Raw genomic sequence first — 288358 nt, forward strand, 5'->3', positions numbered from 1 at the left:
TACAAATGAGTATATATACTTACTGAGAGTGTGTGTATATATATATATATACGTATTCTTTTTTTAATATTGTCTTGAGATACTGTCTATAAACATCCCCTGATTTTCTATGTATTTCCAAGTGACTGCCAACCAAGCAGCATAGAAAATATTTCTTCCAAGTCACTGTTACAAAAGCTCTCTAATTCTTTATTTATTGGTACCATTTATGAGAAAACTTTCAGTGTCACAGGTAGAATAACATAGAAGATCCTGTTAAATGTGTGTTGTGTATATGTAATTATATTTATATTATATAAATTACATATATAATTACATATATTACATATGTATATATAATTAATCTGAGAGCTTCTACTATAGTGACTTGGAATAAATTTTTTCCAAACTGCTTGTTTGGCAGACTTTTGAAAACACTTAGAAAGTCAGGAGATGTTTATAAACAGTGTCTTAAGACAATATTGGAAAAAGAATGAAATTGCTTCATGAATGACAGTAATCCTTCTGAAAATTATTTTTAGAATTATGTGGAACAAAAAGCAAAGAAAATCATAAATAATTTGTTTTCTATTATAATTTCCTCATCTGCTAAGACTGGAGCTTCATTTTTGTTCCTACCCTACTGGGTAGTTATTTCTCCTCAAAATGGAGTGCAAGAGATGATCCAAACATTTCTAATGAATGATCTTTGAGCTGATGAACAGATACTGTAGGTTTTCAATCTACTTCAGTTCAACAAGCTTTGCTTAAGAAGTTGCAAAGTACAAAGTCCTGAGTTGTGTAACCCGAGGCACAAAGTTTCCTTAGAAGTCTCTGCTACCGAGAAGCTCAGAATCTACTTAGAGATGCAGATGTTCACAAATAAACATAATTGGAAGCATAGTTTAAAGTGCCAGAAAGAAAACATTCATGAATTGTTATTGAACTTAATTTTTTTTTTCCAAACTGGGGGAGCTGGAGCAGCCATTTCACTGAGCTGGTGACATTGAGTTGTACCTTATTCCAACAGAGAAAATAAGGTGGGTAATTATGATAACAGGGAAGCATCTGAGGAAAAAAAAATTATAGGAAAGCACATGATAACATTTTTCAGTTACAGCAAAATAGCTATATTCGTCCTAAGGAGAAACTGCATAACAGGATGAGTATAGTCACATGGTCCCAGTGAGATAGCAATCTCTTAAAGATGGAATAGGTAATTCGAACTGAAATATTTATATTTTTATCCTTTCTGAAGCTGAGTGTGTACCTACTTGTAGATCCCAACATTGTATAAGCTCTAGCTCTCTTCATGATCTTCAAACACCCTGCCCTAACCCAGACACTATCTATGCCTTACATCTCTGAGACACCTAAAGATCAAAGTGAGAGAAGGGTCCACCACGTAAAGCAGAAAGGGCTGGACAGGGCTAGGAGGAGAATAAAGTGCAGGAAAGAAATGGGAAAGGGATGGAATATTCTACGCAGAGCTTTTTTTTTTTTTTTTTTAAATAGACATCTTGTTTATTAATTTATTTATTTACTTTATGTATGTATTTTGGTGGCATGGGGTCTTAGTTGCAGCATGTGGGAATCTTTGTTGAAGCATGTGGAATCTTTAGTTGTGGCATGTGGAATTCTTAGTTGCGGCATGCAGACTCTTAGTTGAATCAAACCCGGGTCCCCTGCATTGGGAGTGCAGAGTCCTACCCACTGGACCACCAGGGAAGTCCCCTACTCAGAGCTTTAAAAGGCAAAAGTAAGGGTGTAACTCTGGTTAAGTCCCAATAATGGACATGAAATGTCACTAAAGTTCTGCTCAGAGAATCACTGCTTATTTTGTTGCCATGGCCATCTATCTGATCAACAAATGCTTAGGTAAGTCATTGGGATGCTATAGTTTTTATAAGAAATTGTTGAAATACACAAATGTCACAAAAATGCTTTCATAAAAAAGTTTCCAGGGCTTCCCTGGTGGCGCAGTGGTTGAGAATCCGCCTGCCGTTGCAGGGGATACGGGTTCGTGCCCCGGTCCGGGAAGATCCCACATGCCGCGGAGCGGCTGGGCCCGTGAGCCATGGCCGCTGAGCCTGCGCGTCCGGAGCCTGTGCTCCGCAACGGGAGAGGCCGCAACAGCGAGAGGCCCGCATACCACAAAAAAAAAAAAAAAAAAAGTTTCCAAGGAACTCACCAATGAATCCCTCTTTCATCTAGGTATGAAAGAATTTGACTAGAATTGGAACTAGCATATCACTCCAAAGGAGTTTTTTGACAAGAAGGAATGAATCTTATTAGGCATGTGTTTGATAAAATTTACCTTCTCAGGAAAGTCTCAGTATTAGGCATTTCAATTCTTAAACTACTTGAGGAAGCTGAATAATACTAGAAACTTGAATTTAGTCCTAATGAAGTGTTAAAAACTTTAATAATGTTGATGAAGGTGATATAAACTCTGATTCACAAACTCTTAAAGACGTTAGATGTCCCCTAGAGGTGATCTAATCCAATCCTTCCACTTTTACTAAGGATGGAATTGAGACCCAAGAGAGATGCATTTACTTGCTCAGGATCACAAAACTGATTAGTGAAAGAGGAAAAAAGAAGAAACTCCAACTTTCAGAGCAAGAATCTTTTCATATAATGGATCTTGTTCTGAGGACTAGCTCAAAAATACTAAGCACATTCTTGAAATTTGTCATTTTCACCTAAATATGTATGTAAATACAGTGTGGATCATTAATTGATTAACTGGTCAATCACTTCATACATAGTCACCCATTACTACTCTTAAAAGCTCTCAAAGCTCCACTGAGGAACAGAGATGTGAATTACTTTATATATAGAGATCCAAGCTCATCAGGGTGGTAAGAAACATACACATGAAAGATATATAACATCTCACAGCAATGTATGATAAAATGCCAAATCAGTGAGAGAGAAAAAGTTCTCTTGATTGAGAAAAAAAACGTATTTACTGTTTTAACCTCTAGCTGAAATTTACCATTCTTTGTAAATATAAACAACAAACCACAGTGGTATGAGCAATTCCAGTGACTCTGTTACCAATAAAAATTACAGATATTTTCATACCTCATCACAGTCATTGCAGTTGTTACTGATACATTGAAAAATCATTTACACTCACCACTATTTTGAATTTATGGACATTAGTAGACCTGTTCTAGATCTTGTTATTAAATACATATTATTATAGGACAAGTTTGGCTTTTTAATATATTTTTATTATACATAATTATTTTACCCATAATCCTAATTATGTAGAATAATGGTCCCCAGAGATCCCCAAGCCCTAATCCCCAGAACCTGTGAATATGTTACCTTACAGGGCAAAAAGGCCTTTGCAGATGTGATTAAACTTAAGGACCTTGAGGTGGGGAGGGCATCCTGGGTTATTTAGGTGGTCTCCATCTACTCACATGCATTCTTTAAAAAAAGAGAATCTTTCCCAGTGGTAGTGAGAAAGGGGGACCTGAAAAGAACTTGATTTGCCTTTGCAGGCAAATGCAAAGACGAGGAAAGGGAAGATGAGGAAAGGGAGCCATGAGCCAGGGAATGTGGATGGCCTCTAGGAACTAGAAGAGGCAACGAAACAGATTCTCCTGTAGATACTCCAAAGAGGAACACAGCCCTGTCAGCACCTTAATTTTAGCCCAGTGACACTTCTATCAGATTTCTGATCTTCAGAACTGTTGGATAATAAATTTGTGCTGTTTAAGCCACTATGTTTGTGGTAAGTAGTTATGGCAGCAATAGAAATCTAGTATATTATTTATATTATTCATTTAAAATATTATTCTGAGAACTTCACCAAAGATGTTCATGCACAAGTACAGGTTAAAAACCTTGCCTAGTAGTAGTGTCTGTTGCTACAGTTAAAAGGAAAACCTTAGGTAATCTGACATTGACATCAGTCAATGTCTACTGGGACCCCAAAGGTAAATATATATATATATATATATATATATATATATATATATTTTTTTTTTTTTTTGACAGTTGTCCAAATGTTCCAGTAAATATTTTTGTAGCAAAATCACAGGTACAGTTCTCCTTCAGACTTGGCTTTTTCTCAGTACTTTTCTTTCTCAGTGGTTCTTATTTTTTCTGGCTTCCACCATTTCCGTGTCTGGATTACATTCACATATGAAACTCATTCATGCAGGAATGAGAGCCAAGGGAAGAGTGATTGTAATCCTTTTAATTGACATTGTTACTTTATAAGCTTCCAAATGAACCCAGCAGCTACTAAAATATCATGCTAGGGAATTGTTGTAAAAAAATGAAAATCCAATAAAGAGGACATGTGCCAAAGGAGATGTGTTTCCCATTCCCAGTAGTGATAGGGTCTCTGATGATTCCTTTGCTGGAATTCTGGGGGTCCATTTCTAATCCTGGTATAAAATGTTGATGCCAAAATGACTTTTAAAAGTGTTTCCATTTTCCTACTTGTTAAGTGTAAATAAGCACCTTTTGAATTATCTTGTTAATTAAAATTGATAATGATATTTGTGTTCTGTAAAGTTCTAGGGAAATGCCTGATACAATTTTACTAGTGCATTCTTATCTGTTGCTCTGGAATCTATCAGAAAAAAAAGAAATTCTTATTCCAAAAGACCCGTTTCTTCCCTTACATAAAACCACACCATGAAAAAAGCAACAAGTATACCTATGTTAACAGCAGCATGGTTTGTCTGCTGCTGGTTAAAACTTACAAAACACTTACCAGCATAACCTCCACGTGCTCTTGTAACAAGCAGTCTTGTTAAATGTGTACGTGTGGGTATTTAAAATTTTTTTAAAATTAAAACCGTCAATGCAAACATTATAAAATTGTAAATCACTGATCAATTTGCTTTTGAAAATATACATATAGTAATCTAATCATTATTTCCCAGTACTCACTTCTTTGGGTAATGAAAGACAGACATGCTAGTTTTGCTGAAGTCAAGAACATACAGTGTATAATAAAGTATAATACCTGGACCTTGGACAAAATGGAATGCCAAAACTGTAATTTTGCCAGCTTTCCACTGTGCAAGGTCTAAGTTAAGTGATACATCTGCTTTCTGTACTTTATGAACCTTGATGCATTTTCAGGAATTCAAAACTAATATTTCTCATTAATAGAGATGCACATTCTGCCTCAGGTACAGAAAGTTGTGTTAAATGACATCTATTATCACATGGGAGATTTTCAGAATGTCTTTCAGGGAGTTTTCTAAAATGTAGAAAAAGTAAAATGTTGCTAAAATGCATCTGAAAAATCAATAAACATTTAAGTTGTGCTTCCTAAAGTTTGGACTTACTTTTTCACTAAAGCAATTGTATACTCTCACACCTGAAAAATATCTCACATCTTTAATAGCAACCCTCAACTGAGACCAGCATTTTATTGGTACTGTCGTATAACTAAAAGCTTCCTAAATGCTGGGCATTGTATGGTAAATGGTGACAAAAGAGAGGAAATACCTATTGGAGATGCAAACAGCGATTGACCGCTCTGATTTTTTAAATTAATTTTAATATAATAGAAAATAGCATACTACAAAAAGCAGACAAGGAGCCTCAAGGAAACAAAAATACAGGCCAATATCACTGATAAACATGGATGCAAAAATTCTCAACAAAATATCAACAAACTGAATTCAATTAAAAATATCATACACCTTGATCAAGTGGGATTTATTCCAGGGATGCAAGAATGGTTCAATATTCACAAATCAGTCAATGTGATACATAACGTTAATAAAATGAAGGACAAAAATCATATGATCATCTCTATAGGTGCAGAAAAAGCATTTGACAAAATTCAATATCCATTTATGAAAAGATCTCTCAACAAAGAAGGTATAGAGACAAAGTACCTCCACATAATAAAGGCCATATATAACAAACCCAGAGCCAACATCACAATCAACAGTAAAAAAGTTGAAACCTGTTCTTGTAAGATCAGGATCAAGACAAGGATGCCCACTCCAGCCACTTTTTTTCAACATAGTATTGCAAGTGGTGAGTGATGGGCCCAGGCTGCTTCTGTCTTGTGGCTCTCTCATCCCCCAGAGGCTTTTTATCATCAATATCCAGCTGGGGGAATGGGGAAAAGAACTTGGAGGTGATACACCCTCTTCTTAAAAGTTTTTCCCCAGAAGTTGTACACATCATTTCCACTCAAATTCTATTGAAAGAATTTGTCACATGACCACACCTAACTGCAGAGGAGGATGAGAAATGCAGTATAGCTGTGTGCCCAGGAGGAAGAGGAATCAGACTTTGTGAACAAGCTCCAGTATTCAAATCATCGTAGGTTGATTTTCATGGATATGAGATGTATAGCTTCTTATTTTGGAAAAATAACTCATTCTCAGTGGGAAAAAGAATCCAGCATTGTAGGAAAGAACAAAGTACTAAGTGAAAAACCACCTCAAGCCCCAGAGATAATCACTGTAAACATTTTGATAAATATGCTCCCTTTCTACACGATTATATATTTGTAAGATCTTTATATCATGTAATACCACTCATGTAATTCTATATCCTGATTCTTTTTATTTAGCAATATCCATTATATTTTTTCAAATCACCACAATAAAAGTATATGTCATCAACTGTAGTGCAACATAGTACTCAATTTTATGTGTTTGTCATAATTTAATTAATATCTTCCCTTTCTGCTGTTACAATTGACAGTTATTCAACAAACATAAATGTGGGTATATCTTTTGACATTTAGGTGTTTATTTTGGGGGTAGATATTTATGTGAGTGGGATTGCTGGATCAAAGAGTTTGCATATTTTACATTCTTAAATATATTTTCTATCTGCTCCCAGAAAGGTTATGTCAAGTCACAGCCCCATCAAGGATATGTAATAGAGCCCTTTTCCCAATGTCCTCTACATTGCAGCATTTGGTATTATTCATATTTTTACCTTTGCAAAGTATATTTCTTTTCTTTTCTTTTTCTGTTTTTGGCTGCACCCCACATCTTGTGGGATGTTAGCTCCCTGACCAGGGATCAAACCCGGGACCCCAGGAATGGAAGCCCAGAGTCCCAACCACTGGACCGCCAGGGAACTCCCCATTTCATTTTTAATTGGCACTTCTTTTATTATTAGTGAAGCTGACTATTTTCAGTTCTTGGGGAGCCTGTTGTCTTTCATGTTCACTGCCAATCTTTCTATGGAGGTTTAGTTTTATTACATTAATTTGCACATGTTCTTTGCATAGGGATATTAATTCTTCATTTTTCATGTATATTGCAAGTATGTTTCCAGTTTGTATTTCACCCTTATCTGTGCTTTCATATGTATGTAGTAAGAAAAAATTTAAATTTTAGATGAGTCAAATTTGATTTCTCTTTCTCTTTCATTGCTTTTAGGTTTTGTGAAATGCTTAGAAAGCCTTCTATAACTGAGGCTTATAAAAATATTCACAACAGATTTTTTATTTCTGATATTTAAACTTAGTTGAATCCCAACAACAAAACAAAGTAAAAAACCCCAGTGCTCACTCTTCACACTGCTTTAGCAACAAACATCTGTGAAAAGAGAGACTAAGGCTAATAAACTAGTTTATTAAATTAGTCCCAGGGAAACATTGTCAAGGCTGGGAAATGTTCACTCAATTTGCTGTTTGTTAACATAAAGTCAAACATCCAGTTTAACTGATTATTTTCTTTGAATTGATCAAGAATTTAGTTAAGAAAAAGAATAGAACGTTTGTATTACTGTAATGCCACCTTTATTTAATAAAGATGATGGTAAAAAAGAACCTAGAAGGACCTTCAAGATGGCAGAGGAGTAAGACATGATCAGCTTCCTCCCCACAAATACATCAAAAAGACATCTACATATGAAGCAACTCCTACAGAACACCTACTGAACGCCGGCAGAAGACCTCAGACTTCCCAAAAGGCAAGAACCTCCCCATGTACCTGGGTAGAGCAAAAGAAAAAAGGAAAAACAGAGACAAAAGAATAGGAACGGGACCTGCACCTCTGAGAGGGAGCTGTGAAGGAGGATAAATTTCTACACACTAGGAAGCCCCTTCACTGGTGGAGATGGGGGGTGGGCAGGGAGAGCTTCGGAGCCACCAAGGACAGTGCAGCAACAGGGTTGTGGAGGGCAAAGCAGAGAGATTCCTGCACAGAGAATCAGTGCCAACCAGCACTCACCAGCCCGAGAGGCTTGTCTGCTCACCCGCCAGGGTGGGCAGGGGATGGGAGCTGAGGCTTCCGCTTCGGAGGTCAGATACCAGGGAGAGGACTGGGGTTGGCTGCTTGAACTAAGCCTGAAGGGAGGGCTTCCCTGGTGGTGCAGTGGTTGAGAGTCCGCCTGCCGATGCAGGGGACACGGGTTCATGCCCTGGTCCGGGAAGATCCCACATGCCGAAGTGCAGCTAGGCCCGTGAGCCATGGCCACTGAGCCTCTGTGTCCGGAGCCTGCGCTCCGCAACGAGAGAGGTCACAGCAGCGAGAGGCCTGCGTATTGCAAAAAAAAAAAAAAAAAAAAAGCCTGAAGGGAGCTAGTGTGCCACAGCTAGCTGGTAGGGAGCCCAGGAAAAAGTCTGGAACTACCTAAGAGGCAAGAGACCATTGTATCTGGGTGTGCGAGGAGAGGGGATTCAGAGCACTGCCTAAACGAGCTCCAAAGATGGGCGTGAGCTGAAGCTATCAGTGCCAGTGCGGACACCAGAGACAGGCATGAAACACTAGGCTGCTGCTGCCGCCACCAAGAAGCCTGTGTACAAGCACAGGTCACCATCCACACCTCCCTTCCCAGGAGTCTGTGCAGTTTGCCACTGCCAGGGTCCCGTGATCCAGGGACAATTTCCCCGGGAGAACACAGCACGCCTGAAGCTGGTGCAACGTCACACTGGCCTCTGCCGCCGCAGGCTCGCCCCATAACCTGTACTCCTCCCACTCCCTGGCCTCAGTGAGCCAGAGCCCATGGATCAGCCACTCCTTTAAAACCCTCCTGTCTGGGTGAAGAACAGACACCAGAGGGCAACCTACATGCAGAGCCAGGGCCAAACCCAAAGCTGAACCCCAAGAGCTGTGCAAACAAAGAAGAGAAAGGGAAATTTCTCCCAGCAGCCTCAGGAACAGCAGATTATTTCTCCACAATCAACTTGACGTACCCTACATCTGTAGAATACCTGAATAGACAACAAATCATCCCAAAACTGAGGTGGTGGACTTTGGGAGCAACTGTAGACTTGGGGTTTGCTTTCTGCATCTAATTTGTTTCTAGTTTTATGTTTATCTTAGTGTGTAGAGCTTATTATCATTGGTAGATTTGTTTATTGATTTGGTTTCTCTCTTCCTTTTATATATATATATATATATATATATATATAATATATATATATATATATATATATATATATATATAGTTTTCTTTTTCTCCTTTTGTGAGTGTGTATGTGTATGCTCCTTTTGGTGATTTTGTCTGTATAGGTTTGCTTTTACCACTTATCCTGGGTTCTGTCTGTCCATTTATTTTAGTATAGATTTTATCACTTGTTATCATTGGTGGATTTGTTTATTCATTTGCTTGCTCTCTTGTTTCTTTTATTTTTTAATTATTTTTTATGTTAACAATATTTTTAATAACTTTATTTTATTTTGTTTTTCTTTCTTTCTTTTTCTCTTTTCTCCCTTTTCTTCTGAGCTGTGTGGCTGACAGGGTCTTGGTACTCCAGGCAGATGTCAGGCCTGAGCCTCTAGGTGGGAGAGCCGAGTTCAGGACATTGGTGCACCAGAGACCTCCCAGCCCCATGTAATATCAACCAGTGAAAACTATGCCAGAGATCTCAGTCTCAATGCTAAGACCCAACTCCACTCTACAACCAGCAAGTTCCACTGCTGGAAACCCCATGCCAAACAACTAGCAAGACAGGAAAACAACCCCACCCGTTAGCAAAGAGGCTGCCTAAAATCATAATAAGTTCACAGACACCCCAAAACACACCACCAGATGCGGTCCTTCCCACCAGAAAGACAAGATCCAGACTCATCCACCAGAACACAGGCACCAGTTCCCTCCACCAGGAAGCCTACACAAACCACTGAACCAACCTTAACCACTAGGGGCAAACACCAAAAACAACGGCAACTGTAAACCTGCAGCCTGCAAAAAGGAGACCCCAAACACAATAAGTTAAGCAAAATGAGAAGACAGGAAAATACACAGAAGATGAAGGAGCAAGGCAAAAACTCACCAGACCAAACAAATGAAGAGGAAATACACAGTCTATCTGAAAAAGAATTCAGAGTAATGATTGTAAAGATGATCCAAAATCTTGGAAATAGAATAGAGAAAATATAAGAAACATTTCACAAGGACCTAGAAGAAATAAAGAGCAAAAAAACAATGAAGAGAACACAATAAATGAAATTTAAAATTCTCTAGAAGGATTCAATAGCAAAATAACTGAAGCAGAATAACAGATAACTGAACTGGAAGATAAAATAGTGGAAATAACTACTGTAGAGCAGAATAAAGAAAAAAGAATGAAAAGAATTGAGGACAGTTTCTGAGACCTCTGGGACAACATTAAACACACCAACATTTGAATTATAGGGGTCGCAGAAGAAGAGAAAAAGAAAGGGACTGAGAAAATATTTGAAGAGATTATAGTTGAAAACTTCCATAATATGGGAAAGGAAATAATCAACTCCAGGAAGTGCAGAGAGTTCCCTATGGGTTAAATCTGAAGAGAAAAATGCCAAGACACATATTAATCAAACTATCAAAAATTAAATACAAATAAAAAATATTAAAAGCAGCAAGGGAAAAGTAACAAATGACATACAAGGGATACCCCATAAGGTTAACAGCCTATCTTTCAGCAGAAACTGCAAGCCAGAAGGGAGTGGCAGGACATATTTAAAGTGATGAAAGGGAAGAACCTACAACCAAGATCACTCTACCTAGCAAGGATCTCACTGAGATTCTACGGAGAAGTTAAAACCTTTACAGACAAACAAAAGTTAAGAGAATTAAGCAGCACCATACCAGCTTTACAACAAAAGCTAAAGGAACTTCTCTAGGTAGGAGACACAAGAGAAGGAAAAGACCTACAATAACAAACCCCAAACAATTAAGAAAATGGTAATAGGAACATACATATTGATAATTACCTTAAATTTAAATGGATTAAATGTTCCAACCAAAAGGCATAAACTGGCTCAGTGGATACAAAAACAAGAACCGTATATATGCTGTCTACAAGAGATGCACTTCAGACCTAGGGACACATACAGACTGAAAGTGAGGGGATGGAAAAACATTTTCCATGCAAATAGAAATCAAAAGAAAGCTGGAGTAGCAATTCTCATATCACACAAAATAGACTTTAAAATAAAGACTATTACAAGAGACATAGCAGAATATGACATAATGATCAAGGGATCAATCCAAGAAGAAGTTATAACAATTGTAAATATTTATGCACCCAACATAGGAGCACATCAGTACATAAGGCAAATGCTAACAGCCATAAAAGGGGAAATCAAAAGGAACACAATAACAGGTAGGGGACTTTAATACCCCATTGGTGGGAATGTAAACTGATACAGCACTATGGAGAACAGTGTGGAAGTTCTTTAAAAAACTAAAAATAGAACTACCATATGACTCAGCAATCCCACTACTGGACATATACCCTAAGAAAACCATAATTCAAAAAGAGTCATGTACCACAATGTTCACTGCAGCTCTATTTACAATATCCAGGACATGGAAGCAACCTAAATGTCCATCGACAGATGAATAGATAAAGAAGATGTAGCACATATATACAATGGAATATTAGCCATAAAAATAAACAAAATTGCGTTATTTGTAGTGAGGTGGATAGGCCTAGAGTCTGTCATACAGAGTGAAGTAGGTCAGAAAGAGAAAAAGAAATACCATATGCTAACACATATATATGGAATCTAAAAAAAAAAAAAAGTTCTGAAGAACCTAGGGACAGGACAGGAATAAACATGCAGACATAGAGAATGGGCTTGAGGACATGGGGAGGGGGATGGGTAAAGTGGGATGAAGTGAGAGAGGGGCTTTGACATATATACACTACCAAATGCAAAATAGCTAGCTAGTGAGAAGCAGCCGCATAGCACAGGGAGATCATCTAGGTTCTTTGTGACCACCTAAAGGGGTGAGATAGGGAGGGTGAGAGGGAGACACAAGTGGGAGGGGATATGGGGTTATATGTATACGTATAGCTGACTCACTTTGTTATACAGCAGAAACTAACACACCATTGTAAAGCAATTATAATCCAATGAAGATGTTAACATAAATAAATAAAATAATAATAAATGCTGTGTAAATAGTTGCTAACACAGCAAATTCAAGTTTTGTGTTTTAGAGCATTCTGGAATTTTTTTTCAAGTATTTTCAAGCTGTGGTTGTTTGAACCTGCAGATGAGGAGCCCAAAGATATAGAGGGCCGACGGTGTCCATGAGTTTGGTTGGTTTTGGTGTTTTGGTTTTATTTTTCAGATTCCATATATAAGTGAGGTACATATTTGTCTTTCTTTGTCTGGCTCATTTTACTTAGCATAATGCCCTCCAGGTCCATCCATGTTGTCACAAGTTTTTTTAGTTTGAAAAGCAGTTGCATATTTTTATTATTATTGTAAAAAATTATTAAACAGAAACTTCAATTAGAGTTGGGAGACCAGAAGGGGGAGCTCTCAGGCCCTGAGAAGACAGTAGAGCCCAACAGGAAGAAGTATGACCTCTCTTCTTTCCTGGCAGTAATTCAGCCAATGAAAAGCCATGGACTCTTTTTCTACAGTAGTCCTCCCAACTTCCTTTTCCCCTCTATAAAAGAGTTCTTCTTCCCTTGTCCTGCAGGACTTGCATGTGGCTTGCCAGGGTTGCATACACTGAATTGCAACACTATGCTGATCCAGAATAAACCCTTTTTTTTTTTTTTTCTGGAGAAATAAATGGCAGCCTGCTTGTTTTACGTCAACATTATTCAGTTTGAAAATCTGCAAGGATTTTTTCAAAAGGATGAAAGTGTTTTTGATTGTTTAAGACAAGGAAAATCCATACTTAAAAAAAATTCTAATCTGCTCAAGTCTTAAAAGAGTCCCAGTTCAGTTTGCTTTCTCCCACACAGCTGAGGTGCTTCAAACCTGCAATCGGAATAAGATTGAAATGAACTGAGAATAATGTTGATGGTAAAGGAGAACTTTCCAGTTTTACTTTTATTCGAATTCCTGATGGATGAGGCTGCAGCACAGTTGAAAGAGGGAGGGGGTGAGGTTGGCCACTGTGTAGGCTGAAAGACTCCTGCAGTGGAACAGAGGAAAAAATCAGAAACTAAGCCAAATCTATGTGTCTTCTATATACTATTCCCCCAGGAGGCTTACAAATATAAAACATGTGAAAAAAGTAATTGAGTAGCTATAAATTCCATCATAAAATTTTCCCAGTGGGACTAGGCAATAAGTCCATTGAAAATAAACCACAACAGGAATTCTTGATGGTGGAAAACATTATAAATAACTAGCAAGCTGGCAAGAAATTACAACCAATAAGCGTGTTCTAAGAATAGTATTCTGGAGGAGGGAAACTACCTACAATAAATGATTTCCAAAGGAAATTCCAATTATTAGAAAAAGGCCAACAAAAGAGGTGGAGATGGCCTGAGTTTTAGCATGCAGACCTCTGTCTCTTTCCATTGGCTTCAGTTAAAAGGAAGATTTAAAAAAAAAAATTTTTTATTATGAGTGGTTCCCGTGCTTTAATATAATCAGAAGATTTATTTGTTTTCCCCACAATGTAGAAGGGTGCCTCATTCTTTAGGAAAATAATGAGAACTGCAAACAATTCTCACCCTGACTCTGTCTAGAGAGGTTTATATTTCTGTGTCTTGAAGAATCATCTACAGAGTTTACAAATGAAGCTGGATGGTGGCCATAAATTCTAGTCCTTTAAGAAATTTACACATATAAAGAGCACATATGTCATTGCCACACGGGAGATTTGGAGTCAAATAAGACCTCGGCCTTTCCTTCAGTGATTTTGTTTGACCCAGAGCTTGACATTAGCAAAAATAACACAAACTCCTAATAAACCACTAAGCGAAATCAATCACAAACTGGTTAATGAGTGTTGGCGATTTAGTGAGCATTTAAAATAAGTCACTAGACAAGAAAACTTTAAATGTCAGAAATCCCACAGCTTGTATGTGAAAAAGGAAACCTAATAAAGTTTCCCCAGATTTGATAAGAACCCTACAAATTTATGACATTATCATTTCAGCTTTGAAGCTGAAAGTTTTCTAAAATGTCAATAACTATAATTATTGAGTAACAACCTTAGTCTTTCATAATAGTGGAAACACTGAATTTTCTTTTCATTCTCACAAGAGTAATATTATAACAGTTGTTATATATACCAGCATTATATATATCATATATATATAATGTGTTATACACACATTATAATGTGTGTCAGCAGTTACTTAATAAAATTCTCTCCTGTTTTTTCTGGTTTGTGGTGTCAGTTTTTGGAAATTGTAGTTATGATTTTAAAATAATTTAATAACTAATAACATAAATAATAATTTAATAAATATTTGTTTTAATATCTAATGCATTCTTGTTAAAGAGAGTCCCACACATTGTATAAGATTAGGGACCCACAAAACTTGGATTTGTCCCCATTTCCAGCCTATTATTTTTTAAAGCCATTCTCTTTTGGATGAAGGCATTGCCTTTGTTATATGGCTTTCAAGTTGTCTGATGCTGCTTTATATGAATGTTTATGAAGAGACAGCAACGTATATGGATGGAGCTCTGGCTGGAAGTGAGCAGAGCTGTGTGGTGGCCTGCTTCTGCCCGGCTGCACAAAGACTAATATCAGACTAAAATCAGAGTTGAATTCATTTAGTAAAAGAACTTAGTTAAATATAGATCTCCCTAAAAGAAAAATATTTTAAGCTGTCATTAGTTACTTACACTTTAGTGCAGTCCGGTCCAATAAATGGAACTTTCTGTGATGATGGAAATGTTCTCTATATAGTGTGCTGTCTGACTCGTAGCCCAGTAGCCACATGTGGCTGCTGAACGCTTAAAATGGGGGTAGAAAAACTGAGCAACTGAGTTTTTATGAATTTATTTTATTTTATTTATTTATTTTTGGCTGTGTTGGTTCTTCGTTGCTGCACGCGGGCTTTCTCTAGTTGTGGTGAGGGCGGTTACTCTTCGTTGCGGTGCACAGGCTTCTCATTGTGGTGGCTTCTCTTGTTGTGGAACACAGGCTCTAGGGCGCACAGGCTCAGTAGTTGTGGCTTGCAGTTTCTAGAGCACAGACTCAGTAGTTGTGGCGCACGGGCTTAGTTGCTCCACGGCATGTGGGATCTTCCCAGACCAGGGATCAAACTTGTGTATCCTATATTGGCAGGCGGATTCTTAACCACTGTGCCACGAGGGAAGTCCCAGCAACTGAGTTTTAAATTTTAACTAATTTAAATGTAAATAACTACATGTGCCCAATGGCTCCTCTATTATAGGTCAGTGCAGTTCTAGTGTAAATGACTGATGAGTGAAAGGTTAGAGGATAAAGGTAAGGAATACCAAGCAAAGGAGGGTGGAAAGACAGAACAGAATGTGTTTAGGGCTCACGGTAAAAACTCATTCCCTGGGAAGTGTAGGAGGCGAGGCCATGCCAAAACGTAGCTTTGGAATGCCTGTCATTCTCTATGTCACTGTCAGATAATGTTGAAGAGGAATTTCTCAGGAGGTGACTCTGGCTGTCATCTGTCCTACTTCTCTTCTACAGTCCAGGGTCCACACAAATAGATAAAGCTCATAAAATTCTTGTATCTCTTATTAGGAAGGCAGCAAAGTGTAGTGGAAAGAGTACAGCACCTGGAATCAGGAGATCTGACTTTGCATCTTGGCTCTGCACTCAAAGCTAAAAAAATGTTGCCTTGTATCTCTGAGTCACTGTTTTTTGTTTATTTGTTTGTTTCATTTATAAAGCACAAGTAGTAATACACGAGGAAATACAATCTACTTGACGTCATTCAACATATCTGGTAGAGTAAGATCAAGTAAACCACTGTTAATGGAAGCCCCTTGGACCCTAAGAGAACCATTTAAATGTTATTGATCATTCCTATGGATATACAGGGAGTTATGATATACAGGGACCTGGGGGCACCACACACCACCCTCCATGCTGTAGGGAGAAATACAAGAAGGCCATCTCTCCCCATGGGTAATCCCGTGGGAGCTGGTGGGGGACTGCCTTTGGAGGAGAGTTGGAGGGAAGCACCTCCCTCTCTATTAACTCTTGAGAACTGTTCTTTGCCTCCAGTCCTTACCTTGTTCCAGAATGGGGGGAGGGGGAGGTGACCACATCAGTTTCTGAACAGTAGTATTTTTTTAAGTTGACAATATGCATTGAAAATGGGTTCATCTAGTTAAATAATTCCTAGTTAAATAACTAGTTAAGGATATTTCAGTCTCGTATCAATCCTCAAATCAGTTTTATATTTTTTATTGTACTATGGGTCAACCATTTTAAAAACAGGCAAGTAAATATCTTTCTGTTTTATTTTGATAATGGTCCCAGAGAGTCTTGGTATACATTTTGATAGAAGAGTGAAAGAGCTTCAGAAAAAAAAAGAAAGAAAAATAAAAGGGAGGGAAAGGTGAAAGTAACAAGACTTGAATAGAAGTGACAGTGTGACCATTTGTAACAGCAAATCTGACTGCCCTTCTCAACACACCACAGAGTCGTTAACAAAACGTCTTGCACTGCAGCTTGACCTCTGGTAGTATATTTCAAATACTGACGAGAGTAAATTTAATATAATTGAAAACAACATATTTAGGATCAACAAAACCAAAAATTGTCTACGAAAATCAACAAATCTCTGATAAGAGTGATCAAGAATAAACAACATAAAAGTGTGTGTGGGTGGACTATATGTAATAGAGTTTTTTTAATCAAAGAAAATTACATGAATAACTTGATATTTGGTAAATTTGAACACAGATAAAATGAACAATTTCTTGGAAAAATACAACATTAATATTAATTGAGAAATTTGAATTTGTATTTAAAGGTAAAAAAGAAAAAAGAGTTCCTGAAAAACATCAAGTCACAATGTTTTACTTGGCAAATTATGTGCACTCTTCAAGCTACATATTGTATCTATCTGAAAAAAAAAAACAAAATTGTTCCAGAGGATAAAAGTACGGCAAAATTCCCCTAAGGAATTAGGAGTGGAATGGGAAATGAGTGGGAGACGTGAAATATTCCAGAGTTCTCATGGAGGTAGGAAGGAACATTAAATGGAAGGGGATAGTGAAAGTTTTCTAATATTCTCTGATACTAAGATGGCAGAGAAGCAGGGAGAAAATAGAATATCTTGAAGGGGAAACTGAAATTCACTGGACATATGTTTGTGCTGTTTGTGACTCATTACATGAACAGAGAAAGGAAATCTGATCATTGATAAAATGTAAAAACACAGTAGAAATTCCACAACAAGGCAGTGAAAAATAAAATGAATAAAAGTTTGATCAGACTTTAAAAATAACATGCAAGAATGAGATTAAGAACCTAAAGTTAAGTAATACATTTAATGGAAGGAATAAATAGAAATAAATGGACTTATAAAAGAGAGAATAGCAGGTTATATTTTACAAGGTTTCCAAAAAGTTGAGAACCATAGGATAAACTTCTTGTTAAGCAGTATGTTCGTTATAATTTGAAAATTATCTTCAATATTCTTTAAAACAAAAATCGTTCAGACAGGTTTTCAAGTGAGGTACCTCTAGATTTAAAGCAATGACTTCAATTTTGAATACTGCATGGACTGTCCAAGAAGTCCATGGAAACACAAGAAAAACTGTGTGCTTATTGTACTTTTTCCAGATTTAACAATTGAGACATAGAGGCAAAATGTGAAATGAGTATAGCTTTGTAGGACAATCCAGAGGAGTCCATGTAAAACATAGGGGTAGAGAAAATCTTAATATTGAAAATTCCAAATTGTTTAACAATCTCAAAATTAAAAGTTTTTAGATGGCAAAAATGTTACAAATCAAATCAGGAGGTAACAGCCATATAATGGGAAAATATTTGTAATGTAGATGCTAAAGCATTAATATATATGGTATACAAAGATACAAAAATTTACAAGAAAATGACAGACAACCAAACAAAGTATCCAATAGCACAGCCTAAGAGTAAAAAAAAAATCACAGAGGAGTTAATCTAAATGGGCAAGAAACACTTGAAAGAAGTGGTTATTTGGAAAAAAAAAAAAAAAGTTCAAAAAACCCAGAAAGATATCACTTTGTACCCACCAGACTAGTAAAATTTAACAAGATCTCTAAGACCTATTGTTGGCATAATGAGGGGAAATATTACTTTCATATATTTTCTGTGGAAATATGATGTGTTACAGCCACTTGGAAGGCAATCTGGCAAGATACACTAAAATTAAAAATAAACACATCCTTTGATGGGTCATTCCTCTTCTGGGGCTCTAACCCAATGAAATATAAGTACAATCATATAGGGACATATGTAAAAAGCTATTTGTTGCAGCCATGTTTTAGCTGCAAGAAAACAAGCAAAATGTTAACATCCATTAATAGAGGAGTAGATGAAGAAATTATAGGACACTTTTTCAGCATTTTATGAACATTTATTCATATTCATGAGCCCTTGTATTATTCAACCAATAAAAAATTACTGCTCTACTAATTTACTTGGAGATATTCCCAGAAGTAATATTGAACAGAAAAAACAAGATACATAAAATATATTTAATATAATCTCATTTTTATAAAACAGTGATTTAAAAAAAAATCCTTCTGCATGTGTATTTATATTATGTACATAGAGGGAAAGAAAGGTCAATTTCTCAGCTCACTCTTCTGGTCCTATATTCTAGTATAAATGGGAACTTGATGAATTACAGCTCAGAAGGGCATTAGAGTAGGCATTAAAGATCAGTAGGGAAACAATGGATATTTAATAAATGGTTCTGGGACAATTACTATGGGAGAAAAAGGTGAAATTAGATCTGTAGTGCACATCAAATACTAATAAAATGCCTAGAAAGTTTTGAGAAAAAAATTTTTTTTAAGTTTTAGGTAAAATTTTGCATGAACATAGGAAAAATGTTACCATATCTGAGGAAAGATTTCTTAAAAAAAAAAAAAAAAGCACAATCCATAGAGAAAAAAATTTAACAAAGATGGCTATTTTAAATTTGACACTTCTATACACCAAGAGATAATTAGGAGTGGAGGAAAAACAGGCCACAGATTGGGAGGAGGTATTTGCAACTTTATATATTCATCAAATATAAGAAAACTACTAAATATTAATACAAAAAGACAACCCAACAAATAAAGGATTTGCATTACTTAAGGCAATGCTGCTAGCATCTTTAAAATTAAACCTCCAAGTTTCATTGGATTAACACAAAAGTTCATTCTCCATTCATATAACAGTTTGAAGTATTCCTGGTTAATGGCCAGCTTTCCTCCACATGGTCCTCAGGGATTCAGATTCCTTCCATCTTGGAAAGCTCTCCATCTCCCAGGGCTTCAGAGGCCTCTGCAAACAGATAAAAGAGAAAAAAAGAGTACGGAAGGCACACTCACTTCTTATCCACCTCGATCCAGGTGTAACACATCATTTCTGCTTCTATTCCACTGGTAAGAGCAAGTCATCTGGTCCACCTGAGATGACAGGGGTACCTAGAAATATTTCTGGATGATATCATTTATCAGCAACAGGTCCACAAAACCATAGGGGAGCATGAATCTTTGGCAGTGCTCTCTGCCACAGGTTATGAACTGGCTAGTGACAGAAGAAACTGGAAAAGTCTAGAAACAAATAAAAGAAACTTAACTTCAGCATTCATCAAGAAATGATCAATTAAACAATGAGACATATCAACGTTTACTCTAAATATGGCTTTTAAAAAAAATTAAAAGACCTGAGAATATAAAGTTAGCAAGATTGTAGGGAACCATTTTTAAGCCATGGGTTGACAGCTTAAATTGATCAAAGCAATTTGGAAAGTAATTTAACCATCAAGTAAAAATGAAGATTCCATTCCCTATGGCACAGTAACTCCTCATTTAAATGGACTCTCACATTTGCAAAAGACGAAGTTGTAGGATGTTCATTTGAAGCACAGTTTGTAATGTCCAAAATGTGGGAAAATGCAGTAGGAAAATGGCTACATATAAATGGTGTTTCTTCATTTAATATAATTTATACTGCATTAAATTAAATAAACAACGTCTGTATAGATCAACATAGAGAAACTAAAAAATATAAAGCTGAGAAACAGATCAAGTTGCAAAAGAGTACGTTTGGCAAGCCACCGTTTATCCAATGTTTTGAAATATAAAAAACAATAGTACATACTGCTTGTGAAGACTTACAAAAGCACTACATGTATAAAATCAAACAGACATAAAACTCCCAACTTTAAGATAATGCTTACCTCAGGCAAGTATACTGGGAAAAGGAATGGGGCTGAGGGAAATTTTAGTTTACAGATCTGAAACAAAAATGGCAAAATACTAATGTTTAATGCCAGTGTTGGGTAAATGTATATTATATTATTTTCTGTGCTCTTCTTTGTGTTTCAAATTAAAATTATAAAATTTTCAAAATTGAAAATTTATTTATTGTTAATGAAATAAAAGCTTTGTCATCAGTCTGGGGCAGACTTTTGGAAATAGTTGATAGGTAAAATTGTTGCTATCCAAAATCAGATTATAAGGTACCAGATATCTTTAGACACTTTTACAGGTAATTGAAAAAATTCAACATTATTTTGTAATGGAAAGTAATCCATATTTATTTCTTTTTAATTTTTTTTTATTATTATTTTTTGTGGTACGCGGGCCTCTCACTGTTGTGTCCTCTCCCGCTGCGGAACACAGGCTCCGGACGCGCAGGCCCAGCGGCCATGGCTCACGGGCCCAGCCGCTCCGCAGCACATGGGATCTTCCCGGACCGGGGCACGAACCCGTGTCCCCTGCATTGGCAGGCGGACTCTCAACCACTGCACCACCAGGGAAGCCCATATTTATTGTTTTTAAACAGAATACTCTTCTACTCTGTAGTATACTATATTGTAGTACAAATTACATTAGTCTACCAAAATATACCCATACTTAAAAGTTTATGTACAATTATCTCTGATAATTGCCATAGTAAAAATTGAGGACAAAAATTTGTTCTTTTAAAATATAGGACAGTGAATAAGAATAAAATAACTATTGCCATATATTAACAAAATAGTTCATATCTGTACTTACATTTTCACCTCTAAGTATATTTGACAAAATCTCTATAGTTTTAGCAAAAATATGAGGTAGGAATTTTTATTCTTACAACTAAATATTCACATAACTAATGGGAGGACTTAAGTGGCAACTAATAAATAGTGAAATTGATAACTGAATCCAGGTTTATCTTGTTTCTAATTCTTACTAATAAACACTCTCTTACTTTCCTTATTCCTAATGTAGAAAGGGATCAAATGAGAAAAATCATTGAAAAGATACATCACAGTTTTTGAAAGTAGGTGATTGTCTTTGTTCTCCTTTGTCAATTTATAGTGATTGTTCTTGCCCATAGTCTTGATAAAGTGTAGAGGCATGGGCTCACTTCGATCTAATTTTGTACTATAAACAGGAAAGATGAGTACATTCAAAGATACCATTTTGTTGTTAAAATTTTGTACTCAAGTTTATTTTGTGTGAGTGTGAAGTTCCCAGGTCAACCTCCCTTCTTGACTACTAAAAAGTATAATGGAAATTTTTAAAAAGAAATACTCTAAAATGCTAGATAAAAACATTTCCTTATATGACTCTAAATGATAGAGCTATATTCTCTTCTGTTCAACTGACTGAAAAGACCAGCCCCATCTTGACATTCTTCATGTATCAGAGTATATGAGAATAATGTGTAAGAATGTTCAATCTTGCAAATAGTGTTCTGTTCTCCCATGAAGTACATCTGTCAAGGAGAATAGCTAACAAAGAAAAATTTCAATTTAGAACAAAATTTTGATCAATGAAATGTGACAGAGCATTCAGAGGATTGCCATGAAAAAGCTGAAGATATCGATGTAAGGGCGACTTCGTACCAGAAAATGGCCATATCTAAAAAAAGATCACCTTCATCGCTGCTTACTAAACTCATAGTTCTAGCTATATAGTAATAGTGGTAAACTTTGCAAAATTACAGATTAAACAAATTTATTTAATTAATTTATTTGTTTATTTTTATTATTATTTAATTATTTATTTTGGGCTGCTTTGGGTCTTTGTTGCTGCGTGCGGGCTTTCTCTAGTTGTGGCGAGTGGGGGCGATGCGTGGGCTTCTCTTGTTGTGGAGCACAGGCTCTAGGTGTATGGGCTTCAGTAGTTGTGGCACATAGGCTCAGTAGTTGTGGTGCATGGGCTTAGTTGCTCAGTGGCATGTGGGATCTTCCCGGACCAGGGATCAAACTCATGTCCCCTGCATTGGCAGGTGGATTCTTAACCACTGCGCCACCAGGGAAGCCCCAGATTAAACAAGTTTAAATGTTTCTTTATTACAGGACTTCTCAGAGCCTTTATTTTGTTAATCTGATTAATTATTCTTCAAGAGAGGGGTTTACTATACATGACCGTGTGATCCTCCATTTTATTCAGGCTCTCTAACTCAATCAGTGGTTCCAGGAAAACACATTGAGGACTTCTGCCCCTGAAACCTATGTCTTTCAATGTCCTATCTTGCCTTTTACTCAGTACACATTTGTTTATTGCATTCCTGTTCTGGACCTTGTACTATGATGGAGGCTAGAGACCTCATGAAGTTCAAAGGCTAGTTGAAAAAGCAGATATGCAAACAAATTGTTATAAGTAGACTCAGTTCAAGGTTGGCTCTGGGTTAGAAAGATACTGTAAGATAAGGAAGAACAAGCTTTTGCACTAACAGTGCAGTGGAGAATAAGGATCCCAACTTCTCAAAGTCAGAGAAGTAAAATTTAGGACTCTCGCACACCAGACTGAAAGGTAGCCAGGTCATCTGTAGTATACACCATGACACTGAACCTCCACGGGGAAGCTAGACACTTTTTTTTTTTTTTTTTTTTGCGGTACGCGGGCCTCTCACTGTTGTGGCCTCTTCCCGTTGCGGACCACAGGCTCCAGACGCACAGGCTCAGCGGCCATGGCTCACGGGCCTAGCTGCTCCGCGGCATGTGGGATCTTCCCGGACCGGGGCACGAACCCGTGTCCCCTGCATCGGCAGGCGGACTCTCAACCACTGCGCCACCAGGCAAGCCCAGACACTTATTTATTGAATTAATTATTGACTGAATGTATGTCCCCAACCTTAAGCCCACATCCCTGCCAGGAACTCACCTAGAATACTCTTCTCTGGAGCTTGTGACTCTAATTCTTTATTTTTAAACTCACTCCTTAATTTCCCAGCAGGATATCTGCTGAAGCTCTGTTCTCGCTATCCATAGTTGAAGATTTCTTTACTGAACCAATTGAAAAATGACTTCCTTTAGTTTCTCCAGAAATTTACTTGTTTTCCTATCTTATTTCTCAAAGCCCGATTTTTCTATCTTCCAAGGAAACAGTTACTGTATCTGATGCACTCATTCTTACCCATGTGCTAATGGGAGTATGTTAATTTTAGACCTCCAAGAAGTAGATGAGATTAGGAGGGTAAGAGAATTCTGGGGGGAAATGCTCATGAAATTTAAAAAGAAGGGAATAGGAGAGGACGAGGAATCTTTCCGTCTGCAACGCAGTTCTGACATCTGTGAAGGACAGGGTAAAGGAAGCAGGACTGGGGAGGAGTTCTCAGACTACAGCACAGTTCTGAGAAGATTTCAACCAGGCCAATGCAGAGTCCTTGAGACAAAGTTACACATTACAGGAGACTCAAGTTAGGTGGCAATGGCTGTGGCGTTCAGCCACTGACGGCCTGGAAGGGGAAGATTGGCCTTGAGGGGAACAGCGGGTGCATCTGTCAGTCAATTACGTTCTTTGCAGAGGTTCTGAGTGGTGTGTTTTTATGACCATGACCGCCACAGGGAAAGAATTTAGAAGTGCCCCTTTAGTATTTCTCTCCCTGCCCTGGTAACAATTGGGCATTTCCTAGTGCTCTCCAAAAACAAGGCTCTGCTCTTATTTACTCTTGTGCTTCCCCTTCTCTGTGGGCACACACAGAAAATGCTAATATACCGACAACAGGTTGCAGTACATAAACAGAGGCTCAGGGGCTCCAGCAGTGCAGAGGACTGATGCAATCTGTATCCTAAACTTTCTTAACCCATTTGAAGCACAGTGTAGGGAAATTGTGATCTAACCCATTAGTTATTTTTGAGAAGGAGGTTTTCTGCATTGTGATTCTCAACTCTGGCTCTCTATCTACAAAGTGCAACTCCCCTTACCTATGATGTGGTTGCACAGTGACAGAAGTTCTATAGGAAAATCAGGAAGCGTATTTGATTCTTTTCCTTTATTTACCCGTTCTCAAAATAATCAGTCAGTTACACAGTATTCCCTACCTTTTCTTCTTCAGCCAGGCCACCAAAACATAAAAGCTCTTAGCTCTATGTGTTGATTAAATATGTGTCAGACATCTCTAAAAAGTATATTTTTCTAAAAAACATGGCTCCCTCCTAAATGCCAAGGCCTGGGAATAACTTGATTTTTAATCAGGAAAATGTGTTAGGTGACATTTTTAACCAGCCACATCTTTGTTTTCTAAGTATTCTGGCAAGCCTGAGTGGATTTGCAGGCAATTTCACCCAATTAAGAGATTTTCATGTATAACTTGCAACGTTCAAGACCCAAAGATGTCTCTCTTGGGTGGGAACTGAGACCCGGACACCAATATTTCCATGTGATATACAGAGATTTGGGGAAGTGAGAAGGTGGTGCCAGCTGTGAAGAGAGTCAGCTGATGTGGGAGGAAAATAGATCAAAGGTCTGCCCTCAACTCTTTTGCTCTGAAAGGCCAGAGGAATCCCCTTTAAAAAGTTTCTGAGTCATGTATGTTAAATTTAATGGGCATGTCCTTCCTCAACCCTTTAGTTTGGCAGGATGAAGCCTGTAATACACACACTGAACAGATCTTTTATTGGTTGCCCTTGTGTTCCCAGCAGGTTACTAGGGGTCACAAAAAAAGAGAACAGGAAGGCATGGATCCTGCTTTAGGGGTTTACATTGCAGTTGAGTACAACTGAAATGACTCTTCCCCATGGGCAGGCTTGCAACGCTCCTTGCTCGAGAACAGAGAACTGATAGCACTTAATATAAAGTCCAATGCATGCAGACCCTTAGATGATGAAGTGTGGCCATGAGACAGAAGGAGGACACTTGGGTATAAATTTGAGAGACCCAGACTTTTGGTCTCAGTTTGTCTCTAACTTTCTAGGTCACCTAAGTCAATCATTGTGTTTATTCTAGCTTTCGATTTTTTTGTTAATAAATCCTGGATTAAATACTCTTTACCTCTCTCAGGTAAAATACTAAAATACTAAATACCAAAATACTCTAAAATACTAAATGGTGGTTATATAATCTAAGGAAAAAATATTATAGGCAGGAACCTCTGTGAACTGTCTCCATTGGTATGAAAGACTGAGGGAAAAACAAGTCATAGACCCTGCAGGCAAGGGCCACTTTCTACTGGGAGAACTACCCAGTTCTGTTATGCATCCAGTGTGGAGCTGTGACTATACAATAAAGCAGGCAGCGTGCTCTAGCAGAGATCCAAGAAAGGTAAGATAGGAGTGTCTAGACATATTCATTGATTTTACATATTTTACTTTCAAAGTCAGCAGTCTCCAAACTTTTTGGCACCAGGGACTGGTTTCACGGAAGATACATTTTCCATTGACCCTGGGGGTGGGGGTTGGTGGTGGGGATGGTCTCAGGATGATTCAAGCGCATTACATCTATTGTGTAGTTTGTTTCTAGTATTTTTACATTGTAATATATAATGAAATAATTATACAACTCACCATAATGCTGACAGGAGGCAGAGCTCAGGCGGTAATGTGAGAGATGGGGAGCGGCTGTAAATCCAAATGAAGCTTTCCTCACCCACCGGTGCCTCACCTCCTGCTGTGTGGCCTGGTTCCTAACAGGCCACGGTCCAGGGCTTGGGGACCCTTGTTCTAAGGCATTGAAAAAATGTCAAAAGACCTCTCATACAAGATGGATTATTTCTTCTCCCTGTTTTGTTTGTTTGTTTGTTTAGGCTGTGCCACGTGGTTTGTGGAATCTCAGTTACCCAACCAGGGATCGAACTCAGGCCAGGCAATGAGAGTACTGAGTACTAACCACTGGACCACTGGGGAAATCCCTTCTCCCTGTTTTAAAATGTTCCATAAAATTTGGGTATTATTGTTTCCTATTCTCCTTAGAATTTGCCATGCTAGATAGGTAGATCTCATGATTCTTACTTATTTCTGCTGCAGTAGCTTCTGAATCGTGGTACCTCTGCCTATAAATATATGTGTCCTTCTCCTTTTTTCACATCTACCCCATTCCTACCTTCCTTCGATGCCCAGTTTATCTTTCTTTTTCTCTGTGATGCTTTCCTCAGAACTCTTGAGTCATCTTGTGTCTGCCTCACTCACTTTGTTACCTACTTATCCTTTACTTTGTAATGTTATTGTGACTGTATCTTCAGGAGTCTGGGGCTTGTTTTCCTGATGAGGCAGTAAAATTTAATCAATATCAGGGAGTGCCTACTTCGCACGAGACACAGTGTTAGAGACTTCAGACTTCAGGGCAGAGTAAGATAGCCCCAACCTTCAGGAAATGTATAGTGGAATTGGAAGATGGACGTCAGCACAGTTTAAAGAAGAGAAGACTTTAGGAAGAAGTTAGCACCTGATGATACCCTCCCTCATCAGGAAATAATGGGGGAAGTTGGGCCAGACAACAGGAAGGGCTTTTAGGTCAGAAGGAAGATCAAAAGAAAAAACACAGATGTGAATCTCATCTTTCACTTCTTTTTAACTTTCCACAGAAGCTGGTCAAAGTGCTAACTACATTCGTGGGAACTCAAGCACTAAGAATTGAATTTCACAGAAGGAAAGAAAGTGGGGAAGTAGCTCTATCTGAGGAGTCAGACAACTCAATATTCTGGGCTGTCTCTTTTTTAAATCAAATCAAGCTTGAATATGTATCCAACTATTTAAGTTCAGAATGTTCACGGAACAGAGATCGCAGTGGTCATGGAGTTGCTCATTACTTGTCATTTATGTCCTGCTCAGAAACCTGGGGACCTCCATGAGCTCTTTGTAAAATTTCCCAATACACCATCGGCATCTCTGATGAGAAGCAGTATCTTCAGTATATACTTTCATTTCTTTTACTTAAGAGCTTACGAGGTAGAGGAAGTCAGAATTCTAACCCTTTAACTCAGCAGTGAACCCAAGTAATGGGGGTCATGGGTTTCATGTCTTTGTGTCCAGGTAGTACTGTACTTGAATGACGATCTATACCAAGATCATCATTCTTATTTTTAAAAGCAAGTACATTATTCTACTTTAATCAATAATTTATTCATTTCACTGATTTACAAATTTAACCCAATTACATTTTATGCTTTCTCCTACCACCTTTGGTTGTTTACATTTTAAGCTAAACCACTAAAAACTCTGCTCCGAGGTGACATTAAATTAACTTTATTTTTGCTGTAGAAGTTCACTGCTTAACAGGGTCTTTATATGTTTTTAACTTTTAAACAGGCACATAGTGTTTTCCACAAGGAGCTTTTCAGTTTGCTCTGGGTTCCATTGTGACCACCTCATTGTACTGACCACCCACCAGTTCCTTGTTTTTCATGCATAATAAATTTCAAAACCAAGTTTCAGCCAACACTTCTGGTAGAAACTCCTACCTCAAGGGAGGGAAAGTAGGTATTCTTTTGATTTATTAATTGACCATTAAGCATAGGCATTTAAATGCCTGCAAAGAAACAAGTGCTGAAATGAAGGCTAGGTGGCCAAAGAATAAAGTTTCCTGTAAACAAAATAAAATGAAACTCAAAGATACCCTGGAGAAACCATATTTAGGGAAGTTTCAGAGGGCATATTTTTATTAGCCTCAAGTACAGAGAGAGTATACAAATTTCTAGTGGAATTCTGGGCAATTATCAAAATATTCCCCTTGCTCAACCAATGGGACATTTTAAGGAGGAATTTAATAATGACTTGGAAATGACAACTGCTGCCCAGAAGCCAATTTAATATTCAGGTTTCTCAACAGTTCAAATATCAAGTGTCCATGATTTGCATTTCTATACATCTGGGAGGTACATAAAGGATTTTTTTTTTTTTTTTTGGACCAAGTGTTTTCTCGAGGTACAATACAAAAAAAGACATTTCTGGTTGTTGTTGTTGTTTTTTTAACATCTTTTTACAAATTAGTTGGGTTTTGGTGTGTTGTACAATAATAAGGTGCTGCTTTCCTTTGATCTTTTTGAAGATACTCCCCCACACACAAAGTCACATTCCAGTTGCCATTCTGATATCTTTCTGATTCGTGTGATTGGAATGTAGCTGCAGATCACAGGCCACTTAAGATCGATGGACAGAGCTGATTTTCCCGCTGTTGGCAAAGGTCTTCTCCTGAATATTACCTTTGCTAATATTGGAAATTCCCTAAATTCTACCATTTGATATTTATTAATTTTTTCCCCTACATGTTAAACTACAAATACCCCGGGACAAAGGTAGCATAATTCTCCTAGTTCTGATTCTTATTTACAGCCTTCCCAACTGTTCAGTTGGCAACAGATTTTGATGGAGGGATAGAGTGAGAAGAGAAAGACCGTGAGGAAGCCTGACCCTGAGGTGCTGGGGAAGATGCTATAAAAGACAGAAGAGACTAGCAGGGGAGCATTATTGGGAGATTAGGCATGAAGATTCACATTTTTAAGAGCCAATTTAATGTCACTTTCTCCCTGAAGCCCTCCCCATGTGTGTGATCAGAAGCAAGATGAAAAGATACCTGATACGATTTCAAATTTCTTAAATTTACCAAGGCTTGATTTGTGACCCAAGATATGGTCTATCCTTGAGAAAGTTCCATGAGCACTTGAGAAGAAAGTGTATTCTGTTGTTTTTGGATGGAATGTCCTATAATATCAATGTCTATCTTGTTTAATGTATTATTTAAGGCTCATGTTTCCATATTTATTTTCATTCTGGATGATCTGTCCATTGGGGATAGCAGGGTGTTAAAGTCCTCTACTATGATTGTGTTCCTATCAATTTCTCCTTTTATGGGTGTTAGCATTTGCCTTATGTATTGAGGTGCTCCTATGTTGGGTGTGTAAATATTTACAATTGTTATACCTTCTTCTTGGGTTGATCCCTTGATCATTATGTAGTGTTCTTCTTCCTCTCTTGCAATAGTCTTTATTTTAAAATCCATTTTGTCTGATATGAGAATTGCTACGCCAGCTTTCTTTTGATTTCCATTTGCATGGAATATCTTTTTCCATCCCCTCACTTTCAGTCTGTATGTGTCCCTGGGTCTGAAGTGGATCTCTTGTTGACAGCATATTTATGGGTCTTGTATTTGTATCCATTCAGCCAGTCTTTGTCTTTTGGTTGGAGCATTTAATTTATTTCCATTTAAGGTAATTATCTATATGTATGTTCCTATTACAGTTTCTTAATTGTTTTGAGTTTGTTATTGTAGTTCTTTTCCTTCTCTTATGTTTCCTGCCTGGAGAAGTTCCTTTAGCATTGGTTGTAAAGCTTGTTTGGAGGTGCTGAAATATCTTTAACTTTTGCTTTTCTGTAAAGGTTTTAATTTCTCTGTTGTAATCTTGGTTGTAGGTTTTTCCCCTTCATCACTTTAAATATGTCCTTCCACTCACTTCTGGCTTGCAGAGTTTCTGGTGAAATATCAGCTGTTAACCTTATGGGGATGCCCTTGTATGTTATTTGTTGTTTTTCCCTTGTTGCTTTTCATACTTTTTCCTTGTATTTATTTTTGATAGTTTGATTAATACGTGTCTTGGCTTGTTTCTCCTTGGATTTATCCTGTACGGAACACTCTTAGCTTCCTGGAATTGATTGACTATTTCCTTTCCCATATTATGGAAGTTTTCAAGTGTAATCTCTTCAAATATTTTCTCAGTCCCTTTCTTTTTCTCTTCTTCTTCTGGGAGCCCTATAATTCGAATGTTGGTGTGTTTAATGTTATCCCAGAGGTTGCAGAGACTGTCCTCAATTCTTTTCATTCTTTTTTCTTTATTCTGCTCTGCAGTAGTTATTTCCACTATTTTATCTTCTAGGTCACTTATCCATTCTTCTGCTTCACTTATTCTGGTATTGATTCCTTCTAGAGAATTTTTATTTCATTTACTGTGTTGTTCACCATTGTTTTTTTGTTCTTTAGTTCTTCTAGGTCCCTGTTAAATGTTTCTTGTATTTTCTTCATTGTATTTCCAAGATTTTGGATCATCTTTACTATCATTACTCTGAATTCTTTTTTAGGTAGACTGCATATTTCCTCTTCATTTGTTTGGTCTGATGGGTTTTTACCTTGCTCCTTCATCTGCTGTGTGTTTCTCTGTCTTCTCATTTTGCTTCACTTACTGTGTTTGGGGGTCTCCTTTTTTGCAGGCTGCAGGTTCGTAGTTCCTGTTGTTTTTGGTGTCTGCCCCCAGTTGCTAAGTTTGGTTCAGTGGGTTGTGTAGGCATCCTGGTGGAGGGGACTGTAGCCTGTGTTTTGGTTGATGCGGCTGCATCTTGTCTTTCTGGTGGACATGACCACGTCTGGTGATGTGTTGTACGGTGTCTGTGACCTTATGATTTTAGGCAGCCTCTCTGATGATGGGTGGTGTTGTGTTCCTCTTTGCTAGTTGTTTGGCATAGGGTGTCCAGCACTGTAGCTTGCTGGTCGTTGAGTGGAGCTGGGTTTTAGCGTCGAGATGGAGATTTCTGGGAGACCTTTCGCAGTTTGATATTACATGGAGCTGGGAGGTCTCTGATGGACCAATGTCCTGAACTGAGCTCTCCGACCTTAGAGGCACAGGCCTGACACCCGGCCAGAGCACCAAGAGCCTGTCAGCCACACATCTCAGAAAAGGGAGAAAAAAAAGAAAGAAAGAAAAATAAAATTATTAAAGTAAAAAATAAAAATATTATGAAAAATTTAGAAAAATTAAAATGTAATTAAGAAAAAGAAAAAAAAAAGTCAGACAGAACCCTAGGGCAAATGGTAAAAGCAAAGCTACACAGACAAAAATCACACAAAGAAGCATTCACATACACACTCACAAATAGAGAAAAAGGAAAATAATATAAATATATCTATATTTAAGAAAAGGAAGAGAGCAACCAAATCAATAAACAAATCTACGAATGATAATAAACTAAGATAAACATAAAACCAGAAACAAATTAGATGTAGAAAGCAAACCCCAAGTCTACAATTGCTCCCAAAGTCCACTGCCTCAGTTTTGGGATGATTCATTTTCTATTCAGGTATCCCACAGATGCAGGGTGCATCAAGTTGATTGTGGATATTTAATCCGCTGCTCCTGAGGCTGCTGGGAGAGATTTCCCTTTCTCTTCTGTGTTCGCACAGCTCCTTGGGTTCAGCTTTGGATTTGGCTCTGCCTCTGCGTGTAGGTCACCTGAGGGCCTCTGTTCTTTGCTCAGACAGGACGGGGTTAAAGGAGCAGCTGATTCGGAGGCTCTGGCTCACTCAGGCCGGGGGGAGGGAGGGGTACAGATGCAGGGCGAGCCTGCAGCGGCAGAGGCCAGCGTGACGTTGCACCAACCTGAGGGGCACCGTGCGTTCTCCTGGGGAAGTTGTCCCTGGATCCCGGGACCCTGGCAGTGGCGGGCTGCACAGACTCCTGGGAGGGGAGGTGTGGAGAGTGACCTGTGATCGCACACAGGCTTCTTGGTGGTGGCAGCAGCAGCCTTAGTGTCTCATGCCCGTCTCTGGGGTCCGCGCTGATAGCTGTGGCTCACGCCCGTCTCCGGAGCTCCTTTAAGCAGCGTGCTTAATCCCCTCTCCTTGTGCACCAGGAAGCAAAGAGGCAAGAAAAAGTCTCTTGCCTCTTCGGCAGCTCCAGACCTTTTCCTGGACTCTCTCCCGGCTAGTCGTGGCACACTAGACCCCTTCAGGCTGTGTTCATGCACCAACTCCAATCCTCTCCCTGGGATCCGACTGAAGCCTGAGCCTCAGCTCCCAGCCCCCGCCCTCCCTGGCGGGTGAGCAGAGAAGCCTCTCGGGCTGGTGAGTGCTGGTCGGCACCAATCCTCTGTGTGGGAATCTTTCCGCTTTGCCCTCCGCACCCCTGTGGCTGCGCTTTCCTCCATGGCTCCACCCTCCGCCACCTGCGGTCTCCACCCATGAAGGGGCTTCTAGTGTGTGGAAACCTTTCTTCCTTCACAGCTCCCTCCCAGAGGTCCAGGTCCTGTACTTATTCTTTTGTCTCTGTTTTTTTCTTTTTTCTTTTGCCCTACCCAGGTACATGGGGAGTTTCTTGCCTCTTGGGAGGTCTGAGGTCTACTGCCAGCGCTCAGGACGTGTTCTGTAGGAGTTTTTCTACATTAGTTTTTCTACATGTAGGTGTATTTCTGATGTATTTGTGGGGAGGAAGGTGATCTCCATGTCTTACTCCTCCGCCATCTTGAAGGTCTCCCCTATTGTCCTTGTAATTCATAACAGGTTTGCATAAACCGGAGGCAAGTCACTTTATACAGTATTTAATTTTTCAGTGACAGCATGAGGAAGGGGAACAAAGACTCTCTTCTTTTACGGAATGAGTGATGCTCCCCTGAACTATAACGTCAGATCACAGTGCAGACACATAGAGGCTGCCTTTGGCTGTAAGAAAAGCATGCTCTAAACTAGAACACAACCTCCCTTAAACAAATACTCTATGTGATTAGATTACATACTATTTGAATAATAACAGTAGTATTCATGTTTGCATAGGTCTTTATCCTCACTGAAATAGAGCAGTCTGTGATCATGTCAGGCATTTGTTAATTTCTCTCTGTGTCTCTCTTGTGTCTGTTTTTCTCTCTCTGTGTGTCTCTGTCTCTGTCTCTATTTCTGTTTCAAGTAGAGATAAGTCATCTGAAGCTAAGAGAAGTTAAATGTCTTGCCTAAAGACCAGAAAGTTCCAGTGGGTGCAGAGCATACTAGATGCAGAAAGGGAGATTTGCATCCTTTTAATCCCATAAGTGGCTTACCGATCTTTTTCTGGAAAAGAATGCCTACACTTTTTTCTATAATTCTGGAATTACCATACTTCTGTTTATCCAGGCACAAGCCTCAGAACCATTTCATCTCCACTTTTGACATCAAAATCCAAGATCCCTTGATTCTATCTTGGCAGTGTTCAAAACATTTATTTTCACTGAAAAAGCCTTACTGCCAATTTCCCTGCCTAGACTATTGCAATAAACACATAAATATATTAAACATTCAACCCATTTTCTATACTGCCAGAGTAGTCTTCTTAAAATTTTGAATATTTCGCTACCTGATTCAACTATCCATTGATGAGTGTAGGATGAAAACCATATCCTATTTAACATGATTTTCAAAATATGAACTCTTTGTTTCCTATCTGAATACTTGATTCCCTTACTTCCCATCTAGTTATCCAAGAAAAGAAGACTCTTAGTCTTCCCCAAGCATGGCTGTGCTCTTCTGATTCTGTGCTGCTTCTCACTCTTTTCTCAGCATCATATCTACAGCTAAAATTCATTGAACTTATGCCATGCTCTGGGTTCTGCTTAAGCAATGTGTATACATTATCTCACCTACCCCTCACAACAACCCCATGAGATGAGTTTTCTTCTTCCTATTTTATAGTTGGTAAGCAGAGATTAAGTAAAATTCCATAGTTATAAAGCAAATGGAAGCAGAATGTGAATCCACTTTTATCTGACACTCTTCTCCTTTCCTTCTCTGATTTGGAAAATTTCCCAACTTACATGTTCTATCTCAGACACAAATATTGTGTTCCCTTTTTTATGTTCTTTGTGTCATGTTGTATTTAATTTGTTAATACCATTAAGGATTTTTGCAACTAAGCTGGTGAGGAATATTTGTCTGTAGTTTTCTTGTCCTGAATTTTTTTTTCCTTTCTGATTTTTGCATCAGAGGAATAATGGACTCATAACATAAGTTGGGGAATGTTCCCTTTTCTTCTATTTTCTGACAGAATTTGTGTAGAATTGATATTACTTTTTTCTTTAATGTCTGATGGGATTTACCAATCAAGCCATCTAGGCTCAGACTTTTCTTTATAGAAAGCATTTAAAAAAAAAAAAATTATTTATTTAGTTTTGGCTGCATTGGGTCTTCACTGTTGTGTGCAGGCTTTCTCTAGTTGTGGAGAGCAGGGGTTGCTCAGCAGCTGTGGCACAGGGGCTTAGCTGCTCCACAGTGTGTGGGATATTCCCGGGCTGGGGCGTGAACCTGTGTTCCCCACATTGGCAGGCAGATTCCTAACGACTGCACCACCAGGGAAGTCCCTATAGAAAGCATTCTAATTATTAATTCAATATTTGAATTGATATAGGGCTATTCGGATTTTCTGTTTCTTCTTGAGTCAAATTTTGACAGTTTTCTTTTTTTCAAGGAACTTGTTCATTTAACCAAAGTATTATACTTATTTGTATAAGGTTTTCCATAATATTATCTTTGGATATCTGTAGAATCCTCTTGAAACTGAGCAGGACCATTTCGGGTCCTCCTGGGTATGAAAGTCTTTCCATGTCCCCCATTTCTTGTCTGTAGGATAAAGGCTTCAGCCTCCTAGACCTTCCCAGAGTTCCAAAGGGCAGATTCAAACAGTTACTAATCAGGGAAGGGAAGGAATGTAAAAACAAAGAATGAGCAGTCAAGGAACAATAGTGTCGCATGGGACAGGGTCCTGGTTCCTCCTCAAGGGATAAACAGAACAATCTGGTACATATCTCTGAGTTCTTCTACAAGAACTAAAGCCCGCACCCAGGTGGAGGATGGTAACTTCAGGCTGAGGATAAGATTCCTGGAACACCACCCTGTTATCTCACCACCAACCAACCAGAAGAAAGTCACACCCTGCAGTCCTCACCCCCAGTTTTGCTTATAAAAACTCTTCCCTGAGAACTATTGGGGAGTTTAGGGTTTTTTGAGCATGAGCCACCCATTCTCCTTGTTTGGCCCTTGTCTTTCTCTGCTCTAGACTCCAGTGATTCTGTTTGTTTGGCCTCACTGTGTGTCAAGCACAGGAACTTGCATTCAGCAATGCTCTCATCTCTTTCATTCCTGACATTGATAATTTGTGTGTTTCTTCTTTTTTTTATTGACCAGACTAGCTAGAGTTTCATCAATTTTATCAAAAATTTAAAAAATTTCCTCTTTCTTCTTATTTCACTTATTTTCCTTATTCCTTTATTCTATTTCATTGATTTCTGCTCTTTCTTTGTTTCACTCATTCTACTTAGAAAAGATTTAATTTTAGCTTCTGAGATTGAAAGCTTATATCATTGATTTTAGATCTTCCATTTCTAATGTAAGTATTGAATGCTATAAATTTCCCTTTAAGCACTGCTTTGATTTCATTCCACAAATTTTGCAATATTGTACATTCATTATCATTCATCTCAAAATATTTTCTAATTCCCCTTTTGATTTCTTCTTTGCCCAATGGGTTAATTTAATTTCCAAGTATTTGTTTAATTGCCAAATTGTTTAATCTCTAAATATTCAAGGGAATTTCCAGCTATGTTCCTGTTTGAATTCAATTTTTTTTGTTACATAATGGGGTTTAAGGCCGACCACCCCAAGATATGCCACTCTGGCAAGTGGATTATTTCAAGCTGAAATCAACCAAGGCCCAAAAGATTCAGGAAGAAGCTTTGGGATTCCCCTTTACTGCCTAACAGAATTTAAAATAGAAGGCCTGTTCCAGGAAGAAGATATCACCATAGATAACTATAGTAAACTATGAACTTGTATGGTAGGCAGGGAGGAACCTAGCAAGGCCCTTTTGATCAAAATCCTATCTGTGTCTCATTGTCTCTAGATGGCTCAGCCAACATTTATTTAATGAACATTAACTCTTTTCACCTACCTGTGAATTACCTTACTTCCCTGTGAAGTCCCAGACCCCTACTTCCTTCTCCTTAGTCCAGAATGACATATATACCTCATCTTGACTTATTGTCTTTGGGATTCTTCAGGCTTATGTGAATTTCCCATATGTACTTGATAAACTTGATTTTTCTCCTGTTAATCTGCCTTATGTCATTTTAATTATTTGACTGGACAAAAGAACTAGGAGGGGAAGTTGGGGAGGAATATTTCTCTCACCAACATAGAGAACACACTTGCTTTCAACCCTTTAAGTTTATCAAAACTTTTTCATGGTAAATATTACAAGTATGCTTGAAAAAATTATGTATCATGTTTTTGCTGTATGGTGTCTTCTATGCATGCCAATTAGTTAGTTGATAATTGTTGAAGTCCTCCATATTCCTCCCAATTTTCTGTCTTCTTTTTCTATTAGATACTGAGAGGAGTACTGAAGTTGTTGGGGGTGGAAGAAGTTTTCCTCTACCTCTCTGTTCCGACTTGTTTAAGAATTAAATTGACATGAGACTGATTAACAGTAGAAAATCAAACAGAAGTTTAATAACATGTATACATGGGAGAGACCAAGGAAAACTGAGTAACTCGCTAAAACAGCTGAAGTTCTCACCTTAAATACCATCTTCAACTAAAGCTAAAAGAGGATGTTGAGGGTGGGGAGAGTCAGTTATGGGGGATTGCCAGGAAAAGCACAGTAAACAAGGGTAAGGTTGTGCAGATTTAAGTCATTGTCTTCTCCATTGATAAGGGCTTCTAGAATATTGATCATCCTTTTCTTCCTGGTAATTGAGGGAAACACCCTTACAAATGGAAGTTTCTCTTGTAAATGTAAATGAGTTTTTACAAAAAGGCAACTCTTACTTGGTTTTGAGTTTCTCCCATTACGGCTGTTTCTTAGAAAATATCCAGCTTAAAATAATTAATATGCCAAAGAGACATACTTTGGGGTGGCAAATTCTGCTCCCCTACAAAATCATTTACTAAAGTTTTAAATGTATCTATTTCTCATTTCATTTACGCCAGTTTGGGGAACTCTGTTATTAGGTGCATGTTCATTTAAAATTGTTGCATCTCCTATTGGATAGAATCTTTTACTTCATGAAATACTCCACTTTTATGTAGTAATATTCTGGGGCTAGAATCTTATTTTGTCTGATATTCAGATAGCAACTCCAGTTTTCTTATGCTTATTGTTTGCATGTACATTGTTTTCTAACCTTTTCTTTCAACTTATTTGTGTGTCTGTATTTAAAGTGTGTCTCTCTTCAGCAGCATAGAGTAGAATCCTGCTTTTTAAATCCAGTTTTACATTTTCTGCCTTTTATTTTGTGTGTTTGGTATATCCACATTTAATAAAATGATTTATATTGTGGATTTTAAGTCTGCCATTTTGCTGTTATTTTTATTTGTTTCATTTCGTTTTGTTCCTCTACCCCCCTTGCTTGTTTTCTTTCGTGTTAAGCAAACATTTTCAGTATATTAATATAAATCTTATGGTGACATTTTTATGTCTTCTTTATTAGTAATTACTCCAGGGATCATAAATGCAACTTTTATCAAAATCTACCTAATTAATATTGAAATGACTTCCAATTGAATATAGGAAACATTTGACATTATAGTTCTATTTATCCCTCCCATCTTTGCATTGTTTTCAACTCTATACATTATAATTCCAACAATATAGTAGTATAAATTTGGCTTTAAATATGCAAATATATATTTTTAAAGCCATAAAAAAAGAAAAAAATAGATATATTTGTGTTATCTCATATCTCATATATCATATATTTATCTTTTCCAGTGCTCTTTATTCCTTATGGCATATCTGAATTACCGTCTGGTGCAATTTTCCTTCAGTTTGAAGGACTTTCGATTGCATTTTAGATAGTGTGGCTAGAATTAACTTCACTCAATTATTTTAATCTAAAAATATCTTTAATTTAGCTTTAGTTTCAAAAGATAATTTCTCTGAGTACAGATATCTTGAATAATAATTTTTCTTTCAGAAAATTGAATACATCACCCCAATATTTTCTAGCTTCCATTGTTACTGATGAAAGGTCAAACGTTAATTATACTATTATCTCTATCTAGGTAATATTTCATTTTCTCTTTCTGTTTTCAGACTTTCTTTTTTTTTTTTTCAGACTTTCTATTTACCTTTGGCTTTCATTAGTTTGAATCTGAAGTGCCTGAGTATGATTTTCTCTTTTCATTCTACTTAGGTTTCACAGAGCCTCTAGGATTTATAAGTTTATGTTTTCCAACAAATTTAGAAAAATTTAAGCCATTATTTCTTTAAATGTTTTTCTCTGCCTATTTCTTCAGTCTTTTCCTTCTGGAACTCTAATTACACATGTGCTGCAACACTTGATATTGTCACAAAAATGTTTTCATTTTCTTCAATCTTTCCTTTTTTTCTATTTGTCAGACAGGTTAATTTTTTTTAAATAAATTAATTTTTTAAAATTTATTTACTTTTGGCTGCATTGGGTCTTTGTTGCTGTGTGGGGGCTTTCTCTAATTGTGGTGAGCGGGGCTACTCTTCATTGCGGTGTGCAGGCTTCTTATTTCAGTGGCTTCTCTTGTTGTAGAGCACAGGCTCTAGGCGTGCAGGCTTCAGTAGTTGTGGCATGCAGGCTCAGTAGTTGTAGCTCACGGGCTCTAGAGCGCAGGCTCAGTAGTTGTGGCACACAGGCTTAGTTGCTCCGCAGCATGTGAGATCTTCCCAGACCAGGGCTCGAACCTGTGTCCCCTGCATTGGCAGGTGGATTCTTAACTACTGCGCCACCAGGGAAGTCCCAGACATGTTATTTTCTATTGACCTGTCTTCAAGTACACTAATTTTTTTCTTGTGTCATCTAAAATCTACAGTTGAGCTTATTGCCTGTTTTTTACTTTGGTTATTATACTTTTAATTAAAAAATAATTATTTACTTATTTATTTTGGCTGTGCTGGGTCATAGTTGAGACACATGGGATCTTTAGTTGTGGCATGCCTGTGGGATCTAATTCTCCACCTAGACATCTAACCCAGGCCCCTGCTTTGGGAGCAGAATCTTACTCACTGGACTACCAGGGAAGTCCCTATTGTACTTTTTAGACCTAGAATTTTTAGTTTTTAAAAATAATTTCCATTTTTCTATTGATATCCCCAAATGTTTATTCATTAATATATATATTTTAAAATTATTTGAACAAATTTCCTTTCATCATTTGAATATACTTTTAGTACTGTTTTGAAGTTTATCACCATTAAATTGAAACTCTGGGCCCACTTTAAATTACTGTCTATTGACAGGTCTGTTCCCTGGTTTTTGTTTTTGTTTTGTATAACTTTTTTCAAAACTAATAAATTTTAGTTGGAAATTAGGCACTCAAGAAACCATGGAATCTGTTTTGCTCTTCTGAGCGGTGTCAGTGTTTTTGTCTAGTAGTCTGGAACTTGCCTGGACTCAAATTATGAAAACTGTCTCCATGAGGTGTGTGGTAACATGTCTCTGCTTAGTTTTTTTGGCTTTCAGTTGCTGTGGGTTTTGTTTGTTTGATTTTGTTTTTTAGCTGGCATCTGGAAGATTCCATAGCTCAAGAGAAAAAATTCATATGACAAAAAGTGTGTGTGTGTGCATGTAACTTGTCTTAAATTTGCTTGATGAATACTGACAGTTGTAGGACTGTTACGCACTGGGAGTTTCTCCACCACACTGCCATACCAACGGACTGTTTCTTGCTAAGGTGCTATGTTTTTACATTTTCTCATTCAGTCTTGCCTCTTCTTCCAGAACATGATGCCAGTGGGGTTCAGGGGTGCTTGAGAGACCATCCAGTCTCCCCGATCTAGTTGTCCCAAACAAATAATAGGACATTGGTTTAGACTTTGGAGGTTTCTACTTGCTTTGAAGAACTCCGACTGACCTCTGTCAACTCTGCCTGAGGTCTTTGTGTTCTCTCTTACAGTGGCCAGGATTTTACCCACTTAGGTTCCTTTTTATTTATTATGGTTCAATATCATAAGTGCATCTTAACATCATCAAACATGGAGTTAGGGCTTTCCTGGTGGCACAGTGGTTGAGAGTCCGCCTGCCAATGCAGGGGACTCGGGTTCATGCCCCGGTCCGGGAAGATCCCACATGCTGCGGAGCGGCTGGGCCCATGGGCCATGGCCGCTGAGCCTGCACGTCCGGAGCCTGTGCTCCACAACGGGAGGAGCCACAGCAGTTAGAGGCCCGCGTACCGCAAACAACAACAAAACCAGAAAACATGGAGTTATTTGGATTTGTCTCCTGATATCCCAAAACCAGAATTCTGAAAACAATTAAAATCACATGGAAAAGATTCAAATAATAACAAACATTTGCCTAGATTTTGCAATTTTTCAGGCATTGCCCCACCGATTATCTAACACGATCTGCACTATGTGTGGAATAGGTGTCGCTATAATTCCAAGTTTACCAAAATTAAATGTTCAAACTTTTTAGATAGCAGTTGGGACACATAGCAGTTATGATGCATATTTATGGGATGCATGAGACAATCCTGCTCTAACGTCTCCACGGACCATGCCACACACCATTCAGCTGAGCTTCTCTGGAATTTTGGTAAGGGTTCACATTCATTTTCACTCCAAAAACAATGTTTCTTTCATTTATACTATGCGTCCATAGCTATAATATTGTAGGACTAATAGAGATTATATAAAAAATGTGAATTTTATAATTCTAATCAATAACCATACAAAAACCAAGAAATGAAAAAATATTCTTGTATTTCAAACTTAGATTAAATTCAAACCATATATACTTACATATAATTACAGAGCTCATAACTCATATTTATGTAATATATAGCTCATCAATTTAAGCCAAAATACTAATTTTAGCATATCATTATTTGACACATAAACATTAAGGAAAATACATAATGTAAGTAGTTATAAGTTTCACAATATAGACAAGGTGAAATGTGACCAAACAGGAAAAAAATATAGCATGAATATATTAGTAAATTACCTATAATGTGAGGCAGAAATTTAAGGTTAAGTTTGATTTGAAAAAAAAGAAGCTTACCTTTTTAGGAAGAACTTTAGATGCACAAAAGAAAATGAATAAGTAATTCATGAAAACATGGTATCCAATTCTTTATTTTAATGACAGGAATGGGAAACTTTTGATGACAAAAGAATACTACAAAAGTAGAATGTAATACTTTTGTTAACAAGAATAATTACTGCAATTTATTGAATACCTACTCTGTGCCAGGCTGCATAATTAGTAAATGTTTTATGTTTATCATCCCTTTCAGTGAGATCGAAAAAGGAAACTTTATTACATTGTTCAAAATCAGATTAACACATCTGCAAATTGGCTGTAAATAATGGCACACACACAAAAAATGGTCTTTTACAGTTGGCAGTGGAAGTCTTACCAAGAGGAAGAAATCTTTCCCCAAAGAGTAACCAGTTAGTGACCCTGAAGAGTCAGGAAACAAGAGAGTCCTTATGAAAAAGAGGAAATTCTCTTCCAAGGAGGAGCCACTCAGCAGTGGACCTGATGAGGATGCTGCCAGCAAGAGCAGCAGCTCCAAGAAAAAGAAAAAGCTCCGAAAGCTACCCCAGGGAAATTAGAATGGACATTTCCATAGTAAGGCATAACTTGCAGAGATATTTCCCAACCCATCCCCTATAGCCCAATAAAAATAAAAACAAACAAACAAAAAACAAACAAAAAAATGGTCTTTTAGTCTGGAATTATCACTCCACTTTCTATGAAATATCAAATATTCTCATTGTGTTCTATATACCTTAAACTCAGCAAATGTTGATTTGCTAATAATTAAATGTAAGAAATTCCAGATTTCTTTATTAATCTAGCTCTGAGAGTTAAAAACAAAGGATTATGGAAAATAATTGTATATTATCTTGCCTGCTTTTATAATGATTCACTGAAAGGGTAATGTCTCCTTTATAATGCAGTGGCCATTTCAACTGTTTGAATAGTCAATCTAGCCATTTTAGTATATGACTGTACAGTTCTCCGTGAGAGTGTGATGAAAAAGGCTGAAGACCAAACAGTGTCCAAGAGGAATAGATTAATAGTTCTCTTCAGTTCCACTGGAGACTGTTCCTACCCAAAGCAATGACCTCTGCCTTGATTATAAAAGTTTGTTGAGTCTAGCTGTGCTGAGAAAGCAAGATCTGAGATTCAGGTTCATTTGGGGAAACCATAAAAATGATCGTGGGCTCACAGACATGATTCTTATTAATTTTGGCAAAGATTTCCACTAAATCAGTGGCCACATATAAAAAGACAAATATATAAGTTAACAGTGCAACTTTATAGATTATCAGTGGCATTTTGCATTTAAACAGTAGCTATATTAAATTTAACATACTCACTTGGGGGTGTTGATAAACTAAAACTAAACAAACAAAAACAACTTGTGGTATAAATGATGATTTCTTTGATATCAGCCATAATTTTTTAAAAGGGAGAAGAGAAGCTGATTATAAATGTATAAATACAGTTCAGAAATAATTAAGAAAAAAATCATTACGGGTAATACTGTCGAATATACTGATTAAAAATATTTTTAATGAAATTCATTTAAAAAAATATTTTATTGGTTCAATTAGTTTGGATTCTAGACATAGTTGCCCATGCCTAAATGCATTAACATTTTCCATGTCAAAATATTTTTTTTCCTGAAACTACCTAACTACTAGCAGCTGTCTATGTGAGAAGAGAGGGAGGATTGTTTTCGCTTCACTCAAAGATTAATGATATTTTACAGCTTCAAACGCAGTTTTCAATTCTGGCTTTCATGGCAGGCACCTCCTTCTTGTCTCCTTTAATTTTATTGCCACTTTTTAAACATAATTATTCATTCTGTGGCATATTAAAATAGTCTACAAAGCAAAAGATTTTATTGGAAGTAAGATTTTTCTGGCTGTTAACCCTGCAGAAGTACACTTCTCTCATTTACCAGGTAGCATTCCAATCATTTTTTTTGTTTTTGTTTTTGTTCAAATATTTAATGCTGGATAAGAGATATGGAAAAGGGGTGAGAGGTGCGTTGAATTTGTTCTATTTCCCTCCAGGTTGAATTTCTTTTTGGTTCTCCAAGAGAGATGTTGCAAAATTTCAATGATAGAAATTAAGTTCTGCAATAGGGATATTATTGTCTACATTCATAATTCTCTGACCTGCTGTCAGAGATGAAACGAGGGTAGCACGGGGTCATCAATCTTTGTGGGAAATGAGGATGGTCTCTGCCAAACTTGTCCAATTTCTGACCACCCACTTTCACTCCACTTCAAAAGCCTTGGATTTACTGGCCACTTTTTAAACTTGTGTGCGATTCCAGCAGGAATAAAGCAGCCACAGAGGAAAAAATATATGAGGTACCTACCTAGCATAGTCAAATTCACAGATACAGAAGTAGAATAGAGTTTACCAGAGGCTAGAGAGTGGGAAGACTGGGGAGTTACTGTTAATGGATATACAGTTTCAGTTGGGGAAGATGGAAAATTCTGGAGATGGAGAGTGGTGATGGTTGACAGGCAATGTAAATGAACTTAACGCCAGTGAACTGTACACTCAAAAATAATTAAAATGGTGAATTTATGTAATGTTTATATTACAATAAAGATTTTGATATAGCTCAATACACCATTTTAACTAATTTGAAAAGGCATTTGGGAATGTTTCAATAAAATAAGTAAGAAATTACAAAAAATAGTATGTAATACAGACAGCAAGTATACAAATGGAACTTGAGAGAAATTATGAGAACAAGAATTTGTTGTAATTTTCTTGTTAATCAGAAACAGGGCTGGTTTATAGAGAACTCATAAAAAGTTGTTTCTGATGATGGTATTGCTCACAAAATTGTTGTGTCTCAAGGGTTTCAGTTCAGAATGGGCTGAACACCCAGTTTACCTGGCTTGTACATTTGCAGTGTAAACATGAAAAAACACTAAACAACCTTCAGTGATCACATCACACTTCCACAGTCCAAGATGTGTGTACTTTACTCCATAGCAGTTCGGCCAGACAATGACATTTGAGATAGCAAAATTTATTACACCACAGTTCAAGGACTGCTGGCTACAAACGATAACAAGGGTGGGAACGGTCAGATACTAAAAAGAGTCACAGAATACACACTGGTATGAATTAACTAATTTTTCTGGTAGTAAATCTTGCCTTCTTCACCAAGGGGATCTTTTTTTTTTTTTTTTCCATTGAAAAATGTGATTCTACTTTGAAATTATTATTAATAACAATAGCTCCTATTATCTTTAAGCTCCAGTTCTGCCAGACATTTTACAAGTACTACCTCTAAGCATAATTACAGTTAATGAAGATAGGTATCATTTATTTCCCCTTATGGACATGGAGTTGGGCTCAGAGAGGCCAGTCCTTGCCAAGTCCACCGAATGAGTAAACAGTAGAGACTGGGTTTATGGATTGGGTTTCTATTCCTGCTTCTGTGGTTCCCAAGTGTGTGTTTTTCCCACTGTGCTCTGCTTCCTACTGGACCCCAGGTTTATCGCTTATTCTTCTGGATGCAGGTCCTCTAACCTCTTGATTTTTTACTCTCTGAGACCTCTATTCCAAAGTTAAATACCACGTGCCTCATTTTAAACAAATTTGATTCCTCAATCCCTTTTATCATCTATGTTCTAACAGCATGCCTTATTTTCAGTTATATTTCTTGGCCTGGGATTGTGCTTTTTCTTTGTTTCCAATTGTTCTGACTCTGCCAGACAATTCTAACTAACAATAAAAGTAGCTTCTCCAAGACCAGTAGAGAGAAGGTGTGATTAAAAGCCCTGTTAAAGAAAATAAGAAGTCCAAACTCTGGTGATATTTCATACCAGTTGGCACAGCAAATATCAAATGAATAATCAGTGATCCAGTTAAGTATGCATAAACTTGTATATGCACGCAGGATTCGTCCCTAGTTCCCTCTTTTTTTTTTTTTTCTTTCTTTTTGCGGTACGCGGGTCTCTCACTGTTATGACCTCTCCCCGTTGCGGAGCACAGGCTCCGGACGCGCAGGCTCAGCGGCCATGGCTCACGGGCCCAGCCGCTCCGCGGCATGATGGGATCTTCCCGGACTGGGGCACAAACCCGCGTCCCCTGCATCGGCAGGTGGACTCTCAACCACTGCGCCACCAGGGAAGCCCCCTAGTTCCCTCTTGCTTCTCAAGGACATCACCCCTGAAGTTACCCTCCACTCCTATTGTCATCAGTTTCTTCTTTCCTGAATCATTTATATCAACCTACAAACATACTGTTGCATCTCCACTTGGACAGAAACATCTGTGCCACACTCCTTTTCAAGAATACCATGCTCCATTGTTCTGCTCTGCTTCAAAGCTATGTATCTTGAAAAATTTGAAGATTGCTAATTGTTCCTCAGGCTCTTTCATTATGGTTTCTGGTCTCACCACTCCACTGACACTGTGAGTCACCGGGGAGTTCTATGTTGCCAAATCCAACATAGATGGATGTGGCAATATAGAGTTTTATCAGTGATGTTAGCATAGCTGAGCTCTTCTTCCATCTTGAAACACGTTCTTTCGGTTTCTATGAAAACGCCTTTTCCTGTTTTTGTTCTACCTCACTTGTCACTCCTTCTCTGTGTTCTTTGCTGGCCCTTCTTCCTCTTTATGAATTGGCTTGTCCCAGGGCATGGTCTCAGCTCCCTTCTCTTCTCTATATGTCTCCCTGGATAACACTCTGCCTCATTCTAAGAGCATTAAATGTCACTTGTAGGCTGATGATTCCCACATCTACTCCTTAAAACTCCAGATACATAAACCAATTGTCTATTTAGTATCTCTACTTAGACTCTGTAGTCATCTCACACTCAACATGTCCCCTTTCCTCCAAAACTACCCCTTCCACAGTGTCAGCCTTTACCCACCACCACCGGTTCAGCTGTTCAAGACTAAACCCCAGTTGTCCTCCTTGATTCCTCAGCATGCTGCATCCAAACCATTATAATTCATGTCACCTCAACCTCCAAAATTTGTCCTGAATCTGTCTACTTCGCTTTCCATCTTTACAACCAACACCCTAATCCAAGCCACCATTACTGCCTACCCCAGACCTCTGTAATACTCACCTAAGTGGTCACCATGCCTCCATTATTCTTTTTAATCCATTCTCAACCCCACTTCCAACTGTTAGATCCCCATTTAAACTCCTTAATAGCATACCATAGTACTTAAAAGAAAATTCCAACTCTGTAACCTGACTTATAAGACTATAAAATCTGACCCCTGCTTATATCTCTGCACTCATTTTCTATTTTTCCCCTTTACCCACTATGCTCCAGCCACAACCTTTATTTATTTATTTTTTAATATTTATTTATTTGGCTGTGCAGAGTCTTAGTTGTGGCACGTGGGATCTTCGTTGCAGCATGTGGGATCTAGTTCGCTGACCGGGGATCAAACCCGGGCCCCCTGCATTGGGAGTGCAGAGTCTTAGCCACTGGACCACCAAGGAAGTCCCCAGCCACAACTTTTAAACATTTAAATGTGTTCCTGCCTTAGATTTTTGTAGTAGCTACACCCCTCTGCTGTGAATGCCCTTCTCCCAAATTTTGGTATAGCTGGCTCCATTTTGTCAATCAGGTCTCACCTGAAGGTGCTTTCTATAGTTAACCAATCCAAATTAAAACACCTTGTTCCAGGAATGGTCTTCACATTTTTTTAAAGCAGTCACTGCTTAGTTATAGCTAGTTAATACTTCTATGGGTTCCCATTGCATTTTATTTTTAAGAAAATCATTGAAATGTGTTCTGTCAACGAAAAACCAGAGCTGGTTTTTAAAGTGGTAAAAACAGATTTTAATTAGTAATTATTGCAACAGGGGAAAGAGACCTCAGTATAGAACTGGATTCATTTCCTAAAACAGCAAGGAAAAGTGAGGATTTATAGTAAGTTGCAGGGTAGATGGAAAATTCCTGAGAGGGAACAACAGAGGTAAAGGGAAATTTCTGCCTAAACCAACATGACAGAATTCTTGCCAAAGAGAAGCCAGGATGATCAGATACTACCTGGCAGTGTGTGAGGATAAAGAATCTGATCAGATACTGAGGGTTGGGATTCTGGCTAAACTAACTTACTGGGATTCTCACTAAAACTAGACTTCTGAGGAATGCCCAAGGATGGGGCCTAGTCAGGTTCAAAGGAATCTGTCTAGAGTTTGGTCAAGGAGAGTCTCTGCCAGTTCCAACACATCTAAAATGTAAAACTGGTTGGTTGTTCTGCTCTATAAATTCATCGGCTGCATAGTTCTGAATGAAATAGCATGCTGTTCTTTGTGTTGAGGAGTGTGTTTATCCTTTTTAACTAATCGGCTTTTAAAATTAATCAACCTTTTCTCCAATTGTAGAAAAGTATCTTGGATATTAATTTCTGCACCAATAAAGGATATTAGTTTTGGTTTCACAAAGTGTTTACTTCTACTCCAGGTCTGTCATCCTTCCATAGGGAATTTGATTTTCTCCTCTCTCACGTGCGCGCACACACACAGACACACAGATACACACACGTGCGCACACACGCACACACACACACACACTTTCCATTTTCTGCAAAATCCTTGGAAAACTACTTTGATTTTTAAAATACAGATCACAGAAAACGTATACAGAATCAACACAGTTGAGCAAATGCATAATAAAAACTTTTACTTCCTGTTCATGCTTATCTCTTTTTGGCCAGACTTACGAATATCATCAAACTTCAAGTGATATATCTGTTGTTTCATACATTTGAAATGGAAAGGTAAGACTCCCCACATAAAATAGGTCCCTTTCCATTATTTAAATATCTTTGACATTTGACCATATATTGTTTTATCGATTCGTTAGACAGTAGTTATTGTATCAGTCAGCATCAGCTAGATTTTACCTTAGTAGCAAATAACCCCAAATCTTAGTGGCTTATAGGAACAGAAGCTTATTTGTCACTTACACTATATTTCCCCTGTGGCTGGCTGAACCCGTTCCACATCAGCCTCATTCTGGAATCCAGGCTGATGCCAGTTGCTGTGTCAAAGGAAGAGACAGTGACAAATTGCACTCTATATTTTAAAAACTTCTGTCCCAAAATGATACACGTCACGTATACTAACATCCTATTTTCCAAAGCAAGTCACAGTATCATGCCTAACATTCAAGGGAAAGGATGGAGCGCTCCTACCGTGTGCAGAGAAGGTGAAGCACCACCCTGATAGACAGCCTTAATGACTCCCAGAGCTGTATCGTGTACAAATAGTGAAGGATCATGTGTAATTGTATAATTAACAAGAATGCAGCCAACCATACTTTGTCTGCATGATGTCAAGCATCAAGAGGTTAGATAACTCTTATGTGGGTTTGGACTAGATAAGAATCAAGTCTTCATTACTTCATAAGGCTCTTGAACCCATTACTTCCTTTCTATTTCCATTGTTTGCACAGTATTCATTTTCTCATCTGGTGTTACTGCAGTCTTCTCCTTGCATAAATCTTGTCTGCTGCAGTCCATCCTGATTAGCTCTCCACAAATGCTGTCTTCATCATGTGACTCCCTTGCCAACAAGATACATAAAAACAGAAGACAGTTAAAAATGAGACAAACTCTTTAGCCTGACCCTTCAAGCCTTCCACAGTCTACCAGCAATTAGCTTTTATTTTCCTAGAATTGACAAATGCATCCAGACTGTTTGCCCACTTACCCTCAGATATTTATCACCTACATTGTTGTTGTTGTTGTTTTGGCTGCACTAGGTGGCTTGCAAGATCTTAGTTCCCTGAGCAGGGATTGAACCTGGGCCCCCAGGAGTGAAAGCACCAAGTTCTAACCACTGGACCACCAGGGATTCCCTACATTGTTAAAAATAGTTCTGCTTCAAATTCTCACTCTTTGCCTCTTTTGCTGTCACTCTAACCCATTCTTCAAGACTTAACTAAACTTCCAACTCCCCTATGAAATTTTATTCTACAAACAATTGTTAAAGAAGCTTGGCATTGATCTCAGGTAAAACCTTAGAATGCAATGCTTGCTTGCCTAATTAATTAATTAACTTTCATTGAGCACCTAATATATTCCAGGCAGTGTGGTAGTTGCATGTGTTAGAAGGTCTAATAGACATCTCAGACTAACCATGGCCAAAATGGAACTCTTGATTTTTCCCTCCCAAATGTGCTTTTCCCTCATTCTTCTCCAATCCTGTTATTAGCAACTCCATTCACTCAGCTGTATATGTGAAAAACCCAGAGTATACCTTGTCTCTGCTTTATCTCATACTCCATATCCAGTATATCAGCAAAACTCCTTCAAACTATCCCAAGTCCAGGTACTTCTCACCACTTCCATTTCCACCTCCACAGTTCAAACCATCATTATCTCTTTTTTTTTGATTGTGCAGCCTGCTAAATAGTCTTCTGCTTATGCTTATGAACTCCCTAGAGTCTATTTTATGCACATGTCAGACTGTGTTCTTTTCTTTCTTTTTTCTTAATTTATTTTTAAAAATTTATTTATTTTTGGCTGTGCTGGGTCTTCATTGCTGCACGTGGGCTTTCTTTTGTTGCGGTGCACGGGCTTCTCATTGCGGTGACTTTCTTTTGTTGTGGAGCATGGGCTCTAGGCACAGGGGCTCAGTAGTTGTGGCGCGTGGGCTCAGTAGTTGTGGTGCACGGGCTTGGTTGCTCTGCGGCTCATGGGATCTTCCCGGACCAGGGCTCAAACCCGTGTCCCCTGCATTGGCGGGTGGATTCTTAACCACTGTGCCACCAGGGAAGCCCCAGACTGTGCTCTTTTCTATTCAAAATTACTACAATGAGTACTTATCTTACAATAAAATCCAAAGCTTGTTTTCTTGCCCACTAGGCATAAAATTTGGCCTTTTGCTGACTCTCAGACCACATTCCATTTTTTTCCCCCAAGTTCAGCCTCTTGGTTCTCCTTGCTCTGGTACGCAGGACAAGTCCATACTGCCACTGAGCATTTGCACTTGCTTGTTCTTTTTTGGGAAACTCTTCCTTTCTACAACTGCCTGACTCTATTCTCTACTTCAGTCAAGTCTCTTCTACAATGACATTTTACCAGAGAGGCTTTCCATGACTACTCTGTAGAAAATAACACCTGACATCCCTATCTTCTTTAATCTCTTCCTGCTTTATATTTTCATGGAACTTATCACCATCTATATTCTTTATCTCTTTCTCTCTATTTTTTTTATTACTTTACTATCTACTTCCCCTCTCACTACAAGTGGAATATGAGCTTGACAAACGCAGAAACTTTATTTTTGTTCAGGGCTATCACGACAGTGCCTAGAACAATACTTGCCATATAGTAGGTGATCAATATTTTTACCAAGTGAGTGAATGAATGAATGAAAAGGGCAATTAATAATTACCTGGATGAAAATAGCCCTCATTATTGCATTTCTTCCCATATTTGATTTTCTTATATAATTCAGGAGTGTTTCCCAGTTTTTGAAACTGTAAAGTTCACAAAAGCAATGTATTCTATATATACAACTGGATTCTCAGAAACATTAATGAATACCCACCCACCTAGTGAAAGCCAGCTTTGGAGTGCTTTTGAGAACTGAGTAATGCAATAGCAGAAACACCTATATGCTTGCATTTCCCTATATGTCTTTTTCCATGCATTTCTTCTGACCAGACTGTATACTAGAACCTCTATGTAAATCTTCCAAATATAGGAAACATAATTATTAACTTTTTTTTTTTTTTTTTTTTTTTTTTTTGCGGTATGCGGGCCTCTCACTGTTGTGGCCTCTCCCGTTGCGGAGCAGAGGCTCCGGACGCGCAGGCCTAGCAGCCATGGCTCACGGGCTTAGTTGCTCCGCGGCATGTGGGATCTTCCCGGACCAGGGCACGAACCCGTGTCTCCTGCATCGGCAGGCGGATTCTCAACCACTGCGCCACCAGGGAAGCCCATAATTATTAACTTTGCATGTAGCAAAAACTTGGAAAAGATTGTTAACAAGATTAATGAAGGAATCAATTTCTTCAAACTGATACACTGGATTGAATTCAACAGGATAAGGTGTGCTCAGCAACGTGACCATGGATTCAGATCAGTGCATCAGGCAGGATGGGCTTTCTGACTTGGTGACGGCTCCTGTGAAAACACTGGGGCCAACACTGAGGAGAGGCCATGAGGGCAAAGCAGTCACTCAGATCTTGGTATGGGCTCAGCCTCCCCTTGCTTGTTGCATGATCTTGGGTAACTTGCATAACCATTTTGAAGTTTAATTTGATCTTTAATTCCTATTGAAAGACATTTTGTCTTTCAATAGGAATAATAATCATTTGTGAAGAAATTGAAATGGGGGAGGCATGATATTTTTGTGAGATTAACTTTTGGTTTTCCTTTCTTCCTCTGCTTATTTCCCCTTCTCCTGCTCCTTATTCAATCTTCTAGCAGGTGTATGCTCCTAGCTTCTGGAAATGGTGGGGCAGAGGAGAAAATAGAAGGCATTCAGGATGTCTGCATTTGTTTTCATAACTTTGTGAATGCAGGTTCAATCCAGTTCCCTGATCAGGGATTGAACCTGCGCCCTTGGCAGTGAAAGTGCAGAGTCCTAACCACTGGACCTCCCGGGAATTCCCATGTGTTTCATAACCTTAAGCACCAAGAGAACAGAGGGAAGCTGAGGTACAGATAAAATGTTGAGACACAGCAGAGAAAGAGAAGCTATCTCTCCCTTCTCAAGTTTGAGGGAAGGAAGAGAGATGGTGGGGGGGCAGTCCTGAGAGCAGGGAGTTAAGTGGTTTCCTGCACCCTGCCTCCCAGTTAGAGACCCAGAGAGGCGTCCAGGTTCCAGAGAGAGAAAGGCTCCTTGATGGACAATTATGGCCCATCAGGGAGTCAAGAAAGAGCCATGAACCTGGAGGACCTTCACCGATAACCTGTGTGAACCGATAAGCAGACAGCTTGGTACCTGCTGACACAGATAAGTCAAGGACTGCTTTTCTTCTGCACCTCACCCCCTGCCCCACCTCCCCAGCCGAAGAAACTAACAAGCCTCGTGAAAGGGGAGGGATACGATTGATTGAGGCAAAAGGAGAGATTAAAACAAAAATTGGGTTGAATTATTTACAGATTAAGGTAATGCCTTGAACAACTTTGATTTGTTAGAATAAAATTTATACACTCCTTGACACACAGTAGAAGATCAATATAATAAAAGATACTCCTATCCCAACTATAAATATCTTATATGGCTGTTCAAAAGGTCAATATTAACTTTTATTTACACAAGAGTAATCTTTAGTTCAGGAAAGGTAAGGATCCCACTCTTATCATGGGGGAGGTGTGGAATCCACTTTGAGTACATTGTCAAGAGGGCTGATAGTGACTCATGTGTCAGTAAGGAAGGGTGAATCACACAGGTAGTGAGAAGTCAGGCAGTGAATGGTTAAAATAACTAGGGCTGTGAAAAGTGAATAAGGGAAGGCTGAGGGGAGAGATGATAGCTGTCTTCAGAGATTTGAAAGGCTTTTTGTGGGAGATAGCATGTCCTTGTTCTGAATGGAAGTTGATGGCATGAATGTTGGATTCAATCAACAGAAAGAGGAAGTTTCTCTTAGTTGAGTGTTCTTCCGTGCTAAGGATTCAAACAGATGTTCAGTATTCATTATGTCTGGAATCCTGTCAGAGGATTCCTGTATGCAGAGGAATGTGGCCTGGTGCTTTCCATCTTAGGATGATATGTGGGGCAGGCGGAGGCCACCAATATTATGAAATTCCAGGAAATATGCTGGTGCTCTGTACCATTAGTTCACTGAGTCTGCCTGATGGTCTCATGAATTAAACACTGTAAGTGTTATTACAGATTAGCCTTACGTAGTTTACATAGTAAACTGTCAGAGTTTATAGTGCCGGTAAACTACAGGACCAAGTTTTAAACCCAGGTTGTTGCATTAAAAGACCGTGTACTCGCCTCTACACACTCCATTTCCCTTTTGAAGAAAATGAACAAATCCTTAGTTTAAGGACAGAAGTATCAAAATACACAGATTTTACTAATGTACTGACCAGTCACAAGCACTGGCTTCTTGAAATACTTTAGCTATGATTCATGTAATTGTATAGCAATATTAGTACATAAGTTTATGAATATTTAACATATAATAGCACATTAAGTATACTACTCCTATCTTTCAGATATATGTACATTTGTTTCTGCTACTACGATGGCTAATTTTATCTGTCCACTTGGCTGGGCCTTAGTGTTCAGATATTTGCTCAAACATTATTCCGGATGTCTCCGTGAAGGTGTTTTTTAGATGAGATTAACACTGAAATCACTGGACTTTGAGTAAAGCATATTACTCTCCATAATGTGGGTGGGCCTCATCCCATCAGTTGAAGGCCTGAATAGAACAAAGACTGACCTCCTCCAAGAAGGAATTCTGCCAGCAGACTGCCTTTGGACGTGACTGCAAGTCTTTCCTGAGTCTCTAGACTGCTGGCCTACCCTGTAGGTTTTGGACTGGTACCTCATAGTCATGTGAGCCAATTTCTTAAACCTCTCTATATACATATACACATCCTGTTGTTTATGTTTTTCTGGAGAACTCTGATAAATTCAGTTATTTATATTTCTTTCTTTGCCCTTGTGTTTCCTGGTTTCTTTTAGCTTTAAAATTCTATGAGTGGAGCAACTACATGTATGAGCTGGGAAGCAGATCCTTCCCCAGTTGAGCCTTCAGGTAAGACCGCAGCCTTAGCCAACACCTTCATTGCAGTCTCATGAGAGACACCGTACTCAGCTGTGCTCAGATTCCTGAACCTGAGAACTGTGGAATAATAAATGTTTTTTGCTTTAATAATATTCTCTGAGTGGAACTTAATTTCCCTAGAGACGGTCTGGTGTAATAGAGACTGATTTGAATTGCAAGACCTGGGTCCTAGCCTCTGGTCACTTGAATCTGTAGACCTGGGTCCTAGTTCCCAGTCACTTCCAGCTAGTTTGTACAGCTCTCACATCTCTGAGTCTCACTTCCCTGTCTGTAGTATGAGAGGACTAGACACTAGAACTTTATTTTCCCTTAAGTGCTACAGTTCAATGTCTCTATTAATCATATGGTTTAGTCATCAGAATAAATATTGATAAAAGTCACAAGAAGAACACATCCTGGATTTTCAGGCCTCTGGATTTGGTGGCAGTGTTCCAGCATCCTTTGTGCAGGTAGCTGTCTGTGTTCAAGTCCTGCTCTACTTCTTTTTTTCCATCCCAACTGTTCTCTATCAATAGCCAATCAATGCTATGTACATTTTTTGGCACTTCTGTGTGTGGATGCGTGTGTGTTCATGTTCACGGTTCAAGCCGGGCTGCTCTGGCTCTGGATGTGTATACAGCACTGGCATTCGGTTTTGCCTCCAGCATTTTCATGGATTAACTGGCGATTCCGAAGGGGAAGGGAACGTCTTTGAGAGTTTGAATCCTTGTTTTTCTCTTTTCATTTCCAAGGAGGTGTGTCCAGATCCCTTTGCCAGGCAGCTACTCTACCGAGCACTGGAGGCCAGGCAGTGGACTTTCCCTACTGAGTAAACTGGATTTGCATTTGCAAATCAATCCTGCTGAATGTTATGTGAATATCTACTCAGCCTCTTGTTAATATCCCTTCATTTTTTTTTTTTTTTTAAAGTGGTGCAGATTTTAAAAGGATGCATGACTAATCTAGTCCTATCCTGGAGTCCCAGTGAAGCAGCAGGAGAAGGTTGAAGGAGGAGGGTCCCAGGCCAAATTGTGGAGCAAGCAGTTTGTCACTAGTTCTGCCAAGTTTTGGCTTTCACTGAATCCCTGTGCACACACTTTCAGATTTCTCAGTCTGTTTCCACCTCATATCACAGCACAAATGCTTCTTTCCAGAAGCGATTTGAACAATCCAAACCAAGGGCAATGGCAACGCTCGAAAGTGTTTCCACTCCTTGGGGTATTTAGATGTGTTTCAACAGAAGACAGAATTCTAAGGCAAAAGGATGGAACTACACGTGTCAAAAAATCAGTGGGAGAAGATAGTGGGTGTATTTCTGTGGAAGGCGCGGTGGTAAGCATAGGTATATGGCGACTGCCGCCTGCTCAGCCCCCTCTTAAGGCTGGTCTTCATCCTTGGTTGGAGAAGGGGGGCTGAGGAACTCTCACCCCCTCTACCCCAGCAGAGACCAAGAGATGTGGTGATGGTATGGGGGGGGCCGAGTGTGCTGTGAAGACAGACGGTTCTCACGTCACTCTAATTATTAGAAAGAAAAAGAACAAAAGAAGGGAGAGCGGGGAGAGAGATGTTAAGAAAAGGAAGGAGAAGAAAAAAAAAAAAAAAGCGACTGAAAAGTAAAAGAAAAGCAAGGCAGTGGCCTGGGAACCTGGCGGAGGGGTCCCGCGCGGACCCAGGTGGGCTGGCAGCGCAGCACCCCGGCGAGCAAAGAGGAGGTGCCCACATACCCGCGGGCGTTCCGAGCTGCTCATTTCTCGCGAGGAGGGTCTCCCGGATTCAGAGCGCCCGGCTTTCGGGTGACCTCCGGGTCTGCCCCGCCCCCTCCCCCGGCTGGCAGCCACGCCGGGCCCGGAGCCAGTCTCCCACTCCCTCCGGCCCCCGCAGCTTGCCCCTCGCAGCCCGTCGGCGGAGCGCCTCTCCCAACTCGCAGCGAGACTTCTTCCTCCTGCCTGGGGGCGGGATCCTGGGTGGGGCGGCTGCGCCCCCGAGACGGTCCCCGCCGCGGAGCACCGAGGCTGGGGCCGCCCCAGGGCCGCGCGGGGCCCGGCCAGACGCCGCGCGCCGCCAGGGCAGCAGCACCTGAGCCCGCTGCCCGGGCAGAGCCTCGGGGCCGGAAGCGCGGGCCGGGTGGACGGGCCCCGGGAACAGCCCGAGCCCGCGGTGGGGGGAGGGGGGTAAACGAGAGCCACAAAGGGGGTGACCACGTGCCACCGCGCGCCAGCGGGGCCGAGGACCTACGGAAACGGACCCCTTCACCCACCCGCCCACCCCCCTGGGAGCACCCGGGGTACCCCGAGCACCCAGCACCAGCTCGAAGGCAGACCCAGCAGCTAAGCTTCAACGTTCTCGCCCTAACTTTCCTCCAACTTCTCTGTAAGGAGGAACCTGCCGCCCCGCCCGCCCCCTGGCCGCCGCGACCCGCACTTGAACTCCGCGGAGCCTGCCGTCCACCTTGCGCCACCCCGAGCGCGGGCTAGGAGCGGCTGTCGGGGAGCCCCGATGACCTCTCCAGAAAGAGCGTGAAGAAGGCTTCGGCCGCCGCGCTGGGCCCAGGCGCCAGGGCGGCTCCATCGGGGAACTCGGAGCAGCAGAGCCGGGGAAGGTGGTGGAGCATGACCGCGCGGCCCCTGGGGACCTCAGCGCAGTGATGCCGACATGTAAGTCCCCCCTTTCAGCTCAGAATTCCTTCACACCTTTACCTGTGCCTCCCCCTGCCCCACCCCAAGGGCTTTGTAAGGACTTCAACCGCGCTGACGGAATAAACCGGTTTGTCTTCACTTGGCCCCTCGAGGCACTGAGGGGTGAGCTGCTGCTGCCGCACGGAGCTGTGACATGTGTGTGCCGCTGGCTTTTTTCCAGCGAGAGGTAAACCTCACGTTTGGGCGGCGTAAGGCATAATAAAAAGGGCAGGGCTTCAAGAATGGGGAAAAGGTTTTGGATTCAAATTAAACAAGGAGTCTCCGGCGCGGCCGCTCCATCCAGGGGCCTCGCCCTGCCAAGAAGCCGCTCTCCTGGATCAGCACCTGGGGGCTTGGAAGGTACTAGTATGCCGAGAAAATGTTGACTTTACACATTGCCACCCTTGACTGTAGAAGTTATTCTTGGATCTTTGGGTTATCGGAATGGTTTTTTTTTAAAAAGCGCGCAGAAAAGGTTCACGGTGTACTTTGTAGATTAAAAAGTAATTATAGAAGATGCCATTGAACGTGATAGGATCTGTGAAGGGTCTTGTATAGAAGTTGAAGTGGGGAGTATAGGGCGATGAAACGCTTAGAGAGACCGAATGGGTTTTGCCTCTGGAATTGTCATCCAAGTGGTGAGGTGCCTCAGAGCGACCCTGCGGAAGGGCCACCGAGCACCCCCTAGCCTTCCAGAATGGAAAAAGGAAGGTTGTTCTCTGAAGGACCAAGCTTATTATTGTGGCCAACTCAGAAGTTACCTTTTCTTGTAATATGTAATTTCCCCTCTTGTGTTTTGTTTAATCTTGGGCAGACACCCCGACAGACATTTTACTCCCTTCCACTAATATACAAGAGCTTCTAGAAATTGATATTCGCCCTCCCTCCCCCAACCTCTGGAGCCTTATTTATTTCCACTTAAATTTCCTCTTTCAATGTAATACCCGGGAAGAGACAAGACCCTCAGGCCTTTGTCCATTCCTTGCACCGTCGTCAGCCTCCCTCCCTCCAGCACACATTTTCCAAATAGGAAAAAGGGTTAGTGCCCAGAAGCCTAGCACTTGGCAGCTCTGTTCGTGGTAGTGAGCAGTATAATTAGAAAGGAGCCACTTATTTTTATTAAACTGCATGTGAAGTAATTCCACACCTGTGAGTTTTAAAGTTTCATTTACCCAGTGGAATTAGCAAGGTATAACCTGAAAGAATTTATTTTGGGATACAGCCAACAGTCTCATATAAGACTTGTTCTCATATACAAGCAACACATTTTGAATGAAATGTGTTTTAAACTTCAGTTTTTTCTGAAAATATAGTAAGGTTTTTAACAGCAGATATATGTCTAGCTTCCTTTCAGCTTTCCTAGGTGATTTAAATCTTATGGGGAAAAAACTACGTTACACATGAAGAAAATATGAATACCAGGTTTGAAAATAAAAGATGTGAAACTGATCAACAAGTGACGTAAAAATTTTCTGACTATGAAATTAAGTTATATAGTCCATTTGAATTCTATATGATTAAAAAAATCTTATGTCATTATATAGTAAAAGCATGAATATTTAATCACATAAAATTATGGAGTTTAATACCCTGATTTGAGTTTCTTTATTGAGCTATTTTGACAGAAAGTTTTTCCATTTCTTGCCAGATTATAACTATAATTATTTCTTTTTTCTCTTTTGCTGTTTATAATTCATATGGAATGGTTTAAGATTATCTGATTCTTTTTAGATATTAGTATGTTAGAGTATATGGAAGTAATACCAACCTTTCCAAGAAAAATATTACTACTATCTTGTTGAAAATGTTAAAAAGGGAAACATAAACTATATTATCTATCTTTTAAATTTTAATTTTGATAGATTCAAATACACAAATTATTTAAGTATATTTTCTGCCTACTCCTGTGGATAGAGTATATATTGTTACACTCAAGCTCTGGAATTACAGACTTTATAAATATACTTTGGAGTTGTAGTGACTGCATATTTTTCATACCCTAAGAAATTTAATAGATTTAGCAAGACTTGCATTAACTGGTCTCAAGCTGCATGAAGCTACTGTTCCGTTTATGGCTTATATAAATTACATGACATTGTGCTTTTCCATTGTGAATGGTGAATGAGGCTATTGTCTCTTGGCTTATGGGAAATATTAGAAGCTCGTAGCTTTACTGCCCAACTAGACACATCACTCTGATTTCTGGAAATAATGATTTGAAAGAGAATCAGTTTATATATTAAAAATAAACTGACAACCACTTCCTTAAACTTGACCATTTTTCTGACGGCCCATGTCTTACAAGAGTTTACATCTCTGATGGGATGATCAAAAATTTCTTGAAACTATTTAGACTTTAGACTAAATAATAAAAGACTTTGTTCAGTGTGTGTGGCATGCTTGGGCAAAAACTACATCTTTCCACTTCATTTCTAATGAGATGACATTATTGCATTACCTACATTGGATGACATTAAGAAGCACACTGAGTGACTGGGGCGATAACATTTAAAGGACGTTTCAATCCTAACTAAAAATGCCAATAAAACTTGAGTGTGCTACTTGAGTGTCATCTTACTTTCCTTTATGAGCATTACTCAGGATGAAATTATTTGGAATGCCTTAAGGAAAACTTTAATATTGCTGTATTGAAAACATTTATAGCAGATATGACCAAGGCTTAACATATTTAGTATTGAATTGGTTAAAAATCACTACAAAGAAAAGTGTTTATAATGGAAAACTATACAAATGACTTGAATATGCCAATCTGAACGAAGGAAATCCAAATGAGACATTATTTCTTCTATCAAACTGGCAATGATTAAAGCAATAATAGTAGTGATGAAAGTGTCATCAGATGAACACTGATACCCTTCAGTGTAAATGTGTATGTGTGTATTTAACTTTATTTAGAAATAGTTTTAAACCTACAGAGAAGTTGCAAAAATAACACAAAGAACAGCTGTATACTCTTTACACAGAAACACTTATTGTAAATATTTACCCCATTCGTTTTATCATTTTTCTTCTCTTCTCCCCTCCACTGTCTGTACGTACGTACACACACACACACACACACACACACACACACACACACAATTTTTTACTGAACCATCTGAAAGTTACATTCATCAGGGCTTCAGGGTTTACTTTTTTAATTGAAATTTTAATTGAGGTATTTGTTGATTCACATGCAGTTTTAAGAAATAATACAGAGACAGCCCACGTACCCTTTACCTAGTTTCTCCCAATGGTGACATTTTGCAAAACTAAAGTACAATATCACAACCAGGATATTGATACAATACACCTCTCTTTTTCAGATTTTCTCAGTTTTACATGTATTTGTGTGTGTGTGTGTGTGTGTGCGTGTGTGTGTCTGTGTGTGTATTTCTCACGATTACCTTTTAATTTCATTTATGGTAAAGCCAGTTATGTACATTATAGCTCAAATAAGGGTCAAGATTTGTGCAGATTTGAAGAATAAATCTTTCTGCCTTTTTGAAGTGTGTGGGGTGAACCCAACTTAATAAAAGAAGTTACAATGAGTAATAGAATAAATAGCTCTTCTCTTTTTATTCATTGTTTAGGCTCAGGAACATGATCTTTAACCAGAAAGTGAAACAAAATTGTAAGCAGGCTTGAATAAACCAAATTACCATTCTTTTTACTCTAGAAGAATTAAGGTATTCTCTGTGCTACTCCTCATGTCCCTTTCCAAAAAGATTTGCCATAGAAATACAGTTGGTATATGGAGAATGAAGTTATTTCTGACTATTGCTGATATTAAGAGAATTAGTACCATGTTAATTTCTCCACCAATTTCAAAATTTCTTCACTAATTTCTCTTTGTGACTTTTAGGGGAGTCAGTAGGAGTAAAGAGATGGAAGACAGTAGGTTTTTTAGATTTTAATACATTTGGATTAAATGACATCTACAAGGAGTCATATCAACATTTAAAACAATTCCTATAAAAGGATTGAATTCTAAAGCTTTCTGACACAGGATTTAAGTATATTGTGTCTTGTAGACTATATACATTGAAAAGGAGAGTGAGTTTGCAATAGAGCTAGCTTGGTTCTCAAAAGGGACAGTTGAGTTGGAAGGCAGGTGACACAGGGGGTCTTTTTGGCTCTGACACCACTGATTATGTGATCTTGGGCAAGTAGTTTAACATCAATAGTTTTTTCATCTGTGAAATGATAGGTTTTATTGCATATCTTTTAGATTCTTTTCAGGTTATAGAAGTCTATGACTCTCTTGTACTTAAAAAATATTCTTGTTCTTTTCAATAGAACTTTGAGGCCACAACTTGAGTGACACAAAATTGTACTGTGTTTTTTATAGTTCCTGTTTAGAACCTTAGTAACCCTGTTCAGGATTTTCCATTCTTGTGAGAAAGTTGTTTAAATCCCAGGGATGTGTCTTTGCTAATTGGTCCCCTGAGAAGACATGCAGTGCTTTCCTTCCTGTGTTTTATTCTTAATTTATTTTTTTCTGTTCTTCAGTAAACAGTAAAGTGGATGAAAGGTGGCGTGTCATATGGTTTATGTTGGTTACAAGTTCTTGCCCTGTTCTGGGTTCCTTTTCTCTACAAAGGGATGGAGTCCTGAGAACTAGAATGCATTAAGCCCTTGGTTGTCCTTTGCAGCTCTTGTCTGATAGGATTGCAGGCAGCTTTTATAAACTAGCTTCAGGAGTGAATATGGAATTCCTAAGTGTTGGAACCTTTTATAGCAAAAAAAAGTTGCATGAGCGCATGAAATAGTATTGAGTGTCGTCAAACTAAAGAACATCATTCCCTGAGTATTGTTTAGAGAGCACGGGAACATAAGAGGAGGCCACTATTCACATATTGATAATGGAGGATTGTCATGCACCACAAAGCTGAAGAAGCTAGGAGTTCTCCTGGGCTGATACTTCCTTCTACTAGTATCTATAAGGCTGGCAGCCAGGCTTCACTGGTTTGCCCCTTTATTCCTCTGGGCCTCAGTTTCCTCCTCGGTGAAATGAGGAGGTTAGACTTCATCTTTGTTCCTTCCACATGCTAACTTCTTTGAATATGTAATTGTTCTTTTGTTTCAGAAGCACGCTCATTCATCCTCAGCATGAATGGGAAGCACCTCATTCATCCAGCGTAAAGGGGAAATGGACCCATTCTTCCAAAAAAGTGAACTTTCCACGTGACAAAAGTTTACAGGCTACCGTTTTTAAAGCGCTCACTAAGTTCCATGCAATGTTACATCTAGTTCTTTTTGGTGGATAATATTCTATTTACAGAAGAGAAAATAGGCTCAGAGTTTAAGTACTTGACCCTGCCCCCAAAGCACATGGTAAATAGAAGCACCAGGATGTAACTACGTGCTATTCCAGAGTTCACATCCATCATTATTACGTTATTATTAATGACTCACTATAACATCTTGCTTCTTGTAAACAGTAACACTGATTTTAATTTCAAATATTTTGGATGGATGTATTTGAAAATATACCTTCCATACAAAAATCCTCTATTATTATTGTTTTAGAAAAATTTTATTGGAGTATAGTTGATTTATAATGTTGTGCACAAATGCTCTTTAGAACGTAGCCTTTTGCTCATGTAGAATTTCCCCTAGGAGGTGCATGATGCTGGAGCTTGTAGTTTGGTGAATATAAAAACATGTTCTGAATATCAGATACTATTTTAAATTTCTGTAATAATGGCATACATGAATAATCCATTTCTTCTCTGTTCTAAGTGTATCCCAGAAGTAGCCACAAAGTCAATAGATTGGTTTTGGCTTATAACATTGATCCTATTGTCTGTTCCTGGTTAAGTCCTTTCTTTTGGTTTTGCTGTTGACAGAATAAGCACACTTACATTAGAATGCTCGAGGTGGTAGTAAAAATAAAAATAGCTAATATTTATTGAGTACTTGCTGAATGTTAGGCACATTTCTTTTCTTTCTTTTTTTTTTTTTTTTTTTTTTTTCTGTACGCGGGCCTCTCACTGCTGTGGCCTCTCCCGTTGCGGAGCACAGGCTCCGGACGCGCAGGCTCAGCGGCCATGGCTCACGGGCCCAGCCGCTCCGCGGCATGTGGGATCTTCCCAAACCAGGGCACGAACCCGCGTCCCCTGCATCGGCAGGCGGAGTCTCAACCACTGCGCCACCAGGGAAGCCCAAGCACGTTTCTTAAATGACATGATTTGATTTAATCATCCAGCTGCTCCATAGACTAGATTCTATTGTTCCTATTTTACAGGTGAAAACTAGGAGGCACAAGGTGGTGAAGTCAATTTTCTAAGGGTTGCATAGTTCATAAGTAGCAAACCCAGGTCTGCCTGACTCTAGATCTTGTTCTCTTTGTTACTTAAGTAGTCTCTAACAGTAAAAGACAGATTGAAAATGCAGGCTTAAGGCAAGTGCAAGAATCAGTTTGATGTCTATTTTTGCTATTCAAGTATTTCTCTTACCACTTTCTGGTTTTCTATTTAGTATTATACATTTTATTCCATATAAGCAACCTTCAGGAAAAAAGGTAGTACTGTGGCCCTGAAGTATCTTATTAGTTGCTCCTCTTTTTAGATAAAATGACTCTCGATTACCACTTTTAATCAAAGTAATTCTCTTTGGGGATTTTAAGATCTGGAGGTTTCTTACTGCTCCTCACCTGTTCTTCCTGCCTCATGACTCTTCTGTTCACCAGTTCATTTATGGTCCCTTTCTGTGACTGACTTTTACAGCTGCTGCCCCCTTCAGTGGTTTGCCTTTTTTGATAGGGCTGAGTCAATGAAAAGTATCACACCACTGTCTGAAGCCAAGATAATATGTATGTCCCCATCTAAATCATTAAGTATAATTTTGAGTTTAAAGATGACACTGTTGGACTTCCCTGGTGGTGCAGTGGTTTAGAATCCATCTGCCGATGCAGGGGCCACGGGTTCGATCCCTGGTCCGGGAAGATCCCACATGCCTCTGAGCAACTAAGCCCGTGCACCACAACTACTGAGCCTGTGAGGCACAACTACTGAGCCCACGTGCCACAACTACTGAAGCCCGTGCGCCTAGAGCTGGTGCTCTGCAACAACAGAAGCCATAGCAATGGGAAGTCCACGCACTGCAACGAAGAGTAGCCCCCCTCACTGCAACTAGAAAAAGCCCACGTGCAGCAAGACCCAACACAGTCAAAAATAAATAAAATTTAAAACATGTCTTAAAAAAATGAGACTCTTGTACAGAGAATTATTTGAGAGTTTTCAAAGCAGCACCCCTCCATCTAATGTCATTTATTAGTTTCTATAATACTTGGTGTTTACTAGCCATTTAAAAACTTCGATAGCTATTATTATATATAAATAAATTAATCTTTTTAGAATGTTAGTGCTTCTGTACTTAATTTTAGGGGAAGGAAGAAAGTTTGGGCACTTTAATTTTAAATATTTCCATTTGTGAAGCAGCAGATGTGATAAAATGAAAACATTTCCCTAGAGCCTAAATTTCTGGGAGATTATAGAAGAGGTTGATAAAAACATCCTCTTGCTACTGAGATGGACATGTGACTGGTGATGCTGAAGGTTGATGCCGAAATTTTTTTTTTTATAAGTGATTTTTTTCTTGTATTATCTGAATACCTCCCCATCTTCATGAAGAAATCGTCTATTATATATTCGTTGATAAGGAAGGTGCCACCAAGTGGCAAATAAAATGCATGGTTTTTTTTCTTTTGCCTAATTAGCTTAAAGGGGATGCTTAGTTTATCATCTTCAAAGTTTCTTTTTTTTATTTGGAAGCAAGGCTGAATCTGAAGGTTCCTATTTTCCAGTACCTGCTGGAAACCTACAGATTTTATTGACCGAATGCTTTACTGAATCTAAGTGTCCTGACTGTTGCTTTTTTCCATGACAGGATGTTTCACTCAGGCCGAATGTGGAGCTGTCATTCGAAATGGAAGCCAAGTTCTCTTTTCTTCTTATTTGCTTTATATGTTGTCTATGTTCCTCCCTCAGGTAAGTAAGGCTCTTTTTCTTTCAAACTCAGAATTTAATAATGATTACATTGCCTTCAGTATAAGTGTGCCTCTTACTTGTTGACGTTTTCTGTCCTTACAGGCTTTTTCTGTCCATGGCCTCTCATTCCTCTTTAATTATGTGTGAATTCTATTACTTTGATCATTGTTTTATTTTCTTATGAGTGTATTTCTTTAATCTTAGCTACATTTCTTTTAGTTTTATTTATCTCGCCCATATTGAATGATGAGATAGCTACATAGCTGACATTAAAAATGTGCTAGCTGTTTCTTCTACGGTTGAATAAATATGCAGTACTTAATTCTCTCTCTTTTCAAGTTTTCATTCAGTTCTTTATGAAAAGTAAAGTATAGGCTTTGCTATTTTTATTTATTGCCAAGTATCAGACAGGAATCTGAAATTAAGTTTTTAGATCATGAAGGTTATTTAGTTGACTTAAAATGATGTGAAAAAGTTAATTTTAATTACAGTACTTTTGGAATGAAAATATTTAATTTTTAAAAAGAGTACAATTTTTTTCTCAACTTTGAAATAAGACCTCTTTAGCTGTTATTGAAAGCCATATTTTCTATAAACAACTAGTTATATGAATGATCCAATAAGAACTTGAGGAATGTGAATGATCTTTAAAAGTTATCGGGTTTTGTTATTTGAGCAAACTGCATTTTTCTTAAGCCCATTTTGTTTTACACTTTTTATTTTTTTTTACTGTTGTCTTTATTCAGTTTATTATATTTTCCTTTAGAATGAAGTCATTACTCATGAAGCCTTATGTATTGATTACTTGGAATTTACTCAAGATTTTATACATTCCATGTTTATAACATACCTGTATGTTATTATAAATAATACATTTAACAAATCTGGAAATAGATTATCTGCTAAAATTGCTAATTCATGGATCAAGATATTTAACTAGTGTTTAATATACAAATACTTTTTTCCAAGCCATCAGGTAGTTTCAGCTACTTACTTGGGAAATCCCTCGTACTTGTTTACTGGCTTCAAAACAAAATTGATCTTTGAGTGGTTTTTTTGGTGTATTTGTTTCAATTTCCTTATAAAGTCTATCTTTCTGTTACTTTCATTGCCAGAAAGAGGAAGCACACTTGTAAAGAGATCTGAAAATTATATATACATTAGATTTTTTTTTTTTTTTGTACTTGGGCCTCTCACTGTTGTGGCCTCTCCCTTTGCGGAGCACAGGCTCAGCGGCCATGGCTCATGGGCCCAGCCGCTCTGCGGCATGTGGGATCTTCCCGGACTGGGGCACGAACCAGTGTCCCCTGCATCGGCAGGCGGATTCTCAACCACTGTGCCACCAGGGAAGCCCTACATTAGATTTTTATCATGCACAGTGTTGAACTATTTCTTAACTTTCAAAAGTGACCCTCCAGGAGCCAATTACATGATGTAAGATAAATTATGAGATTAAAATTCATTTTTGTTAGGTCATAGTAGTTTTAAATTTTCAAGCCTTCTTCAAACCTTAAATTGGGACTTTTTATTTTAGATGTGAACATTTTATCTGGTATATGCGCCTTCATTATTTTAATCATTTGAATAAATGAAACACATGTTTTTAGACTAAGTAAATGGCGTCAACTGGGCTGAGACTAGGATGGGGCAAGGGAAGCACCTGGGATGTAAAATTTAAGGAGGCGCTCATTCTCAAGGGCATGGGAATCAAAGTACTTAAATGTGCTTTTAAGTTACTGTCTGACACAAGAAATCTTTTTTAAAAATTTCTTTTATTACCCCACATGGTGTGTGCATCATCTAAGGCTTTGTGTTTTCTCATGAAGCCAGAATTTTGTGTGTCTATATATCTTAAATATGACTCACTTAAAATGCCACCACCTCCCACATGAATATTTGAACTCACAGAAATACATTAGGGGCTATTATTGGCATTTTAATATCAAAATTGTGCCTTATAAGTAACTCAGTATAGAGTTTATTAAAATAATGCATATTGAAACTTTAGCTATATCTAATTTTCAGAGTCCTATATTTCAATCATGGTGTAATACCGCTATATTTTTTAAGAACATCTGGTGCTTAACTGGGATTTATGTCTCTGTATAGGCAATCTTTGACTTTTTTCACTTCTCTGGATGACCCCTAGGTGATCTCATCGAATCCAGTGGCTTTCAGTGGCATCTTGACGCCAGTGTCTCCTCAGTCTTTATCTTTGTACCCGGCCCCTTCATGGACCCGGAGTCATTTCTTGGGTTGCTTATTCTCATACGCTTGGATATCTAATAGCCCTCAAACTTCACATGTGTGAACAGGGTTCTTTTTAAAAAATATATATTAACTTTAAAAAAAAATTATTTATTTTGGGCTGTGTTGGGTCTTCGTTGCTGCATGCGAGATTTCTCTAGTTGCGGTGAGCGGGAGCTACTCTTCGTTGTGGTGCGCGGACTTCTCATTGCAGTGGCTTCTCTTTGTTGCGGAGCACGGGCTCTAGGCTCACAGGCTTCAGTAGTTGTGACTTGCAGGCTCCAGAGCGCAGCGTCAATAGTTGTGGCACACGGGCTTAGTTGCTCTGTGGCATGTGGGATCTTCCCGGACCAGGGCTTGAACCCATGTCCCCTGCGTTGGCAGGCAGATTCTTAACCACTGTGCCACCAGGAAAGCCCTGAACAAGATTCTTGATTCCTACCTCCGATCCTCAAATCTGCTTCACTGTCATGCATTACAGTGCATCCTACTATCCTGCTAGTCTCTCCTACAGTCACTATTTTTTAGACACATGTCCTTTCTATTCCTTAACCATGCCTTCTTAGTACTCTCTTCTCCCTAATCCACATGCGCCTGGTTCTTTTTAAATACTCAGGTCTTAATTATTACCATCTCAGATAAGTCTGCCTATCCCCCAATTCAAAGGAGTCCCCTTGTCACTCTCATTTCACCCTTTAGGGATAATCTATTGATTTTGGTTACTCTCTTGGTTGTTAATATTTTGTTAATTTGACTGCTGTAACTGCGTTAGAGGATTGGCAAAACCTCTTGATTGTTAAGCTTGACACGTAGTTCAGATGATTAAAAATTAGGATCCTGTAGTTTAATTCTGATAATATCCACAATTTAACTCATAAAATAGAACTGCAATGTTAAATCTTCTAGGTAAGTTAACATTTGTAGTTTTGTGGACATTTACAAAGCAAATAGTATACAAGGTTTATGCCCTTTAGGATTTTAAAAAGTAGTATAGAAACAGAATACCTTGTCTCTTGATAGGTGATGAATATAACTTTTAATAAGAACTACAGCAAAATAACATTTGAATATTTAACCCAGTCCCACAGAAGTACAAATTACAAAATATGATTGTTTTTTACCCACTAGCTTGACAGTATTTAGAAAGGTTGATAGCATCCAGTATTATTAAAGTTTAGGTAAAGAAGACACACTAACACTGTTGGCTCTGTCTTTTGGGAAAGTAATTGGTCAACATTTTTTTAAAGAGTAAGAATGTGTATTTTCTTTGACATATCACTCCCACATGTAGGTATCTATCCTATAGAAATAAAACCCATAAATATATAGAGAAATATGTACCCGTATGTTAACTGTAGCATTGTTATAGCAAACAATTGGTAGAACTCTGTTCATCAACAAGGGAATGGTTGTGTAAATTATTTTATATTCATACCATGCAGTAATGTGTAGCCATTCAAAACTATGTATATTGGCTTGGAAAGATAATAAAGTTAAGTTAAAAAGCAAGTTACAGAACAATATAAGATTATCCTAGATTTGTAATAAGTTGTACTACAAAACTGGGATTATTATGTATGTATACTTTTGTGTAAGACTGTAGAAACATATTAATAAAACATGGAATGATACACATAAGGTTTTAAAATGGGTTATCACAGGAGCGTAAAGTGGATTATCTCAGGGTGGGAGTGAGAAGGGGGAAAAACGATGGTATTTCATACAACTCCGAATGATTTGCCTTGTTACAGTGAACATGTATTACTGTAGTAATTTGGGAAAACAAAAAATCCTAATACGATCCTTTGGTATTAAAAAAAGAAGCCGCATTAAAAAAACTGTCAGAGAGACTGTTGACGTGTATGAATATTATACTTTTATAAGTATGGTTATAATGGTTAGTCATGTAACCATTACTCCAGCTCCTCCTTCACTTGATATGAATCTCTAAAAGGTGTTTCAAGTAAGAACCTCTTTTTTTTTTTTTTTTTTTTTTTTAAGAACCTCTTTTTATGTAGCGTGACACACTATGATCTGAAGATGAATGATGATATCTCAAGCAGACAGAAGGTTGTGGCTTCAAACAGAGTGGGAAACAGACAGCCAAGAGCCAACAAATTCCTTAGCAACCAGGAGCCTGTTTCCACACAGATAGCCTTAGTCATGAGCACTGAGGGAGGAGCCTCCCTTCTCTCCTGAAAATCGATGACATCAGCAGATTATTTCAAAGCTCAGTGTTCTTCTGATAGTTATGATATATCAACAGCTAAAAGGGGAAATGTTTCAGAAAGTACAATCTGGCCTGGATTGTGTGCTTTCTCGCCCAGAGGACAGCACGGTTCTGGAAGGCAGATGATTGGACTAATCTTGTGCTTTTTTTGGTTTGTGTGTTAATTTTACTCATGATCATCAATTACATTGCAATTTGTATTGGAATGTTAGACATCTTTTATACATATTTCTATATTCAATCAAATGGCTTTTGAATGCATAGAAAAATAATCCTTTTATAATCTGCCAGGGTTTTTTTTTTAGCCATTTTAACATTAATATGTCATTAATTACTAAATAAGTATATTTGAAAGGTCAAAAATAAGGCTCTACTTGTGCAAACTATTTTTATTAAGTGAAGAAAGAGCCAGAGTAATGCTTAAGTGACTAACAGAAAACTATAATATATGACAATAAAAATTTGTGGGTTTTTTTTTTCCAGTTAGGGTCAAAGTGCTCCAAATTACTGCCTGAAGCTTTCAGCTAAAAGGCTATTTTCCCATTCTACACTTCAGATTGGAAGAGCCAATGTGACTGAATAAGCAAACCGTAGAAAGTTGTATACGGAAGTTTCTTTGATACGTCTTCCCTGTAGATAATTGCCTGCCTTCATATACCTTTGAGATGATCTGATTTTGATGTAGGTAAATATGAAATCCTACATCGGGGTCATAAAGTCAATTACATAAATGTGGAATGAGGGTGACTCATCTTGTCACCACAGTGACTATCTCAAGTGACTAAGCAGTGTGATGGGGCCTCCAGTGAAACTGACACCATGTAGGGATTAAGCATTAGGAAGAGTGAGTGTTAGCAAAGAGGCTTCCCCTTTGCTGTTCAGATCACGCTGGTCTCCAGGCATGGCTGTCATCCTTTAGAGAGAGTTCATAAACAGAGTATCTAGACCAGGCAGATCAGCCTGGTGGTGAGTCTTGAGCAATCGGAGGAATGTTTCAGAGCATCTCTGTCTCCACTGTTATGTGAAGCCTTTGTGGGGCTGGGTTGCAGCTGTGGACTCCTGCCCTTTGAGTCAGCCACCACATTGTTGCTTTGGTGTAACAATTTGGTTTCTTTTGAAAGATAAAAATCTTGCTGAATTAAAAAAAATTGATTTAAATGGCACATTTACTTTGGAATAGTCATGTCAGTAAGAATGTGATAGTGGTCTTTAGATGTTTGAAGAGTGGTCATTTGGAAGTGAAAACAGACTTAGTCTAAGTATTTTTGGGTTGATGCTCCAAGTACCAAATGACTCAGCAACTGGTTGCCAAAAGATAAAGCCAGCTGACCTTCGAAATCGCCATCAATGGCGATGAAGAAGGTATGAAGGAGTCTTAATTTTGAAGAGGAATTTGTACTAAAAACCATGAAGCCCTCCTCAGCCTACAGTTTAATCACAGAGTGAGTGTGTGTGTGTGTTATAGAACTTTTGTGGGGTTTTTTTGATCCCTTACACCCTCCTTTGGTAACTGTGGGTTTTCCATGTCTGCAAGTCTGTCTCTGTTTTGTAAGTAAGTTCATTAGTACTGTTTTTCAGATCCCACATATAAGTGATATCATACGATATTTGTCTTTGTCTGATTTACTTCATTTAGTATGATAATCTCTAGGTCCATACGTGTTGCTGCTGAGAGAGCCTGTTTTTTTGCTGTACACATTCTTTTAATAGTTACCTCAAAAGTTTCTTCTGTGTGTATTTCCTTTCAATTTTAGCAGGTAAGCTCTATACTCAATTAGAGATTGGGAAGATAACTTTCTTAGACAAGATAAACCTGGGGAACTGTAGACTTTGCAAGGTACAAACTTTTCTGCCACTTTCAAATTAATAATTCTTTATGGAGTTTTCCTTTTCTTTTCAGCAAGGAGAATATGTGCTTTTTGGCACCATTCTTCCTAAGAGTTCAGTGTCATAGTATTTAGTAAATTAAAAATGTGTAAAAGAACAAAATGGAAAAGAACCAAAGAGAGAGGAAAAAGAAAACTTATTCCAGATTTAATGAGTAAATATGATTTATAAGGTGGGGCAGCAGGGTAGGAGAGTAAGGAGGTTAGATGACAAAATATATTAATCTGACAATGAGCACAAAGTCACAATATTATAAACGTCTTTTCCCCTTCACTGAACTAAGATGATTAAATACCTGAAAAAAAAACTGAGGTCATTTGCCAGCACATGGGTGGTGGCTATCACCAGTTCAGATGAACCTATTTAACCATTACCAAAACTAAAAAACCTCTCAGAGAGGAATAAAGTAATCCAGTGGGAACTGTGTTACTACTGTATTTCTATGGTTAAGACTAATTATCTTGATTTTTTTTTCAAAAATCATTAAAACTATTTATAGCCAATTAATCTTTTTAGATGAGAGCTCCTTTGTCAGGAAAATAGTTTGAATTATTTGATGTCAAAATATCTTGGTTTACAGTTATTCCTAAACCAGCCTCATCTTAAACTTGTGGTTTAAAAATGATACACTTTTTTTTTTTAATTACGGAATTTTCTCTAATAAACCAACTATTATGAGTAAAAAAGATGCCTCTGCTAATACATTCTGCTCCCAGCTTGGTGCTGCTAGCTTAGATAAAGGGAAGAGAGAAACTGTTGGCAGTAGAGCCAAGTGATGGATTGTGTCAACCCCCTTGAAAATCAAAATATTTTTCATTTCTTTAATTATAAAATTATACTAATCACTATTATTGGACTATGCAAAGCTATAAAAATGAGTTAATGCTTATGATTTTTACAAATACCTAAACAAAATGGTATTTTTAGAAGATTCTTTACCTGGTTGAAACTTTAAAGAGTACTGTTAAAGTAAAATCCAGATCTGAAAAAAAGAAAATACTCTTAATGGGAATACAGTATTAATCACTGCTTTTAAACACATCCACAGTTTCTTCCTTTTTTTTTTTTTTTGCCTTAAATATATGCACAGAAATATGGCATCATATACAGCTAATACTGGCCTCAATTGAGTATAAATAACAATTTTACTGGGTTACTGGCTTTAATGAAGAGAATCTTAAGACAGAAAATGAGGGTTTTCTAGTCATAGTGATTTCATTGTCTTTAGTACTAATGCTACAGGGGGTGAGGAAAGCTAGAAAGCTAGACTTATAGAGATATCTTGCCTCCATATTGGGTTTTTTAGAGAGAACGAACTCCCAAGTATATACACTAAGGCATCATGGGATATGGTCCCCACCTCTTCCTGAATTCTCATCAGAGGTGAAAATTAGGTTTTTACTTGGACTGCTAATCTCATCTCTCTTTAGAATGGTAATCTGAAAATCTGTTACTTGTAGTAAGTTCATGACCACAAAATTTCTGTAACAATACTGATGAAGTACAAATATATCAATAAACAATAAGGTCTGTGGTTCTCTCAGAGCCTTTGCTAACTTGACATAGGACTTTCCTTCCAGTTCAGTAAGCCCTGATACTTTCACTGGTGTTTGTTTAGGACTCTCATTACTTCTCATCATCTGACTTGCTTACCTGTCTCACACACACACACATATTAGAGAGGTCTGACTTTTTCAGTAACTGTTTCAATGTTCTCTCTGAATTTGCAACAATTACTTTTTAAAAAGAATTGAGATGTAACTGACATGTAACTTTATACTATGCGACTGTTTCTTATATTTAAGGTCCTCTCGGTTCACAGACATGATGCTGTGATTGTGCTGCCACAGGAGAGGTTTTCAGTAAATGTGTATTGAACGAATCAAATTGCTTTCCAAGCTGCCCTTTTGTGACTTTGGATTTTCCTTAGCAAAGTGAGTCTAGCAGATCTGTTAGGTATTCTTAATCAGAACCATTTCCCTCCCCCAATATTATTAAAGTAAATTAAACATTTGTGACAGCATTATAGTAATTAATGGAGTTACAGAGAACATAGTTAGCATGCTACTTTTAAGTGCATTTAAAAGCTGAGGGCTATGTCACAATAATACCATAATATTTTAGTGTTGCACATGTGTGTGTGTATCAGATATGTATCAGACTCTTTTCAAAGACCTGGCTATGCAGAGCTAAATCATGATCCTTAAACTCAAGAAGTTTTGGTGTTGATAAGGAGAATGACATGAGACAAATAGGAAGCACTGCGATATGCGGTCTAATAGACTTATGACTGTGATATCAAGGGATAACAGAAGAGATCTCAGACAAGTTTGCACAGAGGAGGTAATGTTAAAACTGCATCTTCTAGCAGGGGTGATGAAAAAATACTTACAAAATCACGAGGCTTTGTCATTGACCATTTGAAGAGCTTTCCCTGTAATCAGATTGGATGGCTGGCTGTAAAAACTGATTGCAAGCCAAAGCAATCTTAAGAAAGAAAAATGGAGCTGGAGGAATCCCTGACTTCAGACTACTATACTACAAAGCTACAGTAATCAAGACAGTATTGTATTGGCACAAAAACAGAAATATAGATAAATGGAACAGGATAGAAAGCCCAGAGATAAACCCATGCACGTATGGTCACCTTATTTTTGGTAAAGGGGGCAAGAATATACAATGGAGAAAGACACCTTCTTCAATAAGTGATGCTGGGAAAACTGGACAGTTACATGTAAAAGAATGAAATTAGAACACTCCCTAACACCACACACAAAAATGAACTCAAAGTGGATTAAAGACCTAAATGTAAGGCCAGACACTATAAAACTCTTAGAGGAAAACATAAGCAGAACACTCTATGACATAAATCACAGCAAGATCCTTTTTGACCCACCTCCTAGAGAAATGGAAATAAAATAATAAATAAACAAATGGGACCTAATGAAACTTGAAAGCTTTTGCACAGCAAAGGAAAACATAAACAAGATGAAAAGACAACCCACAGAATGGGAGAAAACATTTGCAAACAAAGCAACTGACAAAGGATTAATTTCTAAAATATACAAGCAGCTCATGCAGCTCAATATCAAAAAAACAAACAGCACAATCCAAAAATGGGCAGAAGACCTAAACAGACATTTCTCCAAAGAAGATATACAGATTGCCAACAAACACATGAAAGGATGCTCCACATCACTAATCATTAGAGAAATGCAAATCAAAACTACAATGAGGTATCACCTCACACCAGTCAGAATGGCCATCACCAAAAAATCTACAAACAATAAATGCTGGAGAGGGTATGGAGAAAAGGGAACCCTCTTGCACTGTTGGTAGGAATGTAAATTGGTACAGCCACTATGGAGAACAGTATGGATGTTCCTTAAAAAACTAAAAATAGGGCTTCCCTGGTGGCGCAGTGGTTGAGAGTCCGCCTGCCAATGCAGGGGACATGGGTTCGTGCCTCAGTCTGGGAAGATCCCACATGCCACAGAGCGGCTGGGCCCGTGAGCCATGGCTGCTGAGCCTGCGTGTCCAGAGCCTGTGCTCCGCAACGGGAGAGGCCACAACAGTGAGAGGCCTGCATACAGCAAAAAAACACAAAACAAACAAACAAAAAAAACCAAAAAAAAACTAAAAATAGAACTATCATATGACCCAGCAATCCCATTACTGGGCATATACCCTATGAAAACCATAATTCAAAAAGAGTCATGTACCACAATGTTCCTTGTGGCTCTATTTACAATACCCAGGACATGGAAGCAACCTAAGTGTCCATCGACAGATGAATGGATAAAGAAGATTTGGCACATATATACAATGGAATATTACTCAGCCATAAAAAGAAATGAAATTGTGTTATTTGTAGTGAGATGGATGGACCCAGAGTCTTCATACAGAGTGAAGTAAGTCAGAAAGAGAAGAGCAAATACCGTATGCTAACACATATATATGGAATCTAAAAAAAAAGAAAAAAATGGTTATGAAGAACCTAGGGGCAGGACAGGAATAAAGACTTAGACATAGAGAATGGACTTGAGGACACGGGGATGGGGAATGGTAAGCTGTGACAAAGTGAGAGAGTGGCATGGACGTATATACACTACCAAATGTAAAACAGATAGCTAGTGGGAAGCAGCTGCATAGCACAGGGAGATCAGCTCGGTGCTTTGCAACCGACCGCCTAGAGGGGTGGGATAGAGAGGGTGGGAGGGAGACGCAAGAGGGAGGGGATATGGGGATATATGTATATCTATAGTGGATTCACTTTGTTATACAGCAGCAACTAACACACCATTCTAAAGCAATTATACTCCAATAAAGATGTTAAAAAAACAAACAAACAAACTGACTGCAGTTGTGGGAGTGGTTCGTCCCCACTGAGTTTCATCTCTGATCTTGACCAAAAGCAAAAAGATGGAAAGTGAGCATGGAAATGGAGAAGGGTGAGGTAGGCAGAGAAAGGAAAAGGGCAAACCTAGGAATCCACTGAAACTGATTTTGTGGAAGGATCCATACTTCCTGTGCCTAGAATAAAGGGTCTCTGTGGAAGAGAATAAGGAATGAACGTAGACACTTAAGCAGGAGGCCCAACTGTGGAGGATGTCAATGGAGGGACTGTGCTGTCAGAGCTGAATGAGGAATTCTAGCTCAGTAGGGGAGATAGGCATGTCATTACCCACTATAGCTCAGTAAGACACGTGCAACCAAAAATGTACACTGAAGGGGACAGAGGGTAAGAACTCCCTAGGATCATAGCTAGGTAACTCAGTGTCAGACCTGTCTTTTCTTGACTGAGTCTGTGGTTTATGCTTTTTCTCTATCAGGCACCATTTTACTTCAGAAAGGGCAGTCTTACTTTCCTCCTTGGTGAACAGCATTCACGTATATATCGAAAAGCTGGAGATATTAATAGAGTCTTAGGCACACTTGCTGCCTTCTCTTTCTTGCTCAAATTCATATTTAGCTGTGACCAAGAGTTGCGGAGTCTAGGTGAGAAATGCCTTCTTTATCTTTATAACAACTGTCTCTGAGGCTCTCATCTCCACCAGGTGTGTCCAGTGTTTCTGTTAAACCACTGTTGGAATCATGCCACTGCTGTGTTTAAGTTCCCCTGAAGATTCTCATTGCCCACAGGATACAGTCCACAGTCCTTAATTTATGTAACGTCACAGCTCCCTAGCTTTGTAATGCCCTATCAAGCGCCTGCCGGACAGTAGGTTCTCAAATATTGAATGAGTACAGAAATTGACGAATTTATATATTTTTGCTAAGCAAAATGAGGATTTAGTCATAGGTATTCAGTTATTTAAGAGAAAAAATTTGTGCTTGGCCTAGGTCCTATGTTGAGGTTTAAAAATTAATGGTTCAACCCTTCCATCTTTGTGGAAGACCAGCTATTTGAGAGAGGAAGTTTCATAAAATAATTATTTGTGCCTCTAAATGGGTAAAAATAACTAGAGTATTTATTTTCACTTGCTCCAAGGGCTAAGCTTCTCATGGAAATACATTTTTTTAGTGCCAAACTGATCTCGTCACTATTAAAATGTACACTCTTTAAAAAAAATCCATTTTTGTTGAAAATAGTAAAAGTTATTATTTTCTTAAAATTCTTTCAGCTGTTCCCCCCTTCCCCTGTGGCCGTCTTTTCCATAGTTATCCCCATCATCACCTGCAACTTTAGCTTCTTACCTTGGGTTAAACTGTCCCTGCTTAGCCCACAAACATGTCCAAGTCTTTTCTTTATAAAGCAAACAAATTTTTCCCACATCGCCTCCACACTTTTGTTCTATTCAGTTTTCATTTGTCATTCCTTTCATTTCCTAAAGTCTTGAAAGACTAGTCTACGTTTGGATTTATTACTTCCTCACCCTTAAAAATAGATTATTCTGTTTTGAAGATGCCTTGACAGGTTATCAATTTGAGTGTGTATGTAAACAATTATGTTATGGTTCTCTAAAGATCTCCTAAGTTAGTCTGAACTTCCCCAAAGGTTTATTTATTTTAAAAAAATTCTTTTCAAGTAGGTGGACCATATTCGCTGCAGTAACATTTTGTTATTAAGAGGACAAGAAAACACTTTCTTCATAGAAAGTTTGTTTTAGGTTGAAATTGTGTCACAAAATGAGATGACTTATATTCAAGTTTTAGAATATACCTCTTTGCATGTTTTTCATATTCTTTAAATTGCTCCTGTATGTGCCTCTGACTTCCTAGAAGCTTATGTTACCTCTTTTTTTTTGCTCATTTAAATCAGATTTACATCCTGATTTGCCAGTTAGTTCTGTTTCCCATTCCTATTTCTATCTTTTTGAGTACTTTTCGATATTCCCATCATATCGGAAAATTTTCTATATGACAGTTGTTAGGCTATTTATTTCAAAATGGTTGGTTCCAGTGAAGCTGAAAGACTTGTTTTTCTTCGTCTGCTATGTGTGCCTGGCTTTGCTTTACAACAACATTTATCTTTGTTTTAGTTATATTTAAAAACACCTTGATTTGGGAATTTTTGGCTAATTTACATTTAAAACTCCCATTTGTTCGAAGCAGAAATACATAGATACAAAAATGTAGTGCTGTAAGTCACAACTTACCATTGTTTTGGTTAGAAAAACAGTTCATTAGGCTTTGTTAAATAGGTTAGAAGTCTTTTAGCTCTTAGGGAAGAGTCTAGAAACTAAACCGGTTCTGTTATTCATCTGGAAGCTAAAAAAATCAGAGTTGAAGTCTAATCATCAAATTGAACTTGTATAATTTTGTTTTTCCCTGTTATTAAAGGAGAACTTTTAATTTTTTTCAAAAATAAGATCATAGTACCTTCTGAGTATTTTAAATTTTAATAATCCTAGTCATAAATAAAATCTATTGTGGGCTATTTCAGGTTAAAAATACAAGTGAATCCTGTATTGCTTAAGAGAAAATGTGCCTTTGAAAAGCATATTTTAAAAAATATAAACCTATGTTGGATTTTATTTAAACTTGAAATGTACATACTATGGTGTCAATGTATTTTTTGATGCGTTTCAACTAATTACGAGAATGAAAAGGTTGGTTCGATATCAATAGCACTGCTAATTTGACTCTGAGTAACTTGATCCATCAGTAACATGAGCTAAATGCTGACTCTGAAATAAAATTTTGCCAAGATGTTCTTTTATAGTCAGAAATACCTTCTCAGTGTGTGTATTGGAGCTTTATTTCTCATGGACTGTAGGTAGGAGGAGACAAGTTATTACATGTAGTGAAACTTGTGTGCCTGATTTTTTAGATTCTGTTTCTGGCAAAATCAGGCAGAGGATGGTTGGAAGTGGTTACACTGGGTGACTGAGTTCCAAGGAGCAGCTTACTGGAAGGAGACACTGCAAGATACACTGGGTTGATGGAAATTTTCCAAATTTTGGTTGGGACGTAGTTACATAGGGGTATACGTCCATCAAAATGGATTGAACAGCACACTTAAAATCTATGCATTTTAATGTGTGTCAATTATACCTCCAAAAAATAAAATCTCAGCTAACTGGAAAAAATACTCATAAGAGGACACAATAAATAGAATTCTAATGCCTCCAGAACTATCACGATTTTACTAGCTATATCAAGAATTAAATAATAGCTTTCTACAGTACAACTTCTTTGTTGATTTGCTAGCTTTTGTTTGGCTAACAGGAAAGGCATATTTAGTTTATTATTTCTGAATTAGTTAGGCTTATTCACATATTTTCAGTACTTAAGAATACTTGTGTGTGTGTGTGTCTGTGTGTGTGTGTGAAGACATTTCTGTGAACAATGTAAACTTCACCTAGCTCAAGTGTAAGCTTCCATGTCACGCCTCTTTAGCCTCTACATACATTCAAAAGTTGAACTTATATACTGTACCTTTACCTGGCAGCTCTTTTCCTTGAGAGCTTCTTTCCTCCATTTAATAAAAGTGCATGCAATGATCAGAATATACTTTTTTTCTATTAGTTATATTTTTCATATATATATATTAGATTTTGCTTCTTCACTAAGACCTTAAGGGAGACTTATTGATATCGTTGGCTTGCTTCATAAAATGAAAGATAAAAAAGGTGCTTCAGGAACACTTACTCCATTAGTTGGCGTGTTATAAGCATGTTTTTCTTTCTGTTCATTTTATTTTATCTTTACAGAGCTGTTTATCATTTACTGTAAAGTGATTTGTACTCATTTCACAAACATGTGGCATTTTTGAAAAACTCCACAAATCTTTTTGTAAATTTGATTGCTCAGCAAATATAAAGCATGAATTAGAAAGTGAATTTCGGTCAAACACTTGAAAATTCCAACCTAGACTAGACTCAGCACCTGGTGAGTGGTTTCTGAGAGGTTATTTGTTCTGCCCTGGTTCCTAACTTGAGAGGTTTTCATGGGTAAACAGTGGGTTGAAAGCATCAGTCAAGACAGTCTCATTTCAAAAGATACACCTGCTATGACTGTGTCCCTGGGTAAAGGTCACTATTTGCCTAGGAACGGTGTAATGAGAATGTGGCCATCGATGGAAGCGAAATAATGAGACTAATAATCATCAACCGTTAATATTAAGATCCCAGATGATGCACAGATTATACAAAAACATCTTCTGAAAGAGAGAATGTATCCTTATTGGATGGATACTTTGAGGAAGTACTATGTATAATTCAGTAAATCCAAAGAGGAAAAGTGGCATCATTTTAAACTTCAGTAAGTATTACAAAAAGGTGAAGCTCACCTTTTACATCTTAAAATCTTATCTCATTTCTGAGTTTCAGACAAGTTTAAAATTAAGCTGATTTAGCTGATGTTTTACTCAGTGGGACCTGTGTTCGTAGTTACAATTCCATTAGCTCTAGCCATTGGCTAGGACCACATTTTATTTTCTTTAAAAAAATCTTCATATATTATTAAGATACTGGGGTACCTTGAAACCAAGCCTATATGATAATAGAGTAGGGGAAATGTTATGGCTCGTCTATCTTGTGAAGCTACCACTCTCTATTAGGGTTCCAGTTACCTGGGCAGTGGCTTGGAAAGTGCTGTCAGACAGAAATGTGGGGCTCACACTTCTTGTGTTTCTTTCTGTTAAGGATCAAAGGCTTGTTCTATCAGTTATCCAGTGTCTGAAAACAGTTTTTCTTGTGTGTGTGTATTTTGTCCACTTATATGTTTGCTTTTGCTGAGAGGAGGAGTCCAACATTTGTTACTTCATTATGGCTGGAGCCAGGAGTCCCTACTATTTTATTTGAACTGAATGTAAGCTTACATTTTTAGCCAATCATTGGATATACAGCAAAGTCCTTTTCTTTGAGGATAGATTTGGAGAGTGTTTTCTCTTTTGAATAAATTATGCCCATAAAGTGTCATCATTGATTTTTTTCTTCCAGTTTTATTGAGATATAATTTACATACAGCACAGTGATTTTTAATTTTGTTTCCTTTAGAGTGAAGAGAAATTGCTTTTGAAGTGATCTGAACACAGAATCCTCATTTTTAAGAGTTTTACCATTTAGTCATTAAAGATCATCTCACCCCTATCTAATTGAACAGCTCTTTTTATTTACCTCTATTCAAAACTTTCCTAATGATTCAACTAAGTTTTCATAGACCCATGTCCTTTTACTTTTGTATTTTTATTGGGTTATGTAAAATATAGTAAACTTCATAGCTAGGATATGAAGTGTAACTGGCAAAAAATAGTCGGGAACAAACATGATCTAATAAGCTGGGAGCAGCTGTTCAGAGGACCATTAGCTTTGAATATTCAGCTCACTGTGAGTGTCATTCAGTGTATTTTACAAAGAAAGTCATGAGAGTAGGTTAACCTGAGGCATCAGTTAAGTGCAGGTTGATTAGTAGAGTTTCTCTCGGACCTCTGGGCTTCAGCCTAAGATATTCTTCAAAGTTGCTTTTTCCTGGTTTCAGTGTGTCACTACCATAATTTTCCTTCCCTCCAGAATCAAGATGTCAAAGCTATCATTGACTCTCCCTTAGCAGCCCTTCTCTGAAACCTAATCTATTGCTAAATCTGGGAGAATCTGTTGTATCTCTTCGGTTTTTTGAATGATCTTCATTCTAATGCAGATCCTTATGGTTTCTTGCCTCAACTTTTGTAATGATAGAAAAACTGATGCCATTGTCTCCTGTTTTCATCTGCAAGCTAGTAATAAACCACTTTCATATAAACATTTCTTAGAGTGTAATTTGCTCAGGAATCTTGAAGAGCTTTTGGTTGCTGAATTAAGTACTGCCTTTGCAGATTGACATTTGAGATCCTTCACCATATATTCTTAACTAGTATTTTTAAAGCTGTTTCTAAGATTTCTTATTCATAATCTAAGAAACAAATTGAAAAACATATTTTTCTCTGACATTTCATATATTTCCCTGCCTCTAAGTCTTCTTTACACTAATTCCTCAACCTAAAAAGCCTTTCTCCTTCTTTGCTACATAATAAGGTGCCTCCCCATCTCAAGACGTGTATTAAATGCTTCCTCACGCTAGGAGCATTTAAAATGAGGCTGGTAAGACGAGTTGATTTTTTTCCCTTAATTTTCATGTATGTATATATCAATGTAACCACCTGTTAGATAACATTTTAAAGGTAGATATAGAGCAGGAAATATTTTCTATATCCCCACTTTTTTTTCATTTCTCCTTTGGAATTCTATAATAATTTGTACTTATTCTATTTTTTTTTTTTGCCAAATCGTGTTTTATGATTATTACTGTTTGTGTTTTCTTTTTTATTGATTATGAGTGCCTAAAATATAGGGGCTATGTCTTTTTTTTTCTTTCTTGTGTTCTGCACAAAACCAAGAGAGTGTGGATACTGCAATGTGAATGAATTAAAGCATATTATTTAAAGGGAGACATTTGAGATTAAGGTAACCCATCCACTCTACATGTTTGACGTGAAAGGCGTAGAAGCTATGTCGTGAAAAAGTAGACCAAGACACAAGACGTGCATTTTAGTTACCATACTGGAGCAGATCTACTTGAACTGTTCAGAGTGCTGCAGACCCTGGTGGCTTATTCTGCATTTCATTCATTTTGGCTCTGTTGGTGTATACCCCAAATTACATAGTACTTAAGAAAAACTTCCTAAGAAGTTGATAACACAAGAGCCCTTGCCTTAACAAAACAACGTGTCTAAAAGTCCAGTATCATGAAGTTTGTCTCTTCCTGTCTTTTCTTGACTGAGCTATCCCCATAGTAGGTTTCTGCTTCCAGCACATTCCCTACTGTAACCCACTTCCCTCCCCTTTCCATAGGAGGGGAGGAGAGGCACTGGAGCTTCCATGATCTTCATATTCTGTACATTCCCCAGGAGGCTCATTAGCTTAGCAGAATCTTGGGCTGAAGCTCCAGGGTATTAAGTGGATTTGGGATTCTGGGCTGCTATTAATTTTGTCTTAGCTATGTTATGAGTTGGCCTGGGATTTTAACTGAATTTTATAATGTTATTTCCATGGGAAAAACAGTTCTAAAATCCAAACAACCAACTTTATTTTTTGTAATATAGGAATTAGTACATTTTGGACTTGGTATTTTTGACTTTTTATGACCAAATATTTCAAAATTCATTGTGTCTGTGTCCAATTCTTTTAAATCAAATTAAAATATTCTCAGTATGCATTATTTAGAAACATGATATAATCAGTGCTTTAAACGTTTTTCAATGTATCTGATATGCTTCTCATTTAAATGAGTATTTACAGATTTTTTAAAAAGGATTTAGTATACTAAGATTAAATTTAGATGTTTGATTTTTAAAACTAGTCTGTGCGGGATTCATCCAGGAAGATGATGTTGTATCTTTGATTGATTACTGGGAGATTTAGCAAAGAGAATAATTTAATAGAAACAAAGGTTTCACACGTGAAGATGCTTGTTTAATGCTCTCTACAGTAGAAAAAAAACAAAGAACCACCTAAATTCCATTAACACTAAATAATTTTATGAAGTTGGCAAAATGACTACAATTACAACATAGAAATAGACACAGGGCTTAGCATAATAAGCAACAGCAATACTCAATGTTAGATATGCCATGTGTGCGAAGCATGTGTGAGTCTAGATGAGTGGGGTGGTAGTGCGCAAGTGTTAAAATAGGAGGAAGAAAGTTCAGACTAACGGCTTCAGGTTTTCAAAGTGAGTCTTCAAAAGAATTCTACTTGATTTTAAACATGTTGCTTCTGGACTAATGAGGCAGGCTAGTTTAAACCAGTGTGCCTCAAGACAGACTCAGAACTGTAATTTTTGTTTCTCTATACTCCCTCCTAACAAGTTACTATTAATTAGCACTTCCCAGGTGTTGTGGTTCCTTTTCCCTGCATTGCTTCAAGATTTGTGAATTTTCAGAACTCCCATACAAAAGGAAACCGGAGTTAAAAATGAGCAAGACTTCTGGAAAGATAATTGGCAGATCTCATTGGGCCTACATATTTATAATATGCAATATTATCATCATTTTTCAGGCTCTCAGCTTCTTCTTTTTTTTTGGTCTTGAATGTGGTTCAAGATGAGTGTCACGCTGAATGCTGACTCCTTGTCCGGAACAGAGTTGTTTTGTTCCTATGTACCCCTTGACGGTTTGCTGTTCTTTTAAATTAATGGTGCAGAGACAGACTCATTCTATGAGACTGAGATCATCTGTTATCAAAACTCAGTTATTAGGTGGAGACAGAGACTTCATGGCTGAAGTGATCACAGAAGCATCTGTGGAAAGGGCTATACTATCAGGTTGTGTGAGGGTTAAGGGAGAGTGTGTATGTGTGTGTTGGGGGGTTGGTGAGCCCTTTTTGTATACTTGTGGGATTTGTATTTGCATAGGTTTGTTTTTGATTTAAAAATCTTTTCACTTTAAGAATCTTTTTAGATTAATTGACATATATCATTGTTTCAGAAACTGATAGCATCCAGAAAAGTCTTAATACCTTATTTAGTGATTCAGTACCAAATCACGGGTATTGTGAAAGTTGCAATTTCTCATCTTGGTCTGATTATGAAAGACTAGTATCCCATCTTGCTCTAAAACTTTGGGTATTTAGACTTATTAGTTAAGTTGTTTTCAGATGTAATGCAATCGCCAGTGGGAGATTATTTTTCTAAAATTGTTTTAATTTTTAAAGCCTCATAAAATAAAGGATGAAGAAAATGAACCACAGCTTCAACTAAAATAATGACAGGAAGAGAAAAAGAGGAATTTAGTTTTCTTTTTTAATAAGTCTTTGAGGACCAGGAAGAACTGGAAGTATCATAACAACAACTCTCTGTATAAACTGGAAAAATCCCCTAATTCAAATTTAACAAGTGAGGTCCACCTTTTTTATTAGGAAATGTTGTTTCTGAACACAGTACGAAAATCAGTGCTAGTAAGAAACAGATTTTATTAGTGCAGTCATAGAATAAACTTCTGAGGCTGACCACTGTTACTCCACAGTTGAAAAATAAGCTGTTAGATATGTCTAGGAAATACATATTACCTTTTCTTGATAATTGTGTAACACCAGAACTCTTGTACCTGTGCTTGTGGTAACTTGTTACCCATCACCTTTTCTTCTGTTTCTGTTCTTTCTCCTCAAGAGGATTGTTAACCAATCTCTCTTCATTTTATTGTTTAGAAGTCAGTTACCTTTATAAGGGGTAAAACTCTATTCCAATTTTCCCACCTTCATTGTCTCTCTTTAGGACATTTTTGAATTAAGATGTGCTCTAATCATGACTCGTTATTTTGATCAACAATCATCAACTGGTATAAAAGGTAATCTTCTCTAAAGAAAACAAAAGTCCTACATGTTGAGATTAAATCAAATTTAATTAGAGTCTCAGTAATGCTGCTTTATTCTGTGTATTATTCTTTGGTGCATTAAAAAAAAAAAAACAAAAACAAGGGAATTATTATTCCTGTGTTCCAGGGGAGGAGACTGAATTGAAGAATATTTAAACCCAGTCGTGTAGCATAAGAACGAGAACAGAGCTTTTCTGGTTCCCAGTCCCGGTTCTTTCCATTAATGTTAGAGGTAGATCCCCAAAGGGCTCCCAGATACCAACCAAGCAAACGCTACAAAGAGTCACACACCCTCATGTGCCTATCCTTCTCTGACAAAATTGACTTCAACTCCATAACCAGGAGTCAGGGTATGTATTTTATGCCTGATTTTTAATTCAGTAATAGTACTCAAAAAATTCTTCCCTTATGTTTCAATTATAAATATCACCAGAGTGATGTTTTATACCAGCGATTCTTAAAGTGTGATCTGGTCCTGGGACCAGCACTATCAGTATCATCTGGGAACTTGGTAGAAATGCACATTCTTGGGCCCCATCCTTGCCTGCTGACTCAAAAACTCTGGGTATGGGGTCCAGTAGTCCATTTAAACAAACCCTGCAAGGTGATTCTCGTGCAAGCTAAAGTTTGAGGACCACTGTTTTAACTCATTCATTGCAGTTGAAGTTCTGGTTAATTAAGTTTAATGTTTTTCTTGAGATATCTAAGGAGCCTATCCAGCATTTATAATACTGTTCTTATTGATGTCTGCATCCACCACATTGGCTGCCTGAGATTGGAGAGTGGAATGGCTCAGTACGTGGGCTCTGAAGACAAACTATGAGTTGGAATACGGGTACCACTGTTTATGTACCAGTTATGTGGCCTCGGGAAAAGTTACTTCTCTGTGAAATGAAGTCATAGTTCCTACTTCTTAGGGTTGTTGTGGTAATTTAATAAAAGAATCCATGTAATATACTTAGCAGAGCCTGACCCCTTGGAAAGCAGATTTAGCTGTAATTGTTACACACAGTGAATATTCACCAAGTAAATATTATTTTGGAAAATAATATTTTGTTTCAACTAAGAATCTTAAAAATGAACTTTGGGGGAAACCACGAATTTAGAAGACTTTTCCGGGGTTAGCACAATAATGTGCATGTCTCATTAGCAGTTGTTTTTCCTTTCTAAATGTTGTTTGCTTTTTTTCTTAATAAACTGTTAATAGCTAAAAGTGGCATAAAGAGAATGTTTGTGCTAAAAAGTCATTTCAAGGTAATATTCCTTTTTTTCCTCTAATATTTTCACTTCTGAAAGGGCAGTAAAAGATTACATAAGCAACCAACTTTTGGGCACCAGCCGTCTGCTGCAACCTTTAGCATCTATTAATCCATGATTTCTCATGATTCTTACTAAAAGATAATTCTAACGGTGAATTTAACCTACAGTTTCTAGTGTTTCCTCTTTGCTTCAGGGAATAATTGTTGTTTGTAGAAAGCTCCCATCCCTGAGTCATTGCTGTTTTGATCCACACAGAGGGTAAATGGTAGGACCTGGAAGTGATGGAAAGGTGTTCTTACACTGAAGGCTTCTTTTTCATTTAAACGTTGGTGCTTTAATTCTTAGGTAGCTGAGGCATTCCCAGTTTACCCCTTACGCTTTCTTGCTCCTCCCATAAGTTTGCGATAGTCATGCATCTGCCACTTCTAACAAGAAGAGGGTAGAAAAGGAGATTCTAGGGGAAAGGCAGCTGTGTAAAGGTTAGGTATGTGAGTGCTGCTCTTGAACTTCACTTTTCACTGCAGCCCATCGTCAGCAACTGTTGGCTCCTTAATTTTAGTCTTTAACAGACCCTGGCAGGAAAAAAAAAAAAAAAAACCCATGTTCTCCTGAAAGAAATTTTTTTGTTTGCCACTGCAATTTTTTTATATATAAGCAACAAAAGAGGGTAAGGGAGACGTTAGGAATTAGGTGGTGAAAACATTTTTTTCTTGGTGGTGTTCTCAAGCCAGACGGGTCTTATGCAAGCCGGAAGGATGTGGGAGGATATATGGTAATATAATTAATTAATTGTGAAAAACGTATTAAGAAAAGGGCTTCCCCAACCCCCCAATACCAGGCCACCAGGTCCATTTTTGGACTCAGAGTTTTCTGTACTCTGTTCGGAATCAAGAAACAGATGATGTTTGATACCTTGCTTTTCCCCTCAGGAAAAGAAACAATACATGCTTGAGAAGACAGATTTGATTTACTATAACCTTGTAGTATTGAATGCATTCAGTGGGCTGAAAGTTGAAAGTAGCTTATATGCCTTTTTCCCTAATGGTCTTTAATTTGGGATTTTGAGGAGGAGGAATTTACAACTTACTCTTTCCGTGTTTATTACTAGGGTATAAAAACATGTTCTTTGTATCTTGAAAAGTCAATTTCCAATTTATTACACATCAGAGGAACTACAGAACAGTATTTTTAAAGCATGGAGTTCTTGCCCACGTAAAAACATTTGAGAATTTTTTTTCAAAAAGGGTGTTTTGAGCTTCATTTATATAATGAAGCTCAAAATGTTGATCATTATATAAAGATCAACAATTTTGTCCATGGCATCACAGAAGCAAAACTTGCCTTTGCCTGGAAGTCACTGATGGGGCCCAGGAGGATGAGTCTTCTTTGGAGTTGAGGTCAGAAATGCCTGTGAGTGACATGGATATTCTATAGAATATAGCAGGAAAAGAATTTTTTTTAAAAAAGCTGTCAAACTACTGTTTTTCAATTGTCCTGGATTTTTAGTGTTTCCCACTAGGTTCTCACCTTTACCATCTTGTTGCCTCTGAGAAGATAGGCTGCCTCTTCTTCTTCTTCCCTCTGTCACTGCCTCCTTTCCTGCCCCTCCTGCCCACTCCCACCCACCTCAAGTCTTATGGCTCCTTTAAAGTGTGTAGTTCAAAGAAAACCACAGTGAAAAGGACTGTGTTCTTTTAGGCCCAGTGAAACATGTCCTGCAGCCCATGGGCTTTGTGTGAGGCTTTGTGTGATCTCATCTTGCAGGGTCAGAAATGAAAAGAGATTCTTCTGTTCTGTGTTTGCCGGTATAATCATCACTGTGAATGACGAAAATGTAGTGGGAATCCAACAATGACATACCCTCTGAAAAGGATGCTAAAAGAAAACTTTTCAGAAATGTCGCTAACTTAACCTCATTTTATTTTTGTTCATGAAAATTGTTCTGAAGTGCACTGTATTCACAGACTATAGATCTAGATTGGAATATTTTTAAAAATTTTAAAGAGACAATATTGATCACTATTAGCAAGGTTAATGAAACAGAATAGTTCGTGAAAGCTATCGCCCTCTGCTCTCTTTTTTAATTGCTTTTTTTTTTTTTTTAGTGTACTTATGACTAAGTAGGAAAATACATGTCACTGCTTTCCCCACCCCCTCTCTATTAACTAATCAACTTAATTCACAGCTTGTGGAGTTTGGCATGTTTTCATGTTAATTTTTTTGTCTTGTGTATTAGGCCATCTTTTAGTGAGATGTGAAGAAATATTATGTCAAAAAAGTTAACTGCATTTTTACAATTCAGGACTCTATTGATACTTCGTGTTAATGAGAGCTTTACAATGGGGAAGTTAAATAAAGATCTTTACAACTTTAGAATAAAATACTGTCAAATCTAAAATATATATATTGGAGTATATATTGGAGTCCAGAAAAAAAGAGAGAGCATATATAAATTCAGGTCCGGCACACAATTCTTCTTAAAGTAGATATAACAGAATTTAATATCAAATGGGTAGCTTACCCCTTGTTGATTACTTTAGCATGACTATATCTCTATAATATATAATAGGTTCCCATCCTTCCTTAAAAAAGATTTGGTTACTGAACTTGCTAGCATAGTGATGAGTAGGTAGCATGGTCTGGAATATAAGTGATAATCTCTTCTGATTCAATTCACAAAGACATGTAAACATATGTTAAGTATTAGATGACATTCCATAGAGATGGAAAGTTTTTTTATTTTTAATAAAAGTAAATTATGTGAATATTGTCTTGACGACCTTTCTCTGTTCTCCACTAAACTTGAATGTTTTTAACCAGGATGTTTTTTGACTCATGTGTGAAGGAAGTCTGGGTTAAGCAGAGTTGACATTCTGCTGGCTAAGATAATGAGCCACCTCATTCCAAGGCAGTTTCTCGAGGAAATGATTTCCTTTCCTTATAAATCTTGCTGTGAAGCTTGGCTGTTGTGTGGCCATAAAACATTAGTATTTACCAAGTCAAGAAATTAGAGCTTTTGCAAGAGAGATAATGATAATGTTTATTTTATATATATTTGTTTTTTTTAATCTTTGGGGTTTTTTCCAGACCTTCCTCCTCTGTAAATTATTTTATGTGAATTAGTAAGAATGTCCTTGAGGTCCTTTCCCTCCCACTCCAGAGAAACAAGGGAAAAACTCTAATATGGGCTGAAGGATTATGGCAAGAGGAAGAGGCCAATAAGAGTTGTGAAACCTTCCAGGGAAGGACTTCTCTCCAGGTTCCTGGAAGGTTAAGCATATGGCAGTGCCAGTGTGTTGTCTAGTTACCATCCTAGCTACCTACACTAGGAAGTCTGCTGAGCATAAAAACAGCCTAGCACTCACCTCACTGACTCAGAGGTGTCTGAACGGTCTTACATTATCCATATGGTGATAACCCTGGAAAAGTAAGATCCTGTCTTTTGCCTCACATTTCACAGCAAAGGGAATATATGATACAAGGCTTGATTAATGAGACAACATTATATTATTTTCTTGCTTGAATTTGTCAAATAATCAATGTGTCAGTGATTAAACCCACCCAGGAAACATCTTCAGATAGAACGAGAGGCCTGAATGGCCAGAAAAAGAGCACTGTGCGATGACTCATTTGTTTTAATTCGTCACCAAGCATATTCAGTGTTGGTTTTTTAGGGTTATATCCCTTCTAAGTGATTTTACTATTCCCTAAAAGTGTTTGCATATGTCATTAGACTCATAAAATATGATAGACCTTGATCATCAGCAAATTCTTCTTCCTCATTTTAGTGTGTGGTGAACTCAAGAATGGGTGTTGGAATCAGGCTAACTGGATTGTTAACTCACCTTAATCACCTTTAAGCTTCAGGCCTTGGGAACTTGGAAACAGTACTTAATGTTCAGATCTTTTGAGGATGGAATTAAAACTACCCATGTCACACTACAGAGCAGCTGAAACGATGATCGATGTCTCTGATGCATTGTAGTTTATCATTATTTAGGGATGAGGAAATTGAGTTCCAGAGAAGTTAATTGATTTGCCCACCATCACCTTAGGGACTTAGAGGCAGGGAGGGCTTTGTTCAGGCCTTCAGTCTCCAGTCCTGTGTCCTGTCCACACTATCATTCCCCTTATTTAAAATGGATTTTTGCTCATCTTTTCTAGGGGACAGTGTATAGGTAAACTAATGGTGTTTACTGAAGGAAAGCTGATATAAATTATTGCCAATTAATGAGATCAGATTGTTCACTGGGGGAGGAAAGTGGGTTTTCCAATAACTCCCGATGAATGGATATGGCAGTCTGTTTTGTGGTAGTTTTAGGGCGTTTCCAAGGTGAGCCCCAAAGTATGACCACTCAACTTGAAATGCTAGAAATAAGGTCATTAGTGAAAAGACAAACGATGGAAGAAATAATCCAATGGGGAAACTAGAAAGAATACCATTTCATGTAAGAGCAGGGAGTCAAAACAGCAAGTTTGGCTGCAGGAAGAAAGTGATAAAGGAAAGAAAAGGTAAAACTACTCCACATTACCAGATATAGTAGACATATAGCACCTAGGTGATCCAGACTATGCCATCCTGGGCTCCATAAAATAATACATTGGATTTGCAAACATTAACAGACTGTAGGAGTCCTATTACCTAACTTTACAGAAATAACAGAAGCCCAAGTGTTTGTAGCACTAGAGCTGGGAGTGATGAGGAAAAGTTACCAGGAAGTATATCTTGGCCCAGAGTAAGGAAGAACTTTCTAACAATAAGAGCTGCCGACAATGGAATGTCCTATCCTCCAAAGTAATGAGCTTCCTCCCGTTGGAGAATCAGGCAGCAGCCAGAACATTGTCTGGCAGGGGTGCCATTGGGGGTTTCAGCAGAGGGTCACAGTTCGAATCAGATGAACCTGAAGGTCCCTTGCCAAGACTCTGTGATTCTGTGACTGTTTTGGTTACACCTTAGTTCTCTTTCATACTCAAAGGTTTACTGTATTTCATAAATATCCTTTAATATACACAGGGAAGGACTTGGGCTTATGAAATAAGATTAGCTTGACAGTCCTTTAAAAAAAGTAATCAAACATAATTCAAAATAATCTATGTTAGAGGAAAATAACCAAAATAGGAGATTCTTTTGAAAATCATATTGAATAAAGCCCATCATAGTGATTATAATAAATCTCAATAGAATGAATAAAGGTGATTTGCAATGGATGTAAACACATCTAGAAAAGAATTTATCTGTTGCATTTACTATAGGCACACTTTATTTTATTGCACTTCACTTTATTGTGCTTCACAGATACTATGTTTTTTACAAATTGAAAGTTTGTGGCAACCTTGCATTGAGCAAGTCTTATCAGCCATTTTTCCAAAATCGTTTGCTCACTTTGTGTCACATTTTGGTAATTCTCACAAAATTTCAGACTGTTTCATCATTATTATATTTGCTATGGTGATCTGTGACCAATGATCTTTAATGTTACTGTTGCAAAAAGATTACAACTCGCTGAAGGCTCAGATGATGGTTAATATTTTTTAAGCAATAAAGTATTTTTAAATTAAGGTATGTACTTTTTTTAGACATAATGCTATTGTATGCATAACAGACTACAGTACAGTGTAAACATAACATATACACTGGGAAACAAAAAAATTCGTGTGATTTACTTTATTGCAATATTCACTTTATTGCAGTGGTCTGGAACCAAACCCACAATAATACAATACAGAGGTCTGCCTGTATTGTATTATTCTGTTGGAGGAAAGAACTTATACAGAGTAAGCAAAACACGTGTAAGGGGCTACAGGGCAAACATTGTCCTTTAATATAGCTGATTGGAGGACAGTATTGAGGGAAAACAATCAGAAATCCGTGTCAGGGAATTGAGGAACTTGGATTTCAGGTTCATAGGTTTGGCATTTGGTGGACACCTGATTTCTTTGGAAAGTTTTTGATTTTTTAAAATAGAGATGGACAAGATATGAACTTTGTTTCATAACTATTAATTTGGTTGTGGTGTAAAGGAAGGTTTAGAAAAGAGAAGGGAGGGATAAAAAGTCTAGGTGAGAAAAGTTGAAGTCCAGAGCAGAAGTAGTGAGAATTCAGCTCTTGGGAGGACAGAGTTGCCTTTCATTGAAATGGGAAACTCATGGGGGAGAAAAGCTTTTGGAGGGTATCAGTGTGAGAGCAGCTCCTCTTGCCCATCTGGCAACCACAAATGCAGATCTGGTAAATGGGACAGAGGTCAGGAATGGAGACGCAGATTGGGGAGTTATTTACATGGAGGGCAGAACTGAAAATGCAATTTTTTGAAATTCCCAAGATGAGACTATCAGGTGAAAAGAAAAGAGACCTTTGAACTGAGCTTTAGGGAACAGCAAAGTATTTGGAAAGAGAAGGAAAAATAATGAAAGAAGTGAGTAATAAAAGCATACTTAATGAATAAGGAAAAAACCCAAGAGATAGTATTTCTTGGAGGCTGAGAAAGAACACAATTTCAAGAAAATGTGATCATTTCAGAGACCATAAAGGTGGGAAGTAAAGGCAAAGCCAAGTTGGAAGTTTCCGTGGAGGATTCTAACCACCTTTCAAGAGCTTGGGGGGCTTCCCTGGTGGCGCAGTGGTTGAGAGTACGCCTGCTGATGCAGGGCATATGGGTTCGTGCCCTGGTCCGGGAAGATCCCACGTGCCGCGGAGCGGCTGGGCCCGTGAGCCGTGGCCGCTGAGCCTGCGCGTCCCGAGCCTGTGCTCTGCAACAGGAGAGGCCACAACAAAAAAAAAAAAAAAAAAAAAAAGAGCTTGGGAACTGGGGTGACCATATAATTTTGTAAATGTGAAAGAACCAAATGCAGCCAAATTATAAATTAGTCAAAGTTGTGTTTGTTGCTCAAAGCGACTTTTCATGATCTTTTTCCTCCCTTCTGGGTGATAGCTAGCAATGCCTCTCTGTGCCCACGGGTGCGGCATCCTTTCCCGCACTGCTGCTCAGACTTCTCTTGGGAAAAAGACTTCACCTCAGACTAAATTTGTGGTTTGGGATTAAGCTCGATTGGAGGACAGGGTTGCCCCTACTTTCCTTTCTTGGGGAGAGTAGATGATTGGGGCATACTAGCACAGAACACCCAGTTAGTTATCTCTGAAATGATGTGCATGCGATAGCTTTCTTATAAGACTGACTTTGGTCTAAACAGTAGTTCAGAAAGTGCAAATCCCTACTCACAACTAGTTTCCTTATACATACAGATAAGACTGTAATTGGGGGGTACTTAAGGGGTTGCTATTTTATGTTTTGCTATCTGATATGATTAAAAAAAATAAATAACTGCCTTAACTGAAACTTCAGTTTTTGGTTCAAATAGTTCACCTATTACATTGTAGCAGCTATAGTTTTATATGCTACTGGTAATCAAATACACTAATTCTGCTAATTAGTGTATTCTACTAATATAAATGTAACAGTGACTGCATATATATCAAGGCATGTTCTAAGGTACTGTGCTGGGCATTATATATAATTATGTATATATATCTGTGTATATATTATCATCTTTTATGACAACCTCTTTAGAGGGGTGGTATTATTGCTATTATACAGATGAGCAAACTGAGTTTGTGAGAGATCTTATGAGTGTCCAAGCTCAGATGAACAGAAGAACTAGACGAGAAAGCGCCCTAGGACAGTGTGTTTTCAAATCCGGTATTCTCCATCCCTGCGTCATGCTGTACTTCTTAGAATATGGAGACATCGACGTGGAGTCTGCCCTCAGACTTCAGTGTCAGGGTGAGCGAGTGATGGAGCTAAAGAACGTAGGGGTTCAGGACTAGCTGGGCAGGCTGCATCCTTCAGCGCAGTGTCCCTTCCACCATAGGGTGCCTCTGTAGGGACTGTTTTTTCTTTGCAAGTAAATCTCAGAGACCATTCGATCCAGTTTTCATCTTCAAATTTTCTTGCCGTTAGCATTCTTTAAGATACCATGCTGGCATTTTATTATAATATTATGTGTCTTCAAGAATTTCATGTGATCTTGTATTCTTTGTGAGTTCGGGACTGTGTGTTACCAAAAAAAAAGCCTGCAACTCTTCGGGTGAAGGAAATTGCCACCTATTGGAAGTTTTCCAATGACATCAGAGTTTAAGATTTTGCACTTTGTCTTTTGGAAGTTTTTTTTTTTTTTTTTTTTTTTGTGGTATGCGGGCCTCACTGTTGTGGCCTCTCCCGCTGCGGAGCACAGGCTCCGGACGCGCAGGCTCAGCGGCCATGGCTCACGGGCCCAGCCGCTCCGTGGCATGTGGGATCCTCCCAGACCGGGGCACGAACCCGTGTCCCCTGCATCGGCAGGCAGATTCTCAACCACTGCGCCACCAGGGAAGCCCTGGAAGTTTTAATTAAAATAAAATAGACTGTGGTTCAGTTTTAATCTTATGCAACTCTTTCAGTGAATGCTGCAGTAGGACTCAAGCAATGAAACCGAAACAAACCAGAAAAATGGCAACAGTACATGTTAGGGAGAAACATCTGTTTTTTCTGATAGTTCCTCCCTGTGAAGGGACCTCCAAGCTGACTTTATTCCTGGAAGGACTTGAATGATTGGTAATTTGTGGAAGGTGTAACTGGGTCTGCTTATCCTGACTCTGCCTTCCTATGTGCCTGTAGGTAGCTGCCTATCTGAGGGGAGGTGTCATTCTAGGGCTTCCTAGTGCATTTCCATAGAAGCCCCTGTGGACTCATGTGAAATGAATATTATTAGTGAATAGTTAATATCTGATCATTTTATATACATGTCGGACACTGAATTTAAATATACTTCTTATGTTGCAAATTAACTAGTATTTTGATGATGAATTTTCCTATACCCTGTATCTTTGACACTGTATTGAAATTAGAGGTAAATCTCTAATTTTAATAATATTAAAGTTGTGTCTTAAACTATGTTGAGAAAATCTAATTTCCTTTGTTTGTAGTTCAATAATTTAATTCTTAATGGAGGCTCTAAATAGGAGTATTTATCATAGTCCATAAATTTAAAACAAATACTTGGTGTTTAAATACTGACTAAAAACTTTGTACTGATATATCGTCAGAGTCATCTTAGCCTTAAAACTTTAAAATATCTAATTTAATTTTCTTCATTTTAATATAAAGAGTTCTCAAGGTAATTACCATTTCATAAATATAGTTGACATCATTTGATTTATATATTATAATCCTAAAAATAATCTTTAAAAAGTTAAATATAATTTTTAATTTCATCTGATGTGTAATCGAACAAGTTTAATGATTTTTGTAATTCAAATAGTAATACCTGTCATCCATCCACCCACCTACCCACCCACTCACCCACACACACAAACTTGGAAGCAACCTAAATATAAATGGACTTTTCTCCCCATGACTAATTGTTCCAGAAATTTGTCATTTCCCCCACCACCTCCACAGACACAAGCACAATCCGCATCCCACTGGATATAACTGACATTGTACCAACTCTCTAAATTAAGGTAAGAATTTTCTCTCTGTATTCTGAAACGTTCACATTCAGAGCAGTGATTAATTTGTAATGTGTCTTAGCTATTGTACAAACCTCAGATATTAATTTAGACATTTGTATTTGTTGATAGTGTTCTTCACATTTTTGAGTCAGGGACCCTGTTGAGAATCTGATGCTTGCTGTGCACAAGCTTTCACAATCACTTATTGGAGGTTAAGAGACCACTTGAAGCTCATGCGAGGACCAGGCAGGTAGAGAATCCCTTCTATACTGTACACTGCCCTTTGGAGATGCAACGGCAATGTGAATGCTTTCAGAAAGGCTGGAGACCCGCAGAGAGTAAAATTCGCATGAGGCACTGAAACTAAGAATTTATTTAAGAACTATCAAGCATGGTTATATTAGGGCTGATCTCAGAGCTGTCTAGAAATCACACTAAAATTAGAATCCCTTCTTTCGCTGTACAGTGCCAAGAACGAGTACCGAGACCAACTTTGGCTGTTTCTTTTTTACTTCTGCTCTGCTTGGGTACCCAGATTCCATGTCGTTACTGATGTTGTCTTTTGTTAAAAAACATAATCCTTCTGTGATGTCAAGAGTTTGGTTCGTGCAGTGCTCTGTCACACTTGACAGTCACAAGCAGGCCTTCTTCAAGACTATGCATGCTCCTGGGATGTTTTGGCTTTAAGGATTATTATGGGCTTTACTAGAAGTACAAAATAAAAACCACTATGAAATTACCTACTTAATCTTTTCACTACAGCCCTCTATATTTAATGCCAGATAATTCTTTCTGGATTGTCTTACACCAGGAAACGTTAGAAACCAGGTGATTTTTTTCTTATGCTTTCATTCTTGTGTATTACTTTTCAACATAATAGGGTAAGCCTTCCCTTCTGTCTTGCATTGTTACTTATGCATGTGTTTGCAGGTGTGGTTGGCATTGGAAATTCTGTCTCCTGACCTACAGACACATGTTAGATGCAGAGTTAGGTAGTGCTAAGCCAATCTTGTTTAATAAAGTTAACATCTTGTTGATCAAAAAATATTGCATATTAACAGTAGCTTATATGTGCAATGGGACCAGGCAGTCTTTCCGGTAAGTAACTACACATCTGTGAAAAGAGAAACATTAGATAGTGGGAGTTAGATTAACAAGTGTAGTTATGCTTATGTACCAACATCTGCTGCAAGTTATTTTGCAAGGAAGACAATATGAAATGTAGATGTATTCCCAAGAGTAAATATCCATCTGTGGCAATTTGTATATTACCAAATATTTATTGATTATCTACTATGTACAGGTCTCCCTGTTCATGAGTAACGCTGTATTTATTCAATTCCCAGAGTGTGCATTCATCTCACTGTGGGAGGTAATAATGATAGTAAGGTCACTTGTAAGAATTTAGAAGGGCTCTTATAGGTAAATAAGATTACAGAGCATATAGTCGTAAGTGCTCACATGTACATCATGTGAAACAAAACCTTGGATGCGCTAAGAAAATATTCAAAAGAATATATCCTCACTCTTTATTTAAGAATAAAATAAAGAGATAATGTGATTCCCATTCTTTCTCAACTCTTAGGTCCTCTGAGTTGTAGACTTTTCCAGAGACAGATATTTTTTAAAATTTATTTTATTGAAGTATAGTTGATTTACCATGTTGTGTTAATTTTTGCTGTACAACACACTGATTTGATTATACACATATATACATTCTTTCTCATATTCTTTTCCATTATGGTGTATCACAGGATAAGGAATAAAGTTCCCTGTGTCAATAGGGTTATTAATAGTGTCTGTTTCGTTGGGCTGCCTAGCACAGTGTAAGAACACATTTTTTTAATGGAAAAATCAAGATCTTGGTTTATTGCTTGCTTGGAAGTGTGAATGGAGAGCAAGGTTCTAATTGTACTTATGCCACTGAGTAACTCTGTGGCCTTGGAGACTTTGTGCCCTCCTTTTCTTTCCCTCTACCTCTCCCCTCTCTTCTTCCTCCTCCTTCTAAATTATAAAGTGAAACAGTGGACTATATGCTCTCTAATTCTGTTCCAATTAGAGTTCTATAATTATGTGAGCATTTAACCAATGAATACCAAATTTTTAAAAAACTCGATCACTAGAACTTGATTAGTTGAAATGAATGTGAAAGTGGAATCTGAGTCAGATCCCATGCCTAGAAGTTTTGCCATTTAGAAAACACTTCTTTGGTGCAGTTCACCTCTTAAGAGGCCCATCTTTCTGGCGTTTGGTGACTCAGCTTGTCATGAGCCTGATGCTATAAGGACCTGCGTGCAAAGAGGGAATAAATTGAAGTGGAAGGTACGCAGGCAGTAGGAGTTTTGGAGAGATGTAGCAAGTGGTAGAGAGACAGAGTATAACTGAGTGGAAAAAAATTCTCCAGACGCAAGAGAAAATTGTTGAAAGGAAAAACATTAGGAAACTAAGTTTATCTCAGGGTTTATTCCAAAAAATCAAATTCCAGAAGAGACCCATTTCTACAATGCTTTCCCAATCCATATTTATGCTGTAGTACAGTGATCATTTTTCAGAATGAGAAGTTATAATGTCCTGAATAATCAAGGAAAAATTGAACGATTTTTATTGGTCCATGGCACACAATGTATTCTTTTAGAAAGAATTTTAGGAGTAACGATCCCTATCATTAACTTGAAAATATTTATTATAAAACTCCCAATTTTTGAGCATTCTTATTAAAGCTTTACCATCTAAATAAAGCACAAAGAAGTTTTCATAGTTAACTGATCATTTCAGTTGTTTTTTAGCAAGATCAAAATTCGTAAGCCACAGACCTGGTGGTAGTATAGTTTCGATTTTTCTTCTGAGATTTTTTATTTTTTTAAGTTTGCTAACCTTATAAGCATTTAAAAAAATTATCAAAATTCCTTAACAAAGCTGATAACATAGTAGAAAAATGAATGAAATCAGTTTCATTCATGCTTATCTGGCATAAACTGTCATCTCCCCACAGTGAATATATATTTAGCTCTTTAGAAGAGGAAAAAATAATGGAAAAGATGCAATTTATTTATTTAAAAATATATTTAGATAAGTGAAATTTCTGCTGAAATTACAGATGAAATTCTGCCTTCTGATTTACCCACATACTATATGTACCCCAGCATGGCTCCCAGATACACATGAATGGATTCTTTATATTAAACTGGTTAAAAATATACATACTTGTCTATAAATATATTCTCTGTCTTTTCTGCAAAATTAGATATGTGTTTTTGACAATTATATAAAATTAATCTCTTGCTTTTCCTATATATATATTTTATAAATTTACTTATTTATTTTAGCTGCTTTGGGTCTTTGTTGCTGAACGCGGGCTTTTCTCTAGTTGCAGTAAGCGGGGGCTACTCTTCATTGCGGTGGCTTCTCTTGTTGTGGAGCACGGGCTGTAGATGCGTGGGCTTCAGTAGTTGTGGCGCATAGGCTCAGTAGTTGTGGCTCATGGGCTCTAGAGCACAGGCTCCATAGTTGTGGCACACAGGCTTAGTTGCTCTGTGGCATGTGGCATCTTCCCAGACCAGGGCTTAAACCTGTGTCCTCTGCATTGGCAGGAGGATTCTTAACCACTGCACCACCAGGGAAGCCCTCCTATATTTTTATTTAGTAATTTTAATGATACCTGGGTAAGTGTCTGTGTATTCTTCATAGTCATGTATCCTTTAACTAGAACTTACATGGTTGTTTGAATAGAGTACTTGGAAGTAAGAAAATAACACAGTATCTTTCAAAAATTCAATATCCAGAACTAGTGAACCATCTTTAAGCAAATAAATATTAAATCCTATTTTTAATAACATTCTGAAAACTAATTATATTTATCACTTTTAATAAAAATGAGGAGGGGCACCAGTGTCTTTGAATAAGATCTTTATTTACTGTTTATTTTAAATTATTATTTTTCCCTAATGATCTCATTTAGTGAAATTGTTCTATGAAAGATAAAAAGATAAAGTTTTTAGAAATAAGTATTTTATAGATTTTAGTTTATTAAAAAATCTATAAAGTATAGGTATTACTTTATGGATTTCAAAATTTGAATAATATAAAATTAGTATTAATATTTTAAATACCTTTGAAGAAGAGAGCAAGAGTAATTTGGTTTGGAAAAATACATTTAGCTTCCAAGCATCATAATATTTAATCATCCATAACTTTTAGATTGACCAGATCCAGAGACATGAAAATTTGCAGTTTACTTATTTATTTTAATAAGGTACAAAAAGTCAAGACTTTTTGTGTGAATTATCTGGCAAAAGAAAACAAAATTCCAAGTGGGGAAGTTCTTAATTTACTTTCTCCTGGACTGAAACATTAAAATTTATTATACCCCATAGTTTTTTATATGGTACACTTCAGTAATACTTAAAATTTACAGCACCGAATTCCTGTTTCTACAGTTTATCTAAATACTAAATGAAATGTATGAAAGATATCTCTGTTGAACAATAGCTACATTTCCTACTGGATTTTTTTTTTTTTTTCGTTGGAAGACTTGAAAGGGCATTCATAGGGAAGTCAGAAAGATCTAGCTTACATGTTGATACGTGATTTATTATTCTGGATTTATTACTGTGTGAAAAGGGGGGAAAAAGCCTTTTCTAGATGGTGTCATTGATTGTTTTGTTTCCAAAGTATTAGTGATAAGAAAACTATTACATGAGCTCAAGTAAAAGAAATACATACTTGAGAAAAAACTGTCATAACAATGTGATGATCAGTATACTGTAAATGTTTTTCGTTATACTATAACTTTGTAGTAAAAGACTATTTGAAATGCTTTATTAATATAATATGAATGTTTTACGTGAGTTTTAGCACATCACACAGAGCTATCCTAGGTCATGGCTACAGTACATACAAAATATCCAGTCGTCTTTTTTTTTTTGCCGAGCCCTGCGGCTTGAGGGATCTTAGTTCCGCAACCAGGGGTTGAACCCGGGCCCACGGAAGTGAAAGCGCTGAGTCCTAACCACTGGACCACTAGGGAATTCCTCCAAGATATCCAGTCTTAAAGATATGATATGATTTTTCCTTTGGATGCGTGTAAAATTGACTTGGCATTTAGTTATAGACATATTTTAAAGAAAATAGTGTGGAAGAATATTTAAAGGATTCTCACTTACAGGAAGGAAATTTCCGAAGCTAGACAGTCTAGTAACTTTTACAATTAACTAGTTAAAAGATGTTTTCTTTAGACAATTGATATTATGAGGTACTGCCTCCTCCAGAAACTTTTATTAAAGTAGCTGGGTGCCTTAAAACTATAAATAAAAAGCTTCTGCTTCCATTCTATTTTAGGCAATAATTGGTAGATAAGATTTAATGGAAAGGAGACATAGTGGACACACGCACACTACTTTTTTTTTTTTTTTTGCGGTATGCAGGCCTCTCACTGTTGCGGCCCCTCTCGTTGCGGAGCACAGGCTCCGGACAGGCAGGCTCAGCGGCCATGGCTCACGGGCCCAGCCGCTTCGCGGCATGTGGGATCTTCCCGGACCGGGGCACGAACTCGTGTCGCCTGCATCGGCAGGCGGACTCTCAACCACTGCTCCACCGAGGAAGCCCCACACTACTTTTAACATACCTAACATTGTGATTGATATTCAGTATGAGTCTAGAATTATAGTTATCAAGTTGTCTTTGCAATAAAATAGACTGATGACTACAAGGATATTTGAAGATCTCTTTAGATGATGGGGATATTAGGGAATGAACTGATTCTACTCCCACTTCAAATAATTCCAGGGACCCGAGGTTAGAACAAGGCAGAAAGAAGGAATGGGAGAGTAAGAGAATTGAGAGTCAAACCAGCCCCAATAAAGATCAGAATATGAATCATTCAATAATTGGATTGTAAAATACAGTCGATTATAAAAGTCAAAGGGGACTTGAAAAATATTCATTTTGCAGTAAAAGCTTTGCATGACTGAAAAATTTCCTGCAGAGTGGCAAAGGAGAGAAATAGGTGCTACAGATTTGTTGATGCATTGAGAGTTTTTGATATAAAAATGCAGTTGCCTTTCATCTTTCTTTAGTTTTCAATTAGGAACTACACTAGGGGAAAATGTATGTAACTTGAAAGAATATCTTGGTATCCTTGGCAGTCATGATGAAGGCTGTTCTACTTATACTTGTTGGCTGTTATCTATAAAGATGGTACACACAGTGAAAATACTGAACAAAATTTTGGTTTGTAAATATAAAACACTATATTAAACCTCTTGCTTTTTTGGTTAGAAATCTTTTTCGTATCATGATCAACTGTGTTTGAATTCAAAATAGTCTTTCTGGTTTGCATGTCAGTTAAGTACATGATTTTTTACTGAGTTTTTCTGACACACAAAAGGGAAGGAAATAAAATATAAAATTTGAACCCCCCCCCCCAGCATGTTCCAAATATACCCTTCAAGATGGTATATATATATATATATTTTTTTGCGGTATGCGGGCCTCTCACTGTTGTGGCCCCTCCCGTTGCGGAGCACAGGCTCCGGACGCGCAGGCCTAGCAGCCATGGCTCACGGGCTTAGTTGCTCCGCGGCATGTGGGATCTTCCCGGACCAGGGCACGAACCCGTGTCTCCTGCATCGGCAGGCGGATTCTCAACCACTGCACCACCAGGGAAGCCCCAAGATGGTATATTTTGTGTTGAAACATAAATTTATGATCAGATAATTTCATCAACTAAAAATGTATTTTTCCTGATGGCAACATGGTTAATGGTCTGGGGCTAAAACAACAAACTGAAAAGGGAAGTTTAATTATTACATGGTCAAAGTGACTGTTTCAGTAATCAAACTTGTAACTACTAGGCAGACTTTAATTTGCAGCAAAATTGGCTTAAGATCTTATCCATTAAATTTGTTGGTTGTTGTTATGTCTTAGATTTGTGTTGAGGAGACCAAGAATATAAAGGTTTCTTATGTTGGTAATCTCACTGTAGGTTCTGTGGGGAAAATCCCCATAGTGTCTGGAGGGCTGGGTCAAGACAGCAGGCTGCTTGTAGGAAGGAAGGATGCTAAAACTGTTTCCCAGGTGACCTCACTGAAGGTCTCCTTGGTGAATTAGTCTAACCCTCAGTCTTGGAGGCTCGGAAGTTTGATTTTGAGCCCACTGTGAAAGTAGATCCATCTCTTAATGGTAGATTCATCCAAGTTAATACTTGTCTGTTTGCTCCTTTGTTCATTCATTCATTCATTTTCAGGGCCAGCACCAGGAATTAGACTAGGTTTTGGAGATACAGTGGTAAATAAGTCTCTGTGCTCATGGACCTAACAGTATGAGAGGGAAGAAAAATATTAAAACAAGTAACTGAAAGTTTACTTACAAGTAAAAGGATGTACAGAAATCTGAGTCAGAACTGATGATATTCAGCTGGCCAACATCTCCTCTAACTTGTCGGGGCCCAAGTCCTAATTGTTACGGGTTGTTAAATGTTTTTAAAATTACCCCTACTCACATCGCTGTCATGCGGATATCTCTTTACTTGAGAAACCAAATTTTAATGAGCCAATTTGTTGATATATTATGAGTAATATCTATCAGAGGAGCTGGAAGAGTAGATGGTACACCTATATAAGAAACCAAATAGTGGTCTGAGCATGAATGAAAAGATTGTGATGAATCCAGTTTTTAACCCTATCAATCCAAATGAGCCTTGTGTATCCATTTCACAAGGACTCTGCGCCATTTTCTAGGATTTTCTTGCTGGCCTAGTACAGTGCATAGATAGGTATTCCCATTGAGCTCTTCTTAGGTTTTCCTTTTACCATATTTATTTTATTTCTCTACATTCATTTTGATAATAGTGGAGTCTTCCGCTTCTCAGAAAGATTCTCTTTTTCTAAGATGAATATGTCTGTTGGTATCAATGCAAAAGTGTGAAAAGTTAATGCTTTAAAGAACAATCTGATTTCTAAATTCCTAGGGAACTCTTCAGCATAGCTTGCAAATACTGACAAGAGTTTTTCTTTGAATAGGGTAGCTAAATATACTCCTGAATTCCTATGTTAGTTTTTTATATTTTGGACCAAACTACCATGTTTTTTCTGGCCAACAGATTTAAAATCTAAACATAAAGGTTTATTTTTCATAAATATGTTTTGAATTTGACCTTCACAGGGAACATTTTAAGTGTCGTAATCAATGAGGTTTCAGGTACCTCTTTACAGAGAACTACTGTGATTATGTTTTTGTGGTTGGATTTTTCTGAACCCATTAGCTACATGGTAATAGAGTGGTGGAATTCAGGTTTTGAGAATCATCACACCACTCGCTTACCAGAAATTCAATAAAAAACAAACATGAGTGATAGGTTTATGTTCTAGTACAGTATGTTTTTAAAATGGTGTTTGTTAAGCTCTCTAGAAGATACATCAAAAGGAATATGAAAATCGTCTTTGATCAACTGAGCCGTCTTACAATTGGACTCTAAAACAAATGTTAAAAGATCAAAAGAAAGAGGCAAATTTAGACATAAGTTAAGAAGGGTCATTTTTCCAGCAGTAACAGTGTGTATCTTTGGATTGGTAAAAATAGGATAATGGAAAATATCATTTTCTAGTTTTCTCCTCTGTTCATTCCTAACGTCATTTGAAAGCATCTGCTACTTCAGTGTGAGTGCAAAGTGTACTTCAGTGACTAAATAACTTCCTTTCTTTGTTTCAAAAAAATTCATGGGTCATGAGCAAAGTGATATTTGAACATAAAGTTTTCTTCTGAGGTATTTAGACTTCAGAAAAAGAAGAACTAGTTTCCTAAAAATTACTTTAAATCTTAATGGTATCAATAGTATAGGAAGTTTCGTTGATCAACAATATACTTTGATTAGTATTCCGCAATGAATTATGTAATCAATTGTCACTTGGGTAGATTAATCTGGAAATTTCTGCATTCCAAGTATGTTAAGAAAAAAAATCATGATCTTTAAATGAGTCATCTTGGTCTGTGAATTGATTGGGATTTGATGAAAATATAACTATTGATGTTTTTTTCAATACAGGTAATTTTATTCTTGGCCTTGTAGAAATACCAGGGACTAAAGAGAGAACTAAAATGAGGGAACCTAAATGTTATGTCAAAATTATAATGCCATCACATTTTAAACCATTAAAGCTGAGATATTAAAGTGACCCAACATTCTTAGTTAATGACTGGAACCGGACGTAACATCTTTTTTTTTTTTTTTTTTTGCTGTACGCGGGCCTCTCCCGTCGCGGAGCACAGGCTCCCGACGTGCAGGCTCAGCGGCCATGGCTCACGGGCCCAGCCGCTCCGCGGCATGTGGGATCTTCCCGGACCGGGGCACGAACCCGTGTCCCCTGCATCGGCAGGCGGACTCTCAACCACTGCGCCACCAAGGAAGCCCTGTAACATCTTTTAATTCTCACTTTAGTATTTGTTTCTACTGGATCACTGCAGTTTCCATGGAGATTTCTTTACTGAGAATCTTCAGTGCCTACTGTTCCATTCAGGCATGAGACAATGAAGTGACCAGATGTTGCAGGTTGAGTTCCTTCTGCAACTCAGACCCTAAAATGGAGATTAGATGTAGGAGGTGCATCAGGGAGTAGCCTCCTAGGGCAGAGAGAGAAGTTGGGCTTCGACATAGTCACAGAAATGGCCTCAGCAGATACTACAGGCAGCTCTGGAGCTGGGATACCCTTCAGAGTTCTCAGACTGGGGCAAGGGGGCTGGCCCTTGTGCCCCTACTGGGGTCAGTCACTGGATCAGGGCTACTCTGGGAAGCAAGCGTGACTTTGGGTGCAGTGTCTCTTCAGGTGACGGCAGTCTTCTGGGGGAGACTCACCTGTGAGCCGTCAGTGGTAAGCAGCCTCAGCAGCTGAGAGAATGAGTACAGTCCTGAGGGAGGGAATCTGGTCAGTGTTGGGCAGCATCCGTTACATCACCAGTAATCGAATGACTACGCTATGTCAGCTGTTTTGTAAGGCACTTTATATAGGGCTTCACTAATTCATGCAGTAACCCCAAAAAGGAGGTGATGTCTTCTCTTTCCTAAGAAGAAACAGAGGTTAAAAGAGGTTGAATGACTTGCTGAAGATCACATACAAATGGCAAGTGTCCCTGACTCCAAAGTTCATGTTCTTTTCATGTTACCCCTCCTTACAGTGAGAAAGATGGTAGAGTGGATTATCTAAACTCTGAGATTCCTTAACATCCTTTGATTCTGGAGAAGATTTGAAGATTATTATTAATTGTCATTGTTAATACCGTGGGCACCGTTATGGCCACCACTAGAAATAGATTTAACATATAATGTTGACTACTAACCCAAGTTAGATGTGACCCCTGACTTTCAGAAATGTACAGACTAGATTATACAAGCAAAGTGATGCATTAAGATGGTAGACAGAAACCTTAGTTTTCCATTCAATAAAACAGTGACATACTATACTTTGCAAGGTTGTCATGAGAATTTAACTTAAATATGGAAAGATAATTGTACATGACTTGAGACATCTTAGGCAGGCTAAAGTTTATTTTCTGGTTTAAATATAGCACAGGCATACACATATTAGAGAATATTTGCATTTACCATAGTTGGGAAACAGAAACAATTCTCATTTTGATTTTAATTTATAGTTTTCTCTCTGGCAAGTCAGTTGGTATCTCTGGGTCTTAGCTTCCACATCTGTAAAATGAGGGGCATGAGGTGGGTGACCTAGATTTCTGCAAGCAGTGATATCCTGCTAAATGTTATTGATAATAGAGATCCAGGTGGTTCAAGATGAAAACATGTATAATGTCAATAACTGGTCTTACATAAAGTGACCCTCCTACTTTGGGAAATTCGTGACCCCTCTGCTATGGCTTCATGTTTTTCCCGAAGTAAATCATTTTCCTCTTTAATACTTAGAACCTATGCCTTAAACATAGTATGTGCTGAGTAAGTATAGATTGATTAGAGTGAAGCAAACATATTTTATGAAATCAAATATAATCTCAGCCTAGAATGGAATTCTAATTTAACTTTATCATAAACAGGAAAGAATAAACAAGTTGATGTTTTTCTATCATATAAGAATCCTGATTATTTAAAAAAATATATCTTGTATTACATATATAATACATACATTTAAAATATATATAAAGGCATATATGTTAATGTTGTATATATATTTTGAAGTACACACGTGTGTGTGTGTGTGTTCTTTTCTCAATTTCTGGGTATTTGAGTGGTGAATCTTTGCCATGTCTAACACTGGGCACTGGGTATTTTTCAGTGAATTAAGTAGCCATGATGCCTGATGTCATGGAAATTGTCTGCGTCTTTATCATATACACATCCAGAAGGCACACATATTATGTGTGTGCTTGTAGAACTTTGTCCTTTTTTATTCTTTACTTTTTTGTTTAGCCTGGCTCATCTTATGAATTTGTGGTATTTAATCAATAAAAAAAATCTGACAAAGAAAAAGCAAGCAAATAAAATTAGATGAAGAGTGCCAAGAAAAATAGTCTTGAATTTCAGAGTGTGTACCACAAGATTTTCAGATCTCCCCCACGACCCACAAAAAAACCCTGAAGAAGCAAAAAACCCAAGCCTTTCCCTATGTGGGATGAAGGAAATTTGTAACTTTGTGTACTGGCATTAAACAGTGTCACGGAATGAACTGAAGATAAGTCGGTCATCTTAGAGATATCCATTTGGTTTTCTTTTTCTCTCTCTACTTACATTTTTATTGGATATAACCCAAAGAATCAAAGAGGAAACAGACAGCAAAGGGCTCCCACCCAAGCTATGTCCAAAATCTATTTCATTTTACTTCTCTGTATTCCTTACCCCAGTTACCAAAGGAGGTCAAGAGTGATAGTTTAACCTGCCATAATGCTATTCCAATTATATCTAACAAGATGCCACTTATCTTGAGATGATTTAATCAGAGCTTATATCAAACATTCTTTTTTTTTTTTTTTTTTTTTTTTGCGGTATGCGGGCCTCTCACTGTTGTGGCCTCTCCCGTTGCGGAGCACAGGCTCCGGACACGCAGGCCTAGCGGCCATGGCTCACGGGCTTAGTTGCTCCGCGGCATGTGGGATCTTCCCGGACCAGGGCACGAACCCGTGTCTCCTGCATTGGCAGGCGGATTCTCAACCACTGCGCCACCAGGGAAGCCCTATCAAACATTCTTACTGCAGAATGTTCCCTCCAGCCTTCCCCTAAAATCCTGGATCAAATCAACCTAGTATTGGCATTATCTTTCTTTTTTATTTCTTTTTTTCAGTCTGCTGAAGACAGCAAAAGGATCAGCATATTTACATTACTTGGATGTTGCACCAAGTGGGGTACAATTGGGTATACTCTTTTTCATTAAAATGTCATTAACATTGAAATTTGCCTTTATTAAAGGTTTTGATAGAAAAGTTACTCTAACATGAAATTTTCTAACTAAAGTCCTTATTTTTTATACTTCTGAAAAGACTGTACCCTAGGAGGTAGATGCACATCTTTTAGATGCACATCTTTTTACATAGCTTCTACATCACTAGAAGCCCTGTAAAAATATCAAACTGTGAATTGAAAGGCTATACCTAAAAATGATATCATGAAGCAAATTGATAGAACTAAACAGGATATAGTGGAGCCTTTGTCTTTTGCTTCAGCAGCCCAAATCTAATTGTTGAATAATGTGTTTTAGAGGACAGTGGTGTCTTTCATTGAAACGCTGTGCAAAAAGTTCCAGCCAGGCAGTGTGCTATTTCTAGTCAAGTGTATGGAGGGTTTACGTACTGAGAGCAGCCGCGCAGATGTTAGCATAGGAGCAACTCCGAAGCCAGTTCAAATGGAAACTTAGATTTGCATCCAAAAGATCTTATGTGAACTATAGGTGTTTAATTTTCAGCTCTCCAGTGAGCAAATGTTTAAATATAGTAAATAGAAATGACAAGCTAGGCTATCCTTTAAGGTTTTGCTTTTCTCATGTTCTTCTGTGAAAAGGGTCTTTGTTGTGTTTGAGTTGCTAATGACCAGATATGATCCTGCATTTGTTGCTATACATTAAGTTTTTCATACAGTCACTTAGAACATTTTTCTTTTATGTTTTAGCCGAGAGCTTTGGTCTGCATTTTAAGTTCAGCGTGGTTCATATATTTCTTATTGACTGTTGTTTGTTATGAGACAGAGGAACTTCATCTGCATTGTTCACTTTTGAATTGTGACTTATAGTTTTGTAGAAGAATAATTGTAAAACATCATAAAATAATATCCATAAAAATGGTGTGTTGGAGAAAAATATTTTTGATAATTTAAGAAAATATTCCTTTCAGGCAAAATCACCTAAATGGAAAGTTAGCCAATTATATTGGAGAAGAAAATCATTTTGATTTCCTTGAGTAGAGATTTTACTCAGATTATCTTAGCAAATAATTTTCAGAAAAGATCTGTTATCCAGATATCTCCTACTTAATTCATTATTAAAGAATCAAAAAATCTAAAGTTTCTCACCTTTTTTGGATTGAGATTTGATGCCAAAATGGCATATAGCCTTCCCATCATATACCCTTCCCTGGGAAAATGATATATGTTTTTCTAAAGCTTTGTATTTATATTGGAGTCCCAAATTGCCATTGTTTGAAACTTCCCTTTCAGTTTTTCTCTAAGATGGACCTCCTTAATGTCATTTCAATAATTACTGGGGCTCAGTCTGCCTAAGCATCAGTGTTATTTTGATGAAGGGGGGCGGTGACTGAACTATGCATGATACCTGGTACTGAACAAGAATAATATTATACCTATTATTATTGGAAAATAACTTCCGTAGATAACACCCTACAAAACTTCCCTACTTGCTGTTCTAAATGGGATCGTGAAAGGAATCTGTATGTTAGAATAATATTTCCCTTTCCCTCAAACAACAGTGCAAAGCTAAATGATCGAGAGCATAGAAGCAATTTACAGACATTTCGAATGATGGCTCAGCTCCCTCAGTAGTGAGTGAAACAGTTATGTGCAGCCTGAGTCCTCTGACACTGTCCAGCGACAGAGAGGTTTGCCCCAGTTCAGCCCTCTCAGACACTGACCAACTTCTGTTCTTAGGTTGAACCTCCAACTGGAAACACGCTGCCCTGTTTGCTCTGTAGGCCACCCAGCCCACCCACTTTTGGTGGTTTGGCTTCCTCTCTGGCTTGCCTGCAGGTGTGACCTTATTCCCCCACCTATAACAAGCCACTCTCCCATTTTTCTGAAGTTTAAAAATAAAGCTGGCTGAAAGAAGACAGTAAGCAAGTAGATTTTTAGATTCTCCTGGAAACTTATAATTTTGCAGCTTGGTGAACTTCATGAACTTCTTCCAGTGTGTTTTTGCTGCAGACCTGTGATTGATGTGGAGGCTCCCTCAGGGCAGAGGTGAAGCAGTTTAACTGTGGAGAAGTTGAATGAGTCGCCTGGCCATAACTGGCCAGCGGCTGCACAGCGTTACACCTACATCGGCCTCGTCCCCAACCCAGTGCAATTTGAAATCAGATAAACATTTTGGCAACGGTGTGGCAAACCAAGGTTCAACCTCATTGCTCAATAGATGTATTAATTTTTTGAAAGTAATAGATGATTTTTTTTCTTTTGTAAAGTAAGTTGGTAGGCATCAAGAACATACAAAAGCAGCTATATTAAGTAGAAGGGAGGTGATTTTTTTTTCCCCTGATGTAACCACACTCTAAATCTTCACAATCTGTCACAGCTTGCTCTGTAATTCTAAGCCAGCAATATTCAAAATAGCACAATAAGTACTGTTAGCAAGATGAGGAAATTTCTTGAGCAGTCGGAATATATCCCAGAAGCCAGGATGTTTGCTGAGCATTAGCTCTACTTGCATTCAACCTGCACTGGCTGATTTACGGCTCCAAAGTGGACAAATAACACAAACAAGCTGAGACTCATGAATACTCAAAAAGACCCTCTTGCCTTATAATATCTTGAGCTGTACGTCAGCATACTCCTTTCCTTGGGGAGCATCAGCTGTCTTCATGACTCTCCTGGAAGTTTCTTCCTAGTGGCGGGAGCAGTTGAAGCTCTGATGTGTGCGAGGCCCTAAGGTCATCACTCATACTAGGGTTTTAGAACCGTAGAGACATTTCTTTCAGCTGTGGAAACCAAGACCTCAATGGCTAGTCAGTAGCCGGGGCAGAACCCACTGTGATCCACTTGCAATATATCCCAAATATTCACACAACCATAGATTATTTCAAGAGAAAGGCAATTTAATCCCCTCTCATCTGGCACAAAGTAATCACTCACTAAATGCTAGTGACTATTACAGTTGTTATTTTTATTTCTCTGCATCTCCAGAGAAGATGGGTTTATGACTTTTATATGTGTTTATATTGCTTATATTCACATTTTTTAAATATCTTGAAAGGTAAAATTTTAGATCTGGAAAGGATCTTGAGAAAGCTAGTTCAGCTTCATAAGCATATTGTTCTTGCTACAATGATTTTTTTATTGTTCTTGCTACAGTATTTTTTCCCCCACAAAAATAACAATTTTTTTTTTTTTATCAGATAGACCTTGTGATTTAGCTAGAAAGGAGTTGGACTAGAAGAAATCTTTTTAAAGTTCAACTTTAGAGTTTACTGAAAATATCTTGAGATAATCTATTTTTTTTCTCTCCCTCTCTCACACACTTCTCTAATATATTTTACTTGAGATCTATGTGCAAAGTTAACATTATATAAATACTTTGAAAAGTAATTAATTCCAGTGATGGATTAACTTAAGGCAATTAACATATTTAAACAACCTATTTATGTATAAAATGGAAAGATTTAATGAAAAAACATTTTTTAAAAATCTATATTATGTAATTGTTACATCAGCTCTTTCTTATTACTAAGATGTTTACATGGAAAAGTATTCTGTAAAGGGGCAAAATTATGCCAGTTGCATCTATAATTTGCTTTGCTCCAAACCTTGACTATTTAAACTGCTTCCATTATGTGTACAAACCTGAGTGTTGTTGTTTTTTTTATGTCTTCAAATTAAAGGCTTATTTGGAAAATTTGAGCTAAGATATATACACTTACTCAGCTACTACCGTCTTCCTCCCAGTATAGTCTCCCAACTTATTAGGAGGGCAAGTTTGTAAAAGCAAAACTAGGGCTTCCCTGGTGCGCAGTGGTTGAGAGTCCGCCTGCCGATGCAGGGGACACGGGTTCGTGCCCCGGTCCGGGAGGATCCCACATGCCGCGGAGCGGCTGGGCCCGTGAGCCATGGCCGCTGAGCCTGCGCGTCCGGAGCCTGTGCTCCGCAACGGGTGAGGCCCCAACAGTGAGAGGCCCGCGTACCGCAAAAAAAAAAAAAAAAAAGCAAAACTAGTTCTAGCTATTAATTTCAGAGACTTTACCTGCACCCACATAACGGGGACCTTTTCATCCTACCTTCCCTCTGACCAACCCCTGATGAACATATGTAAAGATATTTAAAAGAAAACTGAAAATGAATGGAAGTAGGGGCCCAGATAATGGACTAAATGAAAGAATGAACAAACTGAAATATGGCTAACATGCTCTGCTCTTAAATAACATCCACAGTTACAACAGTAAAAATGAATATGATTTGAGCATCTCACTTTGAACCAAGTACAGTCCTAGTACTTTACATGGACATCTCATTAGCTGCATTCATGTGCTGAAGAAGTTAGTCATACGCTATTTAGCCAGTAATGACATCATTGCCTTCATGGGTATTAGAACTATAATTAGCTTTTATTAGGCTAAGACGTTCTCTACTTATGTTAGTAATATTTAGCAATACTTTTCTGGTTAGTGCTGACATAAACCAGTTTTACCGTGCAATGCTGCCTAGATAGTCCGTATGGAAAGGTTTTCTGTGACATTCTCAAGTAAAATGAACATTAGGTGAGTGTTGTTTTTTTATAGTTACCTCGGTTTCTTTTTTAGGGGTAATAATACATCAAAGTAAGACAGGTCTTTGATAAATGCTACATTGGTCACTTTGCTGCCTTTTTATCTTACCTATCAACAGTTAGGCTTTGATTCACTGAATCCTTGTAGAATTAATCTTCCTTTACCACTGTAACTGCTTTTTTCTTTCCACAAACAAGCTGCCAGGATGGTTTACTGTCTTTTGTCTCTCTCTTTGTCATCCGTCAGCCCTTTGGGTTAGGCTGCTGTGATTCTTACAGCAGTCTTTGTTCACTGGTAATTTTGTGTTGTTTATGTGTACAAGGGTGAGGTTTTAAAAAATATCTGCTAAATACAAATCTGATTATTTTACTTTCCCCTAATTAAAACCTTTCTATTTTCCCTACTGCTTTTATTATATTTTAAAAAGAATTTTTTTAGCATTGCTTGCAAAATCCTGTAGAATCTAATCTCTGCCTATCTTACCATATTTATCTCATGTTTCTCCCCACTTTGCACACACTGCTTCAGCTAAACTAAACTCTTAAGTTACTGGAACAATCCCTGCTCTCTCTCACCCACAAGCCTTTGCAACCTGCTGACCCTACTGCACAGAACACTCTTTTCTTTTTCTCCTCTGCTTCCCTTCTTCACTGGCCCACTTCTCTGCTGCATATTCGGGTCTCAGTTTCTTTCTCATCTGTTAGGAATGTCTCTGTTTCTACGAAATCTAAACACTGGTTATTGCACTCACCTACCTGCTCCATTAGAGCAATTTTCACACTGTATTATCACAATCTACTCAGTTATCTGTATTTGTAGCCATCTCTACATTCCATAGCGTCAGGGATTATATCTTGCCCAAAACTGTATCCCCAGTGCCCAGCACAGTGCCAGGCACATAGATGCTTAATAAGTATTTACTGAGTGAATGGTTATGGGGGATGGTGAGAGATGAGTTAGAAAGGGTGAGCAGAACAAATACGGAGCGCTATATGTGTCATTCAAAGAAGCTTGTCTTGTTGGATTTCAGAGAAGATTTCAAGTTAGAGAAAACATTTTATTTTTTTAGTTTTCTTTTCAATTCTTCTTTCTCATTTTGTTTTTATTTATGTTTAAATTAGAAACAGTGAAAGAATGCTAGCTACAGGGTGTAATATATTTTTTATTTTATTTTTAATTAGTTATCTATTTTATACATATGAGTGTATATATGTCAATTCCAATCTCCCAATTCATGCCACTCCCCACCCTGCTTTCCCCCCTTGGTGTCAATACGTTTGTTCTCTACGTTTGTGTCTCTATTTCTGCCTTGAAAACCGGTTCACCTGTACCATTTTTCTAGATCCCACATATATGCATTAATATACATTTGTTTTTCTCTTTCTGACTTACTTCACTCAGTGTGACAGTCTCTAGTTCCATCCACATCTCTACAAATCAAATGACCCAGTTTCGTTCTTTTTTATGGCTGAGTAATATTCCATTGTGTGTGTGTGTGTGTGTGTGTGTGTGTGTGTGTGTGTGTGTGTATATATATATATATATATATCTCACATCTTTATCCATTCATCTGTCAATGGATATTTAGCTTGCTTCCATGACCTGGCTATTGTAAATAGTGCTGCAGTGAACACTGGGGTGCATGTGTCTTTTTGAATTATAGTTTTCTCTGAGAAAACATTTTTGTACTTGCATTTGCATTTTCACAGATATTTCTTATAGTGATGGGGAGGATGAATTGGAGGTGACAAGACTATTGACAAAAAGACTAGTTACTGAGCTTTTTTCCAGGAGAGAAGAGACAAGAAACTTAAACTAAGTAGCCATGGGAATGAGAGAAGGGGATAAATGAAAAACCATGAATAAAATCATATATGGTCATGGCCCTTGACAAAGTTGTGTTCTTTTTGTTTTTTTGTGTTTTTTGTGGTACACGGGCCTCTCACTGTTGTGGCCTCTCCCGTTGCGGAGCACAGGCTCCGGACGTGCAGGCTCAGCAGCCATGGCTCACGGGCCCAGCCGTTCCGCGGCACGTGGGATCTTCCCGGACTGGGGCACGAACCCGTGTCCCCTGCATCGGCAGGCGGATTCTCAACCACTGCGCCACCAGGGAAGCCCGACTAACTATTTTAAGGTGTGTGGAAGAAGGAAGAGAGAAGGGATATTCAGAGTCCTAGCTTGGATGTTTTTCTTACAACTAACACTTATAACATGTATAAGTGGTTTGAGGAAAGATGTTTGGATTGAGGGATCTATGAGATATCCAAGTGGAGATGTTGAGTAGACGTTCTCGAGTGTGGGTGTGGTGTGCACTAGAACCTGTATGTCGTCAGCATTTGGACATAATGGAGGTCTATGTTTAGATGAGATCACCCAGAGAGAATGAACGTGGGGGAGAAGAGCTGAAGAGAGAGGAGAGCCCCATAAAGGAGTGGCTTGGGGCAGACTTGGTTTTAAGGATCAGAAATCCATAATGCAGGATCAACAGAAGTGGCACGGTAGGTATAAGAGTTTTGTCATAGAATCCAAGGAGAAGCCACAAAGAACAGCTCCTCCGTTGATGACTGGACATGGCATGTCTAGAATTAAAGTCTCTGCTCTTCAAAGTTCTGGTTTTCTCTCATCTCTCTGTTCTTACATTTTTTCTCTTTCTCTTTTCTTTGTCTGCCCATCAGTGTCTTTGTTTGCAAGTGGCCAAGGAAGCTGCTACCTTTGAGTTTAAATAACTTTGTCCTTCTGTTGTTCATCGTTTTCTGCATAAATTATATGTGCCTCTAACTTCAAAGAGAGGGAATCTGACTGAGTAGCCAAGCCCATGATTTGGTTCCCTTCAGGTCAGGGGTCCTCCCCTGGGGTCATGGGACAAATACATCTGCCAGAGATGTAGGAGAGGCAGATCTTCCTGGGAGCAGGTGCATGCATGGAGATTGTGAATAGCTTCTGAAGTATGTTGTTACTTAAAGGAGTGTTTTTCAGATTTTAATGTGCTTGCAAATCACCAGAAAATCTTGTTAAAATACAGATTTTGTTTAGAAGGTCTGGGTGATTCCACTTGTCTAACAAGCTCCCAGCTGATGCTGGTGCTACTGGTCTGAGGCCCATACTTTGAATTGCAAGGATTGTAAAGGCCAGTAGAGCAGAGTGAGCTCAGGGAGGGCAGAGAGAAAGGCAGGAGGAGAACAAGGAGATGGTAGGAACTGAGTGGAGAGGCTCAAAACCAGGGAGTGTTCAGAGGCATCAAATGTTACAGAGCATGAGTGAGATCAAACTGGAAGCCTCTTTAGTATAAATAATCTGCCTGATTTTGAGAATTCTTTCAACAGTGCTCAGAAGTCTATGCATTAGAGAGCAAGAAGGTCCATGGCTAGATTTGTTTGTTTGTTTGTTTGTTTTTTGCGGTACGTGGGCCTCTCACTGTTGTGGCCTCTTCCGCTGCAGAGCGCAGGCTCAGCGGCCATGGCTCACGGGCCTAGCTGCTCCGCGGCATGTGAGATCTTCCCGGACCGGGGCACGAACCCGCGTCCCCTGCATCGGCAGGCGGATCCTCAACCACTGCGCCACCAGGGAAGCCCCATGGCTAGATTAATACAGTTAGGGGTTTACAGTGCAGGAAAGGAGGGGATAAGAGACTTGAATGTATTAACCAGAAGGTAGATTAAGTGATAGGCCAGGCAGCTGTAGACTGTTTCAAATTGTGCATCGCCTTTAGATTGTTTTTTTTTTTTTAACTGCTGGAGAAAAACTCGGCCATTACTTAACAGAGAATAGTTTCCCATGAGAATGTGTGTGGATGTGTGTGCAAATGCATGCATGTGTGCTTGTGTGTTTAATCCTCTTGCAAGGGATATATATCTACATAACAAGCTGACTCTAGAAGGATTTACAACAGTTCACTTGTTTGGATCTCCCAAAAGTATTACCTTTTGCAGTTACATATGGAATGTTCTCATGCCAAGGTGATTATGGAAAGACGGGATTCAAAGTTTAAGCATTAACAATATTACGGAAGACAGAAATGTGTTTGAGGGTGTGGTGCATATGGATCTCTTTGGAGCTTCAAAAAATTGTCAAGCTTAATAGTGCCTCACCAAGAAACCTTCATTTCAACTTTTTGTTAGTTTTCTAGCAAGGCCAGACTTAATTGAACTCATTCGAGTAGAGTGGTACACTTTTGAACTAAGGCCTGAGTCATTGTGGTACCTCCATCTTCATGGTGCTTCCAAAGAACATTTTGAGATTGAAACATCACAGAGGGAAATCAGACAATTTTCTGGTTAACCCTGGGAAAGCCAGTGTTTTAGGAGGAGTTTGAGAGCAAACAGATAATCCTTCCTTGGCTGCTGAGAGTTCTAGCAGGAGAATGGAATAGCCAACGTAACCTTGGTGAAAGAGTGACTTTCCCCTGGACGGCAATGCTGTCTTTGAGTGCAGAGCTTGAAGAGGAGTGGTGAGGGAGTGCGGGGCTGCTTGCCAAGTCTGTCACATTAACAGAAACGCAGATGTCACAGCCAGATTGCCTTCAGATTCCTTGCCATCCTGAAAAAATATGCATACAGGCCTGAAATCACTTAAATTTAAATACTTACTTTGATGAAGTCATTCAGTTCTGTGTATTATCAGTCATTTAACACATGCCAGCATCTAAAGTATTATTTATATTTTACATTTCAATGATGTTATATCTGGCAGCATTTCACTTGATCTGGAGAAATGGTGTGTGGCTGTCCCGGCTTGGTAATGATTAAGGCATCAGGCTGATCCTGGAGCTCTCAGTTGCTGCCCTTAGGCTTAATCTTCAGAAACCACCAAGGCTACTAAATATTTTAAACCTTTTTAAGCAACTCATTGATTAGAACTTACTAGATTCACGTAGGTAATTCAAACAGTGACTTTGAATAGATGCAAACTGAACAGGCAACTGAAAGGAAATTTTCTGGAGATAGTTTTTTCACTGGCCAGATTTTATAGCAAATTTATTAATGGCAGTTTTACACACATTCAAATTTAAAAAAAGATTTAAGTGCTTTCATTTCTTCACCACTTAACACAGTATAGGAAAATCAGTTATTTTGTCTACAGATCTGGGTTGAAAGCCGCTAAAATTGATCTCTTTCTATTTATCTCTTAGGATCTGATACTCCTGTCTTAGATTTTAAAGCACATAGTATTTGACTTATAGAGAAGTACTTACAGCAAAGGTGGAGTAAGACTCCAAATCTCAGATTTTAAAAAAATGAGATAATGGTTCCATTAAATCTAAATCTTAGTGTTCTTTACAAATTGAGATAGCCTTTGGCATAACTGGGAGATTTTCCATTTCAGATTTGCGTTTCTTTGAAGAATAAAGTTTTGTGAAAATATGCAGAAGTAAATTATTACTCAACATTGCAAGCATAGGCAAGAACCAAGGGTGGAATTTGGTTTGTTTGTCTAGATTACCGGAAAACTGCTTTTATAAATTATGAGTGTGAATATGTTATTATATCTGTCTTTGAGAACAACTTGAGCTAGATGTTTTGAGTTGGCTCGCTTTTAGAAAATGTTAGCTCTGGTTTTACCAAGCCCTCACTCAGTGGCTACTTCAGTCGCCATCTTTTTAAGTAGCCCGGCCTTTAAGAGAGAACAAATTAATTTCTTCATGTACTGGCTCACTGTGTAGGAATCAATTAGCAGTGACATTTGATTGCTCCAAGTGGACAAATCCAAAGCACTACATTTTAGACTCTCTAACATTCTTTACTAAAATATTTCAAAATTAGTTTCTTAAAATATATCAATTTTAGGGTGATTACACTAAGTTTACGTGTAAACATACGTTTACACTTAATTTCATATGTTTAACTATGAAATAGCCCATTAAAAAGCATTGTCTCAAAAAAAAAAAAGGGGGGGGTGGCTTCCCTGGTGGCGCAGTGGTTGGGAGTCCGCCTTTCGATCCAGGGGATACGGGTTCGTGCCCCGGTCCGGGAAGATTCCCACATGCCGCGGAGCGGCTGGGCCCGTGAGCCATGGCCGCTGAGCCTGCGCGTCCGGAGCCTGTGCTCCGCAATGGGAGAGGCCACGACAGTGAGAGGCCCGCGTACCGCAAAAAAAAAAAAAAAAAAAAAAAGCATTGTCTCTTAAAACAAGACTTGGGCTCATCACTTTGCTGTGTCTTTTGTTTAATCTTGGCAACTTTTTTCCTCCTCTAGAAAAACACTAGACATATTCAAAAGAGCTGGTTTGAACCTTGGTCCTGCTATCAATTAGATATGTAACTCTGGACAAGTTGTATAATCTATAATAGTCTTACTCACGTCATCTGAAGAGGGAGGAGGTACTAACTCCCAGGGTTGTTATGATGCCAAGTGAGATAATCTATGTGAAAGCCCTTTACTGTGATCAATAATTATAATGAACACGATGATACTGTGCCTACTTTGACGTTTCGTCCAATTAAGATAATCGCTATTTGGTAGCATTATCTCTAAATGCGGTTTAGCTACTGCAGATGAGAATCACACAGAAGAATGCTTTAAGTGCTTTTTAAGTGATGATTATGGGTGTCTTCTCTTTCTCTTTTCTATCACAATGAGTGCCTAAGGGAAAAAGCGATTCTGTTAAGGTGGGGTGCTACTTTTTCTCTCTTAAATTATTGATGCACAGATTTTGTTATAGTAATGATTAATAATAGCCAACATTTAAATAGTGCTAACTCTGTGGCCAGTACAGTTTCCAGGACCTTCCAGTATTAATCTGTCTAGTCCTCCCTATAACCATGGGTGGTGGGCACTTTTGTTACCACCAGTATAAAGTGGTGAAGCTGAGGTACAGAGAAATTAATGTATTCAAGACTACATGGTCAGTGTGGTCAGTCAGATTGACTTGTTTTTATACCTTTCATTAGCTCTAGGGAAGAATTTGGCAAAAATAATGTATCATGATAAAGACAACAATGACTTTAGTTGGGTCTTGGATGTAGGGGATAACATCTCATTTTGGAAAAATGATGCTGCGTGCACGCATGTTGGAATGACACAGAGACTGTATCTTATTGTCCTTTCTTTTTTTCTTTTATAATCTCCAGTGCCTTTCACTGGATACATTACTGTTAATCTACTAGAATGAGTTCACTCTCCTGAGCCCAAGGTACAGTAATAGAAAGCTAAATGTTTCAGAGAGGCAGGCCCTGCTCATCTCAGTCTCTTGCTGTGAGTGAAACCATTGGAAGAAAGAGACCCGAAACCCCATCCAAAGAGATATCCCAGACCTTATGCACTCAGCCTTTTTTTGGACTTAGACTTTGGTTGACTTCGTTTCATATACTGTACTTAGCCATTCTTTAATTTAGCTGTGTTTTCTTTCATTTAAGTGACTCATTTATTTGTTCATAAATTTAACAAATTTTACCAAAGGTCTCCCATGTGGCGGGGGTGCTGTGAGGTCCTGAGGGGTAAGATGGTGCCTATGACAGTACATACCCTCTGCTTGTTGAGCCCAGAGAATAGTGGGAGAATCAGAAAATAAACAAAATAATCTCACACATGGAATTAACCCAGCTGCTCTGAATCATGCTACCAGGAGAGGGGTACAGTGCTCCAGGAATGGACAAGAGAAGGCATTTGGCTAACACTTGATGATCATGGATTGTTTTCTCTGTCTATCCTCAGCCCTGTAAAAGATGGTGGAGACTTAGGGAGAAAGAGCCAGAAGGAGGGCAAGTTAGAAAGAATGGTTGGCGAGCAGAGTTGGCAGAGCAAACCCCTGCGTGACGCAAGGTGGCCACAGGGAAAGGAAAAAAAGAAAAACCTAATGAGCAGCATAACACCTCTAAATCCTTGAATATATCACTGCATCATAGAAGAATAAGTAATACTTGTACTAACTACCGTTTTCAAGAAAAGTCATTGCATATTCATTCTACTCAACTCAGTAAAAGAGGGAAGAACACAGTACGTTGAGAGTGAGTTCCATTAACATGGTAGAAGTCTTTTACGTTAGAAAGTGTATGTGTCAGTTTTATGACAGTTTACTTATCCAGAATGTTGGATAAATGACATTGCTGCCTACATTTGTACAAATGTTTAAAAGCAACATGAATATTAATTTCAAAAGCATCACTAAATAGAAATACAGTAGACCTTGGTTTCTGGATCCAGCTGGTGACCAGGCCCTGGATAAATACTACTTGAGAAATAATTGATTGCTTTACTTTTCTTCCTACCTCGTATTATCATCTATCATTGCATTATTGTTTGTTTATCTTTGGGTCCAAAACTGAAGTGTAAGCATCATTCAGACAGAGACTTTGTCTTTCCTGCTCATTGGTATATACTATTTAGAATAGTGCCTGGCGTAGAGCACTCAATAAATATTCACTGAATGAATGAATAAATAAGATAATCGCACAGGTATATAATTACCAACTAAAATAAACAAGCGGGAGAAGTGAAAGTATTTTTCAAAACTACAAGTACTGGGCTTCCCTGCTGGCACAGTGGTTAAGAATCCGCCTTCCAGTGCAGGGGACACAGGTTCGCGCCCTGGTCTGGGAAGATCCCACATACCACGGAGCAACTAAGCCCGTGAGCCACAACTACTGAGCCTGTGAGCCACAACTACTGAAGCCTGTGCGCCTGGACCCCGTGCTCCACAACAAGAGAAGCCACCTCAATGAGAAGCCTGTGCACCACAGTGAAGAGTAGCCCCTGCTCACTGCAACTAGAGAAAGCCTGCATGCAGCAATGAAGACCCAACGCAGCCAAAAATAAAATAAATAAAATAAATAAAAATTTTTAAAAAACAAAACTATAAGTGCTTCACACATACAAGGTGATGCTGTTTGTCTGAATTTTAGAAAAAAATACAGTCTGCCAGAAGATAACTTGTTAAATTTTTTGTACCGGTAGTTAGCTTTCTCTTTAAACATTTGTTTCCTAACTGTTTCTCTTCCATGGTTTGTAATATTGTTCTACATTTATGGTTCTATAAGATCCCCTCCACCTCAGCTCAGTTAGCCTGTAGAGTAGAGATTCTTAATCGGAGTCAGTGTACCTGTGTGAAATCCAGTGTTGCCTCCTGAGGCCTCATGTACTCCCTGAAATTGTATGCCAAGGGCAGTGGTCCCTGTACACTTTACTGGAGGGAGGTCCCCTGACTTTTGTCAGATTCTCAGCATTTATGAGCCCCCAGTCTAAAAAATCAGTGCTCTAAAATTTCGTATTTTTCTTTTACTTTTTGTTGCTCTTTTGGTTTTTCTTTTTCTTCTTGAGATGGTTTCATTTTCCTTTTAATGCTGATGATTATGTTTTGGTATTTAAAAATGTTTACTCTTTGATTGTCCCCATTGTGTGGTACTCTTGGGTAATTACACGCCTCTGATGCCAGCCCTTCTCTCTGTCTCTCTTTTGTCTGGCCCGCAGCCTGGGGATGTGCCAACTGCAGGGTCGTCCTCTCCAACCCTTCTGGGACCTTTACTTCTCCGTGCTACCCTAATGACTACCCCAACAGCCAGGCTTGCGTGTGGACCCTCCGAGCCCCCGCGGGCTATATCATTCAGATAACGTTTAATGACTTCGACATTGAAGAAGCTCCCAATTGCATTTATGACTCATTATCCCTTGATAATGGAGAGAGCCAGACTAAATTTTGTGGAGCAACTGCCAAAGGCCTATCATTTAACTCAAGTGCGAATGAGATGCATGTGTCCTTTTCAAGTGACTTTAGCATCCAGAAGAAAGGTTTCAATGCCAGCTACATCAGAGGTATGTAAACCAAAGGCAGCGCCAACCTTCTGGTTTCATTTAGCATGTTCTACAATAAACACGAGGACCAGAAGACAGTTATGCTCTTTTATGTGAATGTGAATGATTAGGATTAGAATTTAAGTGCAAGAATCTGTTAGCGTTCTCTGAACGTTCTCATTAGTGATATAGTTACCAGATCCAAAATCTGGTTACAGTAGAGCTGAATTCTTTTCTATTGTTTATATACAGAACATTTAAAGCCTGCTTGAAAGACCCTGTAGATATCCCACAGCTAATAATTGAATCTATAATTCTAACATCTCTCCATCAAACATTTGAAACATTCTTATTTAGAAATCCTTTTATTTTAGGCTTTTAAGATGTTGCCCTTTTCAGGAACTAGGAAATAAACATATAAATTAAAATGTAAAAAGAGCTATGTATAACTGAAGCTAATAAACAGCAGAGCCTGAGGAAAGCCCCTTGAAAATGGCTAATTGAAGGAAAGAAATATATTTTTATCAGACATATTTCCCGGGTTCTGGCATATCAGAACATTTAAATAATCTCATTCTCTCCAAGCCAGTCTTTCCTTAAGGAAAACTCAAGCTTTGAGACTGTGAGATTTAGTTATAATTTTTTTTTTCCTTCTGAGCTGCTTAAGTAGGTGTTATGTATCAAAAGAGAAAGGCACCACTCTGGCCATTATTATTACAAATTGTGTTTTTGGTTTCAGCTTTATTTTCTGTTTGTGACTGACATTAGATATATGTGTGGTTAATTGAAACACACATGCTTTAAGTTTTCAAATAATGTTTTAAGGTTATAAAATACTGTAGGAAATTTGAAAATTAAAAAAGAAATGCAAATTAGAATTACCTGTACATCTACCACCCAGCCATAACCACTAATAAAATGTTGATGGACGTATTTCCTTCCAGCCTTCTTATTTTAACAATGCATGTAGAATACTGGGTTTATATTGTATAAGTATCCCTTTGGGTAAGTACACCTATAAACTGCTTTATATATAAGAAGTAGACTAAAAAATCATCATTCTATTAGATTCCATCATGAATTTTTGACTAGAATATTTATATTAAAATGATGTTATTACTATAGAGCTATTCTTGGTATGTATTAAGATATATTCAAACTAGTATTCATATGAAGCCAGTATTGAACAGTATTTTTGGGGAGAGCTACTTCTCTCTCAAATCAGTACATAACGTTTCACAATATCTATAATATTAGCACAGAGCTAAATCCATTGTGTTACTTAATAATTTTACATATGTCACAGAAGGACTAGGCTAAAGCATTTTTATTTTGAATTTGTCATGCACATAATTATAGTAATCTATATTAGTAATCAGTAATAGCTGTATATCGACTATGACACAGATGCTGCTCCAGCGCTTTGAGGGGATTAACTTACTCAGTTCTTATTGCCCACCTGTATAATAGGTGCCCTTCCCTTTGTTGTATACACAAGGGAGCTAAAGTAGAGTGGCATGCCCAAGGTCACAGGGCACTGTGTGGGAGAGCTGGGCAGGGAGCTCCACTGTCTGCCCTTTAACCACTGCTCTTTACTGTCCCTCAGAAACTAGCTCACATGCCCAGACGTAAAAGAAATATAGCTTGAAATGCCATTTTTGTTTGTTTGTTTACCCGACTCCCTCTCCTCAGTGGAATTGTCCTTGCCTTTGATCCTAAAATAGCCTGGTGGTGGGGAAGGCAAGTAGGATATGGGGTGTCTGAAGGGAAAGGGTAGCACAGGAATGTTTGGGAAGGGTGAAAGTTAATGAAAAGTGGAACTATTATGTTTAGAAATTATTTGAAAAGAAACATAGTTTTGAAAATCATAATGTATAAACAGAACTTTCTTGAAACCAGTAGGTTCTTTAATCCACCCCCCCCCCCCCCCCCCCGCCACCAGATCAGGGATTTAAAAAAAGAAAAAACCTGTCACCTTGGCAGCTATAACTGGAAGGTTTAGGTGTGAGAGCCAACCGTGATTAGGGTTAAAATGGGTGGGGTTTCTTATGGTTATTGGTATAAGGTACTGGGTTGGTGAAAGAGAGTGGTGGACAGAGAAAGAGGAGAATGTGGAACAAAGGGTGGGTAAAAGCCAATTAGTAGAGAGTGTGGAGGGGTTGGCTGTATCAGACATTTTGCATCTCATTAGTCCATGTCTGACCTTAACAGGCTTTATCTTTATCTGTTACTGTGTTTTGTCCTAGTTGCCGTGTCCTTAAGGAATCAAAAAGTCATTTTACCCCAGATGCTAGACACTTACCAGGTATCTCTTGCAAAAAGTGTCTCTATTCCAGAGCTCAGAGCTTTCACACTCTGCTTTGAAGCAACCAAAATTGGCAAGGAAGACAACGAATGGACAGCTTTCTCCTACTCAGATGCATCCTTCACACAATTGCTCAGTTTTGGAAAGACCAAGAATGGCTACTTTCTATCTATTTCTGGCTCAAAATGCTTACTAAACAGTGCGTTACCTGTAAAAGATAAGGAAGATATTTTCACAGAAAGCTTTGAGCAGCTCTGCATCGTTTGGAATAATTCTTTGGGCTACGTTGGTGTAAATTTCAAAAGAAACTATGGGGCAGTCTCATGTGATTCTACCATTAGTAAAGTTATTCCTGGAAACGGGAAATTATTGCTGGGCTCCAATCAAAATGAAATTGCCTCTCTAAAAGGGGACATTTATAACTTTCGGCTTTGGAATTTTGCCATGAATTCCAAAATCCTCTTCAACCTCAGCTGCAATGTGAAAGGGAATGTGGTGGACTGGCAAAATGACTTTTGGAACATCCCAACCCTAGCTCTGAAAGCCGGAAGCAACCTCAGCTGTGGTAAGTCTGTGGCATCGTCACTCTTCTCTTTTTTTTCACTGTTCTATGAATATGTTTGTCAACAAGAAATTATATAGACACACATATATGTGTGTGATTACCAGCATACATATTCAATCAAAGCTTTAGTCCTACCATTTTAAAGTTTTTCCTGTATCATAAAATATCACATGGTTTATATCTAATATAAACAATTGTGTCTAATTATTGTGTCTCATGTAGAAATGTTAACCCCAGGACTAAAACAAAAGAAATTCATAAGTTACTGTTTTTAATCATGAAGATGATACAGTGAAAAGCTGACCTGTGTCATCCTAGAATGAAATTTCCAGAGCATTACTTAAACAACCACCACCTAAAAGAATGGTATTTACTTAGCCAATATTAAAGATTGTCCCTTTTATGGAAAATCTTGAAAATCAGGAATTATCAATTTTCTTTAACTTTTTTCTCCATTTATTTGAAAATGAGCATTTGTTGTTTGTTAAAAATACTCTTGTCATTTTGGTTGCTCTTTGGGAGACTTTAAATGTGATATTATTCTGAGTAGCTAACTGCAAAATATTTAGGGAAATAATTCTATGTTACAAAAATTATATGAAAATAAACTTCTATCAATTATTCTCTGTAGACATAAGTCAATTCTGGAAGTCCTTATTTTACTGTACGACTGAGTCAAATATAAAAAGTATAAATTTCATTATCAGTTTTGAATGCATATGACTAAATCTAAGGTGTTGCTGATATTATATTTTTTTTAGTCACAGAGATAACTGTCAATAAAGGAGGGAAAGAAGGGGCCTAATATTCAGAAGTCATTTGTTTGTGACCTTGGAGGGAATTCTATCAGAGCTTCATTCCCAATACTTTCAACAAAGTAGGACCCACTGTGAAGACCTGAGGTCACCTTCCCTGTTTCCCCGACCTGCGTTTGCCCTTCCAGCCTGGGGGGCTTCTGTCACCTACCCCTCTGTGTGGCCGCCCGTCTCTCCGTGTGGTCCCTGGTGCTCCTGCAGAGGGTGGGAGGCAGTTATGTGTTGTCTTTTGTGAGGTATTTCCTTGTGGGCTGTTGGAAAGAGGGTAAACCACAACCCTGTTCCAGGAGACCCTGGAACTTTGTAAGAGTTAGTGGTGTTCCCAGCATCCTCTCATTCTGAGATTAGCTACAGAGAATGACTTTCAGGGACTCCCAAGAAGTCTTTCACTCAGCAAGGAAACTGAGAAAATCAAGTGTGTGTGTTTGGTGTGGCACGGTGAACAGCGAGGAGAGGGCAGTGGTCTGCTTCCTACGTTCAGGGTGATTATCTTTAGTCTAGGGACCTGTTTTCATCATATCCTTGGCCATTATTTAAAACTCATAATATAGACTATTGAATATTTGCCTTCCTGTGGGTCAATATTTGAGGACTATGACAGCCAAAAGAAAAAAAAGAAAAAAGGATTTGGCTAGTCATATTAATAGTTGCAAAATACTTAAATTATACTTAAATTGAATATATATTATGTACTAGGTACTGTTTTAAGTGCTTTGTGCATGGTAACTTATTTCCTACAATATAGATCCCATGATATAAGTTTTGTCATTAACCCCATTTTGCGTGATGTGAGTTTTATTATTAATCCCATTTTGCAGATGAGTAATTGAGGCACAAAGAGATTAAGTAACTTAGCCAAGGTCATTTAATTAATAAGTGGCCAAGCCAGGAATTGAAGTCAGAAAGTTCAGTTTTAGAACTGTGTTCTCTTAGTCTGTCTTTCAGAATAAGCAGGACTAGAAGATGAGATGTGTACTAGAGTAGGCGAGTCACTTCTTGCCCAGATGAGGAGTACAGAGGTCCAAGAGCTGTCTCTTCTGGCCAGAAAGCACTGCTGGCCCAAACACTAGCTTTCCCAGGTATTAGCATGGTATTTGTATTAAACAAAATAAGGTTTCTTTCCTGCAGTGCTTCTTTGATACGTTAATGTAATAAAATGTGAGGACTGTAGTATACAACAATTCCTAAACTTATTTTAAGAAATCCTCTAGACCCGGGGTTGGCAAACTAGGATGTTTTTGTAAATAAAGTTTTATTGGAACACAGGCATGCGCATGAGGTTTTATATTGCCTGTGGCTGCCTCTGTGTTAACAACTGCAGAGTTGCCTGTGAGAGATGGCGTGGCCCGCCATCCTAAAGCATTTACTGTCTGGCCCTTTAAGAGAAAATCTGCCAATCCCTGAAACTAGACCAAAAAAATCAAAGGGTCTAGTTTTCTGGAGCACACACTTTGGACAATACTGGAAAAGACCTGCGAGATCTTCTGGGCCAGAGATAATAGACCAGTCCCTCAGGGGCTAATTTAGCCCTTAGACATAGGTGGTGGTGGTGGCAGCACTGCTTTGTTTTCATTTATTTACATTTGTTCCACGCAGTGCTTTTAAATAATGACTTATTTCCAACATTAAAAAATTTGATTTCACATAAAAATGAATGTTTGGATTCTCTGATAAACAAAAAATGAACACTAGTCTAGTGTTTCTTCTGCCTGAGCAACGCAGCTTAAGCTAAGTGGTGACCACCCCCTTTGAAGGGGCTTTCCAGGCCCCCTCGGCCCTTAGCATCCTCCATACTCCTCCCACGCCAGCCCCCAGTAGATTGACTTTGGCCTGGGTAGGCACTCATGTTTGAGAATCCCAATTTAGGCCACGCCTTTCACTTTATAAAGGACAGGAGACTGAAGCTTAGAAAACATAAGTGGCGAGGCAATTGGTGGGCTAAAATTCTCGTCTCCTGTCCCCGTGCCCAGGGGTTATACTTGGGAGTCCTCATATTTTCTTTAACACGGTCTTTAAAGCTCCTTTCCAAGCCTTACGTTTACTGGAAAGCATCAGATATGTGCTCGTGGAGCTCAGCCATTGGTAAGTTTTCAAAATGACTTCAATCAAAGGAGTAGCACAAGTTTACAGAGCCAGTGTCTGAGTTCCTTTAACTTTTATAGTCATCTTCTTGACATTCCACAATGATGCTAAACACCCCCATTCCATACAGTCAGATATCCTGGACTGTGTATCAGGACTAATAATGGGAGAGGGAGTTTCCTGCTGCTTAATCATAAGCTTTGGGAGTTGAAGAACTCAAGTCACTTATTAACTGACAGGAAATACCTGTATCAGAGATTATATCTAAGCTTGTTAGCTAAGCAAAACTTGAATAAGTGAAAAAAAGTATGCTCTATTAACATTTTAACCTTTCCTTTTTTCCAGAGCACTGTGGCTTGCTGTTTATGATAATGGTAATTTCCCCAAACTAATGATCAGTACAGTAGCCAATGGGAAAATAGAATTTCATGCCTAACATTCCAAAGGCTTGACAATGTCTGTTAAATATGAGCTTTCCTTCCAGAGTCAACTTGTGATAGAAAATGAATAGATTTTCCAAAGGTCTATTGCTAAGTAAATTTTAATATGAAAATAGGATGGTAGAACAGAACTGACTGTATTCAACATTAAAGCATCCTGTCGTTTGTTTCAAATATTAAATATCCTAACCTTAATAAAATCAATATTTTATTAATACATGTGTTAGTAATTTCATAATTGGACTTTCATTTTCCTATGCTGTTCTAAGTATAGTTAGGGAATATACGTAATTAGGAAATTTCCAGCACTTTTAAAAAAATTTTATATCATCATTCTTTTTCTTGGGACAATTTTATTAAACAAGACTGAGTTTTATAACCTCCGTGGATAGACAGTTTCCCTGTCTAATGGACTCTTTAATCATAAGTGCAAGTATTTGCCTGCCTTATGATTCAAGTTTAGATACTGGCTAATGTCCATCAATTTTCACAAAGTACAGATAGTGCCTTCTGTACCAGTTGTATTTATTTTACTGATGACTGCTCTTTCCTGAGTGCTACTGTGTAACTCAATGAAGAGTCTAAGTTCAAACAAATTACATTTATTTAACAAACATTTATTAATCACTTGCATTTATTAACCACCGTGGATATAGAGATAAGGCACAGTTCACAAATACCCAAGTTTGACGTTAATTCTTTTCTAGAAATTTTTGGATTTGGACCGACTGTTGTTTTCCTCTCTGAAATTTTATACTTAATTACCAAGGCTTCATCAACTCCTGGATTCCTACCCTTTCATTTTCAATTATTGCAGTTTTGTCCCTCACAGCCATAAAACTCTGAATCACTATTGGCTCCTTCCTTTCATTCCTAACAAATTACTGAGTGTAACATTTTTAGATGACTGAGTTTCTTTTAAATAATAAAGATGAAATCACTTATCTTTACAAAGGATGTTATTCTTTGAAGATGCCCAAACTCTTTATGAGCATAAATGGCATCCAAAAATAATTTTATTTTAAATATATTTATGAAAAAAAAACAAATTCCATTTAGTAACAGCTGCAGAGAAGGAGTTGAAAGGGATTATTATTTGTCTTTTTAGTGCAACTCACATGAGAGTTTAGTGCTGTCAACTGTTATTTGGATTGTCATTAAGTTGGGTGTGAGATGGGTTATTGGCTACTCAGTCTTTTTTCACTACAACTTGTGTAAATATTGACTCCTTTCAGTAGCAAGATTTTGGAAGAACAAATGATAGAGAGGAAAGATTAACAGCTTTACAGCTTTTCATCAACTGCCCTTTCTTAGAGACGACTTTTTTTTTAAGGAAATTTGGCTTTAAATTTTGCAGTTAACATTAAGTGAATACCTTTAAACCTTAAATACCTTTAAATATTTGATATCCACAAATATCAGTGATTATACACAGGTCACATTCTGAAAAAAGTTCCTTAGTGATAAATATATTAATAGCCAAGACAAAGAATTGTCTCTTTTTCCTTAACAGTCTTCTGGTTTGTAAATCTGTCCACCTAGAAAAATTGATTGGGAGAATGACTTTTCTATGCAGATATGCTGAAAATTGAACTGGGTACAAGTAAAAAGTTTGTGCACATTTTAAATGTTTTATGTATTTATGTAATTTGGTATATTTGTAATGTAAGATTTCATTTATCAATATTCTGGACCTTTCTAATTAAATTTGTCACTTGTATTCAAACCATTTTCACTGAAACATGCTTCAAATTTAATTTCTGTTGCTATACTGAATCATCATAAAATAGTGTTCATAAAGTATTTATAAAGCAATGTCAATTTGCTAGACTAAACGTACCCAAGAAGGAACAACTGATAGTTTAATACTGAGAAGTAAATGTTACAATTTTCCATACAAGCATGTCACATGATGAAATTTAGACTTGCTACCATACAACGAAACTGATGAAATGTTAAAGAAAATTGTTAAATATCTTACTCTAAATCCTAACTCTCCTGATTTTCTCTCCTTATTTCCACCTCTCAGCTCTTTGATATCTGCAGTGGAAATGTAGTTAGCCTGAAAACTTGCTTTCCCACAATGCTGTCCCCTTATCTCCCTTTGTCTTCCAGAGATATTGTATCAGTGCCAGAAGTGGCCTTAGGAGCCTTTGTCTGCCAACATTGTGTGAAATTTGAGAAGCACAAAACTCAGTCCAAGGGTCTCCTCTCTTGCATGTTATAGTGACTGAGATTTCCCCAGTCATTCTGAGTTTTAAAAGCTTTTTAGTTTTCGGAAGTTCCTTACTAAAATATAAATACCTAAAGGAGAAGTAAGGTCATGCAAGAAGGGGGCATGATGGGAAGGAATAATGGGCAGAAAACATTCAATATCCAATTCTAGGCTGGCTTCAGCTTCTACCTCCTCACATGCTCTTTCTCCATAGTACACAGATTAAGTTTTTAATCGGAAACACACACCACCGCCAACAGCCCCCCGCCGCCCCGCCCTCCAATCTCTGCTTCCTTTCGTAGCCAAGCTTCCTCTTTTCGCATTCACTTCTCAAACACTGGAAATCTAGAGTGCATCATTCCCACGCTACTGAAGAGAATTTCTGTAGAGCTGTTGCCGAAATTCCAGTGCAAAGTGAAGGGTCTTCTCAGTCTTTATCATTCTGGACCTTTCTGTATACTTGATGGTGGCCACACCCTCCATGAAACTTTGTTCACTTGAATTCTGTAAAATCACCTTCTACAAGAGCTATTTTTGTCTTCTCAAATCTATAGCTCTTTTTTTTTTTTAAATCTGAAACTTAAATATAGGAATATCTATGGTTCCATCAAATCTTCTAGCTCAGGTGATCCCAGACACATCTATAGCTTCTGTGGAGTACTTCCTGGCTAGGCCTCTTACAAAAACATGTACACCGTGTACCAGATGTCACACAGGTACCTCAGGTCCTATTACTGGATGTACTGTTTAGCCCACCCCACCTAAGTTTGCTTTTCTTCCAGTATTTACTATGTCCTTTTATGAGATCATTGGGTACCAATTTCTCAAGTTGGAAACCAGAAAAATTCTTCTATTCTTCCCTTTCTTTCTCTGTTCTCCAGTTAGTCACTAAATAAATCCTATATATTCCATCTTCAAATGTCTTGTATCCATCTCTTTCTGTGTGTCCTCACTGTACTTATGATATCAAGCCTGAATTATTGGTATTATTCACGCTTCTTGTATCGCCTGTCTTTTAGTTAGTTATGGAGCCTCAAATGTGATTGTTTTTAAATTTAAGTCAATTTTCTCACCAAGCTCCCTTTCATTTTTTTCCCATTTACTTCAAGAAAGAGTTCAAAATGTTCGCAGTCGTTCATATTGCATTCAATAATTTATTCAGAGGACCCACCTACTATGTGTGTGGGATATGCCATTGGAAGAAGGACACAAAGTCAGGGGATTCATAGGGCCTGCATCCTACAAAGCCCTCCACAAGCTGTCCATTACCTATATATCTGATAATTCCTACCAATTTGCTATAAATGTCCTATTCCAGCAATGCCATGCCATCTGGGTTCCCAGACCATTTCACTGCCATCTTGGTATATGTTTCAGTAATTCTGTCTGCTAGTAATAACCATCTCTAGTCTCTTCTCCCCTGATCAGTATAGTGACCCCTCATATTTCTGGTTAATCTTTGTAATGGATTTCCTAGTCACCCTTCTCACCAAACTGCTGGTCACATCTTCCTTTTGGCCACTGTGCATCTATATCGCTCAGAAAACTGTGAAGCCATCTCCCATTCATGCCTCTCTGAGAGCAGAGGCATTGTTTTAAAGTATTCTTCTAGCCTCTGTGTCTCACACACTATAAACAGTGAGTGAATGTTTATTGGATGAACATGTAAAGGTCTGTGATGAGATCTTCTTTCCAGTTAACATGGCAGACCTGCTGGAGGCCTCAGGGTTGAGTCTTTCTGAGATAACATGATTCCTTCCTTGGGACAGCTGCCTGAAGCAGTCAAGAATGAAGAAACCATGACTCCTGAGATGCTGCTAAATTGCTGGGATGCTTTCTAATTATGCACACAATTAACCTAATTAGACATCTTTTGTTGGCTCATGTACCTGCTCTGCCTTCATGTACTATTCCCACAGGAAAGTTTGGAAAATGTTTAAACATTAGAAAGTAGTCACTATTATAGAAATGTTCTTTAAAAATTAAATATATTTATGTATGTATGTGCATGTATATATATATTTGTATTTATTCTTCTGTCTTTAGTCATAGTACAATATGCTTTGCGATAAGTTTGACCTATCTTCCTCAGCCTCAACCTGTTGGTAAAAGTCTGTTAATAGCCAGAGGGAGATTTAGAGCAACAGAGAAAAATCCACTACTCCTACTAGAAAATCAGCTCAAAATTTGTTTCCTGCTGAGGATGAGTCAGGCAAAGCTTGAAATAAAAAGACACAGAGACCAATAAATTTCCAGTCACAGAAACTTATTTCTGGAATTGTAGCTAGCATGTACTAGTGCCTATGAACCAAAAACTTGCATTTTATGAGTGTTAGTAATATCCAAGTTCACTTTTGAAACTTATCTTTGATGTTCTTATTATTTCATTTGTATGAATTTCCACCAAAGCCTTATAATTTATTATGCGAAAAGGCCCTGAACTTTTTATTCACACTTTAAGGGGCAGTAGCACTTACTTTCCTTTCATGTGTGCATGGGGCCAGTAGATTGAGTTAAAGATTTTGAGGGAGATTTCAGTCACTTGATTTTACATTTGTGGAAATTGATACATAAAGATCTTTAGAGACTTTCATGATGTTGGAATATTACTGGTGGACTCTTCCAGGGTTGCTCCTGTTACACCAACCATAGGATTCATGATTTGGGGGGAGCGATACTATAATTAAATCATAAGTCACATTTGTTCAATCTTTCTGTGTTGATCGAGGTTCCTACCTGATCCCGCTCCCGGCAGCAGAAGTAGCCAACTGTGCAGATTTGGGGACCCTTTGCCAAGGTAGGGAGTCAACATCGTCCTCTGGAGTCTCTGTTTCCTACTTGCTATTTTGGAAAATGTAGTTGTCATTGTTTTGAATTTTATCTTTTCACTTGAGAAGCCAGAAACCAGCGCACCAGAAGAATTTCTGGATGTGTTTGAGTTGTGTGGGTGTGCAGTGTAGAGAAGGAATGCATTCACACACTGTATGACCACATTTCCATAAAGCACTGAGTTTTTTAAATGTGAATGATTATATGCTATTAGGAAAGGTTGACTTCATTTTTTCCCTCGATTTGGTCTCAAGAATATTGTCCAGTATAATATAGGCATACAATATTTTGAAGAAGTATTCATGCTTAAAAAACAAGGGGAAAAATTAAGTTGAATAATTAGTTAAGACAAGGCCATGAGGCAATTTATGATGTGCAATGTAACTTCAATATTAAGATGAAAATAGTTTGAATGTATGATAAGTTTGAATGTATGAATATTGAATGTATGTAAGATAAAAATAGTTTGAACTAATATGACTGTACTTTTAGTAATTATTATAATGCATAATGACTATACTATGGTCAGTATATACATTACATACTGAATGGTTGCATGCTAAATAATCCATAGTCGCATAGACGTTAAAATAATAATAAATTGTGCTTTAATTTTATCATGCTTCTTCTAATGACCCATTTTCATCCATTTATTCTATTACATACTTCTTTCTGAAGTAGATTTCTATGTGCCACATTAAGAATCATGACCATGCCTTTTGTAAAGCAGGATCTTTTATTAAGAGGATCATAACATTAAAGTGATGGGGGTTAGAAGTGAGATTGAAGGAAAAGAATGCTAAGCTCTCTTCTGTAGCTCCAATGTGGGAGTAGAGTAGGCAGGGAGAAGGGGTATAATTCATTATTTGTTTCCTTTCTGAGACATTATTTCTTGATATTATTATTGATGAATACCCTAAGAAAATAAAGTCATTAAGTAGCTTCTTTCCATGAACTCAATGTAAGTTTTTTTTTTTTTTTTTTTTTTTTTTTGTGCTAGGCGGGCCTCTCACTGTTGTGGCCTCTCCCGTTGCGGAGCACAGGCTCCGGACGCGCAGGCTCAGCGGCCATGGCTCACGGGCCCAGCCGCTCCGCGGCACGTGGGATCTTCCCGGACCGGGGCACGAACCCGAGTCCCCTGCATCGGCAGGCGGATTCCCAACCACTGCGCCACCAGGGAAGCCCCTCAATGTAGTTTTAAAATAGTTATATGAAATAGAAAAAAGCCTTAGTTTTGCTTAATTCAAGGTGTGAAGATTTTTAAAAAATTTTTATTTTGTTTTTTTCTTTTAATCTGAGGTAGGAATGATTCCTTGGGTCAAAGGACTAGATGTCCAGCTTTTTTTCCCCCTATGTCCTAAATGACCAAAAAGCATTTTTCATATTCATTGATGTATTTTGCATTGAATAAATATAACTGATTGTTCATACTTTAAAAATATAAAAGACTTTCAAAAAGAATCCCCATTCTTAAGTGTTATATATTACTTTGGAATGGAAAATTATTTTAGTTAAGAATACACATTTTGAATAAGGAATTCAATATTTTCTAAAGAGCCTTTTGAAGGTAATTCTTTTTATAATCACTGAAATGTTTTAAATTTAGGTAACTTTTTTCTAATTAAGAGAAATACGTAACAAATGGTTATTGTACATAGAAAGGTACATCTTATACAAATATACTCCTAAGATAAACTAAAGGAAAATTATGTGTATAGTTTTTTTACTACTTACATTGTTCCTCCAGAATTTCTTGGAAAGGTATTAAAACATTACATAAGGGTTTGATCTTTGAGAGTTTTAGTAATATCAGAAGCATAGCCTTGACATACTGTTTTGAAAAGTCCCTCCTGTATGACTTGCCCTTATGAAATCCATTTTATCCATCAGTGTGTAGTAAAGTTTTGGGGATATTTAGATGATTGATTTCATCTATACATTTCATTCTCTTTTGTTTTTCTTTACATTTACCTTCTCTAGGAAAAGTGCATTTTCCCCTGAGATTTTATTTTGCTAGTCTCAGTATATCAGAAAGACTGACTTTAGATAATTTTCAAGCTGACAGGTGCTGTACAGACTTCCTTCTCTAACCTTTCTTTTTACAAACTTAGCAGACTGAGTTCTGGATAAGGTTTAGTCATTTGCTGTGTGGTCATCAGCCTCTTGATGGCAAAACTAGATCTAGAATCTAAATGTTCTTTCTCCATTCCCTTTGTGCCGGTTCCAGACTCTTATACAATATGGCCTGAAAGGCCATGGGAACAGATTCTTAATGTGCCATAGAAAGCGTTGCTTCATTTTATGCATTATAACCTTGGGACTTGTGTTTAGTGGCAAGAAATGGTTTCCATTCCTCCTTTATATATTTTCATGCATTAACCATAGATTGCTCATCCATATTAACTTTCATGTGCTCCTTGCAAGCTTACATCTTTCTCATCTTTATTACCAGCTACTGTAAACTCTCCTAGTACTACACCACCCACTGTCACCACTAACATGCCTGTTACTAATAGAACTGATAAACAAGGGAATGGTAAGAAATCATTATCTTTTATATTTGTAGTATGTCTGACTTGATGAAAAATTGTATTCTAAGGGTGGAAATATCTAATGTTCCAACAAAGTTTCTATTGTTAGAATCATTTGGTACATCTGTACATTTGTAAGACTAGTAAAATAAATATCACTTGACTCCCTTGAGTTCCCCATTCTAATGACCGATAGAATGAGTACATTTCTAGTGCCACGCTTCTGCACTTTTAGGTAAAATTTCTTTCAAAGGAAGCTTTAAGAGAAAGGCATTAATTTAAAGGAATTAATTTGCATTATACTAGAGATCTGAGAAGAAAAATATTCATCACATTCTGTCAGATTATTCTCTAAGGAAACTAGTTTCTAAAGCATTTTATAATCTCAGAAAACTAAATAATTTTAATAATTTAATTTCTCACCAAGGCCAACTTTATGTTCAAACATTTGTGACAGTTAAATCATTTTTATATGGTAGTACTTTGCTTTCTGTTTTTATTTGTTGAAGAATAATGGCTAGAATGTGATTGTATATCAATTAAATCATAAATCAATTTTCGACTGACAAAACTTCAAGTAACTGCCAAAACCTCCTGTTTTTTCCCTCTATATATACATGTTTTTGTTTATATTATTTGTAACTTGCAAATATAGCAGTTACATAAGATAAGAAATGAACTGGAGAAATGACAGGTGAATTGAGTTATTATTTAATCTGCTACCTATAGTAACTACAATTCATAGCCTCTTGGTAATTCAGAGTAAGTGATTTCGGTTTCTTCTAAAAAAGAGAAATTCCAATCAGGTGACCACACCATTGTACACCGTAGTATTCTCAAACATGAGGTATTAGAAACAAAGGAGGGGGCTTCCCTGGTTGCGCAGTGGTTAAGAATCTGCCTGCCAGTGCAGGGGACACGGGTTCGAGCCCTGGTCCGGGAAGATCCCACATGCCGCAGAGCAACTAAGCCCGTGCGCCACAGCTACAGAGCCTGCGCTTTAGAGCCCGTGAGCCACAACTACTGAGCCTGAGTGCCACAATTACTGAAGCCCACGTCCCTAGAGCCCCGTGCTCTGCAACAAGAGAAGCCACCACAGTGAGAAGGCCGCACACCACAGCAAAGAGTAGCCCCCGCTTGCTGCAACTGGAGAAAGCCTGCACGCAGCAGTGAAGACCCAACGCAGCCAAAAATAAGTTAATTAAATAAATTAAAAAAAAAAAAAAAAAAAAAGAAACAGAGGAATTTTCTCAACCACAGTCATTTAACTTGCAAGGCCAAGACATCTGTAATATATCACCAGGGACCAAAACCCAGAGAAAAGAAACCCACATAGTTCATTTTTTCTTTTGGCTTTGGGGGTTACATCAACTTCCTGTACATTTAAGGACATTTAAATTGGAAGTATGGAATATTTTACATGAAACGTAGATATAAATTTCATTAGGGATATAAAGACATCGATTCAGGGAAGTGTTCATGGTTATTCTGGTAGTTACACCAAGGAGATTTATGATGGAGCAAAAATTCCAGCAATCCCCAAGAAAGCAACAGCAGCTGAAATTTCCAGTGCATATTTCACATGGACCCCAGCCAGTAGATGGGAATATTATAATTCTGACTAAGTATTTCACTCTTTGTATGAACATACAAAGAGCCTCTGTGGCATTCTCCCTCTAGGACTGGCACATCCTCTGCTGCCCAAGAACGTTTACATGATGCTTCAGAGTCCTTGACTTGGTGGAGTGGAGCTGTATTCACTCAATCATGTCATTTCTGACATTCTTGAAGAGAGCCTTGTTCAGTCCATCTCTCTCTGCGTCATAACCTTCACTGGAGTTTCAACAAAGCAAGCAAATGTTAGAATCAGTTAAAATGGTTTGACTTAGCCACTTTAAAGAAAAAAAAATCTAATTCAGATCATTCTTGATAAAAATGTAATCCTAGCACTTAAAAATATTTAAAAATATTTGAAAGCTATGTAGTAGAAATAGTCTCAAAATTGTGTACTCAAATTTATGTACCATCTGAACAATTTTACCACATCCTTGAACCACTTCTACTATTTATTTAATAGGTTTTTTCCCCTAAATTGACTCACTTTTTTACTTAAACATTTATATTCATATAAATAAATTAATATCGCTGTTGTAAAATGAAACCAGTACTACTTGTTTTAAAATAGAAGTGAAAAGTGAAAATAAATGTAATGAAAACAATGCTGTTGAATTCTCTCTATATCCTATTGCCTTCTCACATCTCAGCACGTAAAGCCTTCATTATCTTTTTAAAAAGAGAGAGTAACAAAGGGTTAGAGACACACTGTAATTAAGATTCTTTTTCTTTGGTGTAGTCAAATTTGAAATAATTGTAAAGAGAATTACTTGTTTACCTTGTGAATAAATGGGATTTAGTGTCATGTCCTAGACTATCTAAGGTTATTCACATACTGTCAACAATTTCAAATATACTTTTCTTGTTCCTTGGGAAACTGATGTAGTAAGCATTCTCAGGCCTATGATCTGATATATTAGGGAACCCTGTTTTGTTCACTGTAAGAAAGATATACAGCTATCAAGTCTGTTATCTACCTTATCTAGTCCTTTAAACTCTGGACTATTAAAGAGATTTACTGAGTCCATCACTCATGGTATGCTGGTGTCGGAAGGGAGAGGGATTGAGATTGTTTGACAATCAGACATATTTTTTCAGTATATCAATCAAATTTATCTTCCTAGCTTTTGTAAAATGTTCCTATCCCCCTGTGTAAAGTTCTTTTTGTTATTTTCCAGTAGGGTTTTTATCTGATACTTCAGATTATATACTAAGAAAATCTTATCTTCTAAGCTACTTTTCATAAAGAGATATTTCAGGATATGAGAGAGAATCTAGGTATTCCTACAAATAACCTTTGTGCCTTCTGCATTACATTCCCAAGAAAAGCTCTTGGACTAATCATTGTTTCCATTCCAAATCATATGTTCTATGCTTGAAACATCACTGTACTGCTGCTGAATATTGACTTTTGTGAGGTTAGCACAAGCAATCCAAGTAAGGAACTAACTTGTTAGTCCTTATTATTGCTCTAAAAACCTAACTTACAAGTGCAAATTGTATCATTGCTTCTAGTTTCTCACATACGTTTGACTACTCAAAACAATTCACTCTCAGGATATTTGTGTGCACCCAACAATCAGTCTAGCTTTATATGCCAAGTACCTTAAAGGAATCATGTGTGTAGGATGAACAGGACTCCAGTCATATTATAAATGCCACTGTCATACTATAATTGCCACATCACCATTCAAAGAAATAATCTTGAATCTAAAATAACATTTGGTTTATACTTTAACATTTATCTTTTCAAATGTATATTTTAAAGCCTACCTTTTCAAACCTATATTTCATACCCTTGAATGGAGAATAAAGTAGTGTCTGTCATTTCTATATCTTTTAAGAAACTCTCAGGAGAATGTTAAGAAGATAAAAAAAGGGAAAGGTACTTGGAGGAAGATCTACAGACAGGAACATGTTTTGATACCACATCTGTTATGGCAAGCAATGGTTTCTACTTTGAAGTTTTGTGTGGCTGGATGAGTTATCTAATTGGAAAAAAGTCTATCACAAATTCTTCAGGCTTGGATGTCATTATTAGGACAATACATCTTTTGAAGTGTGAGGAACATATGAAGATTTGTGAATAGCTTTTCTACTGAGACACAATGTGAGTTGTTACATCTATAGGAGAAGGCGACTTGACTACTAGGAGGACAGGAAAAAGACTGCATCAGTGTATCTTAGTTGTGCGTTCTCTGTAATGGCAATGTTTGAGAGAATTATTTCACTGCGGTCCAAAATGTCCCCTCCAGTGGACATTTTATCTTGCTTTGACAATTCATTCTTGGACATCTCTTAGGATTACTTGTTGACTGAGTTCTCCAAAAAGTTTAAATAAGTATAACCAGTAGACACTATTGAATAATTTTTGCTAAATATATAAATACCTCATTCTGAGGCTTCTGAAGAGAGACTACTGGAAAACGATCCACAGCACCAGAGAATCTCTAACACTTAGGGGTAGGTTCTTTGGTATATTCACATATTTTATTTAGCATAAGCAATGTGACTCTAGAAAGAGTCATATATTTATAAACCGATTTAGGCTGACTCTGATGTGTAATGTCTTTCTTATTTATAAAAACTGAATTGGGAAAAAAGTGTGGAAATATTTTAAATTTAAAGAAAAACATCTTAAGCGTTTGGATGCTTCCATAAAATTTCAAAAATGTGAATGATTAAAAATACTGATTTTTAGTATTTCGCAGGTTTCTCCTGAGAGGGAAGGAATACACCTCCTAACATAAACACATGCTTTAGGTCTCCATCTAGTGGTAGCTTGTCAGTTACTTTATTGGCACCGGGGAACATGCCCCAAATATCCCTCGGATCCTGACATCAATATAGAATGCTGGACTTCTGCAACTTGAATTTCCTCTCGTTCATTCAGAATGTCCATGATTTGATATGATGAGAGCTACAGTGTAAAAAGGGGTGGGTGTTTTTGGCCTGAATTATTATCATTTATTTTAAATATACTCCTGGAATTATTTTTAATTCAGAATAGTTTTTAAAGGAACATGAGGTCAGGATCATTAAATACCTGAAGAGCTTTAGAAGCTGAAATAATAGTATGCATACATTAAACTAAATATCCTTGGACTTGTACAAATTTCATAGATTTATATTATTACACCTGGGAGTGGCGATTTATTTTAGCATGAGTTTCTGACCCCTGTAGTGGAAAAACATTCCTTTAGGAGTGTGACTGGAATTTGCATATTGGTAGATTTGGGAGTTCCCAGAGGCATACTTTTGTACTTTTATCTACTACCTCCCCCAGATCTTCATTAAATCTATTTCCCATTGTTTTAATTATATACTTTTACATTTTCTATGCATATTTTTCTCATTTTGTAAGCAGGAAGATAGATTGATTGACAATAATGAAGAATCAATATTTTTTTCTCTATATAATCTACCATATTTAAAAAGAGTTTTTTTCTCATTAGCTACTTTTAGTAAGGTACCCTATAACACACATAGAGAGAGATTTAGTAAACCCTGGCTGGTCAGTTTGATTTTCATTTAAAAAAGAAGAAAAAAATGTATATGTGTGGCAGACTACTTTAAAGATTGCACCCTGCCACACCCCCCAAAAAAGATGAACCTCCTTCTGACATAGGATTTTCTTTTAAAAGCAAGTGAGTCCAGTTAAAATTCCATCTGCAAATATTCTTTCTTTTTTCCCCCTTTACTTGATACAAATGACTACATTTATAGAATTTTGATAAAAAATCTGGTGAAATACAACCCAATAACTTAATAGAAGTAATTGCTTTAGTGGAGAGGAGAAGGAGGACAGAGAGGGTCAGGGACTGCGGGCCAAAAATATGTGATGCCTGTTCTTTTCCAAATTAAGTTCTGCCCGTCATCTTACTCAAGTTTTCCCATTCCAAACTATCATTCCTCATAATATAGAAAAAAAAGGATAATTTTTTGTTACAAGAAATCAAATTGTACCTGAAAAATCACCATTTTACATACAGGAGATAGAATTCTATAGAATTTAAAAATACGAAGAAACATATGCAGGTGATAATTTAGAAGCAATGACTTCGTAAGAGTAAACTAAATGATAACTATTTCTAAAAAATTGCAAAGGTCAATGAGAATGAAGTTGAAATATCTTGTAAATTTTCTGTACCTATGTAGAAGGCGTTTCTTTTAAATTGTACAAAATCATGTCCTTGTAAATGTAAGTTGATAAGTATATGACTGTAAAATATAATTAATGGACTAAATCTTATTTCCAATGGACAGATGGAATTATTTATAGAATTTTCATAGAGATTCAAAACATCCTTCATCACCCCGAGGTAAAAGTACAGAGCAAGGTGGCCGAATGGGTAAGTGAATTGTAAAATTTCTTTATTGGCTTTAAACCTTTAATCTCTGGAAATCTGGAAAAGACTCTACTGTCTAACTGAATCCACAGATCATACCGAAACGTAGATACTATTCATTATAAATGTATGTATGGATATATAAGTGAGTTATTGCACTTTTGAATAGAAAGAGAGATACATTTGAATAAGGACAAGAAACTGAGCCTGATAGACTATTGTGTCAAATAAGAAAGGTGCCCCACAAATGGAAAAGTATTTTGAGAGGTATCTTTATTTACTGTTATATCCATACATTTTCAGCACTTTGTTTTTGTTCTGTTTTTTTTTTAAACAGTGAAAGCAGATTTTATTCAGTAACCACTGACAGTAGGAGAATGTGCTGAGCCCCATTCTGATTTGTGCAGAGGTGACTGGGGGTTTTAAAGGAACAGTGAGGGTGGAGGGAGAGGAATGGCAGGGACTTGAACAGAGTCAGGAAAGTAAGAAATTACAAAAAAGTGGGAGGGGTGGTTGGTCCATAAGAAACCCTTCTGGGGTTGCTAACTGATACCTATCGAAGTTAGGCTCCTACCCTCCCACAGAGACTGGGCGATGGGCCCTATCTTCAGGTGTTGGCTGGAACAAGCAGTGAATTAATTCATTTGTTCAGCACAGTTTTTAAAAATACATTTCTTATTTTTTTATTTAATTGAGTGTTTGATTCAAAACCCACTAAGTATAAAAATATATATCATGAATATCTTTCACCATCCTTGACACTTATCTGCCTGGAGGCCAACCTGTCTGCATAGAAATCACTGTTAGTTTTTCTTGGGTTTTTCAAGAACTTGTTTGTGAATGTAAAAGAAAATGACTATACAATATAAAAATACTATTATATTTTTTCCTTTTTATATTGAAAGTAGCATATTGCACACACCATTCCACACTGTACTTACTTTTGTTATTGCCAGATTTGCAGTATCAGTACACAGAGACCGTCCTTATCGTTTTTTAAAAAAACAGGGTACAATATTCCATTATGTGGCTCTCTAGTCATTTATTTAACAAGTTTTCTGCTGATGGATATTTGGGTTATAATTTATTTAACCAGTATTCTATTGGTAAAAATTTTGGTAATTTCCAATTTAAAAAACCCTAAGCATTTTATTTTCTTATTTTTCTTACAAATACAGCCCAAGGATTAAAAATTTTTTCTTCTTCTCTATAACAATATCAAAAATTTAACTTTCCATAGGTTTCTATTTTTTCTATTATTTTATTTCCTATCTACAGCGTACTATGGGACCAGGTACTGTTTTTATGTACTACTACAGTTCAGACAATTTTTGTGAAAAAAGTCATTTGTCGTTTGGGTATACATTCTGAAGTAAGAAAAATGGGTTTTCATAGATGGTAGCTGTCTAATAAGTGTGTCCATGGTAGCAAAAGAAAGTTAAACCATACGATGAGAGGTAGTGGTGATAATACTTTATACATACATATATATGTTTATTTGTAGATAGATATTGATATAGATAGATATTTGAAGAATGGTAGGAAAACATAGTCTTATTTTTAAGGGCAAGAAAGGGCTTTACTGAATGAGTATAATCTTGCATCTTGTTTTCTTTGCAGCATTCTTCTCTCTGCTTTTTTAAAGTCAGAATGTTTTCAAAAGATAAACTTCTATTTTTAAAATTTATTTTATTGAAGTATAGTTGATTTACAATGATGTGTTAGTCAAAATATAAAATTCTTTATTTTCATTCTCAAAGGAACCACTTCTAATATTATTAATTCTGTAAATTAGCATTCATTGGAAAGTTTGTGCTTTAGACAAGATATAATTTTACATTTATATTTATTTCATGCATGGTTTTCAAAATAACATCATTTTTATCTGAAGCTAAATTTTAATGGACACTTTTCCATTAAGGTGTAAGGTACCAGAGCAGATATTTGATAACAGGAAAATATAAGTGGTGTCCCCGTTTCATATTATTACTATTTATAATTTTAAAATAATTTAATGCTTCTTGCCAGAATTTCCTAGAATTTACATTCATTTAAAAAATGCTTACAAGGAAGGCTAAATGTGTGTATGAAACAAGACCTAAAAAACTCTTTGGAGGAGATATATAAGTAAGAGAATTTAGTGTCAGTAAAGAAATGGTTGTCTGTGATTGTATTAGACAATGCATATGGGAGGTTTTTATTTATACTGAGAGGAATCCATTGCTTCATTAAAAAGTCACCATTGTAAAGCAATTATACTCCAATAAAGATGTTAAAAATAAAAAAAGTCTGGTGCTGAGACCCATAAAAATTTTAAAATGACCACATAACAATTATAACACAGTTCCCCATAATGCTGAACTTTTTTGTTTTTTTAAAGGTTTATATTGTTAACTTATAATTTTTCTTACTACTAATATTCTTCTGAGGTGGTAATTGCTAGAAAACATAATTAATGCATTTCAGTGTTTGTTGAATGAAGAATATGGAAGATGTGTATTGTGCTCATCTTCCCTGTGTACCCTATTGCAACTAAGTTTTCAGTGTTACAGCTAACTTGAAGGTGCATTACAGAGAAAGCCCTTTATAATACGGGCTAGAGACGAACGTATAGTGTTTGCAGACAGACAAGACTTGGGTTCCAATCTGGGATCTGCTACTTCTTAGTTGCAGCGTGGTCAAGCTATTTCATCTCTGTGAAGCTCAGTTTCTTCGTGTAATGGGTGGGAGAACAGTGCAGATAATACCTATCTCATTAGTTGTTGTGAGAATGAAGGAAATAACATTTGTAAGGTTCTTGGCATACAGTGATCTAGTAACTGTTATCTGTACTTTCTTTCACTGCTCTAGCTCTTCGGAATTTTCCCAGGGTCTTATTTCAGTAACACTTTATGGGAGAGAAGAAACTGGATTTAAATTGTTTTAAAAAATTATTTTAAAGTATTACTCAAACTTATCCTTTTCTATTGTATTTTCAGCTCAATTCAACCTTCCAGAATTGGAACTATACTGTTTATGTGGTTAATATCAGGTAAATGACAGAATAAATTGAGAAATAAAAAGTAGTGTCTAATTTAATACTCTGTCTCCCTCTCTTTCTCCCCCCCCCCGGTTATTCCTGCACACACATACATGTAAGTACAGACACACACACACACCACATTCATAATCTTTCTAAAACAACTCTATATTATATCATTTCTTTGCACAAAAGTCTTCAATGATGCAGCAATGGTTTTAAAAATTTTGATTGTAGATCCCAATCATTTTAAAAAATGTAGTTTGTACTTCCAAAATATATTTGTGTTTTTAAATAAATTGTATATATGCATGTGTGTATGTTACTTAACCAATATATTATGTTATAATGTATCATAAACTGAGAGGATAATTAAATATAAATGGAAGTTCTGTTAGTTGCTTCTCACACCCCAGTAGATCATCTAGAGCACCCCCTGGGTTGCATGCACCTCAGTTTGGAGACCATTTTTCTACAAGATAAGACATCTACAGTCTGATTGCAACTTGGCTTTTCAAAATTATCTTTCACTAATCTTCTATTTAAACACTCCCCTGAATCTCTAGCAGATAATGTCATTCGCCTATCTTCCTCTGCACCTTGTTTTTACAGTTTTATACTTAAATTAGTTTCTAAAGTGTTTTTGATGAACCCTAAACATGTTTTCTGTGAACCTAAGAGATGTAATAACACAGAAAAAGGGATCAAAAAGTCAAATTAGTTCAGGAGCTAAATTATTAAACAAACTGAAGCAAGTTTCTGTATATCCAAGCATCTCAGGTTCTTTCGTGTACTGATATGCATCATGAATCTTAGAGAGAGAAGGCACGTAGCTGTCCAGCTTTATTTGGCCATGGAGCTGTTTTGTCTCAGGCATATGAAAGAACTAGGACCTCAGAACAAACATTTACAAACACTGACTTAGAATGTCCTTTGTGCCTCTTTGTCTCACGTCCTCAAATTTTGTTGTTGATCATGCAGCAGATGAAGTTGACAATGAATATACTTATTTGTATTTTTAGTTTTCACCTGAGCACGGGAGAGGACAAGATTAAAGTGAGAAGAAGCATTGTGAATGATCAAAGGTAACGCTGACAAAGTCTTGCAGAAAATGTAACATCTTTTCTCTTGCTCTCTGTTTTGACTGTCTGGTAGAGAAATGAAATCAGTGAGGTAGGAGAGAAACATTTCAATCGAGTAGCACATTTAAATTATGTCTTTAGCTCTAGTGGACAGTCTTCTTTTTTTCCTGTAGTTAAAACTGTAATAAAGCAGACTGGGTAGAAATGTACATCTGGTAAAAAATAATTCCAAAGTAGAACATTTTTTAGTTTTAGTATTTCCAGTTTATGATAACCAATTACCTCTTATTAGAAATTTCAGAGACCTTCAAAGAAAGAAAATAATTATAGTGTTATTTCAAGTAAGGTACTTATGTACAATAGCATCTAATAATATAGGTAATAGATGCTGAAATATTTTCAGCATTCAAAGCCATCAGCTAATTTTCTGAAGTCTTCATTTTAAAATTTATAGCAAGGTCATGACTTATGCAGGCAGGTAATTTAATGGATATGTTCACCATATGTAATCAGTGGGCATTTAAAGGCCAACTGTTCTTAAAAAATAATGTAAACTCCTAAATGAAATAAATGTAGTTGTGGTCAGGTAATATATTGCATCTCCACAGAATAAAAAAATTACTTGAGGGCTTCCCTGGTGGTGCAGTGGTTGAGAGTCCGCCTGCCGATGCGGGAGACATGGGTTTGTGCCCCGGTCCGGGAAGATCTCACACGTCGCGGAGCAGCTGGGCCCGTGAACCATGGCCGCTGAGCCTGCGCGTCCGGAGCCTGTGCTCCGCAACAGGAGAGGCCACAGCAGTGAGAGGCCTGCGTACCGAGAAAAAAAAATAATAATAATTAGTTGAAAAGCAAAAGTTCACATCTCTTACTCAGTTCCAATTGACTGAATTAATATTATTTATTTACAACTATAATGATGGAATATATCTCTTTTCAGGTGATACATTCTCACTATGAGAAGCCAGTAATAAAATTTCATATGAGAGTTGACTAGAGAGCTTTCTTATTTTTTTTCTTTTTCTATTCGGCATTAGAAAAACACGTCTTTAAGGTTATATTTCAAACTTATTTCTGTAAGTATTCAACAGACTGGATTGGGCCATCTGGTCAGGGAAAGCTGTTTTTTATTTTCTGGAATTGTTCCTTTTCCTTTGTGATCTAAAGAACAAATAATGTATTTAATGTATTTTAACACTGTATTCTTGATGGTAACAGGACTTTTCTCCTCTATTTAGGAAAATAATTTCTTTTTTCCAGACCTTACTGCAAGATCATATTGAGCCTTGAATAATGGATCCAGCAATTATCTGGATCCCTTTGCTGGACACTTTGTCTTGCAGTTGTGGCAGCCCTAGTTCAGGGTCTCTCCAATGGTATACCCTCTGCAGAGGGCTCAAACTCAGATTCTAACAGTGCAATTTTGTAAGAAAAGCCAAATAACATATTTCTCGGAAGTATAAATATATTAAACCAATGCTTCTTGGAAGCATAATCATCGTCCTCCTCATCATAGTAACCTTCATCGCGGTGTCTCCTTACATTTGCACAGCACCTTGTGATTCCAAGCACTGTCACGTTCACTGGCTCATTTGCTTCCCTCTCCCAATTACTCCCTGACATAGATAAGGTAGGTAACATCCTACCCTTTCAACCAGTGACAAAACTAAGACCCAGTGAATTGCCCAAAATCAACGAACCAATATGAAAAGCCAGGATTTCTGACTTTGTGCTCCAATGCTGTACTCCCACTTAACATGATTCTTCTACTACCCGAGAATACTAAAATCAGCCATCATGAATATATGTCAGCACCTTAGAAACTCTTGTTCAAAAAACATTTAAATTCGGGCTTCCCTGGTGGCGCAGTGGTTGAGAGTCCGCCTGCCGATGCCGGGGACGCGGGTTCGTGCCCTGGTCCGGGAAGATCCCACATGCCGCGGAGCGACTGAGCCCGTGAGCCATGGCCGCTGAGCCTGCGCGTCCGGAGCCTGTGCTCCGCAAAGGGAGAGGCCACAACAGTGAGAGGCCCGCATACCACAAAAAAAAAAAAAAAAAAAAAACATTTAAATTCATGGAATCTCAGTTTCCTGTCTGTCAAACCAATGGGTAATTTTACAGAAAATAATAGGGAGAGTGAACTTAGACAATGTATATGGAAAATCCACACATTTTGTTTTTCTTTGGTATGAACTCCAGCATTGCTTTAAAATTTGTCCTTTCTGGCTTTACCTCCGCTTCTTTCTTTCTGCTCGCTGTTTCTTTTATGTTCATGGATGAACCTTTATAGTCTCTCATAGTTTTTGTCCGAGCAACATTCTACTAGTCTTCACACAGGCTTTTTTCCCAACCTTTTCTTTCAGTCGGATTGTAACACTTAACACAGACCCTAGCTTTAGGTAATGCTATCATACTCTATTACCTAGACAGACAGGAAACCAAAGCTGCGGAGACTGGTTTATTCAAATAAAGAACAATTGATAGGAACAACAGATAGAACTGGACTTTACAGAACCATAAAATAGTTTCACTTTCCAGGATGAGAGAGGAAAGCAACACAGATAAGACCTGTGAAAACGCACGGTCATTCTTGAATTGCTGAATTTGGGTCAGTAGCATCACATTGTACTGTGTTCTCAATATTCAAAGGAAGTGAAAGGTCATATTCCCAACTATAAGTTCTCAGTTACTGGAGTGGCAAAGGTTAGTTTCCAACAATAATTTAATCAAGGGATACTTTTTTTTTTAATAGGCCATTGAACAAATTATTAAGCTATCACTACTCACCATTATATTTCACATCTGTGTTTATATCTCATCCTGAAATATGACTCATATATGAACATTGAGCAGTAAGTGATTTTAGAGATAAATAGCTTTTCAGAGTGAATTATGAGAATTGTGAAGTATGTTGTCCTTGAGATTAGCACAGATAGTTAGGGAAAAACTAGGGCCACTTTTCAATTTCACCTAACCTTGAATAGCAAATATTTCACTTATCTTTCTTTTTTTAAGCATCACAAATATGTTAATACTCTATTTCATTTATACTGATACCCACAGAATTTCATAAATAAAATATGCTACTGCCTCACCACTGAGGACTTAATTGTAAAACAGTTTTACTGAGTTCACTTTGGCATCTTTTGATTTCTGCTGTAGACTACAGCTGTGATTACAACTGAACAGAAAATTATATTACTTCAAATTGTAGAGCCAACGTTTTGGTGGGGCTTTTAGGATATGTCTCTGCTTCCCATAGAGATATTTTCTTTTTAAAGACATGCAGGGTCAGGCAGTCTATAAACTTCTTCAGTGATATGCTGACCAATCACTGAGTGAATTTCAAGTACTTATTTTGTAACTTTTCAGTGTACAAAGTGCTAGTAAATGCTTCATGGAGATAAAAAATCATTTATCACAATTCTGGAGAAATTGCAATGTATTTGTAAATACTAACACTTAATAATTTCAAAAGTTAAAAGTTTAATCAGATTAGTAGAAATTCTAATTTTTCTTGAAAACCTTTATTTTTTGCTTTAAAGAAACAATGTGGAATTAACCACAAATATGGCCTTTCTTGCACGTATGCTATAAAACATTACTTAAAAGTATTTCTCAAAAGAAATGGAGTGATATGATAGATAATACAGGCAGTATCTTATAAAATCTATTCATACTGAGATTTTTTTAACATTATAATTTGTGCAGTGACAGAAGTCTTCGAGTGCCTTGACATATTTCTTCAGTCTCAGCACTTTATGGTCACCCTCTTACTACCATATCCAAATGTTCTATTTTTCCACCCAAAAAACAACCAACTGGTCAATAGTGCCAACAACAATTCTATCTGAATTGTTTTCCTAGGTTGGTGATTATGGCCCTTCTAGTTTACAATGCTACCAACAATCCCGATTTAGAAGGAAGAACCATTCAGCAGAAGCTCTTAAGAAATAATGAGTCCCTGGATGAGGGCTTGAGGCTACACAGAGTGAACGTGAGGCCACTGGGTAAGTGCCTTTACTTTTTTTATAATATGTGTTTTAACTGACTACTATCCAGGTTTAATTGAAACAACAACGAAAATATTCTTCCTTTGTGTGTTTGCTTATTTAAAGCTATTTTTTTCTGATGATGAAATTCATCCTATTGGTGACATTGTTAACAACTGGGTGACAAGGTTAGCATAAAAGATAGTACCTTGATACCTATGAATCCAAGGGAATGAAAGAGGCAGATGAAAGTTTATACCCTATTTTAGGAACCTATTACGAAAATACTAAGAATATGAGCAAAATGCCAAGATAACCTTGAACAGAATTGGCTTCAACTTTAGCAATAAAGAGAGTGTGTGTGTGTGTGTGTGTGCATTTGGGATCTCTAATGAGGTAAATCTTATAAAAGACTATTTTTTGTTATAAAACATCCTCTTCTCTTATGTTCTCTGTCTCCATTAAAGATACCACCGTCTTTGCTGGAATAGGCCAGAAATCTGGGAGTTATCCTGGACCTAGATTCAGTTCTCACCTGGACGCCATTCACATCCTAAACTCCAGCCACAGGTGTGGTGCTTCGAGCACCTCCCCAAACGTGCAGTGCTCTTTTCTCTGTCTTTGCCCACACTCCTCTCCTCTCCTCTCCTCTAACTGCCCACCTGAAGATCACCTATATAGTATTAAGGACAGTCCAAAGTCACCTCTTCTATGAAGCCTTTTCTGACATCATCATGTACGAATAGATATCACTGTCTTGGAGACTCCAAGCTATCCGCAGACCTAGAGCACCATACACATTAGAAGACCCTTGAATTTGACTGGACTTGTTTGTGTTCATATGTACATTTTCTTTAAACAGGAATTTCCTCTGGCTTGAGAACACATCTTATTTTTCTAACACCCTCACTTCGTACCTCCCCCCAGCAACCAGCATATCCCCCAGCCCTTAAATATCTGAATAAATAAACGAATGAGGCTTGATGGGCATATTTTAGAAAAGTAAATGATCAAAATATGGATAACAAAAAATAAAGTTATCATTCTAATGTTATGATGACAGTTGATTAGGTATATTAGTAGAACTCAAAAGAAAGGGAAACTTTGACACATTTCCTTATACACACATGCAGAAGGTTGAAGTGGGGGAAGCAGCTATTCCTCAGCCTCGAAGAGCATGATTATGACTGAGGCCAGAATCACAATGTAATAAAGAAGCAGGCATCTTTGCTTCTATGAGAAACCACCCATCTCTAATGTGTCAACATACGCAGTTACGGTCAGCCCCCCATTTCCACGGGTTCTGCATCTGTAGATTCAACCAACCTTGGATCAAAAATATTTGGGGGAAAAAGTCAGAAAGTTCCAGAAAGCAAAACTTGAAATATACATTATATTTAAAACTATTTACATAGCTTTTACACAGTATTTGTTATTATAAGTAATCTGGCAATGATTTAAAGTATACAGGAGGATGTGCATAGGTTATTGCAAATATTACACCATTTTACACAAGGCACATGGGCTTCCTCGGATTTTATCTTGTTATCTTGTGTGTGTGTGTGTGTGTGTGTGTGTGTGTGTTGGGGGGGGTGTTTCCTGGAACCAGTCCCTCAAGGAGACTGAGGGATGGATATATGAGGAACTTGTTGAGGTTAAAGAATGCAAATCATCATTCGCGTCCTCAACAACAGCAGTTTCTGAGCCTCTGTGGGAGATGAGCAGAGTACAAATGCTGCCCCTTCACACATAAGGGTCTCCACAGAGAAGGAGCTTGACGAATGGTAGTTTGTACGTGGCAAAGGGGCCTCATGAGGACCAACCATATCTCTGTCCTCAGAGGCTGAGGAATCCCTGACCAGCTCTCTCTGCATACTTAGACAAGTAATTTATACCACTTAATTTAAATTTTGTACTTTATTGTTCTTCTGCAAGTGGGCCTATGAAGAAAAATTTCCACCAATTGGAAAAAAACTCAGAATATAAATGAGAAAGTTATTTAAATGTTCACTTGGTGACTACAATAGTGGTTCCCAGTAGTCTTAGTGTAACTTACTATTTTTCAGTACTGAAATACGAGATTTTGTTGTTGCTGTTGATATAGTGCTTTTATTTTGAGATATATATATATATATATATATATATATATATTTTTTTTTTTTTTTTTTTTTTTTTTTTTTTTTTTTTTGCGGTACGCGGGCCTCTCACTGTTGTGGCCTCTCCCATTGCGGAGCACAGGCTCCGGACGCGCAGGCTCAGCGGCCATGGCTCACGGGCCCAGCTGCTCCGCGGCACGTGGGATCTTCCCGGACCGGGGCACGAACCCGCGTCCCCTGCATCGGCAGGCGGACTCTCAACCACTGCGCCACCAGGGAAGCCCCATTTTGATATTTTTTAAGTGTAAAATCTGAGTCATTTATGTCATAAAACTCACCTGGAGAGTTTTCAAACAACAGGTGGGATGATTTGAAGATGCAGGCATGTGTGTAAGATGTGTGGCCTACAGGTGTCTTCTTGTCATTCCCCCAGCAAACTTCCAGGTGAAAGATGCTTTCAGAGCAGCTAGAAAATGTTTCTGTAAAATATGCTGGCAACTCAGTGACAGCACTATCAAGGCACTATCTTATAGGCTTTCCCCTTTGAAAAAGGTTAAATTACATTTTTAATTTTTCAGGACAGTTTTCATTTTACGTAGTTTTTTTAAAATAAGCCTCTGTTTTACTAATTTTATCTGCTAATGATTTACATTAGAATGATATTGTAAGTTTCATGTTTATACTTGCATAAGTGTGTTGTTTTATTTGATAGTTTTGTAACATGTAATTTAAAATATGAAATGTAGTTAACGTTTATTTTTTCATAACTTCTAAACTTTTACAAGTTCTGAACATAAAAACCTAATATTTTAGTATTGCATGGAATAAATACCTAATTACCAACATTGTTGTTTTGTTCTCATCTTGCACCTGTAATTTCAACAAATAGGTTAATATTTCTCATATTTTCACATAGGTATATGTCAAGAGGATGAGGAGCCCAAAGGCTATAAATGGCCAGCCATCCAACCTTCTGTATACAATGCTCCCTGTCCAGGGAAGCCAGGCTTCTATGCTTCACGGACATGGTAATACTTTCTTTTTTTAAAAAATATTTATTTACTTTATTTATTTATTTGGTTGTGCCTTGTCTTAGTTGCAGCAGGTGGGCTCCTTAGTTGCGGCAGGCAGGCTCCTTAGTTGCGGCATGCGAACTCTTAGTTGCGGCATGCGAACTCTTATTTGCAGCATACATGTGGGATCTAGTTCCCTGATCAGGGATCGAAACTGGGCCTCGTGCATTGGGAGTGCAGAGTCTTATCCACTGTGCCACCTGGGAAGTCCCTGACTCTTGCCAGCAAATTCTATGTAACCTACCTTCCCAGGGTTACAGGTGTTGCACCGTAGTTCCCGTGCAGTGTATATTAATTGGAAAGAAGCGGGAATCTCTGTGTATGTCAAATCCATGTGAGGTAAAGACGAGACAGGTAGGTTACCAAGAAAAGCCTTTTTTTTTTTTTTCTCTCCAAGCAACATGCTAATTTAGGCTTCTCCAAAGAAAGAGCAATTTGGAAACCAGAGGGTGGTTCTAGAGCAAAGCACCTTATGTGTGGATGAACAAACTCACAGTCTCATAACATACATCTGACATTCTGAGTCTTTTTAACTTTTTGGAGTGGTTATTGTTGGAAGGGGAAAGAGACAGTAAAGAGAATAAAGACAAGATCCAGGTTAGGGCAGTCTGCTAGTGGAGACTGTTAGGGTGTGGATTCTTCCTAAATATTGAATGGAAACCTCAGACAGGTTGACTGCAGAGGATTCACCGAATAACAAGTCAGATCTAGTTCCTCACCCTCCACCTCCCTTCAGTTAGAGTTTTCTTGCAGGGAAATTCAGACACTGAAACAGAGACACTTTGCTTCCACTGCTTGGTTTGACACGTGGTGGAGAGGAAAGAAAGGGGCTTCAGAGCCTTGCGGACATGGATTTGAATTGTAGCTCTACCTTTTCCTGGCTGTGAGACCTTGGAAAATTCCTTGATTTAGTTAAGTCTATTTCTTCATCTCTAAAATGTGGATTATAATCTGCTTTACAGAGTTAAGTGAAATCAAAATGAGATTTTATCTGGAAAGTTCTTAAAGCAGTACTTGATCCACGTTACCAACTATGCTTTTAACCTTAGTAACCTGATGTAGCCTAGGTTACAATAGGCTATTGCTAGTATTTTGTTTCCCTGATGCATGCACCTGATTTTTTTTTTCCCAATAAGAACTTTTCATGTGAGTTTTATGTAAATATATTATAGTCTTATCTTCAAATGAAACTTACCTAGATATTAAGGGAAATTCTAAAGCTTATTATTAAGTAATTTTGTCAGCGATAGTGTCATTTATGCCAAATATTTAAAATACCTTTTTGTTTGTTTTATAGTCATCATGACCCTACCAACACATCTGTAGCCTACTGGGGTCCTCCTGATATCTCCAATTGCACAAGTAAGTGAGAGATTTGTCTTCAGTTCTCAAAGGCAAAATGAGATGACCTCGAGCTTCACGGTTTTCATCCTCTTCAGACATGTTCTTCTGTTCGGTGATATGATACCACTGTAATATTAAAAGCTAAGCAAATGACTGCTTCACTGACTTCAGATAGAAAATACTGTTTTGCCTCATTCTGACTTTCTATTCTATTCATTCTGTAGGAGATTAAAAATAGTAAGAAAATTTTGGAGAAGAGAATATATAAATTGAAATTTGTATCAATGTTTTATAGTTCTGTATTTTTTTTAAGCAACAAATATATACTTATTTAGTGATTCTGGGGGTATCTCTTTTAGAACCATTTGTGAATACTGGTCCCTCCAAGTTATTTACCTAAGTTGCTTAAAAGCACAATTTGTGTCTTACTAAAGAGAGAAATTAGTTTCTGAGTGCAAAGAAATACTGTTGTCCTGTTAAAATTGTGGTAAGGGGTACACACGGGAAACCTGATTTGCTGCTTTACTAATGAAGTGAAATACCATACTATGTTTTGGATTCCTGGAAATGCTCATAATACACAGGTAAAACTATATGTTGTTCTTCTGCCATTTTTTAGGTGAAGCAAATGAAGTTGCCAATCAGATTTTAAATTTAACTGGTGATGGGCAGACATTAAACTCAGCCAATATCACCAGCATCGTAGAACAGGTCAAAAGGATTGTAAATAAAGAAGAAAACATTGATATAACGCTTGGCTCAACTTTAATGAATATATTTTCTAATATCTTAACCAGTCCAGACAGAAACTTGCTTGAGTCTTCTTCTGAGTAAGTTTGTTTGTTTGTTTTCTTCTGGAGAGTAAAATTTATTGGATACACATGTTGTTATACAATTTCTCACAGATCTGAATGCTTGGTGCCCAGCTTTCATAATTTAAATCTCTAGAAAATCCATTGATATCTCCCAAGATCATTCACAGAATGAATTTCAAAGTTCTGTTTTTGATTTTGTGGTTTTTTTTCTGAGAAAATAATTTACAAATTGATTGGGATTGTTGATCTGGATAGATAATATAAATAGTCCCAGAAAGACATAATTGGTATTTCATTTTACATCTGAAAAATGTTAACTGGTGTTAATTCAAAAGATAAACTATTATATATATATATATATATATATATATATATTTATGACACTTCTTTTTGCTTGCAAAGGAGACACTTAGCAAACATTCAGCTCACATGTTTTAGGCATAACTTGGTCTCTGTAAGTCACTATCCTACAGACTGACACAGAACTGCCACACCTCTGTGACTGTTATACTTCTGAAATGAAAATGCCTAGGGCAGGGTGAAATATACCTATTTTTACACAATTCAGTTTGTATCCAATTATTTCAGTTAGCATGTTAGTATTAAGATATTTAATTTTTTCTATTCCCTTCCTTTCAACCAAATTTCTTTGATGAAAATTTTGTCTTTGTTAAAATGTATTCCCTAACTTACCTTATGCAAATAACAATTACAAACTTTTTTTACAGGGCCTCGCAATTCAAAAAATACTTTTATCGTATTTCCTTTGATTCTTACTCAGTTATGAAGTAGGAAGGGTATTTTTCATATGAGGAAAGAAAGGCTAAAACAGATGAAAAACAGAATATTTGTTTAGGATGACTTAATTGTTGCTTTTCCTTAAAGCATGTATTTCTCTTAAGGATGCATTTATCACTACAATTCAGTGTTTTTTTGTTTTTGGTTTTTTTTTTTTTTTTTTTTTTTTTTTTTTGCGGTACACGGGCCTCTCACTGTTGTGGCCTCTCCAGTTGCGGAGCACAGGCTCCGGACGCGCAGGCTCAGCGGCCATGGCTCATGGGCCCAGCCGCTCTGCGGTATGTGGAATCTTCCTGGACTGGGGCACAAACCCGTGTCCCCTGCATTGGCAGGCAGACTCTTAACCACTGCGCCACAAGGGAAACCCCGATTCAGTGTTTTAACTGATGTTATTGTGGTTTGGGGGAATGTTGTGGGTATTCATGTTAAGATGAAAAAGTTTAAGGACAATTTTATTTGGTTTGTATTTTGTCCTGCAGGAAATCACATGTGTGCAAGTACCTAAATTTTGTCACTTAACAGCGGTATTATTTGTCATTTCTTTAGAGCTTTAAAAACAATTGATGAATTGGCCTTCAAGATAGACCTACATAGCACATCACATGTGAATATCACAACTCGGAATTTGGCTCTTGGAGTATCATCTGTGTCCCCAGAGACCAATGAAATTTCAAACTTTAGCATTGGTCTTCCAAGCAATAATGAATCATATTTCCAGGTAATAAGGCAGTGGTTTCTTTAATTAATTAGACGAATTAAAATTTCTGATCATCTGCTACTTGCTACTGCAGTGAGATCTTAGTTCCAGGGGTGGAAGGCTAGTCCAAAGTTTGGCTACGGTTAACAGCAGCAGTAACCATAAGGCATGTGGATGCAGAGAGGAGGTATACTTTCAGTTTACCCTCTACAGGAGGTGATCGTGGAACTAAGCATTAAATTATGAGTGAGTGCCACCCTATTGAGAGTGGGGTATGGGGAGTTGTTCAGTCAGAAGACGTTTATTAAGGACCCAAAGGTGGGAAGAGGCATAGTATATTCTCTTTGTCAGCAAACTATATTATAATCACCTGGAGGACTTATCAAAACATTGCTGGATCCCATCCCCAGAGATTCTAATTTAGTAGATCTTGAGTGGATCTCCAAAATTTGCGCTTTTAACAAGTTCCCAGATATTGCTGGTACTGCTGGTATGAGGATTGTACGTAGAGAACCAATGGTATAGAAGGCTAGGAATGGCAGATGATGAGGAGACTGAACATGAAAGCTGGGGCCAGATTCATGGAGATCCTCTCTGACCTGTTCAAGTGACACTTCAGCAAATAATTTTCAAGTTCCTACTGTGTGCTAGGCAGTGTTAGCCACGTGGGCAAATGAAATGAGTGAAGCAGCACCCTTGACATGGGAGAACACATAGGTGGCATTTATTGCTTCTTAACTGTGGAGATAAAGCAAGATAGAATATTTTTAAAAATCTGAATATAAGGAAGAACTTATTTTTCTACTTTGGACCAAAGGCTCTTTTGGGTAATTCTGTTTCACATTTTAAGAGTGAAAATGTGGTCAGCCTCTGTTTCATTTCAAGTCCATTTGCAGGAAAACACTCTTTGGCCTGATCTGTGGGTTCAGTAAAAATGGCACCCAAGAATGTTCAGAAAACTTCAGCTGCTTCCTCTATGCAAAGATACTCATTCTCAGCAATCAAACAGATTAACTTGTCTTTTTTTTTTTTTCCCCTGGTAATTTTTCTGGTAGTGTGTTTTGAGAAAAGCTCAAAATCTATTAAGTGTAAATCTAATTCTTATACTTGAAAATGGCAACTGATTTATAGATTTCTCAGTTTGTGTTTAGTTAAAGTCGGTTCATATCCCGTTTTGCCCCATTTGCAAAATGCGAATGAGATCCAGGCCTTTGTCTGTAAAGGATTCAGCCTTGAGGGTAGTGACTGTGGCGGAGGTAAAGGCTAGCCCTGGTCCTGGCCAAGTTGATGCTGGCAGTTGCTCTCCTGTGGAGTAAAGTTATTACTGCAATTTAAATATGATTATTCAACTGACATAGTCTGTGTGTATGACAGATGGATTTTGAGAGTGGACAAATGGATCCATTGGCTTCTGTAATTTTGCCTCCAAACTTACTTGAGAACCTGAGTGAAGAAGATTCTGTATTAGTTAAAAGAGCACAGTTTACTTTCTTCAATAAAACTGGACTTTTCCAGGTAAGAGTTCATTAAATTATTATTTTTCAATAGTAAATTGAGTTTCATTCAATTTATGATTGAATGAAAGGAAAGAGAAAAGCTCAAAAGGAAAGATAAAAGTTAAGATTTCTTGAAAATATATCAAGAGGTATAGAAAAATTAATCTACTGTATTTTCAAAACTGAAAATTTATTTTTTTTTTTCGATACGCGGGTCTCTCACTGCTGTGGCCTCTCCCATTGCGGAGCACAGGCTCCGGACGCGCAGGCTCAGTGGCCGTGGCTCACGGGCCCAGCCGCTCCACGGCATGTGGGACCTTCCCGGACCGGGGCACGAACCCGTGTCCCCTGCATCGGCAGGCGGATTCTCAACCACTGCGCCACCAGGGAAGCCCCCCAAACTGAAAAATTTTAACATAACTGTTTAAATATTTTATTTTAGATAATTATATGCTTATTAATAGGATGTGTTCATTTAAGGTTTTTAAATAAATCAGATTAAGACTTGCATGACACAATTAGAAATGGAATTTGTGGAGAAGTTATTATTTATTATTTCTTTTGTTAAGTATTTTATGCTCTCCAGCAATTTAGATCTTCAGAGTTAAAGAAATTGTGTGCCAAAGGAAAGATTTTTTTTTTTTTTTTAATTCAGCAGGAAGCACTGTTTACATAATGAGCAGCATTCCTGGCTTTAATCAGTTTTCCCATTAGTATTTCAAACGGCCTTTGGCCTTCCCACATCCCCTGAGTCGGGTGGCATTGTGCTGAGCACATATTATCATTTTTATTGGCATCATTTCCAGATACTAGAAAGTCCCCTGCCAGCAAACACTGGTGACCTCTGGTTGCCTCTGAAAGTACAACTGGTTCTGAGCAGTTTCACCGAGCCCTTTCAATAAAAGTTACCTATTAAACTGAAGATACCTGTGTATATCAAACAGTGTGACTTATGTAGGAGAGAACTGCAAGTTTCAGAGCCAGTAGAAATGTTTTTAAAAGACTTGTGCCATATGTCATGTTTAGAGGAATGACAAAGGAGGCTACAGGGAAGTAAAAGGAGGACCATGGAATCATTTACAGTCATTAACTCAAAAATTTTTAAATGTTATCAGCAAGTGCTTTAAGAACAAGCTATATAAAAATTTTGATTAGATTAAGAATGTAATGAATGAAATTGCTCTGAAGGATTTAATAGCTACAAACATGTAAAACTGTATTTGTTAAAGTTATTTGAGGCTTATAACAACGTCGCCTTTAAAAATAGTGCTAGAGGACTTCCCTGGCAGTCCAGTGGTTAAGACTCTGCGCTTCCACTGCAGGGGGCAGAGGTTTCCCTGGTTGGGGAACTAAGATCCTGCATGCTGTACAATGCAACCAAAATAATAATAATAATAATAATAATAATACAAAAAATGTAGTAGGTGTTAGATGATGTGAATGGGGGGGAGGGGGCCACTGAGAGGAGAGGTGGAGTCCAGCCCGAGGAGTTGGGAGAAGTCTTAGCTTTACAAGAATCTGTCTCCATTTCATTTTGAGTCTCATCTTCTCACGCCATCATTTCTTTCTCCTTTGGCATCTCCCAATCAGCGACATTATTAGGAAACGTATGTTTGGTTTTTAAAGTAAATTTATAGCGAAGTGAAAAAAATGTAAGGGTTCTATAGTACTCCCCTCACACAGGGAACAGCATAAGAGTATTTTTCAAGGAAAGGCTGGGTATCCCCAAGCCATAGCCACTTTATTGCGAGAGACCACACAAATGTAATAAAAAACTATATTCTGGATTCTGAGAACTAGGTAGCATTTAAGGAATCCTGTAGTTATTCCAAAACAGCTGATTTATAAGCTGTGGTAGAGAAATTCAGGAGGTTCGACAGGAAACAAAGGGAAGGAGAAAGTGGTGATGATCTTGCTGGAGAAACAGTCTACTGACCCCAGTCATTTTGCAGAACAGATTCACTAATGTGATTTCCCGACATCCTTATCTTTGAAGTGGAGGCTACAGATGCCGGCAAGTGTGCAGTCAGAGATGGTAAAAGTTCTGGTGGGGCTTTAATCCAGTAGAATTACAGTAAAATCCAGTGTTTACGCTAGTAAACACTCAGACTGTTGTCATGGACCTGAAAGATGAATTGATTTTTATTTTTCACACCATATTTCCTTGGTACTTCTCTAAAGGAAAACAACTTCATTTATTTTTTAGGATAGGGAAATGATCTAATTATTTCATAGCTTTTTATGAGTGTGTATTATTTGTGGGTTTGCATTGTTTCAGATTTTAACTGGCTGGCATCCACAGTGAAGAATTTATGAACATTGCCTTACAGCATTGGCGCATACGGTTCCCTCAATGTATTTATTATAATAAGGGAAATAGCAGAGCTCTTTCAGGAAAGCTAGCAATTTGATCTCATAAACAGGATGTTCTATAACTGAAGATCTTAAGTGTAAAAAGTGCTGACAGATTGCTTATTTTGGAGCACCAAAATAAAATAAAAGTGTGTACTTCTGACTAATACACAATTTTTTTTTTTCTTTAAAAGGACGTAGGAACCAAGAAAGGCACCTTAGTGAGTTATGTGATGGCATGCAGTATTGGAAACATTACTATCCAGGATCTGAAGGATCCTGTTCGAATTAAAATCAAACATACAAGGACTCAGGTAAGGAAGAGCTACAAATAGCCATGGAACAGAGGCAGACTGTTTGATAGAATTGTGGCGCCTTTTAAAAAATATATGATTAGAAGTAAATAGTGCGTTTTTTGCAGGGGGCAATTTTCCACAAAGGCGAGACCAGCTAGTCAGCTAGTGCCGTAATGTCGTGGTGAACAGTGGCGGCAGGACAGGGGTGAGATGGGGGGAGTTAGCCTTGTATGGGATTCAGTCATCTGAAGGACAGTAAGAGTGAAGTAAAGAGTCACACCTTTTGAGAAACAATGTATAATTACTTCAGCTAACTTAGGTGTAGGTGCATTGCAGTTGTGTCATTAAAGGTTTTGGTTGTCTTTTTAAAGTCAGAGATGACTGAAACTAGGAAAGTAGAAGGAAATGGGAGAAAACAGAAGAGAGTTGACATTTTTTGAGAGCTTAGCAGTTGTCTAAAATCTTGGCAAATGTTGTGCTTTTTTTTTTTTTTTTTGCTTCATTACCCTTGCTGTCTTCTGTTTATTTGATAAAATTATGTGGGGTTCTTATTGTCTTAAATGACCCAACCACAGTTTTCCCCTGATTTATAGAGGGTCCCAGTCATGATTTGACCATTAGGCAGGCAGGAAGGCAGGCGGGAAGTGAGCTGGCTGATAAGGACTGAGGCTTGGAACTGAAGTCCTCTAAGAATTAGCCCTGCTTTGTCACGAAACCTCTGAGACTTCCCTGTTCTACCCTTTGGCCTCCTTTTGTTTCAGCTCCTTCATCTATAAAAAATTTTTTATTGTGGTAAAATATACATAACATAAAATTTACTATTTTAACCATTTTGAAGTGTATAGTTCTGTGGAATTAAATACATTCACGTTGTTCTGCAACCATCACTACATCCATCTCCAGAACTTATTCATCTTCCCCAGCTGAAACTATGTGCCCAGGAAACAACAACACCCATCGTCCCTCCTGCAACCCCTGGAAACTGCCATTCTACTATCGCCATGAATTTGACTACTCTGGCATCTCATATAAGTGGAATCATACAGTATTTTTCCTTTTGTGACTGGCTTATTTCACTTGGTATTTTCAAGTTCCATCCATATTATAGCATGTGTCAGAATTTCCTTCCTTTTTAAGCCTGGGTAATATTCCATTGCATACACACACACACACACACACACACATTTTGTTTATCCATTCATTCATTGATGGGTACTTTGGCTGTTTCCACCTTTTGGCTGTTGTGAATAATGCTGCTGTGAGCATGGTTGTACAAATATCTGTTTGATCCCTGTTTTCAGTTCTTTTGGGCATATACCTAGTCGTAAAGGAGAGTTTTGAAGATAAAGTGAAATTTTAGTGTAAAGAGCCTTGCTAAATGCTGAGAATTGCACTTTATGATGAGACATAATTAGTAAACCTGCAGATAAATGGTAACCTGATTCCTCTGGAGCTATAGATGATTTCCATATGAAGTCTGTGAGAGCAAACCCCTAAGCTGCCTGCCGTTCTTTGGTCACTGCCGTCACTGATTATGACCTATTTCTTTGTGAAAACCTTAGCATTTTTACTCTTCTCCGATGTTCAAATTGTATGATTTTTCATTTATTTTAAACACAATTTCACATGTTTGTTCTTATGTTAATATAGGCAGTGCCTCATCCTATCTGTGCCTTCTGGGATCTGAACAAAAACGGTAAGTTTTTGTTAATAAGAACTGAATTTTCAACATTGTTAGACGCCCCTGTTTTCTTTAATTCCATCCCAAATCAGAGTGAGTCACAATGTAAGTGTGAGGGCAACTGAGCTGCAAAATTTAGTTTAGGTAGCTTGGGAAGCGAATTCTAATTTCTGTAACTTTTTCTTCATTGCAACAAGAAATAGGCAGACTTGACTTTTTTTTTAAACAAACCACCTGTGACTGCAGTTATTTATAAACTATAGCATACATTTTTATTGCTACTTTTAGACGAATGTCAATATACATTTGATCACATTCTTCTAGGACACTTCTGAGGAGAGTAGTTGATGTGCACAAGGCCTGCAATTTACAGTCCAGCTTCCAGACCACAGATTATGGGGGAAAATTGTATTAGAGGATTGTAACTATAGGAATGGTTATAATGGATGCATGTTACTTGAAAGAATTGAACTGCCTCCAGAATGACATTTGACAGTCAAGAGAGAAAGGCAGAATTAAGGGGTAATCACTAGGTGTGAAGTGTGGAGATGTCTGTGAAGGGAAGGGAAGTGACAAAACTGCTCACCTCTGCCCTATAAGGGTCACCTTCCCTTGGGATTCCCCAATGGGATTATGGTGGCCCAAGCAAACAAGCGCCAGTGCAGGTAGCTCCTCAGAACTGTGGCCTGAAGTTGTCCCAAGCCTCTTTTTTTGATACTCCTATCTTAGCTGGGAAGTTTTTGTTGTTGTTTGGTTTCTAGTTGCAGTTTTGAGAAGATCCTGATTTACTAGCTACATAGTTAAAAATGATATCACCTTGTAGTCTTAAAATACTCTTCAAATATATGAGTTGTTCATATTCCATAGCATACCGTAAAAGTCAGATAAGATGTGTTAAAGGCATTTATAGTAAGTTGTCTCTGTGCATGACTGCTTTGTGCATAATAGCATGTTCCAAGGAAGCTGACCTTTGTTCTCTTGTCTTCACAGAGATATAGATTGACCAAGGGGGTAAAAAATTGTGCTGATCTCTAGAGACTTTGTTACTGTATAACATATTTGAAAAGGGATATTCTTTTTATGGAAGTTGACTTTAAAATATATTAAATAAATAAATAATATATCAATTCATATATTAATATATTTATGTTAAATATATATTTGTATTACATATAATCTATTAAATAAATATGTCTATAAATATACTTAAATAAGTAAAATACATGTAAAATATTAAAATATATGAAAATGTAGAAATAGAATTTTTTGCAGACCCCTGAAGCACTTCAGTAGAACACAGTTGAAAACCACCACCTAATCTCTGACTGCCCACCTAGCACTAACATTCTGTGATCCCAGGAATCGAAATTATTCTGTGTATTAGCAGCTTTCAAGAGAGTATCCATTTTACAGATAAACTGCAAAGCAGAAGAGTCTGAGGCATATTTCCCCAAGAGAAAGCTCATCCATTACAGAGAAGGAACTGACCTGCTGTTATTTTCACACTGTTTGTTGACTTCCTCCTACAGAAGGTTCTGGATTTTGGAACACTTCAGGATGTGTCGCACACAAAGATTCAGACGCCAACGAGACAGTCTGCCTGTGTAACCACCTGACCCACTTTGGGATTCTGATGGTAGGGGAGGAACATCTAAACACATTTTGAAATGACATAATTTTGGAAGGCATATTTCTTTTTGTGAGTCAACTTTTTAGATTATGTGTTTGGGGAATTTTTTTCCTGATAATTTTCATGTGTATCCTGAATCTTGATTCTTGATGAAGAATCTGTTGAGAGAGATCATATATTTAAAAAGTGCAAGATAAGTATAGAGAAGAATCTTACAGTTTTTTTCCTTTGGCTTTAACAGTAATGATAAATAATCCCAGAAACAAGAAAATCACCATGAAACCCTTGAATTAAGAGGGAAACAGAGTTAGGGAGATGGAGAGAGAGGGAGGGAGGGAGAGACAGAAAAGTTAAAGAGGAAGAAAAACTGTTGGGTTTTACTAACATGGAAGGGTGCTATGAAAAATTTCATCAAAAATTGTCTTTCTTATAATATGTTATCACTTGTATGTTTGAATGTTACTTTGTACCAGGTACTGTGCTTGGTGATCCAATTGTTACCCCCAAATGACTGCAGTCCCTCTCTAGAGATCACAGCCTATTAGGCTATCCTAGTAACTAGGATAGCACAGAGTCTGCAAAAGCCTGCAATGGAGATGATGGGTGTTACGTTTCACTCACCACTAGGCCTTCATATCATGCTTTCCTTTCTTTCTTCCTGCCTTCTTTCCCTTGGCCCTAGTTTTATCTCATTAGCCAGCCTGTCCAACAGTTTTAAGCAGAAATTAGATTGCATTGATATGTTTTTTCAGCCCACCAAATTTTCAAGAGCCACCTTACAACCAGCAACTTGTGTGACTTCATCCACAGACTTACACCTTTACCTTATAACCTGATATGCTTGTGTTTCTGCAGACACTTTCCTGGTGTGAAGTACACCCTCCAGATCATAACAGAGCCATTGTTTCTGTATAGTTTCCATAAGCGGGATCAAACCAAATTTGTTTTTTAGTTGGAGATGGGAGTAATGTATACCGAGGCAATAAAGCTTTTCGAATTCAAATCACAGACATCAAGATATGTTTATCCCGTCCCTTAAATCTTACAGCTACTTCCTGTGAGACTAGAAGGAAGCAGCGAGGAATGTGGGTTGCAGTGATTGGCTCATGGATCTACCTGGCCTATGTAAATGGCCATTTGTCATATAGCAACTGTGCATGTTGTAATTTTCCTGACAATCCAGTACTTAAAGCTCTGAGGGATAAGACTGAGTCATTTAAAAAGAGGACAGTCATACAAATACTGCATGATTCCTCTCATTTGAGGCATCTAAAATAGTCAAAGGTATAGAAGTAGACAGTAGAATGATGGTTACCAGGGGATGGGGGGAGGGAGTTGTTTAATGAGTATATAAAGTTACAGTTATACAAGGGGAGTAAGTTCCAGAGATCTGCTATATAAAATAGTTAATAATATGGTATTGTAGACTTAAAAATTTGTTAGCAAGGTAGATTTCATGTTAAGTGTTCTTACTTCAGAAACAAAAGCAAATGAAAAAGGAACACAAGAAACTTGTGGAGGCGATGGATATATTTATTACCTGGATTGTGGTGATGTTAACACCAGTGTATACATAAGTTTAAACTCACCAAATTGTATACATGAATTATATGCAGTTGTTTCTTTACCAATTATGTATCAATAAAGCTGGGGAAAAAAACAGTTAAAAAAAAAAAAAGAGTACAGTCATAAAAAATAACTTAACTTTCCCAAAATATAAATGTTTTCATTTACTGCCAGACCATGAAAATGAACAATTAAACTATAGCATGTTTTCCCTAAGTAATTAAAAATAAAACCCTCAGTTTTCTTCCATATTCTCTTTTTTCTGAAAAGTGACAGCATCATTCTTTCATCAAACGCTTATTTTGCATCATTAATCTTTCAGGTGTGTAAGCGTTAGCTTAATTCATTGAACTATTTCAACTGCATATGTGTTTGAGCATGATTGTGTGTATCGTAAGTTTAATAGTAGATAAACAGTAACACAGTCACTATTCAGAGACGACCTATAAGTAACGAAAGTTTGGCTTCCTGTTACTATGAATGGTTAGTTTTTCCAAATATTGTTTAAATTTTGTTATGAATTTGTAATTATATATTACTTTTTCTGTTGTCATTTGATTAAATAATTAGTTTTACATGTATATGGATATGTGCATTTTTAAGTGCTATTTTTCCATTTTCCACTGTGGCTGCTTTTATAAGATTCTAAACTTCTGGAAGAAAAACTTCTCAGAATTTATCTTTTCTGGTGATGTGCCCATATCCTTTCAGCTTTTCCAGACCACCACAACCTTGTTAAGAGTCTTTCTTGATGTATAAACTCTGTATTCACCTGTGTAAGATATTCCCAGAGTCTACCTTGCCCCATGACACATTCACCATATGAGAAATTTAAAAACATACCCCAGATTCATAATTATATCTTCTAATCTACAAATGTATGAAAAATTTCATATCCTCTGCTACATTTATTTGTAGTAAAACTGATTTTCATATTTTTAACATTAATACATTCTCATGTTGACTAAATCAGAGGAATAAATATTTTCATATTCTTCATTCTCTAAAAGTATAAAACAGCATGAGAACTGTGTGTAAATGTATAACCGTGAACAGCATTATTTTTTTTCAATTTACATTTTAAATTGTGGCTTTAATTGTGACTTTCAAGTATACTGCCTCATCTAAATGGGAGCGTAGGTTTTTCAAGAGGTAATGACAAGTCCTTTGGAGGTTCCCAAGATATTTCTCTGACCTCGTCAAAGCCTGGAGTAACCAAAATGTTGGTCGGGGTAAAAGCTACCAGTGAGTCAAGTGGCACTGACTCAAACCCCATCCCGTGTGCCGTGGGAGTCCCACATCCTCCCAGTGTTTTGAGGGATTCCTGGGAGAGGAGGATAGGGACGGTCCTCTCTGACCGGAGTCTCTGCGCCCACTGAATTCGATCACTTTGTGCATTTCTTGGTGCTACAGAGAACCTGTTACCTGCTCCTCCCTGCCTCAGCCAAACCTGGAACTGAGCCCCATCTCATGATTCCACACACGTACACTCATACAAATACCACTTCCTGGAGGTCTTTGCGTCAGTAGCAGGTTTTATTGACATTTTGGTGAAAGGTAAAGAAAGTTAACATCATAGAATGAAAACTTGTAGCACAAACTTTTTTTCGTAGTTTAAGACCTAAAAGTTTAAACCAGATATTCCTTTTGGAATATGTCCCTTCTCCAAGAAGGCTCCGTTTTCAAACATCTGCATAATGGAAATGCCTTTCTCCTCCAAGCAAGGCTTGAGTGGTTGGTCTTCATTCAAGATTTATCCCTAACCCAATTCTACATTGAAGGAAGAAAAGAAAGATTTTCCTAGCAGGCCTGGACTTTGCAAGTCTTCCTCCCTCTGCACAGGGAAATTAAAATTAAGGCTTCTTATTCACATGCTAGAAAATGTTTACTTTTTCCCCTCACAACAAGCCCTAACACTTTTAAGTGGCACCCTTTCAGGTCTATAGGTATCAAAAAACTATGACCCCCAAACTCTTGGTGGCTTCTCATTTATGAAAAAAAAACAAAACAGAGACCACCCCACCTGATACATACCTAGCTCTGAAATGACCACAGTAAGAGCCTCGCACCATTCTCTGACTGGGCAGCCACACACCAGCACCAGCCTCTGGCAGTCTCGGCTGAGCCCCTCCCTACCAATCAAAGAACCCAGGGCCCACCTAAAGGCTTGGTCACGGGGCCACGGTGGCCTCCATTTTCACTTGTGTCCCCAGCCTTGCAAATGATAGGAAGGGTCTGGTCATTTATTATGCAAGACAATGACCTCCTCTCCAGTTTGTTAGGGTTTAAGTATAACACCAGTTATACTGGTGTGCAAAGAGCTTGGGTAACAGGGTAATGATAAAAAAAAAAAAACATGTGCAACTCTCTCAAATAATGCTGCATTTTTTTTTTCATGGAGTGATCCACAAGAGTGCAATAAATGGAAATTCCAGTATAGGCATACCTCAAAGATTTTTTTGTGGGTTCAGTTCCGGAACACTGCAATAAAGCAAATATTGAGAGAAAGTGAGTCACATGAATTTTGGGGTTTCCCAGTGCATATAAAAGTTATGTTTATACTATACTATAGTCTGTTAATGTGCAATAGCATTATCTCTAAAAAAAAAATGTAGATACCTTAATTAAAAATTTTTATTGCTCTACAAACTGCTAACCATCATCTGAGCTTCAGTGAATCATAGCAGTCACATCAAAGATCACTGATCACAGGTCACCATAACAAATATAATAATAATGAAAATTACCAAAGTATGACACAGAGACCCAAAGTGAGCAGATGCTGTTAGAAAAATGGCTTGACTCAGAGTTGCCACAAACCTTCAGTTTGTAAAAAATGCACTATCTGCAAAGTACAGTGAAGGGAAGCACAATAAAACGAGGTATGCATGTCCTGATTTACACTGTTGTTTTTAGCCCCTAAGATTGAGCTGAGATTCTAAGTGCTATCAGTGCCCTTTCTAATAAAACAAAACACTGTTCTCATGAAAAGAGAGATTCTTACAACTGCTTCTCATGTTTTTGGTAGGACCTTCAAGGAAGTGCCTCAAAGTTGGATGCAAAAAACACTAAAGTTCTCACCTTCATTACCAATATTGGGTGTGGAATATCTGCTATATTTTCAGCAGCTACCCTCCTGACATATGTTGCTTTCGAGTAAGTTTTTTTTTTTTTTTTTTTTTTTCTATCTGCCAAATCCAGAGCTAACTGTCCCAGAATGTGAGTAAGAGAATTGCCTCAGCTTTTAAAAACACATATACACTTTGTGAATCACGTGCAGTGGTTCAGTTTTAATGTTCAGATTTCTTATAAGATATATCATGAATTTCCCACCTTTAGAATCTTAATTTATAGTTACTATATTTCTATTGATAAAATGTATTTAAGCCTGTTAGAGATGATTAGCATTTAAGTACATAATAATTGTATGAAATGCTTTTTACATGATCAAAGATGAAAACATTTGCTTCACAGATCTTATAAAATTGGTTTTGAAACAGGAAATTTTTTTAAAAAAGGATCCTGACCTTATTAAAAATCAAGAAACTTCAACAAATTTTAGGGAAATTGTTTTTTAACAAAAATATCATTTTTTATAAATCTAAAATTTTTCCTGGATTAAATAAATCAATCTGTTGTAACCAATTAGAGATTTTGGAAACAGTTTTGAAATAAAATTAGTATCTAAAAAAGTCTTTATAATTTGCCAAATACTCCTATATCTTTAGCCTTCCTCCTAGTGGAACCATGTGATAAAGATGGTACTACCTAAGCTATTGCAGAGCAGTATAAGATACGAATTTACTGCTTGTGCTTAAAAGATTTATTTACAATATTATTCTCATATATCTTTCTTTTGTCCTTTTTTAGAAAATTACGAAGGGATTATCCCTCCAAAATCTTGATGAACTTGAGTACAGCCCTGCTGTTCCTGAATCTCCTCTTCCTCCTGGACGGCTGGATCACCTCGTTTCATGTGGATGGACTTTGCACGGCCATTGCAGCCCTGCTGCATTTCTTCCTTCTAGCTACCTTTACCTGGATGGGGCTAGAAGCGATTCATATGTACATTGCTCTGGTTAAAGTATTTAACACTTACATTCGCCGATACATACTGAAATTCTGCATCATTGGCTGGGGTAAGCCTCCTAAATTTTGATTTCTTTTTTTCCATCATGGAAATCACTAGGTTCTCATAGGAAAATGCTATTTTGAAAGAATAGCACTGCTAAAAGAAACTGCAAAATTGTGAATGATGTGGATGTGATATACATAACCTAAGGAAGGGGCTTCCCCAGAACGGTGTTTTTAAAAACTGTTCAACATTCCTCACTAAAGTCAGGAGTAAAGGGAAAAAACCCTTCCTCTCCTGAGTCACCACCACCTTATTTACTGTGTCCAGAGCCAGCCCACGTAAGTCTGAAGAGGCAGCTGGCAGACAGTGGTGCATTTCTATTATATTTCAAAATAGAAAGGCCAGCTCAGACTCCTAACTCTACTCACCCTAAACACATGCCCATGTCTTGGAAACCTGAGCAAGAAGGTTATTTTTGTGTGTGCAACCAGAATACTGACAGAATTCTTGCTTTGAGCTTCTTACCATGATTCCTCAGCCACACATGGACAGCTGTGTTAGCCCGTTTGCAGTCTTCTAATTGGGCTCCTTTATCTGGGTTTTGTATTGAGCCAGGCATTTTCGAGCTTTCTCACAAATCTCTTTTTCAGATAGCAATGTAGAAACGAAATGTTTCCAAGGTGTTCAGTACCAGCTTAGGAGGCAATGAAAGCACCTTTCAGGGAATTCAGGTGGTATAGCGTTTCCCCACTGAAATATACATGGAAATACTATATTGGTTCTCTTGAGAGAAAAGACTATAAAGACTTTATGTCCCCATTGTTTTCCCCCAACTTTTTCTAAAGACTTTTTTTTCTATGGAAAGGGGCAAAATGAAGTTGTAGTTACCTTCTTACCTGAACTCAGGCAGTCTGACAGGTGTCATTAATGAAACTACATTTTCTGGTGCAGCATACAGTATAAATCAGGTCCTCGTACTCTAGTGGGTACCAGAAAGCAAACAGAATAGTTAAATATCTGTCATTTAAGAATAGGTTTAGATTGTTTCTAATTAAAGTTGGATGTTTCATACCACAAAAGGGATTTTATTGTTGTTTTTAACCAGTTGCCTGTTCTAAGAAATTTGATTCTATGATATGGAGTGTTTTCTTTCTTTTTTTCCCCCTTGCCATTATCAGTCTTATAAAGCAGTTTTCAGATGCTTCAGAAAAGCTGTTTCTATCATGGTCTTGTTATAACAGGTCTGCCTGCCTTAGTTGTGTCCATTGTTCTAGCAAGCAGAAACCAAAATGAAGTTTATGGAAAAGAGAGTTATGGAAAAGAACAAGGTGATGAATTGTAAGTAATAAAAGCTTGTTGGGAATTTATTTGTGATGAGTATATATCCTCTGTTTGCTGAAGTTTAGTGTGAGTTTCCATCCCAATAGTGAGTGAGCTTCTATTTTGGAAGGTTAAAGTGTATTTGCATGTCTTTGCCAAGGTCTCTGCTACACCACAGATGAATTCAGTTGAATGCTCTGAACTGTATGAGCTGCTTTTCCATATTAATGTTGTGCTTTCTCATCTGGGGGAATTCAAAAGTGTAAGATACTGTCTTCTAGACACAGAAGACCTATTCTATCTGAGGAGATTCTATAATACTCCCACCTCCTTAAACCACACACATCTTCGAGAGGGTTAAGTAGCAGCATCGGACAGTGAAGGATTCAATGCCAATATGAGTGTTGTGTGGAAGTGGAGAGAATGGATCTTGAATAATTTGGAAAATTCCCTTCAGACTGTGAGATCACTGAAGCTAAGATTTTTAAACTATTCAGTTTTGGCAATTAGTTCTCTTGTATTTTATGTAGTACATGGTACTCAATATTATTATTTGTTGATTGAATAAATTACTGAATGAATAAAGAGCTTACTCCTGACCGTGATGCCACATTTTTGTGCACATTTCATGGATGGATAAAAATTTTATATCCAGTCAGTATCCAATCCTGTTCCATTCCTCCTGGCATTCCCACTTATATTTCCAAAGTAGCAGTCAAAAGCCCCCACAAGAACTAGTGGGAAATAAAGGATCTAGGTCAGGAATTTCAGATTCTAGGGGAACTTCCATATGGAAAGAAAGATTAGCTCCAGGGACAAGCAGTGTCATTTTGGGGACCTTTAAAATAAGATATATTAAAAGTAGAAGTCAATACATATGTTCTAAATAAGGGAACTTAAAAAGTATGTGAGTCAACTCTTATAGAACTTTAAAGTATGACTTATTAAATTGTTGTGCCATCAATGACTTTCATTAATTGAGCATTTACTATATGCCAGAAATCAGGTTATAGGAGCCAAAGATGTTCAAGACAGCTTTTGCCTTTGTGAAGGTTGTGTTCCACCGTGAAAGACACAACCAAAATCATGACCATTTACAGTAGAATTTTAAGATTAATTTAATTGTCTTAAATAATTCTTCCAATTGTTTTTGGTACCTAAGAACTTCCATAGTATTAGTTAGGCACTGGGGCATCTACAAATTGCAGTATTTTAATTTTACTCTTAGTTCCCTTTAAAATTACTTTCATCGGTTTTCCGATCTATATCATTCTGAATATCAAGCGTATCCTTCCTGATCTCATACGGATGTTATGATTGATGTAAGCCTTTTAATTGTGCATGAGAAGAGTCAGCATAAGAATATCAGAATTCTACAATAAGGTCTCGCCTCAACTAAGCCAATTATATTAATAGGAATTATTTTGTCCTCAGTAATGGAATCCACAATTATGTGTGTCTTAAATTAGGATTTACTCTTCTCACGTGATAAGACATGATAAGATTTGGAAGAAGGCAACAACTGGCATTAATGTTGTGGCTGAAAATGTTAGGGCCAGCAATTCTGCAGCTCTCTTGGCCTTTCTTTCCTCGATATAAGATGATGACTGCAGCTGCAGAGCTTGCATTCATGTTTGAAGCAGAAAGAAGGAATAAGGGCTTTGCCAGTGGAGTCTGTCAAAAATAGGTGTCAAAAATCCCTTAGCAGACTCTGCTTCCATTATCATTTTGTAGAACCATGTCCACGTGGCCCTCCTTTAAATACAACGGAGATTGAAAAAGTTTCCCACCCTCAGGAGTGCAGGCGCATAAGAGAAAGGGTGTAGATGTCGTTTGGGGTGAGCCAAACAGAGTGCCTTCATGCCAAGTCAGAGTTCAGGAGACCACCTCGTTTTCTTAACTGTTGACTTAAATAACTAGTTATTAAGAGGATGACAATCCAAAACAAAGCAAAAACAAAACTATGTAAACATTGAGGAAGAAACTGAGGCCCAAGAAAACGAAGTGACTTTCTAAAGGCATTTGAGGAAGGCCCAGCTATGAAATCTGCAGAAGCCCAAACTAAGCCAGGAGGAGTCTTAGGTAAACAGGGCGTGATGATAAGTCTCGTTCTTTCTTGTCTCTTCTCCTTTAAGCTGTTGGATTAAAGATCCTGTCATATTTTATGTGACCTGTGCCGGGTATTTTGGACTCATGTTTTTCCTGAATGTCGCCATGTTCATTGTGGTGATGGTGCAGATCTGCGGGAGGAATGGCAAGAGGAACAGCCGGACGCTACGTGAGGAGCTTCTAAGGAGCCTGCGCAGTGTGGTCAGCCTGACGTTTCTACTGGGCATGACGTGGGGGTTTGCTTTCTTTGCCTGGGGACCTTTGAATGTCCCTTTCATGTACCTTTTCTCCATCTTCAATTCTTTACAAGGTAAGATAAATGGTAACCGCACCGTTTTCCCTTTCTCATTTTACCATATGTGCAGAGAGCTTCACTGTTGGACAGATACCATGCTAAGTTTCTGAGTCACTATCCCAAGTGCCGAGCACAGTTCCAGGCACAGGGTGGGTACTCGTGAAAAAGGCCTTGGATGGAGAGAAGAGGTAGAACGTCAGCTTGTTTATTTGTTCTCAGTGATATATATATATATATATATATACACCAAGCACCTAGAACTATGCCTGGAATATAGGAGGTGCTCAATAAATACATCTTGTGGCATGAGTGGATATGGGCAAGGAGGTGCCTAACGGGAAGTGTAAAGAGAGGCACAGATAACGTTTGCTTTCTTTACAGTTTTGCTGAGTGTTGGTGCTCTCCACGGAACCATGTGGGTGTAGTGCTCTTGGCCAGAAGAATCTTTAGACTCTGTGCAGGGACAGAGCAATTCACTTTGATTCCTTGGTTCCTTGGATTTCAGAAAAAATACCAACAATCTAGTTCAGAAATGCTTATTTTTTCATAAGATATGGCAGTCAATTCAACAATCCAACAAATGTCTTGCTCTGGTTAGAAATACAAGGCTTCCTTCAAGGAGCTTACTGTCATGCTTCAGATTCCGTAACACTTACCCTAGTGTACTGTAGGATGAATTTAACTTAAAAAAATTTTTTCTTTATTGAAGTATAATTGATTTACAATGTTGTGCCAATCTCTGCTGCACAGCAAAGTGACTCAGTTGTCCACATACATTCATTTTTTAATATTCTTTTCCATTACGATTTATCCCAAGAGATTGGATATACAGTAGGACCTTGTTGTTTATCCATTCTAAGTGTAATAGTTTGCATCTACCAACCCCAAAATTCCCGGTCCATCCCTCTCCCCTTTGGCAACCAAAACTCTGATCCCTATGTCTGTGAGTCAGTTTCTGTTTTGTAGATAGGTTCATTTGTGTGGTGTTTTAAATTCCACATATAGGTGATATCATATGTTTTTTGTCTTTCTCTTTCTGACTTACTTCACATAGTATGATAATCTCTAGTTGCATTCATGTTGCTGCAAATGGCATTATTTCGTTCTTTTTTTATGGCTGAGTAGTATTCCATTGTGTATATGTACCACATCTTCTTTATCCATTCCTCTGTTGATGGACATTTAGGTTGTTTCCATGTTTTGGCTATTGTGAATAGTGCTGCTATGAACATAGGAGTGCATGTATCTTTTTGAATTATAGTTTTGTCCAGGTATATGCCCAGGAGTGGGATTGCTGGATCATATGGTAATTCTATTTTCAGTTTTCTGAGGAACCTCCGTACTGTTTTCCATACTGGCTGCACCAACTTACATTCCCACCAACAGTGTAGGAGGGTGCCCTTTTAGGATGAATTTAACTTTTTTTTTTTTTTTTTTTTGCGGTACACGGGCCTCTCACTGTTGTTGTCTCTCCCGTTTCGGAGCACAAGCTCTGGACGCGCAGGCTCAGTGGCCAGGGCTCACGGCCCCAGCCGCTCCGCGGTATGTGGGATCTTCCCGGACTGGGGCATGAACCCGTGTCCCCTGCAACGGCAGGTGGACTCTCAACCACTGCACCACCAGGGAAGCCCTGGATGAAGTTAACTTTTAAGCTTAAGTGAACATAAAGTATTTTATTGAAAATTCAATAACATTCTATAAGACATTGGATATACCCTGTGTTGCTGATGAAACTCCTTTATGTTGGAAGCACCATGAAGCCTACACTCCAGTAGGAATGAGGTGACAAAGTTTGGAATCTTTTTGAGCAGGGCAGTATTACTGGCTTACCTGAAGCTACTGCTCACACACTTGAAGGTGTCTAGGGAAGGAAGAGCTGACGAAAGTTGAACAAATCTGAGCTGGGATGGAAAGTGTGAAAATCAGGTTTGTGCTTCTCACCAGGAGAGATGCCTAGGTAGGAACTCCCAACAGGTGTGTTCTAAGAAAAGTCTGTATTTACCTGCAGGAGAGTGTTTACTGCTTTGTATCATACGTATATGTTTTGCTTCTCCTCCTAGGTTTCCCACTAGCTCATGAGCTCCTGTAGGAAAACCTGTCACTTAGAAGGTGCTCAATAATTATTTGTTAAATCAATAACTGGATTGGTGGATGAAGAAGGGAGGGGCTTTGGGGATGGCCTAAATTCAATCTGAGACTCCTCCGTCATACATATGCATTAATTAGTTGAGCAAATTTTATTCAGATTCATTCTCCCATAACAGGGGAACTATGTAGGCTCATTATCGTTAGTGAATAAAATGATGTCTCAAGTGCACCTCTAGAAGTTGGAAACTGAAGAGGTAGCATATGAATACCTCTGTACTGGGATCCACCTTTGTAAAGTGAGTTTTCCTCTTTTTAATCTCTTCTATCATATACAACATAAACGTGCCTAGACAAATATTGACCAAAATGTCCATTAACATTAGAAAATTCCATGGTTTTATATTTCAGGATTGTATATGAAAGGCACATCAATCTGCCAGCCCAACCTTGTTTTTGCTTTTAGAATTTCCTGGCAGTTTCAGCAACCTTCAACAGTTACAGTTGTCTGTTCAGCTCTGTTTCCATTAATGAGAATCGGGATGTTTTATTTTTCCCAGCATAGGTCTTCTCTCAGGAGGGAAAAATGTTGTAAACCATCATCGAGTGAGTGTTCTTCATAAATCACTGACTTTTTAAGGCCGATTTTAAATGATATAAATTCAGAGCAGATTTCTGCACATCCAATGATATCAAAAACGCCTCCTAAAAAGGAAATTTAAATTAAAAGACAGTGATACAGAGCACATGCGTCTAACAATTCGTTACTGGCCAGGCTTGTACAGAAGCTTCAGAGGACACTATGGAAAGTCATTTAATGGTTTTTATTTGCATCATTTTCAGAACCTTCCATGGGAGACTAGGTTGTTGTTAAAAGTGTATGCTTTATTAAGAGAAGCATGTAGAATTTAGACAGTTTAAAGAAACAATTCAGTGAATGCATGTTGAACTCAGGCAAACTACATTGTCTCCACTTCTTTCTAATATTCTTTATTCCAGCAAAAAAATATGACTTGATCCCTTTGTCTCATGGAGCTTATATTGTAGTAAGAGAGACGAAGGTTAATCAAATACGTCACTGTATAAAGTGTACATGGTGGTGTTGAGAGTGCACATGACAGAAAGATGTGACGTCTAAGCTGAAATCGGAAGGATCAGTAGGAATTAACTAGGTGAGAGGTGGGAGTAAGTGAGGGAAAACTATTTCAGGTAGAGGGCACTTTGTGTGCAAAAAATTTGCTGTAGGGGCTTCCCTGGTGGCGCAGTGGTTGAGAATCCGCCTGCCGATGCAGGGGACACGGGTTCGTGCCCCGGTCCGGGAAGATCCCACATGCCGCGGAGCGGCTGGGCCCGTGAGCCATGGCCGCTGAGCCTGCGCGTCCGGAGCCTGTGCTCCGCAACGGGAGAGGCCACAACAGTGAGAGGCCCGCGTACTGAAAAAAAAAAAAAAAAAAAAAAAATTTGCTGTAGTTGGTGATTGTAGCACATACTCAAGGCATTAAAAGAAAGACCATATAAGCTGAGAACCCAGAAAGAGCAGGAGAGTGACAGAGCAGTGGGTGTGACACAAAAGGGAGGCAAAGGCTAGACCAGAAGGCTCTCTGTTTTGATCTTCATAAGGGCATTTGGAAGTCCTTGAAAGGTTTTAGGCCTGTGGAATGATATGATCAGATGTACATTTTGTAAAGATGAAGCTGGACATAATGTAGAGAAGGGATTAGAGCAGCCCAATAGATACTGTAGATGAGAGGCTATTGCAATGGTCTGGGTAAGGTAAGGTGTTTTAGACTATGGTGGGAATGGGGGAGCTAGAGATACATGAGCAGGGTCAAGAGAAATTTAGAAAGTGTGCTACTGCAAAACACTTATCATTGGCTTGGTCATTAAACTCTTATTTTTCTGCAGTGATTAGGATAAGAAAGCTTCATGTTAATGCGATATTGTAGTGAACTGAAGCCTGTCATTATAAGAATTAGCAATGGCTAAAGAGTTATAATGTAATGCAATATTCTGAAACCTACAACTATGCCAAAGTAAATTTTAATCTTCTCAGATGTGGCTTATAATTGAACATCTTAAAATCAGCAAGGTCACAAGTCACCCTGTAGTGTTACAGAGTTGGGACCTGTGAGGACAAGATGTGTTTGAGCAGTAGTGTCAGGACACGTGTATCAGAGGAGTGGCTTTTGCTAACAGATTTCTTTTCACTTTTGTGTATGTCTTTAAAAATTTTGTTCAAAGATGTTAAAAATTGGGCTTCCCTGGTGGCGCAGTGGTTGAGTGTCCGCCTGCCGATGCAGGGGACACGGGTTTGTGCCCCGGTCCGGGAGGATCCCACATGCCACAGAGCGGCTGGGCCCGTGAGCCATGGCCGCTGAGACTGCGCATCCGGAGCCTGTGCTCTGCAACGGGAGAGGCCACAACAGTGAGAGGCCTGCGTACGGCAAAAAAAAAAAAAAAAAAAGTTAAAAATCCATTTTATCTTTCAGGATTCTTAGGAATACATGTATGTATGTGTGTGTGTACAAAGACATATACATGTATAATTATGCCAGTACTCATATATCTGTATAGCTTATATATTAAAGTTTATATATATATAATATATATTTTTATTGTAGATGTTTTATTTTCAATATGTATTTTTATTTTTATATGAATTTTTATTTTTTAGGTACACTTATAATTATACAATTTAATTCCAAAAAATCATGGTAACTGGATATGATAAAATTCCTAGAGTCTGTGGCTCTAACTAAAAATTTACCTACTTGAATAAGCAAATGAAGTCACTTGAATCCAGGCATAAACCAAGTTTATTATTTTCTAATTTTCCACAGTATATTGCTTTGTTCTTTTTTCTTACCTACTTCATTTGATTGTTATATATTAATCATTTCACTGAATTTTTTATTCTAAGATGAAAAGATAAATATACCTTCTCTTAACATGGCACAATTATGTTTCTAACTCCTTTGCTGCTTTCCCAGGATGAAAGTGACAAATCATTTTATTAGAAATTTTAATTTTTTCTAAAGAATACAACTGGAGAAAATTATATGGTATACAAATTGCTATTCAAAAGAGAACAGATGTTTGATGCAAGTACATCGTAATTCACATGCCTGAGAACATTAGCCTGTACTTCAAGAAATATAACGTAATTCATCCTAAAGAAGTAAAAGGCAATTCTCTGGTTGCTGAGAAGATCTTGGCCAGGGTCCTCTTGGGCATCTATATCCCTTGGCAATATTGATGTGCTTGCAGGATTGATGTATTGCTCTGAGATGCAGCCTGTACACATTGCTGCTTCTTATACAAACAATGAACAGTATCTCGGAATGTATATTTTTTTCATTCCTGTACAAAAGTATTTGACACTTTTGATTAGATTAGGTTTTTCCAATATAGAGAGAGGTTTAACTCTCTTGACAAGTTCATCAGGATCTAAAGTCTAACCCCATACTGAGAGCTTAATCTTCAACTTCAGTTCTCCATGTACATGAAACAATATCGATTGTTTTGGGGGTAATCAGCCCATCTTCTGTATGTATATATGACAGCATAATACCATTCAGCATATGGTTGTGCAAATAGAAGCTGCAATGGCGAACACAGAAGGGTATCATCAGTCTACTCAGAGGTCATGTATGCCATTAATTCGTTCAGTAACCTTAAGATACCCAGAGCAACAGAAATCACATATTTGCATACTGCATTGTGGTTTACAAAGCCTTTCACATAACATCTGTGATCTGATATAATTCTTGTAGCAAATCTGAAAAGTAGGTACCCAGGAAAAAGGGTATTTGCTCCATTTTACAGACGAAGAAACAGGCTTAGAAGAGTTAATGACTTTCCTAAGATCAGTGTAATATTTATAACATAGCATATATGAAAATAGAAAGGCACATTATTAGGTGACAAAGCATGAGCCAAAAAAATAAAACAAATTACTGCCCTTTCAATTTTTTATTTCAAAGTTTCTAGGAAGTGAGCTCTGTCCTTTTAAAAAATTTGTTAACAAATGTACATTTAATGAATAAATGGAAATTTACTCTCTTACCCTTATTCAGCAAAAACCATTTATAGAAATATATTTATCATTATTGTTTTAATCCTATTGGTAAACTGAGAAAATTAAATAAAATTATGGGTTAGGAGCCTCCTGACGGTTCAGCTGGGCCATATCACATGTATAACAACACACACGGCGAATTGGCGCCAAGGTAAAGAGAGATGAACCATCTTTAAACCCGTTAGCATCTGAAATGGCATCATGTTGGCCAAGACATTACACACGGCAAGGAAATAAATTACTCATCTTTTGGCAGAGCATTTTGTGCCACAGAAAAATAATTTTCTAAAGGGCACCTTGTCGAATGAAAGGAGGATTCAAGGGGTTCCCAAAGAGAGTCATAAACTCTAGAGATTCCCCAGCCCAGCAGCCAGCTGGCTACGTCTGTGTGACAACAAAACAGATGAGCTGTTGGAAGATCTGGACTCAGGCTTGCTGGGAAGCTCAGAAGTTATCTAGATCGTTTTTGTCAAATTTCAGTTATCGAGACCATGTATCCTTTTTTGCCCAAACACCTGGTTTGATTAATTCTTGATTGATTCCATCTCACAGTTCCCTACTCCTTGGTCAGTTAAATAAAGCTGTATGGCGCTATGAGGAGTAAAAACCAATTATTCTGGTCCCTGGTCACAGCTTAAAGCCCTTTCCAGAAAACTAGAAGAGCATATTTTTCCAGGTGGTATGAAGAGCCTCTTTGAGGTACGTGGGTTTATATAAAGATTCTCAAAGGGGAAACATTTGATTGAAATGAGCATTGAAAGAGAGCAGAGATGGGGATTAGAATCAAACGGATTCCTTTGGATGCCAATGTAAAACTCTCTAAAGTTTTGTGATTTTAAGTGCTGCTTTGGGCACCAAAATCTGTAAGTAGATGGAAAAAAAAAAAAAAAAAAAAAACCCTCAAGACTGAAGAGGGACTAGCCCTCTGTTTTTTCACTTTGGCCTCCAAGTGCCCTTGGCTCTCCTGCTGCATTTCCTACTCCTCCTTCTTGCAGCGTTCGGAATTTCTTTCCACACTGCATGTGTGCTCTTCCAGATGTGGAGACCTTCCACATTTCCCACAGCTGAACTCTAAGAGGGATATTTTGTCCTAAAATAATCTTGGGATAATATTTATTGCCAGACTGATTTAAATTCATGTGAAAAGGGCTAGTTACTACAAATAGTAAAATAACCTATTATGAGAATCCTATTCTAATTTAAAATGGAAACATATCTCACGACTGAGGAATCTGCATGATACCTTGGAATTTTAAAATATGTTTATTCCAGAGAATTCTAATTTCTCACGCCTATTATCTGCTTTTGTCCCATAGCATCACAATTCATAGTGGGAGACAGAGCATGTAAATGACTTTGATCAAATAATTTTAGAGGAGATGTATCAGATTTTTAATCTAATTTATATACACGTCTCTTCAACCTAGTGGATGCCTGTATATTTACAGGCCGCTTGAAAGTAGGCAGTGTCATCTAATGCTATGTAATTATGATACAGAGCAGCACTGCACAATCTAAAAAATTCTTTTATTAAGTCCTTTTTTCTTAGCTTTAACCAGCTCCCATATGACTGTGGTCAGCATCAGAGCCTCAAAATAATTCACATCTTAATATCCCAGCAAGGCCAAAGGAGCAAATCCAAGAACTAGGTCTCTTCCAGTGTCCTCAAAACACCAGACATATGCTCTGAAGTTTTTCCTCTGATATATATGACATTTATAAAAACTTCTGAGTCTTAAGGGAAACAACATCTAGAAATTTTCGACTTCTGCATCAACTAAAAGAAAATCATTTGCTCGGTGTGGGACCCGAGAGTGAGTAATGCCAGGATTAATGCCGTAGAAGCAAAGTCCTTAATTGGAGTTTATAATCTTTTACAGCTCTGATACGTGAGTTTGTTAAACAATTGTTTAAGAAACACGTGGTTAGCTATATTTTCAGCTGCAGGACAAAAAGATCTCCAACAACAAATTCTGCAAATTCTGCCCCAGTTCACAAAAATAGAGTCAACCCAAGGCAGAGGATTCCTTCTCCAACCACAGACTTCTTCATCTGTAACCTATGATGACCTGACCTCAAGTTTCCATGCCTTTTGCTCTCTTTACTCTGAAACTGCCACCATCTTAAAGTCTTGAAAGATTCTCAAAGGGAAACCAATCCACATTTTATATATTCTTTGGTTATACACACTACCCGTGTTACAGAACATGTGTGCTTATTAAAGGGATTTTCTGTGTTAGCAAGCAGGTTAGGGACTTGGGGGTTTGTCGGTGAGGAAGGCTTTGAAAGGCAATCGGATTTAGTCAGTGTGAAGATGAGGTCTGAACCCAGTGTCTATTCTGTACTCCCTGGGAAGGTAGATCCACCTGCAGGTCCTGATTCTGAGGGGTTTTGAGTGTGGAGCAAAGTCTTCCTCTCACTCTGAGACTTGTCATGTCCAAGCTCCAGGCCAGGCTGCAAGTCGATTTCTTGTCTCCAGCTCTCCCTCCCCAACCCAGCTTCCCTCCTTGTCCACAGCACAGGGACTTTCAGGAGGGGTGTGTGTGGGTGTGTATTTTCTGAAATGAATGAAATTTGATTCATATTTATTAAAGCTTTCTTTTAAAATTAGAACTCCCCTATCCTATCTGATATCATCTTAGAGACAAATAACTAGGTCACTAGGATATATTTTCTTCACTAATTATTTTATTACTAATAAAGTATTATTAATAAGTAATATAATAATAAAATAAGTGTTTTACTTAAATAAATATGTATAAAATGATAAGTAAAAATAATAAATAAAATGGTACTATTACTGATTACTAATATTACTTAGGTCGTTGAATGCCTTATTTATACTTCTCAGAGGTAAATGTGTTTGAATTTCCCAGGAATGTTTTAATAGGCTAGTTGTCTATTCGAAAGCAGTGACCAAAATTTAGTCAGTATTTTCATAATGGCATTCCTCTATGAGTCAACATATGTAATGATTTTCAACCAGTAACTTCATTAGGAATTGATAGAGCACCTTCTAAGTAAGTGTCACGTACTCAGTGATGACCAAACAAGCCAAACTCAGAGGAGGAGAATCAGCCACGGTCATTTCACTGCAGTCAGGGCCCAGACGGTAGAAATCCAGCCCGCTCCTTTTTCTAATAGTTCACAGTAATGTAATTTATTCTGGAATAAAATTATGGGCCACTTTCAGCTAAGATATTGAAAAATAAAACATGCAAGCATAACCTTAGATCTATTTTGCAAATTTAGCTATACACATAAAAAAAAAGAGTACTTTCAATACTTTCCCCCCACTTTTCCAGTTATATATGCTACAGTGTAATTTACATTTTTCTTGATGAGTACTCCATACTCAAAAAGAACAGATAACTCTTAATGTCCCCTAAAGGTACTATAATCATTTTTACTTTTATGCTGTTCCATGCTAGACCCTTTGCCCCTTGAACGCAATGATCATCTACCTTGTTCCCCTATGAACTTCCAGCTCCTAAATCATGGTGCCTCCTGCTTAGCAGTGCTTAGTAGTCACTGAGTGGATTATCCTCTTGGAAACTTCCCTCATCTCCCTACCAGAAGGTTTCTTTAGGTTCAGTTTAAGCCCTTGCACCCTCCCTTATGTAGATAACCTGCTTAATATGGTGTGTCATTAAGGCAATACCTTGGCAACTAATTTGCGTACCTTTCAGAAACTTTTGCCTTAAATATATTTTCATTGTATTCCTGTGACTCCTTAATTTCTATTCTGCTCACTCCTATTTTTTAAGCCCCTACCCCTAAATACATTTAAGGCATTCAGATGTACATGTAAGTATTCAATTAACTCATGTAGAATAGATGCGCGATTAATCATGGTTACTATTCATTCATTCAACAAACATTTATGGAGTTCCCGCTTAGTTCCTGGCATCATTCTGGGAATGGCTAGTACAGCATTGGATAGACAAACATCCCTGTGCTCTTGGAGCTTATTATTTACTAGCAAGAGACAGGTAAGCAAAGAAATAAATGAATAAATTAGGAATACAAGAATATCAGGTAATGATCTGTGCTATAGTGAAAATAGGTGTGTGCAAGGGTGTGATCTAAAACATAAAAAATAAACAGTTGATGATGGCCTTTTTGAGGAGTTAACAATTGATCTGAGGCCTGAATGACAGGTAAGAACCTGTTAGGGAAAGCTTTGAAGGAAGAGCCTTCAAATTATTGGGCAGAAATGAGTTTGATGTGTTTGTTTGAGGGTAATGATGAAGAAGACTCCTATTTAGAATATCAGGGGTGTGAAATGCAACAAAATGGAGATACAGCCAAAGGAAGATGTCCTGCAAGCAGTGTAGGTTGGAATCCTGGTGGTGGTGGTGGGGAGAGAAGGCAATGGGGGCACATATAAAAAGTAGTGTATGGTACTTATACAGCATGATTAGTACCCACTGGAACAGTATAGCTGTAGAAAAGAAGGAAATCCAGGGCTGAGTCATGGATGTGTCAACCTTTAAAAGTAAAGCCGAGGGATGTGCTACAGAGACCAGGAAGCAAATTAAGAAGATGCCTAGGAGAAAATGGTACCAAGAATGTACTTCAGAAATGAGAGAGTGGTCAATTGTGTTGAGTACTGTTGAGAGATCTAGTAAAACAGGAATGAAAACTGAGTCAGCAATAGGGGAGTCCCTGTGACTTTCACAAGAGCAGTTGTAGTGACCTTGTAGATGTGGATAGTAGCCTATTTGGAGCATGTTGAGAAGAAGAGAAATGAGAAAAGGTAGAGACGGCGAAAGTTAACCATTTCAAGTTTTATTGAGAAAGGGAATGAAGAAGTGGAAGCTGGAAGAAGATTGAGGATCAAAGGAGAAATTTTTTGTTTGATTACTTAAAAGAGTTACTAGAGTATGCCTGTAAGTAATGGGAGTAACCCAAGTATGGAGGAATAGAGGGAGAAACTGAGGCAGCAAAGGGAGAGGAAAAAGGCAAAAGCAAATTCCTTGAAAAGTTCAAAGGGGTTGGTTCCCAAAGCACAAATGATACAATTAGTTTTTGATAGATGCAGGGAGTGACTAAATATGAAGACTACTTGACAATACAGAAATACGTCTGCGTTAAAGTATTGAGAAACTAAAGCAGGCCAGGTAGAGCCACATGAATTTGCTGGTTTGGGCCCATTTTTGACTTGTAAAAATACCACTTTTCTATGGCCCAACCTTACAATAATATGCTTACATAAAATAGCTTAGAATATACAAGTTGAAATAGATGATGAGCTCATGGATGTTTTCAGTTTTCTCTTCTTTTCTAAATTTTGTGAAATGTTTTCACGTAATTTTAAAACAGATATAAGGGAAATATAAATGTCTCTTCAATTGAATATTGCCTATTTCAGCTTAGTCTTTAGGTTAAGTCATAACGAATACCGAACAAAACAAAGACAGAATTAGATCCATGTCATTGTTCTAGTTTTATCGGAGCCTCCGTGTTCTGTTCTAAAGGATTAAAACATCTACTGCATACCTAAAGTTTCCTTAGGATCTGTTTCCTAGTGATTCGGATGTAAAATAATTTAAAATAAATCCATATGTTTTGTAAGATTTATCTTTAAAAATGTGTCCTTTGGCCTAATTGTTTATATTTTCTGTCGTCCCAGGCTTATTTATATTTATCTTCCACTGTGCTATGAAGGAGAATGTTCAGAAGCAGTGGAGGCGGCATCTCTGCTGTGGTCGATTTCGATTAGCAGACAACTCAGGTAAAGAAAGGAGCGTGCTGGTGATCGTTTTTTTCTTACATCGGAGAGTAGTTAGAAACCTTTGTCATTTTGATTTTCTGTGGTCTGAGCAGCCCAGTCCCAGTGGTAGCAAGTTGTAAAGGCAGAGTATATAAAGATGCTTAGTTGGAGCCTTAAGATTACTAGGCCTGCAAGAGATCTGAGGACTCTAGGCCTGACCTTCCTATTTTGCAAAGGAGGAGCATGAATTCCGGACAGGTTAAGTGAGTTGCCCAAGGTTTCATGTCTAATTTAACAACTCATATAGCCACTGTACCATACATACCTTTCCATATTTTTGAAGTCTTTAATTACATGACTAGTCAAAGAGATCTTTCTCAATATAAAAAATCCCGGAAGAAGAATATTACTTTTTTTTTAACCACCAGTGGTTACTTCTCCCCCTTAATATATTAAAGTATAATTTTAAACATAGGGTCAAAGTAAGAAACTTTTCTGTTTCTTCAGGTTGTTATTGTTGACATGTCAGACTCTTGTGTGAGTCACTGCCAGGGTGTCAGAACGTCTAACGCTCTGGATCAGTTACTTAAATAATGTGGTGATGATTCTTCAGGGCAGAGTATATGCCCCTTAAAGCAGACTCATGGAGAGATGTCATTTCTTTCAGACTGGAGTAAGACAGCTACCAATATCATCAAGAAAAGTTCTGATAATCTAGGAAAATCTTTGTCCTCAAGCTCCATTGGCTCTAACTCAACCTACCTTACATCCAAGTCTAAATACAGCTCTTCCACTTACTTGAAAAGGAATAGCCACACCGGTGAGTCATTCTGGCCATGGTAAAGATGTTCTCTGGGACATCTTTGTGAATATTTTGTCTTTTTAAAAAATATTACAACCAAAATTGAATCTATAGTGCCAGAATATCATTAACTCTGAATATTTTTGTAACTTCATTTGGTTTAAAACTTAATTTTCCTTAAAAGGTATGGTATCTTCTTTTAAAAAGTTATGTGTTTTTATTTTAAAAATACAGAAGTTGAGTTGTAGATTATTTCAGCATAGTAGGAAAGTTACTTGGCAAGTTGGCATGGGAACAGAAAGAAGTACCATCCAGCTTACATGTTACAGTTAAGACTTAAGTCCTTTGAAATATATACAAATATAAAATCATAATGTTGTACACCTAAAACTAATATAATGATATATGTCAATTATTCCTCAGTCAAAAGAGAAAAAAATACCTAAGTCCTTAACCATTGGAAAAGTTACTGGCAATTGCTCTTCAAATCACTGATTAAGTATGAAATAGGGAGCATCATACTTGGAAGGTGATACAGGATGGTGAGAAACGCCGTGTGTTTGTTCATCTATTCAATCTTCATGATATTTACAATGATCACGCTTTCTGACACCGAGCATGTCTGTGAACAATCCTGAAGACAGTGTGCAAATACAGGCGGACCTTGGACATACTGTGAATTTGGTTTCAGACCACTATAATGAAGCAAGTATTGCAATAGAGTCACACAAAGTTTTCGGTTTCCCAGTGCCTATAAAAATTATGTTTACACTATACTGCAGTCTATTAAGTGTACAGTACAATTATGTCAAAAAATGTACACACCTTAATTTTTAAAAGTACTTTATTGCTAAAAAAAATGCTTAGCCATCATCTGACCACACAGGGTTGCCACAAAACTTCAATTTATAAAAACTATAATTTATTAAAAATATAAAGAAGATGTGGCACATATATACAATGGAATATTACTCAGCCATAAAACAAATGAAATTGAATTATTTGTAGGGAGGTGGATGGACCTAGATTCTGTCATACAGAGAGATTAAGTCAGAAGGAGAAAAACAGATACCGTATGCTAACACATATATTTGCCTAAAAAAAGAAAAAAAAGATTCCGATGAACCTAGGGGCAGGACAGGAATAAAGACGCAGATAAAGAGAATAGACTTGAGGATGTGGCGGGGGAAGGGTAAGCTGGGACGAAGTGAGAGAGTGGCACTGACATATATACACTACCAAATGTAAAATAGATAGCTGATGGGAAGCAGCTGCCATAGCACAGGGAGATCAGCTCGGTGCTTTGTGACCACCTAGAGGGGTGGAATAGGGAGGGCAGGAGGGAGACGCAAGAGGGAGGAGATATGGGGATATATGTATACATATAGCAGATTCACTTTGTTATACAGCAGAAACTAACACAACATTGTAATGCAATTATACTCCAATACAGATGTTAAAAAAAATACTTTATGAAAGAAGGAAGCAAAAATAAAAAATAAAAACTGTAATCTCTATGAAGGACAACAAAGTGAAGTGAAATAAAATGACATAAGCCTGTGAAGACTATTTTGCAGTCCTTGATAGCCAGTGAGCAGTGTGAAAAGGTGTAATCCTTTAATAATTTCAATTGAAAATAGCAGAAATGCTACTTTCAAATACTAATTAAACCTCGAGCAATCAGCTCTCAACACTCAGCATCCAGCACTTTCCTAATTAAAGATGCTTCTAAAAGGATCATGGAAATAACTTTTAAATTTTGTATTTGTTTAGCTAATTAATGTAGGCAAAGGCGAATGGCACCAAAAAGATTCGTATTGGGCTTTTTGCAAGTAGGGAGTGATTTGTGTAATGTGTCTATAAATGTTCACAAGTGCAAACACTTGAATTTCAAATGACTCGTTTGTACATTTGAATCCTTCCACATGTCCTTGCTTGCGCCACTAGGGTCCCCACTGCCTGGGATTCAAGATAGCACTGTGGAAAAAAAGTATGAATGTTTACTGAGTTTTTAAATTCCAAGGTTAATTAAAGAAAGATCTGAAAACTTGGAGCAGCTTAGTACAGCAGTTTTTAAAGTTTCTTGGAGTCAGGGACATTTTGGGGAATTGAATAAAAGCTATGGATTCTCTCCCAGCCTTTGAGTCCTGCACACAAACAGTTTTGCCTAAAATTAAGAGGTCTGTGCACTCCTGCTCGAAACACCTGTGTAAGAAAATTAATAACAGGTATATAGTCTGAGATAGATAATTCTACCTAATTGGTAGTTCCCTGGCACAAAACATCTTGTACAGTTGACTCTTGAACAACACAGGTTTGAACTGTACAGGTCCACTTAAACACAGATTTTTTTCAGTAGTAAAAACAACAAATAGTAGTACATGATCCGCAGTTGGCTGAATACGTGGATACAGAACTGCAGCTACAGAGGAACCTCAGACACAGAGGGTCAACTGTAAATTATCCTCCGATTTTCAACTGTGCAGGAGGGTCAGTGCCCCTAACCCTTGCCATTGTTCAAGGCTCAGCTGTACTTATAGTGAGTGAATTTTTTACTTTATTTAATCAGCCTTAAAATCAGATACTCATTTTGTTTCCCCTTCTAAAATGCAAATACTTAATGCATTGTAAGTCAGTTGTGAATGAATAGAAATTAGACCAATTGAACTGTTTTCCTCTTAACACAGCTAATAGTTGGCCTAAAGAACCACTATTAAGAGGTGAAAGAAGATATCAAAGTACATAATTTGGAACAGAGGACATTTTGGAAGTATTAAAATATTTGGAAATAGTAAGCATCATGGGGAAAACTGACTAGAAGATAAAATGAATTGCAGAAATGGGGGTACCTAAGGAAAACTTAACTATTTCAAAATCTGTGTATTTTTTTTTTAAGAATTCATTAATGTTTTTCTGTTTCTTTTAAAATCCTTGGGGTTAAATGGGGTTTTGTCAACAAGTATAAGGATGTAGTCAGCTGTATGACATTACTTCCATGGTATAATAAATTCTAGTTTCCAATCAGCTGACGTACAAACGGTCTTCTGCGACCTAGCCAGTCCTCAGTGAAACTGCTGATGTACTTGGGTCACTCAGGGTATGCAAAAAGTCACTGCATAGCATCATGGATATCTAGATGGTTTATTTCTTGGCATTGATTCATATGTTTATGGTGTAGATAATGTCTTCTAAGAGCATTCCTTCAACAAAAGTGGATCATTCAGGTAAACTTTTATTACTTCTTTGAATGCATGATTTTTTTGCAAGGTAGTAAGAGAATATTTGCATGGATTAAACTAAGACTCTTGCCGCACCAGCAAAATTGCTTGTTCTTTACCATACTTCTCAGCTAGCACAAGGAAATTCCTGCATTGAGCTGGAATTTCTGAAATTTCAAATGGTCCTGTGCTGTGCTGGCTCTTCTCTGCATGGGGGTGTCTGCAAGCCTCTCCTCCTAGGAAATGTACCATGCTCTGGAGTTAGTGGGTCACATTATCAGGTAAAATAATGAAAAAAGAAAAAAGCAGTACTTGAGAGGTTTGTTATAGAACAGAGTGAAATTCTTTACTTTTTCACTGCTCTTATGAATTACTGGATATGTCAGGGTCCATTCACAGAAGTCATAAAAGAGAAATTGTCGATTCCAAGCCTGCTTTTTGAGGACTTTTGTCTGCTTGAAATTTAAGCATAGGTCAAACAATAGTTCATTTCCCTAGCCCCTGGTTTTCAAACTTGCAGCCATAATCAAAATCTATATTATCCACAATATAATAGCTACCCAGAGGACTGGGAATAGCATATATATTGAAATACAAACCTTGCTCAGAATTTTGCCTTCTTAGACTGTGAAGACCCAGAAAATTGGGTCACGTATTTGGAATGGAGCTGGTCAAAATCTCTGAAAAAGTATGTGACCCTGGAAGTTGTCAGTGAAGCAGAATGATTGTATCCTTGAAGTTTCTTTGAGGATGTGTGGCTTTCTAAAAACATGAAGTACAAATTGTTCATGATTGAGATTTAAGTCAATAGGAAAATTCCCAACAGAAAACCAATGGCTAGTGATCGTATGAACTAAAGGAAAGCACAGAATCAATCAGCTTGCTGAGAGCCGAATGGGGCGGGGCCCTTATAAAATGACTCCCTGAGCTTTTTTCTCACCAATCCTGGGACATAATTTTTCCACCATGCTTCGGTCTGCCCACTCTTTCCAAAGGCCGTCTGTTCTCTTTTGCTTCCTTTAGTGAGATGGACACTCCATTTTCTATTTTAGCCTTCATTTTATTTAGTGTCTGCTCCAACACCAAGACCACAGTTGAACAATTTGAGCCGTTTCCAAAGACAACAGATAAAATGATGGTGGCTTTTACCAATTATTGAGGATTTTTAATGTTATGTCAGTTACTGGGTCAAACTTACTCAAAATATAGAACACCCAGAGTGAACATTCCAATTTTTCAGTCATGATTCCTAGAAGCAGGTTTTCATGATAGAGTTTTTGCCTCTTGCACAGTGAATAGAAAAGATACAACTGTAGGGAACTGAGTACTTTGTAGAAGGTCATTTGCTCTTTCATTGATGTGACATCTCTGTAGTTAATTTTAAGACAGCATTTTTCTCCAAAATGTGGAAAGCAGATACCTACAAGATACATGAAGACAGCCATATGTATTTGTAGATAATAGTGCTTAGCTGAGTTTCAGGGCACTAGCTGTACCACTTTTAGAAAGCTTTGGGTCTAGAAAAATAATGTTTAAATATGTGATATTGGGAAATTCAGAACAGAAATATATTTAGCAGTCCTTTATTGCTATCAATTGCTCTGATATTAGTGCTGCCAGCAATAACATCATTCTGAGACTGTAGCATAAAGAAAATATATACTTAAAATAATTGTGATAAAGATAATTTTGATTTTTATAATTTAAAAATAATTAATAAAAGATACCTTTTTTTCTATATTGCAATCATTTCACAGGTTTTTTACATGAGAAAATGCATTCAAAATAGCCTTTATGTTTTATTCACTTGTCTTTTCCAAAATTCTTTAAATTATATTTTATTAAAAATTGTATTATGAAAAGTGTCAAACATATGAAAAATAGAGAGGATAATATAATGAATCTCCTTGTTCATATCAACTCATAGCCACCTACCCATTTTCCCTTCCCTGTATTATTCTGAAAACATATCATAGACATCATATCATTTCTTCCACAGATATTTCAGCACCTTTTAATTCATTTGTTATATAATCTGTTACTACCTTGTTTGATTGATATGCCACATATTTTTTGCAGCAATTTTCTGATTATTCTATTCACTGACTCTTTGAAAAATACCACTTACAAGAATAGTCCTTAAAACAACTCCCAACACAAATTACTAGAAGGCACATTAACATTCTTTCATATGCAAGGATGTACTTTGAAGATGAAAAACATGAAATTTTAGTGCTGCCTATTACCTAAACTAAGAAAGAACCAGAGCTTCATTTCCTTTGTGATCTTCTTTAATGTGCAAAATAGAGCGTCCAGAACAGTAGCCCTTAGGCATGTCACCAGCTCATCTTGCAGCCTAATTTCTTGTATCATTTCTTGCAGACAATGCTTCCATGGACAAGTCCTCATCAAAACTGACCCATGCTGATGGAGAACAAACATCAATCATCCCTGTCCATCAGGTCATTGATAAGGTCAAGGGTTATTGCAATGCTCGTTCAGATAATTTCTATAAAAATATTATCATGTCAGACACCTTCAGCCACAGCACCAAGTTTTAATATCTTTAATATAAGAAAGAGACATCAGTCTGCAGCAACGTGAAGATGTGCAAGCTGTGAAAACTATGACTAGCAGATGTAAACGTGGTATTACCTAGGTAACTGCATATATATGAAGAATGTGTTTTGTGAAGAAGGCTTTTATGAAATTCAAAATCTGTCTTTTCAGTGTATTTCTTCCATGGGGGAGTTTCCACCATCACTAAACTTCAGTACTAAGAGCAGCATGACTCAGTAGCCACAGGGGATAGGAGTTTTTAAATATATGATTGAATGGATCAATCAGAACTTGGGCTGTGGGGTGGAATATTATAATTAGAGGGCAAGAGACAGGCCGAGCTTGGGACAAGCTCTAGTTTAGAGCTCATTCACACCCCACATAATAATTAGATTTGGATATGGCCATTTGCTCCATCATCTTTCTCTGCAATCAAAAGCATACTAATATTTATAACTATCTTGGATGCCCACAGGTCCCATCTCAGTGCTAGTTTCTATGAATGCATTAGCATTTCCTCTTTTTTAATGAAATTTCAACCACAGATACAAAAGAATATTTAATGTCTGACTCAAACTTTAGAAAGGAATTTTTTCTTATTATCTCAGATGTTTAACCCTGAAGACCACAACATGCTTAAGAAAGAAAGAAATCCCAAAATTTTGACGTAGTTCATATGAGGCCGTGTTATTTCACTTATTCTATTCAAGACACAAGGCTTAAGCATCATCATTAATTATAATTGAGTCCTATACATTTGAATCAAGTTTACTGTTGATGTTCCATTAGAGTGGAGCTCCCAGGAGCTGAAGAATGACCCTCTTACACCTCTGCTTTTGCTGCTCTACTGTATTGAGCTGCGGGCTCATGGGAGGAATGTGGATTTCCATTAGGAATGCTGTGTACAGTAGTCTCTCCCTTTCGGGAAAAACAACCATTGAGACTCTATGGTCTTGCCTTTGCTCCAGAGACTTTTTAAGACATTTCCATTTGCACAAATGAAAAGCCTCGTACTTCCTCTTTCCAGAGTTTTGTTCCAAAGAATATAAACTGAGACTTAGGTGGGTGACTTATCATAATCAAAATAATTTATAAATGTGTGGGTCTACACTTGCCAGTCTGCAAACTATTTGTACATAAGTCCTCTGATTATAAGAGCCAGAGGAGGTCTGGCAAGACAGATGGGGTGTTATTTATGGATTAGGTTTCTGCATATAAGCCATGCATAATATTAAGCAGCTTAACCTAACTGTCAAACTATCCTGAGTAATAAGCTTGCTAGTGAATGTGTAAGAGACCACATTTTAATTGTTCTTAAATGACGGACTCCTATCCAGTTTCTTAGAAATTGGTCTCGGTACATGCTGTACCTTTACATTTGCTCTTGGTTATCTGAGACGTTTCAGGTTCTGGGAGGTGGCAGCCTACGTGATGAGAAGATTAGACATTCTGGCAGAACCAAACTGATTAAAGGCAGAAGCCAGACTGAGTACCTGGGGACCTTTCTCTCTGTGCGGGAAGCAGGTAGCTCTCAGCCTGAGACACAGGAAAGCTTTCAGGCTATGCAGCAAACAAGGGGCCTCTCAGCTTTTGCTTATCTTCAATCACGAAGCTTTTGGCCAGACTTAAATGGATGATAATGTGCTAATGGGTTTTCATACTGTTCCATTTTGTAGCATCCTGGAATACTGTTCTGGAAGACAGGAGCATGGCCCAGCTTGGCCTTCACAGGGGAGGTAGAAGGAAAGGATAGTAAATCTAAGGTCACTAAGACCCTACAGTAGAGCCATGTCCTTTTCTCTAGGCATATATATTAACAGGCTGCTTATTTGGGCAGAGGTTACATCTAGATGAAAATTAACCTTAAATAGTCACTGAATCTTCATATACTTTCCCCCAAGCCTTAGAGATGGTAGAATTTAATTAGCTTTCGACTGTGAGATTTCTACCCCAAGTGCTTATTTAGTTAAAAGTAATTAAGAGATAGCTTTAAAAATAGCTTTGATTTCTACTCTTATTCATCCAGATCTGGGAAAACTTTTTTTTTTTTTTTCAAATTTGACAACAATATCAGCTCCACTTTATAAATTTCCAGTAGTCAGGTAAGGGGAAAAAAATGGATAAACAGCTGAATAGAAACACTTGCAAGTGGACTTAAAAGACTGAGTCAAATTCTACCCTCAGCTCTGCTCATGCAGTGCTCACCTTCATCTAGCGCCCCCCTCAGAACAGAAATACAGGAATTTAGCTGTGGAGCCAAAATTTAGTCGAGCTTAACTTTGAGAATAATATCAATTTACACTCTCTGGGGTATTTTGGGTTGTTTTTTATTTTCTTCTTTTTCCTTTTTTTTAACATTATGTTAGAGTCAGTCTAAGATCCTGAGATATTTTCCATTGTTGTCACGATGACTTGCATTGTAAAGCTTTTATTTGTTCAGTGTTGGCTTAGACTCTTTTGTATATATTTATTTATTTGTGTTTATAAATGTGAGCTTGTTTTATATCTTACATTTCTATTGCCTGGCTTTGTTCTTTTAATTAACTTTTTATCAGAGAGACTGTATATATTTTTTTCTAAATACTTTGTGGAATAGTTTTCCGTAGCAGTACTCTGAATTTGATGAATAAAAAGTGACTGTGAGGGCAAATTAGAATTAGTAGTAAGAAGCTACTATACCCGATTTGCCGTTTTACTTAAATAGAAAATGTTTTTCAAATAAATACTTATGTTGTTTGTGATCCAAATTATTCAATTCCTTTATGAGTGAATGTTTTTATTTCTGACTCTTAAATGGGAAAAGATTATTTGACAACTGGAAAATAACCTGGCAGCAATTAAGCTAGTGACATGGGGCTACTTTGCCAAAACATTAAAAATGAATATTTTAGAAAGATTCAGTTCACTGGGGATTAATGCATTTTGAAGTTCTTAGATTTTCTTAAGATGACTGATGCAAAGCCAAGCTCTGTGGCAAATTAAAAGTAATGTAGGTTTCCTTTCTGGGAAGTCTTCAGCATCTTGAAAGGGAAACAAATCAATAATACTACATAGAAGTTAGGTCATGGGATATTTTTTGTCACATTTATAGGAGGCTTAGAAAATGCCAGAATTTAGCCAACTTGACTTGCATGGGTAGAACAGAACCTCCTCCCTTCCTTTTGCTGTGATTAGTTAGGATAACTCTCTTCTGCAGAAAGCCAAGGCCCACGCTGGCTCACGGCCCTACTCAGTGCTACGCTGTGAGGCTTGTTGGCTGGTCACTGCTCACTCAGGGCTTCTGAGCCAACATTCACAACTCCTGGCCAAGCCGTGTTAGGAAAACAGGCAAACATTTGCCGAAGCTTCATTTGCAGTTACATACAGCAGGTTAAAGCTGAGGGAGCAGCAGTGAGAAGTAGGTGGGAAACACTTATTTGATTTGCAGGCTGACCTGTGTTTGTAGCAGTTTGAAATCTGAAGGAATTGGGCTTTCTAAATACCGTGTTTGGGAAGAATACTGGTGTTTCCAGTCGAGTAACATTCTATTTTTCTTGTATAGAAGCACTAAATCTCTCTCCCTCTTTCTGTCCCCCTCCCTCCCTTTCTCTGTCTACCTCCCCCCAACTTTCCTGCTTTTCTCACTTCTTCCCTCTTTCTCTCTTCCTTTCCTCCCTCCCTCCTTCCCTCTTCATCTCGAGGAAGAATACTTAACCATTTTCTTTTTATGCTTCCCTAGAGAAAAAATAAGAATGAATGTGAAGGTGCAAGGGTGAGGATGATGAGAATCACAGGGACACGGTTAGCCCTGGCAAAGGGAAGAGGCATAGCTTTCTTCTGAGCTTGAAGAACAGGTTATTAGATGAGCAAGGAGGTATAGAGGGGCTGATAGTGAGGCAGCGTTGCGTTTCCTGATTTTTATCAATTAAAATAATTAGAGGCTGATTTCACAAGTTGGGTATTGTAAGGGCGGTAGTATCAGGATGGGGATATGAATAAAATTAAACTTTGAAACAACCTTACGGGGAATGCAAATCCTTGGCTAAATTAAGTCAAATAAGCTGGTAAATGGTGTTTGCCCTTAGAGTAGCTTTTGCAAGTACATTCTCCAAATCATCTTATTAAAATTTTTTATTTGGTGCATTTTGAAAAACTAGTTTATTTCAGGTTCATAACCAAACATTTAATATTCTAGAGTCTCAAACCTTATTGATTTATCTTAAACATTTGTGAATAATTGGATGACAAATGATTCCACACTTAACCCCACAATCTTTTTAATCTTTTAAGTTCCATCTTCTGGTTGGCTTATTTTCATCATGAATTAATTTAAATGACTTTTATAAAGTCAGGGTATCAGTGAGAATAGAACATTTGATATTCACATTAAATATAATTTAATATTGATATATATATGGTCACACTGTGTGAGAAAATAACACAATAATAACAAAATAAAGAGTTTAAGTACTCTAGGAACAAAAGAAAGATCTCCAGAGCACTACAGTAATTTCCTCCTTCATTGTCCTAAAGTTCAATCAGTCAATCAAGGATATTAAGTGACGACAAGCCTGTAACCTTCCTATGAGGGGTTCACTGGCCTGAACTGATGGATCTGACACATTTGAAACTATTTTCACTAAAAAAACTCAGTTTATCTGTAAAGATCTGAAATGTAATCATTACTGCCAAATTAGAGCTAATACATTGTCTCCCATAATACTGTAAAGAGCAATAAATAGTAAGTGCCTGCAATGTCTACAGCACTTAAACGTGACACATTATACTGTAGTTTTGGTTTTTAAATTTTTATATGTGTGACTCTTCTACTGAATGACATTAATATTAAGGTCTGATGCACTGGGTTATGTTTATTCTCATTTTCATAGGTGACAGCACACTGCTGGCTACATAACAGGTGCTTTGTTCATGTTTATTGAATTTATTATGGAGTTTACCTGGTCCATTTGCATTTTATGTTTTGGAAAAGTAGATCTCAGAGTACCTCGGATTTGCATGAGTTTGTAAGAATATGGACTAGAAATACAAAGTAAAGGGGAAAAAACATATTAGCATCACGCAGTTCAAGATGCTTTACCCTCATTGCTAAATGTCACCTTATATGATGCAGGCAAGTAAGATAAGAACAAGACGATACCAAGTTTGATGTTAACTCTAAATCTTTTCTAACAGTTTTGGAAAAGGAACTAGGTTCAACCAAAGTCTGTGATGAATAAGTACACAAACCTGCTTTTGAGCAATTGTCTTGGGAACTGTTTTCTGGCTCAAACTGGCTTCAATAGGGAATTTAATGTACGAGCACACAGGGTCCTCGTGGAGCCCTGTGACCAGACTTTGAAGAATCTGGGACCAAGGGATATTTTTCTCTATCTACTTTTACTACGTAAAGTCAAGAGATGTTTTAGAAACCAAGCTGAACGGATCATTTGAAAATTATTTCTCTTCATCCCCATTTGATAAATTCATCAGTTTCCTTGAATGGCTGTTAGGTTGCTGAGAGAACAGTGGTAATTGGTTAACGAAAATCCAATATTTGCTAGACTTGCTTTGTGTGAACTTCTGATAAATATGTTTTTGTTCTGGCTAACTCATTGCATTATAAAGAAAAAACTGAGATACCAACCAGCTTACTAGCCTGGGCTCTATTACTATCTGTCTAGCAGTTTCCACCAGTGAGAAAGCCATGGTACAACCTGCAGGAAGGATGGTGAGCTGTGATACTGTTAACTAGTAAGGATGAGAAGAACTGGAGAAAGCAGTCATATAGAATTACTGTTGTTTAAGGGTTACCTTAAAGGTAGATTGACCCCATTTTGCTAAAGCCAACAGTTCCTTCACTCTGAAGGAATCACAGAATGTAGAAGAAAGGTCGCTGGTAATGGTCTGTGCTATGTGACTTTAGTATGTCACCTCTCTGCTGTGGGCCTCAGTTTATTTATCTGGTAAATAAAAGAAGCTGCTTAAGAGCTAAAATGTTTTCAGCACTAGAATTTTATAGTTCCCGTTAACTTCTTTAAATAGAAAAATTCTAGTGGTTTTTATTTAAACACAGAATCCAAAGACCCAAAAACTAAATGTCAAGCAAATCATTTGATCTTTTGCAATCTGAATTTTTCAAGGGAATGCATGCATTCTATGTCTTTTTTTTTAAACATCTTTATGTCTTTTTTATTTCCAAAATAAATGCCATTTCTATACAAACACTTTAGTATTTTCAGGGCACTAATTAAATCTTTTGCAGATAAAATTAATAGGAAGATTCACTCTCAAATACAACAGAGAAGATGCCCCAGCAGTAAGGCCGTACTTACCGTGAAAATCAGAATTAAAATCCCGGTTTTCTTTCGGCAAATCTGTGGAATTAATGATCCTCCCAACATAGGTACACAAGTTCCATTTCTCCTCCCCAGCTGTGTTACAATGCTGTGCACGGTCCACAGAGGGAAAGAAGAAAACAGATCAGCAGGAAATATGAAGACAGCAAGCAAAACAGATTCGACAGTTGCCAAGAATGTGCCTCAGGTGGGCAACTCAGGGTCTCTTGCTGGGTAAATGAGAAAGACACAACCAATAGGTGTCATGTAATAAACGCACATGGACGTGCCCACGGTGCAGAGGAGCTTATTTACCTTTGCTCTGGATGCCTCGGCCAGGTTCGCGTTCAAATTAGAGACGGCTGTGTGCACGTGAGTTATGGAGGGCAGTTCCTAGCGCGCAACTCATTGCCAAAGATCCAAGAAGCATTTTAAAGGCATAACATTTCATGTGATTCCTTTTCAAGAGCCCTGAGAGTCTCCTAATTTGTATGAAACACCAGTGTACAGATCTCCCATTACAATGGGAAATCATCTATGGCAATACAAAGATGTGGAGCAAGGTGAGAGGGCTGCTTGAACAGCTGAGAGGTCAATACAGCTACCAGAGAAGTATCTTAATATTCTTTTTTAAAGTAACAGATCTATTTCTGCAAGTAGAAGTTGTCACTATTTGATTAGCCCACTTCCAATGAACATTTTAATCTGAAGGTAATAGAAAATTATTTCTTCAAAAACTTTGGTAGAAAACTATATACACAGAATGTTTTCTAAATAAAGAATTGTAAAAAGGACATTTTCTCAAGAACGATTGCAAGCAAGGATTCCAAACACGGGTTAGACAATGTTTTACTAGATCTTTGCCACAGTTATAGAAAACTCAGTTTGTAGTTACAAAGTGTTGGTTGGTGTTTTGGTTTTTTTCCCTTATCCGCAAAATCTATCAGGGATTGCCAACATAGTTGTGGCTTTCATTCTTCCAAATAATTTCCAATTCACTTCGAACTTTTTTTCCTTCACAGGATCTTTTTCCTAACTTTGGTTCTGCTGTTTTGCATGACCCCTGTTCACTCAAAAAGAGCACTTGAAGTTTAGGCATTCTCTCCCTAATCCTCAAGTTAATTCTCCCCATATCTCACTTAGCATGTATGTGGGGTGAAGGGGGCCATGATGAGCCCAGAGTCATGGGGAGGAAGCTGTATTTCACGGCCTCTCCTTGTTTTCAGTCACCCCTTTTCTGTCCATTACTCTCACTGGCGTGAGGGGCTTTCAGGGCTTCCAAGTGCTTCTGGGTAGAATTATGATGTGCGAAGTCTTGCTTTCTTCAGTCACAACAAGATAGCAGGGCAAATCCACTGGACCCTAATCCCTCTCTCCTTCTAAATTCTTGTTAGCACAAACCTCTAAGAGGCTCGCGTGGGGGTGGGCAGGGACCCAGAATCTGTTTCCTAAATGATGGCAGTGCTGTTTCCTAAAGCTCATGAAAATGAACTGTGAGGTTTCGTGAAATAGTTCTTCTCTTAAAAATCACTCCATGTTGTTCAGGCAAATGAAAATGGCCCAAGAATGCCAAGTGGAGTTCTGTTTGCTTCCTTCACCGAGAAGAAAGCAACTCAAGCATTTAGCTGAGATTATTCTCTTCTCTCTTGAACCCTGAACCTCAAACCTAGAGACAACCAGGGCATGGCTGGCATCCTCCTAAAAGGATGTTCTGTTCACTTGGTCAGCAGGCTAGTTTTAACTTGATGTGGGGGGCCATAGAGCTCATTCATTTCAGTGGTTGCATTGTGTGTGTGTACATATATGTTATGTACTATATAACAGATCTAACATTCTTGATTATTCGGGCTTCTCCAGAGAAACCAAACCAACAGGATATGTGTATATATAAAGAGAGTTTTATTTCAAGGAATTGGATTGTAAGATTGTGGAGGCTTGGTAAGTCCAAAATCAAGTAGTTGTGTTCATGGAATTTCATTAATAGAAACCAAACACTGAAACAGCTTTACCCTCAGGTTCCAAAGATTCTCCAGCCGAGTGGAAAGCTGTGTCTCACCTCACTTTGCATCTCCTTCCCCAGAAATACCTCCCCCCGGCTCTAAGGGCATGTGAAGTCAGGGCTTTTTCAGCATCAAAGTTCTCTTTAGAACTGTCTGGGCACGGAAGCACAAGTCTGAGGAATCTGAGGCAAAGTATTCTTGTTGTTGTTTATTAATTTTTTTCATCGTCTATGCTTTATAATAACGTAATAATTATGGGGATTTTTATCTTCTTCATTTATATCTTATAACACCTCATACAGTTGTGGGGATTAGGTTGAAAAATTACCTTGAAACAGTCCCTAATTTCTGAGGCACTGAAATTCTTTAAAGAGTCTTAAGAGACCTGACTTAAGGTTCCCCTTCCCACTCAGTAGATCTCAAATTTAACATATTTTGTGCATTTTATTCCTACATTATGGTCTAATTTTCCTTCTTGTCTCTTTTATATGTAGAGTTAACTTACTGATGTTTTGTGGAGAGAGGCAAGGTCTTCCGCTGTGTAGGTAGATTAATAACAGTTGTCCCAAATATATGAAGATAATTTACTTTTCCATTTTCATGCCCAGTGCATCTGTTTGTCTCCACAATTCTTGCAGAGGTACTCCACTAAATTGTTTCTTACTCTGAGCAAATATCAGTATGGTCTTTTGCAATCTTTATAATATATGCTAAAAGAAAGCAAAGTTAAATGTACTCAGAGTTGCTTATTCTCCTGATTTCAAATATGTCAGCAAGTCCTTACTGCATTTAGTTCCCTATTCTTAAAACCAACGAAATAACTTTTCAAGGATGATAGCATGATCTAATGGGAAAGAAGTCAAATCAATAGTTGAAATTTCCCATGAGAAATGAATTCATGGAAATCATGGATTTATAAAATAAAACAATCTTGGGTTTTCTTTTTGTGCCAGACTACATTGTCCCTCAAATCTTCTTAACAAATGAGAGGGAAACTACAGACAGAATACATCAAATTCCATGCATTTAATTTCTATTAAATGCAAAGAGCAAGCTCTGCTTAGATATTACTAGCACGCCGTCAGTCAGCCTCCCAAAGACAGAAAACACCCAGTGTCCACCTGGATCCCGGGGTCTAAGCTGGTGACACCTGCTCCTGCTGAAGGCAGAGGGCAGGACAGGTGTGTCTGTGGCTGCACTGCAGGTGCTACAGCAACTGAAAGGAGTCCTGAGCCTCCCCTCCCTATCCATTATACTTTTTCCTGAGTCTGTGAAGGCAGGTGAAATGTGTGCAGATTTCCTGGTCTTTCTTACTCCCATAATTCCTTGTCGGGCAAAAACCCGTGTCCAGGCATTTGTCTAGTCCTTAAACAAAGGAACAAATTTTTCTAAATAAATGAGGGATCTGCAGAGTAAGCCAGCAGAATCCCTCAACAACATCATCAATAACAACAAAAAGAAACTTTGAGAAGAAGAACTTTCAATTTATTTTTCATCCTTCATTAGGCAAAAAGTAACAGAAAAGTCATCTAAAGACCATTGGCAGATCTTACACAGGAAACGGTCATAAAAGTTATCAACATTCTTTTTTCCTATAAAAAAGGATAAATGAAAATATGAAACCAGGCAATATGAAGTTCAAGCCTCCATAAGGAAATTTCCATATTGGTTTTTATTATTGTTGCCTTGGATTTCCACGATAACCTCCTAACTACTTTCTCCCTCTGTCAACCCACCTGACAGTCTATCTCCTGTAACGCAGGAATGATTTTTTTTTTCAACATAAACCTGATCAAGTCAGACCAGTGCTCTGTGGGTTCACCTCACTCCTGCCTGCATTTCAAGCCTCATTTCTTACCATATCTTCCACTGAAGCCCTTACCTCCTCCTTCCTGACATACACACGGTCCCTAAAATTGTGATGATCTTTCATTTACCCATGTGTGGGTGGACAGCACTCCCCAGGACACTGTTTTAAAACCATGTTCCATGCATGAGCTCTCAGGGGTCTGCTAATTCCCCAAAGCTATTTTAACATGTTTTCGTGGCATCATTTTTCACGGGAGAGTTTATAGCCTTTATTTGATTTTATCTGAGTTCTAGTAGCTATTTTATAGATTCCATTGGACTTTCTATATATACAATCGTGTCGTCCAGGAATAAAGACAATTTTAATTCTTTCTTTCCAGTCTGGATGACTTTTATTTCTTTTTATTTTACTTAACTGGATAAAACCACCAGTTCAATGCTGAATAGGAGTAATAACCAAGACGGGTTTCATTTTAGACAATCACTGTGATGTAAACAGAATAAAGTAGAAAAGCCATATTATCATCTCAATAGATACAGAAAAGTCCTCTTTATCATGAACACCTGTTAGCAAACTACAAGGAAATGTTATCTACAAAATAAAAACTACAGTAAATATCAGATTTAATATTAAAATATTGGAAGTTTCCCCTGCATTTTGGAGCAAGAAAGGATGCATGTCAATATCACAGTCTATTCAGTAGGTCTTAGCAGAACAACAAGGCAAGAATAAAAAGGAAATTATAAGGATTAAGAGGGAAAAAATAAAAGTTTATTTATGTGTAGATAGATAATGTGATTCTGTAGGAGTCCTTTCTGATGCATGCTTATTCCATAAACTAAAGGATAGCTGCACTTGGAGGTTATCTCTTTGTGCAACTGTATTAGTTTCCTATGGCTGCTGTAACAAATTTTGTGCGACTGTATTAGTTTCCTATGGCTGCTGTAACAAATTACCACAATCTCAGTGGCTTAAAAGAATACAAGTTTATTCTCTTGTGATTCTGGAAGCCAGAAGTCTGAAATCAGTTACACTGGGCTAATATCAAGGCGTCAGCCAGGCTCTGCTCTTGAAGAGGCTGTAGGTAATTTTGCCTTGTGAGCCCTTCCTTTACCTCTAAAGCAAAATCTCTTTTTACTTCAGTCACATCACCTTCTTCTGTGTGTGTGTAATTCCTTCTGCTTCCCTCTTTTAAGGACACGTGTGATTCCATTTAAGTCCTGTGAAATTAACCAAGAATAATCTTTGCATCTCAAGAGCCTTCATTTAATCACATCTGCAAAGTCCATATTTCCGCACAAGATAACATTCACAGATTCCAGGTACATCTCTGGATATCTCGAGGAGGCAGAATTCAGCCTCCCACAGTGAGCAAGCCAAGGAGTGAAAAATCCAGCCGATATCCGGGAACCACATCACACCAGAGCCTTTGAATGGTTTCATTTTGCTTTAACCGCAGCTGATGTTTTGTGTGGGAGGTGCCGGGATGACATTCATTCTTACTCAGTCTCAACTCAGGAACTAAACGATATTAATCATCACATTCCAATTTGCCTGGCTTTCAGGTACTCTCTCTGTTAGACCGTTTCTCTCCACCTACACTTCTGCCACGGGAACTAGAGCAAGCGGCGTTCTTGCCTAAGCGCTCATGCTTTGCCCCCCACCCCATCGTACATTTGTTGCACACTTCAGCTCTCTAAGCAGCAGCTATTCATGAAGAATGTAAGGTGGTTTCAACAGCAGATGTTTCCAAGATTTGAATCTTGTCTCTGTTAATCACCTGTTGGATGATATTTACCAAGTTACCAATCTCTAAATTTCAGGGTGACCAACTATATGATACGATAATACTACCTATTTCTCAGAGCTGTTATAACAATTAAATTTAAAACTGTACATGAAAAGAATTGTCACAGAGTGGCCAATCAATAAATGGTGACTTCATCATTATAGTGTGATATGACTTGGTGTATATAATTACAATAGTGAAGTTGAATTTTCAGCAATTTCACATCAAAGCTATTATTGATGTGATTTATTTCAATTCAGCCTGCTCTTATTAAGCATCTATGACATGCTAGGACCTGGGCATTGTAGGAGATACAACACTTCTTTTTTTTTTTTTTTTTTTAACACTTCTTAAAAATCTCCTGGTCTGCTGGGGAAAGTAGGTATCAAGCAGGTGATGACAATACATCTTGATTACAGCTACAAAATCAAGGAAATGTGAATATGGTATTTGATATGAAGGAATGATTAATTTTGTGAAGTGTGACAGCACGATGCTCATATTAAAAAGTCTTGTTTCTTAAAGATAAGTACAGTATCTGTCCCCTCTTGGCTGCAGTAACAGATTTTTACCACAAATTTGGAGACATGAGACAACGTATTTGTTCTCTTAAAAAACGTATTTGTTTTCCTAAGGTTCTGGAGGTCAGAAGTCTGAACTGAGTCTTCTGGGACTAAAATCAAGGTGTCGGCATGGTTGGATCCTTCTGGAGGCTCCAGAGAGAATCCATTCTTTGCCCCGTCCAGCTTCCAGAGGGTGCCCACGTTTGACTGGTGGCTGTATCACTCCAGTCTCTGTTTCCGTTGTCACGGTGCCTTCTCTGACTTTGGCTCTCCTTCCCCCTCTTATGAGGATCCTTGTGATTACATTGGGATGACCCGGATAATTCAGGATAATCCCCCCCGTCTGAAGATTTTTAATTTAATTATATCTGTAAAGTCCCATTTGCCATGTAAATTCTCATATTCACAGGTACTACATCCTAGAGAGAGAGGGAAGGGATGGGGAGAACAGAAAAGCTGAACTGCTTATCAGACTCAATGGTTTTCAGAGCTATAATTACCTTCGAGTTTCTCTAGAGCAATCCATATTTCATAGGACAAACTTGAGGCCCAGAGAATTCCCACATGGCAGCAACTTATCCTGGCTTCTAGTAAACAAATTGTGCTCACAAGGGTTGGTGTTAAAACATGGTGGGAAGAACTTATGCATGCTCAGGGAGATTTTATTTGTAAAGAACCAGGCCCAATAATCAATGAGACTTTGGATTTTTCTAGGGATTCAGGAATCTCAGCATTATTAAATTCTCTAAGAAAGGGTCTTACCGGTAGAACCTTCATCCCTTCATTCTAGGTAAGGCTCTGAATGTCCAGGGCGGTGCCCCTCGCCATTGTCTGATTCCTTCTCTCTCAGGTGCATCTGTTTCTATCCAGTCTTTCTTTTCCCAGGAATGCTTAGACTTCTCAGTATAGGGGAGGGTACGTAGTTTATCATTTTGCAGGGAAAATGAAGAGATTTTCTGGTCTAAATAGGTCATAATTTTTTATTTTATTATAAAAGACAAAAAGTGTTCACACAATATTTTCTCTAAACACTGTTAAAGCAATATACAAGCAAAAAAAAAGGAGTGTCCCTCAAGATTCCATTCCCTGGGATGTAGCTGTAACTATGCACATTGCCAGCAGGTGGCATCACATCATTAGTAATGGTTGAGCAAACCATTAGAACAAGGTAGGTTGTTCAATTCTTCGGAGATCTACAGACTAAACAAGTGCTTATGGATCTCTTACTGGGTGCAAGGTTCTTCTTCAGACCCCGGGTTACACTGGTAAGCAGACACAAACTCTGCGCTGATGAAGAATATTCTCGCGGAGTAAGATGCGCAAGCAAGATGCACACTGCCCCAGCGTGTCTTTTTTAAATGTCTTCTCCTTCTTCACCCTTTCTCAACTCCTTGAAAGTCACATTTCTCAGAGAAAGTGTTATAGTGAAAAGGAGAAAAACAAAAGACAACTATAACTCTTTTATAAACAAGGAGACTTAAGGGAGGTAAAATGATTTGCCTAAACCCACAGCTAGTAGTAGACGCAAGTCAGTTGACCCAACATTTTCTCTAGCATTTCATCACAGTGATTCTTCAAGTGACAAATTCAGGGCTGAAGAGCTTCTAGTCCCTGTCCTGCCACTGACTCTTTGTGGGTTCTTAAGCAAATCATTCAAAGTGGGCCTTAATTTACTTTTCTATAAAAATTAAGGCATTGGATGAGGTAAGTAGGTTCAAACATTTTTACCAATGGAGTATTTTTTTTTTTTTTAATCTTATCCAAGAGTTCAGTAAGTAAAATAAAGCAAAGTGCTTGAATTGAAAGAGATTTTTTCCCCTTGAGCTTCTGTCTCCCTCCTCTGGAATCTTCAGCTTCCCCAGAGCACAGCTTGAAAACTATCACCTTGAGTGACCTTGCAAAGACCTTCCAGCTCTAAATATCCATCATTCCCCAAATGCACAGAATCGAGTGTGAGAGAGTAATAATCTCAAAATGTGCTTGCTGCTTGGTTAAAGAAAAACCAACCCTAAATCCTGAAGCTTATGACAAACGTGTACAATCAGTCAAGAATAAAAGAGAAGGTGATATTTAAAGCATTCTCAAAGTCTGCAACACAATTTCTTTTGAATAACGACATTATCTTCATGCTTGACACACACTCAGCCCCGTCTCAGCTGCGAACATCTTTTGGCACAGAATCTCAGAGGTGAAAAGTTTGCCCATGGAGAACACTGGCTTCCCTGCATTTAGGCATCAAATACACGGGCTTTTGGCTGTGGTAAGTGCCCAAATCCAAAGGTGGTACGGCTTACTGCTGAATCATGGTGAATGGAGCCAAAGGATTCTGGAAACCACTGAAACACAAAGCCACAAGCAGTGGTGGGAAGGGCGACTTAAGGGCGAAGGACTAGGGGAGGCCGACTGCCACAGACCTGACAATTCATCTCCCTGGGTTTCCACCCCTGCTTCACCACGTCGGACAAGTTACTTTGGTTCCTAAATTGTAGTTTGGGATGATAACAGTACCTACTTCCTAGGAATGATGAGACCTCATAGGACAAGTAATAGCAGTAAGTAAATACCGAGTAAGTGTTTCAGTGGTCTCTCACAGGATTCTTGCAAATGCCTCCAGGCTGGCTTCCTCACTTTTGTCACCTTCTAATCCTTCTCCACAGGCTGCATGACCTTTCATTGTCTGTCAGGTCACATCACTCCATTTTTAAAACCCTTCGGGGACTCTCCCTTGCACTTGAGGGAGCAGCTAAATTTCCCACGCTGACTCGCAAGCCCTGCACGGCCTTCCGTGTCCACCCCGCAACCTTGACTTACCACTTGCCAACCACACTCCAGCCACACTTGCCTCCTGACAGTTCCCAGGAGAGCCCAAGCCTTTGCCATGCCCTGGAGCTGGCATGCTTACTGCTTCTTTTCCCAGAACACACTGGCTTTTCCTAAAGTCTCAGTTAAAACATTTCTCCTCAGAGAGGTCTTCTCTGACCGCTCTGTCTAAAGTATCAAGAATAAAGTGTGCTTTATTCCATGACACAGACATTGGACAATTTTGACCCGTGAACCAAACAAAGGTCTCCGCCAAAGGTCTGTAGATTTAGATACAGAAACAAATGTTTCTGTATCCATGTTAATTTCTTAGTTTTGATAGTCAAATTGTGGTTGTGAAAAGAATGCTCTTATTCTTAGGTAATATCCATTGAAGTATTCATCAATAAATGGGTACAGTGTCTGCAACTTACAACTTACTCTCAGATGGTTTGGAAAAAAATTACCTATTTATGATCTGTTATTTATAGAAGAGAAGGTAAGACAGACTGAATGATAAAGCAAATGTGGGAAGATGTTGGTGTTTCAGAATCTGTGTTAAATACTTTAGAGAAATACAGAAATACTTTATAGTATTTTTTCAACTCGTTTATACATCTAAAATTGTTATGAAATATTATGCTAAAATGTGAAGAATATAGGTTTCAGGGTGGCTCATGGGAAATATTATAATTTGGTCCTCACACTTCAACAGTATTTTATGGTAAATTATATTTATTTACTTTTGCAAGATGAATACGTATTTCCTCAAGGCATTTATTTTCTTCTTTGAAGCTTTCCAGTTTTCTGAATTTTTATAATGAGTGCTTACTACATGTATTATAGAATCCTTGAATTTCTTCATATTTTCCTCAGTCCCAGAAAAGAAGGGGAAGAGCAGGGGAGAGAGAGAGAGGGAAAGAGAGAGCACAGAGCAGAAAGAGGAGCCCTGATACCTTCCTGGCTGTCTGGGAGCCATTGAATGTACCTGGGTGGGAAAATTCCCAAGGTTGCATGGTGTCAGCTAATGCTCACAAACTGTTACCTGCAGCCCTAGTATGATCTGGCTGCTGGAAGGGAACGCAGCTGTTCCACTCTCCAGGCTTGACAGCTCAGGGGTAATTGAAGATCTAGTCTGGTGGCTAAACTCAGGTTTCATTCCTCTCGTCCTCACACCACCCTAAAGAGAGAACCTCAGCTCCAAAGGCATAAGCAGAGTAAGATCAACATGCAAAGACAATGATTGCACTGCCAGTTGGAGCATAAAACAATGAAGTATGTGTGAAGAACTGATGCTGACACAGTGCTGGACAGATGAATTTGTGCAAACTTCCTGAATGATTCAGATACTTACTTAGTGGATGTTTGTTCAGTTTTAAAACTCTGGAAGAGTATCAAGGACCACAGAGTTCACAATTTCCTTTACTAGGGACAAGTTGTTTATTAAATTGCACCAATGACCAGCTAAAAGCCTTTTATGCATTAGCTATTTGACTTCTCTCTTCCAGAAGGAGTTACTCAAAGGCACATAAAGAGGTTTCTCCCTCCACGCCTGTCTCCTACTCCTGTAGAGAGACATACACTCCACACCTGGCAGCGCTAAACACATCACGGTGCTACATGTTCCCCTAACAAAGTCGCGTGTGAGGGTGGGAGTGAATGTGGGAGAAGGAATGTCACACAGTTTACTTGGTAGGGGGAATAACTCAGAGTACTCTGATCTGAAGGGAGCTTCGTGATGTATGCGTGAGAAATGCCTGGACTTACTAAGCGCCGATTCTCTGAGTCTTGCCATTCTATAGGACTCCTGCTCTGAAGATGTTTTATAGACTGCGGGGGGGCGGTGGGGAAGGGATATGACATCATTTCTGAGAGACCACACTGCTTCCTATTTACACGTTCCTTCAAGCCACACTTCACTCATTCATTCATTGACCATTTGGAGCCATTGCTTCAGGACCACACACGTCATAAAAATTATGTCCCATCATGGCTCACAGATTGACAAAGAAGCAGCGTGCAATACCTCTTTAGATTCAGTTAAGCCAAATGTTTCTGGGATATAACCATTTGATCTCAAATTAAATAGTCCTATCTACAAGCACTCCATTTTAAACACCAAATCTACCCCAAGCATGACAGTCTTCTGAGTTTCCAGGACAGGCTTCCTGAGGAGGGAACGTGGATTTTGCCTCATGCACACCTCACTTCCCATTCCAGCTCTAATGCAAGGTCACTGTGTGACCCTGAACAAGTCACTTACTTCTGAGAGCCTCACTCTCTTTGCCTGTAAAATGGGATTAACAACAAGTACTTGTTAGAATATTTTTAATAGGATCAGAAACAGGGCGTAGGAAGTATCTTGCACACACTAGGTGCTTAACAGGACAGTATCTATTGTTATGACTCATGTAACACGAGAATGCGCTTATAACTCTTTGACAATTCTTAAGAAAAGAGCTTTTTGAACATTCTCTAATCCAACTGGCAAAAAGAGTTGAGAGGAAATGTTAGAGAGAGAGAGAGAGAGACAGCGAAAGAGACAGAGAAAGAGAGAGCAAGTATTTAAGGAATAAGGCAGAGTTGAGAAGAGAAAGAAAGAAAGAAAGGGAAAGAGAGAGAGAAAGGAAAGAAGAAAAGGAAGGAAGGAAGGAAGGGAGGGAGGGAGGGGGGAAGAGAAAGGGCAGGTAAGTACAAGTACTTAGGGAATAGCTTATTAGGATATTTTGGAGACCTCAGGTCTGTTACCAGTGGAAATTTAGACCTAGCCCCTTGGGCAGTCAATTTTCTTTCTTATTTTCAAAAATGATGTCATCTGCTGTTGAGGGATAAGGATTGGGAGGGAGCAGTTTCTGGGTGTCTCCTTGAGGAAAAGTGTATATTGTCCCCGTGGGCCAAAAGGTCAGCACCTCCCTCCTTTCTCCATCCCCAGTGGAAACCGCACAATTCACCTGAAGGGGCCTATTTCACAGGGTGAGGTTTCTCCCACAGGGAATTTCCAACTGAGAATTCTACCCTCTGGATGCCCTCACCCCCAGCCTCCTGATAAGAATCACCCCTTGCACTGCGCCTGCATCCACTCAACACTTATCTCTTTGTTTTGAGATATTTTAAAAATGTTATTCAAAGGAACTTGTGGTGGTTTTGTGCTCTTGGGTTTTTGTTTTGGCTGCTGAAATTTTACTCTTTTATCTCATCTTCCTAATTGAGAAACATTTAGATTATTTTAGCGTCTGTCTGTTTTTAAGCAAAGTCTAAGATACGGCTTCAGAGAGTGAATAATCCCGAGACGGGTCCACACTTCTGTACAGATGTGTCTTCCTTCTGGTCTGCAGCCCCAAGGTGCCAGCCTTTGATTAAAAATCCGTAGGAAAGATGCCACTTTTAGAATTGATTTTTTTTTTTTCAGATGATTTCAGGAGAACAATAGCCAGCACTAGCTCCTAAAAAGAAACACACTGGCCACTCCAAAGAGACCACTGGGCTGGAACAGGATGATTGTTTTCCATTTTCAGTATTCCAAAGCTCAGCTAATGGCAGTGTACTGTGAGGGTGAAGAGTACAGATTTGGGTCCAGGCCACTGTACTTGAATCCCAGCCCTGCAATTTACCAACTGTGCCACCTGAGGTCTGTTAAGTGATGACACTGCCTGCACCCAGTCGTCTTATCTCTGGAATAATACCATCCTATAGGTTGTTAAGAGGGTAAATGAGTTAATTTATAAAACCCTTATAACAGGGCCTGACATACAGAAGTGCCGTATTTAAATGCTGGTTAGATAACAGCCACTAGTAAACATAATTAGAGTTTGGATGTTCCTCATAAGTTGCCTAGTCCATGGAGAAAAAAGGAAATAAGTGTCGATTTTTACGATTTCTTTTCTGTGTGTGTGTGTGTGTGTGTGTGTGTGTGTTTTATCCACTGTTCCACCTGCTGCTTTATTCCTCTCCATTAATTCTCATATCAACTATGTGTGATGGGCTTTGTCACTAGCTGTAAATGGCAGAAATGTGATTCACGTTCCTGTTGCCAACACACAGGGCTGGTTCCCTCTCCCCTCCCCCCAACCTCCAAAGACGCATACATACACCTGGGGCTGGTCCTCAACTTCTATTTTATAAGAACAGCAGAGGATCTGTGACAGAAAACAGTCCCAAAGGCCCAAAGTGGTTTTGTAGAATGGTGGGATAATGAACTTTTCTCCTTTCTTTAGTTTTTAAATATTCCCTTTTATAAAATTATAGTACTGGGGAGGGGAAAGGGTAAGCTGGGACGAAGTGAGAGAGTGGCATGGACATATATACACTACCAAACGTAAAACAGATAGCTAGTGGGAAGCAGCCGCATGGCACAGGGAGATCAGCTCTTTGTGACCACCTAGGGGGTGGGATAAGGAGGGTGGGAGGGAGGGAGACGCAAGAGGGAAGAGAGATGGGAACATATGTATACGTATAGCTGACTCACTTTGTTATAGAGCAGAAACTAACACACCATGGTAAAGCAATTATACTCCAATAAAACTGTTAAAAAAATAAAATAAATAACAAAATTATATTACTTTTATATAAAACCATGTGCTTATTTTTAAAAGCATCAGTAATTGGTAGAATTATTTTTATGTTCTCTATTTAGACTAAATTTGAGTCAATTAATTCCCTTTTAAGGAAGAAATTCAAAGACTTCCCCCTTCCCTGACCCCAAACATGAGAACTCAAGAGTCTGGGCTAAGGTTGGACTTGGGAGGACAGGGCATTGATACCCACCCTGTATTATGGGTGTCCCCCTTTTCCAAATCAAAGCCCTATACTGTCTTCTCCCATTCAGGCCTGGAAAGAACTGTTGAATCCACCAAGATGAGGGAAACTGCTTTAATTCCCAAACAGGTCAATCTACAGTTTTTTTCCATAAGCATTTTTGAGAGCAAACAGGGATAGCTGAGGGGCTGCCATGGGAGTAGGCCAGATGTCTCCCAGGAAAGAAAAGACCAGTGATGGGCCCCAGGCGCCAGATAACTCAGTGGCTCTAACTACTGACCTTCCCTACTACATCCTAAGCATGAATCCCACTGCAGACTGTCTCACACCCTTGGTTCTGATAATACACCAGACACTGATCATGTCCTCATAACAGGGGACAAAGATTTTTGGCTGGTCAGCATCTCCTTGTCCTTCTTTACTTGGGGATCCTCCGCCCTCTGAGTCGTGGTGGGTGGACCTGACTCCCATTTAGAAAGTAGAAAGTCAGGCTTGCTCTATTCGGCCCTTTTGCTGATCAGACCCACCTCTCCAGAGCTCTGAATTTGGAGACTATGATGAAGAGAAGCAGGCAAAGTGAGAATTTATGCCTCCTCGCCGCAGTGGCAACACGAGGCACTTTGAAGGGTCGGCAAAGGCAGGGGTGCCCGGGCTGAGTATGACGGCGTCTCCAGGCGGGTTCTGGGCAGTGATTTTGGAACCTTCTGCTTAGGCTGTCTGCATCCCTGCTGTTTGCTCCCGAGCCTGTATCTCCGTCAGTTCCATGAGCTACATCAACCAGAGTCATAGTCTGGCTCTTGCTCCCAATAACACGACTAGTTCCCAGTTCTAACTCTTGGTTTGACCGGTTTACTCCGAAATCCTTTCCAGTGGTGATCTTGACCTTACTTGCACCTCATCCATCCCAGCTCCAACTACATCAGTCAAGACATGTTTTGTTCCTTTTACAGTTGGATGATCCTTTCCATCTTTAGTGATCGAGCTTAGAAACCTTATCAGTTCTTCCAGCACGAGTAATGCTAATGATAATAGCTAACATTTACAGTGAGTGGGGGTTTTTTGTTGTTGTTGTTGTTGTTTTGGCTCGCTACTTTCAGGCATTGTATCAGATAATACTTAGGAAAAATAAATATGGGCTGTTTCCTATTGTAATACAAATTTCACGGATTAGGAAAACTGTCCTCAGACACTTATGGTTATGTAACAGTCCAGTGTGCAAAAGCCAGCGCGTGGTAGAGATGAGGACTGAATCCAAGTCTGTCCAACTCCAACGCCTGAATTCAAATCACTTCAAATCCCATATCTCTGGGGAACCAACAAACTGTTCCACTTCAGCCCAGGAAACTGGGTCAGGCTGCAAATCAGTCACTACAGAAACATTTCATTTAAATTTCAAAAGGCAAATAAGTAAAAGGTACCTGAATCTGAGAGATGTGATGAGTCATATTCTATGATGATTAAAATATTTTCTCTTTTCTTAGAGAGGGAGGGCAAGACTGGAACAATTAACATTGCTTTGTAGTTTCAAAATTCAAGAAATGAGGAATTAAAAAAAAAAATCTTCTCTTGTTTAAGCGTTAAGTCCTCTTTCAGTATTTCCACTGGGCAACGAGACATCGGCCAGGACACAGGGAAGTATGTACACATCAATTTCTGTCAATTCAAAATCCAAAGCAATTCTCATCAGAGCTTTTTTTTTTGGTTGAGGGGGTTCTATATTAGGCATTGTGGTCAAACAAGTTAATCCAAAAGACTATTTCTGATCTAAATGACTGAACAGGAAAAAAAATGTTTTTCTTCCTTCCAATGAGAGGCTGATAAGATAGACATGGAACTCGAAGTGTAAAAACTATTTCCTAGTAAGGAAGCCATTGGTGGACCCCTAGTTCCTCCTTCACAGTCATTTAATTCGTAAATATTCAAAGAACCCTGTAGTTGACAAGAAAAATCAATGTCAAGATCAGAAGTGGTGCTGCTTGAGCCTAATTCATGGATGCTTATCTTCTTAAAGACAATTTAAAAATTTTGTTCTTTTCGGTATATCATCATTACTTTTAGGATCTGCCTATTTTTTCATGATGGCGATAATTCAAAACAATGATGACATTTTACTTCAGGTTAGCCAAGCTCTAGAAACCACAGCAGAGTGCAGTCTTTCCTGGCAGGAGGGAAACATAGGAAGTTTAACCAGTAACTCCCAACACAGGTTGGGAGACCTGTGTTTCTGCCGCAAACCATGTAAACTTTGGCTAAATAACTTGATTATACGGAGCTTCCTTGACTTATGATGGGGTTACATCCTAATAAACCCATTGTAAGTTGAAAATATCCTAAGTGGAAAATGCGTTTAATACACCTGCCCTACCGAACATCGTAGCTTAGCCCAGCCTACCTTAAACATGTTTAGAACACTTACATCAGCCCACAGTTGGGCAAAGTCATCTAACACAAAGCCTGTTTAATAATGAAGTGTTGAGTATCTTATGTAATTTATTGAATACTGTACTGAAAGTGAAAAACAGAATGGTTGTACGTGTCCAGAATAACAGTAAGTGTACTGGTTATTTACCCTGGGGAATCACGTGGCTGACCAGGAGCTGCAAGTTCCATAAAGCTGCTCAGCATCACAAGAGAGTATCATACCACTATCCTGGGGAAAGATCAAAGGCCAAAATTTGAAGTACAGTTTCTAGCGAATGCATATCACTTTTGTACCACTGTAAATTTGAAAAATCGTAAGTCAAACCATTGTAAATTTGGAACTGCCTGTACTGCCTAAATTTTCCCAACCAAAAGCTGGGAATGGTAACTTTGAGTCCTACAACTCAACAGTACTATTAAAATTAGGTGATATATGATGTGTTGAAAATACATTTTATAGAAGAGAAGATTTATAAACTTGTCTAATATCTTCCCTCATGTTGTTTTATCAGTTTTATGCTGTAAGCTTCTTCCTTGAAAAACTTCACTATGTCACTTATGCTTGCCTTACTATAAAACCATGATATATCATCTATGGCAGAAGAACAAGTTTAATAATGTATTCTGCAAGAACATTACCACTGACTTTATGCTATAGCCATCCTTCATAGGGCAAACTAATCCATATTCCATTAGAGGCCCAGAGCAGCTAATGAAACATATCATTGACCTCTAGCCCTTATGCTCTCTGCTTGTTGCTTCTTCCTCTTCTTCTTCTTCTTCTTTTTTTTTTTTTTAGTCACTATGCCCAGTTCTGTTTTTAATGTCTCCTCTCCACTAACTGCCTTCCCAGGTTTTCTACTCTGCCTTTCCAGAGTAGAACCACAGAGAACTTCACAGTGGCCACCATGATATGGACGGGGCCTCCAGGGAGCTTGTGAAATGCCTGACAAGTTCCTGCACACTGGTCTGCTCCAAAGGTCACAGTTTATCAGAGCTTCACTGCGGGTAACAGGAAGCAAGGAGATGAGGAGACTCTGGCTCTTGTTAGGGTCAACGTTACAGCTGAACTAAACTTTGATTCTTTAAAATTAGCTTTAACCCCTCCTAACTTTGAGGAGAATAGATGGACTCAAGATAGAAGGGTGTTAGGACCATTAGAAAGCAGCAGACTTCCCAAGATAAGAATCCTCTTTTAACCCCAGCAACTCTAGTGTGGAACATTAAAATAGGGAAAACTGGAATTGAAAAATCCAGATAGTGCCACATACTATAACTACTGTCACTACAATGTGACAATTTCCTTAATTTCTCAGAACCTCCATTTAAAAAAAAATCATTTCTCATAGGATTGCTTATACTATGCAAAATCCTAATATATACAGTAGGCACTCGTGACATGTTGGGTCTTTCCCCAAAAATATTTTTGGAAAATTAGATCTTTTAAATATTAATATACCAATATCAGCTAAAAAAATTCGTTTATAACAAGCATAAATCTCTCTCTCACACACATGCACAGACACATATAGTCATTATGTAAAATATAAGAAAGTTTAGATACACGCTGAATTTTTTTCATGGTTTCTCTGGATTGGTGGTGAGGTTTGGAATGCAATTTAAAGGAGAAGAAAAAACAAGGATTTTTTTAAAAAGATTATTTTTTAGAGCGATTTGAGGTTTATAACAAAACTGAGAGGAAGAAACAAAGATTCTTGACTTCTAATGTTTTTGAAAGGCAAATATAAGCAGAGGCTGATGTTTTACAGAATAAGATCTCCAGGCCCAAATACATCATCAACAACTGCTCTCTGCCCACAGAGAATTAGTATTGTTTGGATCGTGAAGGAATAAATATTATGAATCCCTACTGACCAATTAATAGCATGCACAATACAACTACTGAACAAATACAGATCAAAGAAAGAGCATCTGGCTTTTTGGCAATAGGAGGATACATAGCAAATGCAGTGAGAAATTATTCAGGGAACTGCAGAGAAATTAAGCTGCATTGCTCTTTGTTAAGGAAGCCACCCAAAGGTCATGTTATCATGCAGAAAAGTATTGGAATGTAATCATCTCCTCTTCCTAATACAAGCTTCAATTCTATTCAATTCCAGAAATATTTATTGAGCACCTACTATGAGAATCTATTATACTGTATTTCAGGGGCATTGGTTGGCATTTATTTGTAGGGAGCAGAGCACTAGAATGGTGACGACCACAGATTTTGGGGTCAGGTAGAGAGGGTTTGAAGTCCAGCTCCATCATTTACTAGCTGCTTTTTGTTTCTTGGTTTTTTTGTTTGTTATTTTACCTTGGGATGTTTGATAGTTCGCTCTTTCTAGAAACAGACACCTAGGAGAGTGATGCTTATAGACAGACATATGGATGGACATTCACTGAGATACAATGAGAAAGGGACAACAGTGTTAAAAGCCACTGGCTCAGTGATGTCTGGCAATTTTCTAAGTACATTTTATATGCCATTTTTCATTTTGATAGCCTACTGAGGCTAAACTTCTTCATAACTTCTTTTTCTTATTTCTACATTATAAATGATTCAAGATGATCCAACCATAAAAAGGTTATAGTTAAATTTGACAGAGTGTCTTCAGATGATTAGCAGTGAAGTAAGGAATTTTTACTGAACGAGTGACTGACACATAGCACAACTTCACGTCACTTGGCTATCCTTGACTCTGACCATAGTTGTAGGAAGCAATAAAATTTTAGCAATAATCAGAGATGAAGAAGCAATAAAACTTTTAGCATATGTGGGAGGATATGAGAAATTAGCCTAAATAAAATTTTTATTTTATTCATAATATTTATTCCTTCACGATCCAAACAATACTAATTCTTTGTGGGCAGAGAGCAGTTGTTGATGATGTATTTGGGCCTGGAGATCTTATTCTGTAAAACATCAGCCTCTGCTTATATTTGCGTTTCAAAAACATTAGAAGTCAAGAATCTTTGTTTCTTCCTCTCAGTTTTGTTATAAACCTCAAATCGCTCTAAAAAATAATCTTTTTTGGGCTTCCCTGGTGGCGCAGTGGTTGAGAATCCGCCTGCCGATGCAGGAGACACGGGTTCGTGCCTTGGTCCGGGAAGATCCCACATGCCGCGGAGCAACTAAGCCCGTGAGCCATGGCCGCTAGGCCTGCGCGTCCGGAGCCTGTGCTCCGCAACGGGAGAGGCCACAACAGTGAGAGGCCCGCGTACCGCAAAAAAAAATAATAATAATAATAATAATAATCTTTTTTAAAAAAATCCTTGTTTCTTCTCCTTTAAATTGCATTCCAAACCCACTTCTTGTTCTAGCGGTGAGAGTGGACATCAAGTGTGGTTTATCTGAGGAACACAAGGATGGCTTCACATTTAAAGATCAGTCAATGAAAATCACCACTTTAATAAACTAAAAAAGAAAAAAAACATATGTTATCTCAAAAGATGAAGAAAAAGCATTTGACAAAATCCAACATCTAATATCTATTCCTGAGACTCTCAATAAACTAGAAATAGAAGGGAATTTCCTGAATCTAATAAACAATGACTACTAAAAACCTAAAGCTAACATCATACTTAATTGTGAAATTTCTCCCTCAAATCAGATAAAGATAAATGTGTTACCATTTTCCTACCGGAAGTCGCTATTATCTTTCACATGGAGGGCTTCAGAGACCTCCTAACTGGCCTCACTGCTTCTGTTGTCTCCTTAAAAAGAATTCACACAGCAGCCAGAGTGAAATTTCTTAACCTTTAATTTTCAGCTAATTCCAGACATAGAGAAGAACTATAATAGTTCAATAAACTCCCACTTAACTTTACCCAAATGTATTAATCATTAATATTTTGCCACATTTTCTTTCTCTCATGCTTATGTATCTCTAAGTACTTTAGCATGAGTTTCCTAAGAACAAGGATATTCTCTAAGATCATGTGCAATGATCAAATGTGCACTGATACCATAATATTACTTAATACTTCCTATTTAAAATTTGCCAATTTCTCAGTCATGCTCTTTATACCAACCACATGTCCTTCAATCCAGAATCCAATCTCAGGATTGAACACTGCAGTTGGTTGTGTTTTTCTTTCTTTCTTTTTGTCTCTTTTAATCTGGAACAGTTCCTCCATCTTTCACTGTTTTTTCACTACTGACATTTTTAAAGATTACACATCAGTTGTTTTTGCAGAATTTGGGTTTATCTTTTCCTTCCTCATGAGTAAATTCAGGTTATGTATTATTGGCAGAAATATGGCATTACGTATAGTGACATGACATATATCTATAATGACACCACATTAGCTGGCTTATTTTTCCTACTGTACCCAATCCCTTGCTCATTCTGTTTCAGATACACTAGCTCCTTCCTACCATAGAGCTTTGATAATTGAATTCTCCCTGTTTCCTCATAGGGAGGAAACTTCCAAGTCTCTGCGTGAATGTCCTCTCAAATTGGTATAAACTGACCATAATATCAAAGTAGGACCCACCTTCCTCCACTCTATGCCCAGAAGGTATCTTCTCTAGTATCATCCAATTTCCATCATGGCATTTCTCATTGTTTGAAATGATTTTGTTTGTTTATGTGTTTACTTCTTCATTTCCTGCCTCCCCAGACAAGAAGTTCTTTGGGGGAAGGGATACTTTTGTTTTATTAAATTCTGAATTTCCAGCATCTGGAATGGAGAAAAAACAGTTGTGACTTCCTGTTTCTTCTTCCCGTACACTTTGTTGTCATTTTAATTTCAAATATGGAAGGAGGATGGGTAATATGTTACCAAAGCGAGATTTAGGGTTAGATACGTGATATTTAAAGCACCAGGCAGGACATCAAAGTTGTCGATGTTACCAAATTTGTATTTACATGCAATTTTTGCCCTTCTAAATGCTCCTGAGTCAGATAAGTGGCCTGGACCTACTTTTAATTATCCTATGCAATAGTAAATGGACATTTGGCCATGGAAATGAGACAGTCATTTTCTTACTCAGTGCCAAGTCCATTACAGACAAATAGTGTTGAACAGCAGTTACTTTTTACAACCCCATTACTTACCTCAATCACTGGATTTGCCATACATAAGTAAATAAATGAATAAAGTATTTTCCCATTGATAGGTGTAAATATTCACTAACTTTAGAGATCAGAACATTTTGTCCCTCTTTTTCAGAATAAAAGAAGGCCTTTTAATCACTTCCTGGGGCCCTGAGTTCTGGTAATCTCTTTAGAGTTTTAGGTATAGAATACAGAATAGCAACGAGAGCACATTACAAAACATCTCAGTTGAAATCATTCTGGAAATGTGCACTTAATGTGATGGTGATGGAGTCACTCTCAGCTGCTAGGAAATATGAGGTTTAAAAATAATTGGAACAATTTATAGAAAATTTCCAAACACTAGGTTCAAATATTCATTTAGATAAACAAAATGTGGAGAGAGATTCATTTAAAATGTCTATTCCAATAAGGTGCACTTTAATTAAGGTTCTTATTCTTTTCTTTATAGTTGTCTTCATCTATTTACTTCCTGAAATCACCATATTAAGCCATCAGCACTCGGGTGCTTGTGCATTCTTCAGAGCATTTCTCATTCATAATTGTTTATAAATTGCTACCTTTGAAAGGAAACTGAACTAAAGCATTGCCTAAAATTTTTTAGCTCTCTAGCACAGCAATTCTCAATTCACACATTGAAATGAAAAGCTGTTGTGAAAAATCCCTTTAAGGTGATTAGATGATGCTATCTACTCTTGTAGACTTTTAACATATTTCTAAGATTTTAAAAAATATCCACAGACAAAAGATAAAGGCAGTTTTTTGGTTCCTTTATTCAACCAATCATTCAAGAACAGGCATTGAGTGTAAACTTGGAATCCAGAGAGAGTTCAGGTTTGCACACAGCATGGCAGTTACTATGAAAGAGCCATGTGTCAGTTACTCTGGAAAACCAGGAAGCAAGGGAGGCTAACTGAAGCTGGGGAAGTAGGAAAACCGGCAGAGAAGAGATAATATTGGAGCTGAGCCACAGAGAAGACATATATGTTCATCAGAAGGGAATGCGAGTAAAGAGCAGTTCTGGATGACAGAACGTGTGAAAACAAAGAGGTGAGAAAGGACAGTCAGTGGTACTGCCAATCACCTTGAAATTAAAGAACGAATAGACAAAGACATAAGACAAGTTTTTTCATCTCCAAACAGCTATTAAATGCCCACTGATTGGAAATTTGGGGTTGAGTGCTGGGTGTGGGGAGAGGATTGAATAACCCATTCCTGTCTTCCAGTTTACATTCTAATTGGGAAAAGAAGACATAAATACATTAAATGTAAGCAATGATACAAGGCAATAATAAATGCTGAAAGGTTTAGGGAAATGGGAACTTTATTGATTACAGCAGCTGGTACTCAGTCTCGTCACTACTCATTTGTATCAGTGAAAAGTGTTTGAGTGTGCATGCCTCTATGTGTAAATTCACTTACTTAGAAACAGTGCATATACACTATTGTCCCAATTCATTCAAATTGGTGAAGTTTATTTTTTCTTTTAAGATAAAGCAAACAGAAATAGAAATTCTAATTTTTCCCCACACCCCAGTAAGTCACTTCGTGTAGCTTTTAGGGTACACACACCACTTAGAAGACCACTAGCGTCGAGCATTTAGAAAGAGTTGTGCACAAGGAATATTTTTCTCTTTCACAGCCTGGCCTAGATTTGGCCCAGAAATGAGTGCCATTTTTAAGAAAAAGTTAAAATGGGAACAGGATGTGTTCTAGAAACCGAAGGAAGAAAATACTTACTAGATCTTTGATTAAAGGAGGCCATTATATCAAGCTTAGTAAATCTATAGCAGGTTTCTCAGGCAGTCTATGGACTACTTACATCAGAATGGCTTGGCGCTGCTTGTCATGCATACTGAGTCCTGTGATGTATATTGACTCCAAGACTCACTGAATCAGAATATCTGGAAATGGGCATATAGGGAATCTGTAATAAGCTGATTCTTTTCATCACTAAAATTTAAAAACAAGTAGTCTAAACAAGGGAGACTTCAAGTGGTCTAAACTAAATTTTAGTTATGAAATCTTAGAGTCACAGAGACTATAGGTATGCAACAACAGACCGTTCAAGAATCCGTAAGTCACAAAAACTGTAGAATCTGTAGAAAGGAATTCTTTTCATTGTTTAGTTTTGCCACATGGAGGAAAATCTGCTATTTTGACCCCCATTCAAAATAAGAACTATCTTATTTGAGAGTAGTGATCCATCCCATTTACAATTAAGGTTATACAGTTGACCCTTGAACAACACGGATTTTAAAAAATAAATAAAGTACCTATATTTTCATTTTACAGATCTTTAAATTAAGTAAGGATGGGGAAAAGTTTGTGTTCCATTAGAGAGCACAATGTGTAGAATCGAGAGAACTAGGGTTTGAGTCCTGACTCTATCCGACTGTTTCGGCTTCCTGCCCTTGGGTGAACCATGCCTTCGTTTTTGAGACAGAGATAACAGTACTTGGATTTTCGACTATGCAGGAGTTGGTGCCCCTTAACCCCCATGTAGTTTCAGATTCAACTAACTAACTGTACTTCTTTTTCACAATAGACTACATGTCATATTATGCAGGATAGTGGTTTTGAGTCTTCGGGACAAATTGCTTTTCATATAGATGAGTATAGACAAAAAGTGATGCCTGATGAACAGTTCTCTGTAATGATCATTAGTAAGGCTTAATCTTTGGTTGATAGCCCTTGTCATATTTTGGAAGTTCTGGTACAATTAGCTCATTCTTCTCTAGGGCTAATCTTATATGAGATAACTGAATCAGAACCAAAATTTCTGACCAGCCCGTTCCACCAATATTACATACTGGAACTGCCACTCAAGAATACAAACCAGGGCTTCCCTGGTGGCGCAGTGGTTGAGAGTCCGCCTGCTGATGCAGGGGACGCGGGTTCGTGCCCAGGTCGGGGAAGATCCCACAGGCCGCGGAGCGGCTGGGCCCGTGAGCCGTGGCCGCTGAACCTACGCGTCTGGAGCCTGTGCCCCGCAACGGGAGAGGCCACAGCAGTGAGAGGCCCGCGTACCGCCAAAAAAAAAAAAAAAAAAAAACCAAACCAATCTTTTCCCTTAAATCAAAAAGGAACCAAATATTAGTTTTATGGTGCTATTTTTGGCACAGTTCCAGTTTGTACCCAAAAGTCCCTTGACTGAACTGGAGCACAGAACTTGTTTGTGTCTCAATGACCCCATATTCAGATATAGCATTTGTTGGGTTTAAAGTGTGGGGAGCTTTTTTAAAAATCACATTTCTTTTCCCTCCAACTGGAAGTAATAATCTTTTAAACTCCCATAACATTTGATCTATACTTTTCTTATGACACATGTCACTTTTTCACTTGTACCAATATACATATGTGCCTGTGATGACCTATGCTTTACAGAGGCAGCATTTGGGTAGATCCCACTAGACCTAAAAGTAACGTAAAAAATGTCTCAAAATGATTTATTTAATATGAAATGAGCTCTCAACACCTAATCAAGAGTCAGAGAAAATCATGGTTCTACCTAAAAACATAATGCCTGCTTTTAGATCCCATTTTGGACACTCCAAGTTCTTACCATAAGCCTGCAACTCTGTACCAGGCAAGGCAAGGACTTGAGATCTGCTACGCTTCCACTCTTGGTCACCCACTTATGCCTTAATCACTAATAACAATAGTTAATATCTACTATGTTTATTTATAGAGTTGAAGAAACTGATACTTACACAGTTTAAGTAAGTTGCTCAGGGTCACAGAGCATTAACTGGGCAGAGCCAGTCTCTCAAACCAGGTCTGTTTGACACCAGAGCCTAAGACTGTGATTATACTCAGCCTGCCCTCTGTTGCTCTCTTTTTTTTTTTTTTTTTTTTGCGGTACGCGGGCCTCTCACTGTTGTGGCCTCTCCCGTTGCGGAGCACAGGCTCCGGACGCGCAGGCTCAGCGGCCATGGCTCACGGGCCTAAGCCGCAGCACGTGGGATCTTCCCGGATCGGGGCACGAACCTGCGTCCCCTGCATCGGCAGGCGGACTCTCAACCACTGCGCCACCAGGGAAGCCCTTTTTTTTTTTCTTTCTTTTTTTTTTTTTTGTTGCTCTCTTATCCATTTCTCTATTCTGGTCTCTGTCTAGTTCCTAAATTTATATAACAAAAGCAAAACATATCTACAATATATTTACAACTTTTAACACTGAATCATGATGCTTGGTGAAAAAACATTATTAATTAACTGGTGCATTACATTGGTTTACTTGTAGAGTGAAGAACATCGGCTACATTAGACAAACGTGTTGGGGCATCACTACGTTATTCATACCCCAAAGCCAGAGTGACCAAACATTTCTTGGGAAGCTATATTTAAAGGTTTGAACATTCTCTGAAATAATTATAGGTACTATTTGTTTAGCATCAATCATATATCAGGCATTATACCATCTACTTTCAGAGATAATAAAACTCCAAGGAGGTAGAGGTTAACTTGCTCATTTTAAACAAGAGAAAGCAAAGACCAGGTGGAGGGGTAAGGGTTCTTGCCCCATGAGACACAGCTGGAAAGCAACTCTCAACTCTTTCCCTCTCCAAAGCCTTGTTCTCTCCAATAAACTACATTTCCCTTTGCATGTGTTCCCTGCTCACTTCAAAATTCTCCCTTTGAAGGGTGAAAAGAGGTGTCATATCGGAACGTTTATTATGCATCTAGCCTCGTAGCTCTCCTGTGCTCTGCTCTTAATTTTTTATGTGGAAAAAGCTCTGTAAATCTGTAGTTTATACCTCTTTTCCTTTGACTAGGACTGATATTTTCTCAGCTAGCTGGGCATCCTACATCTAATTAATCTAGTAATCTTGTCCTATTCCATTTTTTTCTCTCTGACACTTATTCCCCATATATTTATAATTCTACATTCCCCCCGCCATGAATGTGAAGATCCTTTCCATTCTCATGTTCTATTTTGAAATTTCTTTATTCCACACATATCAGCATTCTTCTCGGCCCCAGTACTAATGAAAATGTACCGCGTGAGATGAACTGACAGCCTGACTGCTTCCCATCACCTGACTTATGGAGAAGTCCCCACAGCTGCATCGTCAAAATCCATTCTAAGGCTGAAGGAACACACTGGCCACATAAAATATTAACAGTTCAAACCCCTGTCCTCTACATATCTAGAGTGGGTTGTTATTCTCCCAAAAGGATTCACATTATGCTAACATGCTCCTCAAAGGGAAGAATTTTACTGAATTCTCTCTTCTCTGATTGTGACCAAGAAAAAATAGAAAGAAAAAAAAAAGCTTGCTATTTTAGTGCTGGTGGAGGCTATATTTGGAGAGGAAGCTTGTGTTCTATTGGAAGTTAATTTTGGAGAAGATTACAGTGGAAATTAAGGATGGCTAAGATGGAGGGCATTAAGTACATAAAATTGAAAATGTTTCTTTTACCTACAACCAGCCAAGCTAGGAAACACTAACACCTGTTTTGTAATATTTCTTCAATGCCCTTTTGAAGATGCTATGGATTCTGTATTAAAGGCACAGTGCATTCACCAGTTTCAAAGAAGCTTCCCGTCCCTCAACTGAAAAAAAACCAAAGGCTATTTTTTAAACATCACACTTGCATTGGAGAAAATGAACTATTCTGAGATGATAAATGAATAATAATTTACCACCTGAAGAAACAGTCACACTTCCACAGAGTATTTTTCAGGATAGTCAAGATACCCACTGATCATGAATATTTACTCCTGACATACCCAGACCACCTGTAAATTTCCTGGTCTGGAATGGAAAATAGAAAATGTTTGCCACACCATTACACTCCTCCCAGATGAATGCTAACACGGTGTGGAAAGCCTTTTGCTTCAGAAGAGATTTAACACGGGAGTTAACTGTTTTTTGCCTGTGAAAGGAAAAGGTACAGGAAAATGTGGTCTATTAAGGATGTTAGTGATGGAGAACTACGGGCCATGTAGGTACAATGTTGACTGAAGGAGCTGATGGACTATGCAGAATGAATATGCATTTTTCTGGATTAAATATAACATTTAAAAATCAGAAATGCTATACTTTCATCACCAAAAAACTAGAAAATTTAGAAAAGCAAGAAAAAAAAAAAAAGAAAAAAAAATCCAACCCCTGATTCAAACATGTAGGGAAAATTATGTGATACTTTGGTATATATCCTTCCAGGAATTTTTTCAATGTCTAAATTTATATTTTTTTCTAAAACAAATATTGAACATATGCTTTGTAAACTGTTTATTTTGCTTAAATATATGTCATAAATAGGTTTGTGTCATTAAATATGCCTATTCTTTTTCTCTTTAATTTTGTGGATGTATCGAATTTAATAAATATTTTAATGTAATTTCCTCTTACAGATTACTTTTTTCCAATTCTTTTATTATTATTAACATTGCTGTGATGAACAATTACATAATTAAATCTTTCTATTTTAAGAAATATTTTCTTTAGTTCATGGCAAATATTCAAAATATCAAAATTTGAGGGCTTCTCTGCATAACACGAAATTATTTTTTGAAGTGGACAATTGTGTAAACAGAATTCGCAAAAAAGTTACAAACTTATTTAAGTCCACTTAAAAGTCAAATTGTTGGCAATAATGAAATTTAAAGGCACTTTTCAACTTAGGAATAAGTGTGTTCCAAAGAATAATTTGTAATGCAATTATTCTTTCCTTTGGACAGGAAGTTTTGTGTTTTAGGTTTGCACATGCTGGTACAGTATCTAGGTCATTCATCATTCATTATTCATTCCACAGATAAATTTTTGAGAGCCTTCTGCATACAGAGGTATGGTTAAAATCCTATCCCTCCTGGGAAAATGGTAATAAGGACTTCTAGAAAGATGAAAAGGAGTACACCAGAGGAGAAGGCAGACATGAGGTTACTGCAGATGAGCCCACCCCTCCCCCATGCTCCAATCTCTGGCCAAGCCCTCTACTTGCACATTGGATCCTGTCTTCTTTTGTCTTCTAGCTAGCACTTTAGGAACTCTCCACTCTCATTTTTAAAAAATTGAAATACAGTTGACTTACAATGTTGTGTTAGTTTCAGGTGTACAGCAAAGTGATTCAATTATTTTGCCATCAATTACTGCTTCTCTATATTGGGTCAGTTGGGTCATTTACATCAGTATACAAACATGTTTTTGTATTTCCTATCTTTAAAAAAATAACCTCTCAACCCAATTTCCTCCAAAAGTTTGTATCCTATTTCTCTGTCCCCCTATACAGCAAAATTCCTCAAAAGCACGGGTTATACTCTCTCTTCCTCTCTTCCATCTCCTCTTTTAAAACTTAGCTCAGGCATATCCTCAACCCAGACATCTTCTAGGACCCTCCGAATCCAAGGTAAACAACTTTCCTCTGTCCTCCTCTGCCCACAACGGCTCCCATCGCTTGGTATTGTAATGACCTGCTTACTGGCTGCTTCTCTCATTAAACTGTAAGGATCTCCTAAACAGCTACACTGCCTTATAAAATATTGAGTCCTGAATGCCTAATGCGGTGTCTGGAAAATTATAAATGGCCAATAAATGTTGCTGGATGAATTGAAAGATGATCAGGAGTCCACAATGACCAAGAAAAGAGCATTCTAGGCAGGAAGAACAAAATGTGCAAAGGGCACAGAGGCCAGAAAGACTGTAACAGGTACATTCAGTACAGGTCATTCAGTATGGTGGGAACACATGGCGGGAGTGTGAGGGTGGAGGAAAATAAAAGCAAATTCATCCTCTCTTGGGTCATTAAGGTTCTAGTACCCTGTGCCAAAGAGGTTGGACTTTATCTTACCCACAGTAAAGTTTCACAAAGGAAATGTAAGCTGGCTAGTCATCTGGTCAAATTTTCACTGTACTAATATTAACTAATATTTATTGAGCTACCTGATGTCTAGGCCACATAAAAGGACAGTCACACAAAAATTTTTTTTAGTTAATTCGCATAGGGTAAACAACTAACCTGTTTAAGGGCAGGTATTCAGAACCAGACCTCTCTGAGCACAGGAGACATATTCTAAGCTCAGTTTTCAATCATGAAAGGTCACTGGGCCACAACATGGTAGATTGGAGAGATGCACCAGTTAGGAGGCTATTGTAATAGGCTGGGGAGACCTGGAGACAGTGTGAACTAAGCTAAGCTCTTGGAGGGCAGGGACCACATCTTGTTCACCATTGTCTAACATGATATTCCCAACACATTGAGGTGTTTCATAAATATTTTCTGAACAAATGAAAAGGTAACAGAAAGAGAAGCACTGTTGATGGATGGGAGGTGACATATGAGGGTTGGTGAAAGGAATAGTTGAAGAAGACTGGTTTCTCTTAGAAGTCATGAACTGATTTGTGATGCCATTCGTTGTGATGTGAAACACCAGAGGAGGAGCAGGTTTGGTGTTATTGAGGAGGATGGATTTTGTTTTGAATTTTAATGCTGAGGCAGAGATTTCTGGGAGTCAGCTGGAAATACAGATCTGGAGCTCAGAAGAGAGGTCTGATCTGAAGATAGCCATCCATGTATTGGCAGGCATAGATATAGATGATAAACATGTGGATATAAATTTACAGGCAAACTGTGCAATAAGAGAAGATTGCCAAGAATCAAATCTGAAATACACCAACATTTATGGATGGACAGACGGTGCTAAACCTGTAAAAGGCACTGGGAAGGAGTAAGAAAACTCAAAAAAGAACAGTGCCATGGAAACAAAGGGGAGAGGGTCAAGAAGGGAGTGGATCACTGTATCAGATTCTGCAGGAGTCCTTTTTTAAGTGTATCAGTCAGGGAAGGAAACAGAAACCCCTGCAGCTATTTTAAGTAAGAAAGAATTGAATTCATTGAATTAGCTTCTTACACCGTTGTTTAAATAGCTGAAGCTTCTAGGCTGGGCTCTCTGATCAATGCACAACTCGGTCATGTCTCTTCACTCTGTGACCCAGGCTGATGGCAATGCCTCCATCTGGAGCGTCTCTGATTCGTCACGGTAAGGGGAAGGGAACAAGGACAGAGGAAGCACTATTTCCTAAATCTCTGTCCACAGTGGCACGTGTCACCTCCACTCATATTTTATAGGACAAAGCAAGTCAATGGTAATATCTGCCTTCAGGAAGCAGGAATGTGAGATCCTATCAGGTGCTCAGAAGCAGGGGAACTGTTGTACAGGCTTTCCATACCCCTAGGTTTTACATCCATGGATTCAACCAAATGAGGATTGAAAGTATTTGGAAAAAATGTTTAGAGAGTTCCAAAAAGCAAAACTTGAATTTGCCATGCACAGGCAACTATGTACATAACATTTACCTTGTACTTGATATTATAAGTAATCTAGAAATGATTTAAAGTGTACAAGAGGATGTGCATAGGTTATATGCAAATGCTACGCCATCTTGTATAAGGGACTTGAACATCTGTGGATGTTGGTATCCATGAAGGTCCTGGAACCAATCTGCCGCAGATACTGAGTGACAGCTACAGTGGTGAGCTGACTTAATTGACTCCCACAGGTAAGTTACTTAACTTTCTGTACTTCACTTTATTCATTTGTAATAATTCTACTGTACTTATATCTGAGGGTTGTTAGAGGGTTAAAGAAAATGATGTATGTAAGATGCTATGAACACTGATTGATCTATAGTAAACTCCAAATAACTTTTAGGTATTATTTCATTCTCTAGTTCTCTATTCCTTCTCCTTAACTCTTTTCTCCTCTGGTGCATCCTTTTTCAGTCCTGGACTTGTTCTGTCCAGCCTGCGTTTTGTTCTGGTCTGCCAATGCGTTCAACTCTCCAAATGAGAACAGACCCTCTCTCTCCCTGCGCCCCGACAAGTCCACTGCTAGGGAAAGAAGAACAGAAAATCCCTCTTCTTTGTCCAAATAAATCAGATTTCTCTCTTGAAAGAGGACAAGTCAGGGAGATTTTAAAATTATACCTAAGGAATTTCCCTCTGCCACCTACCTCCCCTAATTGGTAACAATGGTCAGTCTGTAACAAGCACTAAAAATTAATTTGGGGCAAATCGATTCCTTAGCACTGTGATCAGCTACTAAGTGGACTTTCACTTCTAATCAACCTCAAAGGGCTTGGAACTGCATATTCTCCAAAGCAGCATCTCAGACAGGGAAGAATGGGTGTGGACAATCTTTCCTCTCTCTGTCAACTCTCTCTCTCTCTCTCTCTCTCTCTCTCTCTCTCTCTCTCTCTCTCTCTCTCTCTCTCTCTCTCTAAACCAGGGAATTGTATGCCTTCACCAACCTATTTCTGTCCTCTCCCTGAGAGCAACAGAATCCATCACAGCTGCAGCCTGGAATGGGAAGTGTCCTGAGTACAAACAGCTGTCTCTGCTCTCACCAGGAGAGCTGCAGTGGAATTTATAGAACCACACAGGGTCAGAGCAGGAATTCAGCCATTCCCCGGAGCCAGAGACCCTCTTTGCCTCTCTCTTCCCACCCCCCCACCCTTTATCTGAATCTCCAATTCGATGGCAGTTTAAGAGACACACGGGGTGGTTCCCTGCTGCCCTAAGATTTTCCTCCTTCCCCCAGTCCCCTGGGAGAAAGATATCCTCCTGGGAATTCTTGACACTGATGAAAGGCATCCGGCAACTAAACATCCCTTCCTGGTTCTGACCTCGAGTTCTTAAAGAAGGAAGGATAATGATATTTTTCTCCATACTGTCATCTTCATCACAAATACATTGTCTGAGATGTCTGAAGTCTCCTACTGCTTCCCTGTGAAGTACTTTGGAATGAATGGAGCCACTGGCCACAAGGCTGTCACCTGCCAATACCACCCACCCTCTCCCTGCAAGCCTGAGGACTCTACCAGATTATTTCATACACGAGATATGGTACTAGAATGTTCTCTAATGGCATTAAATATTCCAAAGTCCATTGGTTGACTAACCAATGAATTAAGCACACTGTATCCCAAACATGCTCTGGGTGCTGAGAATATGGGACATGATACATGTGTTACTTTGTCTTGCTCTCAAGAAATTATTATTTTTTTACTATAAAACAAAGCAAATAGTCAAAAAGTATAGCAATTAATATAACACTAAGTAGAAATAAACATCAACATTTTGCCAAGTTTTCTAGAGATCTTGTACTGGTAAAACAGAAAATGTTACCAACAGAATTAAAGAGCTTTCAACCAACAGTTTAATTTTCCTTCTTCCTCTCTCCTTCCCGCTCTCTCTCTCCATGCTTTCCCAAAGGTAACTGCTAGTCTCGTTACCTGGTGGTCCTGTATTTATAAAATGTATGATTTTGATTTTTAAAAATATTTCAAAATAGTATCAGACTCTATAAGCCCTCTTGGAAGTTACATCTTCCATTCAAATTATGTTTTTGACATTTATCCAAGTTGATCCTTGTAGACTTAGTTCAATATATTCTGCAGTTGAATGTTGTTTTGTTATGAGTTTATAAAAATCTATGTTTTCTACTTTTGATGAATGTTTATACGTTTCAAAGTTTTTTCTATTAAGTATAGCTCTCCAGTGAACATTCCTGTATATGCCTTCTTGTTCATGTCTGTCAGAATTTTACTAGGGAAGTGTTTTTCATCCTCATTTTGACAAGGACCCACAGTCTGACTACATTATGTATCGTCATCCACAGGCCCAGGTGCAAACACACATAAACATATATACATGCATTTAACTGAAACAAAACTGAGGTACGTTCTGCTGTATTTCTACTCTATTCTATTCTATTCCTTTTTATATTCTGAGAATGACATGCTAAATTACTTCTGTGATTCAACAATGAGTTAGGACCTAAGGTTTGAAAAACACTGGTTTAAGGTATATATCTGGGAGCAGAATTGCTGGGTCAGAGGGTATGAGCTTTCTTAACTTGATCAGATATTGCCAGTTGCTTTCTCAATAGTAAGATATATCCAAATTTAGAGATATCAAAGTGTGAAAAATGTGCATTTTATAATCTTGGTTATGCGATGTCCTGGATACTAATTCTTTGTCCATTATACGAGTTTGTGATGTTTTGCTTACCTGTTCTTTCACTTACTTTATGTGTATTTTATTGTGTGGAAGTTTTTAATTTTAGAGTAGTCAATTGTATGCAACTTTTACTGTATGGCTTATTTATTTATTTAGGCTTTAAAGTGTCCTAATTTATGCCATTAAGATAGTCTCCTCTGTTGTTTTCTCAACTTCTGCAATTTTGATTTTTTAACTTTAGACCTTTAGAGTTTTAAGGGTGTTGATATTTTGATTTAGACCTTTAATCCATATGGTGTGACATGGCAGTTAATAAGAATAACCAGTTATCAAAAAAACCATTTTGAGTAATCCATCCTTTCCTCATTGGTTGTTTTGTTTGTTTGTTTTTTGTGGTACGCGGGCCTCTCACTGTTGTGGCCTCTCCCGTTGCGGAGCACAGGCTCCGGACGCGCAGGCTCAGCGGCCATGACTCACGGGCCCAGCCGCTCCGCGGCATGTGGGATCCTCCCGGACCGGGGCACGAACCCGTGTCCCCTGCATCGGCAGGCAGATTCTCAATCACTGCGCCACCAGGGAAGACCTCCTCATTGGTTTTTAATGCCATCTCTTTCATATACCAGGTACCCAAAATATGTAAGTTTGTTTCTGCTCCATTTTTTTTCAGTTGATCTATTTATTTATCCTTGCCTCTAAAGCACAGTATTATTTACTAAAGCTTTATAAAAAAATTTCACATCAAATTGTATTGGTTCTTCTTGAAGGTTTATTTTCTTATAATTTTTTAGAATCAGTTGTCTAATTCCAAGAAAAGCTATGCTGAGAATTTGGTTCAAATTACATTGAATTTATACATCAATTTAGGGAGAATTGTTTTATTTTAACTATTTATTTTTCCAGTCCACGAATGAAGTGTATCTCATATGCATTTTGTTATTCTTTCATGTTTTATAAATTTTTAACAAATTTCTCCATAAATCTTGTATATCTTTGTTATATTTCCTTCTAGGTACCTTGGATATTTTTATGTTATGCTTTATTCTATTATTATTACATTTTCAGATTGATTAATGCATGTGAATAAAAATATTAAGGTAGTTTATATTTTGATCTTTTATCCAGCAAACTTGCTAAACTATATAATGGCTTTTAATAGTTGGTCTGTACATTGTCTTGGCTTTTCTATGTAGACAAGCATTATCTGTGAAAAAAAAAAGAAAAAGACAATTTGCTTTATTCATTCCAATTCTTAAACCAGTACGTTTTCTGGCTTGTAGTGTCTTACTGTTCTGATAACGTGTTACACCTTGTACATATGGAGGTACTGAGCCACAATACAACCTTATTTCAGTGTTAGACTTAACCAAATTGCATAGCCCCAGCCCAATCAAAAGAAAACATCAAACAAATACAAACCAAGAGACCCTCAACAAAATAACTGATCAACACTTGCAAATGTGTCAAGGTCACGAAAGACAAGGAAACACTGGTGAACTATTACAAATCACTGGAGACAGGTCTAAACAAGGAAACGTAATGTAGAATCTTTTCTAGGAAACTAGACCAGGAAAAGGACATCAGTGGCAAACGAGCAAAATTTGAATAAGGTCTTTATTTGATTATATTGTACCAATGTTAATTTCCTGGTTTGATAACTGTACTATGATCATATAAAATATTAATATGAGGGGATGCTGGGTGACCGATATAAAAAGACTTTCTCTAGTTTTTTTTCAACTTTTCTGTAAGTTTAAAATTAGTTCAAAGTAAAAAGTTAAACAATCATGTTTGTAAATTGGCATCCTTGTGTTATTTGGGACTTTGCAGAAATGCCTTTAACATTTAATAAATAGATTATGTTATTTGCTGTAAGTGTTAGGTAGATATTCTTTACGTGTTTAAAGGGTTCCCTTCTTATTCATAGTTAGCTAAGTGTGTGTATGTGTATGTGTGTGTGTATCTTGAGTAACATCTGGATATTGGATTTCATCTAATACTTTTTTTTAGATCAACTGAGATATTATGTACTTTGTTTTACCCCCTTTTCCGTTCTAAAATGTGTTTCCTACACATTTGTAATTTTATTACATTTTCTAATATTAATACATCCTTACATTTCTGAGATAAACCCTTCCTTGTCACATGTATTTTTTTAGACTTTAATTTTTAGAGCAGTTTTAGATTTACAGCAAAATTGAGAGGCATGTACCTATTTCCCCCACACATGCATAACCTCCCCCATTATCAACATCCCCAACCAGAGTGGTACATTTGTTACAATCGATGTAGCTTCGATGCCACATAATTATCACTCCAAATCCATAGGTTACATTATGGTTCACTCTTGGTGTTGTACATTTTATGGGTTTGGACAAATGTATGACCTGTATCCATTGCTATAGTATCATAGAGAATAGTTTCACTGACCTAAAAAGCCTCTGTGCTCTGCACCCTGTCTGTATTTTTAAGGTACACTGTTAGATTTGATGTGCTAATGTTTCATTCATGGTTGGTTTGTTTGTTTTCACGGTACGCGGGCCTCTCACTGTTGTGGCCTCTCCCGTTGCGGAGCACAGGCTCCGGACGCTCAGGCTCAGCGGCCATGGCTCACGGGCCCAGCCGCTCCGCGGCATGTGGGATCCTCCCGGACCAGGTCACGAACCCGGGTCCCCTGCATCGTCAGGCAGACTCTATCACTTCGCCACCAGGGAAGCCCTCATTCATGGTTTTTATACCTGTGTTCATTAGATGGGATTGCTAGTGGTTTTACTTTTTATAATTTCTGTTGCTTTGTATTTCTGCTCTTTTTCTTCTGGGTTTCATTTTACTTCCTAAATCGTGGCTTTTATATTACTAGTGACTCATTCTCTTACCCTTTTTTCAGTTTAGCGTTCTCTTAGACTCTTTATTGAATGATAGGTCCCCTGGTGTATAATTCTAGTTGACTGTTATTGTTCCTAGTATTTTAAAGGTATTGTTTTATTTTCTTCTGGCCTTTACTTTTACTGATGAGAAATTTTGTTGCCAATCTAATTGCTGTTCCTTTATAGGTTTTTTGTTTGTTTGTTTGTATTTTAATATTTCTTCTTTGTCTTTGGTATTCTGCAGTCTATTGAGCATCTGGAGTGCTCAGGGGTCAATCTGAGGATCATGACTTTTCTTAATTTTGGAAAATTATCAGCCATTGTCTTTTAAAATATTGCCTCATTCACATTAATTTTCTTTTTTTTCTCTGGAGTTATTTTGAATACATATTGGATTTTCTTTTTCAGTCTTCCATGCTCCTTACTCAGTCTTTTACATATATATGTATATACATACATTTAATGTCTTCATCAGTTTGTGCTTCTTTCTGAACACTTGCTCCAGATTCATCTTCCAGTGTGCTGATTTTTTCCTTTGGCTATGTCTAATCTATTGCTTAGCCAATTTATTAAGTTTGTAACTTTAATAACTATATTTTTTATTTCTAGAGGATCTATGTTCTCTTTTCCAAGTCCACATTATTCTTCCTCTCATTTTTCATTTTATTTTCTGTTTTTTCTTTTATGTCTTAAACACTTCAGTAACTATTTTATAGTGGATTCTTCTCATAATTGCAAATCCTTTGGTTATTTTTATTATTTCAAATTTTTGTCCCTTAGTGTTTTAAATGATACTTCTTTATCGTAGAACATTGGTAGATCATGTCCTTGTATGCGCTGTAATTTTTTTACTGTGAGCTAATCTTCAGATGTGTATGTGTGTGTGTTTGTTGGAGTCCTACGTGACTTGATTGGAGGAGATGTTTGCAGTGATGTGGCACTATCAGTATTTCACTACCCTGGGACCAAATTTTATATTAATGTCCTTGTAGTGAATTGAATTGTGTTCCCCAAAACAATATGTTCAAGTCATAGCTCCTAATACCTGTGAATGTGACTTCAATTGGAAATAGGAACTTTGCAGATGTACTCCAATTAAGATGAGGTCGTATTGGATCCAATATATAGTATCCAATGACTTGAATCTTTATAAGAGAAAGGAGAGAGAAATTTTGATACAGAAACACAGGAAAGAAGGCCATCTAACAATGGAGACAGGGATTGGAGTGATAAACAAGCCAAGGAAAACCAAGATTGCCAGCCACCACCAGAAGCCAGGTGAAAGTCATGGAACAGATTTTCCCTCAGAGCCTCTAGAAAGCTGTCAACACCTTGATCTCAGACTTCTGGCCTCCAGAACTGTGACAGAATAAATTCCTGTTGCTTTAACCTGTACAGTTGTGGTGCTGTTATGAGAGTCTAGTGAACTGTAATAATATGGTCCTGGCTTGGGATTCCCTGTGAGGACATCAAAATTTCAGTGTTTAGCATTTAAGAGCTTTTATTTGGGTTAGATACCCCCTAGCATTGGCTTAGACACTCACTGCTTTGACTTTAAGATCCCATTTTACCTCCTAGCACCTGAGAGTTTCCTTTCCCTATGGGTAAATTTTATAGTATTTTATTTTGTTTTAAGTATTTTATCCACTGCAGACAAGTATATCTAAAAGGAAAGATATCTATCTGTGTTAACTCAATCTTCCATAATTCTTGATGTTGAAATCTCATTGTCATTTGCAGATATGGAAAGGAATCATAATTGAATGCTCTCAAGGAAGAGTAAAACGTCCAATGGGCACAAAAAGGTGGAGAGGTGTGGAAAGCAGGAAGTGTGAAGGGATGCCCTGCATTTCTGCAAACCCTTCCACGCCTTTAATTACCCTCCTATGAAAGAAAGCACAAGCTCCTTCACATAACCTGCAAGACCCTGCCTGCATGTCCCTCCTCATCTCTTACCACCTCCTTCTTTGCATAACCCAACACCCAGGCACAGGAACATGTTTCATTTATTCAAAGGAACTATTAGCCTTTCACTTGCTTCCCTCACATGGGAATTTCTCTTTCTGAGAACATTCCCAGTTTCCTTCTGGAGTCCAAATCTTACATACGCTCCAGGCCTTCTCCAGATAAGAAAAGCCCTCCAACTACTGAATAAAGAATGGACAAGAGAAGAGCAAGTCTGAAATTAGGAAGGACATGTTGGGATCCAGACTAAGGTTTGGGGATGGAGAGAAATAGATTGTACTCGGGTGGGAAGAGTCATTGACTTCCTATTAATAAGAGTGTGGTGTTATCTAATCCACAGATACCATGTGCATATTTTGTCTTTATCTTTCTTACCAGATCAGAAATCCTTTAGGTCAGGAATATTATGGAAACCTGTTTTTATCCCATGCAAAACCAGGACTTTGTAATAACGCAATAAATATTTTTCGAAAGAGGGGAGTAAAGGAATAAATTCATGAACATATATTCAATGAAAATATATTTTTTCACATATTCTAGTATATATAGTCTGACTATCAATTGATGTGTCTCATTGTGGGTTGCGTTTTGTTATTTATTGGGAGGGGGCATTATTTTGTGGTGTTTTGAGAACAGCTGGTGGAATCCATTTTATAATTCTACAGTTTTGGCTCCTGTCTTCAACTTTTCTTTCTTTACCCTCTTTGTGTCTTTTTGTTTTTGTTTTTGTGATATGTGGGCCTCTCACTGTTGTGGCCTCTCCCGTTGCGGAGCGCAGGCTCAGCGGCCATGGCTCACGGGCCCAGCCGCTCCGCGGCACGTGGGATCCTCCCTGACCGGGGCACGAACCCGTGTCTCCTGCATCGGCAGGCGGACTCTCAACCCCTGCGCCACCAGGGAAGCCCCCCCTTTGTGTCTTGATGTGAACTTCAGAGAAAGGGCTTTGCTCATTCTATGTACCACTGAGGGCTTAGCATATTTTTGGCCCTCATTAAATGTTAACATCAACAAGAGCATCGGGAAAAATGATTGCACAAGAGGGAAGTAAACAGAAAGGCAAGATTTGGCAAGCTTCAAATGGATCCACCCACTTCTTCCCCCAAACTCGTGATTAGAGAAGGTCTTTATTTTCTCAGCTTCTTTAACTCTTTCATTTCCGGTTTTAAGTACAGAGCTGAACAGACTGAAAGTATCATTTTTCTAAAGAATCCATCAAGAATTCAAGTCTTTTTTTCACTGTGGCAGCTATTCCAAGAATCATAAAACAGCATTTATTCTTTTGCAACCTCCAAGGTCAGCAGCATCCATATTGGTAGGAATAGTACATACATCCCTCATTTTCCTTTTCCCCAGTAGTGAATGGACCCCAGGGTGAGAGGCGCTCTCTTGTGCCAAAGGACTGTACCTCCTCGACTCCCGTCTATAGCAAAGCCAGGAAAATAGCAAAAAACCTAGCAAGATCCAGCTACCAAACACCTTGTCTCCATCACCAGTTCTGGCTGCATCCGCTGCTTTCTGACTCTAATTAAGTCTTTCCAGAAAAATTTATATGTCAGCAGAAGTGAGAGAAATAAAGGAAGCACTTTTACTTGGCAATGGTGAAACTTTTCACTGGCCAAAAAATATGTGAATGAAGTAAGCTTTTAACAGCTTGTGGTTTCGGGCTTCCATGGTGTCACAGTGGTTAAGAATCCGCCTGCCAATGCAAGGGACATGGGTTTGAGCCCTGGTCCGGGAAGATCCCACATGCCATGGGGCAACTAAGCCCATGTGCCACAACTACTGAGCCTATGCTCTAGAGCCTGCGAGCCACAACTACTGAAGCCTGTGTGCCTAGAGCCCGTGCTCCGCAACAAGAGAAGCCACCGCAATGAGAAACCTGCACACAGCAACAAAGAAGAGTAAACCCTCTGGCCACAATTAGAGAAAGCCCGTATGCAGCAACAAAGACCCAATGCAGCCAAAAATAAATAAATTAAATTAATTAATTTTTAAAAAATAATTATGGTTTCTTTGTCAATATAAGCCTAATAAATTACAATTGGAAATATTTTCTGCCATCCCCACAAGATCTCATCAATCACCAGTTTGCTTCATCTCCCTCTCTCCTCCCTGGAATCCAATGAGAATGGAGAGCTGGCAAGCTCTGGGTCTTAGGTGAAGCAAACCCTGTTATTAGTGAAAAAACGGGGCTCTTGCTAAAGGAAGTTTGAAGTTCTAGCTTCAGATTTATTTTGTAAATGTGCAAAAGGAAGAGGGATGTTTTTGAGGAAAGAGGGGAAAAAAGAAAACCTTTGGAAATTCCAAAGTTAGTGTTTGTTGACATTACAGCTAAGTATAAGCACAAAAGCCCCGAAGACATGGAAATGAGAGGAATGAATTAAATATTACCCTCACATCTACATCCTTCAGTCTGAATGGCGTATAGCACTACTCAAGCAGAGAAGTAAGAGTTCTCTGAGGATAAATTTTTTTTTTTTTTGCGGTACGCGGGCCTCTCACTGTTGTGGCCTCTCCCGTTGCGGAGCACAGGCTCCGGATGCACAGGCTCCGGATGCACAGGCTCAGCAGCCATGGCTCACAGGCCCAGCCGCTCCGCGGCATGTGGGATCTTCCCGGACCGGGGCACGAACCCGTGACCCCTGCATCGGCAGGCGGACTCTCAACCACTGCACCACCAGGGAAGCCCTGAGGATAAATTTTTAAAAAGCTTTTACTAGGTAAAATGTGCACTCTACTTAAATAACAAAACTAATTTTTTTTTCTCCCAGATATGTCCTTAGGTTAAGATATCATTAGCTCCTTTGAGTATAAATATAATATAGACTGAAGCTTTGACTGTCTTCCTTCTTTTGTTTTAAAAAGGGAAAGAAAATGAAAAGGGCTTTGCATTTGGATCGTTTGGATATTAAATACTAGAGCTATCAAATCATGAAACTCAGAACATCATAAAAAATTATGAAATACGTAGACAAGGGATCATAAACTGAAATGTTTACAGATCTTAAATGAGTGCTGCAGGGCCAGTGTAATATTGTGGAATGGCGAGGACTATGGCAAAGTGTAGAACTCAATTCTTATCTTAAGGGCATGATTTTTCAAAGTTGTCAAATAAGTCAAAAATATTTTAGAAAGCAAGACCCAAGTCCAAGCAACAGTGTAATGTATTATATTTACACTATATTGAAGACCAAGAAAGACTCATCTGCAAAGTCTTCTGGCTTTCAATTTGCAACCTTTTGTCTGGATAAAAAGTTGCAGAATTTCTGACCATTTTCAGATTTCTAAACAGAAAGGCTGTTGTCTTGGAACATTAGACGAAATATTCTGATGCCAACCTGGCTTTTGTAGCCACATCTGCTTGTCTTTACAGCTCATATATATTCTGTTGCTGGCACATCAACCAAAATAAGAGATTTTCTTTACTTCTTTGGCTAGAATAAAATCTCGTGTTACAAAATCCCCCCCCCCCCCCCCGCCGCCCTACTCCACCAAGAAATCCAGAATCGTTTTCTATACTAAGGAGAAATGATGACATTATAGTAACACTGCAGCTGCTCTGTAGGGAAACAGAATCCAGAGCCCAGAGTTCCCATTTGAGCTCTACAGACAACATTGCATGAAGCAATGACTTCACTGTGGTGTATGTATGTTAACCAATGGTGCAACATTGAAGAATTAATGATGTGCAGTTGGTGAGAAGAGCACTGACTATGGATAGGACAGATGCTAGTTCAAATCCTGGCTCTGCTTACCGTCTGGTGGGCATGTTACTTAGTCTCTCTGAACTTCAATTTCCTCATCTGTAAGATGGAAAAAGTCATTGTATTCGTTTGCTAGGGCTGCCATAACAGACTACCACAGGCTGGGTGCTTAGACAACAGAAATTTATAGACTCACAGTTCTGGAGGCTAGAAGTACAAGATCAAGGTGGTGGCGGAATCGGTTCCTTCTGCGGGCTGTAAGGGAGGGTCTATTCCGTGCCTCCTTGCTGACTTCTGGTGGTTTTCTGCCCGTCATTGGTGTTCCTTGGCTGCAGCTGTATCACTCTGATCTCTGCCATCATCTTCACATGGTGTTCTCTCTGTTTCTGTATGTGTCCAAATTTCCCCTTTTTATAAGGACATCAGTCACATTGGCTCACGGCCTACTCCTGTATGGCCTCGTCTTAACTAATTATGTTTGCCATGACCACGTTGCCAAAAAGGCCATATTCTGAGGCACTGAGAATTAGGCTTCAGCATATGAATCTTGAGGGGACACGATTCAACCCATCAGAGTAATTCTCACCTCCAACAGCGGCTGTAGAATTAAATGGCCCAATACCCTGTAAAAGTCTGGAACATAATAGATAACCAGCAAACCACATTTGTATCATCACTGATCCCCAAATCCTCCCAGAATTGATCCTTAAGCTTGAAATATGCTTATAGCCTTATGTTCCAGCCCCTTCAATCCATCTCATGCATTACTGCCAGAGTTAATTTTTTTAAATTCAAATGCAATCATGTTCTTCTCCTGCTTAAAGCTGTGCAGTGTCTCCCTGTCCCCACTGGAGAACTCCAGTCTCCCCAGTATAACATACAAGGTCCTGTCTCCATGGTCTATACTCTCCTAACTCTCCAGTCTCAGTCTCTACCTCTTCTCTTCAGAACCTCCACTCCAGCCAGACTGAATCACTTGCTATTTGTTCTTTTCTCTTCCACACCTTGGTGCTTTTCATGGTTGGAAATGAGTTTCCTCAGTGTCCGCCTGCAATACCCACCCATCTTTTATGATTCAGCTCAAACATATCTTTAATGAAGTCATTTCTGATATCAGCCTGTGAAACTGGCTGCTCTTTCCTTTGTGTGCCTTATTTTATTCATAATGTGAAACTATGTCCTGGTTTTTCTTGGACCATTCGGTTTTATGCTGTTGTCCTGATATTCCGTGTAAGTCAGCTTATCCCAGGCTAGTCCCCCCCCTTAAATGATTTAGTTACTCTACCTAAACAGAGTTTTTCTTAGCACCTATAACCCTTAACTTACCTGCTTATAGGTCACATATTTTAAGAAGGTAAGTTCTTGTGAAAACAAGGACATTATCTTATTTATCTCTATATAATCATTGCCTAACCCTAGCACATGCTTAATAAAGAGTAGGCTAAGAAATAGTAGGTGCTTACTAAACATTTGCTGAATTAAACAGTGTGTCTATAAATGTTATAGACTAGCCTACAAATTATACAATGAAATACAGAATTATAATCATGCGACCATCAATTCTTGAGGCATTTCCTTCCATATATTCCCTTTTCTCTACTTTCCTTCTCCTAGCTGTCCTTTCCATGAAAACTCAGCATGAGGAAAGAGGGCAAAAGAGCTGAAAAACAGCACAGAGACACATCCACTAGAGGGGATCGGGAACAAGTGGTGTTCAGCCAATAGCAGAGGATCTTTGCAGGAAGAACTATTGTGGTACAAGCTTCACTTTGCAATGAGATTCCAAGCTCAGTGGTGGTGGCACAGCAGGACTTTCCATTAGGTGGCTGATTGGTCTCAAGTTATATGGCATATTATATGGGACCCCTTCATCACTGCCACCAGGGCTACTCCGTTCATGCACCATTGTTTGTGCACTGGCATCTGATGACAGAGGCTGGCCGATCTGGCCAAGTTATTCTGTCCTGAGTACTTGGTGGTTTAGTGGTAGATATTCTTTTGTAGTGGATGCTCTCTGGTGGCCATTAACGTGGAATGCAAGGATCTACCTTTCCACTCCCATAAATCCAGACACAGCTCTCTACCCAGGCTTCCTTAATCCTGTCCTTCCAATCTTTCCTGATTAACTGGCTAAGCAATTTGCTTGTCCATGACTCTGTATATAAAGAAATGGAGAAGAAGAGGAAGGGAGGAAGGAAAGAGAAAGGTTGAAATATTGGGTGGTCATTTCATCAGGACATGGAGCAACCAAAATGCTGTGGAAGATGTTGCATATTCCCAGAGAGTTCCTACTAAAGCCTCCGAAGACTGAAGACAGATATTTTGTTTCATATTTGAAATATTCAGCAGGACAAATAATGCTGATATTTAAGTTACCTCAGACATGAATTATTTGACAAATCCATAAATCATCTTCTTCTCTGAAATTTCCAGTAAATTAAAAACAGGCAGATAGAAACAGCTTTCAGAATGAGGTAGTTCCAAATAAATTTACATGAATTCAAGTAAGCAAGAAAGCTTCCTTCTTTGTGAAATGCTACGGCAGAAAGGAGAAGGAGGAGAGGGGAGTGGCCAAGGAACATGCAGGACTTACACCCCTGTCGGACACATCACACCCTCCGTCTTCAGCTCACATTTTAAAGGAAGCAGGACCCAGGGAATTGCCATTTCCTTATCTGCTCAAAACATTTTGAGCAGGGCTTCCCTGGTGGCGCAGTGGTTGAGAGCCCACCTGCCGATGCAGGGGTCGCGGGTTCGTGCCCCGGTCCGGGAGGATCCCACGTGCCGCTGAGCGGCTGGGCCCGTGAGCCATGGCCGCTAGGCCTGCGCGTCCAAAAAACATTTTGAGCAGTTCAGAGTTTTCTCTCCAATCGCATTTGCAGTTTTCTTCCCCAGCACCAATGAAAGCTTCAGCTCTTAAATCAAAGCGTTCATCCCTGTTACAAAGCAAACACTCTATAGATGGAATAAAGCTGTAGTGTCCTTTTTGTCATTTATTACTAACATCCTTCATAAATTTTGGTTGAATGCTTCACAGAATGCTAGGCTCTGGGTGTATGTGGATGAGCAACGCAACCTGTCTGAATCCAAATATAACAACGTATCACGCTTGTAACAATAAGAGAAATAAGGGGATCGTGGAAGCAAATATCAGGCGCACTTGGCCGAGTCTGGTGGAAGTAGAGGGGTGGCTTCAGAGACCTGACATTTACGCTGAGACCTGAAAAGGGTCCTTAGGAGTAAGAACAGGTGAAAGAGTTAGCCGTCCGTGGGTGAAAGGGAGGGAGGAGAGAGTTGGAGAGGCAGCAAGCAGGTGATGAGAGGCTTGAGTCTCTCCCAAGGCCAGTAGGAAGCCACTGATGGATTTCACGCATCTTTCTTTCTTTCTCCCTCTTTTCCCTCCTCTCCTTTTCCCCCTCCCTCCCTCCCTCCTTCACTTCACTCTTCCTTCCTTCCTTCCTTCCTTTGACTACTTCCCACCATTTCCACTGCTGTTACCCTGATCTGAGCTGCCATCATTTCTCACCTGGATTCCTGAAACAGCCTTCTAATGTGTCTCCTTGTGTTTATCCGGCATCCTACAGTCTACACTCAACAGAGCAGTTCCTTTTAAAACAGAAGTCACATTCGTCATGTCACTCCTCTGGTCAAAACCCATCAATGATTTCCTAACGGACTCAAAGTAAAGACTTATTTACAAAACAGAAACAGACTCACAGACATAGAAAACAAACTTATGGTGACCAAAGGGGAAAGGGGGGAGGGGTAAATTGGGAGTATGGGATTAGCAGATGCACACTACCATATATAAAATAGGGAAGCAACAAGGATTTACTATATAGCACAGGGAATTATAGTCAATATCTTGTAATAAACAAGATATTCGGTTTTTTATATATATATATAACATTTTATACATATATATATATATCCAAATCACTTTGCTGTTCACATGAAACTAATACAATATTGTAAATCAACTATACTTCAATTAAAAATAAATAAATAGGGCTTCCCTGGTGGCGGCAGTGGTTGAGAGTCCGCCTGCCGATGCAGGGGACACGGGTTTGTGCCCCGGTCCGGGAAGATCCCACATGCCGCGGAGTGGCTGGGGCCGTGAGCCGTGGCTGCTGAGCCTGCGCGTCCGGAGCCTGTGCTCCACAACGGGAGAGGCCACAGCAGTGAGAGGCCCACGTACCGCAAAAATAATAATAATAATTAATTAATTAATTAATTAATTAAAATTGCCATTCTTCTTGACCTAGCCTTTCCAATCACATGCTATCTCCTCCAACCATATAATTTTCTTATACATGATGCTTATTCTGTATTGTCTTTCTCTCCCCACTAAAATATAAACTGCATGAGGGCAGCGATCTTTGTACATTTTGGGTTTTAATGTAGCACAAAAACCTCAAATAGTCCTGACATATAATAGGTGCTCAAAAGTGTTCGTTGAGTTAATGAATGCCTTCTTTTGGATAACGAGGCCATTCAGTCAGTGGTATACTCTATTATAGTTAATAAATATTCCGTGCCCCTGCCTATAAGGGAATTCAGTCATAGCACTTGTTTAGCCCATGACATCTGAGCAGAAGAAATATGTGCTATATTTGGTTGGAAACTTTAAGTACCAGTGTGTGATTTGCACCCTCTCTCTTCCCTGCTTCTGCATTATGGAACCGTGTGGTGAGATGGGGCCTCCATCATCCCAGGTTCCTGGGTGTCTATGGTGGGGATAATCCTCTTGCCAGATCATGATGGAATGTAGATTAATGACAAATGAATTTTGGTGTCATAGCCTATCCTGACGGACAGAATCAAAGTCTGGGATCTTCATACTCAAGTTCAATATTATTAGACGGTTAGATTGCATTTAACTTTATTAACACTTCTGTATATCATGCTCTCACAGTCAAGGCAGAATACCAGGGAGTCCCACTAGGCCTTTAGAATCAACGTGATTGCAATGTAGGTAAGAAAATGTGTTACATGTTTTCACTGTTTCTTGACATGTCAAGATATAGGGAGACCCCATGATGCTAGAGGAAACACAGTGACAGTTCACTTCCTAAGGCAGCATGCAGACAATAGCCAGAGACAAGGTAAGTCAGATGTGTTGGATAAGCAGTCACAGTGTAAATGAACCTCACCTAGACTGGGATCAAAGTGTCATCAAGTCAGCTCAGGTCACTTCACATATTAATCTGTTAGCAGGGCATTTTTCATTTGTCAGAGTTTCACACCATTCATACACAGAAGAGACTGAGTCTCTCAAAAGACAAGACTAGCCAGCATCTCCATTGCTCTGCAGGCAGTGGAGACATTCTTAAAGCCTACAAAGAATTCAACTCGATACCCAGGGAGACCAGTGGGGCCCTGGATGACCGGAGCCCCAGACCAATTTTGCCTCTAGCTGTGGACAGCTCTATCCGGTTAGCCCAATGAAGGGTGCCAATATTTTAATTTTAAATGCATGCTGTGGGCTGAACAATTCAGAAATCACTACATACAATGTGACAAGTGATAGCGGAATGTAAGGTGCGATGGAAGCCACGGGAAGGTCAACCCATCTGTGATTGCTGATCTCACTAAAAATAAATAAAGCAAAATTTCTGTCTGGATCCAGCTATAGTGCAACTATACGTTGCTTCTTAGGAGTTACCTCACAGCCATAGTGCTTTGGGAATTATTGTCAAAATGTTTGCTTACTTTTTTATATTAAAAATATTAATGATAGACGATGACAGGGATTATAACAAAATAGTATTCCAGAAATTTAATTAGATTTATCTATGACTAGAGAGGAAGTTTACCAAGACTTGGAGGTGGGGGAAGGCCTGCTGTGCCGAAACTTTCTACTTAGACGTCTGTAGCATTGTCGGCAGCCGTGCTCCTCTATGTCTGCCCACGGTGACCCAATGAACACTGCGTGCTCTCCAGCAGTTTGGTCAAGGCTGTGATCCTTCTGTCTGTAGCTATGTTTCCACTCTTTTCTCCAATGCGTCTGGTCACACGCATCCTCCAAAAGTCCAGAGAACCTAGGTACCCACACATTTTGGAGCGAGTATGACACAGAGGAAGGAGGTGCACACTCCAATTTCGTTCTTTCCCACCTCAAGCCTGACCTGAGATTTCCAGCTGACCAGTCTTCCCTACTCAGAGAGGAGCAAGACCCCAGGTGGTCGCTGGTTGCTGCTGCTCTTACCCTGTACCAGGCATCACTGATTCCTTAGTGTGGGTGAGAATGGAGCAGTACCCAGTAAGGCACTGCCCCCAACAGTCTCCTAACACTGATGCAACATCTGTGAAATATTAGTGGATAATTGGAAACATTACTGAGACGCAAAGACCTTGGAGCACATGTTTCTGCCTCAAGGTTCAATAACAGGTCTGGGAAAGGTTATACAGTAATTCACTTACCCATAACATGTGTAAGAAAGCGAGCAAAGGACGCACCTGCATTTTAAGGATACTATACTAGGGTTCCCAGGCAAGGCGAGCACTGAGGTAAGCGGCTGCCCTAAAGCAAGGTCGAATTGGGGCGGGGGTCTTACAACACGCCACTTCTTCTCACCCAATCTTGGTTACAACATGAGGTTGCATCCCTGTTTGGTCCTTTCATCACCGCCATGGGATATCACCACGTCTGGGCTCCACCCGCTGTGAGAACAGGAGGGCTAGTGCCACGTGCGTATACACACTGCTCAGAAAACAAACAAACAAACCCCAAACGGAAACTTCAGGAGTCCTGGTATATAAATCTGAGGCACTGAAGCAGTCTCTCTTCTAGAGCTACTTTTTTGTTGTTTCTCTTCAACTCTTTATTGGAGTATAGTTGCTTTACAGTGTTGTGTTAGTTTCTGCTGTATAGCAAAGTGAATCGGCTCTACGCATATGTACATCCCCATATCCCCTCCCTCTTGAGCCTCCCTCCCACCCCCCCATCCCACTCCTCTAGGTGGTCACAAAAGCATGGAGTTGATCTCCTTATGCTATGCAGCAGCTTCCCACTAGCTATCCGTTTTACATTGAATTCAGCCAGCTCCATAATTGCTGCGGAGGCGTGTGTGTGAATGTGGGAGTGGGAGGGTCTCCCTTTATTCCTTTCTCTGTACTCAGATCTAGTCTGTAGAACATTCTTCTCATACACAGTAGCTGGTGGGGAATTATTTAAACTCCAAGGAATACTATCTACCCCCCTATTTTTATTTTAAAAGAACATATTTATTCAAGTGTTATTTATTAAAGATACTTTGTAGAAATCTTCTCTGTGCTTTCTGGGGCTCTGTACGTATTCCCTCAGAGCGTATGTAGCGTGAGTGTGTCTCTCCAGTGTCCTTAAGAGACGATCTCTGCCTGCGGGTCATTGTCCAGGACTCTGTGGCAGCCGTCCCCTATCGCACTGTCCTTGTTTGACGGTCACAGCGAGGTAGGGTGCTGAGAGAACAATCCAGCACACACACACACACACACACACACACACACACACACACACACACACACACACACACCACTGTTGCCGGCACACCCACGCACACAGACGGGATGATTTAACGATAATGCAGCCTTTGAGTATGTAATCTCACTTCTGAATTCAAAGCATATGGTTAACTTCTGATTTTTAAAAAATAGCCAATTTGTATGCTTGCTGTGCGCAAGGCTGGTTTGATTTAACTTAACTTTTTCCGGCTGAAAACTTTTCTTGGTTGCTGCCATCTATGGAAAACAGATTAAGAGACAAATTTCAAATGAACGCTTGAAGCCCTTTCTTGAAAGTAGGAAAACAGAAGGGGACGGCTCTGCCGGGGCTGGTTTTTGCAAGGCTCGCTGTCACCGGCGCAGGCCTTATTCTACTGCATCCCCAGCGTATATTTAACCAGCGCTGAAAATGTGGCAGTGTTGATGAACTCCATGAACATTTCAGGGTCACATCATTTACTGGAACACAATGATATTTTTTCGCACATAAATTACCTATGTGTCTTTAGATTAAATCTACCGCCACGCTCTGTACCCAAATTCCACATCATTATTGAATTGCTATTTCATACACTTAACCTGAAATTTCCATTCAGTCAGTATCACTCATATTACCCACAGCTTCAAAAGACTAGAATCATTTTTACTGTAACTATTTTGTTTCAATACTAGGCCAAGGATAAATGTGGTTACACTGATTTCTCACAAATGAACTTCAAACCTTTGATTTAAAATGAGAACAGGGCTTCCCTGGTGGCGCAGTGGTTGAGAGTCCGCCTGCCGATGCAGGGGACGCGGGTTCGTGCCCGGGTCCGGGAGGATCCCACATGCCGTGGAGCGGCTGGGCCCGTGAGCCATGGCCGCTGAGCCTGCGCGTCCGGAGCCTGTGCTCCGCAACGGGAGAGGCCACGACAGTGAGAGGCCCGCGTACAGGGGAAAAAAAAAAAAAAAAAAAAAAATGAGAACAGCACTGGTCACAGTCATTTTCAACCTGAGGTAAGTGTAACTGGCTTTAAAGAAACATTGCCAACTCATCTGCAAAAAAAAAAAAAAACGGTTTAAGCTCTTGTTTCCAATAGCTAGAATAAGCTTGACCATGAAGTAACCTTTCCTTCTTCACTGGTTTCATCTACTTCACCCTCCTCGTTGTTTCTCTAGGAAAGTGAAAGCCACTGTCCTCCTATTGTCTTTCCTTCTGAGAGCCCCCTCAGCTTTGGCCAGAATTCAAGCGTTCCCAGTTCAAACTCCAGATTCAGACAGTGATGTTCACTTCCAGGTTCTGAGGGTGTTATTAACAGGGAATCTCAGTTCCCAAGAGCCTTTAGTTGGGAGAATAATTATCAAATATTTGTCAATCATATATGATCAGCATTGGTCCACAAAAAGATGACTTTGCCTTTATCTTACAGTCATTGTCTGCTCTGGTCACTTTCTGTTTGCCTCTCAGATCCACTCCCCTCACCTGCTCTTGGAGACCTGGGAGACTGAGCTCCACGCCTGCAGCAAAGCCTCTCTTGCCACCAGGCTTCCGGTGGTTGGCTTCTGCCATGGGAGGCACGGGGAGGAGATCAGAGTGAAGAAGGAGAGGACAGTCAAGGTGGGTGTGTTTCCCTGACCCCATTACAGCTGGGTCATCACTAGGGTGGCTTGAGTTTTTTCTTCTCTTTCCCGTTTTTTCTTTGAAGGCTGCAGCTCCTGTCTGCCCAATCTCGTTTACAACTACTTCTACTACTAAGTACCACGCTATCTTTAGGTTCTGTTAACTTGTCCCTCTTTTTGTCCCTTAGACCTATGGGTGGTATTATCATGCCAGGGTGCTTGTTAACATTTTGTTTTTCCTTAATCCCACCAATTCCTTGATAAAACTCACTTTTATTAGCTTCTTTGAATGACCTCTCTTTCTGACTAAGACAAATATTGATACGTTACCATAATCAAAGGACTGGCCCTTTACCTATACTTTCCCAGAATATGGAATGAAGGATATACTGCTCACCAAAACCTAAGTTCATTAGTCACTTAAAGATACAGAGCCTGATAGGAACCCAGGCATGTGTAAGGTAAGAAAAACGTGAGGCCTACTTTATGGTATTTCATGTAACCTACCTGAGGAACCCCAGGCTAGCTGCGACATTCCCTTTAATTCTCTTTTCAAATTTTCTGTTAGCCCTACCCACCAGAAGTAAAGCTTATTTATTTGTCTGTCTGCATTAGCATTCCTTCTTAGGAGATTCAAAGATCAATTATTAATTTTTTAAAGGTGCATACATTGAATTTGAAATTACAAATTCGAGCACGTATAGCTGCTCTGAGTGACATAAACAGATATATGAAGAGAAGCTTAAATCCATTAAGTTTCTGCTTTGAAAGAGGATTGAGCAAAGACAGACCAATTCAGCTGTAGATTGCTTCAGCGTGATCTACAGATGAAAGCAAAGTGGAAGTAAGGGACCCAAAATTGATATTGATGTCTCAGAATCAGATCATCTGGGTTTAGGTCCCACTCTTAATAGTTATGCTATTTTGAACAAATTAGTTTTGGAGAGAGGAGATTAGAAGGTAGGTTCTTATGATACAGTGTTGCTGTCCGGTATTCTGCTAGGAGTTGGCTTCTCTTCATTCAAACATTAAGATCTTAATCATTGGGTTCCCTACTCTACATTGTAGCTACTGAGACATATGTTTTGATTCCTGTAATTGAAAATATTTGTGTTAATCATTTAATTAAAATTAAAATAATAATAACAAAAATTTTGTCTATTTTTCTAGACTAGATTGGCTAAATTCTGTCTCTAAATTATTTCTGAAATGGACAGGAGTCACCTCCCAATTACAAGTCCTAAACCCACCTAAGCATAATGCCAAACATAAATTCAGCATTTCTTATTTTAAACATATCTAAACCCCAATCTCACCATATTGATATTTAATCTAACAGCTCCTCTTCACCAGATCAAATGTTCTTCTTCAGTCTTCAGATTTCTGGCATTCGTCCTCCTTACACAAATTGTAAGGGGACTTGTACAATTACATTAAACCCTTCTTGCTACTCATTTCCCTCACTGTTTTGAAAATACGGATCCCCAGACTTACCCTTGATTTCTCCTACACTTCTGCACCCCACTCTGGCAAAATTCTGAATGTTCCAATATTCTTTGCAATGGCCTATCTCAGGTCTTTGGTTTCTTCCATTAATGATGGTGAAATCTAACTTAGGACCCTTAGGGCCACTCTGGTAGCCTATCATTGCCTACTGGCCCTCTCCTTGATATTGCTTACATGACACACAAAGGTTTTCAGGCCATGAAGTCCCTTCTTTGGTACTGGTTCAATACCCACTGAATCAAGATTAGTAGGTTGGATAGCAGAAAACTAGTGCCAGCTCACAGAGATAGCACTGAAAAAGCTGATTTTATTTATATTTACTACTGACAAATATACAAGGTAGATCTACTAAGTTTAGCCAGTCAGGTATATTTCATTATAAAAAATTTCTCAAGTAAATAGAGTGTTTACAACTTATTCCATAAGAGCAACGTAGCAGGAAAAGAGGAACCCTTCCACATGCAGGAACAACATGTCACAAATCAAAAACGTGTCATTTGATGAGCATGAGTGCACCTCCTGAGCACTTCTGACTCCGGCTTGGGTTTCCTGACATTGCTGCTCATTTAATGCCAACAAGACCAAATCCATTATTGATAATAAGCTAAATGGTAACTTTAACCTGCCTTTCCTCTCCTTCTGCATCTGGGATACTTGAAAAATGACAGAGGATGAAGTGAAGCAAGATTCCCTTGTACCGATGTAAACTGACCACTCACTTATTACCCTCTTTTTTTTCAACTGATTCCAATCATACCTATCCTCTGTTTAATATCAATAAAGAGGAATTATAGAAAGGAAATTTTTTCTTTAATCTTTTATTAAAGAAAAAAAAATCACTGGGACAAGAACCTCATTGTCTTGTAAATCTATAACTAAAATAACCTCCCAACTGTTGCCAAATTCCTGAATTCAGATTCTGTAGAGTCAGTGATCATAAACATTTTCAGCACCTAATACCTGAGCGTCTAAATCCAGGTCCCAGTGTCTGGTTAAGGCCTTCCATAATTGGGACTCACCCTGCTTATTCAAACTTATTTTTCATCATTTGCAGCCATGCATTTGTCAGCTAATCTTTTATTTTTATTTTTATTTATTTTTTTAAAACATCTTTATTGGAGTATAACTGTTTTACAATAGTGTGTTAGTTCTTCCTTTACAACAAAGTGAATCAGTTACACATATACAAATTTTCCCACATCCCTTCCCTCTTTCATCTCCCTCTCTCTCAGCTAATCTTTTAAACACCCTCTTCTCATCCCCTTAAAACCGTATCCCTGTTTTCGCCTCTGTTTGATTGTTCTTCCCTACAGGCCCTCCCTTTTTCCCTTCTCCTAATTCAATCCCTTTGGTCTTCAAAGACTACCCCTTCATAGGTCACTCACACCTGCTGCCTTTATCCTTCCCATACTTCCCTATACACTTTGGTTTCTTACTGACAGTCCATGTGATTTAGCACCTCACTTAGCACCCTTATATTGTTCCAGAATTAATGTACGTGTGCTAGCCTTGTCTCATCAAGTAGACTGTAATCAGGGACTGTGAGGGAAGTTATTTGTTTACATATATCTACGTGTGAGATTAAATTCGTTTTAACATATGTTGTGCATGAAAATAACTCTGGTCTTTTCAAAAGATTCTAAGTGATTAAATCATTTGCCTGGTGTCAAACCTGAACATTTGGAAGACTGAAGTCATCAGAAGCTGGTCGGCACAGGCGTAAGGTACCTAAACACGATCTCAGAATTTCAGAGGGGGAGGGGGGGTCACACATAAGAGCAAGAAGCTGAGAGCAAGAGAGGCCCCTCCAGGAAGAGAAGTAGTCACTTTAGATGGCAGTTGGATGTAGGAGGAAGGTTTTGGTTTGGGGGGGTTTTTTTTTAGGCTCTTTCAGGAAGAGGCAATTGACTGTTTTGACACCCAAGAAATAAGCAAAACAGAAGGATGGAAGGTATTTGAACTCTAAACAATATTACTTTGTAATTTTCACTGGGACTTTAATTGTTTAGAACCGAAGGTATATATATTTTCAAGATGATAAAACAGCCAGTGGCAGCGATGGAATTAGGTCAAAATTAAAATATTACATATCTTACAAAGAGACAGTATATAACAAGTCCAGTTTGAATTGTATGTGTGTGTTGGGGTGAGGGGTCTGAGGGTGAAACCCAGCAGTGGGAAACAAGAGGAGATGAAAGCAGGGAGGCAGAGAAGGTACTAGAGAATGTAATGACAGGGGAGAGGACGTAACGACAGGTGAGAGGCGGCAGACAGGTAGGTTGGGAGGCAGCTTGAGGAAGGTTTGGCAGCAAGTATCACGTACCTACTTATGAGACTGGAGTGAAAAGGGCAGGTATAGTATCTCAAGGATCTGGAAGGAGCAAGCAGGAGGCTAGTTCCAGGGAAATTTGGGCAAGTGTCTGCTTACTCTTTTTTGAAACATGAAGTGGGGGTTAACGCAGTAACTGGAGGACGGCTGACAAATCACTGGATAATAGCCCTTATAATGCTCAGACCAGGAGGAGCTGAAAGGATGCAAAGACAATTAGTATGACCACTTATTTTGATTTGCCTTTAGGTATCATAATGCCTGTTGCATTTAAGGTAGACCAAATAAATTATTTTATGTTTGTTTTAAGACTATATTTTTCTTACTGTGTGTCACCTTGGCTTGGTATTTCCCAGGGGTTCTTACGTAGTCAGTGCCAAAGCACCTGTCTTCCCTTCTGTGCTCTATTCTCCTTTTCAGAAGATAGCATCGCTTACCCTGGAGGCAGTGCATGGGGAAGGCCAGCGTTCAGAAAAAAAACCTTTGATGCCCTCACAGGACTGGGTTCAGCTCTTAATGTTTTGGCAAAGTCTCAGAGGCTTTTTTAAAATGCTGTTTCTGAAAGCAGCCCCTCTCCACCAGCAGGCTGAGCACATGGCAGGGGCTCAGAAAACACTTGGAGGGGTCCACACAAATGTTAAAAGCTGATCTCATTTGCAAAGTTTACTTGCAGGAGCCCTGTTCACTGAATAAAAGATTTTTGCCTTGGTTGCAAGAATTTAAGTGTTACCATTTTCTTTCAGGGGGTACACATTTTACTTTAAATCAGCATGCATTATGCATTTCAGTTTAATTCTGTGCTGCCGACCCTGGAATCTCACAGCCCTGTAATACTGCTGCGTACCAAGGGTCTTGGAGGAATAAGGGCCAGTCTGAAGCTTCAAACAACATAAAACCTCTGATATTTCCATTTGCAGCTAGCTACTTGGGGAAACTTCATAGCCTTTCATAAATTCATCTCCCCACCAGTAGAGGAGATAAATCTGCTGGCACAGCTCTGAGCAGAGAATATGTTCCATCCCTGAAAATACATTTTTAAATATTTAATAAAAGCATAAATTTGAAACACATCCAGCAGCTGGAGAGAGAGCCACTGAATAGAAGGCAAAAACAATCTTCATCTGAGGAGATTAAGAGAGTTGAAGTGATGGTTGTGGTATTATACAACACTATGGTAAACAAACAATCCCGGCAAAAAGGAAAGGGAAAAAAAAAATACATGGAAGGCTTGCCTTATCCATGCGAAGAAGTGAACACAGCACAAAATATTCTGGAGGTTCAAGTCTGAAGTAAAATCCGTGCCTCGCTTGTAAATCAGCCCGGTCCCTGGGGAAGGCAGATGGCTCAGCGTATAACACTTACGTAACCACAACCTGAGCTGAGCCCGACCTGCCAGGAGCCAAGGAACAAGGATGCTTTTGAGAAAAGATAAATTGTGCTCGCCTTAAACCCACTGGAACTGCTCTCCCTGGCAATCCAGGATACAGCAGGGGGCATCAGAATCTTCCAACACACAGGCAACCAGCTGAACAACCTTGGCAAAGCAGCCAGTAACCACAGCCAGGCATCTCATTAACTCAAGCCTCCAAACCCCAGGGTGGCTCCCAAGTTCCCCAGGCTGTTCACGGGAGCTGCAGGAGCCGCCTTCTGAAGGTTTAGAGAAGTGGGCATCCCAGCGCCTTGGGGTGGGGAACCTTAGTCAGCCTTCCTGAGGACAGACAGTACCAGACTTGTACTTTCCTAGTTTATAAATAAATGATCCAGGAGTGACACAGAGGGTCATTCCTGCCCAGGCTAAAGGAAGCACTGGCATTTCTGTTTCCAAGAAATTCGGAATGAAATAACAGAGCATCGAGAGAACTGTGGATCCTCAAAGCCAGGTAAAATCTGGGAAAATCAAGAACAGTTTAGAGGACTAACCTGAATCCCCACTCAACAGAGCAAGCGTCTCACAGATAAGTCATTCACTTTCGTGGGATTCATTTGGACGAGATTGCTTTGTGCCGAATGCAAGCGCGAGATCTCAACCAGTGAGAAAATCTGTGTTGTGATTGGAGTTAAAGGGGATATTTTTAAAAGTGCAGCATTTTAGGAAATAGGGCAGATCTAGGATGAGGCAAAACAGTGCTCTATGATAAATGGAAGAATCTTAAATATAAATATCCCTTGAAGGGCCAACCCCGAACAGACAGGAGAAGACAGACCCTTTCCCTTGATTTCTGCATTATGAGACCCCTGTCCCCCGGTCCAGATTTCCTTCTTGTCACTTGGGTCTGATGATTCCACGACACCCTGTTACACTGAATTTTATAGTTTAGGCGGCAACCTACCCACCATACATCAAAATTGGGCATTTGGGATTAACATTTACACACTACTATATATGAAATAGATAATCAACAAGGACCTACTGTATAGCACAGGGAACTCTACTCAATTCTCTGTAGTAACTTATATGGGAATAGAATCTGAAAAAGAATAGATATATGTATATGTGTAACTAAATCACTTTGCCGTACACCTGAAACTAACACGACACTGTAAATCAACTATACTCCGATATAAAATAAAAAATGTTTTCCCAAGAAACCCTTTCTGAATTTCCTACAATTTACCTACTAAGATGAACTTTGGGAAAGCCCAATGTTTATATACTGGGGGCAAACTGTCTGTAAAATATCAGCTTATCATCTGTGGTGAATAAAATTCATAAAGTAGGGAGAAATATTCCCCAAATTTCATATTTCATATCCTCTGTCATTTGATAGTTTATTGGGTACTTGCAAGAAGCTGTAGATTCAGAAATGCATGAGATATGATCCCAGGTCTTAAAGAGTTCATACTCTTAAGAAGCAATTACCATATGGTACATGCAGGACTGTCATAGAAGAGGAAACAAGATGCTTTCCTGAGAAGGGGGCTCCTGGGGAAGCACAGCCACAGACTTTTAGGAGGAAGTGGCTTCAGACTTGTATCTTGAACGACAAGTACATTCAGTTTCTCCTGAGGAGCATCCTCGTGTAATACTCTCTTAGAGGGTGCGGCCTGAGTCTATTATATTGTGACTATTTAAAGCAACTATTAAGTGCCGCTATAATCTGAAAACTCCCTGGACAACACCATCTAGCTACCTCCCATGCTCCCTGGGAACCCCATCTGGTCTCCCTCTCATGCTACCATATCCAGTGGAGCATTTGATTTATTTTTTGGACTTGCCTGGGATTTATCTCTCTAAAGGTAACCAAGTAGAAATATTCCTACCAAATTCCTGGGTACTCTGAAAACAGTGGATCTATGGTTTAGAGACATCTAGTAGTAATGAAACCTTGACATACTTTGTGATAGACTCCTCCTCTCCCTCCAGTCTCTATGAGCCTTTAGGGTCAACTGAGCTGCTAGAATTCACAGAGGAACAATCAATGGAATTTAGCATTTTGTTGAATATTTAAATACATTCATTAATGTAGGGGATATTTCAAATATTATATAGGCATAGAATTTTGTCAGTTGGTACACATGTGGTTCATCAATATCGGTAATGAAGATCAGCACTTCTCTACTGGCAGGTAGTAGTGCAATGCTGGGCCATGGATAGGCCATCGGCTGCTGAGATACCACTTTCCTTGGCCTTATGGCAGTCATGTGGGGCCTGGAGTCACCAAAGTTCCTGGACCAGTGGGCTTGGGCCAAGAGCATCTTTATCCACTTATCCAAATGCCATAAAACATTATCATTTTCTAATTTTGCATGATTGGGGAAAAACTGGGAAGCCTCAGCTTGTACTCTAAGCTAGCTAACTAATGGCCTTGACCTCCACTGTGCTGGACCTTGGGCTTGATACCGGCTGACTCCCATGCCCCACGATAGCTCTCAGAAACAATCCTCTGAGCATTGTGGTCGTTCATTCCAACCATGTGCAAACAGTGCTTACAAATTGTGCTTGATGATGATGATGGTGAAGACAAACAGGTAATTGTCTTGGTGATGGTGGTGAAGTCTAGACTCCACCTGCCTCACTCACGCACGCGTCTGAGTCAGAGGATCAGAGAATCAGCTACAGTCCACTCGGTACTCCTCCATCTGCCTCAACACCACTCCCACCCCAACTCACTCCTCTTCCCACAGAAGCAATTGAAAGAAAAAAGTTCCTACCATCAGTAGACAACTTTGACGCATGAGCAATTAAATAAAAGATTTAGAAAAGTATACAATGACATATAAAAGGATAGTGTTCATATAAACCTGAGGCCAATGGACTATCAAAGCTTAGGCTTAATCATCCAATTAAGGGTGAACACCCATCATCAAAATTCTCCCAGGGATGATGGTAAATGAGGGAAAGAAATGTAGATGCATGTTACTGGTGCTGATGAAGGCTCTGTGGCAGCCTTTGGGACACTTGTGGTGACAGGAAATAGAAGACCCCCTGAGCAGGGGAACCTGAAAGACCACACTGCTGACATGTCACCTTTGTTACCCCTCCTACACACTGGAAATCTGGACAATGGACATTTGCTCGCTACAGAGTCCAGAAGTGGAAGGGCGGGCGCACGGAAGGCACCTCATCTCAGCCATTTCATGCCAATCTTACCTACATGTGTCCTTCATTTCAGACTGAGGAGTCTCACCCAGCCAAACAGCTCAGAGCCAGCCACTGTCTTCCTCAGCTTGTTTGAGAGAACCAGCTGTGCCTCTGCAACGAGTGGTCACTGGCTCAGGACGAAGGGGTCACCACAGAAGGCCTAAGACCTGGAAGTCTGGCTCAGCAGCCTGGTGGCATCTTGCCTGGAGACAGATGTTGTAATAACAAGTGGATGAACCTATGCTTTTGAAAAGATAGAGATGTATACATCTAGACTAATGGGGAGCGTATTTTCCGAGATCTTTAAAGGCCATAGCACATAGGAATTTTCCTGGGGTCAAAGCCTAGATGGTCCAAGTTGTGAGATGACAGTAGACACTTAAAAGCAATTTCTCAGGAAAGACTCAGGAATGTTTGTTCTGAGTGATACTGGTGTACATTTTGCAACAGGGTGGAAAGAAATTTACTATGTTAGATGAGAGATGTAGAAGGCACATGAGACAAATCAGAGGTTTAATAATAACAATTTGCTTCACACTGATCCTGTTGGGAATACATAAAGAGTGTATATACATATGTAGAATATATATATCTTCTACATATATATCGGATATATCATATGTAATCTACATATGCACATATCCTATATGCATATATACATATACATGGGGGTGTGTGCACACCAATGTGTATATGTGTATTATAGTATCTTTATCCATGGTGGTTCATTCATCCCTCAAACATGAAAAGGAATTTCTTTTCCTTCTGGAAAAAGACAAACCTATAAACTGACAAGAAAAAAAATGCAAAAAAAGAAAAAAAAAGAAATTCAATTGCATCCATACTTCAAAGAAATGCTGAAATAGAAATTTACTAAAACTGAAGGAAAATCAAATTAGTCAATTACAAATGTTAGTTGTTACTTGACTTCTCAAAGACAAGAATTGTTTTAACATTAATTTGCATAGACTACTAGACAATTAGGTACAAGGTTTGCCCAGATCTCTTTTACATGTGATGTTCTTGAAAACAAGCAGAGAATTAAGTTACATCAACTAAATGCCAAAAGTAAAAAAACTCAACAGTTCTAAACTCTTCTCACCCAATTTACACTACCCACAGGGAGGCAGCATCCTGTTGAGAACAGAGCATAGGCTGGAGAATCAGATAGAATGGACTGAAATTATGGTTTCATTATTTACTAGCTGGATATGTAATTTAAGGCTCAACTGGTCTATATAAGTCACAGACTATTACAGAGTTATTGTGAAGAGGAGAGGAGATAGCATATGACATTCTATATGTGTGTTGAAGTGTATATGTATATGTACTAGATGCTTTTCCAACTACAATAACCTATAATACAATTTAATACTTGCTCCAGTCCTGTACGTCTCCGTATCCCCTTTTATAGATGAGTCAGCTGAAGTTCTGAAGGCTAAGTCACTGTAATCACAGAGTTTTCTTCCGTATATCAAGCTCCACTGACTCTCTGTTGAAGAGAAAGTCCTATGGCAGCATTTGCTCCAACAGTTTCAGGAGGCATCTGCAGTCAGGCTGGAGTATCATGTAAAGAGCCCTCCCCAGGCTCTGCCCAGCCTAAGCACTCCTTTGGCATCCATTCAAAGACATTTACTGAGACTTCCTATATGCCAGGCATTATCATAAACACTGAAAAACTCTACTGAAGATACTTAGATAACCCAGTCTCTTGGGACTTAAATTTTTAATTTTCTCATATCTCCTGCTGTCCTCCCAGGCTTTGCTGATAACCATGTGATCTTCCCATGATTAAGCACTGCCACACACCTTGTGACTCTAATGTTTCCTTGAACCTCTGCAGATGCCATGTGCTAGCCCTGGCTTATTCCAGATCCATTTTGAGAACTATGTCTGACGCCTGAAAAGAGGGTACCTCTTCTACAGTCAGGTAAATTCTGAGTGAAAACTGTTTGGATAACGGGCTTCACGGAAGTGGTCAGCTCAACATGTAAGTGTCTCTCCCTCCTACAAGTGTAGCATCTAGTGCACAGAGGACACAGGAAACCAATAAACACCAAACAGCAGTGCACCTTATTTTTGACTATCAAGCTGAAACCCCAACAGGTTGACAGAGAATCTCAGTCAGCAGCTACCAGAGGTGCTCCTCATAGCAGAAAACATCAACAAATGTGCCATGCAAGGTATCGTCCTTCAGAGTAAATATTAACATCAGTCAAGGGGCACTTCTGACACTCCCCTGAAATTCCCGGATGCTCGTAGTGTCATTGGGCAGGAAGTTGTCAGGGTTAAAGTGATTACAGAATTTACAGTGACCCAAAGCTACCTCTGGAAGCATTTTCCAGCTTGAAGGCATTTTGGCCAAATGGAACACCCTCAGTCCCTCTTTTCTCTCTCCATGAGAACTGCAGCAGTATCCTAAGGTTCTTGGACTTCTTATGGTTCCCTCAAACCACACTACCTCAAAGAAGCCCTCTTCTCTCCTGCTGATGGAAATGACATCCACAGGCGACTACTCAGTCTTGGTCAACCCCGTCAGGCTTTGTAGGATAAGTATCTGTCCAGTTACCTAACATGCCCACCAGCCCAGAAGCGAGTGTTGCCAGCACGAAGAGCATCTGTGATAAAGAGACTCACCACAATCCTCTCAAAACATCTGGTGAGCAGCGTTCTTTAACCGCTGGCTGAGAAGCACTCCTCATCAGTTATCTCATCATCATTTTTACTTCATGAACTCTTCAAGTATTGACCCCTTTGTTCCAAATTCTATTCCTGAAAGCTCTCTGACATGGTACATAATTTCTTCCATTTGTTGGATTCGTGTGGATCCCATAAACCCACATAAGCAAGTGTGGGAAATGAACAGGAAAATGATGTCACAAAGCAAAGGAAGTAAGGCTGCAGCAAACCACAAGTCAATACAGAAGCATCAGCTAACCATTTATGACCAATCATTAGTTTTTGTCTCCAGGTGGAACAGATAAGATGTGGAAGAGACAGAACGTTCTCTTTCTGCTTGTGAATCAACTTACCTTGGTCAACATTACTTGTAGAAGAGGAAAAAAATACTCTTAAAAAATAAGCAACAGCCTCTCTTTCTGTTTAATTTTCTCCAGGTAGTTTTTCTGGGACTCTTTATAGAATCAAAAATAATGTTTACCCGGAGGCCATGAAGTTGCTGATACAAAGGACAAAGGGAGTTCTCTCAAATACTTGAGGACCATTTAGAAAGGTCTCTGATGTCGGGAATATATCCCTTGCTCTGATCTGAGGGCAAAACCTCAGTGAAAATCAGTTCCCAATGTTCATAGCTTTATCTCCAACCCCTTCATCCCCAGACTAGCTAAGGATCCCAAGGCTTTCTAGATTTATGGACCCTCCTCAAAAGTCAGGACAACAAATACCAAAAAAGGCCTAAAATTGTCCCCAGTACAGAAAGCTCAAGACTTGGTTCTTGTCAAAGCATTGAGAGTAGGATTGATTAAAAACGTGCACAAAAGGGCATGCCTCAGGGGCAGGCTCACTGCTGGAAGGGTGGGGTGTGGCTTTACCACATAATAGAGCTCTCAGGAGCTCTTGGGTTCAAATCTGTGTTGTTTTCTTTTTTTAGCTAGGCGACAGTTGGGTAAATTACTCAACAACTCTGAGCTTTGGTTCCCTTATTCACAAAATGGGGATAAGGAAAGCTATACTCTTGGACTGTTGTACGAATTAAATAATAACTGGAAGGTACTTTGTGTAGCACTGTGACAGGCAAGAGCAAAATCGGACTCCATGTTGGATCTGTTTATTTTACTTTAACCTTTGCTTTTTGTTGCTTTTGTTATTATAATCATACATAATAGCCTGCCTCAGGGAACCCTGACCCTCTGGCTGAATGTTAAACTAAAGTGCCTTTGTTCAGCTCTCAGGGAGACATTCTGACCCTGCCCACTTGTGAACGGCTGCAGAAAAGAAGAAATGAACACATCCCCTTCCCGAGGCTGGCCAAGCCAGGAGATATTTTGCAAAGCTAATGGCCTTTTTACTTTACTTCCTCACCTCCTTCCCCTCTCTGTTCTATAAAAGAAACTGGCTTCCAGACCCCGAGAAGATGTTTTTGGGGGACACTACTCCGCCATCTTCTTGGTCTGCCGGCTTTCCAAATAAAGTCGGTCTTCCTTGCCTCAACAACTCGTCTCCCGATTTATTGGCCTGTTCTGCAGCAAGCAGAGAGAGCTGGGACTCAGTAACAGCAGCTGCCATATAACGGGTATTCCACAGATGATAACCCCTTAAAAAATAGTATCTTTGGTGTTTCTTAACATGCTGATTAAAAACCCCTAATAATGACATTCCATCATTTTTAACTCCTACAGATGTAGAATTATAATAATAGTTGACACTTTCATAGTGTTTTCTATATGCCAGGTACTATTCAGCACTTTTACTACAAGGAGCCATTCTTACTCTCATCTCCATTTAAATATGAGTAAGTGAAGTCAAAGGAGTGTTTAAGCAACTCATCCAAGGTCCGCTAGTTAGTACACAGTGGAAACCAGGTAGAAACTCAAATAGTTTGACTCAAAAGTCCAAAAGTGCTTTTATGCACTTCACTTTACTGCCTCTCAGAGCACCCAATAACACACAATTTATTGTTTTCAACTCTATGTATTACAGCTAACCACAGATTTCTCTGGCTCTAATTTTGATCCTTGGATTTATAAATGTATTCCTACTCCAGTCTCCTTAGTTCATCTTATACACAAATATATGCAAGTAGTACACTTTCTTAGGTGTAACTCATAGTCAGTTCTCCCTGCTGACTTTAAAAAGGCAACACTTAGCTTCACCACTACAGTAAAGCTCATTTTTTAAAAAGAAGTCCTACCCAATGGTACGACCTATTTTCTGATAGGGATGGAAATCCTAAATTTGTTCTCTCTCTCCCAATCTCTCTCTCTCTCTCCTCTCCATTTCCAATCTCTCTGTCTTTTGTTTTTCCTCTTTCTCCTGTGTGTTCTCTGTCATCTTCATTCCTGTGTGAATAAATTTAAACATTAGAAAATAAGAAAGATTTGGAAGCAAAACATTTCCCTAGAACACTCCAGAAAACAGTCAATTCTTAAATTCAAAAAAAAAGAATGACTCCAAGGTAAGATGATTGCTGTTTTTAATAACCTCAACAGAACTTCAGCATTCAGAATTAGCTTTTGCCTGAATCTTCCTGGAAAACAGACCCTGCTACAATCCCAGCTAGGAGACAGAGTGCCCTAGGATAGGCACAGAAAGTTCTCCAGTGTCCATGGAGGACTCCTGTGGATTAAAATCCTCAGTTTGATCCATGGTTAAGATGCTGTCTGTTACCTTTCTTTCTACCTTGTGTTAATTCCTGTGGTAGATTTGTACTGTGCCAATTTAGCAAATCTAGCACTATGTTTTTTAGAATTCCCATCACTGCATAGTTCTGGATTAACATTAGCTACATGAGACATTTTGCATGAGATCTGGCAGGCAGAAATGAAGCAACAGCAATTATTTTTTTATATTTTAATTTTTTTTTCATGCTTGTAAGGTTGATGCAGACCATGAAGCACTGTTGATTTCAGATATGCTGTCACTTACCTACTGAGTCACCTGCTTACTTATCAGGCAGCAGCCAGACCCACAGCCCCTTTGCTTTGCCATATCACCTCCTTTATTTCTATGATTCCCACGACAACTGCATGGTTAGCTCCATGGCAAAGGATGCTCGCTGCTCCTGCAGGTCACTCCATCATCAAGGTTGCTATTCTAGAGGTGGTGAGAGACCAGCAAGTTCCAAAGCATCCTTGGGACCTCTAATACTTCTTTGAAGGTTCTACTTTGTCCTTGCCTTCTCTGCTTCCTAAGATCACTTTTCCCCTAGTTTCCAACAGCAAGTTCTTCATTTTCCTCTGAGATCTCACCCAGAACTGCCTTTAATGTTCATATTTCTACTAACAGTCCCTTCAAGGCAATCTTGACATTTTCTAGGATGCACCTCAAAACTCTAGCAGACTCTACCCACTACCCAATTCCAATGCCACTTTCACATTTTCAGGCATTTGTTATAGCAGCATCCCACTTCTTGGTACCAAAATCTATATTAGTCAGCTCAGGTTTCCATAACAAAATATCACAGATTGGGTGGTTTAAAAAACAGAAATTAATTTTTTCATAGTTCTGGAGGCTAGAAGTCCAAGATCTTGGCCTCAGTTAACCGTAATTACTTCCTTAAAGGCCCTATCTCCAAATACAATCACATTGGAGGTAAAGCTTCGATGTATGAATTTGGGGCAGGGGGGGACATCATCTGGTCCATAACTAGACAGAGAATATATCTATATCTATATCTGTTTATATCTCCTAGTGATTCTGCTTTTCTGATCAAACCCAGATTGACACAGTTCTTGATTGGGAGTTAAATTCCCCCACTATACTGTAGAGAAGGGCATTTATTCCTTTTATCCCTTTATTCTCAAACCACAACCTTTTATCTACTGAGCCATCCCTACCTACAGGAGTCATCCCTGACTGTTCTGAGCCAAACAGTGATTTCCCAATCCCTCCCAGCAGTAACTGACTTAGGGCTGTGCCCATTCGCTTAGTTGATCTAGTCAGAGGAAGCCCAGGTCTTTCATTAGGTAATAGTTATGAATGAGAGAGCATGTGGCCCTGGGAGCTCCTTGCCTCCATCGTACTAGCATGTGTGAAGTCAGCCCGAGGACAAAGCAGACATGAAGAGGAGGGCAGAACCAAGCGTACAGAGCTGGGACTACAGCTTTAATGACACAGTGGACCTCTGGATCCTGAACCCCCTCTTGGTTTTCACTTTAGATGATCTGTTCCCTTTATTAAGAAAAGAGAAAAAAAAGTTGAATATTCTGTAATAGGCATCCTTAATGGTACACTCATTCCATGTGGGAGTCATGAATGTATAACATCAGTGCCTGATGCAATGATGGATCTTGGTCCTGACCATGGCCAGTTAGAGTGCGTGGGTGTTGGGGAAGCGACCAAGACTCAGGCAGAGGAAAAAAGATGTTGTCTCTTTTTATGATAGTCTAGCTACGTCCACCATGTAAGCCTAGATATTTTCTTTTGCAACTTTGTGGAGAGAACTTAATAAGGGTAAAACCAACCCATTTTAACACAGACCTGAGAGATGGAAAGAGACAATTCCTATCGACATCCTCTGAGCATCTGCATCTAGTCCTATTTCAGATCACACCTTTGCATTTGCAAGATTCATAAACAAGTGTTTCCATTTTTGCTGTAGTTAATTCGTTTGGGTTTCTGTCCATTCCAACCTAAAGAGTTCTGATGAACGTATTATTTTCAGGATGCCTCTGCTTAAATGCAAATATATCCCTTAAGATGACTAACGGGGGTCCACTGCCACAATGGGTTTGCCACAGTAGTTGCCTAACTGTGCCCTGTTGTGTTGACTCCAGTTGAAGGCTAAATTATTATGGCTGCAGGTCCTGCCCCCTTCAAGCTAAGCAGTTCTACTTTTATCTGTTTTATGTACTGCCCTTCTGCATAAAATGGCATTTGAAAAAAAGGATTCCATTCTTAGAAATATTTAAACATCATTGGCTTTTCAGATTTAGTAGAAGGGAGTGAGACAAGAAGGCAAAAGGATGCAAAGCCAGCTGTTTTCCAAGGCTTTCTGCAGACTTTCTGCCTAGAAGAGACTGAGCAGAACCAGCAGCGACAGCCAGAGGGCGGTCTAGAGACACAGGAGGCCTGGGCCCCAGTTTTCAAAAAGGTAAGCTGGAGGGCGTTGAGAAAAGGACTGGCTCAGACTGCCTGCTTAGTTTTTTTTTTTTTTTTTTTCAATGTTATTATTATTTATTAGTCCTCCCCGTGGTGAATGTATGAATTCAACTATAGTGAGAACAGATTTCAGAGCATTTTCCACTGCCTTTGCTGTTAATCCTTATACTTCTTGACATACATTGGCCAACGGTCAATTCATGTGCATTTTTGTTGGTTTCTTTTCTGCTTTACTAAAATGATGCTTCTGACAGAAGGGCAAACACCTCTGTACCTGTATGTTGTTCTTTCCAAATTTTTCCCCAGGTTTCATGTGTGTGCCCAAGTCCATTTCCTACCACGACCCATACTGGATAATTAACCGCCCTGGCCTCTTCTAATAATGGAGACCACAAAATCGATCTCTCAGCTGTTCTAACGTAAGATCAAAACACTCAGGCTGAAGCCAAGGTTTTTAGACCTCCTATAAATCCAGGCAAATTTTCTCTAGATGTTCTTCACAGTCTTGGAAACGCAAATTCAGCTGGAATGGTTTCCACATAAGTGAAAAAAAGTTTGTGAGGGGAACACTAATCTCCCAGTCACCTGGCTCCCTCTGTGTCACAAGGTCTTTTAGCAGAACAAACATTCTTGGTCTAACTACTGACAGAAGTATGAGACTCTCTCTCTTTCCCTTGGCTCCCAAAATCTCCATTAGTCATTTCCTCATTGAGACCATTTGCTAAAATTCTCCATAGCTTCAAAGTTGAATCTATTCTTGCTGCTTAATAGGCCATCTTATGATCTGGTTTTCTTTTCAAAAGCTTTTTATGTTCCCTCTTCTCAAAATCATTTCCACTTTGCCAAATGATACTATTTTGAATAACAGTAAGAGCATTCTAGAAGTAAATTATGATTCTAAAACTGGCTTCATCAAAATAGGAGCAGATGAAGAAAAAAAAAAACTTTTAATGGGCCTAATTCAAAGGACCTGAGCCAAGGAGGAGAGGCAGAAATCAACTGAACTTCTAGAACTACATTTCTCAAAGAGGACCACCCGCTTTAGAATCACTTGGACTGCTGGTTAGAAATGCAAAGTTCTGGCCCCAATGTATAACTTTAAAAATCAGAATCTCTGGGAGAAGGGCCTAGACACCTGCATTTTGAACACCCTCCCCAGGGGCAGTGATGCAGGTGACATTGAGAACCTCTGCCCTAACAGCTGGGTGCATGCTCACTGAACCTTCCTTATGTGGCCTTTCCCTCACCTGGAGAGATCCCCTCACCTAGGAGGCCAAAACCAAGACCTTGGCCCTTGTTAGTCTAATACAGTTCCATGACCTCAGACTATCTGAGCTGTTCAGAAATCCTATTTCCAAGGCCACAAAGAAGAACAAGCAAGAGGGTATTATGATGCACCAGACTCAATCCATCTCTACTATTGAGAAGACCAGGCCAGAACATGCCCTCCTGATCATAGGCATTTGTATCAGGCGAGAACCCTGTGTAGATGGCTACACAGTTCAGTGTAGCGCTGTGTGTATAGGCGAGTCTACAGAGTGCCAGTCTCAATTCTTTTTATTTTTTGAAAAATTTTACTTTTATACTATTTCTAAAGGTTACTTTCCATTTACAATTATTACAAAATATTGGCTACATTGTCCGTGTTGTACAATACATCTTTGAGCCTATATTACACTCAATAATTCATGTCTCCCACTCCCCACCCCTGTATGGCCTTTCCCCTCCCTCCTCACCAGTAACCACTAGTTGGCTCTCTATATCTGTGAGTCTGCTTCTTTTATGTTATATTCACTAGTTTGTTGTATTTTTTAGATTCCACATATAAGCGATATCGTAGAGCATTTATCTTTCTCTGTCTGACTTATTTCACTTAGCATAATGCCCTCTAAGTCCATCCACGTAGTGGCAAAATTTCATTCTTTTTTTATGGCTGAGTATTACTCTACTCACAGTATTACTCACAGTATTACTCTACTGTGTGTGTGTGTGTGTGTGTGTGTGTGTGTGTGTGTGTGTGTATAGATATATATATATATAAAACTTCTTCATCCATTCATCTGTTGATTGATACTTAGGTTGTTTTCATATCTTGGCTATTGTAAGTAGTACTGCTATGAACACTGAGGTGCTCTCAATTTTTATGTATTTTTACCAAGTGATCACTCCTTGTAAATGTTTCTGTGCTACCTAGCATCATTCTCAGCCTCTTCCTACATTATATTGTTTCTGCAGACACCTAATTTGAATTCACCTATCTAGCACTGCCTGCAGGAGAGATGTGCTCCTGAAGAATTTTATGAAAAGGTGCTTTTTGGTTTTGATTTTAGTTTTGCTTTTCAAATCAAATCATCCTCAATTGATTCGAAATGTTATAGGATCTCGAGAAAAAAATATATAACAATCATCTATTCTAACTTCTCATGTCACAAACGAGAAGACTTGAGTCCTTCCTGGCTCTAGAATGATATGATCTAGATGTCTTCACTCTTCAATTACACATTTTATTTCTAGAGACTGAGTCTCTTTAGGAATATGTGGGTTTAGTTTCTTATTTAATTATCACTTGATCTTAAGCTATCTTTTATGACCTGCACCCTTGAGGAGGTCTTTTAAAAGGTCATTTTTGAGACATGGAGGAAAACGCTTAAACTCCTGCCTCCCCTGCCCCCATCCCCCCTTCTAGTATTCCAGTATTAACCTAGAAACTTTACTGTTTTAAGATGGTAGGCTCTATATGTTCTAAAGGTAAAATTTACAAACAGATTATATGGCCCCTTTCTTTCCTGCAAGTTAATTCATTTAATTCCTTTTGGTAGAAGGGCTTCATATTTCAATGTGCATCATTCCTTATTCTAAACTTGATAGTGACATACCTCTGCCTAATTAATTCTTTCTTCTAAATTCCCCTTCCCACTTCAGCCTTGATTCACGTTTTAGAGTACCCATAATCAAAACACAAAAGCTTCAGAGTTCTATTTGCCCTGAGTATGTGAGGTAGGAAAAGGGAGAGAGATGGGCTTAATGGTGAGACAGGAGAAGAGAAATGTGATGAGATGTCTAATGACTTAAGCAGTCACCTTCTGGGGCAGCGTCTAGAATTACAGTACCATCTTCTTACAACTCTGTTCACCTAACACAATTCATTTAACAATACTGCCTTCCAGTTTGCCTCTGTGCTAGGCACGTGCAAACACAGAAGGAAATAGACAGTAAAGTTCTCAAATGGCTCATTGTCTAGCGAGAAAGACAGACATATGACTAGTAAGACAATGTGTCCAGTGACCTTACAGTGTTTTGGAAAAAGGAACTTTGACGCAAAGAAAGAACTCTTGTTTTTTTTTTCCCCCTCAGGAAGAAACCAGATTTTTCTTTAGATAATGAATAATGTAAAGAAGGGGAAGGAAAGTTTTGAGATTTTTATGTGATGCCTGTTTCAGAGTAGACTGCAGCAATTGATGGATAATTTTAAATATCAAATATTTAAACGAGATTTTAAATATTTAAATGTGAAGATATGTAAGCAACTGCCACTGTTTATCCAGGAGACAAGAGGAGGGCTGACATCAGGTAAAGGAGGATAATGGAAGTTGAAGTACATGAAAGTATAAGAGAAAATGAGCTGTAGAGCCAATGGAGGGATTCTGTCATGCATAAAAAGATCTAGATTTTAAGAAAAAACTGCATGTATTATAGCCTTCTATTTCTCAGAACCTTGCACCAAATACATTATATAGCAGACTCCATCTGCCATTAAGAAGTCAGAATCTTGATAATAAATGCTGATTTTTTAAAAAATAGATTCTGACATTCAGGGACTATTAGTTAGTCAGCAGGGGAAGTTGGCCTTCATAAAATGCGATATAATAATTTGTAAATGACTGACCAACTTAAAGGTTTCTTATAAACAAATGACCAAAGGAACTCTAGAGCAGCTTTGGTTTTGGCAATGTCTGGAGACATTTTTATTGTCATGACTGAGCAGGACGGGACAGAGATGCTACCCGTATTTAGCGGGTAGAGGCCAAGGATGCTGTTAAACATCCTGCAATGCACTGGACAGTTCCCACCACAAAGAATGATCCAGCCCCAGATGTCCACAGTGCAGAGGTCAAAAACCCTGCTCTAGAGTTTAGCCAAAGTCCTTGGCATTCATATATTAAATCTGTCAAATATGCATGTTTATAAAGAAAACAAAAGTTATCGCTTTTTGGTGGTGAGCAAGCTGTACTGTATACCAAAATAGAGATACAATGTTGCACACATGAAACTTATGTAATGTTATAAACCAACGCTACTTCAATAAAAGATAAATTAAAAAGAAAAGTTATGGGGGCTTCCCTGGTGGCGCAGTGGTTGAGAGTCCGCCTGCCGATGTAGGGGACAAGGGTTCGTGCCCCGGTCCGGGAAGATCCCACGTGCCACGGAGCGGCTGGGCCCGTGAGCCATGGCCGCTGAGCCTGCACGTCTGTAGCCTGTGCTCCGCAACGGGAGAGGCCACAACAGTGAGAGGCCCGCGTACCACAAAAAAAAGAAAAGAAAAGAAAAGTTATGACTAGCAGATAACCTGCATGGAACATAGAAAAAGGGGCTGCATTAGAATTTTATCAAGAGTGTATTCAGAATTACCCAAGTGAGAATACTGTTGGTCATGCGACTATAAGTGCCTTATCCCATGAGCAAGGTGATACCTCTCTCAGCTGAAGGTCTCTTTATGAGATTATCTGAATTCCTTTTTACTTTTTATTTATTTTTTATTTTTGGCTGCATTGGGTCTTGGTTGCTGCGCACGGGCTTTCTCTAGTTGCAGCCAGCGGGGGCTACTCTTTGTTGCGGTGCGTGGGCCTCTCAGTGCAGTGGCTTCTCTTGTTGCGGAACATGGGCTCTAGGCAGGCGGGCTCAGTAGTTGTGGCACACGGGCTTAGTTGCTCCGCGGCATGTGGGGTCTTCCTGGACTAGGGATCAAACCTGTGTCCCCTGCATTGGCAGGAGGATTCTTAACCACTGTGCCGCAAGGGAAGTCCCTGAATTCCTTTTAAAATTGATCTCTGTATTCACATATTCACCAAAGAAGCATTCTGATGATGATCTTGCTTCTTACATAACTGAGCATCATTGAGAAAATGCTGAGTTTGTCTCCTTCATTCTGGAGAAACCTTTTACTCCATTTTTAACCAATGACATTTCAGTCTCCCTTTGATTCAGAAATCCCTCTATGGCTTCTTTAATAAGAGTACATGTAGCAGTAACTAAAAACTTCTGGGGTACCATTTCATTTTTTTTTTTTTTTTTTTTTTCCTGAGAGTCTGCTCTGACTCATCAATGGGTGTGAAACAGAGCTGTGGAGAAAAAGAGATAACGGCTCTGATCAGACATCAAGCATCACATTTTCCTGAAATTCACAGAAGATGCATAATGAGGTATCACCTTACATATTCTTCACAGCCTGTGTTTACCCAGAAGTACCAAAATGCAAAGCGGCCCCAAAGAACTCCTTCCTCCTTACAGGTGCCACAGACTCAGAAACCAAATAACTTGTGAGCATTTGCGCTACTATGGAAACCTCTCGTGTGCATTTTTATTTATCTAAATTAAGATTTGCCACTGAGTTCAAGCATCTATTAAAATTTCAAAAACTTATGATTAATATCTAAATTGCTGATGAGATATTTTTCTGATCCTGATCATCGCTGAGCAAATGGCATGATGTTAAATGCTGGAACAGCAAGATTTATTTTCCAAAGGACTGAACTCATAGAACATGAGAGGGAGGCAGGAAGAAAAGGGGTGGAAGAGTCCGAGCAGCTTAATGATAAGCAAAGATTCTTCTCTTCGCACCATGGAATCAAAGGCATCTCAGCTCATTTCCCGCACCTGAGATGTTGTCACTAAGCCACTTCCTTCCTCTGAAGTGGTCTTAGACAGTCATTTTGCTGTTCTGAAATTTGCATCCTATTCTTTTCCCAAACCACATCCATCCATGCTTTTCTCAGCTCATCCTCCCCAGAAACACCTACTCCCATGTAGGGTTTGAATATGCAAGCTTAGAGCCTAACACAACAAATAGAAAACAAATTAACTGGGGGAAGAATTCTTTTTTTCCAAAGAAATTGTAAAACCTTTTGAAATGTAGCCTATTTTGCCAGATTCCTGATCTTTGCCAGCATGAAGGCCAACCAAAGCAAATTACGTTGTGATAAATGTTCTCAATCCCACTGAGTTTTCTTTAAACTTTAAGTATGTTGATGGAAGCTGACAATTTAACCTTGTTTCACTGCTTACCTAAAACTCACCTCACACATTCCAATTTCTGAAGCACTTGACAAGTTTTGACTTGTTCATAGTTCTCTCCTGAGTTTTGGAAGAGTAGAAACCTGGTATTTAACTTTGTGGTTGGCTAGGTTTTAAATTTCTCTTGCTATTGCAGCTGTCTTAGTATTGCTGATCCCAAAGCAAAGAGTGATGCAAAAAATTCATGCTCATTTTGAAAGTATTAGAGACTTTTTAAAAAAATGTTGACTCCTTGAATTCTCCAGGAAATGATGTCATCCAGTGCAAGCAACCACTACTTTCCACAGAGCTGCTAGTCAAAGGCACATGCTGTTCTATCTTCTTGGAACTGCCCAGGTTGGTGTTATGAGAGGTGGGCAAGGCCATTAATAAATAATAGCAAGGAGGGAGTTCTAAGGAATTTTAGTCGTGAGTGATTACCTAATTCATTCCCTTCACTTCAAACAGTTCTCTCTTAATAAACCATCTCTGACCAGCACCTTTCTATGTGTTTTCAAATATTTTTAGTGAACATTTCCAGGTTAGATAAAATGGGTGAACAGTCAACCTTGAGATGAACACTAAATGAGAATTAATATATCCACTTTCATGACTGTGAGCAAATTCTAGATTTAACTAAATCTCTTCACATTCAAGAATATGTAAACAAATCTTTAGAGAAATGACACTGATTTATAAGAGAATATAAACACAGTGCCCAAGACTCAGTGAAAAGGCTTGCCTTTGAAAAATAACTTCAAGTAAGAAAGAAGAAAAAATTATAAATGGTATTTTCTTAATGTCATTAAAAGGAGTCAGACTACATGGCAACTATGAAAGAAGAGTAGGAAATTAACAAGAAAATTCATTAAGATGAAGACAGATAAAAAAGAAAGCACTCTGAAATAAAAAAATCTTGTAATGCAGAACCAAAATTAATATCTGAATTGGAGGCATTAATGAATAGACTTGACAACACACAAAATAAATTGATCTGTGAACTATCAACTTAAGTGTCTCCCACAGTTTCAACTAAAACATGAATGAGTTTAAAATATTGAGAGTGAAGACGATTTATGATCAACATAAAGGTCCAGGGAAAGAGTAATAAATTTATAAATGTTCTAGAAAAAGATATGTGGCTAACAGGAATAAAACAGAAATAAAAGATTTAATAAAATGAATAAATACCAAGAAAGATCAAAAAGGAGAAGCCATAAGGCAAAATAACAGAAGAAAAAACAAGTAAATTAGTTTAGACAATAAAAAAAGTAAAGGGGAAAACATCTCTTTCTAAAGGACAAACACTCAGAAGAAACATAAAACTACCTAGGCTGCTAGGCTCCTAATATATAAATCAAAATGACAAAGGAATATTAAATATAAAAGAATAAAACTTACTAGGCAAATATTAAACATAAAAGAGATCAGAGTTATGGTATTTCCATCCAGACAAAGTAAACTTATAATTACAATGAGGAAGGGAATCTTTTCATAAATTGGTAAAAGTTATGATCAATAACAAAACAAAAGCAATCAAGGACATTTACATGTCCCCACACATAGCATCAAAATACAGAAAGCAAAAATTTTAGACAAAGAATGATTAACAAAACCAAACACAAGTTTCAGCTACTGGTATATTGGGGAAATAACCATCTATTGACTTCTGTACTTTAAAACAGTTTCCCAACTAATAAGCACTCTTATGTCCTAGGACCTACTAAGCCTTCAATCATTCATGGAGCTTGAGGCTCCTGGAAATTTCAGATTGGTCACCTCCAACCTTGAGTGGCATTTTATTTTTTTAAATTATTATTTATTTATTTATTTGTTTGTTTGGTTGGTTGTGCTGGGTCATAGTTGCAGCATGCAGGATCTTCGTTTCAATATGCAGGATCTTTTAGTTGCAGCATGTGGAATCTAGTTCCCTGATCAGGGATCGAACCCAGGTCCCCTGCATTGGGAGCTTTTTCTGGGACTGCTCAGGGAATAGCCTGAACAGAGTCTGACAACATGACTCTGGCAACAACGAATGCAATAACAACATCTTTTCTCTGTACCACAGTACACAGAGCCTGGTCAAAGAAATGCTCTATCACTTAGGAATTTGATTCAGCATCCACCTGAAGAGTGATCTGCTGCCTGTCATAGACAGAAGGCCTTGCAGCTGCCAAGGAGTTCATGTAGTGATGCCCAAGGAGCAGGTTGTGCAGCAAAGATTGAGGCTGAATGTAAGGAACATGAGCAGGAACATGCCCAGGCAGCCGCCCTAAGTCTCTATTACCACATATTTTGGCTATTCCCATGCTTTTGTGTTTAATGTGCCTTTCAAGCCAGCAGCAGAATGGCTGTTCTAGTGATGCAGCACAAACTGCAAATTAGAGCTTTTGTTATTTTTAAATATTGATATACAAACTTTAATTACATATAAACCCGTTTGCTTTATCACAATTTATTTCTAGAGTGCGTTTGTCAGGGAAATAAAGGGAAGAACTCTTAGTTTTTTTAAAATATCATTTTAACTGTTGTAAAATTTGGGGTGGTTATTTTTTAAAAATTAAATTTGTTATCATCTATTTGGGTAAAGTTTATTGTCAGTGGTAATGATAAATTATCTAAAGAAATTATCCTTAAAAAGTTGTGGCTTTATACTCCAATAAAGATGTTAAAAAAAAAACAACAGTATAATACAACTTTCAAAGGGTATACAGAGAAATTTAAATGTGAATGTACCCTAATGGTTTTCCTTCTCCTTGTTCTTTTTTCAATTTAATTTTAATAGACAATTAGTTCATATGGTTCAAAAATTTTTTAATTATGAAAAAAAAAAAGTTGTGGCTAGGAATTTTAGATACATTTAACCAGAGAATAAAACTAATGTTCATGGAGGTAAGTTCAAATGCTCATTAAAAATATTTGGGGAATATTTTAATTTTAAAAGTATTTTACCATATCAGCATTTATTTTATTTTATAATCTTGGCATTCTGTTTTGCTTAACAAAACTGTATGTGTGTATATATATATATATAAATATATATAATCACTCCCATATTCCCTCAAGTTTACCCCACTATGTCATAGAAATAGTTCCCTTTCTAGTGTGTTCTTCTATGTAAAAATTGTAAAGTACTGCCCTGGAGAATAATCCTTCTTTTGCAAATATATGTTTCTTCATGACAATTATAAATATCTAAAATTATATATGTTATTAACTTAGTTATTGATTATTGTACTTCTACTTCTGTGAGAACAGAAAATCTGTCGTTGCAGGGTCCCTGCCTGTATAGTTCACTACTGTATGCCCAGAGCCTGCAATAGTGACACACATGTGGTAAGTGAAAAGTTCTGTTTGATTTGTAGACTCAAGTTCTTTTTCTATGCACTCTCTCTTGTACTTTTAATTATTGCTTTTATTCCACTCATCTACCTTTCTTCCTTTACGGCAAACAGAATTCTCATTATGGACCACTATTCTCTTTCCTCTGTGATTATAATCTCCTCTCACTATTCTCAACATAGTTGACCATCTGGAAAAGTTTCAAACTGGTCCTCTAAATTACATTACCATCTTAGTCTGCTCAGGCTGCTATAACAAAATACTACAGACTGGGTGGCTTATAAACAACAGAAATTTATTGCTTACAGTTCTGGAGGCTAACAGTCTGAGATCAGGGTGCCAGCATGGTTGAGAGTGAAGGCCCTTTTCCAGGTTGCAGAGTTCTTGTTGTATCCTCACATGGCAGAAGGGGTGAGGGATTTCTCTTTAATAAAGGCATTAATCCCATTCATGAGGGTTCTGCCATAATAACCTTATTACCTCCCAAAGGCCTCATCTCCTAATACCATGACTTTGGGGGTTAGGATTCAACCTATGAATTTTCAGGAGACACATTCAGACCATAGCAATTATTGATTCCTTTTGCTATGTTCCCAATTTTTATCTTTACTTCTTCAAATGCATAAACTTTGGTTTTGCCACTGCATTTGGAGTTTCCTTGCATTCTTTATTTTGTCTGAGTCTCCTTTACTTGCACATTTGCTTTGATCTCATCTTTTATTTTAACTCATTTTCTCTTTGTTGCTCCTTGCTTTTCCATCATAATTGCCATGTATTCTTGCTTCTTTTTGAAGACACAAAGTGCATATCACTTCAATACAATATTTCTAATATGACATGCAGACTAAATGGGATTTTATTTTATTTTTTTTTAACATCTTTATTGGAGTATAATTGCTTTACAATGGTGTGTTAGTTTCTGCTTTATAACAAAGTGAATCAGTTATACATATACATATGTTCCCATATCTCTTCCCTCTAACATGGGATTTTAAATCAAATATGCTTATCTTGGGGGCTTCCCTGGTGGCGCAGTGGTTGAGAGTCCGCCTGCCGATGCAGGGGACGCAGGTTCATGCCCCGGTCTGGGAAAATCCCACATGCTGCAGAGCGGCTGGGCCCGTGAGCCATGGCCACTGGGCCTGCGCGTCCGGAGCCTGTGCTTCGCAGCGGGAGAGGCCACAACAGTGAGAGGCCCGCATATCACAAAAAAATTAAAAAAATAAAAAATGCTTATCTTGTGTCTTGTCTCTGTATCTATACAAACAACTCAAGAAATTCAAAATTTATTTTAAAATTCTGGTAATAAACTAGCAGCTTGTATCCGACCAACATTCCCACAGGAAAAAAATTATATGCTCTGGATAAAACATTTTTTAAAAAATGATTGAAGGTACCATAGGACAAATCAAATCAGACAGAAACTGGGAGAAAGTTGAACCGTGAAAGAAAGGAATTGTACTAGGTGAGATTTGTCTTTATACGGCTTTTCACCTGAGGAGATCTTTCAGTCTACACAGTACAGGGATATCAGGAATTGGAGCAGAAAACCTTGATTTTATTGTTTAAAGATCAAAGTGCAGGGTTTAGGGATGCCAAAGCAGCTGAAAAATGTGAAGATAATTCCAGAAAGATGAAAACTACGAGAGAGAACAGCAAAATCTGAGCACAAAAATCATTCAATTTCATGCCTGAACACTTACTTATGCAGGTGTAAGGTAGACTTCATGTGTAAGGTAGACTTCAAGGATTTCAGCGAAAAGCAACAGCTGGAAGATAAAACAACAACAACAAGCTGAGAGAAGATCTCAGCTGTTGTTCCCTTCGAGAGTATGGATTTGTTTCTAGCCAAGATTATTGCTTTTTAAAACAAACAAAGAAAAATGGACTTTTTTTAAGAATTAGATATAACAGAATCAACAGTTCTAAGATGTATTTTTCATGATATCCATCGTTATGGGATGAATTGTGTTCCCCCAAATTCATATGTACCTCAGAATGTGATTGTATTTGGAGACAGGACTTTTAAAGAGGCAGTTAACTTAAAAAGTGTTCATTATGGTGGGCCCTAATCCAGTATGAGTGGTGCCACCATAAGAGGAAGAGATTAAGACACTGTAAGAAAATGAATTTCTCTTGTTTAAGCCACCAAGATTGTCGTGTTTTGTTGTGGCAGTCCTAGAAAACTAATACAAAAATTATTCAATAAAAATTACTAGACATGTAAAGACCTGAAAATGTGACTCTTAGGAGAGAGGAAAAAGCAGTCAATAAAACAAACTCTGAGATAATGGATATTTTGCCAAAAGCAGATGAGAACCTTAAGGGAGGAATTACAAATATATTCAAAGGCCTTAGTGTATTACAAATATATTCAAGACAAATTGGGCCATAATAAATGAACTTACAGGGTATTTATCAATAAAACTAAAGATTAAAAAAACATAATGGAAGTTCTGGAACTAGAAAATATAATACCTAAATGATTATTTGACTAGATAGGCTTAACAGCAGAGTAGAGATGGTAGAAGAAAGAGTAAGTCAACTTGAAGATAGAACAATAAAAATTATTCATTCTTATAAAAGAGAATAAAGGATCATGAACAACAGCAACAAAAGTGTACAGAGCCTCTTGACTGTGGGGCAATATAAAAACTCTAATTTACAAGTAATTAGAGTCCCACAAAGAGAGAATAAAAAGGAGACAATGGAGAAAACTTTAAAGAAATATTTACCAAACTTTTCTAAATTTGGTCAAAAAAATTGACTGAGAGACCAGACAAGCTCAGTGAATACCAAGCAAGATAACTTAAACACAAACACACACACACACTCACACCTACCTTGGCCCATCATAGTCAAACTGCTGAAAACAAAAGATTAAAAAAACTTTGAAGGAAGTCAGAAAAAAAATGGCACATTGCATACCAGGAACCAAGATATGAATCCTGGTTTCCAGCTCAAGAGCCATAATGGAGGACAGAAGACAATTAAATGTCATCTTCAAAGTGCCTAAAGAAAATATAAAGACTATTAACCTAGAATTCTACATTCAAAGAAAATATTCTTCAAAAATGAATGCAAACTAAAGACTGTTGCACATAATACAGAAGTAAGAGAATTCATTGCCATCAGAGCTTACTTACAAGAAATGAAAAAAGGAAGCTCTTTAAGCTGAAGGGAAATGACATCAGATGGAAACTTCATCTACATGAAAGAATGAAAAGCCTTGGAAATGGCAAATATGTGGGTAAATATAAAAGACTAATTTTTTTCTTATTTTCTTTAAAAGGTATATGACTGTTTATAGCAAAAATTGTAATGCCATATTGTGAGGCACATAATGAATGTGGACATAATGTATGTGAAAAACTCACACAAATAATGGGGGTAAAATAAGCTACACTATTACAAGGTTCTTATATTTCATATGAAATATCAGCTGTGTATGTTTTAGGAATGCACATTATGATCTTTACAACAGCCTATATATATATATATATATATATATATAAGTAGTGCAAAGAAGTACACTAAAAACCAGTAGAGGAAATAAGGTAGAATTCCACAAAATACAATAATTATTCCAAGAAAAAAAGGCAAGAAAAGAGGCAGAATGAAAGAAAAAATGCCACACAGATTTATTATCTTACAGTTCTTGAGGTCAAATGTCTACACTGGGTCTCAACGGGCTAAAATCAAAGTATCACCAATGCTGTTTTCCTTCCCAGAGGCTCCAGGGAAAAATTGATTTCCTTGCCTTTTCCAATTTCTAGAGGCTACCTGCTTTCTTTGGCTTAAGGTTTGCTTTCTCCATCTTGAAAGTCAGAAATGGCAGGTCGAACCGTATCACACTGCATCACAGGGACATGATCTTCTGCCTCCCTCCTCCTCATTTAAAGATCCTTGTGATTACATTGAGCCCACCTAGATAATCCAAGATAATCTCCCTATGTTAAAGTCAACTGATTAGAAACTTTAATTCCATCTGCAGCCTTCATTCTGTAGGACCTTAACTATACTTACACCCCTACCCCCCTGGGCAGAAACCGTTCCGAGCAAACAACAAAGGCCTGGAAAACAGGACATGTCTGAGACATGCCCTAACCGCGAGCAAACAACTACGGCGGGGGATAAGAATGATTAAGCCAAAGAGTTTAAAGGTCGCCCCAGCCAACCATAACTCATGTGACTCAACCCCCCACCACAAAAACACGAAAATGTAAAGTAGGCATCCGACAGCTAACCAATCAAGGAACTAGAGCCAAGTCCCCACTCCGGTCCGGAACAAGCAAACCAATGAGAAAAAAACCCTTGATATATCCACACTTTGCATAATGAAAAATGAAAGCTATAAAATGTATGTGATTCCGCTTGGGGCGGGGAGGCGGGGTTCCTCTTCGGCCTCCTGCGTGAGGACCAAGGAACCCCGGTGCACCGGCTCCTAATAAACCTCTTGCGTGTTGCAGCGACTCTCGACTCTTGGCGGTTCTTGGGTGAGCTGGGATCCCTCGGAGACCGTTCAGGTCTAACAATTCCCTTTCGCCTTGTAACCTAACATAGTTACAGGTTCCCGTGATTTAAGAAGTGGGCATCTTTTGGGGACCACTACTACAGTGAGTTTAACAGACATAAAGAAAGCCAGGGTGGCTGGAGTGCAAAGAGTATGGGGAAGGCTGACAAAAGACCACAATGAAGAGGCAAACACTGGGGCTATACTGCCACTAAGCCTACAAGAAGAGGTATAGATCCCTACTTTCCCACACCTAATTCTCATCCTGTCTTTCACAAAAGTACCTGGAAAAAGAACGATATCTTATCTAAAAACTAATTGGAAATTTCAAAATTTTAGTTGAATGGTTCGGTATGCAAAAGTAAGGAAGGCTGGGGCTTCCCTGGTGGCTCAGTGGTTGAGAATCCACCTGCCGATGCAGGGGACACGGGTTCGTGCCCCGGTCTGGGAAGATCCCACATAGCGCGGAGCGGCTGGGCCCGTGAGCCATGGCCGCTGAGCCTGCGCGTCCGGAGCCTGTGCTCCGCAACGGGAGAGGCCACAGCAGTGAGAGGCCCGCGTACCGCAAAAAAAAAAAAAAAAAAAAAAAAAAAAAAAAAAGGTAAGGAAGGCTGGAAACACCTGAAATGGATCGATGAGTCAAAAGGAGATGGTAGGGTGGAAAGAAGAGAGGAAAGGTGATCAAGAAACACAGGAGATTAGCCATAGAATCTTTAATAACAAAGATGTTTACATCTTCTTTTATTGTAAAAAAAAAAAATTACAGTCTATGTAAATTTTTTTCTGCTCCTAAAAAAAAAAATCTCTAACTTTCAGCAAAGTTTTCAGTGCATGAGCAAGACTTTGTGAATAGATTTGTCATAGGAATCAAGAACAGTGACCTCATGCATCTCTGGGAGTCATCTGTGGTAGAGATAAATGAAAATTATAGATGCAAAGTCAAAAATAATAAATCAGTAGAGGCAAAGGTCCAAATCAGAGGTCATCAAGAGATGGTAAAGATATCCTCCCCCAAATTTATAGAAATCTTGGGAGGTCATTCAAAGCAAACTTAACCAGATCTTAAGAGTCCTGAGAACCCTAGGTTGATGTATGGACTACAGGTCTACCCTCTTCCCCTAAAAACATATATTTTTAAAGATACTTGTTTTCAGTAGCATTTTCAAATTCTCTCATTCCTTTTGCAGCTCCTTTGTCTTGCCAAGATCACTTTTCCATTATTTTACTCCAAAATAGCTCTTTGAGTAAATAGATGTGGAGAAAATCAAGGAAGAAGAGAGCATGTCTGCAAGTACAAGTCACAACTAAAATGGGAAATAGAGTTTGGATCTTCTGAAATAATCTCACAGGGCTGCATGTGCAGGGCAGCATGTGAAGGACAGCCTAAAAGGTAACAAGCATTGAGTTTGGCCAATTTAAGGAGTTTCCAATTACTTTTAAAGCCATCAGTTGAATTTTCTATTCTAAAATTGTTGTACAGTGTTCAGTTACTCTGTTCAGGACAGAGATTTTTACAAAGCAATCAGTAGTTTAGTTTCTTGAACTGTTAGCCAAATTGAAATCACTTCGGTGTCTGACACCTCGTTTTTCATGAAGTTCAGAAATGAGATGTAGTGAGAGATTAGTCTCCAAGTTAAAGAGAGTTCACAGCTCTAGAGGGAGTGAAGAGAAGCCAACTGCCCCCACCCCCAAAAGGAAATGCTTCCCGACACCTACATATTTTTGAAAGATAAGTTGCATTTTGCATGTTATTTTATTTTAAATAAAAACAGCTTGAAAAACTCTGTAGTGTCATGTACTACAGCGCCTTTCCCTACATTTCCTTTTCTGATTTCCCAGGATTTAATTTCTCCCCCGCCCCCACTCTGTCTTCAACTCTGTATTTATCTTGAATCAGAGCAGTTACTCTCCTTAGAAGTATTCGCACTTCAGGCACTTCAGGCACTTCAAGGACCTCCAACAAAGTGGTCAGAGGAATAGTCTAGGCTTTGTACTTTGCTTTGATTTCAGTAGACTTCATAATGAACCCCCAAGTACCCATCCCACTGCCCAGAAATTGAAGTATTGCATATGCTCCTGTTGAAAACAACCTTTTAAAATTACATAGAAACATGAAAAAAAGAATCATACTGTGAGGTATTGACATAACGATCCGGTTCATCCATAAATGAACCTGAGTTTTTAAAATGAGGAGAAGTGATTAATTTTAAAGACAGGATTTATATACAGCTTTTAACATCTCATATCCGTCATGTACAAAATTCCTATGACAAGACAGAATTCTCATTGAAAACAAGATTTGATCTAGACCACTTGAAAAACCAGTGGTTGTCTCTGAGCTATCTGTTTACACTAAGAGGTCTTTGGCTGCTCCCAAGTTTTACTCTGTCTCAGAAATCAACATATTTGCACAGAAACAAATTTACCTTGGGTTTACAGTTATTCTTTTAAGAGTTTGATTTTTAAAAAATTCACTAGTCTCCCCAGTCCTTGCAAAATACCTGCAGTGTTGCTTTGTAAAAATTTTTTTTAATGGAGGAAGTGAACAATTTCATTTAAGATAGTCAATAATGTCCTCTGGTATTGAAACCAGGATTGAAGTTTCTGCTTCTGTCTAACCTATGCTATTTTTTTCTGATTCTTTGCTATATATTATAAGCATATAGATTGAAGCTTAGAAATGACTCTGCCCTAACTCCTCCCTCCCCATCCCCCAAATTTCTTTCCTCCTATCAGAACAATTTTGATTTAAAGAATGGCAACAGGTGACCCACTGTACTTGGGACTTTTAGGATGACTGGTAGGGTGAGGAGGAAAGCAGCGTTCAGATAAAATTAAAATGAAATGAGACTGAATGAGAAACTTGGAAAAGCTTTTTTTAAAATTAATCAATTAATTTACTTTTTATTGGCCACGTTGGGTCTTTGTTGCTGTGTGTGGGCTTTCTCTAGTTGTGGCGAGCGGGGTCTACTCTTCATTGTGGTGCTTGGGCTTCTCCCTGTGGTGGCTTCTCCTGTTGCAGAGCACAGGTTCTAGGCGCTAGGGCTTCCGTAGTTGTGGCTCGCGGGCTCTAGAGCACAGGTTCAGTAGCTGTGGTGCACAGGATTAGTTGCTCTGTAGCATGTGGGATCCTCCCAGACCACGGCTCGAACCCGTGTCCCCTGCATTGGCAGGTGGATTCTTAACCTCTGCGCCACCAGGGAAGTCCCGTTATTATTATTGCTTGTTTTTTTTTTTTTGGCCTCTCCCATGGCTTGCGGGATCTTAGCTCCCCTACCAGGGATTGAAACCCCTGGGCCACGGCAGTGAAAGCGCCGAGTCCTAAATGCTGGACCACCAGGGAAGTCCCAAAACTTGGATATGCTTTTGTAAATCACGCAGATGTTTGCCAATTGAGGGGGATAACTCTTTATAAGGGAAAAGAAGGAAAATGAATACACTTAAGAGTCTACAATGTTCTCTCATTTAATTTTCAAAATGGTATATCCATTTTTATGAATAAGAAAGCAGGTCTTGGAGAATTTAGGTTATTGTCCAAAGTGAAACTACAAATATGAGTGATGGAGTCCCTGTTAAATCCACAGCCATCTGACTCCAGCATCTCTTCTTTTTCATTAAAAAGCATAGAGATGTGACATCTTTATGCATTCCCAGGGGGACAGGAGGAAGAATTTAACATAGAGAATGGTGAATGAAAGGGAAGAGAAGAGGCTCCCATCAAAATGCAACATCTCAAAAATAAAAGAGAGACGTGGTTAGGAATTTCTGAGCACAGAGGCCAAGAAAAATGCTAAGCTGGATTTCAGTAGTCCATGAGGAAATATGATATGGACTTACTTGTTCATGTTTGTTTCTTTGAAATTTAAGAGCCACCCCACCACTGTGCTCTCATTTGAAATGTTTCCTGCTTTGCAGGCCTCTATCTCCCTATCTCTTTATTGTCTTTTCTCTTCCATAACTTCATCCTCTCTATCTTAACGGACATCTTTACATCGCCATTTAAATACCTTCATGTCTCTTTCAAAAACAAACATCTTTTTCTCTGCCCTATATTTCTCTCCAGCTATGGTTCTATTTCTTTTCTTCTTCTTTGCAAGCAAACTTGTTGAATTCATTGTTTTTACCCCCTCCTTCCCCACTTACTCCTCAAACTAGTTTCCTGCCCCACCAAAATCCACTACCAGCATGTCATTAACTCCAATGAACATTTTCCGACCTCCACCTTGCTTGCACTTCCAGCACTAGACACTTTCATTATCTTTGGTTTCCCTGGCATCCCTCTCTCCTGGTTCTCTTCCTATCTCTGTCCATGCTTCAGTGTCCTTTGTAGAGTCGCCTACTTCTTTCCCCCACTTCAGGTACAGGTGATCCTTAGAGTGCTATCATGGGCCCATGGCCTTTCCTACTCTAATCACTGTCCCAAGGCATCCTTATCCATGCCCATGGCTTTGATTAAGAGTCGTATGCAGATTACTCTCAGTGTCTCCCTTCTACTTCTCCCGCAAGAGTTCCAGAACCTTATTTCCAACTACCTACTGAACATGGACACTTGGATGTCTCATGGACACTTGAAACCAAGCATCTGCTAATCTGAACATGTTATATTATTCCCCAAACTAGCTATTTCTATAGCAAATCACTCCACTCACTTTTGAGTCATGCAAGGTGATCACCTGGAACTCAACTCTTGACTTGTTCCCTCCTTACCAGCCCATTCCTACGGACGCTCATCAATTACCCAATCACGTTTACCTCCCAAATACTCAAATCTCTCTGTCTCGCTCCATTCTCACTACCACTATGTTAACCAAGTCAACATCATTTCTCCCCCTCACAATAGCCATGCATCCTAACTGGCTTCTCGGGCTTCCCCAGTGGCGCAGTGGTTGAGAATCCGCCTGCCGATGCAGGGGACACGGGTTCGTGCCCCGGTCTGGGAAGATCCCACATGCTGCGGAGCGGCTGGGCCCGTGAGCCATGGCCGCCGAGCCTGCGCGTCCGGAGCCTGTGCTCCGCAACGGGAGAGGCCACAACAGTGAGAGGCCCACGTACCGCAAAAAAAGAAAAATTAAAAAAATAACTGGCTTCTCTGCTTCCAGCCTTGGGCCCTTTAGCCCATTCTCCACACTGTTCTCTCAGTCCATCACGTCACTCTTCTTAAAATATTTTAATGGGCTCCAAGTGTGTTTTAGATGAACTTTAAAATAGCTGACAAGGCTCTGTACGATCTGATCTCCCCCTCTCTCCTACCTCATGTCCTGACACAGTCTCCTCTGACTCTTATGTTCTAGTGACACAACTCTCTAGAATGCTGTTCCTTCCACCACATCCCTCTTCTTTTTCATCAGGCTGACTGCTACTCATCCTCCAGGCCTCAGCCAAAACATCACTTTTTTAGAAGGGGCTCCCTGGCTCTCAGTTTGGATTAGGTTTTGCATTCCATGGCCTCCAGCATTTTCCTTATCATAAAACTCATCATACTTTATGGGAACTACTGACTGGATTGTCTTCCCCACTGGGCTGTGAGCTCTAAGAGCACAGGTGCTTGGGAACAAGCTCACCACTATATTTGCATAGTGGTATGTCTGACACATAGTCGGTCCTTAGTAAACCCTTGTTGAATAAATGAATGCAAGCTAAAAGACAGTCATATAAAACTAGAAGGTCACCATGAAGTCTCAGGTGGCTGTACATCAAGGGGTACCTTTCAATGACATTAATTTGTCATTGAAATTAATTGACATTAATTTGTTTGTTTTTTGTCCACACCAATGTCAAGGATGGTGAGTACATAGTACACAATGTGATCAGAAGCTCATGGAATAAAGTGATTAATAACAGAATTTTAAAATCCTAAGAAAACTTAATCATGAAATGTCTGGAAATAACCTCTCACCATCATCTCACAGACTTACTAAGAAATAAACTAGGGCTTCCCTGGTGGCGCAGTGGTTAAGAATCCGCCTGCCAATGCAGGGGACACGGGTTCGAGCCCTGGTCCGGGAAGATCTCACATGCCGCGGGGCAACTGGGCCCGTGAGCCACAACTACTGAGCCTGCGCATCTGGAGCCTGAGCTCCACAACAAGAGAGGCCCGCGCACTGCGATGAAGAGTGGCCCCTGCTTGCCGCAACTAGAGAAAGCCCTTGCACAGAAACGAAGACCCAACACAGCCAAAAATAAATAAATAAATAAATAAATAATAAATTTTAAAAAATAAATAAACTAATAGTCTCTTGTCCAACTCATAATGAATACTATTGAATCCAAAAATAGATTCAACAGAATTAATATAATAAAAATATAAATAGCTAGACTGGCCTATAAATTTTGTTCTTGTCCAAGTATTTATAGAAAAATGAGACATCTTAGTGAAAGTTATAGCAGTAAATTTGATCTCAGAAAATCAGACTTGGAGAAATAATAACCATAAAAGAGAAAATTCTAAAAGGAAGAACTTATACTGTATAAAACAATGTGGATTTCAAAAGTGATCAAATCAAATCTATAGTAAAATTAATTGATCCCACTGGAAATGATTTTAGTAAGATAAAAGTGGAAAAAGAGAATTCAAAATGGTTTGACTGCTCTTTAGAGGGAAATCAACAATAAACTAATTAGCTTAATGAATTTTTATCTGAAAAATAATATTTGGCAAAAATTATCATTAAATATGTGTATATACAAACAAATATACATCATTATACTATGTATGTATATATCTGTGTGTGTATATATATATCATCAACTGTATACATACATACAGTTGATGATAAACATATAATTAAGATAAAAATATATAATAGTGAATATATATATTTCCTTAGAGCAAAGAGCAAAATCAGCAGGGTCAAAACAGTTGGATCAAAAATATCTGAGACCTAGGTATCATCTCTTAGGGTCAATCTCATAAGCTCACAGGAATGTCAAGTGAGAATTGAAGTATTGCTTGGTGAGCACAGAATCCAAATTTAACTCAGATTAAAGTATTAGATAGGAAAAGCCTAAGATAGTCTGACGTGTCCGCCTTCATAGCCACAACTGGCCAGCCCAAATATTTCGGCCTCATAATTGAAGTTTTCAAAATATTTGTGTGGGGTTTTTTGGTTTGTTTTTGCCAAATTTGGAAAACACATTTTCACCCCCTAACCCTCAACATAAACCCTTAGTTTCCAAGGGACTGGTTTTCTCATTTACTGACAAATAATGTTAGCTGCAATCCCATCTTTGCAGCTTTGCTCCTTACCTGGAATCTACTTTTCCTATCCTCTTGTTCATGTCCGATCTGTGCTTTCCACTTCATAAGGTCTACTCTGATCAACACAGCCTCATATTTATCTTCTACAGCCCCCTTTGAATTCTTAGAAATTGTTAGAGCTTATAGAAATACTTCTTTGGTGATTACATTTGTCATGTTTTGGAGGAATGGTACTTTATAAGAAAGAATGTATAAAGTCTGTTTCTCCAAACTAAATAATTACTTCCTTGAGGAAAGCAAAAGATGATGACTTAGACGGCTTTGTATCTCCCACGTTGTCTTGCAGATAGCAGGCAACTGACGCAAGTTTTACTGCCTTTTAGATTCTTAAGGAACTGGAAGATATTTAGAGAAGAGTCTATCATAACGTTGTTCTGAAAGATGTATTTCTCCACGAAATTTCTCCACATATTTCTCCATGAACTTAAGAGACAGTGATAATATCCTGTTTGATTATTTCATTAAAAAATGCCAAACCTGTGGGATGGATAGACCAGAGATTATAAACTAATAGCCTTTGGTCACAGACGTATTTTGTTTAGCACTTAAATATTGTTGTTGTTTTCAAGTTAATTCATTGTCAATCTGTGAAATCAGAAAAATTCACATTAAAATCTGGATTTATATTTTCTCTTGAAAAATCAGAAGTGTTGGCAAAATTGGGTCCATATGGTTCAGCATGACAATAATGTCCAAAGCCAGGCATGGCTGCCCCTTTAGGTGCATATAGGGATTTGGGGCTGCTGCCTTGACCTTTTGTGTCATTCTGAAGCAATGACAATATCTGTGGTTAGTTTTAGAATAACTTATTTTGTTAGAAGCAAACCTCTTTCTCATCAGAAATATGCCTCTGCTTTTCTGCCTTCAAACAGGTCAAATAAATCATGACTCAGATCTCATTCTACTGATGTCTGAGGCAATCCAAATAAAAGGTAGCATTCCAAGTATTCAAGGAAAGAAACCAAGCTACTATTTATGTGATGAAATCATAGGATGGCTCAAGAAAAAAGGGAATATATCATTAGTCAGCCAGACAGAATGTAGGATCTGCAGGAACCAGCAGAAAGTTCACTGAAATCATAGCAGAGAGGAGTACATGCTTGCTCAAAGAGATGTGCAGAAATTTCAGCCCAGCAAAGACAGAATTCTAGCCCAGCTCTGTGAACAACTGTTTTTGTTCTCACACTCAGGATACCTAATTTAGAATGCTGTAATGAGCCTCAATTGTCACATAACTTCTTAGAAACACTATACAGCACAATCCACACCAAATGACACCAAGATTTCAGCGGTTTTAAAAAGTTGGTTGGTTGATTATAAGAATATATTAGGGGTGGGATCCAGAAAGGCAGAAAGAAGAACTAAGTTCAATCAAGAGGAAATGGAGAAGAAATATATATGTGTGCATTTTTATATGGAGAAGAATAAGAGGATATTTAGGGGTTTTGGCAAATACCAAATCCAAGAGGTGCATGTCTGTTTCTCACTGAGGATATTGTAAAGATTTGAAGAATATATCACTAAAAGGAGCAGTCTCTATGCTCTTAACTTCTGCCCTCAAACTATCAGACCATGGGGTTTTTAACAAG

The 288358-nt window shown here is 38.4% G+C and overlaps 1 protein-coding gene across 5 annotated transcripts; it reads left to right on the forward strand.

Moving 5' to 3' along the window:
• The first annotated feature begins 55996 nt into the window (after positions 1-55996).
• ADGRG6 (adhesion G protein-coupled receptor G6) lies at positions 55997-192256 on the forward strand. Of its 5 annotated transcripts, none has more exons than XM_059082950.2 (25): positions 56077-56602; positions 64517-64617; positions 121842-122183; positions 124409-125032; positions 133313-133381; positions 141825-141910; positions 144886-144938; positions 145949-146011; positions 149873-150015; positions 153010-153121; positions 154464-154528; positions 155130-155340; positions 156670-156841; positions 158195-158335; positions 160863-160982; positions 162615-162660; positions 164175-164281; positions 168870-168997; positions 169712-169980; positions 171158-171254; positions 173372-173655; positions 185439-185540; positions 186187-186339; positions 189500-189545; positions 191922-192256. In XM_059082950.2, coding segments are annotated over exons 1-24 (3504 nt in total). In that variant the 5' UTR covers positions 56077-56600; the 3' UTR covers positions 189514-189545; positions 191922-192256. The 5 variants fall into 5 exon arrangements, with proteins under 5 accessions (XP_066867009.1, XP_058938933.1, XP_058938935.1 ...); XM_059082952.2 differs by lacking the exon at positions 189500-189545 and adding an exon at positions 135866-135949 and having other exon boundaries at positions 56518-56602; XM_067010909.1 differs by having other exon boundaries at positions 56578-56983.
• The last annotated feature ends 96102 nt before the right edge of the window (positions 192257-288358 follow it).

The sequence above is a fragment of the Kogia breviceps genome, chromosome 13, assembly GCF_026419965.1.
Source record: "Kogia breviceps isolate mKogBre1 chromosome 13, mKogBre1 haplotype 1, whole genome shotgun sequence".
In the NCBI taxonomy this organism is placed as follows: Eukaryota; Metazoa; Chordata; class Mammalia; order Artiodactyla; family Physeteridae; genus Kogia; species Kogia breviceps.

Bases quoted from the DNA above. Each gene is read 5' to 3' on its own strand.
- ADGRG6 (XM_059082952.2), top strand. The intron at 168,998-169,711 runs GTAAGTTTTTTT...GTCCTTTTTTAG, and splicing joins CTGACATATGTTGCTTTCGA to AAAATTACGAAGGGATTATC. The intron at 169,981-171,157 runs GTAAGCCTCCTA...TTGTTATAACAG, and splicing joins ATTCTGCATCATTGGCTGGG to GTCTGCCTGCCTTAGTTGTG.